Consider the following 288,358-nt stretch of genomic DNA (forward strand, 5'->3'; position numbering starts at 1 on the left):
GACGCCTGGGAGGCTCAGTCAATTAAGCATCTGCCTTCAGCTCAGGTCATGATCCCGGGGTCCTGGGATCGAGTCCCGCATCGGGCTCCCTGCTCAGCAGAGTCTGCTTTTCCCTCTGCCTGCCGCTCCCCCTGCTTGTGCTCTCTCTGTCTCTGTCTGACAAATAAATAAATAAAATCTTAAAAAAAAAAAAAAAAGGAGCCTTTAGGGGCACCTGGACGGCTCAGTGTGTTAAGTGTCCGACTCTTGGTTGCAGCTCACGTCATGATCTCAGGGTGGTGAGTCTGAGCCTCACATCAGACTCTGCACGCAGGGTGGAGTCTGCTTGAGATTCTTTGTTCCCTCTCTTTGCCCCTCCCGCTCTCTCTCTCTCTCTAAAATAAATAAATAAAAATTTTAAAATAAATAAATAAATGAATATTTAAAATTAATTACTTAATTAAATGAAAAGAAGCCTCCAGATTTATCGTCATGGAGATGGTGAATAACCTCCACGTAAATAGTCTCCGAGACGGCAGAAGCCGGACTGAGCCTACGAAGCAGTAACTGTAGGTTCAGTCATAAAGCTGCTCAGTGTAGACAACAGATGACTTGAAGGAATCTCGCTGCCTGGTGGAGGAGACCAGGAGGTGGAGGAGGATTTTTCTCTTTCGGAGGAGGTAGATTGGCGCTTGCTTCTATCCTGGTAGGGCTAAGCCAGCAGATAAGGAGAAGCTGGATGAGGAAGGAGCCTGAGAAGGTAGGGGTGGAATGAAGCTTCCCGACAAAGACACCGGACTTAGATGAAGAGAGAACAGCGCTCCCCCTGGTACAGAGGAAAAGGAGAGGTGGGTGAGGGTGCAGCAGGTGCGTGGCCCCCATGCCCCTCAGCTGGAGGGGAGGACACCCACAGGGGGGACAAGTGAGGTGAAGGGGTCCAAGATGTCACAACAGGGAAGAATGTTTGAAGAGGAGAGAACTCCCTAGAACATCATAGGGTCGTGTGGAGGGTCCAAAAGACATTGCATAGTGTGAAAACTTCTGTGGGGTTTCTTAGCAGCCCCAGCAGCCTGGTTCTGAGCTCACAAAGGCAGGATGTTTAGGTTTGCCCAGTCGTTGGAGGTTGGCCAAGGACACGAATGGAAGAACGATCGAACACCAGAGTTTTCATCAATCGTTGCGGAACACATTACCCCCAAACTCAGCAGCTTCAAACCCCAAGTATTTACCATCTCACATGGCCTGTGAGGGGCAGGAATCCAGGAGCGGCTCGGGCTGCAGGACCCTCTCGAGGGTTACGGTCATCTTCGGGATGAGGGTCTGGGTGGACAGACCTCAGCTGGCTGGTGACCCGACCAGAGGCTACCATTTCTCCCCACTGGGCTTCTCCGGAGGCCGCTTATAACATGGTAACTTGCTTCCCCCTGCGTGCAAGGGGCGTGAGTGTGTATGTGACAGACACACACAGAGTGCCCCAGCCTGATGATGGCATTTCATGGCGCTCACCAGCAGGTCAAATCGTTTCCCGTGCTTTTACTTGCCTCCCTGCACCCCAGGAAGCTTCCCGAGAGAAGGACGGCGCCGTCTCGCTCATTGCTGCACGCCCTTGACCTACAGGAGGGCCAGGCACACAGCAGACACTCGAAACACATCTGCAGGCAAATGAATGAGTGAAACACACCAGAGAAAGTTTTAGTTTCGGCTTTAGTGACAAGTTGTTTTTTATTGTTGTTGTTTGGTTTTTGGGTTTTTTCTTCTTCTTCTTCTTTTTTTTTTTTTTTTTTTTTGAGGGCAGGATGGCGCTTCCAAGGGCTGATGTGTTGGTTGGCACAGAAGGTCAGTGGCTCCGGAGTTGTGTCCTGCCTTGTCAGCCTCTCCTTTGCTCTAACAGCATAGTCAGTTTACATGCTGCCACTGAAACAGTTCTCAGGCTTACGACTTCACTCCTGCCTTTGAAAAATCACCCCAAATACAAACACAAAAATCCTACTCTGAATGCAAAAGATAGGGGCGCCTGGGTGGCACAGTTGGTTAAGCATCTAACTCTTGGTTTCAGCTTGGGTCAGGATCTCAGGGTCATGGGGTCGAGCCCTGCGTCAGGCTCCATGCTCTGCTCAGCGTCTGCTTGCCCCTCTCCCTCAGCTCCTCCCCCCACTCACGCTCTCTCTGTCTCTCTAAAATAAAAAATAAATAAAATCTTGAAATGCAAAAGATAAGTTCACCAAAGGGTCACTCTAAAGAAAATGTCCACTTAAAATCCTCTTTTTCAATTCACTTTCAATTTAAAATGAGAAATGAGTCTTGACCCCTCCCCCCAACCAAAATCACACTTAATAAATCACATTTTGAAAACCATGTATCTTACGGGAAAACTCCCTTTTAAAATACTAACATTCAAAATGCTGACCCTGATGAAAAAAATAGTAATATCTTACATGGATTATGTATTCTATACATTAGTGTATGCACCTGGCCCCCAGCATTGTTTGAGATGGCAGGTGAGGGCCACCGGGGCGGGGCAGGGGGGGAGGGCTGTGGTAAAGGCCAGTGTCTTGGGCTCACAGACCCAGCTCTGCTCTCTCTAGCTGTGTGATCCTGAGCCATCGTTGGCCTCTCTGGCCTTCACTTTCCTCCCATATAAAATGAAGTATTAACTCCTCCCTCACGGGATCGTGAAGGTTCAGTGAAAAGCCCTTGGAACACCTAAGACTTGTAAGTTAGCTAATACTGGCTATTTACTGTCTTTCTTTTTTCAGATTAGAAAACCGAGAGCCAGAAAAGGTCCGAGATTTGCTTAAGATCACACAGCCAGTAGGCACCTGAGTTTTGACTCATCCCCAGAATTTCTGACTCCAAACTGAGTGCTCTTTCCACCGAGCTACAATTATCTCCCATTTTAACAATGAGAATGTAGGGCTGCGCTCAGAAAAGGTCAAAAAGAAGAATACTAAAATTAGAGCATGCAATCAGAAACTGACAGCAAGAACACCGTTTTTAGGGGGGCTGGGTGGCTCAGTGGGTTAAGCGTTTGATTCTCGATTCTGGCTCAGGTCATGATCTCAGGGTCATGAGATCGAGCCCCAAGTTCAGTTCCCCACTGGGCGTGGAGCCTGCTTAGGATTCTCTGTCTGTCCCTCTTACTCCCCCCCTCCCCCCACAAGCTCTCTCTAAAAAACTAAATAAATAAATAAATTCCCTCCCTTAAGAAAGAAACAATACTGTTTCTGTGTTCTCACGGAGTCCCCATTCTCGACAGATCAGTCACTAAAGCGCAGAGATCCGACTGAGGTTTGCCAGCAACAACGTACCATAAATACTCCTAGGTTGCAACTAAGTAGTTCTCTTCGGGGTTGGGGTTGGTTTGTTCCTTTATGTTTAACATCACTCCGTCCTTCCGGCCTCTGCCAGACGCAACTCTACAATGTGTTACAAAAATAGTCGATTCTCATTGTTCACCAGAGTTGCGTTCTGGAGCGTACGGCCAGCAGAGTTAGCGAATCCCTAGGGGAAATACGGGGTTAGGTTCCTGTGAGCCTCCGGTGATGACACGTTTGTCAACCAGTCAGGACATAAGGGTATGTTATGTGTGTTTCTGTTGAAAGACACCTTACTTAATATACACCGTTGATTCGTCGACACCGAACTCCTGGGCAACAGCGCGGTGACTCACACCGGAGTAAAGCGCGTCTAACGCGTTTTTCCTCCGCAAGGCACCTCCCGCCTTCTTGCGCTCAGGACTGCCGGGCGGCACCACGCACTGCACTCGGGGGCGCTTTAAACAGCGTCATCACCCGCGAAAAGCAGAGCGATGCAAAACAGCGTGGCATTCGACAGACCCCGTGAGTTTATCGAAGCTCATGGAAGAAAGCAGAGTGCCGCCTCGTTCCACCTGGGTTGAGAGAGTGCGCGTTGGGCAACTCAGAATTTTCACCACTCTGCGTGGCTGTGGATGACACAGGCCCTTATATGAGGACTACAGATAAATTTCAGCGAGGACATGCAGTCACAAATACGGAATCTGCAAATACCTGTAGGAAGGGCCGTACATACTTGGAACAGAGAGGCCGGGTGGGAGAAGGCCGGGAGCCTTTTCACGGGCCCTCCTGTCAGGGTGGCGAGTGGACAAGTATCCAAATCAATCACTTGGCTGCGCAGGGAAAAGTCTGGATTCGATTCCCTCCCGGCACTAACACTCAGGGATGCATTTAATAACCCTCACATGATCATGCAATACACAGCTTTATGCGGGGACATCTGGGTGGTCAGCCAGTTAAGCAGCCTACTCTTGATTTTGGATCAGGTCCTGATCTCAGGGTCGAACGATCAAGGCCCACATCCGGCTGCGAGCTCAGCAGACAGTCTGCTTGAGATTCTCTCTCCCTCTCCCTCTGCCCTGACCCCTGCTCTCTCTCTCTCTCTCTTAAATAGATAAATAAATCTTTTTAAAAGTAGACAACTTTCTGTAGACTGTAATGCTACATGGATTGTGGAACCAACTTTGTGAATCTAGGCAAACAGCTGACCTCTCTGAACATCAGATTTCTTCTGCACAAAATGACATTTGTCATTTGTCTCCTAGAGCTGCCAGGGGGGAATGACACAGAATAATAAAGGAAATCATAATTATGCAAACTACCTAGGTCATGATGGCACTAAAATGTCAACTCTTTCCTGAGAATGTACAAATCCTGCTTATCACGACAATCTTGTTCAGCTGTATGCTGGGAAAGGGGGCATTTAATAACTTCATAAGGTCCAAGAACAATCAATGACCAATATGTTTTATCAAGTACCTATTGGTTTCTAAACTGGTGACAAACTATGTCAAGATTGTTCCTGAGTTTTGCCAGTTAGTAGATTAAATGTGGCCAGCTCAGCCCCAGCAGGTACTCAGAAGTCTCTGCTTGCTCCTTCAAAGATTCATTCATCTGTTTATTCCACAAAGATTTACGGGCTATGTACTGTGTGCCAGGCACCATCCCAAGCCCTGGAGATGAATGTTTCACAGAATGAAACAGTTAAGTCCTGGGCACCTGGGTGGCTCATTTGGTGAAGCGTCTGCCTTCGGCTCAGGTCATGATCCCAGGGTCCTGGGATCGAGTCCCACATCAGGCTCCCTGCTTACTGTCAAGCCTAAGCAGAGGCAGACGATAAACTGAGATCTAATGCAACGTCTGGCGACAATCAGGGCTAAGAAGAACAATGAAGTGGCCCAAGCGAGCGAGAGCAGTGTTCGGAGGAGGCCCTCAGCTGGGATTGTCAGAGGAGGCCTCCTGCAGGAGGTGCATATGAGCAGAGTCCTGGATGTCGGGAAGGAAAGACCCAAGAGAAAATCTAGGCAGGGAAAGGGCACTCCGGGCCTTGAAATAAGAATGAGTCTGTGCATTGGATCAACAATATGGAGGCCGGGGCCCCTGAGTGTGGGGTCAAAGAGGGGAGAGCAGTACATGAGCTCAGAGCAGCAGGAGAGGCCAGCTCGTGGAGGCCGAGGAGGCCATGCTAAGGACCATAGACTTCATTCTAGGAACTACCATGAGCCAGCCAATGATGGCTGGGAATATGCAAATAACTTCTCTGATTTCTTGAAAGAATAACCCTGGCTGTCATGGAGGAAAGACCATCCGAAGGTCAAGAGTGGAAGCAGAAAGGCCAACCGGGAGGTTGCCAGTAATGGAGGCAGGAGCTGGTAGTGCTGAAGGAGGATGGTCAGCTCCTGTGTCATGGGACCGGCGCCGGCTTAACCATGCTCGGGAAAGGCAGGGGCGGGAATTCGTTCTCAGCGGCTGGTGTGACGATTGATTAGGAACTCTGTACCCGAGTTTGACTGTAACTGGCCACAAACAAATGTGAGGGGGGAAAAAGCCCAAATTCTCAAAACCACCCCTTTTTCCTCTTTCAGATCTCTTTTCCCAATTTAAAGGAGCTCTTCTACTTCTCCTGTATGCCCTCACCCTGCAAGACCTTTGAAAAGCACAGCATGTATTGGAGATTTTCTTCATGAATGTTTTTAAGTTGGGTAAACTTACAATGAATGAATATAAATTGCTTTTTAAATGTAATTATGAAATATTTAAAGCCATTCAAAGGTATAAATACAGCGATTATCTTTATCACCCAGCTTAGGAAGTAAACTATAAAATAGAATAGAATCTTCTTGGTTTCCTGTCCTCAGTGATATACCCCTCACTCCCCACAAGAGGCAATACGTGCCTGAATTTGGTATTATCATTTCTAGGTGTATCTTTACGTTTTTACTACATATATATGCATCCCTATATATATATATGGTATTATTTTGCATAATTTTAAGCTTTATATAAATGCTTTCCATATTTTTGTGCAATTCACCTTTTGTTTAAAATTATGTTCATATAAATCCCCCACATTGACCTTAATCTAGTTCGTTTTTCACAGATGTATATGTTATTAATGACTTCACCACAATTAACTTACCCATTCTCCCACTCAAGAACATTTAGATTGTTTTTGGTATTTGTGCTTTAACAGACATACTGCTATGAATATTCTCACTTTCATATGTGAGAATTCTCCCTTTTATATGCAAGTGAAAGTTGAATCTACAGTCTTACTACTCAAAGTGAGGTCCCAAGACCAGCCATATTAGCATGGCTGGGATCTTACTAGAAATGCAAAATCTCAAGCCCCACAACAGAATTGAATTGCATTTTGACGATACTTCCAGGCAACGTATAGGCACAAAACAAATATAAGAAGAACCGGTCTAGCAGAAGCAGTACTTCTCAAATGATTTACGATGAATCAGTTCTGTTTTGGTTTTTACATTTTCAATCCGTTACACATGGATATTTTGTAAAATATCAAAATTTGATATCACTCCTCTGTAAGGGAAGGGCTCACCCAAGTTCAGGTGGTCTGGGAAGGCACGTGGTATTGAGCCTGCCATTGAGACTGGGGCAGGACGGAGATGGAGCAGCGAGGCAGGTAATTGGAATGAGACGAGGATCGGGGGGAGTCAGGGGAGGATGGACCATGCAGGGAAGGAAGTCCATGTGAAATAGGGAAGTAGCCAAAGAAGACTTTGCCTCATTCGAATGTATGCTAACTATGCATGTATGGAGCAATCTGAAAGACTGCAATAGAAAAAGTTACCAAGTTCAAGACCGCCAAGCAAAAATTGAACTATTCGGGAGCTCCAATCCACAAAACATACGTATTACTGAAGATGCCTCCTTCGGGAAGGACTCCGACTTGGAGACCGTGTACCTGGCAGTGTACTGGATGCTGTGCGGTCCATTTATTGCTGAAGACCAACACTGGTTTGACGACCCCACAGCGAGGCTCAGCATTTCTTGGTCCCAGAGTGAAAGTGAAATCATGCTCCATAGCTCAAGGCCACGGCTGTTTCTCCTGTGGACTTCCTGTTTCTTCCCTTAAAAAGATAGTTGGAGATGGAAACCAGCTGTCGTGTTTGGCAGAAAAATAAATAAAAATCTTTGATGCAGACAGTTTCTGGAGTACATTAAGTATTCTCAGACCTGTTGAACCCCCCACTTTGCCCCAATTACAAAAATAGTGGCCCAAACAAAATAGTAGATGGGCACAATAGAACATAATGAAGTAAATAAGTTTGTCAAGGCGCAGGTCGACCTCTGAGCTCACGGACACAGATAATCTACGCCCCCTCTTCAGGAAGTTTACGTAGATAATTTGATGAAGAACGAATGCCTTCTATTCACCTATATTATTTCTCATCTTTTTCATCAGGGCTTTTTATTGAATAAGAATAGACGTGAATAGCTCCATCCACAGGAGCTCACAATCTAGATTAGAAGTGTTTTAATTCATACACCCGTGGTACACACTTGAATGTTAAAAGGAAAGAGAGAAAGACTTACGGGATTAATCACTAGCACCTTTCATACTTCTTAAATTTCATATGCTTATTTTATTTCATAAGGAAATCGGCTTATTTGTTCCCATTTGAACCACGTACCCCTGAAATTTTAATATATCCAGAAAGGACGCTGCATGCTGGCTTATCTTATGGTCAGTTTGAGGAATGGGTCTGTTTTCATATGTACACATACACCAAATGTAAATGCATGTTGGCTTAGGTGGGAAAAAAATCACTGTAAAGGTTCAAAAAGGAATTATATTATGTTGAAGTGCTTAAATATTAATGTTGGTAAGTCAAGAAGTATTCCTTCATCAGTGTTTGCTAAATTTATAGGAAAATATGGGCAACTTCTGTGCCCTTTGAGATAACTAAATCTCAAATTCATATGACTGTATTTCAGAGAAGAGTGTTTTCAAAATAAATTGGGGAGTTATAAGACTGATATTTTAAAAATCAGGGTGGGGGCTATTTGGGGGAGATAATGCTGGGAGGAGCAGAGGCTGACCTCTTCAGCCTGAGACAGCTGACGTTCGTCGTACACACGGATGAGAATGAGCACAGGAAATATGAAAGCTAAGGGTATCCAAGATTGAGTTTTACCATGCAGTGAGGAAAATGGTTTGTGATGTAATGCTTGAATTCTGTGATCAGCTACATAGATGGAATAATGTGTGTGTACAAAGCATTAAGTAAGGATCTTAAGTAAAATTCCATCCATGTTTTTCCTATGCTTAAAAAATATTCATCTCAAGTGGCTTTAAGAAGCAATGTAATCCCCACTAAAAGAACAACAGTTCTTTGAAGAAACGGTTGATTACAGGCCTGGTTGATTACAGGTCTGGGGCAAGGAATGTACACGGAAGTGTACTGAGCATAAAAAGAATGACTATAGGGGCGCCTGGGTAGCGCAGTGGTTAAAGCGTCTGCCTTCCGCTCAGGGCGTGATCCCGGCGTTCCGGGATCGAGCCCCACATCGGGCTCCTCTGCTGGGAGCCTGCTTCTTCCTCTCTCACTCGCCTGCTCTGTTCCCTCTCTCGCTGGCTGTCTCTCTGTCACATAAATAAATAAAATCTTAAAAAAAAAAAAAAAAAAGAATGACTATAATTAATTGTTACACATTAGATACATACATACATAAAGTCATATCAATACAGATCTATTAAAGGGGAGGAGTAAACTCTTTACAGACCAAAGCCAGCTAATAAACAGAGATGGATTGACATTTTTAAAATAAGAAAACCACCATTTGACAACCTCCAATGTAATCATCAGTTCAAGGAAGGATCACCAAAAAAAAAAGCCAAAACCATTAGGTGAACAGATTTTGGGGATATTTGCTTTGATTTTTAATTGCAAAAAAGGAAGTGAATCTTTACAATGGAGAGTTCCTGCAGTCTCCATCTTAACTGAGGGGCCAAAGTTGGCATCACTAATAGTGGGACCATCTGACATAGGAGCCTCCGGAGGTGATGTAATCTGAAATACACAACATCGTCTAAAATATTCTTACCAAAAATGTTTGACTTGAATTTAATCAGGCTACTAGACCGTGCATATCAATAGGAATATAATGTGAGCCATGTGTATAATATTAAATTTTCTAGGAGCCACATAAAGTAAAAATAAAACCCAAAAACCCACAGGTGAAATTTAACTAACTTGATTTAGTCCTGATATCAAAAATATTAGTATTTTTTTTTTAAAGATTTTATTTATTTATTTGACAGAGATAGAGACAGGCAGCGAGAGAGGGAACACAAGCAGGGGGAGTGGGAGAGGAAGAAGCAGGCTCATAGCAGAAGAGCCTGATGTGGGGCTCGATCCCAGATCGCCGGGATCACGCCCTGAGCCGAAGGCAGACGCTTAACCGCTGTGCCACCCAGGCGCCCCAAAAATATTAGTATTTTGACATGTAATCAATATAAAAAATATTTCACTTTTTTTTTTGGTAGTGAATCTTCAAAATCCGGTGCGTGTTTTTACGCTTAAAGCACATTTCAATTCAGATGCTAAATTTTCATTGGAAATACTTGATCTGTATTTAGATTTCATAAAATTTAATATTGAAAAAGTAGATTTGCATACCTAAGTTTTTCTAAAAAACACTTCACATTTTTCCAATAATGAAATTGAGCATGGGTTTTAAATTTAAATTCAAATTATTTCAAGTGAAATTAAATTAAAATTTAGCTTCTCAGTTGCATGGGCCACACATATTTCAAGTGTCCAACAGCCACAGGAAGCTCGCGGCCACCATCCTGGACGGTGCAACCCTAGACTTCACTTCCAGCTTATAGAAAGTAAAGGGGAGAGTAAACACACAAGTTAAATGATACCAAGAGATAATCCAGAATGTAGGACATTCTGCAAAACAATTCTCTTATTCGAGTTTCCAAAAATTCAATGTCATAAGAAAAAATAAGATGGGGAGATTGTTCTAGACAAAGACTAAAGAATGCAGAACTGAATGCTTGTTTGAAAACAAAAACAGAAGCATTGGAGATCGGGAAAGCAATTGGGAAAAACTTCTCTAAACCACCAGGGAACTTTGAATACGGGCTACATTCTAGATGAATTATGGAATTATTGTTTATTTTCCTTGGGTGTGATAATGGCATTATGATTGTGTAGGAGATTGCTTTATTTGTAGGAAAGATAATGATTCTGGTGGGAGAATAATTCTAGAAATGCGACTTTATCCAAGTATCGAGGTTGACAGGAGAAAAAATATTTGGGGGCATGATGATCCCCAAATGTTTGTCTTCTAGGCAACCTTTGTCCAGGAAACCACTAGAGGATACAGTCCTCCAAAATAAGTGAGTAAGCCGACAAAGATGCCGATGAGGAATTGAGGAGGGAGGTGATCACAGGCAGGAGGTGATGAGAGTCTCCAGGATGATGGCTGGGAATCCGTCTGAGGAGCTGGGATCAGACTGATTATTAAACCCAGTACACCCGATTTAAAAACAACCCCACACAAGCCTAAGAGAGAACCTCAAAAGGCAAGTTTTGCCAGCACAGCCTTGCCAACCCCCTAAAATGATATTGCCATTTCCCTCCCACCGTCATGCTGCCAGCAGACGACTGTAGCTCTCCAGGATGGGATTAGCGATACTGGACGCCCCTCCCAGCTCAGAAAACGAAAGCACAGACTCTGGGGCCATGAACCCGAGGATTTACAGCCTCAGGAGGGAAGGAACAGGTAAAGAAGAGCTTTTCTGGTCCCACTGCACCCCCTGTGCTGAAGCACCACCCCGTTCAGGGCACTGCCTCCACTGCCACACGGACGGGGGTCTCACCACAGGACTCACCACAGACGGCATGGTTCCTATAAGGCAGAGCACCGCGGTGGGAAGGAGGCTGGACAGGTCCAGTATCGCGGCTCCTTGCCGTCACTGCGACCCTGAAGAGCCACTGCACTCTTGCTCCTGAGACCCCCGGAACTGTCTTGGATGCTGTCCTTTTCAAGACCTGGCTCTTGAACTTTTTATCAGTTCAGTGAGTTTCTCCCATCTTTCCAGTACTTTTCTTGTTTAAGCTAATTAGAGTCAGAGTCTGTTGCTGGCAATGAAAAAACCCTTACCATATAAAAAGATGGTTGAATGATAGAAGCTTAATTTAATGCTATTCATAGTTTCTATATACATATATTTATAGTATATCCATTATACTATTATAATTAATAACCTTAATTAATGCTAATAGAACACACACAGTTTAGGGGCGCCTGGGTGGCACAGCGGTTAAGCGTCTGCCTTCGGCTCAGGGCGTGATCCTGGCGTTATGGGATCGAGTCCCACATCAGGCTCCTCCGCTATGAGCCTGCTTCTTCCTCTCCCACTCCCCCTGCTTGTGTTCCCTCTCTCGCTGGCTGTCTCTATCTCTGTCAAATAAATAAATAAAATCTTTAAAAAAAAAAAAAAAAAAAAAGAACACACACAGTTTTCAAATTTACCTATGGAACATGTACAAAATGACCTCTTAGGTAACACACACATACACAAATCAATTACAAAAACTGAAATACATGTGCCACAGCGTAAACAAAACCAAAGAACTAAAAATTAATTCCAAAACCATATCCACGCTTACTTGGAAAGAAAGCTGAAACTATTAAAAATTTAAGAAAAAAAGGTAATAGGAACATTGCCTGTCAAAAAATCTATGACATGACATGGGATAAAATGATTGAGGAAACTTTATAAACTTAAATACATTCATTTGAAACCAAGAAACATGGAGAATAAGTGAACTAAGGAGTCAACTCAAAAAGCTAGAAAAAAGATAACAACAACAAAAAAAAGATACCAGGTAAGTAGAAAAATGTAAAATAAAAAATGGATAAAATAAACTTGGTCAATAATGCCAAAAGTTGGTCTTTTAAGAAATAAGGCATAAATGATTAAACTTATTAATGAGAAAGGGAGCATATGAAGGTAATTTTCAAAATTATCAGAGCATTTTTAATTATGGGAGTCAAGAAGGCTTAGAAGCAATACACAAGATGAAAAACCATAAGAACACTGACAGATGAGACTCCATTTTTTAAGAAGTTAAAAATAAAGTCTCTGTAAACAAAATTAACAAATAAGTGAAATAGATGTAACTCCTATGAGTTAAAAGCCAAAACTCTAAAGAGCTGCTGTCAACTAATAAGGAAATCACATACACAAGCGAAACACACAAAACTGATATACAAATTATTGGAAAAAGAATGACCAATCAGTATTTGAAAGAATGCTCACCCATACTAATAATCAGGAAAATTTAAAGCTGTAAGATTCCACTTTTCACCCATCAGATCAGCAGAAATTTTAGAACATGACATGCAGTGTTAAAAAGGCTGAGGAAACAGGCACTCTCCTACACTGCCACTGGGGATGTAAACTGGTAGTATTTTCGGAGGACCATTTAGCAGTAGGTAAATGTGCATACCCCTTCGGATCAGGTCACGGCCAGAAATCCATCCTACAGAAATATTCGAACATGTGCACAAAGATATAAGCCTAAAGATGCTCTTGAAAAAAAAAATTTTTTTTTGATTAGTGGAAAAAACCCCGGAAATTTTCTGTATGTCAATTAGAAGATGAGGTTTGAAGGGCTGATGAGCGGCCTTGAAAATGAATGACAAAACCTATAGGTACTTGCGTGAAAAAATTGCCAAGTGTTAAATGGTAAAAAGTATTGAACGCGAATCACATAGTGCATAATTGGACATGTGTGTATCATACACAGACACGTGTACGCATGAAGAGGGGCAGGTATGGCATGGAGAGACTTCCGCTTTTCATCCTAGATCCCAGCGTTGTTTCAGTGAAGAAAAAAGGAGCAAAAACAGAACAGTTTGGAAAAACAGACACATCAGAACTGGTGAGTTCACCTTAGGGGCGGAGGGAGGCATTGAGAGTGGAAATTTTTTTTTTACTTTCCACTCTCTGTAAACTGTGAAAAACAAACATGCGAGTATCACGCAATTTTTGCGGAAAAAAAAACTTTTAATATAAAGAAATAACACATAAAAATACTATTCAAAGACAGTGAGTTCACAATTTTTACAAACAACATAGGTTTGCAATCTTCAAAGTCACAATGAGAAAAAAAAATAGGTTGATCTGTGTTTCACCTGGTACTTTTCCAGTTCTCCTTACTTCCTCTTACTTCCCAAGAATTCCTCCCTCCTTTACGGAATATTACCTTCCAGACCAAGGGCTCAAAGCACGTTAGCCCGGGAGTCCCGGGGGAGAACCCCCCTAGAGCAGGGTCGCAGGGGGGGTGACTTTTCTTCCGCGTACTACAGCTGTCTGTAGCGACTGTCCCTGCTCCCCAGAGCTCCTCCCGCGGCAAACCCAGCCGTCAAGCTCTCGAGTCCCCCACCGAGGACCGCACCCGGACGGCAGAAAGGTGTCAGGCGAAGGCGAGGTCGCGAGCCGGAACCGGGCGACCGGGACTGCCCCATGGCCGCCGCGTACACGCGTGCCCGGGCGCGCCCCGGGAAGCGCACAAAGGCTGGCCGTGCGACCCAAGGTGCAGAGGACGGGAGGCGCGGCCACGGAGGGGCACTCACCAGAGAGCGGACAGAAGGCACGGGCAGGGCCGCCGCCCGGCCTCTTCCGCCCCGGAGCCCCTGTCCGCACCCACCCTCCCACCCCGCTCGGGCCCGGATGCCCTGACGCACGTCCGCCCACGAGCGCTCCCTCCATTTTGTCCCCAGTCTCCTTTGGGCGAGCGGGGCGGCGCTATTTTAAAGCCGCTAAGTCATGGAACCGAAAGGGGGGGCGGGCGCGGGACCACTAAGTGCGGGGGCTGGCGCTCGGGGCTACACGGCTGCCGGCGCAGGGTGGAGATGCCGGCGGCACCCAGGGCTCGTCCTGGGGCCGGAAGGACAAAGGACACGCAGGGGACGCGGGCAGCGAGCGAGCGCGGGCCGACTTCCGGGCCGCTGGGCCAGGGCTGGGGGCGGGCTGGGCCGCCGACCCGGCCGCGGGGCCCGCGCACAGGACAAAGCGGCGGCGGCGCGCCCGCTCCCCCCGCCGCGGCCCCGGCCCCGCCCCGCGCGCGCGCCCGGCGTCCAGGCACGCGGGCGCGAGCTCGCGGCCGACGGTTAGAAATGGCGGTTGGGACGGATGGAGGGGGCAGGGGCGGGAAGCGGCGCAGGCTCGAGGCGCCAGGACGCTGTTCCGCCCCCTCCCCGCCGAGGATCCTGGCGCAGGGGTATTTCGCGAGCCGTCCTCCTCTCTCGGCCCCTACCCCCGGGCTGTGGAGAGCCCCTTGTGGAGAAGGCGTCACCCGTTGGTTTGAACAAAGGAGATGGCCAGGCAGCCCAGGCGACGGCCCGGCGCGGCCACTGCGGAGACGCAGAAACGTTCCCTAAAATGGCGGCCGGCGCGCGGGGGCGGGGCTGGCGGGGCTTCCGCTCGCGGCGCGGGCGGGGCGGGGCCGCAGGCACCTACAGGAGCCCATGGCCACCGCGCCGGAGTCCGGCGAGCCAGCCAAGGGGAAGGTAACGGGGCGCGCGGGCTGGGGGGCGGGGCGGCGGGCTGCAGACCCCGGGCCGGGTCCCCGTCCCCCACCCCCGACACGTTTCGCTCCCTCGCCGGGACCAGGGGGAGGAGGGGACTGAGGCCCCGGGCCGGAGAGCTGTGCGCGGGGAGGGGCTGGTGCTGGTGAAGCGCGCTTTCCGGGCTCCCCGAGGGCAGGCTGGTATACTAATCAGCACTTAACACGGAGGGACCCCGAGAGGCTGCCGAGCAGTGAAAACGTGGCTGGATTCCGGGGAGTGCATATCCGGAGCGGGAGGAGCGGACGTAAAAGCTGAGGTTTTTCCCTTTCGTGTGCGCTAACCTGTAAACCGCACCATCTCACCTCTCTGCGTAAGATGCCGTCGTCGCAGCCCGTTGCGCTCAGGATAAAACCCCATTTCCTTAGCCGGGACGAGAAAGCCTTTCACCTAGCCCCTGTCCGCCTTTGTCCGGCTCTTCTACTTTCCCGAGGTCCTGGAGACTGTGGGCCACGAAGGGAGGGCGGTTCCTCCTCGCCCCCCCCCCACCCCCGGTCTCCCTGGAGCGGACTGAAATGCACCCCCCCCCGCGTTCCTTCTACTCAGCTGCATCATTCCCGCAAGTTCCCGATTTCTGTCGTCTGCTCCTTGAGCTCCTTAAGGGAACCCAATTTATAACCTCAGCACTGAACAAATAACAGATGTTCAGAAAAGAGAAGAAAACAGTTTGTCAGTAGTAAGCTTAGAGAGAGACTGGTATTGGATCAGTGAAGAACAGGTATTTATTTACTCAAGACTCACTGTGTGCCAGAATGCCCCTAATCTACAGCTTCAGGGTGTGCTCTCTTCACCTTGGAAAATTTGCTCCTTATGCAGAGTTACTGCCTTCTGGGGACTTTTCCATTTAAATTTGGCCAAGATCAAATCGTTAATATGAACAAATACTGGATATATATTTATATATTGTGCGCGCGCTCTCTCTGTATATATTACTCATGAAATACTAGTATGCTCACCAAGGAGATTATAAAATTTGTAACACAAGCTATGACTGAATTAGTAGCCCAAGGGTAATGTCAGAAAAGCCTGCAGTTTTTTAAGAATTCTTTCCAGTGATCATTCCAGTGCAAACCAGGGATTATTAGCATCAGCAAACCTAAGGTAAAAATAGGAGTTATCAAGCTGACAGAACTAACCCTTAAAAACTTTGCTCCCATTCTTTGCTCTCCAGGAAACTTTAAAATATGAAATTTGGTACATACCTACCAGGAAAGTGCTGTAGGTAAATTTTAAATTAATAAACCCATTCAAAAAAGTATTGGGTATCTACTGAGTATTAGGCACTAAACTAGGAGCTAAACATACTGCTTTGATCAAAACAGGCAAAGTATTCCTGGTGGAACTCATATTCTACTGCAGGAATCAAACAGGAAACCAGAATATCATTTACTGAGCCAACCATGCAGAGATCCTGGAGAAGGGGAGCGCATGCTAAGTAGTAACCATTTCATCTTGTCGAGGAGTGGCCAGTCTACCTAGAGAAAGGGATACAAGAAAGGGTGGGTGCCTGGTCGTGCAGGGCCTTCCCAGCAGTTGTAAGGCACGGAGGGTTTTCAGAGGACAATGATCTAGTCATCTGAGTGGAATCAAGAGCTTTTCAGATACCATGAGAGGTGATGGTAGCCCGGGAGTAGCAGCAGCAGAGGTGAGACATGTTTTAGTTCAAGATGTTATTTGGTTCAGGTATATTCTGGACTTGCTGATGCGCGGAACATGGGTTTGTTGACTCCTAGGCTTTTTGTCTGCGAATTGGTTGAGAAGAGATGCCCGAAAATAATTCTAATTTGGAAATACTAAGTTCAGGGTGCTTCTTTGACATGCAGAAGGTGTCGCTAGACCGATGAATCAGAAGACAAAAGCTTGGGAGAGGTTAGGTGTGATTTACAAATTTGGGAGTCGCCATCACGTAAATGGCGTTTAATTGAAAGCCTCCATTTCTGAGTGGGCAAGGGCAGCTCTTCAACCTGAGAGGTCATCAGAGGAGGGAATGGCAGCAAAACTGCCAGGAATGGCCAGTGAGGTGGAAAACCAGGAAGCCTTGTCCTCTTTGAAGCCAAGTAAAGAAAATGTTTCAAAAACATGATTATCTGTGCCATGTGTGCTGACGGAAAGTATGGGGGATTTTACAGGGTCTCGACAGGCTGCTGCAGTGGAGTGTAGGGATAAATGCTCTTTGAACGGACTTAAACGGAGGAGAGGCTTGTAACACCTAGGCTAACTTTAGTTTTGCAGCGAAAGGGAGCAGAGAAATGGGATAGTAGCTTAGGACACTTGCGGAGGGAAGGAGTGTCAAGAGAGGAGGAGTTTTGTTTTTATTTATACTGGAGAGGAAAAATAATGGTACAAATGAAGAAGGGGTAACAAGAAGCAAACCCCCCCCCCCAGTGGTCCAGAATCACCTGCAGTTAGGACTAGGTTTAAATGGAAGAGCAGGGGCACCTGGGGGGCTTAGTTCAGCATGGGCCTTTGGCTTAGGTCATGATCCCAGGCCTTGGGATTGAGCCCTTCATTGGGTTCACTGCTCAGCAGGGGGGGGGACCTGCGTCTCCTCCCGCTGCATGCCTCGTGCACACTCGCTCTCTTTCTCCTCGTCAAATAAAATTTTTTAAAAATAAATAGGAAGAGGGCCAAGGGCACCTGGGTGACTCAGTTGTTTAAGCATCTGCCTTCAGCTCAGGTCCTGAGATCAAGCCCCGCCTCGGGCTCTCTGCTTGGCAGGGAGTCCGCTTCTCCTTCTCCCCCACCTCTCCTCCCCCACCACCACTTATGCTCCCTCTAGCTATCTCAAATTCTTAAAAGAGGGCCAGTTCGCCCTGTGCAGTGAGAAAAAAAGACTATGAACACTGATGCAGAGATGTTTGGCAGTGGGAAATGGGGTGGCTCTACTTCAGTCTATTTCCTTAAATTATTAAACTGGCATTGCAGCTTAGAAATCTTGAGTATCTTAGTTCCATCAAGATGAGCTGGAAAAGCTGCCTTTCTAAATCTAAGCTTACACATTTCACAGGATGCCTGGCTGACTCAGTTGGCAGAGCATGGGACTCTTGATCTTGGGGTTGAGTTCGAGCCCCATGTTGGCTGTAATTTATGGTAAAAAAAAAATCTTAAAATTTTTAGTTTGCAAGTCTAAAATTTCCCTAGTTTAAGACTTAAGTTTGTTAATGACAGAAGTTAAATCTTAAGGTTGCAGGCTGCACAGGGAATAAAAATGTGAAATGCTTGTACATCATAAATAGTACTAAAAAGGGATTTATGCCGTGAACCCTCTATTAATTTGAGTCTCACAGTTCGGTGTACTTTCTAAAAGTAGCGTATTTGCTTAAGACTGGTTCTTCGTTATTTCTCCTGTACTTGCTTTTCAGGTATCTGTAGTCTAAACTCGCACTTTACCAGGAGGCTGAGAATTCTCTACTAGTGAAGGGAAGATTGGGCTCTTAAATCAGTCTGTGCATTCCTGCCCAGTTCTGATACCAGTTGTAGACACACAGTTATGTACAACTGTCTGTCCCCAAAACATCTCCTCCCTGAGTCTTGGTTTTCTCGTTTATGAACAAAATGAAAGGGCTAAGTGACAGTGGAAAGAACAGGTTTTGGGAGTCGGGCCAACTTTGCACTTCCTGTGGCTCCGAGGTGTCCCAACATGAGAGGTGGAGACTGGGGAACAGGGATGTAAGGGGCCTTGCACGAACAGCCCCGCCACCTCTCAATCAGGACGTTATTTAGTGACCAGTTTCGTCGGTGTGGTGCTGATAAATGCGAATGGGGAACGTTTGGCTGCAGGGTCCTTGGCCTGTTATCCACATGTTGCATTTTAAAAGGTTCCATTTTATCAAAAAGCATATATAACTTCTGTTAAGGCCTCTTATTAAATAAGCGGATTTTTTTTTTAAGATTTCTTTATTTTAGAGCGCGTGCAGGGGGAAGGGGCAGAGGGAGAGGGAGAATCTCAAGTTGACTGCCCTCAGCACAGAGCCCTACACTACACGAGGCTCCAGCTCAGGACCCTGAGATCATGACCTGAGCTGAAACAAAGACACACACCCCAAAATAAGCGGATTATTTCTGAACACCTTTTAAAAACATTTAAAGATTTTGGGGGTTGGGGGCTGACAAGCAGACTCCACGCTGAGCACAGAGCTCCATCGCACAACCCTGAGATCATGACCCAAGCCAAAAATAAAGCTTAGCCTACTGAGCCAACCAGGCACCCCAAAACATTTTTCTAAACAGTATCTAAAATGTTTCCTCAATCTGATAGGCTCATCAGGGGGAGGAAAAAAAGCCCTGAAAGGTTCTCAACTTAGACCCCCATGGTCCATCCCAGAACTGAGTTAGAATCTGAGGGGGCAGACTTGAAAATTGAGAAAGTTTTCCTAGCTGACTTAAGCAGCACTGTTTCAGTATTTGGCAAGTATATTTTGTACTTTGTAAAGAACATTTTGTCTGCAGATTTGGGGGTATTCTGGGGTCACACCAGGGCTGTTACGGAAGGGAATCCACAGGAAAAAGCTATGGTGTGAGGTGTGCAGTGGCCAGCCCAGTAATTCCTTTTATTCTCCTTAGGAACCCCTGCCCAAATGTGAAAGCCACATCAGGACTTCTACCCTGTGGTGGAAGGTGTTGGTCTCACTTGCTACTAAGACCTAAAATGGGCAGTGGCCACCACCTCTGGCCTTCCCCTAGGAAAGTAGCCTGGTTTGAATGCGGAGTCCAGCTGTCTGCAGAGTGGCTCACAACCCTCCCGCCTGCCAGGACTAGGTTCCACTTGGCTTTGGAGCTGATAATTTCTTGCCGAGTTTTTTTTTCTAAATGAAATGAATAGCCTAGAAGCAGAATTAAATCCCCCAGCCTCTTACTAAGATTTGTATTGAAGAGAGTTTACAATTAAAGTCTGCAACAGTCAGCACCTGCTACATCCACCAAGTAATGTGAGGGGTGGGAGGCGGGGAGGGGGACGGGGGGAGAGAGAATTTTAAAGAAAATGGAATAGAATAAGCAAGAAAATATTAACTTTTGCTTTATTATAAACCGAATCACACTCTTTCTGGCAGCAGCCTGAGCCAAAGCAGCAAACACAGGAGAAAATACAATCAGAACATCCTTCACAATTCAGCCTATAATCTGACTCCCCTTTTATGGTCCTTTCCCCATTTCTTCCCATCTTTCTTTCTCCCCCTTCACATTCCTTTCTAGGTGTCCCTTTACCCTACAATCATCCGGTTTTAGGATAAAGCCCTGCTTCATACTATAGGACTATTTAAAAAGTATTCATTGAAACCATTTTTAAGTGGACAAGTTGGCTTCCTTTTTTAAAAGCTGCCTTACTGAAAACTTAGTAAAGTCTCAAGTTTCCTAATCCCTTATTAATAGGAATGCCACAGTGAAACAAGTGTGACTTTAAAAAAACGTGTCCTGCCCTCCTAGACCCTAAATAAGAGTTCCATTTGACATTCACATTAAAACATGTGAAGATTTAAGCTGGCATTATCTTTTAATCCAGAAAATCAAGTCCATAAATCCTATGAAGACTGCGGAGAAGGAACCTAGGAATCATTCATTTAGCACTTGAACTTAAATTATCACCTAGCCCAGTGCCTTTCATTACAAATGGGGGGCCGTGGAGATGTCCTACAGGGGATCCGCAGTTAGTGGCAGAGACAAAAACCCAACTCTGGATTTCCAGCTTTTCCCATCACGCCTTCCCCTCCCCCAGGTCTAGTTGCCATGTCCTATCAACAGATAAAGTCAAGTGCAGTTTCTTATCACAGGTCAAGAAACAGACCGGAAGAGCGATTGCACACATTTATTTTTAAAACCAATAAAATCTGAAGTCATTGTTAAATTTAAAACAAATAGCACTATATTACTATAAGCAGACATGGTTAGAATAATTCTACTTTTCTCCCATTTTATGCTTCCCAGACTGGAAGGAGAACTGTGGTGCTTTTTAATTTCAGTGATAGCCAGATTCCCAGCTCATTTCATACAGATGTTTAAAGAGCTCATAAAAATGGCATATGCTGTTACTCCCAGGCCGGTTAGTAAATTGCAGTATTAACACCATAATGTAACTGGTTTAGGTTGAAGTTGCCCTGCTGTTATGTGGGGTTTTCTGGTCGGATTCTCAAGGTTTCCCACTTCAAGACTGATATAGTAGGCCAAGCCGGATGACCAGAGTCGGCGAACAAGGTTCACGGTCAGCACCTCTCACGTAGTCCAATCTTTGCCATACCACCCTGAAGTAAAGTATTTCCTTGTTCAATCCAGGTTCTTTTCTGTTTTATCCTAGCCCTTTAAGCTCCTAGGAATTTTAGATGTTGAAAACATTCCCTGTGCACGGGATTCGATACTGTATGGTTCATTAGGATCTGTTGTGGCTGGCCTTGGACATTTTTTGTTAACTAGTGAGTATCTGCTTTTCTCTGTGTATGATGAACATTTTCTAAATGGACTAACTGTAGAGTTTAATTACGGTGGTTATGATTTTTGACAGGTAGGATTAGAAGATCATGTGATGTTGGAGTAGGAGGATTTATCTTGGTGACTTTAGGATGCTGGTATGTGTACTAATTCAAGATGATCCAGGATCATGATAGATTGATCTATTTCAAGCACATGCGCTTTTCAAACAATCTGTCACTAGAAGATGCCCACCCGCTCAGTGAGGAATGTTTTTATTTAGAAAAAATTTAATGGGAACTTGTTTTACAAAATGATACTGCTGGGACGCCTGTCTTTTAAGTACATACACGCAGACACATTGTATACCACATTTGTCAAATGAACAGATGAATGCATGACTTTCCATCAATACCAAGTAACGATTTCTACTTTATTTAGAAAGGCCCCAACCTTTTACATGACCCTGATGCTCATTTCCTGCTCATGACATCACATCTGAAAAGGCTACTTTAAGAATGTGTTCACAGCCGACAAAACACATACGTGAATCTCCTGTGTTTTGAGCAAAAAAAAGCCAGAGCCAAGAGGACATAGTATATGTATGGTTCCACCATGAGGTTTTACAAGTAGAACTAAGCTAGAGGTGATTACAAGCCTCATTTTATGTAAAACCTACCTTAATAATTTGTTATTAGCTACTTTTGACACTGAACCACCCCAAAATAGCACTCCCATGTTAGAATGGTTGTATTTTCAGTCTGGGGTAGCCATCTGTACACATCTTAAATTTTGTTACTACAAATTTCAAACTGGTTTATAGAGGAACTTTATATTAAAAATGACTCATTTGTGTTTTTCTTATTAAGGTTCCACTGTAGGTATAATTATGCAAAGCTAAGAATCCAGGAAAGAATTGCCAGAGATGGAATTAAAAATAAGATTTTGTACGAAAGTACCCACCTTGATCCTGAAAGAAAACAAAGCACCAGCAAGGGCAGCAGCTGAGCGGAGTCTCAGGCATGGAAGCCCAGATACAACCGTGGGGTCAGTGCGAATACACTGGAGGCAACTCTGTTAGACCTCTATGGACCGTAAGACTTTCAATCAAGTAAATAAAAGATGTGTTGGTCTAGTTTCTTTTTTTTTTTTAAACACTTGTATGAATGCCCACGAGCTTACTCTGGGCCTCGCTCTACTGCCAGTAAAGCATCTAGGGGACCGGTCAAACTGAGTGCAGAGAAGAGAGTGTAAAAAATGGCATTTCGAGAAACAGACTCTGTCGGATTTTCAAACTCACCTTAAAAACAAAAATCACAACTGTTTTACTGCACCCTGTTAAAAATGAGGCAATACTTCCTGGTTTCTAAAGTCAGTGCTTATTGCAAGACACAACACTAATGGGTTTTTGACTTTGCAAGTTGCTATTTTTAAAAATGTACTCACTGCTTGACCCTATTTCTTCCATTTCTTACAACAGGTAGGTCATCTCCCCAAAAGTGAAGACTGTTTTTAAATGCTCTAAATTTTTGTGGATGTATGCAGTGTTTTAATTTTTTAAATGGAATGTAAATAGACATATGGTATGCCTACAAGTATTCTCAGACCTCGTTTGATGCAAAACAGCCACAGGATCACACACGTCATTACATTAATAATATAAGTCATTTATAATTAAATCCACTGCCATTAAAAAGGGCAAAAACAAAACAAAAAAACAAGGCACCCAACCAAGTCCACAGCATTTATTCATTCAGGAAAAAAACTCTCCCTTTCCAAAGCAATGAAATTATTTTTTTGTTTTAATGTCAACATTACTTTTCAAGAAAGTCTCTTAAATGTAACACAAAACACAAGCTAGAGGTCTTCCTGGTTAAGAAACGATAAATAATGAGAAAAGACCAGCAGACAGGACTCTGGCATTATTAATGCTCCTATTACTTGATTTCATGGTAAGCCAGAGAGAAGGTGAAGCTATCCTGAAATTTTATTTTGTTCTCTACCCACTTTTCAAGGGGCAAGTGGGGAGCGCGTGCTCCGTTCAGTGCACTGGAGGGAGTGTTTTCCCCCCCATGCGCACCTTTCCCGTGGCTGTCCTTACCAGGGGCAGGGCGCACAGGGTCTGTGGTCTGCCAAATGCCAGTGTCAAGCACATGCCCAGAGATACTCTTACTGATCCTAATCACCTAACCACCAAAGGTAGGACTTGGACACTAATGAAGAAAGGCTGTTAGAAAGGCAAAGGCAGTTTCCAAGACCATACCATCTGTCCGCTCTACTGACACACGTCAGATCTGAATCCAGTCTACGTGACTCAAATTGACCAGTGGCTTGTATTTGAAGAGGCAGCGCCGTTTGTCTGCGTGAGTAGGGGGAGATGTGACGAGTACTCATCAAACCCGATCTTTAACAAGCTGTGCAGGCCACTTACGTTCTCGGCTTCAGTTTACAAATGGATGCAAAGTATAAAACTGGGTAATGGGATTAAGTGAACAAAATTCCCACCTAGCTCTCCCATACTACGATTACATCTTACCCTGTGTAAGAGAAACCTCTCGGCTGGCAAAATTTCCAAGGCCTTCGCCAATAACAAGGTTAGTTCATTTTCACAGAATGACTGCATAAATGGAGACCTGGATAAAAACACAGTGGTGACACACTTACTTGGGTAACTTTTAATATCACTTAATAAGTTTATGTGATTATTAATACCCCCTATTTTCTTCCCCAACGACTAAGAGGTTACAAAATGCACTAACAGATTATGGGCTACCTAACACACCAGATCCCTATGCCATTGCTACTGGACCCCTCCCAGAAGGCCTCCAAACAGATCTTAGCCCTTCCACTTCTAGGCTCCAGCCCCATCTGTTTACACCCTGCCACCCACTCTAAGCTCACTGTGAACCCTGCGCCCACCCCCTCGGCCTCTGCTCACTTTCCATTCAACTCACAATGCCCTCCTCCCGCTGCTTCTCCCTGTCCCTTCTGCTGCTAACTTATGGGAAGGAGAAGCACCTTCTCATGTAGGTTCTCCTACTACTGGTTGGCATTTTCACTGGTCACAGACTTGTGCTCCAAGCAGAGCCTAAGCTTCTCATCAAGAACTTGGTCAGTTTCAATCTTTCCATTCCCAGCCAAGTGCACGTCTGCTGAACTGTATTACTGACGGGAGTCCAGGTTCCCCTCTCATCCAAACACGCCCTCCCCACCGGCCTGGAGAGTGACCTACCTTCACGCCCATTTGGGGGCCTCCAGCCGCACCGCTGCTTTCACTGCTCCGGTAATTCCACAACTTCACACTAGGTGCTATAGCAGTAGATACCAGCTAAGTAGCTGATTAAAATAGAATTGCCGTCATTAGTAGTTTTAAAAACTTCTTGTGGCTTTATCTGTCATACTTTTGTTAAATCTTTCTAGCGCTCTATGTACTTCCCCCTTCCCTCACCCCTCCCTTTTTTTTTCCTTGACTACTTGGCTTTTCCATCACAGTAAAAGGACCTCAGGGAATTTAAAATTAACTAGAAGCTTCTCTCTGGAATTTTGATTTATAATGACTGAGTTTGACAACAAAAAATTTTAACTATTCCTAATACCATTAGTTGATTCGCAAGCATCTTTTTTAGTCTACGTACCTCTACTCCATCGCTGGTTTCCCTTTGCTTCGATTATATAATGCGAGGAGGTCTATATAATAAATTCAGGATTCCTGTTTATGCACTTTTCAGCAAAGAGCTAGGGATCAAATAGGGTTTGAATCCTTCTATTCCTAGACAAAAATCTGTAGTGGATGGGGGTCAAGGCACCCCTTTAAAAGTCATGTTAATATATATACTATAATTGGGTAAACAGAAAATCTTAAGTAGAAAAATTAAAAGCGACTGCTAGAATTCTTCTAGAATATTTTTTTGGAAGCATCTTAAAATAGGGTCCAGGACAATATACCGATATCCTCTACCACCCCAATACTGGCGTCTCTCACGGCTCATTTTGTGTAGTAAGCTCCATCTTTTTCTCTTAAAATAGGAAGCTTTAGGGACAAGAACTTATTACAAAGGTCTTAAAGTATGACATTTTGAAGCTTGTAACATGAGCACTACAGACTGTGTTGCAAGTTGTTTTCAACTACATTTCCCTTCCTCTCCGTTTTCTAGAATACAGATGACCCCCCCCCCACAAAACTACCAGTGACATTATAAACAGGTACAAATTTTAAAAGGCTTCTATTGTTCCCTTTTTAAAAGTTTAGATCAAGTTAGCAAATGAAATCTGTTTGTTTTCTAGGAATAACTTCCATTGAGGTCTCTCTGCATAAACCACCTTACGTGGCCTGCCCTTCCGAAATCAGGTAAATAACCTGCAAACACCGGTTTCTTAATGGATCGGTTGCCATAGAAATGTTTCTTCCCTTTAGACTGAGAACAAGTCATACGAAATGAAACCTATGCTTTGCCATCTGAATCAACAATTACTTTTGAAGCAAATGTTCTTCTAGTTAGACTGAGGTTTTTTTTTTTTTTCCCCTCAAATGAACAAAATAGTCAGGATTTTTACCTTTTGGTCTGAAACTGAGCTGTCTGCTCTTTCACAAGCCATTAGAGTTTTAGTTGATACAGAACTGTATTTCATTGAGCAAATCCTGACCACTGCCATTTCAAATCAGGGTAGCAGCCAGGTCCTCTCACTTCACCAAGATACATTACTCTGGAGTATGTGGTGGGAAGAACAGGTTTCCTCTAGGCTTCTTACCAAGCCTTTAAACGACTTCAGGGCAATGAGAAATTACTGCTTTGGAGGCACAATCAGAGGTCACACTGAGCCTTTTTATTCCTTCTGTCTTTACAATTTAAATTTACTTCCTTATAGTTCATTTCTCCATTCTGATATGGAATCTACCTCCTCATCCTCCAAAAGGCTACCTAGTTTCCAAATGTCTGTAAGCTACAGAAGTATTTGCGCATTCGGCATAGATGCAGAAGGTAGGGGATACAAGGACTAGGTATCTTAGACTCCTTTTTCTGCATTTTAAGTATTTAGGCTATGCAAGTGGAAAAAAGTTACAACAGAAGGACTTTGAACCATTAGGCCGTACGAGGATTCGGCTCCACCTGCATAGTCTTAAACCTAGGTGAGAGGACCGCCAACTGCTTCACATTACACCACCAAATATTTCACATTTCAGGTATGCAAAGGAAAAGTTAGAAAACCTCCCCCCCCCCCGTTTATACAATCTATCCAATCTGGGTTATCAGTTATTTCCTTTTCCCAAGGGAGTTCTAATTAAGGTGATCCTGGAAGCCCAATATAACAAGTGTTAAATGTACAAGCAGCAATTAATTTGGAGTACCTATTGGAATCACTGGAACACATTTAGTTGGGCCCTTTTACTCTTCCACACAGCACATTCACATGGACAGACTAAGGAAAAGGAGATGAAATTTAAATCAGCATTTTTTTTTTGCTTTATTACTTTACTTTAAAATATATATATAATATATATATATATATATACTAAGTCGGAACCTTTTATTGTACTGAACCATGATGCTCCCACTCCCTGAACTACAGACAACTGAAATGTAAGGATACCTTCTATTAATAGCTACCTTCGGAAGTAAGGATTTCACCTCACCTTCTCTCTGTATGCTCTAATTCCTCAAAGCTTTTACGTTACATGTTAGCGGACTATACTGGCCATCTCACCGTTCTTGGCTTTTAATTTTTTCGCTGATGCTAATTTGTGGATACGCAACACAACTCAAGTGCTTGGCACGTACAGGATATTTTATTGTACGAAACTGACTTTACTTCCTGTAAGATCATGGACTGCTATAGAAATGGCAGGAAAGAGCATGCCATCAAGCACAGCTCGTGCCCAGTAATCAGACGGGTCAGCTCTCCAGCCTGTATCCCTGCAAAACCTCCAGCAGCGCAGGTCCAGCTGCGCGTGCTCCAGGCTGAGCGCCATGCGCTCGGAACGGTGCCACAAGGAAGGAAGTCACCTTCTCCATGAGGACATCGCTCTCTTTACCTAGACAGTTGTTACCTCAACACCTTCGACTACAGAATACTGCTTCTCATACCCACAGATCCAGCTTTGTTTAAAAGCAAAACCCCTGCTCCTTGTCAAGATGCAAGTATATGTTGAATCCTGGCATGAGAAGGGAGAAATCAATTGTAATATTCCTAGAAAATAATTAAGTAAATACAAATTTAAGCACGTAGTGAAGGTCCTTGTCCCAATAACTTACCTAACCGATGATTACTGATGCGCTGGCCTAGCAGATATCTACTTGTTCCCTTACGAATACTGATCTATAATCACAACTGAAATTCCCCAGTTATCTACGTCATGCCAAAAAACTGTCCTTGTTCAGCTTTCCACATGGACAGCCCATCCCCAACATAACCTCACGAGATCCACAGGTGAAACATTTTAAAAACAATTCTAGGTTAACATTATGAGTAAGTATTTTACAATCTACTAAGCCTTACAGACTAAATTAAGTTCCTGAGGCAACCTCATTAAATATACTCAATCCCCTGAGTTGACTTGGAGTCAACTGGTCAGGATGGGACGGTAGATCGTTACTTTATCTAAGTGCAAACTGTTAGCCGTTGCCCACCTTTCTCAAGCTTTTTATTTGGGGGGCTCCAGCTGCCCTCATGTTGAAATCAACAAAGTGGGGCCACCAAATAAAGTAGCATGTTTTTAGCAAAACGTAGTAAAAATATACTATTGAGGTAGGTTATTTCAACATTCGATTTCACATATACATAATTTAAACTTTGGAATGTTAAGGTACTTGGGGATCCTGGGTTTTTGTCCTCCCCCGACACACTCAAGAGATACATACTGTATCCATCAGCACGCTTCTAAGTCACTTCCGAAATAATTCTGAAGGGTTTATTTTAAAAACCAAGGTTAGTAAATATAAGTAAGACAAACATCACTCACTTCAGCATGAGTTAGCTACACAAAGGATGTTTAGTATTTGTCTAACATGGTACCTGTAAGCCCTGGCAACGAGGTTAAAAAAACACAGGCATTAAGAGCAACTGAAATAAAAACTCAACCACTAAACTGGGGAGACCTACCTACCCCCTGCGTATTTCAGTGGAGAAGCTGAACAGGGCTAAAAAGAAGATTCAAATCTAAAAATCATCCAAACAAAAGGCTCCAAAGAGCAAACGGGTACTGTAGTTTTAAGTTTAGGCAATTCATCTGAAGAGACTGGTTTCCGTGACTAATAAATTCGAATTGCTGTTTAGAGAGCTAACGCAGGTGATTCTTACTCAAAACACGGATACCTTTAATGCTTGGGCGTGAACTACTGCGACCTCTTGCCAAGGCTGGAACACGACATATCCTTGCTTTTACTATTCCTAAAAACGCTATAACTGAAATGGAGTTTCTCTCAGAGCCCCAGAAACATGAACAACAAAGTTTAGATTCAAACCATTTTAAAAATTTTAGGAGAAAATGGCTTTAGGAAAAAAATACCATATTCACCTTTCCACAATATTTCACAGAATATTCTGGGGGGTGGGAGTGGAGAATCATTCTCTGCTACAATTTCCACCCACTTTTTGAAAGACATTTTATAGTTACATGTACAGAAGGAATTATGGAAACATTTTAAGATGCACATTTGTGTCTACTATCAGAAACTTAAGGCTTGGGCTGTGAAAGACAGGTTCACGCCTTCAGTACAAGCGTATTCTGTTCGGCTTTTTAAAAAAGTATCAGATATACTCCCATAGACCTATCATCAGATCTTTGTATGTGACAAGTCTCTACCACTGCTTACAAAGCTATGAAAATACTTCATTTTTATTTGTGCAATGGGACTTCTAAAACGATCCTAGGATAAGGTGCCAATTTATATTAACCTTATAGAAAAACAAGTCATTCAACTCACACAACTGATGCAAACATTAAATACAGAACATCATCTGGCCATGAATGTAAACTCTCCAGAAGGTGAAAAACATACTTAAAATATACTTTTCCTAGAAAAATTTTAAATACTTTTTCAAAGAAAAGGGTCTTTTAAGAAGCTTCAACACTTCGTTAGTGCTCAGGACCTCTAGGTTCATTGTCCTTATCGCTGGACGGGGTCTATCCTAGGCAAATGTGAGCCTCTTGTTTGTGGATTTAATATGGCTTCCTTTTGTCATCTCGACGTCAGGCTGACCGGACGCACGCTTCACTCTAAGATTTGATCTCACTGGGATCGATCTGGGTATCAGGGCCAGAGGTTAGTCCTGGCTACTAGGTCCAAGCCAGAGCCCTCTGTCAAAGGCCAGACAGTGACAAGATGTGACCTACCAACAACAAAGAAAACGCTCTATAGGACGGCATGAGTTACTTCATTTCTATCTTGCAGTGTTTTGCCTTCTTTCCCGATTAACCTACTCATGCTGTTTTCACACGACTGCAGCTGACCAATCTGATCCGATACCTGACTCAGAATGATCCATCCAACTCTCTGCGAAACTTTCTAGGGAAAGCACCACTTACAGCAAGAGCAACCTCACGGGAACAGTTGAGACACTTGTTCAGAACTAGGTCTTTAGTTTACTGGGTGTTTTGCTTGCCACAGAGACGTAGCAACCAAGTTTCTCACTGACAGATCTTATTCTGCCAAGCGGCATTCATTTTTCTCCCTTTTGCTTGCTTGCTATCTGCTACAGTCCCTTCTTCTGAATTTCTTAAACACTAAAGGGATTCTTTCCGTACATATTAATTCTAATCTTCAGACTGCTTTTGGTAATTTTTACATTCTCCTGGACAGTGCATCTATTCCACCTTTCTTCCCAAAAGTTTCCGGCCTACACAAGGCATGACAGTCTACCAGAGTGTTACTGGTACATTACTCTCTCCCACTGTGATTATTAGAATATAGAGCTCCTTAAGCAAGTAATTTTAAACTACAATATATATCCAAGATTCTTCAAAGGTACCTAAATCACTGATTAGCAACAAAGGTTGAACTTTTCCCCTGGGTAAGTCTATGCAACCCTAGTAATTATAATGTATACTGAAAAATAGTTCATGCCTGCGGTTGCTACCACTAAGCTAACTGCTAAAAAACCCAAAAGCTCTTGAGACACTACCTTGTACAGTTACCGTTAAGTGTTCTTACAGTAATTACACGATTAGCCTTTGTTCCAAAATCTATCAACTAAACCTACACCGCCATCTAAAACTCAACTCCAGCTCAGCTTGCAGCAAAATTCCTAGGAGTATGAAGAAGTTAAAGATCTGATTTAAAATGGCTAAAACAAAAATCTAAGCAAACAGAAATAGACAAACCTAAACTTACCAAAAGCAACCTAAAACACCAACACACTAGACTGAAGTCAAGGTTTAGTTCTACAGTTTGACTCCTGATTCCTCACTTCACATCAGTGAGGGTCCTTTAAGAAGATTAAGTGTTCTGTGCAAACCCAATAGAATTACAATTAGGGGATCTAATGTCGTCACATAGCTACAGTTAAGTTAGCAGTGTTGTGTAGTAGTGAAATCAATGACTGGCTCACGTGATGGCTTCTAAAAGCATCGTTCCCAGAGTTTCATGTATTAGATAGGTGCGTATAAGATATTCGGTTGAGGACAGCCATTAGCATTTTGTAAAGATGGTAAACGGAGTGTTAACTTCTCCCAGCCAGTACACCATTTCCCCTCATTAAAATGTTAAGTCATCTGGGGGGGGAGGGGAAGGAAGAATTCAACTTTGCTTCATAATTCAAAGTCAATTGTCAGTATACATTTAAGTTTTTAAAACCTAAATGTTCCAAAGTACAGAGTAAAGAATAAGCTGTCCAGAAAGCACACACTTAAATTTTCTCCTCTTGGGAGTTTTATAAAGGGATTTTGAACCTTGATGGCGAGAATCCCAAAACAAGAGTAAAATGAATTCTTTTTATTGCAAACAAACGTCTAAATTAATTTCTCCACCCACTTTCTTTAGAAAGAAAAAGAAATCAGCAGGCTAAGGAGATACCCATTCAAGAACTGACATGATTAAAAATTAAGATATAAATGGGTGACTCACAATGTCATTAGCTTACAAAGATGGTGGAGTAAACTACTACAAGCACACTAGTTATACAGTATTTTGTGGGAGAAGGGCATACAGACATAGCTAACTTCATATAGATCCCATTAGACAACTGGATTTACAACAAGTTTTTTTAATAAGAAATGGGCAAAGCCAGCTTTCTTTTCAGAATCAAAATGCAGAACAAATGGAAAAAGTATGGTATTGAACCTTCACAAGTTTGAGCCTCCACAAATAAAGCAACCAAGTTTTACATGTTTAACAGCCCTTCTACATACACTCCATCTTCTCCATCTCGGTTCCAAGTGTTATCTTCATTCCCAATTACGCCAATTCCATTGTTATTTAAAAAAAGAAAAAGCCTTCCCCGTTATTGTCGGCAACTACTATTGAAGCTTCCCCCGCCACTACTCAGAGAACTACAGAGAGGATGGAGTGTACTATGAGCGGTACAGAGTCTTATGCAATTCATGAGGACCACTTAGTCCTTACATGAATCTGGTTGCTAACATTTCTATTATATTGTGACAATGACTCCCGACTGTTATCTCTGTGAGAAATGGGGGGAGTAAATTCTTAATAAAAGACACCAGGTACAAAGCAACATTTTACTTTTGTTGTGATAAAAAAAAAAGTCACATTTTACAGATAAAATGTAGAACCCTGAAATACTGACACATTCTCTTATCGTGCACAATGCTGAGGTTCTCTTACGATTCACTTTAAAACTGCAATTAAAAATGTACAAAAAAGAAAAGAAAAAAAATCAACCCACAAAGCTTCTAAAAAAGGAACCCGCAGGCACTTCCTCTTGTGGAATGTTTAAAAAGTTAGCCTACTAAAGAAAACAGTCGACTTCTTGTGAAGGTTTTGGAGAAATATGTATCAGTTCGTTTTATTTGGGTATTCAATAATATCCTTGGTGATAATGCTGACTCCATGGCTTCTGACCCCAGAATTGCTGTAAGAGAAAATTTTTTTTTTAAAGAAAAAACATCAATAAGCCACTCAAACTGCTTTTAGGAAATGACAATCTAATTCAGAGTAATTGCTGGAAACAAATATATACCTGTCATACCTCTGATTTCTACCAAACCAGATTTAGTTAGTATTAATATCCCATTATTATCAATAAACACATTACAAAAGGAAACACATCATGACTTGGTTAGTTTATACAATTAAAGCTAGCAATAAAAGAACCGTTTGTATTAAAGAATATTTTATTATAACGTTAAATTACAACAAACTCCACCTAAATTCACACCTTGCCCTGTAACACTTATAAACACTCCAAACCCTGGACAAGTTTTTCAAGACTGATTTTTATGAACTTAAAGTACAATTAATGTCCATAGCACATAAGAAATTACTTACACCCTGCTGCCACTGGTTGTAGCCCTGAGATTGATTTTTGTAGCCACGATTGTTTCCTCGTCCTCTGAAGTTCTGGGGAGAAAAAGACATCTTTAAGAACTCAGAGCACAGTTTGTCGGTTTGTACACGGGGGAAGCAGCGGCACAGAAATGCATCATCGATTGCTAGCAGTTATGAAGCTCTGGGAACAATCTGCTGGTTTGTTCTCAGGTATCTAACTTATTCATCTAAGGCATCACCTGACTCCATGCTAGTTCACCTGAAAAATCAAAATTCAGTGGGCCTCATTTTACCATCACTAGTCTTTATGTCACTGCATACAGACACACACAACGAGCTGCTTACGATTCTTACTGAGGCTTGTTACACACACCTACAACCTTCCAGACTAAATCCTCCAAGCATCGTGCCTGGAGGGACTTAAATCGTTTTACCTGGTTGTAGTTCCCTCTGTTGGGCATTCCACCTCTGTTGTAGTTCCCTCTGTTTGAGTAACCGCCTCGGCTGGGAAACACAGGGCCGCGAGGGTACGGATAGCCAATGCCGCCACTGCCGCCGCCGCCGCCACCTCTCTGCGGCATATTGCCCCTCCTGTTGTAGCCGCCACGGTTCCCGGGAGCTATGAACAAGAGATGGTTAGTTTAACAGTGTGCTGTCGCACCTCCTTTACACAGAGGACTAACGACAGGTTCCTCCGGACCAGTCCTTGATCGCGGGAGGGGGAAGTCACTTTTGAAGACAAGCACAGTGTTTCATTTAACCACTCACATCACCTACACGTATTTATCGAGTCACTAGATTTTAAACCAGTTACTAGAGCAGCAGGATCAAGCCAAGAGTCGAATGTCCTAGGCCAAACTCTGCTAAACCCCACAAGGACCCCCAACCACAAGATTCTCAGCACCTGTCTCAGCCCTGAAGCGAACGAGCCCCACGCGCCCAGGACTTGCCTCCCCCTCGGAAGTTGCCACCGCGCATGTTGAAGCCGCCGCGGCCTCTGTGGCCACCACCTCTGTTGAACTGGTTCTTGCCACTCTTGTTTTTATTGCTCTTCTTTGAGCCAGTGTTCTGTTTCTTTTCCGGCGGAAGAGCCTTTTTGCTTTCTTCCTTATATTGTTCCAAAAGCTTCTGGGCTTCCTCCTTCTGCAGTTCCACATAGGTTATCTCATCGAAGCACTCCGCTACCTCGGGCAGCGTGAAGTTCCCTACAAGGAAGGACGTCAGGTTAGCTTAAAACCCCGTGACACCCACAACCCCAAAGCCTAAACTCGAGGGCCTTTCGTCTTCTGAAACCACACTATGCCGTCTACTCCTGGTTTACTCACTTATTTTCCTAGAAACAAACCAAACACATCCACTGACACGGAGTGAACATGACTCGTCGAAAAGCATTGCTGGCAGACGACATTCACTCAAGTTTACAGACATAAATCACAAAAGATGTGAACACAGAATTAAATTCCATGCCTTTCATTTTGAGGACTGCATGTTCTGGTAGGTCTTTTCCCTCGACCTCTGCTTTCTTTTGTGTTCTCTGCTTGTAGTCTTCATCTTTCGGGCAAACTACAACAGCTTTTCGTTGAAAGCCTGCAAACAGGCACATTTTTCTCCTCTGGGCAGCAGCAGACACGTTTGTCTTGAAAACAAAGGGTATAAACCCAAATATTAGCTCCACACCAAACACAACAATCCATTCCTTTTTTCAACATCAAAGCTACAGATTACCTGATCCAGAATGAAATTTCGCTTCTTACGGGCAGCAATCTCAATAAACTTTCCAAGACACTGGGGAGCTCTCTGCAACAGCGTGTTCAGTTTTCCAGTATCAGCCATCTGCTTCTTAAACCCCGCCACCTGTTTCACAAGTTAAAAAGTTCCTTTGACCTTGTGAATGAAGCTTATTCTTTTAGCATCAGCTTAGATCTATGTGGAAACCACACATTTCCTAACTTAAATACTGCCTTTCCTCATTACCATTATGAAAAGGGTCACTTCACCACGTAACAAGATCCTCTGCTGTTCACCTCTTTTTTAGCTACTGAATGTTGATAGCTCAAAAAATTTTATAGAAAAAAACAGTAAAACCTAGCCACTGGAAGGCACTTTACCTTACACAAGAAGGTAGTTTACCCTACGTTCTACTCTAAGTAACCAATGTAACTTTGACAAACTCCTATCTCTAAAACACCAACAAAACGCATAAAGACAACAGGCAAAAAGATTAGAATACCTTCTGGTCTTTCTTAAATGCTGAGATGACACCCAAAAATTTTACTTACCATCATTTTATCCATTATGGTGTTTGTCCCAAGAATGTTGTATTTACCAGGATTTTCTGCTGCATGTTTAGTAACCCAGGTGGTTTTCCCAGCTCCTGGCAAGCCAATCATCATAACAACCTACAACAGAAAGAAATGGTATTTCACTTATCACTAAAGCCATCTAAGAATTCCTTACACATGTTTTTTAAATGCATGAGAACCCAGTTTAGATATATATAAATTTCATTGCCCTAAAAGCAAAGGGAACTTTTGGAAACTCAACACTCTACAGAAAAGCACACAGCTACTAAGAGAAAAATCACTGGCCGACAGCGACAGGCACAGCAGAATCAAACAATCGTCCATATCATCCAAATGTCATTTCTGCCAAACAGAAGTAATCTTCAAATGCTTAAGAAAAAAAAAAAAAATCCATGTACCTCACAATCTTTCTTCTCTTCAGGCCCCTTTGGTCCTCTAACTCGATCCTCTAAGGGGACATTCTGGATAAAAGTATAATCTTCCGGTATTGGAAAATATGGCTTTTCCTTCTGACCAAAATTAAATTCAACTGCACAGTTGTGGCAGAGAACATGCGGAAAGAGTGGCCTTCCAGCAAGAATTTCCTTACTGATTTTGAAGGCAATGCCAAGATCCTGCCCATTCTTTGCATAGGAGAGTTCTACTTCATCACTTTCAAAGTTCTGTTAAATCAGAAAAAAATTAATGGTTTTAACCTGCTGTTAAATTTTCTTAAAAAATTTTTCAAAATTTAAATGAGGAATGAAGCTTATACTATGGAAAACATATTTAAGTTAAATGTTAGGAGCTTTATAACAGTAAGAATGAAACACATGTATCTAGAAGCAGAAACAATGCTGCCTTAGCAAACACACTAGATTTTCAGGTCAACTTCATGTTAAGTAGTTTTCAGTCAAAATGGTTAGTTGAAGGCTAATGTTGATATACCTTTAAAAAAACTCCTAGCTAATAATTTCTTGCTTATACATAGAAACTTAGCCGACTTACAGCAAAACATGTAATCACATCATTTTCATCAAATTTCTCTCCATAATCTTCAGTCTCACAGTTGCATGTTTTTATTCCTTTAAGGGAATACCCATAAGAAAATTCTTCTTCACCTAAGAAAATAATTAACTTTCATGAAATCGATGGTTCAAAACAGTCCAATGACCCACCATATTTTAACATTCAAGATGGAATGAATCAACAGAAATGAGTATATAACCTAACATTCTTCCCCTTACACTTTATCTAGATGTAGAAAATTAATGAGCTAAATGAGTTATGTAACTATCTGAAAAACTGCATACCATGGGATAGTGATTTTTTAACCCACTGGCCATAGAACAAGTAATTGTAAAGGAAAAAAAAGAAAAACTGAAAGTCAGCTGATACCTACTACACTGGTAGTAGTATCGTTCATGCCTACAATACTAATAAAATGGATTAAAAACAGGCAGAAGGTTTAGAATGCCTTGGAGTCTAACTACTGACACCAGATCCCAAACACGCATGAGCACATACTACTCAAATGGAAACGTTACCAAGCAACATTCCACTTGTGGTTAGTGACCAGCCAATCCGAACTTCATGTATGTCAATATCTTTTGTATATAAATGCCTTACTGGGATCTTCTCTGTAACCTGAAAATCAAATCATAAATGATTACGAGGAAGATAAACCCTTGAACCCTAGTTTATTTCATCTGGGCAGTGGGCTAATTCTCTGGCTACTAATATAAAGACACCCCTTCTACCCTTACCATCTCTCCCCTACATTTACGAAAACTTTAATAATCGACAGAAGAGCTTGGAACTTGAAATTGAAAAGGTTCAAGTCAAGTCCTTGGTTGACTCACATTTAAAAGAACAGTTAATGTATAAAAATTACACATTCTTGACTTAAAACCAATTAAAATATACATTCAACATGTTTTGCTCTGGAACAACAGTTGAAGCCTAACCAAATTATTTTTAAACCCTTCGTGGGCCTTTCAAATGCCTGATAAAGAAGGAGCACCCTAAAGACAAACAGGCTGACTCTACAGCACAAATTTCTGATGTAACAAATACAGTTAGCTGTTACAGGTTTTCCAAGCCCCTCTTCTGAGCCACAGAAACTTCAAAGGTAAATTCCACTGACACCGAAGTTGTCAGGCAAATGGAAACTCACAAATGTTCTTAAAAAAAAAAAAAAAAAAAAATCACAAAACTGCATTTACCTTCATCTCAAAACAGACTTTGCCTTTTGACACACCGTAAGATGCCCTTCCTCCAGCCCAAAGAAAAGCAAAACTCTCCATAGTGAGGGAAGAAGCACTGAGGCGGTCTCTTGATATTTTAAAATGTAGATCACAATTATCTGGAATTATATCAAATACCATATTATTTCTTTTGACATCCAATGTAAATACATCTGCTACGTAGACAAAACCTGGTTATTACGTTCTTGCTTATCTCCTAAAGCTGCACGGCACACATTGCTTCTACAGATCATGCTGCTTTCTGCTCTGATCTTCACTTTAAGCCCCACTCCCACCAAGTCACTCTCACCAAATTATAAACTAAAGCGTAAACTGCCTACAAAACCAAAAACACCAAGGTTTAACGTGTATTTTAAGTATATAAAATAATCAAGACAATGTGACATGGGATACATACCTGCTCTGCTCTTTACCTTGATTTAGAGGCAAGCAGTAGAGGATAGCAGGAAATCAAAGTGAAGCATGCCAGAACCAGGTAGAATTTACCAGTGCCACAACAAACTGAAGGGAGGCCATGGCCACATACTTTGAAATACAGGAGGTATGAGCTGTTGATCCTGCACTTTGTAGTTTTAAAACACCAGGGGCTCTAGATCCTAAATTCTTTCTCAAACTTGTGAGGAAGGCAGCCTCAACCTAGCAAAGTGCAAACCTGGTTGTCTAACACTGTTAATATTACAGCATTTTAGGTCCCTTTTCGAAGCCAGGCTTGCTGGTTGGTCAGTAACAACGGGGGATTATCCACTCCCCGGATTACCTAAATCCGGGAGAAAGGTCTTTAACCTGGCTGCCTTCAGGTCAGCGGCTCATCAGCACGCACCTTCTTGGAGTTCTCACCTCATGTTAAAAAGTTGTTTTCTTTTTATTGATGAAAGGAAATTAGATCTACAGTTTGGAATTCTTAAATGAGCTTTGCTCTCAAAATTCCTGATCACTGGTAGAATTTTCGATTCAACAAATTGTGTTTGAACCCAATATAGATAGTCATAAATGAGCTGACGTTCCAAGGTAATCAGCTAAAAGCCCATCTAGTTTGATAGTAGCGTTAACTTCTAGAATCATTGCTTCACTATCTTGCCAATTCCAACTTAGGTTTGTATTTAAGCAACCAAACTATTTAAAATAAAACTCTCAAATCAACTACTTTTCCATGTGCGTTTTTTTTCTTTTGAAAGACTCCCTTAGCTCAACTACCTGTAAAGGATATTTAATAAGAAATTAATAAGAGTTAACATTTACATTCTCACAAATCTGATTAAAGGTAATTTGTATTGGAAAACATAGGAATCTGAACTTTAAGTCCCTAGATCTATGGGGCAGGTTCACACCTTACCACCTACTTTTCAAATTATTTCTACACTTTGTTCTATTTATCAAAGTGAAAGAATTGTGCATTCTGATCAAATACTAAACCAACAAAATGTTTTTATACAAAATCACACATCTGACAGCCAAGGCCCATTTAGAGGTTTGCAATACTTCCTCATACTCAATTGCAACCCAACTGGGTAAAGTAGCAGTGTTTACAGCGCTGCCATTGATACCATTCGCTGCTGAAGAAAGCTAGTAGCCCAGTGATAGCCCACTGCTGCTGCCCCAGGTCTTTGGAAGAAATCAACTTATGTTAAAGCAGCAGCTACTGAACTGGAATTGAGAACAAAAGAGCAGTTATTGAAAGAGTAATATTACAATATTTTAGAATAGGGAATATACTTGTGTGCTAATGGGAAAAGTCATTAATACATATTTAATTAGCCCAAATAGCTCGCTTAATATAATTCTACCAAAAAAATGAAATTACTTTATTGTAGGAGCCTTATAAGGACAAGTTACAGGTAGTCTTACAAGTTTCCATTAGCTAACTAAAGCCAAAATTGGCATTAATTTTACATTCCTACAAATGAAATTTTTCTAGTCATATAAGAAAATACCACCAAATTGCTGGAGTCTCTAAAATTATCAATACGACACAACTGATGCTGTACTACTAAATATTAAGCTACCAGTGTCTGAATACAACCCATCATCATCTCCCTGCTTTTAAGAGAAACGGTTTACACTAAGTTTTCTGCATTTAAGTTCAGCACACTGCGTTAAGTCCGCTAATACTCTGGAACCAAAACCGACACATTGAGTAACTGGGGGAGGAAAGGGAAGAAACAGCTTCACTTACAAGTATCAAGACAAACCACTGTGTCATCGAAGTGCTCATCTTCTTCTTCAACAGGTGGCTGAGGAGATTTGGCTCTGAAAGACAGAATTGTCTCCTGATTCAGCTTCTCCTACCCAAGAAAGAACGGGGACGGGTAAAACTAGATCGGCCTCCTCTACCTGCTGTACTTGTTCTCTTCAATGTACTCAAAATATCCACGGCCATGATCTTCTCGAGGTCTTTTCACCCCTCTCTTTTTATCTCCGCCTTTCTGCTCTGTTTTGCCGTCTCCTATAACACACAACACCCCTAACATAAGGGACCAAGCCGCGACACAACCGGGGAAAAAAAAAATCCCCCTCCTGTTTGTGGACGCAAAAAGCCCGACTCTCCCGTTCTTTTTCTAAGCGTTTTCAATCGACGAACCCAACGCGAATTCAAAGAACAATCAGCTTGGAACCGGCCTGGAGTTAGTGACGCAGTCTAAAGACATTCCTAATTTTGCCAGCCTGCTCGAAGGTTCGAGAAAGCTCCTGGAGACCAGCACGGCCCAGGCCCCGAGCCCACGTGTATCCCAAAGAGAGTTCAAGAAGGGGGGAGGGGCCGGGCCGGCCCGCGCGCCCTCCCCGCCCCTCCCCCACCCGGGCCCGCGTTCCCCGCGGCCGCATTGTACAGATCTTCCGCCCCGCTCTCCCCGCCCGGCCCCTCCCGCCGGAAGTGACGTCACGCCGAGCCCCTGCGCTCCTTGCACAATACCGCGGCCCAGCGCCGCCAAAGCGCGCCCGCCCCGGGCCCTCGGGCCTCTCCCCTCCCCCCGAGACATGTGCCCGCACCGCGCGCACGCAGCGCGGCGGCGCCACCGCGGTCCGACGGGGCTCCCGCCCGCGGCTCCTCCCCCTCCAGCGGCAGCTGCAGCTCCCCCCCTCCCCCGGCTCTCCAGCCACATAATGGAGGCGCCGCCGCCACCGTCGCACACGCCGAGCCCGAGGCCGCCGAGGCCTCGAGGCCGGGCGGGATTCCCCGCGCCCCCTCCCCCCCCCCCGCGCCTCCCCCGCGGCGGCCCCCGCCCGGGGCTCCCTCCCCCCGGCGGGGCTCCGGCAGGCCTGGGGCACGGTCCCCACCCCGCGCGGGCCTCCCGCCGCGCGCAACGTACAACGCAGCACTCACCCGCCGCCGGAGCCCCGGGGCGACCGCCGCCTCCGCCGCCTTCCGCCTTCTTCTTACCTCCCGCCTGCTGCTGGCCCTGCCTCGCCCCGGGCGGCGCCACCGTCACCGCGAACAGCGAGGTGGGGCCGCTGCTCTTCCCCGCGGCCTCCTTGGCGGCCCCGCGCTGCTGTGGGGGCTGTTGCTGCGGCGTCGCCGGCGGTTGAGGCTGCTGCTCCCCGTGCCCGTTCTCGTCGCCCGCGCCCTCCTCCTCGTCGCCGAGCTCATCCTCCCCTTCCTGGAAGCCCTGATCGTCGCCGTTCTCGTCTTCCGAGGCGGCCTCCTCCTCCTCCATCGGGCCCGCGTCGGCCGCCCCCGCGGCCCCGTTCTCCTCCCCTAGCTCCATCTGGTCGCCATCCAGGGCGGCGATCCCTTCCTCCTCCTCTTCCTCCTCCTCCTCCTCCTCGTCACCGCCGGCCGCGGCCTCCTGCTCGAGGCCTGCTCCCGAGCGCCCGGCGGAATCCCCGCCCAGGTCTAGGCTGCCGTTCCCTGGCTCCATGGCGGGGCGGCCCCCGGCCTCCTCATCGTCCAGCGCGGCCTGGAGTCGCTCCATGAGCTCGGCCTTGAGGCCCTTGTCGGAAAGGCGCCGCTTCTTGAGCTCCTCTTTCAGCTCCGAGACCTTCAGCTTTTTTACATTAACAGGCGAGGAACTCATGGTGAGGGCCCCGATTCACCGCTAGGCGCTGGCTCAAACTCGGCTCCGCTCACTCGGCCACTGGTGGCGGCTGCTGCGGCTGCTCCTCGGCCCGGGCGGCGGCTGCGGCTGCGGCTGGAGGTGGGTTCGTGCTGCAGAGCGGACCCGCCTGGTGTCGAACGGCGCCAATTCCTTTCACCGAGTTCGCGAGGGAGACGCGGAGACTCGCCTGGCGCGAGCGAGCACGCAACGTCCTCTCGCAGGGGCGGCGCCGCGCACGTAATATAGCCGCCCCGCCCCCTGCGCTGACGGGAGCGCTGCGCAGGAGGAAAGCCGGAGCGCGCCCGCGCCCCGCCCCGCCCATTACCGTACTTCCCTCCCCGCCCCCACGCCGAACCCGCCGAGAGCGCGGCGCAGGCCGCGCAGTGCGCTTCCAATTGCGACCAAGCAAATGGAGGTGAAGGAAACCGCCTTTCAGTTAAAGCGATCCACTGCAGCCTCTGTTGGGTTTCGTAGTTCTGTGGCGGCAGCACTTGGCTTGCGCTTTGCCTCTCCAGCCCGGAGGCCGGATTCAGCCGGAGGCGTGCAGGCCTCGACTTGGCGTGTTCCACTCGAGCCCTCCACCTTTTCTTCCATCTTAGATTCGCCTTCTTATCTCTCTCTCCAGCTATTTGTTTAAAACTCCTTGAAATCTTATTTCCGTGTTGATTCGTGCAGCACAAATTGGCAGTGACTGTACGCGGGGCGAGGGGGGGGGTTCTTCCACCTCATATTTGGTTTAATTTTCCTAAGTCCTGCCTTGCGCACTGGATTTTAAGTTCGGGAAGGGCGAGGGCAGAGCATCTCTTTTGTCTCTTCCCCAGCCCCCGGTGCAGGGCTGGTTCGGGAGCGTGAGCCTCTACTCCATGCTGCAAAGGCGTGCTGGGCGAGCCTCCTCGGGGCCGCTGCTCTCCTGCTGCTGAGAGCCAAAGACGTGAAATTAGCCTCAGGGTGGCATTTCTGAGTTTCCTCTACCTCCCCAGAGAGACAGACCTCTGCAAGATCAATTCCGTCCAACTTAGGACGTCCCAGTAGCTAACAATGAGACCCGGCTAGACCTTCCACTCCGCTTCTGCTCCTGATCCGCTAGAAATACTCCTGAATAAATCATGCTGAAACTAAGAAAAGCTCCTGACAAATCAAGGGCTGGGATTTTGTAAAAAAGAAAAAGAGACGATCTTTTGGTGTATTTTAGAAGTTTCATTTTTCTTTTTACTAAATAAAAGGCGTGTTCTTGAGGTTTTTGCCCAGGGGGGACAGAATATAGATTTGTGATAGAAGGGAACATCTTAAACCCCAGTCTGCACAGTGACTTGCCAGTGTTCCACTCTCTCAAAGGAGGTCAGTTCTACACACTGCTTGGTGCTGTAGCTGGCACAGCAATGCTGCCCCAATGTTAATTTGAAATTGGAACAGTATGAACACTGCCCCGTAGCCTAGTATGATTTAACCGATTAGTAAATTTTTAAAGTTTCTTCTCCATCGCTTTTGAGAAGCATGTGTTTTACCATGCAGTTATTATAAAGATGAAATATTAACATTTGTGAAATGATTAGAGTTGAAACTTCCAAATAGTGCCAAAAACTCATTGAGCCTTTGGTTATCATGTCCTTGGAGCTTATAAACAACTCTGCAAACTGGAGTTTCAAATTCCTTGGGAAGAATGGGAGGAGAGCTACAGGGGGCTTACGAGTTCACAAACTGGATAATCAGTCCCTTCATGAATCAAAATTAAATGTAGTTATTATGATGGCCTTTTAAGGTGGTAAGTGTCCTTAGATGGTTTCACATTTTTAAATATTAGTGATATTAAAAACATGTCCGTTTAATTGGGAATAAGTAAACTATGAAAGTTTTATATGTCTAAATATCAATTTATAGGGGCGCCTGGGTGGCACAGCGGTTAAGCGTCTGCCTTAGGCTCAGGGCGTGATCCCGGTGTTATGGGATCGAGCCCCACATCAGGCTCCTCCACCATGAGCCTGCTTTTTCCTCTCCCACTCCCCCTGCTTGTGTTCCCTCTCTCGCTGGCTGTCTCTATCTCTGTCGGATAAATAAATAAAATCTTTAAAAAAATAAATAAATATCAATTTATGACAATCGTTGTTAGTATGTTAAGTCAGTTGTAACGAGCTGAAATATAAGAGTAGATGGACAGGAAAAGTTCCACGGCTTTATCTCCAAGAGCTTCGTAGACTTTTAGAGCTTCGTAGAGCTAAGAGAGCGTCTTCAGTTTGCCCATTTTACAGCCTGGAAGGCTGAGGGTCCCCTTCCTATCCCAGAGCTCCTTCATTATACTGGGCCTCCTTAGACAACATTTGGAAGAAAATCAGCTTTTGCAATGGTCAGAGCCCTCGTGTTACTGTTTGTCCTTTTTACAAACAGGTGAAGTCTGCAATTCAATATTTTACCACTTGCAAGTAAAAATAGCCACTTATTGTTTTTTTCTTCTTACACTTCTAATGTCATGATTGTCCTGTTCTGCAGAGAGCAGTAAAAGTACAAATCACTTCCCCTAAATCACTGTGGGACCTAGAAGAATCTTGAAATTCCCCCCTTTTGAAATACAGAGTGGAAGAGGGGACAAATGAAGTCTCAATCGCAAAAAGTGATCAGCTGATTATGTATGGGTCATAGATCATGGCAAAGTCAGGGTGCTCAGAATATATAGCTTACATTTTTAGGTTGATGCAACGGCACGTACCTATACGCTGTAGTCAGCCACACAGTTCACTCAGCAAATACTTTTGAGCACCTTTTCTAGAGCAGGCAGCGGGGTCTACTAGGAATACAGCAGTGAGCTGTGTAACTATGCCTCCACTCTCTCAGGGAGCGCTAGGCAGTAAATAAAATCGAGGTGATAACAAGTCCTGTGGGGAAATGCAAATCAGGAGAAGAGCAGGGTGTGCTGATGTGGGGGTGAGTTTTTCAGCTGTAAATGGGGAGGGGGTCAGGAAAGACTAAGAAATAAGGTAACAGCAAGTATCTAGAAGAGGTGGAGGGAAAGAACAGCAAATACAGAAAACTGAGGGAAAGGATAGGAAGTGAGATCAGGGAGCCAAGACAGTCAACACCCAATGTATCCATTTATCTACTTAACAAATATTTATTGAACATCTGCGAGGTACCAGTACTCTATACCATGTGCAGGGGAAGCAGACGTGACTGACACAGGCCCAGGCCTCCGGGACCTCGCACTTTGGAGATAACCAGGATGGTAGGGAGCACTAACTAGTACAGCTACGTGGGGGAGCAGCCATCCTGGCCATCTGCTGAGCCGCTCTCCGTGGGGTTCCCATGGTGTAGGTCTGTATACACACTTGCCCACCCACCGACATTCACACATGCGAAAACAAAACCAAACCAAGCCTCAAATGCACACTTACGAAGCCAGTTGTATGACATTTGTCAGTAAACAGTAATTAGCTAAGATTATCTTGTGTCATATTCATTACCCTATAGAGCTGCCTGTCATTTGCAGACTTCTGCTGGCTGATGCTTAAGTCCTCCACTGAACTTTGTCAGGGGTTTAGAGGGGAAAAATCAAACTTAAAGTGCCTCCAGCACTGTCCTGATTGCCTGGACACTGTGTATAGACTCTTTCCTTCCTTCCCCTGCTTTCACTTTGTTCCACTCGGGCACACTTTAGATGGGCTGTTTCTTAAGTCTGCGGTGTTTCGGGGCACCTGGGGGGCTCAGTCAATGAAGCATCTGCCTTCGGCTCAGGTCATGATCCTGGGGTTCTGGGATCATGATTCCTGGGTTGTGGGATCGAATCCCACGTCAGGCTCCCTGCTCAGTGGGGAGTCTGCTTCTCCCTCGACCCTTCCCCCTGCTTGTGCTCGTCCTCGCTCTCTCTCTCAAAAATAAATAAAATCTTTAAAAAAAAATAATTAAAAACTAGTCTGCTGGGTGTGTCCAGATTCATTTATTCGGGATAGGAACCGCCAGTGGTTAGGGGCCGGCTAGGTACCAGCCGCCGCACTAGGCATTGTATACCGACTCTTTCTAATCCCCACGCAATCTCACAAGGTAGGAATTATTAGTTTCAATTTACAAATATGGAAACTGAGCATCAGAGAGGTTAAGGAACTTGGCCAAAGTTGATCATCAGCGAGGCTGAGATATCAAATCAGGGCTGCCTGACTCCCCGGTCCAAGCTCCTTCTCAGGCACCGACTGGATGCATTAGAGTTTCGAAGTCAAAGCTGACCTGCTGTGTGGCGGTGAGAGTGGACCGTATATTGTGCAGGAGAACAAGACAAAGAGATGATTCCATCGCAGGGGTAATCTGTGCTGTGACAGAGGTGCGTGTTCATTTGGGATATGGAGCAAAGGCCCCTATTTAGAGGCGCGCCCACCTATGGCCTATGGGAATGGGACCCAGGATTGCCAGGCTTTCCCATTTCTTAAGGGAAGTGGGAAACCTTCACTTTTACGTGACACCTGCTGAATTTTAGAGGTGGCCAACACTATGCTGGCCAAAAACCAGACACAGAAGACTGTCTTTGGCCATCTGTTGGTAAACCCGGGGCCAGAGGGTCATGGAGAGGTCACGGGCAGCGAGACCAGTTAGGCGGCCTTTTGGAGGCGTGAAGGCCACTGGACCCAGGTCAGATGCATCCCTTTCGAGACACCCCAGGGGATGTTCCTTTGGACTCTGACACCACCAGCCAGGCTTGGCAAATAGAACCATTTGGGTTAATTTTCTAAACAGCCCTGCCGTTAGAATGGAGAGGAAATATTTGCAAGAGTGGGCACAGTCTTTACTAAGGGAAAATCGCCGTGCAGGACCCAGCTTTTTGGGCATTTTGGACACCGGTACCTGGAGGCAGTCAACCCTCAGCCGGATCCTTCCCTCCGTCTCAGCAAAGTGGCCGCATACAGACTACAAGACACATGAATCAAGTCATAGAATCAAAGCGGCCCTTAGCGACGCCTAAGGCCTGGGGACTTGCCATTTCCCTCCGAGCCTCTATCCCATCGGGCCAGGGGGAAACTGAACGCCAAGGAGTGTTCTGAAGTGGACGGGAGCACAAAGGGTCATCTGTAACCCAGGCAGAGGTGATGTATGCAGGCAAGATGGCAGTCCCGACCGGTGGACCTCAGCTGTCAAGAGTGGGCCCTGCTACAGGACCGCATGGGGAGAGGAACGGACAGAATGTACGCATGCCCATCTGCAACTTCCCCGTCGCCTCCCTGAGTCGTTGCCCGGCTGCACCATCTCTCAATTACTTCTCATATATTGTGTGCGTAATCGGGGTGTCTTTCATCATCCTCACAGCGGTTCTGAGCTTGTCAGAGGCTAGGCCTTGCTTATTCTCCTCTAAGATTCAGTGCAGGTGTTACCTGCTCCAGGAAGACCTTCCTGATTGCCCCCACCCCAGCCTCCCTTGCCCTTTACTGCACTAGGTATGCGTCCTCCAAGCTTCCAGAGCCTCTGATGCCCTTCTTGCCTAATGGTTTTATAATGATCTGTTTCTGTGCCTGTCTCCCACTGACCCTGACCCACCTTCTCAAGGGGGCAGCTACTGTATGTCTGCTATGTTCTTAGCCTAGCCTGAGAGGTAAGCATTTAGGATGGGCGATCTGCGGAATAAGTGAGCCTTTGCGGATCCACATAGCTCGGCAAATGGCCAGCCAGGTGACCTCAGGCAAAGTTTCTCCCTCTCTCAACTTCGGTCTCTTAACGTGTAAAATGATCAGGTCCTATTTTCCCCTGAGGGGTAAGAATCACATATGTGAAAATGCTAAAGTATAAAATGCTATGCAAATATAAGGCATCTGTATAATGACTACTTATCAAACAGACTTTGGGGGGGGGGGAATTTTGTTTCCCTATCTCAGTCTGAAACTGCGTAGTAACATAGTGTTTATTGCAAGACTTTCCAGTTCAGTTCGATAGCTCTGGGACTAGGAGAGCTGTGACTCTCCGGGTTGGTAAGCTCCGCCCCTCTTGACTGGGAGTTCATACCGGGCGCGGTTGACCCTCCTTCTGGCTCAGCAAAGCCACATTTAAACGAGTGGTCTGCAGAGGTTCTCGAGTGTTGAGTGCTTCCCTGCGCACAGGGCCCACAACCACTCTTGCTAAAGAAAAACAAGAGAAGCAGGTGCCTTAGCCACATGACTCGTGCAGAAGCATTATTGTTATTGTGAATAATTCAAAAAATTAAAACTGATAAGGCACTAACAAAAGTGCAGTGCTTTAAAATGTGAAGATAAAGTTACCGACTGCCCATCAATCTTTTGGGGGAACGGGGGTGAGTGTCCTCGGCCGTCCACTCTCACCTGGGACGGCTCAGCGATCCACGGTTGGACGGTAAGGCAGGAGGGCAGCACAATTGAGGGAGAAGGGAGTTCCGCCCGCTGGTGCTTACCGTATCCTGACTTCCTCTCTGGCTTCTGGATATGGCCTTTATTACAAAAACACTCGAGCCGCCCAGCGGTCCTCTAACAGATGAGGTCTGCAGTTATGATTGATAATAACTTTCCGGTCTGGAGTTGTGATTGATAATATTGTCCAGGCGCCCTAATTAAGCATTTTGTCAACCGAATCTTAATTTACATTTGTCCAGAGGGAACTGAGGGAATTTACCTTCCTGGCCCCAGGGGGAGACAGGAATCAACAGGATGGCCAGTTAGGTTTTAGGCTCACACCTTGTATCTTTCTGAATGGTGCTCTGATTCCTTCCTGCTGTCGGAGAGGTCTGCTGGGCAAGCTGCGACACATTTCCAGTTTCTTCCTTCATCAGACCCTGAGTTGGGTCACACTATTTACTTAAATGTGAATTCCCAGAACGGGAACTTCAAACAAAGGTTTTACATTGCAAATAGTAGGGAGTTTTCTACCGCGGGTAGTTCGAAGTCAGCTGTACTTGCCATCAGCATGATAATAAAGAGCTTGTAGAAAAGTGAATCACTCATTAACAATTCGCCAGAGTGATTGATCTTTTTTAAGGCCCTGCTTAAAGCTCTTGGTGGCTTCCCACTGGCTGGGGGATAGAGCACGAACCCCTGCCCCCACCTGCTCGGGGAGGGGGACCCAGGGGGTGGCTCCTGCTGCCTCCCCAGCCTTTTCCTTAGCTTCTCTGAGCTTCCTCGGCCCAGGGACCCTTCTGTTCCCAGGGCCTGCCTCGGTGTCCTTTCGGTGCTGGAGATACTCTCGGCCTCGCTAACCCCCAGGTCTCAACGTAATTCCGATGCCCTGACCAAGTTCTGTCCTCCCGACTGAGCTTACGGCCCCCCGCAGCCCACACCTCCCTTTCTGAACACTTACTGTTGCTAATATAAACCTGCCTCAAAGGAGTGCTGTCAGCGCAAAGGGCCTGCTGACATGGGGCCAACCACCGAACGTTAGCTTTCTCCCCGTTGGCACTGGCCTCGCTGTCTCCTGCCTGCATCGTAGCCTCAGGAGGGCAGGACACGGCCAGAGTCTGTTCCTTCTGTAACCCAGCCCTCCCACAATGAGGACTGGGCTCAATCTGAATCCTAGGTGCTCAATAAACATTGGTGGGATGAAGGAATAGACCCAAATTTGTTGAATGGGAGACGTGGGGGGGGGTTACTGTTTAGTGGGTACAGGGTTTCAGTTTGGGATGATGAAACACTTCTGGAGATGGATGGGGGGATGGGCGTACAATGAAGTGGATGTACTTAATGCCACCGAAATGCACCTAAAAATGGTTCAATTGTACATTTTATGTTATGTATATTTTACCACTATAAAAACGTGTTGAATGAATGCATCGTTAACTATTTTGAGCTTGGTCCGATTCAACTCTGATATTTGAATCCAATAAATATTCATAGAGTGCCTACTGTGGGTAGCATAGAAAGGCGCGCTCTCGGACTTACAGAATAGTCTATAAAATACGCTCAAATTTCACACCCGATCACCTTTGCTATGTAAACATGTTTAATCTACACAGACAGGTCTAATTTTGTTTTTAAGATTTTATTTATTTATTTGACAGAGAGAGCGCGTGCACAGCAGAGGGAGAGGGAGAAGCGGCCTCTCCACTGAGCAGGGAGCCCGACGTGGGACTCGATCCCAGGACTCCAGGATCATGACCTCAGCCAAGGGAGACGCTGAACCAACTGAGCCCCCCAGGCGCCCCAGACAGGTTTATTTATCTTTACATCCCAAGGTGCCAGCACATAATACGCGCCCCACTAATGTTTGCTAAATCAAAAACAAGGCGTTGACAACTGCTAGTGTTTAAGGAGGACTTTCCCCGTTACAAAATGCTCCACAACAAAAATCTCACACAGGGTCTCTTCTGCTCTTTCTTCTCCTTTCTCGTGCATTCATGTTAACAGTCATCTCTGCCTGACTTTACAATTTCCTCAATTTTCTTATCCTTGTTTGGCCAGCTATTTTTAGCCGTTCATCTCTTGCTCTCATTCCCACTGTCTAAGCAAATTTTGCTATTTTATGCCTTCCATGCCTTCCACAAAGTCCAAGTTCCGGAAAAGAGTTACACTTGCCTCTGAGGAGAAAGATGAGTAGGGGGGATAAGGCCAGCTTAGCAGATGGGTTGGGCTACACACCCTGGAATCCCCAGACCCTCCCCACCTGTCCCCAAACCTTCTGCGCATCCTTGGGGGGTGAGCAAGACACACCGCACCTCAAAAAGCAACCGCACCCCGTTTGTCCACAGAATGTCATTGGAATGGTGGTCGGTTGCCCATGGTTTCTTTCACTTTCTACTGAATTAACTTCAGTCTTTTTATAATCTAAGGAAGTAGATAAGAAGATACGGTGTAATAAAATATTAGGCAGCACTGTAGAGACGGGAACATCAAAGCATGAGGCTAATCGGGTGATTAGGAATACTCCGTTTGCAAGGCCTGTGTCCAACAGCCTGACCAGCAGGAGCGGTCTTCTGGAGGGCTGGGCTTTCCAAGGCAGACACCATGGAACGAAGCCAAGAGGTGCGGACATCTCATTTGACTTCCATGGCTCTGATGCCTTGGACACGCGGGTGGTGTTCCCATTCTAGCTCAGACTTCCCGATTGGCCCGACATAGCACAGAGCTCCCCGCACAGCCTCGAGCCAGGCTGCACGAGGTAGAAGCCATCTCCTTACTGACCACCTTCTGTGACCTAGGGCAAGTTTCCTGACCTTTCTATGTCTCAGTTTTCTCATCTGTAAAATGAGCATAATGAGATACTTACTAATACATGGAGTTTCCGTGAGCACGAGATACACTAATATTAACTCGCAAAGCACTTAAAACAATGCCAGGCTTGCATTAAGCATTATATCAATGCTTGATAAGTAAATAAAATCACAGATATAGTTAATGCACATCTTAGCACCCCCTGGTTTACAAAGCAATTTTGTGTAGTCAGGATTACCTCCTTTTAATGGAGGGGGAAATAAGGTTTCCCAAGCGTTTTGCTAAGTGTTTTGAGACAAAGCTGATTAAAAAGAAAAATGAGCATTTAACATCTTTTATTTCTTTTTTTAAAAGATTTTATTTATTCCTTCGACACAGAGAGAGAGAGACAGAGAGAGAGCACAAGCAGGGCGAGGCAGAGGGAGAAGGAGAAGCAGACTCCCCGCCGAGCTGGGAGCCTGACATGGGGCTCGATCCCAGGACCTGGACATCATGACCTGAGTCGAAGGCAGACACTTAATCATCTGAGCCGCCCAGGGGCCCCAGAATATCTTTTATTTTTTATCCTTTCTCCAAGGGAAAGATCAGCTCTCTTTTTTCCTATTTCCACAGCAAAGAGATGGTGGTTAATCACTTAATTTGTATTTGATTGCTATGATAGTAAGTAGAACAGTTATCATTGAAATAAAATGTAGTTTGTATTTGTGTAGATATGATGTGTGGCGTATTGCATGTGTCTCCTCTAAGGATATTTACCTGTTGATCTTTATTATTACTATTGGTCTGTTTATCTTTATTGCTCAGGGACCAATATGAATATTAATTTCATATATATTAGTCTTAACGGTGTAGGTTACACTTACTCTCCAACACCTAGGTTGAAATTCAGGCTATCAGCCTATAGAGGGTAGCTCACTGTGATTTTGGATTGAGAGAAGTTTCTCTTTCTTCCCCCATACACACCCATACCCAGAGTTACATGAGAAGTGTGTGCTCTGTTCTACAACCATTGGCCTTTTCTAATTTTTTTTTTTTAGATTTTATTTATTTGACAGAGAAAGACACAGCGAGAGAGGGAACACAAGCATGGGGAACGGGAGAGGAAGAAGCAGGCTTCCCGCTGAGCAGGGAGCCCGTTGCGGGGCTCAATTCCAGGACTCCGGGATCACGCCCTGAGCCAAAGGCAAACACTTAATGACTGAGCCACCCAGGCGCCCCTGGCCTTTTCTATTTTCAATAGGGTCGTGTACATGGGCAAAGGTTCTCAGGGTAGTAGGATGGACTAGAGAAGCAAGACTGCCGTCCTCCCCAGTCCCTGCAGAGAGGTGTTAAGCATACAGTCTGCATAGCTGGTGGCTGTTATTAATGATACCATATACACTACATATAATACACACTATATTAGGACGTCTGGCATTAAATCCCAGCTCTACCATTTTCTACGTGTGTGATTTTAGGCAAGACTCCGTCTCTGTCCATTTTCTCATTCACAATGTAGAGAAAATGGCAGTATCTGCAGTACTGGGGAGTGGAAACATAACAGGAGGTAACAAACGTTAAGCATTTAGAACAGGCACGGCTCATGGCAAACATTCGGTAAATGTTAGCTATTAGCTTTATGCTCTGTTTTGCTCAACATTTTCACGAGCTTCTTGTCTAAGTCAATGATTTTCAAACACTTTTGCCCATGACCTTCAGTAAGAAATACATTTTATATCACAATCCAGTACACTCATGCATAAAAAAAACTAAATTGAAATTTTGCAAAACATTGATACTCTTAGGACCTGCATTGTACTCTCTTTTTTTTTTTTTTTAAAGATTTTATTTATTTATTTGACAGAGATAGAAACAGCCAGTGAGAGAGGAAACACAAGCAGGGGGAGTGGGAGAGGAAGAAGCAGGCTCATAGCTGAAGAGCCTGATGTGGGGCTCGATCCCACAACGCCGGGATTATGCCCTGAGCCGAAGGCAGGCGCTTAACCGCTGTGCCACCCAGGCGCCCCTGCATTGTACTCTCTTAATTTCTGTTCCCCCTTAAAGAAAAATACTGGTAGTTCCCTATTAAATAGATTTCACAATCCACTAATGGGTCAGTTTGAAAAAGTCTGCTCTTTGATACCCGTGACAGGCAGAGTAACGTCTCTCCGACACGTTCATGCCCCGATTCCTAGACCCTGCATGTTGTTACCTTAGGCGGCAAAAGGAGCTTTGCAGATGTGATTACGGTTACAGTCTTTGAGAGGAGAGGGTTCAACTTGATTGTCCACATGGACTCTGTCTAATCACATGAGATTTTTTAAAAAGATTTTTATTTATTTATTTAAGAGAGAGAGAGAGAGAGAGAGAGAGAGAGAGAGTAGAGGGTGGGGCTGAGCAGGGAGCCCAATACGGGCTTGATCCCAGGGCCCTGGCATCATGACCTGAGCCAAAGTCAGATGCTTAACCCACTGAGCCACCCAGGTGCCCCTCATGTGAGATCTTAAGAAAGCAGAGAATCTTTCCTGACTGTGGTCAGAGAGAGATGTGACAATGGAAGGGTCAGAGATGCAAAGCGAGAAAGACTCTGTCTGCCCTTGGGGGCAGTGAACGTGGTGAACATGGAGGCCATGAGCCACGCAAAGGCTGCTGGCGTCCTTCGGAAGCTGGAAAGGGCAAGGAAACAAATTCCTCCTTAGAGCTTCCAGAAAGGGATGCAGCCTCCAGTGGGACCCATGTCAGGCTTCTGACCTCCAGAACTGTAATAAATGTATGCTACGTAAGACACCCGACGGGTGATAATCCGTTATAGCAGCAGTAGGAAACTGATACACTACATAAGCTGGAAAATTTGACTTCACCCTACAGGACTCTCTCTTCCCAGCCCCACACGTTTCAATGAATCACCGACGCCTTCTGCTTCACCTTGGAGTGTCTCTGGGACAATCCATACGCTGGCCCACGTTCATGGCCATTCTGGGCCCCTCAATCTCACTATGGGACGACGAAACCAACTAACTGCTTTCCCTACTTCCTCGCCCCCACCTGCCCCACACCCTCCTCCTTCTGGCTTTCAGAGTCAACTTTCTCAACGACCAGTGGGATTACCTTTTGGCACTTTTGATGGCTCCTCATGCCTGCAGGATAAAATCTGATGTCTTTCGAGGATATCTAAAGTGCTTCAGATGACCCGGTTTCAAATCCCTGAGGACATGTTTCCCTACTGCAGTTTTCCCTATTCCGGCTCCTCAGAATATCATATTTATAAAGTCACTTTACCGTCTCGCTTTATTGTACTTAGTGGTTTAATTTTCTTTGTTGTTTTTGGTCTTAAAAAATTGCTTCTTGGGGGGTGCCTGGGTGGCTCAGTCGTTAAGCGTCTGCCTTCGGCTCAGGGCGTGATCCTGGCGTTGTGGGATCGAGCCCCACATCAGGCTCCTCTGCTGGGAGCCTGCTTCTTCCTCTCCCACTCCCCTGCTTGTGTTCCCTCTCTCGCTGGCTGTCTCTCTGTCAAATAAATAAATAAATTCTTTAAAAAAAAATTGCTTCTTGGGAACCAAAGAAAGCACGGAGAAGAATCCCTGCCTGCCGATCGGCCCACAGATTTTGTATCCCAATCAAGACCTCCGAGCATCTCATTTATATTATACCTCCAATCACAGCGTGTTTTATTTTTTAGTTAGGGCATTAGTGGCATAGAGAACTCTCTTTTCATGCTGGGGAAAAGTAAACACATTTGCCAGGCCGTATATTCTTTATTTGCATCTTTTATTTCAACAAGCCTCATTCAAAATGTGTACCAACCTATGCATTGGAAAGGTCCTGCGGGACCTAACATCCGAATGTGGATGATAGAGGAAGGTGTCCTCTTGTCCCCCTTCCACTGCGGGCAGGAGTCCGAGGTACTTTTTCACAGCCCCTACATGAGGAGGAAGGCCATCCCGTAACAGCCAAAGTCCTCCGCCTTGACGCTGCCCCCAAAGCTTCTCTGGCATCTGCTTTGTTCTGTGTATTCCCAGTGGTTTGGCCGACTCGCTCAGATCAAATGCACAATTAAATTTTGCCGCAGCCAGAGGAAATTTTAGATTACAAAGTGCGAACAGTTGTAAAACATTGTATTAGTTTGCTCCAACTGCCGTGACAAAATTGCACAGACTAAGTGAACTAAACAAGAGGGATTTATTTTCTCAAGAGTTCTGGAGGCTGGAAGTCCCGCATCAAGATGTCTGTAGGATTGGTTTCTCCTGAGGCCTCTCTCCTTGATGTGCAGACGGCCACGTTCTCGCTGTGTCCTCATGTGGTCTTTCTCTGCGCACACCTCTTCCTGCAGTCTGTCTGTGTGTGCAAACTTTCTCTTCTTATGAGGACACCGGTCAGACTGGATGGGGCCCACCCTAATGGGCTTATTTTAACTTAATCACCTCTTTAAAGTCCCTATATCCAAATATAGTCACATTCTGAGTTACTGGGGGTTCGGATTTCTTTTTTCTTTTCTTTTCTTTTCTTTTCTTTTCTTTTCTTTTCGGTTTATTTATTTATTTGACAGAGAGACAGTGCGTGTATAGGTGGGGGAAGGGGGAGGGAGAACCAGACTCCCCGTTGAGCAGGGAGCCCAATGTGGGGCTCGATCCCAGGACCCCGAAATCATGACCCGAGCTGAAGGCAGACGCCCAACCGACTGAGCCATGCAGGCGCCCCTGGGGGGTTTGGATTTCAACGTGTATTTGAGGAGTGGGCTAGGACACAAATCAGTCCGAAATAAAGAGTAAGGACATTACCTCCTGATTCTCAGCTTTGCACACACCCGGACTTCTAACAAATTCCTCTTAGGTGTTGCTCAAAGCCCCTTTTAAGATCCTTCTGTTTGGGGCGATAGTTCCATTTTCCAGCCTCAAGGCTGGGCTCTACCCCGTAGCCCTAATTTGGTCTCTGGAAGAATCATGTCCTTTTGCAGGATGGGTGGAGGGCCTCATACACCCACCCCATGTTCTCTGGCTATAATTTGCACACGTCACAGCTGTCTCCTCAGCAACTCAGCTCACCCACCCGTGCCATAAGAACCCTGCTCTCTTTCCCTTCTTCCTGATGCTTTCAGTGGGAACTCTTTGGAAGACAAGCCTAAGCCCTTATATTCGCAGTGGAGTTGCTGAGGCACAATGTTCCACTCTTGCTTGCTTGTTTTTCCCTTTATGCCCTGTTTTCGATAAAAGCAGTTTTTGGTATTCCTCTACTCTTTGCTGTACGCAGTCATTTCAGTCCCACTCAGCCCCCAGAGAGCTTGAATCCAGATTCCCAGATACATGGTCTTTCCGATCAGAAATTCATAAAGTTAGAGGCACCGGGGTGGCTCAGTCGGCTAAGCGTCCGACTCTTGATTTCGGCTCAGGTCATGATCTCAGGGCCACGAGGTTGAGCCCCACGTCGGGCTCTGCACCGAGCATGGAGCCTGCTTAGGATTCTCTCTGTCCCTCTGCCCCTCCTCCCATTCCCTGTCTCTCTCGCTCTCTCTCTCAGTAAATAAATACATCTTTAAAAAAAGAAATTCATAAAGATCGTTTTCAATGAGACAAGCAGCACTGACTTCCTTTAAATATTTCAACTGTATCATTTGGGGGCCCTTCCTCTTCTCCCTACTTCAGATCACAGCTTTTTTTTTTTTTTAATGTGACCTTATTGCTTCATAGCCCAGGTTCAAACCTGCCCACTCCACTCAGCCAGGCGGGAGTGGCGCCCTGGTCCTTGGCTGTGGTCTGGGAGCAGGGGGTTAGATCCTTAGGAGCGAGTCAGGAGCCGAGGGACACGATGTGCCGGCAATGGCAGTGGATTTGGGGACTGACAGCTCGTGCCTGGAGCGATTGCAGGTCCAAGGTCAGTGGCCTCTCCTGGGAAATGTGGTGGTTTGTGCAGGTAGGTATTTAGAGAATGGACGAGCATAGCATCACTAATCCACGTGGAGACTTACTTAAGACGCTTCTGTTTCGTTTTGTGTTTTAGTCAGTTAGGCAATTTAGGCAATTGTGTGTGTGTGTGTGTGTGTGTGTGTGTGTGTGTGTGAAGTGGGCGTTAAAGAGTCCCAGCCCAAGGCAGTGCCACCCGAGGGACACCAAGAGAAACTCCAGGCCCAGGGTCTACAGTCTAAAAACCAAGTCTGATTCTCAGGCGCCCGATGCATCATGTAGCCTCAGTGTCTTTGCTTTGATCTTGCCGAGCTGAGATCTGATTATTTGCATTCAGAGTTTGCATTAATATTCAGGCTAACGAACAAGCAAGGCTGAAAATGCTGAGGTTGGCTGGCCAGGCCACTTGTTAACTGCTGTAATTGAGGTAGGGTTGTGGTCATTAATATAAATGACAGTGACTCTCCTTGGTCATCTGGTCAGTGGGACAGAGCATTGAACTAAGAGCGAAGCATCTGGTTCAAATCCCAGCCCCCTCTCGAGTATTATTTTCACCTCTCTGAGACATTTCCCTCATTTGATAAAAAAATGAGACGAATATCCTTATCACTTAATTTGCATTTTTATAAAAATAACACACACACGTTGTTAAATGGTCAAATAATACTACAAGGCTTATCGCAAAAAACAGAGATTCTTACGAGGATGGCCACAAGGATATCTCTCACCCCACAAATGCTCTTCTTCCGAGACCTTGACACCCCTCCCTGGAAATGGAGGGGTCTGTGTTTCCTCCCCTCCCTAAGCAGGGAGGACCCTCATAACTGCTTTGACTGATGGAGTAGTCTATATTGGTCAGGGTGCTCCAGAGAAACAGAAGAGTGGGGAAGACATATAAAGAGAGACAGACAGAGAGACAGACAGAGACATTGATTTATGATCAGGTATTGGCTCCCCCAATTATGGAGGCTAAGCAGGAGGACATCTGTCCTCCACAAACTGGAGAAGGCCCGTGGGCTGTAGTCGTAGTTCAAAGACCCAGGAGCCTGGAGCTCCGCACGCAGAAGGTAGATGTTTCAGCTCAAGTGGCCGTCAGAGAGTGAATCCAGCCTTCCTCAGGTTTTGGTCTTATTCAGGTCCTCAGAGAAGTAGACGATGCCCACCCACATGGGGAAGGGGATCTACTTTACTCAGTCTGCAGAATCAAATGCTAAGCTCTTCCAGAAACCCCTTAATGGTCATGTGCACAAATACTGTTTAACCAAATAGCTGGACGTTCTGAGATCCAGTCAAATTGACAAAGAAAATTAACTATCACAGATGCTATGTGATATCCTGCTCTCTTGGGACACTTGCCTCTGGGACCCTGAGCTGCCATATGAGAAAAAGCTCAAGTTAGCTTACCTGGAGAGATCCCATAGAAAAGCTGTAAGAGCGGGAGATGGGGAGAGAGGCATGGCTAGGCCCCAGCAGCTCCAGCCCCACTCCATTTCCTGCGTCCAACACCGCCCAGCAGAGCCCTTCCTGAAATCCTGAGCCACGGAGCCACTGAGAACCAACGCATACAGTGGTGTTAAAGCCACCAAGTTCTGGGCAATTCGTTACCCACTGGTAGTAACTATAACACTTCCCAACCCAGCTCATGGTTCAGTGTCATTCGGCCGAGAGCAGCCTCTTTCCTTTCTTTCCTTCTCTTTTTTTGAGAAAGAGAGGGGGTGGGGAGGAGGGACAGAGGGAGAGGGAGAGAGAGAATCTCAGGCAGACTCCAGGCCCAGCATGGAGTCCGATGCAGGGCTCGATCCTACAACCCTGAGATCATGCCCTGAGCTGAAGTCAAGAGTCGGACGCTTAGCCGACTCAGCCACCAGGCACCTCTCTCTTTCCTTTCTTCTAGCAGTTTCTTCTCACTATTCATAACTCCAGAAGAATTAATATGCTTATATGGGTATCCATCTCAGACATATTACAATTTGACTTTCTCTTTGGGAAGATGGAAGGTATTCCATCTTCTGTTATCCCTCCTTCCCATTTCTACTTCCTCAATCACCCAAACATAATTATATCAAAATCTTGGTTAAGCCAATACTTATTTTTTGCCTTATCGTTACTACCGTGTAAGTATTGTTCACCATTGAGCCAACTTAACCTTGACCGCTACATTCCCTTTCTTATTTCTCACTTGCTCACTTGCACGGTTTCTTATACCATTACCGCTTCTTCCTGCCACGCTCCCCAACTAGATTGCAAAGCCCCCAGAGAGATCGTCTATGTGGTTAAATCCATAATGTAGTCTACCCACCCGTTTCCAATGCCCCTGGACTCCATCATCTTGGAGCCTCTGGTCCCCTGTGCCTCGGTGGACTGGTGCGCTCTCCAAGTGCGGCTTCTGTCCAGAGCCTGCCTGTTGCCTCTCTCCTGTGGCAGGCCTCCTTTTTTCCTGACTCCTTCTTGGGTTACTGCCTCATTGTGCTGGAGCACAACCTCAAATGGCCTCCTCGGGGAGGACGTGCAGGAAGGGGAAGCGCTGAGAGCTTGTATGGCCGAAAACGTCTTCATGTTCTTCCGCCACATGATTAATACTTGGGTGAGATAGAGGAGTCTGGGTTGAAGATCTTTTTTGCTCGAAGGTTTGAAGGTATCGCTCTCTGGTCTTTGCAGTATGCAATGCCGTCCTTGAGAATTCCCCTGTCATTCCAATTCCAGAATCATATCTTGAGACTTACTTGTGGTATTGTTCTAGAGAAGCTTCTGGCATTTCCTCTTGATCTCTGGTGTTCCGAAACAGTATGAAGATAGGACTGGGTGTAGATTTTGTTCTCCTTCATTTTTCTGGATAGGCTCTTTGAATCTATAGGCCTGCTCACTTATTCTGAGAAATCTATGGCTTCTTTTCTCCTCTCTCTGTCTTATTTCTTAAATCCCTATTAGTTGGCTATTCGGTTACCTGAATTAATCCTTTCAGTTTTAAAATCTTTTCTTCCAAAAATCAAATCAAATCAAATCTTTTCTCCCTTATCACCCATCTTTCTACATTACGGGAAATTTCCTCATTCTTTAAAAATTTGCTCTCATTTCGTCTTTTCTCTCTGAGAATTCCACTTAGTTCCTGAAGGTGTTTTTGGCCCCGTTCCTGGCGGTTGCTTTCCGCAGTTTGTTTTCGTACTTGTTTATCTTAGTTCCTGCCTTCGCTCCAGCATCCAGCCTTCCGCATCACACGGTGATGCGCTGAGAAGCTGAAAGGAAACATGGCCGACGCTTGGTGAAGCTGTGCTTCACGGCACGGTTATTTTTGTGTCTGCTGGAAGAACGTGGTCCAGTTTCATTCGTTTGCATGTGGCTGTCCAGTTCTCCCAACACCATTCGTTGAAGAGACCGTCTTTTTCCCCTTGTATATTCATCCTCCTTTGTCGAAGATTAATTGCCCGTATAATTGTGGGTTTATTTCTGGGTTTTCTGTTGCCTCTCCCTTTTCATGTGAGCCACCACCATGCTTCATCTGATTTCCCTATTCACAAAATGCATTATTAGCTCCCTTCCACTGTTAGTTCTCTTCTGCTCTCCCTGACCCTAGAGCTTTATTTCTCTCACTTCGTGGAGCTTGAGAAGGCCGCAGACAACTCGTGTTGTCTGTGCTGTGTTTGGACAGCCATCTCCCAACACTTTGTAAGACCATTGTTGGTACCAAACCGAACAATACAAGCAAAAGTGCCTTGCAAACAAACTCTAAGATGTCAAACAAATGTGATTTATTATCATGTGGTTCCTGAGACACCTTGATAGTTTTCTCCATCTTACTGCTTTTGCCAAAATGAGCACTTGGGCAACGGCAGCCACCCCTCTAGCCATAATCCTTAAAATCCTTAAAATCCTTAAAATCCTTGTTCGTTGGTTTTTTGTTTTCATTAAGAAGATTTGCTACCTTTATTGGTACATTGTTTTCAGGTCATATAACCCAAAATATACTTTAAAAATAGTTACAAATTCAAAGCGATTAAACCATCATGACTCTAAAGTGACAAAAAAGAAGCTCTTTTTTTATGTTTTTCATTTTTATTTTTTAAAATATTTTATTTATTTATTCGAGAGAGACAGAGATAGAGAGAGCACGAGCGGAAAGGAGGGGGAGAAGCAGACCCCAGGCCTAGCAGGGAGCCCAACTCAGGGCTTGATCCCAGGACGTTAGGACCACGACCTGAGCCAAAGGCAGGCACTCAACCAACTGAGCCACCCAGGTGCCCCCCCAAAATGAAATTTTTTTTTTAAAGATTTTATTTATTAATTTGACAGAGAGAGACAGCCAGTGAGAGAGGGAACACAAGCAGGAGGAGCGGGAGAGGAAGAAGCAGGCTCCCAGCCCAGGAGCCTGATGCGGGGCTCGATCCCATAACGCCAGGATCACGCCCTGAGCCGAAGGCAGATGCTTAACAACTGCGCCACCCAGGCGCCCCCCAAAATGAAATGCTTTTTTTTTTTAATGATTTTTTAATTTTTATTTATTTAACAGAGATAGAGACAGCCAGCGAGAGAGAGAACACAAGCAGGGGGAGTGGGAGAGGAAGAAGCAGGCTCCTAGCGGAGGAGCCTGATGTGGGGCTCGATCCCATAACGCCGGGATCACGCCCTGAGCCGAAGGCAGACGCCCAACCGCTGTGCCACCCAGGCGCCCCCAAAATGAAATTCTTAACGAAGTTAAGTGCATGAACTTAGAGTGTAATCAAATAACCGACCAACCTTTTAAATGCCAATTTAAGGTGGCACCCGGGGGGCTCAGTCAGTTAAGGGTCTGCCCTGGGTTCAGGTATGGATCCTGGAATCCTGGGATCAGCCCCAGTGCAGCAGCTCTCAAATGAATACATAAAATCTTAAAACAACGCCAATTTAAACGTTTAAAAAAGAATAACTTTAAGTACGCGGAGTGATCTTTGTACATTAATTGTTTAACATCTTAAGATGAAAATAAAGAAAAGGCCAGTTACACGTGCTATTCAAAACAACAATAACAATAGTAGTTTGTACCCTGAAGGAAATGCACCAGGCTGGGAGCTCTGGCCAAAGTCCTGCAGACTCAGCTCAGGGCCTCTGCTCCCCGGGGGCCCACCCAAGGCTGCCAGGTGGGGCTCCTCCCTGGAGCTCCCAGGCCCCTGTGCACCGCACCTTCTCCCCCTGCTGAAGCTGCTCTTTTCCTGCTTGGTTCAGCCTCCAGGTGCAAACTGTCCATCACTGATCCTCTACCCCCAGTGCCTAGCACAGTGCCTGGCTGACAGCCATTTCTAAGCGTCTGATGGAGGGAAACACCACCCACGGCCACGTTCAAGTATCACCTAGTCTTTGGGGGAAATACTTCCAAGGGAGGTGACTGGGATATTTCACTGGAAATATTAAGAAAGCAAAGACCCAAAATCTCTTTCGTCCCCTATCAAGACAAAGAGAAAGTTGTGGCTCTGACAGACTGCTTCATCTTTTCACGCGACGGGAGAAGCAGGATAGAGAAACAAAACTCCACACAGCCCAGACACAAGTGTTGAGCACAAAGGGGGAGGCAGCGTGGATCCTGGCAGCTCTCATGTTCCATGAAAAACACCTGCTCTGCTGGCGGCCGGGAAAGAAAGACCCAGAATAGCATAGGCACACCCACTCACAAAAACACAGGAACTCCCCTGTCCTGTAGGCAAGGGGGAGGGGATGTCGGGAGGAGGCCTAGGAAAGCTGACTTGGAACATGTACCCAACACCATGAAAAGGACTTGAATTTCCCCTATCATGGAAGAGAATAAAATTCCACGCCTGTCATTCTCAGAGGCTGCTGGACGTGCCCAGGGCTCACGAGGTAGGGCCGGCAAGCTTGTGGCACAGGGCCAGCAGCCCAGGGAGGAAGGCTCTTGTAGCCACAGAATGGGGCTCTCCCTCTGTTGGGGACGGCCTCCTGTGAGCACGGCATGATGACTTTCAGGGGAATGGGGATGATTGTATTGGAGGCGGTGAGAGCCGGGCCCAGAGAGCAAGCAAGGGGCCCACAGACATGGCAGTAGGGGTGGGGCAAAGCCTGAGCCAGGAAGACCATGGTGTTAACCAACCTGAATGCCCCTCCCCGATCTTCTTCATTAGTGTCCAAAATAGTCCCTTGAGACTGTTCCTTAAGAGAAGGTTCTAGGGTCATAGAAGTTTGGGAAATTCAAAATACAGTAAACCCCCTTAGGGATTCACAATGAACATTAGCATCTGGAAGGCCCCAAGGGGTTCTTCATAAAAAGAAAAATAACAATTAAAAAAACCCAAAAGATGCTTTACTCTATTTAACCCAGCGTTTCCCAGACACTATTCTTCAATAAGGCCAGTCAATGCCCTGCAGAAAGCATTCCATCAACCACACCATGGGGACTGCTGTCCTACCCAGGCCTTGACCCTGGAATCTTGCCTTTTGTAAGGACACACCTTTCAGAACTTACAGTGAAAGATAGATTTAATTATCATATTAGCTGCGAATTTTAAAAATCTCCTTTTCTCTTGGGGCACCTGGATGGCTCAGTTGGTTAAGCATCTGAGTTTGACTCAGGTCATGATCTCAGGGTCCTGGGATCGAGCCCCATGTCGGGGTCCGTGCTCAACACAGAGGAGTCTGCTTGTCCTTCTCCCTCTGCTCTTCCCCCCACTCTTGCTTTCTCTCTCTCTCTCTCTCTCTCTCTCGCTCAGATACATAAATATAATCTCAAAAAAAATATTTTCTTAAATAACATGTCAGAGTGGAAAATTCACCAAGTTTCTTAAATGTTGTTTTGTTTTTCCAACTAGCTTTTTAAAGATGAACTTTATTTTTTTTAAAGACTTAATTAATTAATTAATTAATTAATTTATCTGAGAGAGAGGGCCAAGTGGTGGGGAGGGGCAGGCAGGAGGGAGAGGAAGGGGGACAGTACTTCCAAGCAGACTCTCCACTGAGCGCTGACACCAATGTGGCCAGGTCCTAGGACCCCAAGATCATGACCTGAGCCAAAATCAAGAGCTGGAGGCTTAATCTGCTGAGCCACCCAGGCACCCCAAAGATGAACTTTATTTTTCAGAGCAAGTCAGCAGCCAGTACAGGGAGTTCCTATATGCGCCCTACCTCCACTCAGCCACAGCCTCCCCCACTGTCAGCAGCCCCCACCAGACGGTACATTTGTTACCACTGAGGAACCTACACTGACACATCGTAATCACCCACAGTCCACAGTGAACATTAGGGTTCACTCTCGCGTTGTACTTTGGGAGCTTGACTAAATGTATCATGACATGTATCCACTGTTAGAGTATCACGCAGAGTATTTTCACTGCCCTAAACATCCTCTGTGCCCTGCCTATTCACTCCTCCCTCCCTCCGACCCATGGCCACCACTGATCTCACTACTGTCACTGTGGTTTTGCCTTTTCCAGAATGTTATGTAGTTGGACTCTTATAATACGTTGTTGTTGTTAAACCTTATCATATTTCTATGTAAAAGGATATTTTTAATTGTTAATTTATTTTCATTGAAGTGGAATTGACATACCGTATTAAATTATTTCAGGTGTACAGCATAATGATTCGACATTTATATACATTACGAAACGCTCACCACCGTAGGTCTAATTACTGTCTGTTATCATACAAAGTTATTACAATATTATTGGCTCTATTCTCTGTGCTGTAGTCTATATCCCCTTGACCTATTTATTTTATAACTGGAAGTCTGTACCTCTTAACCCTCTTCTCCTATTTCACCCATCCCCTCACCCCCTCCCTTCTAGCAACGACCAGTGTGTTCTCTGTATTTATGAGTCTGTTTCTGATTTGTTTTGTTGGCTCACTTGTGTTTTGTTTTTTTTTTTGTTTTTTTTAGATTCCACAAACAAGTGAAATCATACCGTATTTGTTGTTCTCCATTTGACTTACTTCACTTAGCATAATGCCATCTAGGCCGGTTCAAAGGATACATTTGAAACGGGAGGGGAGAAAATGCAGGCTTTCCCCGGCAGGAAGATCACTGGCTCGTACTTACAACAGCGTTCGCAACCTCAGCACAACTGGCGTTTTGGACAAGACGAGGAGGCTGTCCCGTGTATGGTAGGACGCTTAGAGCATCGCTGGCCTCTGCCCTGTAGATGCCAGTAGGACGCCTCTCCTTAAGTTGTGACAATCAAAAACGACTCAGACCATTGCCTAATCTTCCCTGCTGGGGAAAAGAATCACCCTGATTAAAAACCACTGGTCTAAAGAGAAACCCAAACTTCATCAGAAAATCTCAAGAGCATTTCCCATCTGGTCCTTTACCTCTGGCAAGCATTTGGTCACCTGAAATGTTTGGTAGGGAGAGGACAGACTAGGTACGAAGACCCGGGAGTTGCTGAAGAAACATGCCAAGAACATTGGCTTTTCATCTCACAAAACAAACTGGGTTAGCCTTTGGCTGGGACAGGACATTAGTCAGGTCACAAAGTCAAAGGAGAAAAGAAGAGGTTGTGTTCTCCTGAAGTTTGTTAAAGGAGAATATCTGATTATTTTCTCAGGATAAATTTCTAAAAATAGAACTAGTAAGTTAAAGGGTCTGAGCATTTTTCAAGACTACAGACATATTTTGTCCAGTTTTGTTCCGTTAGGTTAAGCTTGCTTTTCATACTTAACTCAGCGTTCATGTGCATTCTCCTGCTAACTCCATACCCACCCTTTACCTTTTCTGCATCAGCTGCTTCATCTGCCCAATTTCCTGTATTTCTCCCCGCTTCCCAGTTGGCAACCGCATGGCTTGATTTCCACATCTCATCACTCTCCTGATTGATTTGTTCATTGAATAAATATTTATTGAGCCCCTTACCATGTGCCAGAAACTGTGCTTGGAAAAGTGAAGCAAACAGCCATCCAAATAATAACAGAACGTGGTAAGTGTTCTGAAGGACAGCAACAGAACGCTAGCGCGTAATAAGAGGGAGAATGAATCTTCTCTCTTTTGATGGGTTTTTAGGAAAGTCCTTTCTGAGAAGGTGAACCTGAAGGACGAGTAGGAACTAACTGGCTGGGAAGTACACGGAAAGATGCTTGACACCGTCGGTCACAAGGGCAATGCAAATCAAAACCGAGACGGGGTGCCGCGTCACAGCTGCTAAGATGGTGGTCATGAAAATCAACATGGGAATGCATGGATGACAGGGGTTGGCAAGGATTTGGAGAAATCAGAAACCTTACACGCTGCTTGTGGGAATGCAGAATGGTACAGCTGCTGTGGAAAATGGTCTGGCATTCCTGCAAACAGTTGAACTTGGAGTTGTGACATGACCCAGTAATTTGACTCGTAGGTATGGACTAAAGAGAACTGAAAACATACGTTCACACAGAACCAGTACCTGAATGTTCATAGCAGCATTATTCGTAATCGTCAGAGAGTAGAAGCAATTCCGGCGTCCATCAACTGATGAATGGATAAATGCAGTGTGGTAAACCCATACAGCGGACTATTACTCAGCCACAAAAAGGAAGGGAGAACTTTGCTTCCCTGCAGTCCAGTCCCCAAATGGCAAATCATGTCATGAAGACTCTTCTAGTGCTTCCACCTCACATGTAGGATGAAACCCAAACTCCTCATCCAAGTTCACCGAGCAGATGACCTGGCTCCCACCTGCCTCTCAGACCTCTTCTTCTCTCCTGCGTTCCCTTGCCCACTAGATCCTAAGGCACGCTTGTCTGTTTGTCCGTGCTTAAAACATTCCAAGTTAATTTGTACCGTAGGGTTTCTTCTGCTTGAAATACTTTCTCTTCTGGTCTTGGCTTGACTGGCTCCATTGAATCATGTGGAGCTCATCTTAAATGTTATTTCCTCAGAGTTCCCTTTCTCGACCACTTAGTGTAAAAGAGCCATGTAGTCCCCTTCTCTCAGGACGTTCGGGTCCAGCTATCTGCAGAGGCTCAGAGCCTACTGCTTTTGTTCCTTGTCTGTCTTTCGCCACTAAAATCTAAGCTTGATGAAACGTGGGGATCTCATCACTGAGAACAGTGCCTGAAGGAATGAATACTGAAAGAGCGAATAAAAGCCTTTTCATGGAAAAATAAAAAACAGAAGGAAGCGCTGACAAATACTACAACGTGGGTGAACCTCAACAACACGATGGAAAGTGAAAAAAGCCACATATTGTGATTCCGTTTGTATGAAATGTTCCAAAGAGGCAAATCCGTAGAGACAAAGAGTACGTAGTGGTTGCCACGGGCTGGAGGAGGGGGAGTAGGGAATCACTGCTTTTAATGGATATGAGGCTTTTTTGGGGGGTGGGTGATAAAACTGTTCTGAAATTAGATCATGGTGATGACTGCACAATGTTGTAAATGTGCTGTAGGATGATTCAAATGGTGAGTTCTGTGTGAGGTGAATTATTTTCTTCTCAGGTGACATTCACCTCACATAAAACTCACCATTTTAAAGAATACGGTTCAGTGGCATTTAATACATTCACAAGGAAAGTGAAGGAAGACAACAGTCACACGTCCTGTGTGGAAAGGAAGTCCGTCTTCCCACTGCCATTTTATGATGCACTTTTTGTTTTGTTTTATTTTATTTTATTTTATTTATTTTATTTTAAAGATTTATTTATTTATTTGAGAAAGAGGGTGAGCACATGAATGGGGAGAGGGGTGGAAACAGAGGGAGAGAGAGAATCCTAAAGCAGACTCCCGGCTGAGCAGGGAGCCCAATATGGGGCTCGATCTCACGACCCTGAGATCATGACCTGAGCCAAAAGCAAGCATCAGACACAACCAACTGAGCCACCCAGGTGCCCCCTGATGCACTTTTTAGAAAAAACTTCCAAGGAAAGGTATCAGGAAAGATTCCTGCCGGGATCTTCATTTCGCTCACACGCGGTAGAAGTTATGAAGCTGTAGCAGCAGAAGTTAGGAATTACTTCACCCCACTATGAATTAAATGAACTTTTTGATGCCAAAAGTGCGGGGATCAATCGGAAACAATCAACCAGGAACAACACAGGAAATCCAGAAGGACAAGGGCTGCATTACCACAGCTGAGCCGGGCATGGGGGAACAGGGGAGAGAGGCCAATGCAAGGAACAGGAGTCAACCAAACACCCACATTTGTGGAGACTGATGCTGCCTTGTCCTTCCTCTTTCTTACCATGAGCAACATTTCCAATGCTACACTTTCCATGGTGGCCACTGAATTAAGTCAGCTACTTGGCCCTCAGAGACCACTCCTCTTGTATGTTCTGATGATTGAGGCTTTGCCCACATCAGGAGGGACGCCATGAAGAATGAGGTTGTCCATCCGTCCTTCCATCCGTCCAGGCAGGAAGGTATCATTGAGCAACCACATACAAGGCACGTATCGCTGAATAAATGGAAAACAGAGAAAGGGCTGGGTTGATGGCTGGGCTGAAGAGGCTCAACAGCTGCTTTCGTGTGGAAATTCAGTCCACGGTAAGGAGGAAAGACTTCACAAAGCGCCCACCTGCGTGCAGTTGGACCAGAGGCCTCCACTGTGAATTAGGTGCGATGCCCATTCCCTATGAGTGAAAAAAGAAGCCTGACTAAGCTCCTTCTATTTGTCTTCAAATACTTGGAAGGTAACTTGGGGGAATTTTCATACTCCTGGGTGGGTGACCTTTGTCCCACATAATACACAGTTGTGTTTTTCTTAATTTCCAGGGATGGGTTTTTACAACGCAAAATTAGCACAGTACTTTGAGTGACTAACAGGTGTGAAGAAGCTATGGAATCTCCAACTTCTGCCTTTCAGTGCGCGTTGTCGTTGGTATTAACTGCTCCGGTTATACCCTGTGGGTGAGAGAAACACGCGCGGGCTCTGTCTCTTGGCGCTTGCTTTGCTACGGTTGCTCCTGTTTGCTTGCTTTTTACTCTAAGCAAGTCATTTATTCCTCTCCGTTCCCTGATCTCTATCTGTAATACAGGAGTGTTAAATTAGCAAGGGGGTTCCTGGGATTACACGAGTTAATGCATGTAAAGAGCTTGGAGGGCAATGCCTGGTACACAGTGAGCGCTTTTATTATTATTATTATTATTATTATTATTATTATTATTATTATTATTACTAAAATACATACAAGCTGACAGAATTCAAATCCACCAAGAATATTCAGTGCTTTCGGTAACACAGTGTTATTTAAAACTTTACTGTGTGAAGATACACCATTTTTCTTGGTGATTACCAAGGTCTTTGGGGATAAAGAGAAATTTGGATATTACAGTGAGTTAGGGTTTCATGGTGGCCTTTGGAACAGGTGAGGGAACGGAGGTGACCAAACACAGGTAAAGCGCACAGAATTCTTGCGCCAGTAACTCTCAATGGGAAAGCTGTGCTTTCTTCTGGATTGAGGACAACACGACAGGTGGGAACAGCGGTGGGTTTGTAGGGGATGATAAGAGCAGGTTGCAGTGTGAGGGACCTGGAAACGACAGTGATAGGGACATAAGTATCCACCATCAAAGAAACGGGGCTCAGAGCCGCGTGGGATCAGAACGGATACAAGCAGTGGTGCTTGGGTGGGGCTTTAATATTTCCAGGGGAGATTCTGTTCCTGAATCAAAAATTGAGTGAAATAAAAAGAGAAAAAGTGAAGAGGGCTGGGGTAAGAATTCTAATACTGGAGACAGCACTGGTCAAGCAGAGCGAGCATGGCGATCACAGGAGGAGGACTCAGGGGAGATGGTCTCTTACAAGTCAGCCATTCTGTGCCTCAGTTTCCCAGGCACAGAATGGAAAGTAAATGGAGACCATCTTACTCAATTTTACAAGGTTCAGAAGAGAAAAGGAGTAAATATCAAAGTTCCTTAAAAGAGACATTTGCTAAATGTAATTATCACATTTGGATATTGTCGTGTATTTACTCTTCCAGATTAATTTTGGAATCACCTGGCTGATTCCTAATGAAATTCTTTTGGATTTTTTGTTGAAACTGAGTTAAATGTATACATTAATTTGGGAAGAATTGACAGAGTTTTAGTATTACATCTTTCCTTCTGGGGACAGGACACGCCTCTCCATTTACACACGTCTCCCTTCGTGTGCTCCAGGAGAGGCTTTCAGGTTTTTTCGTGAAGGTTCCTTAACATTTCTTATTTTGTTTACAATTAGACATTCCACACTCTTTGGTTGCTATTTTTCATTGGACATTTTCCCATTATATTGTGTAACTGGCTTATAGGAAAGCTATTATTTAATATGGATTTTATAACCAGTCACTTTACTGAATTTCTCTTATTTGTTCCAACAACATTTCTGTTGATTCTCTTGGAGTTTCTTTTTTTTTAAGATTTTATTTATTTATTTGACAGAGAGACAGCCAGCGAGAGAGGGAACACAAGCAGGGGGAGTGGGAGAGGAAGAAGCAGGCTCCCAGCAGAGCAGGGAGCCCAATGTGGGGCTCGATCCCAGGACCCTGGGATCATGCCCTGAGCTGAAGGCAGATGCTTAACGACTGAGCCACCCAGGCGCCCCTCTCTTGGAGCTTCTAACTACACCGACATAGGAACAGAAAGAGAGAGAGAGAGAGAGAGGATAATTTAATCTTCTCTTTTCCAATAATTAAACTCATTTTTTCATTGTCTCTTAGTTAGAACTACCAGAACAGGTGCTTTTGTGGGTGACGCAGTTGGTTGGGCGTCTGACTCTTGGTTTCGGCTCACGTTATGCTCTCAGGGTTGTGGGATCGAGCCCTGCATGGGGCTCCCCACTCAGTGTGGAGTCTGCTTGAGATTCTCTCTCTCCCCCTCCCTCTGCCCCTGCCGTTTGTGCTCTCTCTCTCTAAAAGATATACGTAAATCTCAAAAACAAAAACAAAAACAAAAAACACCCAAACCCAAAAATACGTACCGGAACAACATTGAATAATATGGTGAGAGGGTACACACTGTCCACAGATGTTTTAGATTTTTAAATGGATGTCTAAAGTGTCTACCACTAGGTGTGATGTCTGTTGTTGATTTCAGACAGAAAAATAGTATCACAGGAAAGAAGTTTCCTTATATCTTTTTCTTTACTAGTGGTTTTCCAACATGTTAATTATTCAAGCTCCTGCTTACAAAAGTACTTTCCGTAAGGCCCCGCATATCTCATCTTGGTCAAAAGCCTTTAAATCCATCCCAACTTAATACATGTTATTGGATTTATTACTTAGTAGTAATAATTTGCATAATCATTAAGACCTGAATACTGCAGCCCCTTTTAAATCGATATGGTGAAAATCCAGTTAAATTCAGGAAAATAGGTATCCCATGTTAGTGCCACACGTAAGGCATTTGTTAGATGCTTCCAAGCAGAGTTTCTCCAGAGGGGTCCACAATTCGCTTGACCTGCCTGTTAGAAGCACAGACCGATGAGCTGTACCCCAGAGCCACCGACGGAGACGTGGGGACGGAAGCTGGCAGGCTGCGTTTTCAGTCAGCTCCCCAAGGGACACTTCCACAGAATACAAGAGCAAGCAAGACATTCAGAACTTGAAAAAAAGGGAAGATGGTGTATTTACACGTATCCTCACAGAGTGGCGTTAGCTCACCTGTCATGCGGCAGTGACAACCATTCGTGAAACCTCCCGCCATCTGGGCTGAATGCTGACCGCTTCTTGAAATTTCCTTTAAATCGCTGTTGTTTCCAACAGCGCCTCGGGCGCAGGGCCTCGGGTAGGGGAAGGGAGCTGAGGCCAAGCTGCTGGAACGCTCTTTACAACTTCAAGCCCCGGCAGCTCCCTGTTTAACTGCTCCCATCGTAGGGCTCCAGGCGGAATTCTAAGAATAAAAGTTTGAAAATGACTGTTCCACGCCCTTGAGCAACATCTTGATTTGACTATAGAGTCTGATCATTTTATGTTGCTGTGCAGGATTACAACAAAAAGGCTTGATTTCAGCAAGTTCGACACAGTCCCTTTACATGTTCCTTCCTGTATGGATTTGCCTCAAAACATGAAATCTCTTCGGTATCAGGGACCCTGATTTCGCATCTAGTGTCTAAACTGCTTCTGTGAACCTGAGGACATTCTGTAGCTGTCTAATACTGTTATTACTCAGAAATTCTCTAACATTTGTATTTTATACGTTTTGAAAAGGGAGGGAAAAAACCTCGCTGAGAGAAATAAGGGATAATTAATGTAGGCTCTGGGTCCAGGACCAGGACAGGAGCCGAAGTTCCTGGCTAGAGTCCTCTGATCACCTTCTGTTTGCTTAGGTGAATGTCCTCGTTCCCCTCTGGGTCTCAATTCCTTCTTTGATAAACTGAAGATGTTGGAGCATGAGATTTACAAGATTCCTTCCAGCTCTAAAAGGTGATGACTTATTTGCATGTCAAAGAATTCAACACGGCCTGCGTATTGCAGTACTTCAGGTTCCCTGTCATAAGAAAAATTGTCTGGTTAATTGTCAAGCATAGGATAATGTCCTGCACTGGTCTATATTAAGACTAATTTATTACAAAAGTAATTAATTCAGTACGGTAAGTATTTACATATGTGTAATTAAAAGCAGATTATTTTAAGGGACTCTAAGCTAATCATTATTCTTATTTTTTTAGACTTACACATGATAATTAACGTCCTATGCTCCGTTAAGATCACCAGTTCATTGTGGGCAAGGATGTCACATTCAATCAAGCCCAGAATCTCATTTCTCCACTTTAGGTTTTAGTTCTCTATTTATTTTTCAGAACAAGTTTTTTTTTTTTTTCAGGTAGGACCTTCCTCTCCTCCCACAGCCTTGGCAGAGCTGAAATTTGAAAGGCGTTCTTTTTAGTTGTGCTCCATAATTTCTCACCAGTGCCCACAGCTCATAACAAAACTGAATTAAGTTGAGTCATGAACCTTTCATCCATTTAGCAAACACCCTCGGAGCACATCCTGTAGGCCTAGCAGTGGACTAGGACATCGGAAGCAAAGAAGGAGAGGGGATGGCCGTGACCTTGAGCGCTGCCAGCCTTCCTGGTGTCCTGGAGGAAGGGGAAACCATACCCAGCATACTGATGTCATGACAAGGATGATCCGTGACCGATGATCATTTCTACCTTTTAAACAGAACTCCTTAGCAACAGCTGCTTGTGAAATATACGTTTGACATTTTAACACTATGGTACTGGTTGGACGCAGAGCCCCAGGAAGATCTCCTTGCGGTTGTCAAAACAAATTCAACGACAAGAGAATGAGTGGGTTCAAGTAATTAATAATATTTTGGTGCAAGTGCCACTAACAAAGTGGTAAAAGGCAAGAGCTGCAAATGACAGCTCTTACACATAATGATCATGTTTTCCCTCCCCTCCCCCTAACCCTATTATACTATTTTATAAAAGAGAGATAAGGGGTAAGGCATCTCAGCAGGAAAATAATATGCAGATATAACATATGGCAGAGTTTATCTTACCTTTCCTTCCATCCCAGTGTGTTCTTTGCCTGGAGAGCGTAACATACACACTATTCCCATGAGGTTGGGTCCCACGGGGTTGGGTAAAATAACTTCCCTTGAACGACTCTTCACAGCTGACTTTCACTCTGCCTTCGGAGACGCCATGTGCTGTGTGAGTCCCTCCTTATTTCATAGATGACTCTCTCTGCTTTGCTGTCTTTCTCCTTGTGTTAAAGGGACCACTTGCTAGTGTCCCACAGGGCTGTGCTTATTTTCACCTCCCAGCTCCCTCACTTTTGTGAATGAAAGTCAGACACTGCTGTAAGGTTTTTGGTTCCTGCTTTGTTGGAAAAGCTTTTGGTGGCAACATCTGTGATCACTGGTGTATTAAATGTCAGGCCCCCAATAATTACTCTGCCCTGAGCTGATGGTAAACCAGGGGACGAATCCTTTACTTTTCATCCCAAGCAAGAGAACTGCCCTTAGGATTCAACTCATCCAAGTCAAACATGCTCAGACTCAGCCCCCAATGTGTATCCCACTCTACACCCACCCAAAAAAAAAGAAGAAAGAAAAAAAATATGAATTCACAGAACCTAGGCTAAATGTCACCATTAAGAGGAAATTACATTCACTGTATTTCCATGAGAATGGCAAAGATAGCCAAAATAAATTCCAGGATACGTCTTGGATCTTAGTGATTTGCCGGGTTGTGGCAGAATTTAGGAGAGTGGGGAAAGATGTGATTTCTACTCTTTGGGATCAAATACATTTTTTTCAAAATTATTTGTAAAATACTATTTGGCTCTTTACTGTGTGCATTTGAAAATGAAAGTAAGTCAAAGAATCAGTGGACTTTGAAATCTTTGTATACTTTAAAAACTTTTATAGTCTCCCTGGTGTAAGAACCTAGGGATCATTTCTGTATCGTCATTTAATTCCTTGTAATTCGTGTGTTTTCATGTGATCTTTGACATAGAAAAGATAAGTATCAGTGTTCTTAAGTGGAAAGTGGAGTAGCAAACAACTCCAATTAAAAGTGCAGAATGTTAGGAACTGACGGCCAGCTGGTAACGCTTGAGAATTGTGGTTTTCAAAATACATGTAATTAAGTTATCAGTGTTTGTTTTGGTTTTGGTTTTGGTGTTTATCAAGTTACCTGTTAAAATGATATTCGAATCTGCATGCCCGTGCTCAGGAACACGGATTTGGACCCTGGAGAGTGGGAGGAAGTCTACGACGCCCAAGTTTTGGGATCTAGGCTTATCAATATGAAGAGGATTGAAGAAATAACCAGCAAGCACGCGCGCCTGGCCCGCCCCCGGGAAGCGCGCAGCAGCAGGCGCACGCGTTCGAGCCCACCCGCCAAGCGGTCCGCCCCACGCCGCTCCAGCAGCTCCCGCGCACACCTGTGCACACCTGCGCTCGCACCTGCACGTGCCCACGCCCCACCCACGCAACCGCGTCCTCCGGCGCCCACCAGCGCCCCACCCACACACACCTGCATCCGATACCCACGCACACCTGCGTGCACACCGGCCCACCGCACACACCTGCCTGCAACCGAAGCCCCTGCCTCCGGGTCTGCCGCCAACGGGGACTCCTGACCGATGATTCTGCGTGGGAAGCCCGCTCGCCTGGGTAACACCATTTTCTTGAACGCAGTGACAGTGTATTTTGAAGGCGTGGCCTGTGTGACTGGAAGTGCATCTCACAGATTCGGGCAGGGGCGGGTACTCCGTGCCCTGCCCGAAGGCTGAAGCCCGGTCTGCCCTGCCATTTTCACCTGTCCGCGCAGAGCTGTTCGAAGTCACTGTGTTATCATTTAGGGACGTGCATTCACCACCGGTTTACCGTCGCCACCGTTAGGAGGTTTCGTGTACACCGAATGATTTGGGGCGGCCTTTCCTTTAGCACTGAGTCCTTTTGGAGGAAAAACATAACTATGAAGAGTACAAACTACCTTCCTACTGGTAGTTCCGTATAAAGGCTTGATCGGATTCAGTTTCGATTTTTTTGGCATAAATTCTTCACAGGCTGCTCGTTTCCCACTGTGTCACATCAAGGACACAGAAGACTTGGTGGCTTCTCTTTTCGTGATAACAGCATCCGTTGGCAGATACTGCCAGCCTGGCGGGTTCATTAGCAAGCCCCCCCAGCTCTTCATCTATGGTTGTGGCAGCCCAGGGTCATCATTTCTTAAACCCTTTATTCCTTAGTGGTTGCAAAATGGCAGTGTTTTAATTGTATCCTTCCTCCTCCACGTATTAGCAGGATCTCTTCTCATCGATTATCAGGTGACCCTGAGAGGCAATTCATACAGGAAAGGTAGAAGAAACGCTTGCTTCTTTATTTTTATTTACTCAGAAACAGTTGCCTCCTTAACGTCCTTCAAAGGTCAGCGGTGAATCTATTTTTGGAGCATTACTAGGAACCTGTGGATATTATCATACTTGATGCATCTCAACATACAGCAGTTCTTTATATACGTATTTGATTCTTAAAATATCCCGCCTTTGGCCAGTGCTCCCGCATCCTCTGACACAACCCCAGAAGCCTTTTCTTTTTTTCTTTTCTTTTCTTTTTTAATATTTTATTTATTTATTTGTCAGAGAGAGTGAGTGAGCACACAAGCAGGAGGAAGGGCAGAGGGAGAAGCAGATTCTGGGCTGAGCAAGGAGCCCAGTGGGGATGGGGGACACTCGATCCCAGGGCGTCGCCAGGATCATGACCTGAGCTGACGGCAGACGCTTAACCGACCTTGAGCTCCCCAGGCGCCCCACCCCAGAAACCTTTGACAGCTTCCTTTCTTCTCGTACAACAAGATGCTCCAGGGGTCAAGGGAGCATATTAAATGACATCATGGAGAAGCAACCAGCAACGCTTAGAAGGTGAGACCCTTTGCCGGACAAATTACTCTGTTTCTTCAATAATCGGTTTATTTCAGGGTAAAAGAAGGAGGTAGGAAACCTATCGATTCGAAGAGACTGGAAAAGTAGCAGATAAATGCAATGTCTGGACCTTGTTTGGATCCTGACTTTAAAAATAAAAAGCTGTAAAAAAAATAATGTGTGAGAAAATCAACGCGATTTTTATGCTGGTTGGCTTTCGGATAGTATCAAGGAATCGTGGCTAACAATTCTGGAGGAGGCGATACGACCCGGTGCGGTTATGTTAGAACTCTGTGTATCAGAGACATGGTACTAAAGTACCTCTGGATGAAATTATATGACACCTGAAATGTGTTTCCAAATGATCTCGTTGAGCTGGCGAGAGACAGTAGGTGTGATTCAGATGGTGAGACTGGTCTCGTGCTGGTCATTATTGAGATCGGGTGACGGGCGCCTGGAAAGTTCCCTGCGTACGTCTCTCCGGTTTTGTATGTGTTTGAAAATGGCATAACAAATGCTTGGAAATGTATTTTACAATAGAGAGCACCCTAGGAGGAAGGCGGCGAAGACGAACTGACGTTGGTAGAGCTACCCCGGCTCGGTAAGTGGGCTCTTGCCTCATTCGGAGATGCGCTCGCCGCCTGCCGGAGGCTAGTAGCCAAGTGAGGGGGGGCCCGGTGGGCTCGGCAGGGGGAGTGAGCCGACCCTGGTGGTAGTACCGTGTCGTTTGTATCGGATTATGCCTGAGGCACGCCGCGGGCCTGTGTTTACCTCGAGCGATCCTCGCAACAACTTGACGAGAGCCGGACTGGAGGGGAGGTGACTGTGGCCCCTCTCACGCTGTTGGCCCCGGGGCCCCACTGCCAGCTGTCCGGTGCCGGGTCCTCCCTCCTCGGGGTGGTAGACCTCTGCTGGACGCGCGCAAGAGGCAGTCTCTCTCGGACGGGCGGGGGTATGGCGAGGAGCAAGACAGGGGTTTTGTTTGGTTTGTTTTTTTACCCTCTGGAAGCTTACCGTCTCCTGATGCCTGACGCTCCTGGGGGGCAGGGGCTACTTAGGAGATAATGGGGTCAAACTTAGAAATTCATGGCACCTTGGGGACACTGCCTTGTTCGATGCTGAGTTGGAAAGAGCATGGAAGCAGCAACCCCAAGAGGGGCCCTCCCAAACCCTAGAGTCTCTGAGGTGAGCCTCGGAAGGGAGTTGTCTGTGGATCCTGTGGCTTCACATGATGACCCCCACAGTGGGGCCAGTTGGTTCCTGTCCCCCCGGACGCCATTGCTCATTCCTGTGCTAGAACGTTCTCTCTCTCCTGCTGGGTTCTGCTCCCTCTTCACCTCATCTCTATCTCAGCTCTCAGTGAGCTCCCCTTCTCTGAAATCTCTTGGGGTCGCACTCATCAGTTGAGGACTTAATTCTATACCAACCTCGATTGCTACTTACCAGTTGACTCTGCATATCACACCTCTTCATTTAAATTGTAAATATTTGGAGGACAGAGACTAGGTCCTGTACTTCACTGATATCCCCCCAGCAAGCCCCTAACCATGGAGTGGGTGCTCACTAAATATTAAATGAACAAATTCTGTTTACAACCGTACAGTGTATGTTAGATGGCAATATGTGGGATGATTAAGAGCACAAACTCTCTCAGCCGCGTGCCTCGAAGCAAATTTACGTTCTTTATGCCTTAGTTTTTTACTCTCTAAGATAGAGATGACAGTGTCTTCTTTGTGCTTGTAAATGCTTAGTACAGTGCCTGGCACACAACAAATATTCAAGATATGTCAGACCTAGTATATGTATTATAAGTAAGGTTTTATTACTTAACTAGAGCATTTCTTCCTATGTGTGAATTCAAATTAAATCAGAAAGTTACTTAGTATGCATGGTTTAGTTGGCCGGGGAGGTTGGGGGGATGTAGTGGAACCAGAAGGGGCACTAAACCTGGACCAGAATTCACGTCTCTCCTTTGACACTGGGTGTGAGACCTTAATATTTATAAGGCTCAGTTTGTTCCTTCGAAAATTGGAAATAGCAAAAGGAATCCCATCAGGCTGTTGCATGGTTCAAAAAACAACTATAAAGCACCTAGCCCAGAACTTAACACAAAATGGAGCTTAGATAAACCATTCTGTTAATGTCATCAAGCTTAGAGTGTCCCCTCTCTACAGAGTCTGTCTGCTTAGTAGATGAGACATTTGTGGTTGTTCATGGACCCCTCTATTCTAGAAAGCTCTAGTCCTCTAGACTAACTGTAACACCTCTGTGCCCCTGCGTTCTTGGCATTTAACTTTACCACTTACTGTTACATACTCCCAGGACACTTGACACACGTAGGCACTTAACGAATTTGCATTGAATGACTTGAAAATTTCCTTTTTACAGATGCATGTAGACCATTCCCCCTCAGCTTCTCAGACCTTCAATCTGCTGATGACTAAACTCATCCATTATGTTTTTGTGCTTCTTAATGTTGTTCTCAGGGGATCATCTTCATACCTGTTCTCCTTTGTTCCAACAACTGGTAAGATTTTAGATCAGAGAGGAGAGAGAGCATCCCAGGCTGGCTGAATGATGTTTTTGAAGGGGTTGAGAAAGACAGAGCGAGCAGTACCTGCCTGGAATGAAGAATACAAAATAGAAAGAAATTTAGAGAGAGGTCAGATAGGGAGGGTGGAGACAGATCCTGGAGCGACTTCATGGTCAGGCTGAAGAATGTGACTTGGCACATTAGGCTGTTGGAAAAGCCAGGGGATGGTTTACAAAAGTTAGATTTTATTTTTCAAATTTTTAAAAAAAACTTTAATTTTAAATTTTTAAATTTTTAAATACAATTTTTCTACATTAGTTTAAAGAGTCAAAAGTGCTATTAGAGTTATAATGAAAACAGCATTCTCCTGCCCCACCTCTCCCACCCCTCTGCTCCCTCTCCCCGGAGGTAACCACATCTGAGTCCTATACCTGACTCTTTTGGTTATTTGAATTTGGTTTCTTGTATGAGGGATGATTCCCAACTCTTGCTCCATCACCTTCTCTTCATCTTCCCAATATATTCATGTCATAATTAACGCTAAATCAGTATTTACCATTTACATCACTCTGACTGTATAGATATTTTTTGTTTTTCTTAGTGTTAGTTATTGCCTCACCGTTTCATTTGCTTAGTTTTCTGTGTACTTACCACTAATTCAACCCCAAATGCTCCAATAAAGATATAACTGACCAAATACACTTAATCTATTGGGCTTTTTTCAACCCACCACGTGGAACTAAGATCACAGAAGCTCATATTTTTTTAAAGATTTTATTTATTTGACAGAGACAGAGAGAGAGCACAAGTAGGGGGAGGGGAAGAGGGAGAAGCAGGGAGCCCGATGCGAGGCTCCATCCCAGGACCCTGGGATCATGACCTGAGCCGAAGGCAGATGCTTAACTGACTGGGCCACACAGGCGTCCCCAGAAGTTCATATTTTGTCATTTTTCTCATAGTATTCTGCCAAGGTTATCTTCTTCCAACACTGAAAAAAAAAATAAGCAAAAAGGTGAAATGATTTGATGAATCAACCATGGGGTATTGATTCGGGCAAACACTTTGCCCCCTAATTAAGCTGGTGAACAAGCTCGGACGGTGAGAGCAGGAGCATCTAGAAAGACGGCAGGATGTTGTCTGCTGCTGGGGCAGTTCCTTACATAGGGCGAACGGTAAATTACGCTCCCCAAACACAGTGGATTCATTTCAACAGTGTACCCGTTCTTACCATCTCCTGCGTCCCCGCACAGAGGCCACTATTTGGCTCCGAATGGGCAATGGATACACAGCCCTTGGCGGTGTCTCTGACAAAGTAACTAGTAAATAGCACTTCTGTATTTGTGTAACACGCATCACCTACTCAGAAAACTTTGTTTTCATTCCAGCTTTCTAATGACCTGTGTTATGGAAAGACTTTGTACGCAATTGCTAATTTTTCCAAATGCTTACAGATTCATTATTTTCATTTGACCCTCAAAGGGTCCAAACAATTAGACTGATTTTGAAGCCAGCTGGAGTACTTACTAAGCTGTGTGTAAGTCACCTAATTTCTCATTTTTTCTCAAAGAAATTGGGGGCCACCTCATGGGATAGTTGTAAGAATTAAGTGAGATGATCTATATCGACTATTGCCCTTGCGGGAAAGCATTATGACCTATTTGATGATGAGACAAACCAGCACGAAGTCGAGCCACTTGTATCGCTTGGATGGAGCATTAGCGGAGGCAGCGCTTGGCCTGACGATCAGCCCTGACTGAATTACCGTGCAGGTGTCAGGGAAGAACTGATTTCCCCTCTTGGGCACTGCTGCGTCCCAGTGCCTCAAATAGTATCTGGTAAATAACAGGCTCTCGTATATGTGATGAATACATTAATGTGAATACCAAGTTTTAGGCCTGGAAATGGTCTCAGAGATCATTTATTTAAATGAACTGATTTTTGGGACGCCGGAGGGGCTCAGTCCACTAAGTGTCTGACTCCTGCTTTCAGCTCAGGTCATCATCTCAGCCCCGGGTTGGAGCCCACAGAAGATTCTCTTTCTCCCTCTGCACCCCTCCCCTTTTAAAAATAAATAAACTGAATTTTCAAGTAGGGAAACTGAGGCCCAAATATTTTAAGTGAGTCATGGGCATGTTTTGTGTTTTTGTTTCTTTGCGTCTGCACAACGCTTTTAAGAAAAATTGAAGTAGTTGACAAATTCAGTCTGGCCATGGATGAATAGAAAACCCAAAGTAGGGGCTGAAATAGAATAAAGGTTTCTCTTTCATGAGAAAGAAAAACTAAAGACAGGAAATTCAAGGTTGTAACTCCTGAAACTAGGCAACTGTCTTTCTGCTCCCCTCTTCTTAACGCAGGGCTTCCACCTTCATTATAGTGTTAAGATACAAAGTGGCTGCTGGGACTCCGGCCATTTGGAAGGGAGAGCCAGAGGAAATGGAGGAGGCCCATAAAGGCTGGACTGAGGAGAAAGGAGGGAGTCGATATCCCCAGATGTGAGGAGTGATGTTGAGTTCGGCATTCCAGTCTGATAAAATTCATGTTTTGCAAACTGGTAATAGTGTGGAGGATGGGTCAAACAGGAGGAGTGCAGAAAGAACAGGTAGGAAACTACAGCAGAGATGCAGGCACGATGTGATGAGGGTACAGAGCAGCAATGCCCGTAGAAATGTAATGTAAGTGCCACATGTCATTTTTAATTTCCTAGTAGCCACAGTAGAAAGGGAAAAATAAACAGGTGAAATTGACTTTCATAGTGGATTTCACTTTTCCTTTTTTTAAACATTTTTAAATTTTTGTTTTTTTAATTAAAAAAAAGATTTTATTTTTTTTAAGTAATCTCTATATCCAATGTGGGGCTTGAACTTACAACCCTGAGACCAAGAGTTGCATGTCCTCTGACTGAGCCAGCTAGGCGCCCCTGGATTTCACTTATCTGGTATGTCTGAAATATTATTATCTGAACATGTAACTAATGTAAAAATTATCAATAAGATAGTTCACGTTCTTTTTCTCTAAGTCTTTGAACTCCAGGGTATATTTCGCCCTGATAGCACATTTCAATTCGGATGTCAAATTTTCATCAGAAACACTCGGCACACAAAATGAGAGTGCACAAAACTTGCAGGTGACAAAGCACATCCACACACCCCGATTAGCCCAGCTATAGTTCATACTTCTTCTGACAACCGAATTGAGTGTTTTTAAATGTATATTAATTAAAACTAAAGTTAAAAATTTGGTTCCTTGATCACATTCACCTTGTGCCAGGCCTCAATGGCCACCTGCAGCCAATGGCTCCATGTTGGAGAGAGGGGAAGGACCCAGTCTGAGACACCCGGCTCAGAAAAGGTCCTCATCGACAGCAACACTTCTGAACAGCCCCATAATATCATCACCTTGCTAGGCATTAAGCGAAGCATCACTATTTTGCACACTCCCTAGATTTGCTGGCTTCTTTTACATCTCCTGTCCCTTCACCTAGAATGCTCCTCCCTTTGTTTTTTCATCCGGAAAACGTCTACGTATCTATTAAATCTCCATTCAGAGATCATCTCTGTGAAATCTACTCCGAGTCCCTCTGGCCCTGTTAGTTGTCCCATCCTATTTCATGCTTTCATAGATCTGTAACATTCTTGCGATAGGGAACCATCTCTTAATTGTCTCTGAATCCCTACTACGTAGCAAGGGCCTTCTAGATTCTCAATGAAGATTCCTGAATGGGGGCGCCTGGGTGGCTCAGTTGGTTAAGCGTCCCACTATTGGTTTCAGCTCAGGTCATGATCTCATGGGTCATGCGATTGAGCCTCAAGCAGGCTTCCTGCTTAGCATGGAGTCTGCTTGAGATTCTCTCCCTCTGCTCTTCACCTACCACTTTCTCTCTAAAATAAATAAATCTTGGGGCTCCTGGGTGGCTCAGTCGTTAAGCATCTGCCTTCAGCTCAGGGTGTGATCCCAGCGTTCTGGGATGGAGCCCCACGTCAGGCTCCTCCACTGGGAGCCTGCTTCTTCCTCTCCCACTCCCGCTGCTTGTGTTCCCTCTCTCGCTGGCTGTCTCTGTCTCTGTCAAATAAATAAACAAAATCTTAAAATAAAATAAAATAAATAAATCTTGGGGGAAAAAAGGTGGGGTGCCTGCGTAGCTCAGTTGATCGTCTCCCTTCAGCTCAGGTCATGATCCCAGTGTTCTGGGCTCGAGCCCTGCGTTGGGCTCCTTGCTCAGCTCCCTGTTCTGTGTCTCCCTCCCTCTCTGCCCACTCTGCCCTTTCCCTTGCTCATGCTCTCTTTCTCATAAATAAATAAATAAATAAATAAATAGATTTTACTTATTTGAGAGACAGTGAGTAAGAGAGAGAGAGAAAGAGAGAGCACACAAGCTGGGGGAGGGGCAGAGGGAGACAGAGAAGCAGACTCCCTGTTGATCAGGGAGCCCAATGTGGGGCCCAATCCTGGGATCCCAGGATCATGATCTGAGCCAAAGGCAGACACTTAACCGACTGAGCCACCCAGGTGCCCCTAAATAAATAAAATCTTATATTAAAAAAAAAAGATTACTGAATGAAAAAGACCTTCCCTGCAGCTTGCTTCTATTGGCACTTTGGTCTGCTACATTTTTAAAAGGTCATCTCTACGTCGAATGTGGGGCTGGAACTCATGACCCTGAGGCAAGAGTTGGATGTGCCACCGACTGAGCCCCGCAGGCGCCCCTTTGCTCTGATACATTTTGAAAGAACATGCTCAGCCTTCTTAATTCAATTTTTGCTTTGCCTATTTGAATATCACTGGACATGTCCCTTCCACGTTGCATCAAGGATGACTTCTGACTTTGTGCATCCAGACATAAAATCTGCATGGTGCAGGTTGGTATAAAACTTTTATTTTTTAAGGCTTAACATCAGAGCACGCCGCTGCACTAAATAATACATTGAACTTCACACGTGTGTCTCTGTGACCCTTGCCTTTAATGTAGACAGACTGCAGCACAGAGCGGTTCTGGACGACAACCACAGGGACTTCCCCAAATGTACAAGGGATTCATTCCAGTGGAACCCACTGGAGCAAGGCTCCCAGGAGGAATAGATTCCATTAGATATTACTAACTCGGGCACAGTCAGCTTCACAGTGATGGAGCGACCGACCTTCCTTGCAGCCAAATCCACGTTGCCATGCTTTAGACGACAAGAGACAGAGTGAGCCCTAGGTGATCTCAACTGGTAGGGGGCAATTTGGCCACATCTGTTACAATTTTAAGTGCACATTCCCTTTGACCCTCCAAATTCAACTTTCAGGAATTTATTGTGTAGGAATATTTGTATAAATACATTATCATGTGTGGAAAAGGGTGACCTTTGTATTGTTCATTGTTATTTTGAAAATTTGAAACAGCCCCCACATCCATTGATATTAGATGGTTAAATAAAATATGGTATATCCATACAATGGAATACTACGCAACTGTTGCAAAGAATAAAATCTCTCTCTCTATATAAATATATAGATATATCTCTCTATACATATTTTTTAAACATTTATTCATTTATTTTAGAGAGAGATGGGGGAGGGGCAGAGGGAGAGGGAACGAACCCTCAAAGAGACTCCCTTCTGAGCACAGAGCCTGGTGTGGGGCTCAATCCCAGGACTCTGAGATCATGACATGAGCCAAAATCAAGAGTCAGATGCTCAACCTATTGAGCCACACCCCTCTCTATATATATTTCCAAAAAAAATTTTAAAGCAAACTCCACATGATACATGGGGATCGAACTCATGACCCCAAAATCAAGAGTTGCATGCTCTACTGACTGAGATAGCCAGGTGCCCCCTCTCTCCTTTTTTTTTTTTTAAAGATTTTATTTATTGATTGATAGGGAGAGAGAGATACCAAGAGAGAGCACAAGCAGAGGGAGCAGCAGGCAGAGGGAGAGGGAGAAGCAGGCTCCCCAAGTCAAGCAAGGAGCCCGATGCGGGGCTCGATCCTAGGACTCTGGGATCATGACCTAAGCCGAAGGCAGACACTTAACCAACCACCCGGGTGCCCTTCTCTCTACTTTTTTTAACATGGAGAAATATCCACGATTTATTGCTGAATAAGGAAAGCAAGTTAGAGAATATACTATATTAAAATAAATATGCAAGAATATTACACTGACAATTTTAACTCTGGTTCTCTTTAGGGTATTAAAATAGAGGAAAACATGGATTTTCACTATTACCAATATTTTTTAATTGTTTGAGGTCTGTTCAATGCCCACATATCATATTTACAATATTAAAAGTTATTTTTAAATATATCAGGATACCAGGAAGGTAAAGAAACAAGAAAATGTCTCCACAGCAGAAAATCCAGGTTTCGTAGGAACAGTAACTCCAAGCAAGGCCTGCCAGGAAACCATGACAGCTCTAATGGCCTGGTCATCTCATTCCCTCCTCAGGAGCAAAATCCTTTCACGCCCTGCTTTAATAACGTGACCATACTATTAACCCATTTTCTTAGATTCATTTTCTTTCCTTTGTTTTTTTGTTTGTTTTTAAAGATTTTATTTATTTGAGAAAGAGAGAGCAGGTCTTGTGCAGAGAGAGAAGCAGGGTCCTCGCAGAGCAGGGAGCCCGATTTGGGACTCGATCTCAGGACTGCAAGATCATGACCTGAGCCGGAAGCAGATGCCTAACTGACTGAGCCCGCCAGGCACCCCTTTGATTCAATTTCTAATGCCTTCTCTCCAGTTTACTTAAAAAATTCCCCAAGACAGAAGATCTGATAGGGTGGCCAATCACTGTTCATCTGGCTTACTCCTGTGGGGTGGGATTCTTACGTGAGGCCACCTCTCGGTGGCTTTCCCTAGAGTTGCTGCACCATTGGTCGTGCCTAAGTGTGCAGGGTTGTATGACACGAAGCAAGGTGACAAGCACGAAGAGCACTTACATTTTAGAAGAAGAATCTGGGCACGAAGTACACGCAGCATTTCATGGGCCACCCACTGCACACTGGACGCTCCCTTTGGTTTTATACAACCAAAGACGGAGAGGTCGAGCAGAATCAACAGTCATCTATGTTGTTAAGAAAGCCAGCCAAGAACCCCTTTTAAAGATGTCCTTGTCGATGCAGTGGAAGCTCGTCTTCCTAGGATTTTCCTGGTGGGTCAGTTGTGTTCCTTGGACCGCCAGCTTGCACTGTGCCTGCTTGTGACCAACAGACTAGATTCCAGAAGCGATCTTTCTGCACTACTTGAAGTTCTCTTTGCACTCCAAGATTAATTGATTGATGAAAGGTAAGCAAAGAAAAGAAAAAGAAAAAAGAGAAAGAAGAAAAAGAAAAACCCCAAATCAGCGTTACTGCTTCTGATGGGATGACAAAAGTCAGAGTGTCTGTAGGGATGGAAACGCAGGTAGAATTTTTATAGCATCTGGGATTCCTGTAATGCTGTATTCTTGAAATATTTCAAAGCCCAGTCTGAGCATCTATTTTTAAACCTTAAAAGGCAGGTCATTCAAACCTTCCAGAATAAGGGAAAGAAAGCAAAAGAATAGGCATGTCCCAGAAGACTGTAGGGGCGAACACTTCCTTCATGATATTTTATCTAAAAGTAGACATCTTCAGGCCACTAGGAATATTGTTAGTCTTTTCTTGCTGGCAAAAGGGCCATCTGTTTTTGAAAACCTATATAAAATATATATGTATTTATAACATAGGCAAGTAAGGTTCATATTTCCTGTGGAATGTAGAGGCATTATGGAAGGCAGCCTATGACATGATTCATTTTTCTATGCCTGGAAGCAGAAGACCAAGTCGCCGAGGTATACCTGGTCGAAACCTTGGCTCAATGAAGTTTTATTATTACACAAAATCTGTCACACATTTTTCATTCCTAGTGGACCCCTTACAGTGTTTAATGTGACCTTGCATGAGGATTTCAACTTATATTAAGCAACTGAGTATTGAACATCTCTCTTGGGCCAAGCACCACGTTGGGTGCTGGGAGGCCGGAGGAAGAAAGATGTCTTTCCTACCTAAAGCTACTCCTATCTAGCAGGGAAAGCAGGCCTGTTAGCAACCAGCTAGAGTGCAGTGCGACGTGTGTTTCCTGCAGGGATGCACGGCCTGCTACTTGAAGCCCGGCAAGGGAACAGGTACCTTACTCCCCCAGTCCGAAGGTGCGCGCTGACATCTCCGCAACCAAGATGTCTCTCACAATTCATGGTGTCTCACAGTTATGATTGGCACGTGTGTTTCTTTGTTTTTCCTTAATGACACACAAAACAACACATCTTACAATCTATGGCATCTCAATACTTTCGTGTGTCCTAGATCACACAGAAGCAAGAGAGATTCTTGAGGGGGGCCTCTGAAGAACGAGTAGGATTCTTGCTCGGTGGAAGAGCAATGCATGAGGGCCAAATCCACTGACTGTAAGCTTTTGAGTAGGAAGACCTAAGTCCTAATTTCTAAGAATTTGGGCCATTCCTTGCTTAACAGTGGGAGTGTTACGAGGACAATAACCTCTTAAGGGTGTGCTGTGTGTCTGGCAACATTCTAAGGGTTTTATTTATTTATTTAAATTAAAAAAAAAAGATTTTTATTTATTTATTTGACAGAGATAGACAGCCAGCGAGAGAGGGAACACAAGCAGGGGGAATAGGAGAGGAAGAAGCAGGCTCCCAGCGGAGGAGCCTGATGTGGGGCTCGATCCCAGAATGCCGGGATCACGCCCTGAGCCGAAGGCAGACGCTTAACGACTGTGCCACCCAGGCGCACCTCTAAGGGTTTTAAATAAATTAACTTCTTTAATCCTCAAAACAAGATTGGGAGATAAGATACTATTATTATCTCATTTTTTAAAATGAGGTATCAGGGGTACCGAGGTGGCTAAGTCGGTCAAGCGTCCGACTCTTGGTTTTGGCTCAGGTCATGATCTCAGGGTCGTGGGATCAAGTCCTGAGTTGGGCTCCGTGCTCAGTGGGGAGTCTGCTTGTCCCTCTGCTCCTCCCCCACCCCCACCGGCTCTCGCTCAAGCTCTGTCTCTCTCAAATAAATAAAATCTTCAAAAATAAAAAAATAAAAATGAAGACACTGCAGAGGTTAAACAGATTGCCCAGGATTACACAGCAAAGAAGTGGTAAATTAAAACCCAGGAGTCTGGCTACCACTCTCCATCCCTGACACGAAACTCTCAAAGGAGTGTTTGCCAAAATGTGGCACAAATGTTAGTCATTATTTAATGCAAGGAAGAGGGCTTTTCAGGTTAAGGGGACAATAAGAGCAAAAGACACAAGGTTTTAAAGCATTTAAGAATTCCTTTTGGCTGAAGATTTTGTGTGGAGGAAAGGTTGAGGAAGGCAGGGTGGGGGCTGGAGTATCACTAGACAGGAAGCTAGAAAGTTCTACTGATGTCAGATTATAGCATGCTTCATGGAGTACTTTGGCTTTGGGACTTCATCTATAGACTACAGAGCACTGTTAAATATACTTTTCAAAGATTTTATTTTATTCTTTTAAGACTTTATTTATTTGAGAAACAGAGATGAGAGAGAGATGAGAGAGAAAGAGAGAGAAAGCACAAGCAGGGGGAGGCGCAGAGGAAGAGGGAGAAGCAGACTCCCCGCTGAGCAGAGAGCCTGATGCGGGGCTTGATCCCAGGACCCTGAGATCATGACCTGAGCCAAAGACAGACACTTAACCAACTGAGCTATCCAGGTGCCCCATCACTGTTAAATATTTTTGAGCTGGGGAGTGACTCAACCATATCTGTGATTTAGAAAGACACAGGCAGCCCTGGGGAAGATGGGCTCACGTGGAGCAGGACAAAGGGCAGCGTCATGTTAGGGGGCTGAGCATTGGGTGTGGACCAGACAACGGACAATGGCATTCGGGCTACAGCTGTGGGCAGGCCGAGCTGGGGCTGACTGAGACCCAGTTCAGATGGAGGTCTGAGCCAACTCCGACGAAGATGTGAGCAGCTATCCTCAACCAGCTCATGGGAGGGCAGGTGCATGTCACGGGAGGCAGGCCAACCAGCCAACACAGGAGCACAGGGCGGGGGCTTGGAATCCGTGTCCTGGTGGGTAAACCTGACCCCTTCATCGCGACAACCCACAGAGGTTGTTTAAAGTTTGGTTTTGCTTTGGTTTGGTTCTTAATCTGAGATGCAGAGTGATGCTTACATCCTGACCATATGCTACCTGTGTCTTTCTCAAGCCAGCTGGTGTGCTTACGGGGAGATCATGGCTATCGGGGACCTGGAAGTGATGGAGGGGACTGGCTAAGTTGGTGGCAAAGACCCTCGTTTCCAGAGGAGTCTGGTGAGCAGAGATCCCACTGATAGTCAATAGTAATTGAGCGTCTGCCGTGCCCAGGACACTAGGGAACAGACTGAAGTCCTAAGGAATAAGGTAAGCTTCTTGGTCGGCTGGGAGGTCAGAAAGGGAACACCTGGAAAAGCACTTTAAGTAGCAGTTCAAACAATGGGAGGAAAAAACGATCCGTGTAGCTCGAGCCGAGTGTGCCGTGCGAGGCCCCAGAAAGCACTCCCGCCGGCTTCAGCTGTGTGGAGGCTGGGCTGCCGCAGGAGTGGGCTGGCGCCGAAGCCCCTTCCCGACAGCTGCCTCAAGGTTTGGTTCAATTCTCATACACTCCAAAAAAGAAAGAAAAGGACAATATCCCTCGGAAGCTCTGAATTTGGGAGCGTCTATTTCCAGCCCTGTGATTCTATTCATTAAGTTGTGTTCCAGCTCGCCAGGAGCCACAGCTCTTCCCCCATAGAGAGCCCTTCCTCCCTATGACCTCATGGGACAGTGAGATGACGTCATTCTGTGTCAACCTGAACACGCTCATGCCCTGGCGTTGCCCCCATAAGCCTCACGGGGTTCTAGAGATGCCCCATCAGTGATGAGTCAGGCACCACCAGGGGAAGGGCACCAGCCAGGCAGGGCGGGACCGGGACTCCAGGTCGTGCTGGGCAGACTCCCAGGAAGGGGACTGACCTGCCAATGCCTCAGGGAGCTGAGGTAGCAGGTTCCCTCCCCCCAGCCCACACCTCCATTTTACAAGTAGTTCTTTTTTTCTTTTTTTAAGATTGTTATTTATTTTAGAGAGAGAGAACAAGAACGGTGAGAGGGGCAGAGGAAGAGAGAGAGAGAATCTCAAGCAGACTCCTTGCTGAGTGTGGAGCCTGATGTGGGCCCGATCCCGGGACCCTGAGCTCGTGACCTGAGCTGAAATCAAGAGTCAGACGCTCAACCGACTGAGCCACCCAGGCACCACAATCTTCCAAGTGGTTCTAGGAGCTTCCTGAAGCTATCAGAGCAGAGGGCAGGGAGGGCATGGCATTTTCTGGGGAATTTTCTTTGCCTCAACCCGAGTGAGCTCATGGAAATACAGTATCAGATACAGAGGTTATTAAACAAAAGTTAATGGCCACGTTACAAAAAGTTAAGAGAAACGGGTGAAAGTGTTATTTCAACATGTAATCAATATAAAAACTTATTAAGGAGGTATTTTACTTACTTCTTTTGTACTAGTCTTCAAATTCCAGTGTGTTTTTCACTCTTGTATCTCAGCACGGAATAGCTACATTTGAAACGTTTGACAGCCACCTGTGGACACACGCAGGTCTAGACTTCTCCGCTCGGGGCAGTCGAATTAAAACACCAGAAATGTTTTGTGTGGTTCTTCAGGGCAGGGGCCGGAATCTTCTCTCCCCATGTCTCCCTCAGCTCAGGGGGCTTCTGTACTGACGATGGCACTGCATCTGTCCCCTGGGGTTTCCCTCCACTCCATGTTTACCAAATGCCGAAAACTCTCTGGAAGACTGAGTGGGATTTTATTTTATTATATTATATTATAAGGTAATTTATTATTTTTATTATTATTATTTTTACTTTTCCAGATTTGGGGTATCCAGGCCCTTCACTGCAGGGTCCAGGGTAGGGGCTCCCCTTGCTCTGGTCTAAGGCTGGCACTGGAGCTTGGTCACATTATTTCAACTCCTGGATCAGTAAAGGCAAAATCCAGTCCTGCTTGTAGACACTAGAGTTACGCGTATGCTGTCTCCTGGCTGAGGCAGTTTAAGAAGGTTCTCTGTCAAGTACAGCTGAAAGAGTCCTAACCGATACAGGGTTCAGTGTTTCCCTTCAAAGGCCTGGGGTGGGGTAATCATTAAGGGCCCTGTCACAAACCCTCTGCTGTTGGGGCTGTGCAAAGAAGTTACTTTCCAAATGTCAGTGCTCCTATGGATTCCTCTAATTGTGGGTAAATGGACAAATCGGACCACATCCAATAGGAACTCCCAAGTTTGCACAGCTTTTTAGGCAAATGCATACGTTACTAATGTTCTGATTTTCACAGCATTCTTCACTTATTCCAGATGCACGTCAAGCCCATAAAACAACTCCTCTGCGGCATTGGTAAAAAACCAAAGTCTCCGGAATATGAAAATTCCTTAACAGAAAGAGTACATTACTGTTTTTTAAAAATGGAATGTGTCTATACACTAACCGTTAACAATTAAAAAAGGAAATTTAAAAATTTCTATTTACAGTAGCATCAAAAAGATTAAAATATTCAGGAGTAAACGTAACCAAGGAGGTGAAAGACTTATACAATGGAACTATAAAACATTGCTGAACGAATTTAAAGAAAACACAAATAAGTGGAAAGAAACCCTGTATTTGTGGATTAAAGATTTAATCATGTTAAGATGTCCATATTACCCAAGGCAATCTAGAGATTCATGCAATCCCAATCAAAATCTCAATGACATTTTTTCTGGAAATAGAAAAAAATCTGAAAATTCATATGGAATTGCAAGGGACTCTGAATAGCCAAAAAGAACAAAATTGGAGGATTCAACTTCCTTAGATCAAAACATATTACAAAGCTACATATTACACATCAAAACAGTGTGGTACTGGCATAAGGACAAGTATAGATCAATGGAATGGAACAGAGTCCATAAATAAATGCTCACATATATGGTCAAATGATCTTCAACAGGGTGTCAAGTCCACTCGATGGGGGAAGAACAGTGTCTTCAACGACTGGGGTTGGGAAAACTGGCCGTCCATCTAGGAAAGAATAAACTTGGGGTCTTATCTCATTCCACATACAATAATTAAATCAAAATGGATTAAGGACTCCAGACTAAACTCCTCAAAGACAACATTTGGGAAAACTTGATGACACTAGACTTGGCAGTGATCTCTTGGAATGCGGGAGCACAGGCAACAATAGCGTGAATTGACAAATTGGACGACAGCAGACTTAAAAACCGTTCATCAAAGGACATAATCAATGGAGTGAAAAGGCAACCTACAGAATGGGAGAAAATATTTGCAAGTCAGATAAGGGGTTCATATTCAGAATATATAGGGGTGCCTGCGTGATGCAGTCAGTTAAGCGTCTGACTCTTGGTTTCGGCTCAGGTCGTGATCTCAGGGGTGTGAGATCAAGCCCTGCATCAGGCTCTGCACTCAGCGTGGAGTCTGCTTGAGATTCTCTTTTCCATCTGCCTCTGCCCCGCCCCACCCCAGGCTCTCTTGCTCTCTCCCTCTCTCTCTAAAATAAATAAATAAATCTTCAAAAAATATTCAAAGTATAGAACTACTACAACTCAACAACCAAAAACCAAATAACCCAATTTAAAAATGGGCAATGGGCTTGAATAGACATTTCTCCCAAGGTGATATACAAATAGCCAACGAGTGCATGAGAAGATGGTCGACATCACTAATCGTTAGAGAAATGCAAATCAAACCACGATGAGATACCACCTGCACCCCCCTATGATGGCTACTATCAAGAAATCAGAAAATTATAAGTGTTGGAAGATGTGGAGAAATTGGATTCCTGCTCGGTGTCAGTGGGACTGGAAGCCGGTGCAGCCACCATGACAAACAGTACAACAGTTCTTTGAAAAATTACAAATAAAACTACCATAGCCAGCCATCCCACTTCTGGGTATATACCCAAAAGATCTGAAAGCAGGGTCTCAAACACTTCCACACTCCTGTTCATAGCAGCATTATTCACAATAGCCAAGAGGTGGAAGCAAACCAAATGTCCATGAATAGATAGATGAATAAACAGAATGGAGCATATACATACAATGGGATAGTATTTAAAAAGGAGGGAAATCCTGGGCCTTGAGAACATTCTGCTAAGTGAAATAAGCCCGTCACAAAATGACACATGCTCTAGGACTCCACTTATTTGAGGTATCTACGGTAGTCAAGTTCATAGGAACAGAAAGTAGAACAGTGGTTACCAGGAGCTGGAGGGAGCTGGGGTGAGGGGGTGGGGGGGACGACCAGCTGTTGTTTAATGGATATAGAGTTTCACTTCTACAGGATGCGAAGTTCTAGAGATCTGTTGCACGACAACGGGAACATACTCCGGACTACTGAACTGTATGCTCAAAAATGGTTAAGGTGGCACAATTTATTTATTTATTTATTTATTTATTTATTTATTTATTTATTTATTTTTAAAGATTTTTTAAATTTATTTATTCGACAGAGACAGACAGCCAGTGAGAGAGGGAACACAAGCAGGGGGAGTGGGAGAGGAAGAAGCAGGCTCATAGCGGAGGAGCCTGATGTGGGGCTCGATCCCATAACGCCGGGATCACGCCCTGAGCCGGAGGCAGACACTTAACCGCTGAAGGTGGCACAATTTTTTTAAAAAAGAGATGTACTTGTGGCCCTCTTCCTTTCTTAACGCACCTATGCTTCATTCAGACACCTGTTCTCCCATGAACAATGTTACTTTCTATTCCAGCAGCGGAGATATACAGAATCATCAATTCACGGTCATAATGTGAGATTGTTTTTAGGTAAAATCTGTTCCTAAGTAGGAAGACAGGCTGATGCCTTTCCCCACCTTCCCCCCCGCCCCGTTCATTATGCACCTGTTGTCCTTTTTAATAACTGAAATCTCTGAAGGGAGATCACAGTGACAGGGAGGGGAATTATACAGGATGTGACTAAGAGGTGGAGGAGACCATCGAGGACCATCTCAGAGGCTGTGTAACGCACCCCTGGACTGTTCCTCTAACGTGGAGCTCTATAGCACTCATGGTCATCATGCTCTCTACCAGAGCTTTTATGAGGGACTTCAAATAGCCATTTCATAAGGTTCTTCCCATTTGCAGCTGAGTGTACTATGTCATTTGTTCAGGGTCACAGAGCAATAACCATAATTAGATCTCACAAGTCTTAACCTCTCAGGTGTTCTTTCCCACAGGGTGTTGTTTTTTTTTAAATGATTACATGCAAATCATTTTCTTATTTCACATTTATGGAAAATCAACGATGTGCTTTATGGCACCATGTAGATAATGGGCTTTGGAGCAATTGTTTTCTTTTTATATTTTTACTGTAAGTGTACTCTTCTTCTTATGTCGCAGTTGGTTTGTTGGAATCAAAATCCAAACAAAATGTACATATCACATTTGGTGGTCACATCTCTTTGGTTTCTTTGGGTGTAGGGTGATCTCCTTCCCTCTTCCATACCTCTTTTCTCAATGCCATTGACTTAGGAAAGATACTGGTCTAGTTGTCCGACACAATATCCCACATTTTGGATTTTCCTTCTAGTGCCATTTAACTCACTGTTCCATTGTCTCTCCAGCTCCTACCCCCATTTCCTGTAAATGAAAGCTAGCTCTGGAAGCTTAATTAGAGTCAGGTTCAATTTCTTTGGTGAGAATATTTCATATTTGGGTGGTATAGCTATTGACGATTTAATAAAATTTTCTACAAAACCAAGCAATATTGGATTATTCCGGGAAGCACTTGAGATCTCTTCTGAAGACACAATGTCATGGGGCATAAGAACCCCAACGTCCAGCCACTGGCTTCAGCCATTTGTTCTGCTCCTTGCTGATGTTGGCCAGCATTGATTACCTAGTTTTGTCATTGTCTAAAACAGAGAAAACAATCCAAGGGCTTCATTGAATATGGAATGTGCAGGGAATGAGCAGGTATATACCTTTCTTCTTTTTTTAAAATATATTATTTATTTATTTGACAGAGAGAGACACAGCGAAAGAGGGAACACAAGCAGGGGGAGTGGGAGAGGAAGAAGCAGGCTCCCAGCAGAGCAGGGAGCCAGATGCAGGGCTCGATCCCAGGACCCTGGGATCATGCCCTGAGCCGAAGGCAGATGCTTAATGACTGAGCCACCCAGGAGCCCCAGGCATGTATCTTTCTGGTTCTTGGTTGGAAGCCACAGAAATGAACTCTGCCTAACTCATTTAAAGGTCCCTCAACCAAGGTCATCCCATAGGAACCTCTTGGACGGGCATCAGGCACTCCTGCCACCTACTACCCCTAGACCTTGCTCAATGAAGGATTCTTAACGGTTGCTTTGTCTTTGTGTCACATGCTCAACATCCAGAGTTCTGGGTGGGGGCAACTAATTTGCCATCCTGGCTCACATGTCCCCTCCCTGCTCCCAGAGGGTTGGAAGAGAGAGTATCTGGACGCTTTGGCATATGTAGTGGAACACTTGGTCTCCCCCTACGACTCATAAAATGGGAGATCAATCCTCATTGGAAACCGTGTAGCCAAAAAACTAACAAACACCCATTACACAGAATGGATTGGATGAATGCTTGGATCTGTTCAAAGACAGGTGAATAGGAATCACTGAAGAGAAGGAAGGTTTTTCAAACCTTGCTATCGAGATTTTAGGCCAAACACATCTGACGATCTGTAATGGTTGTCATGTTTGAGTGGGCATCAGAACCACCTGGAAGGCTATTGAAACAGGATGCTGGGCCCCACCTCCACAGTTCCTGATTCTGTAGATCTGGGAAGGGGTCCAAAGGCTTTATACTTCTGACAGGATCCCAGGTAATGCTGGTGCCACTGGTCTTGAGTCCACATCCTGAAAACCATGAGTTTAGGTTCCAGATCAGTAACTCTGTGTTTTGTTCTCGTTCGGATATGTGTATGAGTGATCATCTGTGATTCAAGCTGCAGAGGACGGGTGGGTGAGGAATCTTCCAACTGTGACTCTCTGGTCCAAGAATAGGCTGCAGATATGATTCCTTTCCCATACTCTGCCCAAGTTCTTGAAGCTAGCCGTCATGCCTGCACAGATTATTGGTCTCTGGACTAAAATCCCAGGTTCTATCACTATTCTTCATGTGTCCCAGACTTAATTCTGCTCAGCACCCTTGTCACTTTCCTATGGATTCTTTTCGGTCCCTATTGTTTCTGTTAACATGAGGGACCCAGGGTTTGAAACATATTCCAGACGGAGTCTTTCTATTGTAGAGCAAACCCAAGGAATACCCTTGCTTATGTTGTTCCTTAATTGTATATTGAGTTCATTCAGTAGCTCAATCATATTATTAGCCTCATTTTGAGTTTTTTTTTTTTAAAGATTCTATTTATTTATTTTATTTTAGAGAGAGAGAGAAAACACTTGAATGAGCAGGGGGAGAGGCAGAGGAAAAGGGAGGAAGAATCTCAAGCAGACTCTGTGAGAGCCCAATGTGGGGCTCGATCTCATGACCATGAGATCATGACCTGAAATGAAATCAAGAGTTGGACGCTTAGCCAACTGAGCCACCCAGGTGCCCCTCATTTTGAGGTTTTTATCCATGAAAGTACAAACCACCTTCCTTCTGTCCTCTCTTCCTCTCTTCCCCTTCCTTCCTTCCTTCCTCCCTCCCTTCCTTCCTTCCTTCCTTCCTTCCTTCCTTCCTTCCTTCCTTCCTTCCTTCCACACTTCAAGGCTCAATGCCCATGTCTTCTCATTGTAAAATTGATAATGGAAGACTAAGTTTAGGATTTAACATTTATCCCTATTAAATGTTATTGTTTTAGCCTTGACCTATCATATTTGCCTATTATGATATTTTAATCTGAAATTACCTGTTTGATATGATTCTTGTGACTTGAAACTTTGTGACAGCTTAAGAGATAATCAGCACAGTACAAATATTATTCATTCATTTATTCAATAGGTTTACATATCCTACTGTATTACAGTCACTGCTCTGGTCCCAAGCAGTAATAAAATGTTGGTCAGAACAGGGCTGAGGATAGAGCCATATTGTATCTACTCCCAAGAATAGTACATTGGCTGCTAATCAACGTTTTGAAGGTTTTGGCCATTTTATCTATTCTCACTTTACCTACATCTATCTTCACCGAGTTTCCCTGACCATAATTTGTGTACAAGCGTGTCTTCAGGTTTCTGGCACATACCTTGATGAAATGAGATCCACGCTGTCAAGCAATGCGCCCTGTTCCCAGCGTAGGAGATTCTGTGTTTCAAATGACATTGTGGGCGGTGACTTGGGTCATTAGAGCAAGGTGTGCACCCCAGGTCTGCACTTACTGTTATGATCCGGTGGCAAGTGACTGTTCTTAGAGCCTTGGCTTTCCCATCTACACAAAGGGCAAGAAAGCCAACCTCACAAGGTTGTTATGAGGATTAGACATAACGTATTAATAGTTAATTAATTAATTAATTAATTAATGTATTTATTTATTTAAGAGAGAGGGAGAGCTGAGGGAGCATGAGTGAGGGAAGGACAGAGGGAGAGGGAGAAGCAGACTTCCTACTGAGCAGGGAGCCTGACACGGGACTTGATCCCAGGACCCCAGGATCACGACCTGCGCCAAAGGCAGATGCTTAACCAACTGAGCCACCCGGGAACTCCAGACATAACATATTTAAAGTGTCCAGCACATACTATTTTTTTTGAACATGGCATCTTAAAAAAAAAAAATTCTTAGGAAGAGAAAGTTTTCTAGTGAGGGGAAATTAGATTTTTTCAAATCCTATATAGATTCATGGAAAGCTTTGGTTCAGGGATTTGTAAGTCAGACAATGAAGCAGTATATGCAAAACTGATTATCAAATAATTAAAAAATATTTCATTGTGATCTTTCGCTTGAATGAACTAGTTTTCTACTTAGTTAAAATACGCAATATAGTCATTCGGTTCTTTCTCTCATCATCTGTGGTGGGGATTACTTTACTATCAGTATATTACTCTGCGATGCAAGACTTTCCCCAGGCTCAGAGAAAATAAGCAAATTTTATTTTCTCTGGGCTTCACATGTAAAATAAAGACTTTGTGTAGAATTTTGGAAGGATTATATGCTATGACATTTTCCTGGTTCCTGCTTATTCTAACAGGAAGGTAATAAGACATTAATTAAATAATATAAATATTTGTGTGTGGTTTTTAAAAAGTAGAACAAACACAAAAAACCTGATAACTATATCTAGAGAGAGATTTTAGGCTGATGGAAGACAGGGAAGGAGACTTTCTTTTCTCTATACAGCCTTTGTACTTTTTGAATTTTGTGCCCCATGCATATATTACTGATTCAAAAAATAGTTAATCCTTTGAAGGAGTGGAAAAAGAATTTTAAATAACACTATCCTTTTCACTGAAAGCTTCTTTTTATAAAATCTCAAAGCTTCGATAACAAAGAAACCAAAGTCCCTGAAAAGTCCCATTAAAGTCTGATAATATATATGAGTTAAACCAGTGACATGAACCACATTAAAATAGGTTTACTTTATAACAACTAAACACTGCCTCCCAGCCATTCCAATTAACAATAAATTGTTTCTAAAAAGATGCCTGACCCATTGCAAAAACTTTACTGAGAACATCAAATTTTAAAACATGGACACTTTTAAACCATAACGAATAGGATAATAAGCTCAATTTAGATGTGAAGGTATCAAAATCTAGTTTTTCAAATATTTTGGGCAACTGTATAACTTTTATATGTAAGACATTTTTGTGGTTTTATATTTGATTTTTGCTGACAAGATTGTATTCTATGAACAAGCAACAATTTCCACGAGTCCCGACTGCCTGTTTAAGGCAAATAAAACAAGAGTTTTCCAAAGAAAATTGTGCGCAAGAGAGAGACATTAAAGATATCAACCATCCTCAGGGCACCGGGCCGGCTCAGTTGTGGAGAGAACGACTCTTCATCTCAGGGTCCTGAGTTTGGGCCCCACACTGGGTGTAGAGATTACTTAAAATACAACCTAAAAAAAAAAAAAAAAAAAAAAAAAAAAACAACCCACCATCTCCAAGGATGACTCATAAAGTTTTATAACACAAAATGAGAGCCCTTCAGTTTGTGAAATTTTATGCAAAAATACTTGCTTAGAAAATGTTTCTGTCTTGGGATGCCTAGGTGGCTCAGTTGGTTAAGCCTCCAGCTCAGGTCATGATCCCAGGGCCCCAGGATCGAGTCCTGCATCGGACTCCTTGCTCAGTGGGGAGCCTGCTTCTCCCTCTCCCTCTGCTGCTCCCCCTGCTTGTGCTCTCTCTCTCTGACAAATAAATAAATAAGATCTTAAAAACAACAAAAAAGAAAGAAAGAAAGACAATGTTTCTGTCTTTAGGACTGAGCCAGCACCATGGAAATGTCCTTTGCCACAGTAACTGCTGTGAAGCTGACAAGACAGAGCCCTGTATTAGGTGATTTGGCAAATACGAGACAAATGAACACCGAAGTCCTTGCGCTCGAGGAGTGGGTAAGCACCCGACTGCTTGAGAAGGTCCAGGAAGACCCGCACTAGGACCAGACAATCAAACTTACATCCTGCAAATATTTCTGGTAAGTATGTTGTGCGGTAGGAGACATTGGTCAGCAGTGGGTGTTCAGTGCGAGGGGACTCGTAATTCTTTCCAGTTTGTGCAGATACCAGAAGAAAAGGATTTGTTTCTTGAAATAGTCCTATAAAAGAGTTTGCTTTGCTTTTTCTTCTCAAAGATTTTGTTTATTTATTGGACAAAGAGAGAGACAGCCAGCGAGAGAGGGAACACAGGCAGGGGGAGTGGGAGAGGAAGAAGCAGGCTCCCAGCGGAGGAGCCCGATGCGGGGCTCGATCCCATAATGCAGGGATCACGCCCTGAGCCACAGGCAGACGCTTAATCGCTGTGCCACCCAGGCGCCCCTTCTCTTTTCTTTTTTTAAGATCTTATTTTTAAGCAATCCCCACACCCAGCGTGGGGCTTGAACTCACGACCCCAAGATCAAGAGTCATACGCTCCACTCACTGGGCCTGCCAGGCGCCCGGAAGAGTGTGATTTTGAGCTACGAGAGATTTCACGCTCCGCAAACGCAGTGGGAGGAAAATCTCCCCGCTCATTTCCCCGGAGCAACGGTAAAGCCTCCCTGGTGAAGTGCCCGGCAGAACGCTAGGTGCTCAGACCTAGGAGCTCATCCTTCCTCACCGGACTCAGCAGCCCGGCTCTGCTAACGCCTACCCCAACCTGGACGAGCTGTACCAGTGTCTCCTAACAGGACCGTCCAGTCGCAGGCGGTAGAGACCGTTCCTAAGGAGTCCCGGGAACGGCGGAGGCACACGAGGCTGTTATCTCAAAGTCACGGGGTGTCACCCAGACCACTTCGCAGAGCTCCGCCGGCCCTTGACCCAGAGAGCATCTGGTGGGTCTCCTGGAGGACAGGACCGGGATTCTGAAATCTTCACCCAGGGGTATTAACCCAGACCCGGTGGGGTGTAGACACAGGAGGCCAAGGATTGGCCCTGTCGCCGTGTGTGTCATTGCTGCTTCTTTCTAAGCCGTATTGAGACCAAGCAGGCCAAGACACACCCGCGCAAAGCTAATATTCTGTTAAACAATTACCAGGACTCCCTCCCCAGGTTCTAGCAGGTGTGTCAGGACTCCCACGGGCAAAAGGCCCCAACTGAAAGGTCTGGCGGTTGTTCAAATGCTGAATGGGGTGACTGCTTGGCTTCCAGCCCCTCAGATCGAGACCGCCCCGTCAAAGAGCTCCAGGAGCCGCGGAGTGAGCATTTAACCGATGTGTCTTCCGAGCTCTTGGACCTTTTCTCTTCCAGGACGAGAAGGAACTCAGAATAATACAAAGTAACAATGCCCACCTTTTCCGGGGCTGCTGTTTTGTGCCAGACGCGCTCATCAGCCCAGGGTTTCTTCACAACTACTTGGCTCTTTTCCCATTTGGCAAGTGAAAAAGCTGAGACTCAGGCTGGGGAATTTGCTCAAATCCACGGAGCTAACACGCGACAAAGACGGGATTTGAACTCAGGACCACCTGGCATCAATACCCACGCTCAGTCCACAGCTTTACAATTACATGTAAAGTTACAATGTGCTGGGAAGGCAAGAAGTCTCTAGCAACACGAGATTTTTTTTTTTTTTTTGAGTATCAAATGAGAAAACATTTGAAAGCAGGCAGCCTGTTGCCTCTCATAAGGCAGGAACTCAGTAACAAAATTTTTTAAAATCATTATCTTACATCCTGGAACATGTAGGGTACAGCAGTGTGGGCATACAATGGTCTTCTCCAGGGCTTTAACTGGGTTCCAGGGACAACTATTATATATTTAAAAATAGCAACACTCACATGGCTCCATAGTAAATCAGTTGGCCAAGTTAAAAATAGATTCTAAACATAGCAGGAGTAGAAATTCAATCTAATACCAAGTCACAGAAAGCAGTGACAGCGGTTGCAACAGAAGAGAATAGCAGGCGTAAACCGATTATGCACTTGTATGCGATTGCCCACCGCCATTTCAAATTCGGTCTAGCCCTTCTCTGCCGCAGGAAATACGTACACGCGCACACATGCATGTATATATATCTACACGTATGCAAATAAATAAACAAAGAGGACCTATCCGTCCTTATTTCTCTGCAATGGCATCATTTATAAACCCATTCTTTTGAGGCTTTGGTACTGATTAACACGTCCCAGATACACTACAACCACTTGCATTTCCTTAAGATCTTCAAGTGCAGGAGAGAGGACAGTTCACGTCTGGAATGTCCGGGGGACAGGTGCACAGCATGGCGAGGCTAGTAGGTAACTAGAAAGGATGGGGCACAAAAGCCACATTCAGAGCTATTCCCTCTGCGTCCAGCAAGTTCGCAGTGGCAGACTTAGAAAGTTGGGTTCTTGCTCTGTCGCTGTTATTTGAAACCCTGGGAGCCGGTATGTCAGATAAAAACGCCAATTTCTGTGCCAAGGACTCCTTCCCTGGAAGCACAAATGGCTTTCAGGAGAAGGCTGGAGCTTTGCTTCTTCTTCAGCCCCTGACTTTAAAGCTGTTTCGAGCACACAGTTTCCTTTTTTGCAGTAGCCCGAGTGTCCCAGCTGTGTGCATGATTCTTTGGGGAGGAAGCCATGAAACGTGTGTCCCTAACTCACATAATCTTATTCCATAAACGGCAAGAAGAGAATGACAGATGGGTGTGTATTATAACTTGAAACAGAACATCACATCAAGCAAATCGTTCCATAAAAATACAGGTGTAAAGATACATTTGAGAACTGAATTCTTGGGGTACTGTATAAAGGATTTTTTTAAAAAGTTACAGAAGGACTCACCGTTATATTGATTTATTAATTAAGGAGCAATAACCCTTTTCCTTAAAAAAAGTTTGAGAGAGGTTTATTTGTAAAACATGAACCAAAATAGGATTACTAGGGACAAAAACATAGAGTGGTGAATAGTGTGGGTTTTGGACTCAGACTAGCTGGGTTCATAACTCACTTTGGTCCATACAAACTCATAGGGTTGGTGTGAAGGTTAAAAGTCCTACATGTAGTTTTGGGCCTAGCACATAGGATTGCACATATTAGTTATTATTTTATAAAAGTAACAGAGGGCATAGATATCACTAAGTACCTGGGATAAGCTGATTACTGCAATCAAGGACTGATTTTTCCCAAGAACTAAAGAAAAAAAAAAGAGATTTTTCACTCTTTGGCAAAGAAACAATAGGCATTCATCAAGGAAGGCAACCCACACTTAAAGAGCAGATTGTTGTTATTATTATTTTTTAAAATTCATTTATTTAGGAGAGAGCAAGAACAGGGGGAGGGGCAGAGGGAGAATCTCAAGGAGGCTCCACGCAGAGCACGGAGCCTGTCTCAGGGCTCAATCCCACGACCATGAGATCACGACCTGAGCTGAAATCGAGAGTCGGATGCTGAACCGACTGAGCCACTCAGGCGTCCCTTAAAAAGCAGATCCTTAACTGAAACTTGGAACACAGGACATTGCGTGGAATGGCGGATTATCTTCAAGGGCAGGCTTTGCACACGACAGAAACGGTCGTCCGCTCTCTGCAAGGGCCGAGCGCTACAGCAGCCGCGTGAGACCCAGTGGAGAAAGGAGACATGTGCCAAGTTCTTCGCCTTAGGACACATAGGCGCGGGACAGGGAAAAATCTAAAAAAAATGGAAACATGACAACATTTCAAATCACTGGCATCTTCCATGTGCCTTTAGCAGAAGTGGTTCACGGGTCGTTCATAACTTGCCTACATTTTTGGTCCAGCAAGTATTTGTTTCAGACATCGGGCAAAGGTGTACGGGTTATGAAGACGGACTTCGATGTTCCGCACGTGCATTAAAGAGCGAGCCACGGGCTTCGGATACTTGAAAACTTCATGTAAAGATGAATCAAATGTCTCCTCTCCTCCCAGAGGGAGGGCTGGTGGGGTTGGTGCCAAGGGGATGGGGCGGTCTGCAGACAGACCATGACAGCGTTTGACTTGAGAAACCTACAAATGATCTCAATCCCTAGGATAGCGTCCCAGTGAGTACATCAAGTTCCAGGCCCTGTAAGACGAGGAGATGATGAAAACTTTAAGACAGGTTTCACCAGTCCTTCTCTCTATTCACAAATTGGCCCTGTAGACTTTGTCTAGTTTCCAGAAATATTGAAGGTGTTTTGGAATTAGATCTAATTGCTCTGTTCAGCGCTCCCTCGCCCCTGGGCATTTCTCTAACATAGTACCTTTCTTATTATACTGTGTCGTCCCCCCCCCCCCCCCCCGTCAGTTCTGATGTACCTGTTCATTAATTGAGCCAAATTATCTAGAGAATACAGTTGAAAAAGAAGAGCTCAGGGACAAGGCCGTGTTTGACACAGTTTCTTGAATGGATTGGTTCATTGATTAATCCGGTGTTCCCAAACTTTATTCAGTTGCTCTTTACTTCTGGTTTTTGTCATGTCCATGTTACTTGCACAATTGGATAACATTTTCTCTAATTTGACATCAATTGAATAATTTTTAAAATTTAGTTTCATCTGAAGCAATATTTGTGAAATGATGGGTTTGAGGTGCTCGATTTTTAAGGACATATTTTGAAAACCCAACTATGTAAATTTAAAAAAATTATGAGCCACCTGACATAGTCTACCACTCATTTGGGCAACAGGGGATTAATAAACTAATAACATTTTGAGCTTGAAAGGCATCTTTTGGCTTTTCTAATCCAACACAGACTTCCACGGAGGTTAAGAGATTCGGCCAAAGCCACTGGCCAAGGGGACAGTTAAGAGCAGAACCTTCGTCTATAGTTTAATGTTGCAAGTTTAGTGCTTTCTTTGTTTGGTTGCAAATTTAGCTGATTAGCTGTTTAAATATGGGAATTTCCACCAAATAAAATAATCTTAGTCTGGGTATAGATGGTGTGAAAGTACTTCCTCTGTCAGTAGTTAATAGGTCCAACTGCTTACGATCACGAATACTTTTCTTATTCACCAAAGCAATAACCGTCTCCAATTTTTAAAATATAATAAAAAGAGTACGATTACATTAATAGAAAATTTTAATAATGGGGAAATGATGGGGGGGCCAAAATGAGATCTGCTTAATTTTTTTGCTCTAAAAAATAAAGCCTATTAATAAAAACAAACGAAGAATGCTATTGAGGCTTAATCCTCTTTTTTAAAAAAATATTTTATTTAGGGGCACCCGGGTGGCTCAGTCAGTTCAGTGTCTGCCTTAGGGTCAGGTCATGATCCCAGGGTTCTGGAATCAAGCTGGAGTCTGCCGCTCCCCCTGCTTGTGCTCCCTCTCTCTCTTTCTGTCAAATAAATAAATAAAATCTTTAAAAAAATAAAAAAGATTTTATTTATTTGAGAGAGAGCACACGAGGAGGGGGAGCGGCAGAGGGAGAGGGAGAAGCAGGCTCCCCACTGAGTGGGGAGCCCATCGCGACGTGGGGCTGGACCCCAGGACCCTGAGATCATGACCTGAGCCAAAGTCGGATGCTTGACTGACTGAGCCACCCAGCTGCCCCAAAGCTTAGTCCTTTTTAAAATTGGGATTCTATGGGGTGCCTGGGTGGCTCAGTCGGTTGTGACCGACTCTTGGTTTCGGCTCAGGTCATGATCTCAGGGTCATGAGATCAAGCCCCATGTTGGGCTCACACTGGGTGTGGAGCCTGCTCAAGATTCTCTCTCTCCCTCTTCCTCTGCACCTCCTACCCCCACTCTCTCTCTCTCTCTCTCTCTCTCTCAAATAACAGTAATATAATAATAATATAAAAATAAAGATTCATTAAAAAAATAAAACTGGGATTATATCTAACTGATATTATTCTTGTCCACCTTACTTTAATGTAGGGTACTGTTATGGACCATGAAGAAGCATCCATTGCCAGGATAGCTCAAAGCTGGACAGACAAGAGTGTAACAGTCTTGGATGGCATATAGGTATGTAGACCCTGGATTGGATGTGAAATTTGCCTTTAACATTATCAACATCCTGATCCTATTTAACATGCTTGATCCTTAAATTCTGCTTGCCTTGTTACTAGGTAAGTGATACTTCATGTACGAGATAATAATTACCATCCTAAGATTTCAAAGCATATGTGTAATCCAGTGGTAAAGATGTTATGCCCACTTTAAAGACACAGAGGTCTGATAAATATTCCACAGCAATTCTAGCAGTAGAAATTCCCGAATATCAGAGAAAAAGAGAAATAAAATTCAGGATTCTAGAGCTCTGGCTCTCTCATTATGCTGGTCATTGTTAAAGTGATCATTTTTAAAAAATAATTAACATAAAGAAAGGGTCACAGTCTCTGGGCACTCACATGTTGAAGAGAAGGGCATTAAAAAGAGGTATACATAAGCCTTCATTCTGTGCAGACATAGTTATTTAAGATTCAGGGAGGGTTTTATGTGTGTGGGCATTAATTTTAAAAGTATTTATTATATGCTTGGTTTTGCATGCTTTTTTGGTGCATTGTTGTATGATTAGAACAAATACAACACACAGCCCTCTCCCCTACGAGATAGCTATAATTAGTATTAAGTTTCTAGTTAATATTCTACTCAGTTAAAGGTCAATGAATTCAAAGGCCTTACGATCCATTTGAGGCACTGAAATAAAACAATCTAGTGAATAGATTTTGTCAAATTAAATTCACAATTTCCTGCTCTTCACATGGGGGTTTAACTCACCTCTTACCTCCTGGAGAAGGACACCGTCAGTCTAATCCAATGACATCCTTTCTCCGCCTCCCCCCAATGACATACTTCTGTGGTGTTCTGGATAACTGAGAATTGATCACATGTTGTAGATATGAACCACTCTGGCCACAGTAAGAGTATAGTATGCACTATACATCATTTGAAGGAGAAAGTAGCTATGGTGGGTGAGTATTTCAGTTTTGTGGGTCAATAACTTAGTAAATTTGGGACCAAAAAAACCCCCAAAAAACCCCCCCAAACCATGGGGCGCCTGGGTGGCTCGGTCAGTTAAGCATCTGACTTTGGCTCAGGTCATGATCTCGGGGTCCTGGGATGGAGCCCCACATTGGGCCCCTCACTCAGTGGGGAATCTGCTTTGCCTCTTCCTCTGCCCCTTCCCCTGCTGTGCGTCCTGCCTCTGTCTCTCTCTCTAATAAATAAATCTTAAAAAAAAAAACAAAAAAACCAACCCAACTCAAACCAAAACCCAAACAAAAACCTGCTAGCTTAAAACTACCAGCTCAAAAGGTATCTCAGCAAATAGAGAGCAGGTGTCAGCTATCATGTTTGTGAAATCCAAGTGTGCCTAGCAGACGGTCCTGCACACAGTAGGCACTTCATGTTTTCTGTACTGAGTGAACCTTCCTCCTGTGAGAATGGAGAGGGAGGGTAACATGAACAAGACGGTGCCCTCTGGCTATATGCCCCCCAGGCATTTGGGCTGACTTCCTTTTAAGGTGTGGTGGGGAAGGGTTGGGAGCATGTGAGAAGAAATGAGTGGGTCTAGAGAAGTAGTCAACCCTCTCCCAGGTAGCCAGCCCTCCCCTGGCTGTGCCGCACCTGCCCCCTCTCTCTGTGTGTGAGATAGACTTTCCCTTCCCACCCAAGCCTTCCTAAAAATAACTTCCTTTCTAACCTCTCTCCAGCTGCACCATTCACTCTCAATCTCACACCTTCCCTTACCTTCTTGAAAATATAGCTGACCCGAAAAAAGAAGAGTATGAAGAAAAACCCAGCAATACTGGAGATTTTTAATCTTTGTGGGTTTGTATTGTTTTGCTTAGTGATCGTGTCTGCTGGGGTTGGGGTTGCAGATCCCTGTTCTGGGGGAGTTACTAGGGAAAGTGGGAATGCAGCAAGCAGTTAGCTTCCAATTCACAAGAATGTTGAGTCTCAACTGAGTGTTATTTGCAGACATTTTAGTAAGTGGCCCTAATCATAGGCCAGGCCTATGCAGGCAAGGCGAGGCACAGCATGGAGCCAATTTCTCCTCAATTCTAAGGCTGCAAATGGTATTGGAATTGTCTATAATACAAAATAATAGTGCTATATAAAGAAATTTAAAAATCCGTATATACATCTATCTAGAACTATTTATTTATCCCTCAGGCTATTTTTCTTTTGTCCTGTAAGAGCCATGTCAACTGGCGTTAATCTGTGTAAACTCTGGGAAGGAAAATTAATTATGGTAGTGGTAGCATTGAAACGGTAGGGTGAAGGAAAAGGGCCGCATGGGCCAAGCACACCCTCTTACCGTCTCAGAGACTCAGAGTCGAGAACTTTACGAATCAGGAGCCATGTCTCTAAAATATCGCTAGGGGGGTGCCTGGGTAGCGCAGTCGTTAAGCGTCTGCCTTCGGCTCAGGGCGTGATCCCGGCGTTCCGGGATCAAGTCCCACATCGGGCTCCTCTGCTGGGAGCCTGCTTCTTCCTCTCCCACTCCCCTGCTGTGTTCCCTCTCTCACTGGCTGTCTCTATCTCTGTCACATAAATAAATTAAAAAAAATAAAAATAAAAAATAAAATATCGCTAGGATTCCAGGATGTGTATAATGTCCCCTTCTGTTAATTTTATTATCCTATTTCTTTCCTCATCAGCAGCAAAACCCTTAACATTAAAAAAAAGAAAAAAGTGTACATGATTGTATTTAAGGGTAGCAAGGATGGTGGGGACAGAGAGATAGAGATGACCGAGCCCCCTTCCTCTTGCCCCATTGGCAGATGATGCCTCCTTCAAGAGTGGGTAGAGCAGGCCAGTCCCTGGGACCTGGCAGAGGGAGGAAACGAAAGATTCAGGAAAATCAGAAGACTTTGGGGCACAGCAGTAGAAAAGCGGCTTTTCCTTAGAGAAGCCATTTGGGGACCTTCACTCTGGGTTTCTTCGTCTTTCATGCGGGAATCATACTAGTCTCCTTCTTACGGGGATATTGTGATGAGTAAGCCCGATAGTCCCTGTAAACTGCTTGGCAAAGTTCCGAGAACACAGTAAGCACACCGAAATAGTACGTCTACCGGCTGGGGAGCCATTGAAGACTCAGCCAGCCAGGGTCCAAAGAAATGCAGTCAGGCCAGACGTCGAGGGAGCCGCAGAGGGGGCATCATGTCCAAACTGGTCAATCGTCTCCGTATGTCCCTCTAACCTCCACATCACCGCGGGTGGGGACACGGGGTCCAGGGGAGAAATGACATGGCCAAAGTCAAATAGCTAACGGGCAGTGCGATTCCATCCTGGGTCTGTTTAAAATCCTATTAGCTTGATTCTTCCACACAGCATTATCTCCTTACGGAAATGTTGACATAAATGAAACTTAATTTTCAAAGATTATTTTTGGAGCTGGAACTAAAAAATCATTCCCAAGTCAATTACCAGCATCATTCTATGCTTTTTCTCTATTTTCACAGTTCTGGGGGGAAGAGGTTATGGGAGCAATCGTAGACATTTACTGACTCTCTGGGTCAGCTTCTACCCCCCCTTCGCCTCTCCGGTCTTATTTTTCAATGAAAGAACAGAGACTCACCACAAGTTGCCTAGCGCTGAGGGTCCCTGAAAAGTGCTGCTTAGGACAGGAAATGTTTCAGTGATGAATTAAACAGTGACTCGCCGTGTCAGTGTGTGTTTTGAAGTGGAACAGACAGCAACATGTGCTTTTGAGAAACATAGGGTCAGGAGTGTGATTTTTCGAAATGCTTTAAGAGCCGTGGTTTCACGTAACATTTACTTTCAAGCTGCCCACAAGTGCTGTAGTCCCAGCTTCCTGCTCTGGGTCCCTGAAAAGCCCAGAGCAGCTCTGGCTCTGAAAATGCTCTTGTCCGGGGCCAAGAATTTAACACAGTTCTCTGTCTTTCTCCAGATGCCTGAAATCTCAGTCTGCAGGGAGTGGGGAAGGAAGAGAAGATGAGCAGACCACTGGGGCACGGGGGGGCGGGGCGGGGGGGGTCACTCTCAGAGAGTGTGAGTTTTGTCTCCTTCTTCTGCCTTCAGAAAGCTAGGACCTCAAGTCTTTGTCCAGACGGGGACAACGTGTATGGCGTTATCTGGTTCCCTCAGAGTCCCTAAGTCTCTGCCAGTGGCTTTGGGTGGTGTTTTGCAGCGGTAAAAAAATGAGGGGGAGGAAGGTGACTAATTCTGCCCAGGACTGTTGCCCTTCTCTAAATATTCACGTTACTAAACAGGATATAACAATGATATATTTATTCAGAAGTGGTATCGCACAGGGGCTCTGAAGTCAGAACTAGATTCCTAGCCAGCTCTCTTGTTGACTGAGACCTTAAGCAGGCCTTTAATGGGAAGATGTAGCTTTTTCATCTGTAAAACAGGGATACCACTATCAGCCTCATAAGGATTAAGAGATAATGTATACAAAGTAATTAGAAGAGTTATTTTTATTGCTATAACCCTAATGAAACCAAGCCGTTATTCTGTTGTATTCTGGTCAGGTTTTCATGTTGAGACCCCAGGGTAAGGTTACTCACCTATAGGTACAGATGGTGTCCTGAAGGGCTGGACTTTTTTTTTTTCATGATTTTATTAAGTAATCTCTACACCCAATGTGGGGCTCAAACTCACCACCCCAAGATCCAAGAGTCACGTGCTCTACCAACTGAGCCAGCCGCGCGCCCCAGGGCTGGACCTTCTTGATGTTAATCATCTAGGGAAGGGCTGTAACCTTCTTTAGGAAACTGGAATTAGACAAACCAGGGAAGTAACTGCCTCCCTGTAATTTCCTGGGTCTAGAGCTCAAGGAGTCGAGATATGCTTAAAGCCACTTCTGCTTGAGGCCTAAAAATGGAAAAGTGGAAACGAGGAAGGGGCCGCACGCTGAAGATGCTAAGCTCTATCACGTATGTTATGTTATGCAGTGAAGGGTGTGAGGCCTGGAATCAGACCACCTCCTGTTGTGTAGGAAAGCACTGGAAAAGCGAACTCTCCCAGGGGAAGCTGAATCTCAGGAAAGAAGTTGGAGTTTGACCTCCGAGGGCTCCTTCCTACGTGGAAATGGGGGTTTATCTCAAAGAAAGTGGATTTCCTTGCAAGTCCTTAAGCTTTGAAAAGCTTTCAGTTACATCTATTGGATCTCATGGAAACTCCAAGATAAGGAGTTTTGCACATTGCCGTTTCTATTTTTCTGAGTTAACAGAGTTTTTGTTTTGTGTTAAAGATTTTATTTGAGAGACAAAGCGCGCGCAGGAGCAGGGGCGAGCAGAAGGGAGGGGGCAGGCAGAGGGAAAGGGAGAGGCAGACTCCCCACTGAGCAGGGAGCCCAGGACCCTGAGATCCTGACCTGAGCCGAAGGCAGACACTTCACCGACTAAGCCACCCAGGCGCCCCCGAGTTAACAGTTTTCTTTTTCTTTTATTTTTTTAAATATTTATTTTAGAAAGAGAGCTAGCGAGCAGGTAGAGGGACAAGCAGACTTTATGCTGAGCATGCAGCCCCATGTGGGACTCCACCTCAGGACCCAGAGATCCATGACCTGAGCCGAAACCGAGAGTCAGCCACGTAACCAACTGAGCTGCTCAGGCGCCCCAAGTTAATGGAGTTTTAAAAAGATGAAATAAATGACTTGCCTAAGATCATGTCAGTCCATGTTTTTTTAATTATTCCTAATCCAAGGAGGTTTCAATTACCCCCGGAATAGGAAAGTAGACATGGTGTGAAGATTTTTTGACTCTGATTTTACCTTACACCACTTACCCTTTCCATTTCAGCCACATCTTCAGTAACTGAGTCAACTGTATTCAGATGAAACATCTGTGTCCCCTCACCTGCGTGGAACCAGCCCGTGAGAACAGATTCAACTCACTATAAATTCAAACACGCAAAAGGACATAACCTGTACATATCCATCGGGCCCCACTGAATAATTAATCAAGCATGTCATTGTCTAAAACTATGTCCTTGTTTTTTTTTTTTTAATAGGCTAGTAGTTTGATTTAGCCCTAAGACTGTATAATGTCTGAGTGGGACCAAAAATAATTTTCCAGTTTGGAATTTCAGAAAAACTCATGAAAAATCACTCTGAGAATCGTAAGTGAAAGAACACTTGAGTGGCATATGGTATTACAAAGTTACTCAAAGCCGTAGTAAGAAATGGTTCTGCTGTTGTCCAAAGAAAGCTAATAATATTTTAAAAGTTAAAATTGTAATACAATCAGAAGTTAGTTTTCTACAACCAAAGAAAAGTGGAAAGTCAAGTCGGGTAGCATAAGGCAGATAATTACTCACTGGCACTGTGGGCCTCTATTTTGCTATTTGGATAACCACTTTTTCACTTTGTGGAGTTTTCCAGAATAATGATACACTTTCATATGCAATCAGTTAATTAGTCAATTGAAAAATATGTATTTATCTCCTAATACATGTTCCCAAATTAGGCAAAGTACTGTGGGTACATAAAAGATGTACACGATCAGGCTTCTGTCTCTGAACCTACCTGGAGTGGAGGGGTTAATATACACTGCTTTTTTACTCATCCCAATTTAGAGAAACAGTATGGTCTTAAGTCTGCTGTACAAATTCAGAGAAATAGAGACTAATGTGGTCTGGAATAATCTAAATAATTCTTGCTAAGTCATTGAGAAGACTAACTCCTATCTTAATTTTTAAAACATATATTATTTCAGACCAAGAATTTAAAAATTGTAGGCACCGGGGATATGGGGACAAATAAAGTGTTTCCTGTCCTCAAGAGCTTACAGTACAAGCAAATATACAAAGTCATTGCAAATCAATGGGAGAGGCTCTAGAATGGGAGCTTTGGACCACAGAGGAAGAGGTTGACCCGGAGAGCTGCATGGAGTAGGTGACCTTCAGGGAGGTCATTGCTGACTGCGAGCAAGCAGACGTGTGTCTGTGGGTCGGTGAATGCTGGGCCGGGAGAGGGGTGGGGGAAGCCCTTCCAGAAAACAGGAAAGTGCCAGCAGCCTAGGAGAAGGCACAGTGAGTGAGAAGTCAACCTGAGCCCAAAGCTGAGGTTTTCCTACGTTTATTTCAAAGCCCTTCATTATCTGTATGCAAAGAGGGCGTCTTTAAAAACAAACAACTAGACTATAATGACTACGAAATTTAAATATTGTGTGAACACTAATGATTACTTTCGCATATTCTGGGGTGTCCAGAATTTACTGTAAACAACCGTATTCATTTTATGTAAGTATCTATCTCCTAACAGAAGCCATTTTGTGATGATTCAATCGTTTCTCATCAATTTCAAAGAGAACGCTGGTCATAGCACCAAAGGAGTACCTGCTCTAGAAAAAAGCTATTTTAATGAAGAATTGTTTACTTTCGGGTTTACTGAGCGATTACAGGACCAGACTAAAAGGAGCGTAACAAGCATGTTAAGAAAATCATCCCGTACTAGTACCTTGTCCTTTGAAGGCTTCAACATTTAGTTAACCGTTCATACGTTTTCACATAACGTCCTTTAAACCAGTACGCGAACGCACTTAAAAATCATCCAACATTACCTTTAAAGTTTTATATTCGTTTGAACCACATAATTCAAAAATCATTTCAGAAAGGAAACGTTCTAGTAGAACGAGCCAGACACCTAACGTCCTGCGACAGCTGCGGAGTTTGAGACACGCGGGAGGTACGACTTCGTAGTAACCTTAGCTGGAGGTCACGTCAAACCTCACGAGCAAGGGGACATTTAACCTCGGTGTAGAGGCGGCCAGGCGGCCACGTCTCCGTTGCCATGAGAACCTTCCAGTTTGTGTCAGCAACGGCCGCCTTGACGACGCCGTGTTTGCTCCGCGGCCCCGGGTTCGCGCCGTCGCCTCCTGGACGCCCCCCGCGCCCGCCCGGCGTCCCGGCGTCCCGGGCAGCCGCGAGGTGCGACCTCGGCTCTCCCGCCGCGCTTTCCAGTCCGCAGCGCCAATCCCGCGCGGCGCCACGTCGTACCCTCGGGCGGGGAGGGAGCCGAGTCCTCGGGTCCCCACGCGGGTCAGGAGGAGGGAAAGCAGGGCCCGAGGCGCTCTCACTCCCTCGGCCCGCGAGGCCGGAGAAGGCCGCGCTCGCGCCGCGGGAAGGAGGGGGGAGGGGACGTGGGCGCGCGCGGGGGGAGGGGCGCGCGTTCGGAGCCTCCCCCCGCCCCCGCCCTGGGGTCTCCCGCCCTCAGGGATCGGAGCCGCCGGTGCCCCAGGCTAGACTCGCGCGGGGGCTGGAGGGGGCAAGGACGCCGCGACCTAGGGTGACGCCAGGCATCTCCCGGGCGACGGCTCCGCAACAAGATGGCGGACGATAAAGAAAGGGAAGGCACAGGTAAGAGCCGCCCGCCGCGACCCGGGCCCGCAAGGGGACGCTCCGGGCGGGGTGGGCCGCCCTCCAGCGGAGTCCGCCCCGCGGGGAGAGGGCCCACAGGGCTGGGGCCACTGACGCGCCCTGCAGCGCACGCCGCCCTCGCCAGCGCCCGCAGCCTCCCCGCCGCCGCCTGAGCCCCGCCCCCTCCCTCTTCTTGTCCCCTCCCTCCTCCCCCCGCTCCCCCCACTCCCCCTGCCTCCCCTTCCCGCTCCCCCTCCCCCACCGCCTCCCACCCCGGGAGCTCCGAGCCGCGGCTCCGGCGGGCGAGCCCGATAATGGCGTCCTTGTTCGCGGCCGCCGGCACCCCGCCTCCACAGCCTCGCCCCGGCCGTTGCGCCGCAGGCGCTACGCCGGAGGCTGCCGGGCTGCGGACACCCGCGGCGGCCGGGGTGAGGACCGGCTCTGGCCGCCCGCGTCTGGCGGACCTTCGGGCCGCGCCGGAGCCCCGCCCGGCGGGAACGCGCCCGCCGCCTCCATTTTGCCTGCTCGGTGGGGACGTGAGGGGACGTGGGGGGGACGGCCTCGGGCTCGCGGGCGCCCCCTCCGCGCCTGCGGGCGCCCCCTCCGCGCCTGCAGCCTCCGAAACGCGCGCCCGTGGGGGGCTGGGCGGAGCGCCCGCGCGCGGCAGCGTGAGGAGGGCCGGAGAGCAGCCCGGAGGCGGCGGCGCGGGGCCGCGGGCGCGCCGGCCGAACCCTGGCCCGCCACGTTGAGCGGCGGCCCCTTGACATTGTGTCAGTGCCGCCCCGAGTCCCGGGCCCCTTCCTCGGCCGCTCAAAAGTAACAGCCCTTGTGTGCGTGCACTCACTGGCACACTCGCGGCAAAAACCCGTCAAACCGTCGAGGTAAACATCCTAGAAATGAAAGTATATCCTGTCCTTGTTTCCTTTCTGGGGAGCCGCAAACACCAGGTCACGTGTCACTTCCCTCCGCCTGCAGCCAACTTAACATTTACAAGTGCAGAAACCGGCCCCGAGGTAGTCAGTCACTTGTGGGCTAAAATCACAGAAAATCAGCGGAGAAACCGTGGAAACCGTGCCAAAGATCTACCTTTGGATAAGAGTAATGCTAGTTGATTTATTTATAGGGCTGTTAGTCTAGAGAGTCGGAAGTGTGTTCTAGATGTTTCCTTTACTAAGATGGCCTAATTTTTTATTGTGCTGCTTTAAAAGTAAAAGGTACATCCGAAGGAAGTGATTACTTTTTTTTTAAAGACTAATTTTAAAGGGTTTTATTTTTATTTTTTTAAGTTTATTTATTTTTGTTTTTTTAGTAGTCTTTACACCCAGTGTGGGGCTCGAATTCTCAGGAGATCAAGAGTCACATGCTCTTCGAACTGAGCCAACCAGAAGCTGCTTTAAGACAAATTTTAAAACTTCCCCAGAAAACCAAATGATTTAGTTATTTACATAAAAATGGAAAAATCATTAGCAGATAAATTAACATGTTAATTATGGATATATATATTTTTAAGATTGATTAGGCCAGCACGAGAGAATGGATCATGTTGCAAATACAATTTTTTCTTTATTTTCTTAAAAATAGAGCTTTTCTGATTTTTCAGTTTTCAAAAATACTTTTCTGTTTAGAATAAAGTCAGAGGAAGAAAGTTCTGTTCATAACTGTAGAAGAAGTAATGACAAAAGCTGGATGTCATTCTTTCTGCTGGCGTATATTTAATGCCTATGGAAGGTGTTCTGATTACTTGAGAATCAAAGGACATGCAGGGAGGGGAGAGAACTGTAAGCTGGGCCCAGCAGCCTGTGTGCCAGACCTCTTTCCAGGTGTGTTATATCCCCTCCCCGTCTGTGAACACCAGTCAGAGCCTCCCTGGGAGCTTATCAGAAATGAAGAATCTTGGGGCGCCTGGGTGGCGCAGTTGTTACGCGTCTGCCTTTGGCTCAGGGCGTGATCCCAGCGTTCTGGGATCGAGCCGCACATCAGGCTCCTCCGCTAGGAGCCTGCTTCTTCCTCTCCCACTCCCCCTGCTTGTGTTCCTTCTCTCGCGGGCTGTCTCTGTCAAATAAGTTAAAAAAAAAAAAAAAAGAAATGAAGAATCTCGGTCCCTGCCCCTGACCTGCTGAACCTATCTGCGTTTTAACAGATCTGTAGGTGACCCAGATGCACATGAAAGTTTGGGAGGCAGTGTTATGTGGTATATTTTATTTATTCTTAACAGTTCTATGAGTTGATTATAATTGCAGTTGGTAGGACATGATGAAATGACGCCATGTTGCCTGAGGGTAAACTAGCAACTCATTTGGCATTTATCATCTTTGTATGAACATAACTGCACTCCCGTATTTGATTCTTAGCTCTGAAGGTCGAAAAATTACACCTAACCAGTTAATCAGAATCAATCAAGATTTGGGGTTTCACTCAAGCTAACTAATTAATTATGGATTCTGAAGGGGGGTATGTTGATACTTAACCAGAAAGCTGATCTCAGCAGTATTTTGTTTTACGAGTATTAAACTTTTGGGGAGGATGAATTTATATTTCAAAATGTCCTTGATGAGCATGGAATCACACAAAAGAAAGGATAGTTTTGGAGGATATATCCAGTACCCTGTAACCTTTAAGAGGAAAGGGACCATTTTCTTTTTTTTCTTTTTAAATTTTTTATTTACATTTAATTTGGTTAACATATAGTGTATTATTAGTTTCAGGGGTAGAGTTTAGTGATTCATCAGTTTCATATAACACCCAATACTCATTAGATATAATGAGCCCTCCTTAATGCCCATCACACAGTTACCCCATCCTCCCACCCACCTCCCTCCAGGAACCCTCAATTTGTTCCCTACAGTTAAGAGTCTCTTATGGCTTGCCTCTCTCTGTTTTTTCTTATTTTATTTTTAATTCCCTTCCCCTATGTTCATCTGTTTTATTTCTTAAATTCCACATATGAGTGAAATCATAGGGTATTTGTCTTTCTCTGACTTATTTGGCTTAGCATAATACCCTGTAGTTCCATCCATGTTGTCGCAAATGGCAAGATTTCATTCTTTTTGATGGCTCAGTAATAATCCATTGTATATATATATACCACATCTTTGTCCAGTCATCTGTCGATGGATATATGGGCTCGTTCATATGTTGGCTGTTGTGGACGTTACTGCTATAAGGAAGGGAACCATTTTCTGATCTGTTACACTCGGTGTCTTGAGGCGGTGCCCAGCACATGGTAGGAACTCAATATTTACTGAATCCAGAATATTTGAATTAATTAAAGATGTTTATGTTTTAGCCAAAACATTACTTGCTATTTCCTAAAAATCTATTCTATACCCAAAAGTACATATACTATTTTTAGTGTGTTTTTTTTCCCCACTCATTCCTACAGGTAAGCAATAAGCTTCTATTATTTCTGGCTCAACAAACGTCTTTTTTAAAAAGATTTGTTCATTTCAGAGAGAGGGAAAGAGAGAAGGAGAGAGGGGAGGGGCAGAGAGAATCTCAAGCAGACTCCCCACGCTGGGCGCAGTCCCACGACCCATGAGATCATGACCTGAGCTGATACCAAGAGTCGGTCGCTCAACTGACTGAGCCATCCAGTTGCCCCTCAACAAGCATTTTTTGAGCCAAAGTATTCACTGGCGTGTCTTTAAAAACAACAACTACAAAAATCCCCTTTGTAGAAACATACGTTTATTTTATTTTATTTTTAAAGATTTTATTTATGTATTTGAGACAGCACAAGCGGGCAGGAGGGTCAGAGGGAGAGGGAGAAGCAGACTCCCTGCTGAGCAGGGAGCCTAATGGAGTCCATCCCAGGACCCTGAAATCGTGACCTGAGCTGAAGGCAGACTTAACTGACTGAGCCACACAGGTACCCCCCCTTTTTAAAAAAGATTTTCATATATTTTAAATAGTTCATCTTTAATCTTGAGATGTTTTTAAAGTTATAAAGGAAGATTAAGCTTCTGGATTTATATCTAGCTCTTCTTCAACATTTAGGGATTAATCTTGGTGAAAGTACTGAGAACATTGTTAACAAAAATTAACTATGACAGGCTATTATGTTCTATTTATAATAGTTTCCAAAAGATTATATACACTGAAGTTGTTCTATTCCTTTGTAGCATTTTTGTGCTTTAACATAATTTATTTTTTCCTAGGGACGAGTGGGTGGCTCAGTTAGTTAAGCATCTTCCTTTGGCTCAGGTCATGATCCCAAGGTCCTGGGATCGAGTCCCGCATCAGGCTCCTTGCTCAGCAGGGAGCCTGCTGCTCCCTCTGCTGCGTTCCCTGCTTGTGCTCTCTTTCATTCTCTCTGAAAAATAAACAAATAAAATATTTAAAAAATATTTATTTTTTCCTAGATTAAAAAATGCATATAGTTTTGTTAGCTAACAAAGAAAAGGAATTTAAATTTTAGAATCAAGTTAATTTTAAAAAGTTAATTTTGTTTTACTGAATGTTTGAAATAGGATAGCAAAAATTGTTTTTGAAGTTCTATTATTTCTCTCAAGTTTGTTCAGCCAGAACATTTTTTTCCTTTTCCTTCTGTTTTGTTTTGTTTAAATAGAGAATCAGTGCAATTGTTGATTCTTTGAATCTTTTAATCTCATTGTTTCTATCTCCTTGAGAATTTTACATAGGACTGCAAGGAACTTCTGTTTGTAATTAGAATCATGTCTAGGAAACAAACTGCTTAGGAATAAAGTCCTCTAACTTTTGGCAGGCCAAGGAGCTTTGGAAAGTATGTCAGTTTTTTTAGTAAGCCTCAGATACTTAAAGCCTGTTTTAGAATTTACTATTTTTGTGTAAAAATATTGTTTGTTTCTTTGCATTGCTTGGTAAAGTGCCTCCAGTTCAACTATCAACTCCTAACTGGAGAGGTTTTACAAGTTTTTGTTTATTTCCTTGTATTGTGCCATTCTTCTGAAAAACCAACATTTGAAAAGCTAAGGTAAAAAACAAACTACAGGTGGATATTACTTGTTAGAAAGGGGACTGTTGATAGTACAGAGTATGCTATGGAGTAGTAGAAAAGTGGAGTAAGACCTCAATTTCCCCAGGCTCTGTCTGATCTTAGCCAAGATGCTAGACCTTAGGAGCCTCCAGTTCCTCAAATGTAAAGTGAGAATAATTTTACCTACTTCATAGTGTTGTTAAAATGGAGATGGTGTCATCTTACCCATCTTTATATCCCCAGCACCCACGTGATGCCTCGCAGTAAAGAAATGCTGAATAAATAGGAAGGAAAGTGCTTGGCACATTCTAGGAAATAAGTAGCTATTAGTATATGTGTGGCATGGAATCTAGGAGTGAAGAAAAACTTAAATCTAAGTCTTACCAATTATTGGTCACATATGATGCCTTCATGCCTATTTTGGGGGCCATTTAGTAGTTTTCTCCCTAGATGGTTAACAGTCTCGGTAGAGACTAACTGAAGAAGAAAACTAACTTACACTTAATTTCCTTCCTCTAATTGAAAATAAAATTTGGAGGAAAACTGGACTGAAATTTGTCTTTGTACTTACCTATAAAAATCCGTCAAGAAAATTCATACTTTAAAAAGTTAAGTGGACAATGAGACAGCATTTCACACCCATTAGAACGGCTATGATAAAAAATAAGTGTCGGCAAGGTGTGGAGAAATTGGAGCCCTCGTGTGCTGTCGACGGGCGTGTAAAATGGTACAGCTGCTGTGGATGATAGTACGGCAGTTCCTCAGAAATTCAGATATTGAATTACCACATGATCCAGCAACTTTACATCTGGCTTTATACCCCAAATAATTGAAAGCAGGGACTTGAATAACTGTTTGTACACCCATGTTTGTAGCAGCATTATTCACAGTAGCCGAAAGGTAGGAGCAGCTCAAGTGCCCGTCAGTGGATGAATGGTTAAACAAAATGCAGTATAATCACACACTGCAATATTATTCATCTTCAAAAAGGAAACAAATTCTGACTTAATGCTACCACAAGGCTGAATCTTGAAGATACTATTCTAAGTGAATTTAGCCAGTCACAGAGAGATGAGTACTGTATGATTCTACTTACATGAGATTCGTAGAGTAGTCAGATTCATAGGAACAGAGAGTAGAATCGTGGTTCCAGAGAGAAGGGGGAAAGGGAAGTTGTTATTTAATAGGACTAGAGTTTCAGTTTTTGCAGGATGAAAAGAGTTCTAGAGACGGGTTGCACAACAGTGTGAATGTAACACTACTGAACTGTGCAGTGGTTAAGACGGTTAATTTTTTATGTCTGTCTGACCACAATTTAAAACAGATCGAGTGGAAATGTTGACTACATCCAAAATGAAAAAAAAAATTGGCACTTTTTTTGGGAAGGCAATTTGGAAATTCATGTTAAAGAAAAAATGATATCCACATGCTTTTTAAAAATATACTCCTGGGTATTTGTTCTTAGAAATATATTCTGAAAAAAAAAAGAAGTAAAAAATAATTATTTTAAAGTTATTTATAAATTTGAAAATATGGATAAAATCTACTTGTCCAACAAATGGGGGATGCAAACTAAGTTGTTACGTATTGATTTATTGAACTGTAGCCTTTTAAAACAATATATAAAAATTAGATGTGTAAATGGGTAAAGATTATAGGAGAACACAGGCGATGATATCAGGGTGGTTAGATTTTCAGGGGCATTCATTTTTAAAAGTCTCACTATTTTATTTATTTATATGTTTAGAAAGATTTTATTTATTTTATTTTATCTATTTATTTGAGAGAGAGAGAGAGAGCCAAAGCAGGGGGGAGAGGGAGAAGCAGGCTCTGCAATGAGCGAAAGCAGGGGGGAGAGGGAGAAGCAGGCTCTGCAGTGAGCCCCGAGGTGGGGCTCAATCCTACTACCAGATCACGACGTGGGCGGAAATCAGGAGTCTGGACGCTCAACCGTAAAGTCTCACTATTTTAGTGTAATTGCTACAAAAGCTTTAAAATCCTAACTATCCTAGATATTTTATCTTCTAGATATAAACTATTTTTATATTTTAAAATCTGTACCCTAACTATGAATTATGCTTACCTGTTTGTGAACACATGTTTACCACATCCTGTACTTGACAATGCTTTGTAAACCTCTAGTATGGACTTTATAGATATTAAAAGTGTAATAAAATAATTTATTTTTTAAATGCAGCAATAAATTTGGACTCTAAAACCTGGGCTTGAATTTGGATCCTGCTTTTTTTCAGATTTTGCTTGGGTGTGTCACTTAATTTCTCTGAACTTCAGTTCAGAGAGTTCCCAGTCTAATGAGCACTTAACTCTGAAGTGGGCACTGAACTAAATGTTTTTACATGAATTAAGTCATTTAATCCTTCCAACAAACCTATGTGGTAGATGCCTCTATTAATATCCTTTCTACAAATGAAGAAACAGGGGCTCAGTGTCAGCCACAGCAGGTAAGAGTTTGAAAGTCATCACTTCTATTACTACAAACTGGAAGAAACACTTGGTAATTTTGGCAAATTCTTGGAGGCTGCGTGAAATACCCTAAGAGTGAGAAACTCCCTGGGAGCCTGTAGTCCTAGGAGATGCCTCACACTTTCTTGGGTTTTGCTTCCAGGAAACCTACCAGGTCATCTGGTAAAGAGCCAAGAAAGACCCCTTGTTGCTCTAGCAGGGGGAGGGGGAAGGTAAACATTTCGAAATCTCCTGAGAGCATTCTGCATAACAAAGACCTACTCTCTGGGTGGAAAAGACTTTACCAGAGCTTTGTACTCCCTGCCTGCATTTAACCAAGTCCAGTCCCCTGGAGCATTCCTATCTCATCTGAGGGGGCTGGGAGAAGCTAAAAAACACTTGCGAAGGTTACGGCCCAGAGACAAGCCCAGTAGAAGACTGAAGTTTAATTAGGAGATAGAATGCTTCCCTTCACTTACACTTTACCACCACATCACAGAGTTGTACTACAGTAATAGTGGATTATAGCTGGAATGTGTGGTACACACTAAGGAGGAGTCCTTAGAGGAATCTGGCACCTACGGCTATAGCAAACATTAAACACAGTCCTATTCTTAGCCAAATTGTTATGAAGTCTCTTGACTGTCTTAGTTCCTATTACTTGAGTGTTAAGTCTGGCTTTCAATGAAAAATTAGAAGGCATGCAAAAAGCAAAAACACCATCTGAGATCAAGTAAGCATCAAAATTAAACTCAGATCCGTGATACATATCTTGGAATTATCAGATTGAGATTTAAAAGAGCTATGATTAATATGTTGAGGGCTCTAATGGAAAAAGTAGACAACATTCAAGAAAAAATGGGTAGTGTAAGCAGAGACATGGAAATTCTATGAAAGAATCAAAGGGAAATGTTAGAAATCCAATGCCGTGGAACAGAAGAATACCTCTGATGGGCCCATCCTAGACTCAACGTATCTGAAGAAAGAATGATAGAACTCGATGATTTCAATAGAAACTTCCCAAACTGAAATGCAAAGAGAAAAAGAATGAAAAAAACAGCATCCGAGAGCTGTGGGACAATTTCGAAAGGTGTAAAACACATAATTGGAATACCAGAAGAAAAAGAATGAAAGAATGGAAAAGAAATATTTGTAGTGGTAATGGACAAGTTTTTCCCCAAACGCCCCGAGACACCAAAGCAGATCCAGAAAGTTAAGAGAACACCAAGCAGGGTAAATACCAAAAAATCTATGCCTAGGCATATCCTAGTCAAACTGCAGAAAACCAAAGACGACAAGAAAATCTTGAAAGAAGCCAGAGGAAAACAATCACCTTACCTGGACTTTGTCAGAAACCATGTAAGCCAGGTGAGAGTGGAGTGAAATAGTTGAAGTGTTGAAAGATGTGACCAGGTTATTTTTTAAATAATCAATATTGAATAAGATACCGTCCAAGGTCCCTAGCTGTGTGGTGAAGCAAGAGCTCCATTCAAGTCTGACTCCAAAGCCAATGTCCTTAGCCTCTGTGCCTCACATAGAGAAGTAAAGTGGAAATTTATATAAGGAAGAAAATTTAAAAATTAAATAAAATTTACCCATCATCTCATTATCTAGAGCAGTAGTCAAACTCCAGTCAGCATCAGAATCACCGGAGGGTTTGTTAAAACATAGATTGCTAAGCCCCCAGGTTTAGAATTTCTAAACCAGTAAGTCTGGGGTGGGAGTATGAGAATTTGCGTTTCTAACAAGTTACCATAGGATGGGGATGCTGTTAAAAACCATTGATCCGCAATCTAGAATAAAGTTTGCGATTTTAGTGTATTTCCAGATTTTTTTTCTTGGCAGATTTGTTTTTCGTTTGTTTCATGTAGTTGATAGTTGTATATAGTTTTATATCTAGCTTTTTCACTTACTATTATAAGCACTTTCCCATGTCATAAGTGTCTCTCAAACACATCATTTATAATAGCTGCATTCATCATTATTTATGGAATATATTTAGGTAAGCTTTTCCTGACTGTTGGATACTTAGATTGTTTCTAAATTTTCTGTGCTATAAATACTGTTGCAGTCATTGTTGGTCTACAGAGATCTTTTGACCCAGCTTTGATCCCCATCCTTTACTCCCCTTTGGAAAAATAATTTTCACTTAATCTCACCTCTTTTGGTTCTTACTAGGTACTAAGAGAGGGTAATCTAATTTCTAAATTCTGAGTACCTTGTTGTGACCCTTTTATACTAATTAATTCTTTTTCATTTTTTTGTATTCTAAGGCACATAATTGCCAGAGTTTATGATCAGTGTAAGATACATTTTTGCTTATTTGTCTATCCTTTTATAGTAGAAACTCCATGAATTCAAGAGACTTCGTTTTTACTGCTGAATCCCTGGAATTATGGACAGTGTGGAGGATGTAGTAGTCACTGAAATATTTGTTGAATGAATGGATGAACCAGGAGTAACACTTAGAGTGAAGAAATTTAATGTTACCCTTTATAGTTTCATTATGGGTAAATGTATTTTTCAGTTAACCTTTAAAAAACATTGAAAATAGCTCAGAGCTACCCCCATTACATTTGGAGAGGCACTCAGACTGGAAACACATATTTAATCTAACCTCATAAAAAACTAGAATGACACTTCCACTTCACCATGGTGATCAAGCACACATGTTTATTTTTATCCTCCTTGAAACCCCACTAGAATGATAGTAAAGGAATTAAAAGGCATAGACCTACAAGGGTAGGGAGAGTGGGGAAGGAGATAATAGCAGTTTGTAAAAAGACATTGGGAGAAGAAAATAAAAAGAGATTAGGAGAGGACATAATAAATTATTAAATGGATGGACGAGTGGCCACTAGCCTAGCAGAACCAAAAGAAAGAAAAGTAAGTCTTAGAGGAAGGAACCAAAAAGGAATAAATCAAGTGGAGCTGTACTACCCTGGGGAGGCTCAGGATTGGCAGCAGCAACCGTCGCTGAAGGCATGTGTGGAGCTAATTATGTGACATTTGGATTGAAGTCCTAGGCAAGTGGTTGGATCCCAGGGAATAACCAGGTGATCACTTCCCTCCGACTCATGCAGGGGACACTCTGATTATTACTATTTTTTTTTAAAGAGGTGGGGCGGGGGACAAAGGGAGGAGGAGAGAGAAAATCTTAAGCTGGTTCCCTGCTCAGCACAGAGCTGGGCATGGGGACTGATCTCATGACCCTGAGATCATGACCTGAGCAGAAATCAAGAGTCAGATACTCAACCAACTGGGCCACCCAACTGTCCCTCTCTGATGACTTCAAATCAGAGAGACAGGATTTAGGGATGCCAGCACCGTGGATGGTAGGGAGTGATGTGCCGTCATTATTATCATTACCATCTTTGATATAGTAGCTGAAATATTATTAAAGTTTGTATGAAATTCAGTTATGGTCACATTGATGAGATCTTCTGAGTAGGACCCAAAATAATAAACCTGAGTGGTTGTATGTCGAGTAGGTTGTCTAAGAGATGCGGGTTTGAAATTCTCAGATTTGCACTGATGATTACATTATAAAATAGTTGTACTAAAAACTTCAAAAGAAAAGTGAAAGGGAATCCAGATTAAAAAAAAACTAAAGTGAAATCAAGATAAAATGAAATTTCATATGAACTGGGATATAATCAAATGAGAGGGAAGGTGTCTCAAATATGACCTCAGTGTCAGTGACTTTGAACTGTTACACTTTGGCTGCCTACTTCCGTGGCCAAACTGGAGACTGCCGTAACCTAGAATTGTGGCACCTCTGACATCTTAAATTCAGATATTTCGTTCTTGGGTGGTATCTTAGTCAATATTGATTATTTAAAAAATAATTTTGTAATTTTTTGAAATAATTCAAACTTTGTGAAATATTTTCAAATTCACAGAAAAATTGCAAAAATAGCAGAGATTTCCTACATTCCCTTTACCCCAATTCACGAATTTCAACATTTTGCCTCATTTTTATCATTCTCTTGCTCATATATAATTATGTATTCTATAATATACATCGTAATATTATGTATATGATAACGTTATATACACGTATATTTTTTACTTGAAACTTTGAGACTATGTTACGTACCATTGTGAAACTATCCCTTAATACTTTGGTGTCTATTTGGTGTATACCTATAGAAAGGTAGTCTCTTCTGTAAAGTCTCTATCTAGTTTAACCTAGAGACAGTCTTTTATTCTACAGTCCACATCCCGATTTTGTCTGTTGCCCCAGCTGTTGAGAGCGCCTGTCCTAGCATTGCCCACCTACCACAGGTTTCAGTCCAGCTCACGTACTGCACTGAGTGTCTGGCCTCTAGTCTCTCATCTCCAGCAGCCCATCAGTCTTTCTTTGTCCATCCGGCCCCGATTGCTTCAGAAAGGCTTTGGGTCATCTGCATGACTTCACAATCTCATCTCTCTAATCCCCTCACCTCCCTATTCACTCTGCAAACCTTTCCACTTCGTATAGGGCAGAGAAGATATAAGCCATAAGATAGAAATCCTCTCAAATTTTCCTGACACATACACATTTATCTGTACCTACCGGATTGTGTAAGCCTCTGAAATGGTTTCCTTGTTTTCATTTCCCATCCTGAAAATCTGGTGATCTGGTTATGAATCCTCTAACCTAAAACCCTGTACTGTTTTCCCATTGCCTTAGGACAGACAACAATAACAGAGCAGACCAGGATGCTTTGTTTCTCCAGGTCCATTTCTGATCACATGCCTGGCACTGCCCTCCATGCATCCGACCCTTTGTCATAATGAACAGTTTGCTGTTCCCATCATGGCAGTGGTGGGCCTGTGCACGTAATGTTTCGTCATCGTGGGCTTCATTTAAAAAGTTGTGTTGCTTCATAGTAAGAACGTGAAGTCTAGGGGTGCCTGGGTGGCCTATCTGTTCAGCACCCGACTCTTGATCTCAGCTCAGGTCTTGATCTCAGGGCCATGAGTTCAAGCCTGGTGTCGGGCTCCACCCTGGGTATGGGACTTTCTTAAAAACAAACAAATGGGGCATCTGGGTGGCTCAGTTGCTTGATTTTGGCTCAGGTTGTGGTCTCGTGGGTCATGGGATTAAGCCCTGAGTTGGGCTCTGTGCTCAGTGAGGAGTCTGCTTGAGATTCTCTCTCTCTCTCCCTCTCCCTGCCTGGCTTGCTGTCTCTCTGTCTCTCTCAAAATGAATGGATAAATCTTTAAAAACAAACAAACAAACAAAACCATGAAGTCTGTAGTAAATCTTTACTGATTCAAATTCCAGCTCTGCCACTTAAGAGCTGGGTAACTCCAGGGTAAGTACTGATCTGTTCTAATTTCTTCACAAGTTAACTGAGTATAGCAGAACCTGTTTCATATGGTGGCAAAGCACGTAGCAGACAGCTTCGCGTGTAGTAAGAGCTCTATCCGTGTTACCAATCATTACGTGCCGTGTCAGGCACTGCTCTACATTGGGGGAAGAATTAGATGTGGGCCTTGACCCTCTTAGAGACGATATTACTGTAGAGAAGAGAACCATAGTAACATAATTATTTAACTGCATTTGGGATAAATACTTCAAAAAAGTTCAGGGTTCCAGAAGAGGGACACTTAATTTTTTCTTCAGGGGCTTTGAGCGTGACACTCCCTCCTACTAGTTTTCAGCAAAAGGAATGGAAATTCAAAAGGCCAAAGCAATGAAGGAGCCTGGCTTATTAGAGGCATTGAATGAGGGCCAGGGTAGCTGGAATGGAGTGACATGGTGAGGAGTGATGGGAACTGAGGTTTGCAGAATAGGCCCAGGCCAGGCCTATTTGATGACCAGGTTGAAGGGGGGGTGGTGCTGACCTCTGTTGAAGAGGAAAAGGAAGCCATCAAAGCATTTTAAACAGGAAGATAATATATTTGGTTTATGTTTTTAAAAGGTCATCTGCTGGGGCGCGTGGGTGGCTCAGTCAGTTCGGTGTCTGCCTTCGGCTCAAGTCACGATCCCAGGGTCCTGGGATGGAGCCCCGTGTCGGGCTCCCTGCTCAGCGGGGCATCTGCTTCTCCCTCTCCCTCTGCTCTCCCCCCCCCCCCCGCATGTGCTCTCTCTCTCTCTCTCTCTCAAATAAATGAATAAAATCTTAAAAAAAAATAAGGTGAAAAAAAGACATTCGCTAAATGAAAGCACAAACGAAAGCTGGATGAGGAATAAAAGCAGTATGGCAGTTTTAAGGCAGGTGTTTTAGTGGTACAATGTCTTTGGATCAAGTTGAGTATAAAATAAGAATTCAGTAAGAACTGCTCCCTCCCCTCCTAAAAAAAAAAAATCGGGTTCTTGACTTTTTAAAAACAGAGTATCTCTGGAATAGGTGCTGGCAGTACCTGAGACAAACAGAATAATCATGTTATTTGTACTTCTCGTTAATTAACCTTAGGGGCATTTCTTTACCTTCTTTGCTGTGTGTTTTACACTGTTCTCATGGCAGGGATTCCTCTTGGGACTTATTATTTCATGTTAATTTCTGTAGGTGGGGCTTTGAGCACCTTGTTAAATATTTAAATATGTATAAGACATCTTAGGTTTAGGGAAGCACTAAGCTGTACTATTTGTTTATAACTCCACTTGATAGAGATGCCTGGCTGGCTAAGTCATTAGCATGTGTGACTCTTGATCTTGGGGTCGTGAGTTCAAGCCCCACTGAAGAACAAACAAAATACTCCACTCTATAACCTTCAGTGGTGTGACTTTTATTTTGGTTATGACAGCTCCTTCTGTATTTATTATCATTAGTTTCTTTTTTTGAAATTAAATGTAACTTTTTTGTTTGTTTCTTTTTTCTTTCTTTGGTTTGATTTTAATTTGGTATGATAGCTAATTTTTAGCCTTTGCATTCCCATTGCTGAAAAGCAAATATAATGTCAAATTGTTAGCTTTGGTAGTGTCTAATATGGAATTTTTAAAATTAATTTTTAAATTTTAATTCCAGTATAGTTAATATACAGTGTTATATTAGCTTCAGATATACAATATAGTGATTCAACACTTCCCTACATCACCCTGTGCTCGCCAAGACAAGTGCACTCCTTAATCCCCATCACCTGTTCCTCCATCCCCCCACCCCCACCTCCCCTCTGGTGGGCAGAAGTGTGTTCTCTATAGTTAAGAGTCTGTTCCTTGATTTCTCTCTCTCTCGTTTTTCCTTTGCTCATTTCTTTTGTTTCTTAAATTCTACATATGAGTGAAATCATATGGTATTTGTCTTTTTCTGACTTATTTCGCTTAGCATCATACTCGCTGGCTCCCTCTATGTTGTTGCAAGTAGCATGCTTTTTAATGGCTGAATAATATTCCATTATATTTATATGCCACTTCTTTATTCATTTATCGATGGACACTTGAGCTACTTCTGTAGTTTGGCTATTATAATAATGCTGCAGTAAACATAGGGGTACATGTATCCCTTTGAATTAGTGTTTCTGTATTTTTTGGGTAAATACCCAGTAGTGTGATTACTGCATTATAGGGTAGTTCTATTTATTAACTTTTAAAGAACCTCCATACTGTTTTCCAGAATGGCTGCACCAGTTTGCATTCCCACCAACAGAGTATGAGAGTTCCTTTTGTTCCACATCCTCACCAGCACCTGTTGTTTCTTGTGTTGTGTTCAGATTTTAGCTATTCTGACAGAAGTGAGGTGATATCTCATTGTAGTTTTGATTTGGATTTCTGTGATGATGAGTGATGTTGAGTATCTTTTCATGTGTCTCTTGGCCATCCGGATGTCTTCTTTGGAGAAATGTTTGTTTATGTCTTCTGCCCATATTTAATTGGATTCTATTTTTGGGGCATTGAGTGGTATCAGTTCTTTATATATTTTGGATACTAATCCTTTATCAGATATGTCATTTGCAAATATCTTCTCCCATTCACTAGGTTGTATTTTAGTTTTGTTGATTGCTTCCTTCATGGTGCAGAAACTTTTTATTTTGATGAAGTCCTAATAGTTCATTTTTGCTTTAATTTTCCTTGCCTCAGGAGGCATATCTAGAAAAATGTTGCTACAGCCAATGCCAGAGAGATTACTGCCTGTGTTCTCTAATAGGATTTTTATGGTTTCTAGGTTTTATGGTTTACATTTAGGTCCTTGATCCATTCTGAGTTTTTTTTTGTGTATGGTGTAAGAAGGTGGTCCAGTTTAATTCTTTTGCAATTGGCTGTCCAGTTTGCCCAACACCGTTTGTCAAAGAGACTGTCTTTTTCCCATTGAATATTCATTCCTCCTTTGTTGAAGATTAGTTGACCATATAATTGTGGGTTTATTTCTGGGCTGTCTCTTCTGTTCCATTGATCTATGTGTCTGTTTTTGTGCCAGTACCATACCATTTTGATAACTACAGCTTTGTAACATAACTTCAAATCTCAGATTGTGATACCTCCAGTTTTGTTTTTCTTTTTCAAGATTGCTTTTGCAATTTGGGGTCTTTTGTGGTTTCATACAAATTTTAGGACAGTTTGTTCTAGTTCTGTGAAAAATGCTGTTGGTATTTTGATAGGGATTGCATTAAATACATAGATTGTTTTGGGTAGCATAGACATTTTAATGATATTTGTTCTTCTAATCCATGAGCATGGAATGTCTTTCCATTTCTTTGTGTCATCTTTAACTTCCTTCATCACTGTTTTATAGTTTTCAGAGTACAAGTCTTTCGCCTCTTTGGTTACATTTATTCCTAGGTATCTTACTGGTTTGGGTGCATTATAAATGGGATTGTTTTCTTAATTTCTCTTTCTACTGCTTCTTTGGTAGTGTATAGAAACTCAACAGATTTCTGCACATTGATCTTGTAGCCCACAACTTTACTGAATTCATTTATGAATTCTAGTAGTTTTTTGGTGGAATCTTTAGGGTTTTCTGTATATATAGTATCATGTCATTTGCAAATAATGAAAGTTTTACTTTTCCCTTACCAGGTTGGATGCCTTTTGTTTATTTTTGTTGGTAGCACCTAATATGGGATTAAAGAGAAAAAGGAATTACTATATAATGATGTAACTTGCCTCTAACTGGAATATCACCAAATAAAGTGCATTTTATATTATATTGATATATTAATTTAGTTACATTTCTTTTATAATAAACAAGTCTTCTGTATGTTTATGTAACCTAATGGAGTAGGAACAACTAAAAAATGTAAAAAGTATATTTTTAAAGGAGTATCAAATATACTTTTATTTAATATTTTAAGAAAGATGATTTATTTAACCTAATATAAGAATTATAGTATTAAAATATATATAGTATTATATAGTAATTACTATAATAATATATAGTATTACAGTGAAATTTCAACAGATTCCAGTATGGTTTATGACTTCATGGAAACTAATGCCAATAATTCTGTGTGAAATTGAATTTTTGCCAATTTTCTCTTTCTATGTATGTTTCATGTGAATGAATAATAAAAAACTTAGTTTCTCTCAATTAAGGAATTGAACTCATTTACAATTGCACCAAAAACCGTAAGATACCTAGGAATAAAGCTAACCAAAGAGGTATAGGATCTGTACTCTAAAAACTACAGAACACCTATGAAGGAAATTGAGGAAGACACAAAGAGATGGAAAAAATTCCATGCTCATGGATTGGAACAATAAACATTGTTTTTTTTTTTTTTTTTTTTAAGATTTTATTTATTTATTTGAGGTAGAGAGTGAGAGCAGAGGGGAGGGGCAGAGAGAGAGGGAGAAGCAGGCTCCTCGCTGAGCAGGGAGCCTGATGCATCTTGATCCCAGGACCCTGGGATCATGACCTTAGCCACTGGGATCATGACCTGAGCCGAAGGCAGATACTTAACTGACTGAGCCACCCAGGTGCCCTAAGAATAAACATTGTTAAAATGTCTATGCTACCCAGAGCAATCTACACATTCAATGCAATCCCTATCAAAATACCATCGACATTTTTCACAGAGCAGGAAAAAACAATCCTAAAATTTGTATGGAACCAGAAAGACCCTGAATAGCCAGGGGAATGTTGAAAAAGAAAACCAAAGCTGGGGCATCACAATGCCTGACTTCAAGCTATATTAAAAAGCTGTGATCATCAAGACAACATGGTACAAAAACAGAAACTGGCACAAAACAGAAACATAGGTCAATGAAACAGAATAGAGAGCCCAGAAATGGACTCTTAACTCTGTGATCAACTGATCTTCGACAAAGCAGGAAAACATATTCAGTGGAAAAAAGTCTCTTCTAAATGGTGCTGGGAAAATTGGACAGCCACATGCAGAAGAATAAAACTGGATGATTCTCTTACACCATACACAAAGATAAACTCAAAATGGATAAGAGACCTAAACGTGAGACAGGAATCCATCAAAATCCTAGAGGAGAACACAGACAATAACTTCTTCGACCTTGGCTGCAGCAACTTCTTGCTACACACGTCTCCAAAGATAAGGGAACCAAAAGCAAAAATGAACTATTGGGACTTTCTCAAGATAACAAGCTTCTGCACAGCAAAGGAAACAGTCAACGGAACTAAAAGGCAACCTGAGGAATGGGAGAAGATCTTTGCAAATGACATATCAGATAAAGGGCTGGTATCCAAGATCTATAAGAAACTTAACAAACTCAACACCCAAAAAACAAATAATCCAGTCAAGAAATGGGCAGAACACATGAACAGACATTTCTCCAAAGAAGACATACAGATGGCCAACAGACACATGAAAAAATACTCCTTATCACTTGTTGTCAGGGAAATACAAATCAAAACCACAATGAGATACCACCTTATACCAGTTAGAATGGCTAAAATTAACAAGACAGGAAACAACAAATGTTGAAAAGGATGTGGAGAAAGGGAAACCCTCTTACACTGTTGGTGAGAATGCAAGTTGGTATAGCCACTCTGGAAAACAGTATGGAGGTTTCTCAAGAAGTTAAAAAGAAGTTCATAGCAGCAATGTCCAAAATAGCCAAGCTGTGGAAGGAGCCTAGATGTCCTCCAACAGATGAATGGATAAAGAAGATGTAGTTCATACATACAATGAAATATTACTCAGTCATCAGAAAGGATGAATAACTACCATTTACATTGATGTGGATGCAACTGGAGGATATTATGTCAATTAAATATTAAGTCAATTAGAGAATATATTAAGTCAATATATTAAGTCAATTAGAGAAAGGCCATTATCATAAAATTTCACTCATATGTGGACATAAGAAATAATGCAGAGGATCATAGGGGAAGGGAGGGAAAACTGAATGGGAAGAAATCAGAGAGGGAGACAAACTATGGGAGACTCTTGACTCTGGGAAACAAACTGAGGTTGCAAAAGGGGAGGTGGTGGGGAGATGCGGTAACTGGGTGATGGGCATTAAGGAGGCATGTGATGTGATGAGTACTGGGTGTTATATGCAACCGATGAATCGTTGAACACTACATCTGAAACTAATGATGTACTATATGTGGGCAAGTTGAATTTAAATAAAGAAAAAAGAAAACTTAGTTTCTCTCAATCAAATCTTTTTCTGAGATACTAAGCAACTTCCCCAAGTTAGAAAAACTTAGGAATGGTAAGGGGTAACTTTGACTGAATATTAACTAGAGTTCTGATAGTACCTTTCGAAATAACCTTGTGAAATATATATTCTTGATATTGTCCTTTTTACAGGTGAGAAAAACAGACTATCTGAGCAGTTAGGTAACTTTTTCAAAAGGTGACAGTGCTAATAAGTGGCGGATCTGCTCTTTAAACCCAGTCTGGCTCTAGAGTATGATCTTAACCACACCGTGCTGCGATTTAGAAATGGTGGCAAAGTTTGTTCAAAGTAAGATGTTAACAAAGTTGTTTTTTTTTTAAATTAACTATAGCCTATACTTTATTCAAATTTCTTTAATTTTTACCTAATGTCCTTTTTCTGTTCCAGGATACCTTTTGGGATATGATGTTACATTTAGTTGTCTCCTCAGGCTCCTCTTGGTTGTGGCAGTTTCTCAGACCCTTCTTGTTTTTGATGACCATTTTGACAGTTTTGAGGATTAGTGGTCCACTATTTTGTAGAATGCCCCTCTGTTGGAATTTGAATGATGTTTTTTCATGATTAAGCCAAGGTTATGGAATTTGGGGAGGAAAACCACAGAGGCGAAGTGCCATTTCCCTAACATTCCATCAAGGGTACAGGCTCTCAGTTTATGTCACTGAGTGTTCCTGGATCATTTGGCTGAGCTAAGTGTTTGCCAGGTTTTTCCACTGTAACGATACTCTTTTTCCCTCCTTCCCATACTGTAGTCTTTGGAAGGAAGTCACTATGCAAAGCTCATCCTTAAGGATGGGGAGTTATGCTCTGCCTCCTTGAGGGTAGAGAATTTACATAAATTATTTGGAATCGTTCTGTGCAAGATATTTGTCTCTTCTATTTATTTGTTTACTTGCTAATTTATATATGCCAGTATAGACTCATGGATATTTATTTTATACCCTGGGTTATAATCCAGTACTACTTTATTTTGTTGCTCACTTTGTCCCAGTTTTGGCTATTGGGAGCGCTTTCAGCTGGCTCCTGTGTCCTTTGATGTAGCACCATCAATGTAATTTTTTTTAAGATTTATTTATTTATTTATATGAGAGAGAGAGCCAACAGAGGAAGGGGCAGAGGGAGAGGGTGAGGGAGTATCTCAAGCCGACTCCCCACTGAGCACAGAGCCCAACGCGGGGCTCGATTCCAGGACCCTGAGATCATGACCTGAGCTGAAATTAAGAGTCAGATGCTGAACCGACTGAACCACCCAGCCACCCCTGTACTTTGTTTTTTTGACGTATTTCCTTATTTTCTGGCAATAAGATACTCTGGGCTCATCCTTTATATTTCTTGCCCTAGTCCTGGGACCAGCCATTTCTCAAAGAGCCCTAGTTCCTTTTTTTGGAGAATGGTACTAGAAACCGAGATCTGGGAGGTAGGCTTGCTCACTGCTACTGGAATGTTACTGCTTCTAGGTGCTCCCTGCTGACAGATCAATAAAATACGTGTTCCCACTAACCTGTGTATATACACGTATCTATAAAGATTTATCTGTGTAGCCATCAGTATTGACATTTAGCTGAACGTGAGTTCATAATGGCATCTCCAGCTCCAATCCATGATTACATGGATCATTCCGATCTTCCATTGTTTATCAGTAAATTTCCACTTTTGCAGTGAGAAACCTGGCTCCCGCCACACACCTAACATTTACTGTATTGTTCAGTTCCATTATACATGTATAGCTGGGTCAGAATTGTTAACTGACACCCCTGTGGGAAACAACATTATCAACTAGAGCACGGTCTTATGTGCAGTTCCTTTTGCTCTTAGTCTTACATATCCCATCATTTCCAAAGTTACTTAGGTCAGCATTTTCCTTCCCCCTTTTCCTTTAGTGAGATAGTTTCATACATTTGTCATACAGGTAGTTTCCTGGGACTTGGCACTGCCTTGACTTCCTAAATGATTTTCACTTTAATTGGCATACCTTAAGGTTCACTCTTTGTTCTGTGGGTTTTGACAAATGCAATGTCATGCATCTATTGGAGGTGGTATTATACAGAATAGTTTCACCACCCTAAAAAATTCCATCACTTATTCCGTTATCTTCTTCTGCTTCATGCCCTTGACAGCTACTGATCTTCTTCCTGCCTCTATTGTGTTGATTTTCCAGAATGTCATGTTATTGGAATTATACAGTATGTAGCCTTTTCAGACTGGCTTTTAGCAATATTTAGTGTTTCAACATGTCTTTTCAGGGCTTGATAGCTCTTTTTTATCTCTGAATATTGTAGTGCATGGATGGGTTACAGTTTATCTTTTCACCTATTGAAGGACATCTGAGTTGCTTCCAATTTTTGGCAATTATAAGTAAAGCTTCTGTAAACATTCAAGTGCAGGTTTTTGTGAGGACAAAAGTTTTCAACTCACGTGGGTGAATATCAAGGAGTATGACTGATGGGTCATGTATGTTAAGACTATGTTAGCCATTGTAAGAAATTGCCAAACTGTCTTCCAAAGTGGCTACACCACTTTGCATTCTCACAGGCAATGATGAGATTTCCAGTTGCTTCACACCTTTGCCAGCATTTGATTGTACCAGTTTTTTGGATTTTAGCTATTCTAATAGGCGAGTAATGGTATTGCATTGTTGTTTTAATTTTCAGTTCCTTGAAGACATATGATGTTGAGCTTCTTTCATGTTTATTTGCCATCTGTATATCTTCTTCGGTGAGGGATCTGTTGAGAACTTTTGCCCATTCCCTACCTCAGCTTTAGTGGGGTATAGTTGACAAATAAGACATTTAAAGTGTGCATTGAGATGATTTGATATATGTATACATTGTGAAAGGATATTTCTCATCTAGTCAGTGATCACCATCACCCCCTTACATATGTGTGTGTCCATCTGTCTGTCTGTACATGTGGTGAGAATGCCTATTTTTTCCCCAAAGAGTTATTAATTTATTAGAGAGAGCGCGAGAGAGAATGTGCTGAGGGACAGAGGGAGAGAAATCCTCAAGCAGACCCCCTGCTCTGTGTGGAGCCCCATGCGGGGTTTGATCCCAGGACAGACATGACCTGAGCCAAAATCAAGAGTCAGATGCCTAACTGACTGAGCCACCGTGAGAATGCCTATTTTTAACCTTTGGTTGTTAGTTTCCTTCTTGTTGAGTTAATAAAATAATTTTTAATGGAGAAAAGTATTAGTCTTCCTGATTATCGTTCTGGTTGCCTCTATTGAGAGCTTGTTTACTATGAACCAACTTTATGATTGGTTCCTTTTAAAAGTGATAATCCTTTTATATACATTATTACATTTATTTTCATAACAATTCTATGAGGTATTCTCACTTTACAGGTGAAAAAATAGGCTAGTAGAAGACAGGGCCTGTTTGGTCAGCATTATCCTGTTACCTGCTATTTAAACTTAATGTTCCAAATTTCTAGAAAATTATGTAAATGTTTTAACATTGATTTAAAATCAGTAAACAAGAATCCATAAGGGAACCTCATTTTTCTTCACTTTCGGTGCTTTTCAAGTCTTTTTTCATGTAGTTTATAGGAAAAAAAAGGATTTTTTTTTCTGGTTTTCATGGTGCAGAAAGGAAAGAAAGTTATGAAAATTGACTTTCTGATCTGATTAATTCAAGAAGAAAATTGGTTGGTTTTCATAGAAGGCCTTTCACATTTTTGTGACTGTGTGTTTCAAACCACAGAAAAAACAGAGATAGGAAGAACTGATGGGGAGCTGAAAACTGCAATAAGCTTTCTTCTAAACCATAAAATGTAGTTGACAGACATCTTTTTATAGACACGTCTGTGATTGCACACTTTTTTTAGGCTTGAAAATTTTTTCATCGAGGAAAACCTTTCTGTAAAATTTATAAAAGCTGTTTACAATAAAATAGCAAACTAACAAGACAGAAACCTACCCAGCTCACTTTGGAACTCTATTGGACCACATTTCCATAAAAGAGTAGACAACAGCCACAGTAGAATACAATGAAGCCTTTGTGTAGTGAGGAGAAGTTTTTAAATACTACTTCCAAAATAATTTTTCAAATGTTGAATTCTTTATAAAATTGAGAAAGTGACAAATGCAGTTGAGAGAGGGAAGGAAAAGGAAAACTAACCTGATTTAACAAAATTTGTTAAACAACTAGGATTACAGAAATCAAGGAATGAGTTTGACACAGTCCTCATATTAGTTAATGGTTACCATGCAACGAATTACCCCCAAATCTAGCAGCTTAAGCCACCAAACACCATTTCACACAGTTTCCAGATGTAGCTTTAGCGCGTGATTCTGGCTCAGATTTTCTTACAAGTCTGGGGCTCGCTGACATGGCTGTTGGCAGGAGGCCTCAGTTCCTTAATGGTTGTTGGCCAGAGGCCTCAATTTATTGATACATGGGACTCTCCATAAGCCTTTTGAGTGTCCTTATAACCTGGCATCTGGCAGAGAGAATCGTCTGAGAGACAGGGAGACCGAGGTCAAGCCTGAAGCCATAATTTCTTGTATAACCCAATTTCAGAAGTGACATACCATTATTTTTGCCATATTTTTTTGGTGACATGAACTAACACTGATATAATATTGGAGGTGACTGCACAATAGTGTGAATAGCAGGAGGTTGGAGTCATTGGGAACCATTCCGGAGGCTAGCTAGCACAGTCTTCCCTCAGGCTCCTGATGATCCGCATCCCTCCCAGATGGAGCGTACACGCACCCACTTCCAAGGCCCACCAAAGTCTCATCCCGTTACAGCATGAGAGAGAAGTCCAGAATGTCGTATCTAAATGGAGTCTTAGGTGTGGATGAGGCTCCTTGGCTGTGGCTCCTGAAGTATTGCCTCTTGAGTGGATTCTCTCGAGCTGTAGACCTGTGAACTAAAGAGACAAGTGATCTGCCACTTGCCACCCAACATGCAATGGCAGCATAGGTAAAGGATAACCTCCACAGACACTTCTACAAAAAGAGGGGGAAATAGGAGGCACACAGGAGTTACTGGTGCATAAAAGCCAGCAGGACAAATGTTGGAAGGTTCTTGACCAGGACTTGGTTCTACTGTTCACAAATGATTCTAGGTGGTTTTTAGCTCTACTGTCTGGGCTCTGTCTACCCTCTCTCTCCTTTATGAGAAATAGTACAGGTATTCAGCTGAGTACTTTTCTAAACCGATTTCCTGCTTACAGAACTTTGGGGAGTCCAAAGACTTTTTTCATTTTGGACTGTCTGTCCTCTTGTCAGTCCAAGATGAAGGTGTTTCTGGAAATATAATAATCTTAGAATCTTCATGGGTCTCCTATGAATCTTGTCCTTTAGACAAAAGCCCATATCCGACTTTATTTGAAACAAGCCATTCTCTCTGTTGGGCCTTTGCTGACATAGCCGAGAAACATGAAACCCTACTGTTTTATCAAAACCATCTGTGGGACACGCCCTTGAACTCTTGAAAAAAAAAATTTTTTTTTTTTGCCATTTTGAACGGTGCCTCGAGACACTATGTTTGATCTTTCTGAGGTCTTAACAAAGGATTTTATAGCCACATACTCTGTTTCATGGTTAGACTGTGTTTTCCTGGCAGTGCCCCAAATTCGATCTTTGCCCAGAAGCCATTTCTTATCTTAGCATCTATTGCCATCTGGAGAGGCAGGGAATTTTCACAACTAGAAATTCCTGGCTCCTTTTTAGTTAACAGGCTTTCCTTTGGGTTATCTTCTTCCTCTTGCATTTTATTACACGCAGCCAGAAAGAACCAGGGAGCACCTTCAATACTTTTCCTAGAGATCCTTTTATCTAGACCATTAAGTTTATTAGCCGTGTTTTCTACTTTCCATGTTAATGGGAATTTTTCTGCAATTCATAAAACAGGTCCCCCTTTGTAGTTGCCAGTGTGATTTTCCTCACTTCCCTTTAAGCTCTAACCGCCAGCACTACCTGACTCCAGAGCCTCTCTTGAATTTTTAGGGTTTGTGTTGGTAGCATCTCACTTGCAGGTACCAAAATTCTGTATTATCTATTACAGTTTTCTATTAATTATTAGAGATAGAGATAGAGAGAAGGGAACAGAGAGAGAGAGAGAGAGAGAGATAGACAGTGAGACAAAAGCCAAACATTAAAAGTGATGTACCACTGCTTTGCCGTTTTCTATTGTCACATGATGAGCCCCAGGATAATGGGAAAGGTGGTTTGGCCTGTTCCTCCTGCCTTTAGGAATTCCATAGTCCAGTGAGGATTTATCAGTGCCTACAGGTTCCAGGCATCGTGTGAGACTATCACATGCTGTTCATCTTGTATATACACCCCTGAAAGGAGCTGCTTCCTCCAGTTGAAGCTTAAAGAGATCAAATAGCTTGTTTAAGAACTCACCAGAGAACATAGATTTGAACCTAAGTTTGGGGGAACAAAAAGACTTGGGAGCCTGGGCCTTGGGTAAGAGAGTGGATAAATATTCCATGGGATTATTGTTTTTGTTTTTAAGCATGAATTTTCTTTAGTATACTTTCGTTCAGCAGTGGCTTTGTGACTTCTGTTTCATGTGTGGACATCTTTGGCCAATTATATTTTCTTGTAGTTCCTTCTCCACGTAGCTCTGACCTTCTTTACATGTCCTCTTTCATCCTTCTGCCGATTTTCTTCTCGTCACTTTCCATGGAGTCTTTGGAACTTCAGATTTAGTCTACGATGAACAATCTTCTTTACAAATCCTCTTTTTCTAGAACATTTCTCTCATCTTTTTTTCATATTTAACTCTGGCTTTCCTTCCGGAACACCACTTCTTTTGGTGCCATCTTGAGTAAGGGCTATTCATTCTCCCCTGTCTTTTTGTCTTCATATAATAAGTTGAATCAGCCCACTTCTACTTCCAAATTACTGCTCTTCCATTCTTTTATTTTTAATTAATTATTTTATTTTGAGAGAGAGAGAGTGCAAATGGAGAGGGGGCAGAGGGAGAGGGAGAGAGAGAATCTCAAGCAGGCACCACGCCCAGTGCAGAGCCCAGTGTGGGGCTCGATCCCAAGAACCTGAGATCATGACCTGAGCAGAAACCAAGAGTCTGACACTTAACTGGCTGAGCCACCCCGGCGCCCCTGCTCTTTCATTCTTATATAACAATTATTTTCCGTTGAAATTTATCCCATCTTACCTCTCTCTGTCACTGTCATTTATCATCTCTCTCTAACTTGCTCTTTGTTGATCAGAGTCTTTGGTACTTCCTGAACAGTTTTCTCTTCATCCCAAATTCCTGGTACCATCATTCTGGGTGAGTTCAGTGACCAGCTAGACCATTCATCCAACACACTAGTTTCATAATTCCTTGTCCTTTTCAACCTCAGTGACCTTAATTCCCACTCCTTTTCAACATCCTATTCTTCTGGCTAAATCTTACAAGCCACGTTGAAATCTTTGCTCTTTCTCTCTGTCGACTGACTACAATCTCCTAGATTTCCAGTGGTGCTCTGCTTCCTTACATATAAAATACTTGCTATTGGGGGCACTTGGGTGGCTCAGTTGGTTGGTTATGTGTTTGACTCTTGATTTTGGCTGAGGTCATGATCTCAGGCTCATGAGATCAAGCCCCATGTTGGGCTCTGCGCTGGGCATGGAGCCTGCTGAAGATTGTCTCTCTCACTCTTCCTTTGCCCCTCCCTCCTCTAAAAAAAATAAATAAAACACATGCTATTGAGTCTTACCAAGACCTCTAGTTTCCTTGATCCTTCTCTCTTTCCCACTCCCAGTTTATCAGGCAAAACTGATTCTACCTAATGTAAGAAGAAAAGGAATTTATTAGACAATAGCAGGGAGCTCACAAAACTGGCAAGAACCGAGAAGGTTCAGCATCCTGTACTACAGCTAAAGTAATGATATAAGGACAGTCTAGTTACTATGCCACTGCTGGTACCACTGCCCCTGGACCACTGCTACTAAATTCTTGCTGTTATTGCTTCCATCAACCCCATAGGTAATTAAAAAATTGTCCCTCATTTTTGTATTAGCTCCTTAAGATTCAAAATCTTGCACAAGAACATCTGATTGGCTAAGCCTGGTTCACATGCCTGTTGCACCAGAATACTGAGAGAGGGAAGATCTTGCCTCTTCAGCTTACTTAGTGAGAGGACATTGCATTCTGCTAACATACCCAACAGAGATTCCATCCAAATAGAAGAGTATTTGGATCCTGAGTGCCAAAAAGTGAAGAAAGAAAAGGAGAGGAAGGAGAAGAGGAGAGGGGGAAAAAAAGGAAAGGGAAGAGGAGGTGGAAGAGGAGGAGGAAAAAGAGGAAGGAGAGGCATCCATGGATGTCTCCTGTAGCCCCCTGCTGGCTTGGGGATGGGGGGCTGTGTGCTTAAAGCTGTCTGTTCCAACGTCAGCCTCCTTATTCTCAGTAGATGATCTTGCTTTGTATTTAAAAAATGGGAGCCATAAGGCCCCAACCCCTCAACTTGTTGCTTCTACCTTTAAACAACACTCTCCTTTCCTGCTGTCCTTTTTATTTTAGTAAAAGAGCTAGCTGTTCCTGCTCTTGTTCAAGGCTAATTTTCTCATTTGTATTCATGATCTCATTCACTCTTGTCTTCTCCAGGACTTCTCTTCATTAATTAAGCCTTCCTTCTCTCTCTCTATCTCTCTCTCTTTTTTAATTTCTTTAAAGTAATCTCTACGCCCAAACTGGGGCTCAAACCCGTGACCCCAAGGTCAAGAGTCACACGCTGCACCAACTGAGCCAGCCAGATGCCCCCCTTCTCTTTGTTAAGATTACTTATTAATATCTCTTTTATACCAGACATTGTTGAATACTAGAGATATAAAGATGAATTTGATACAGTTTTGAAGGATTTAGTATTTAACAGGGAAAAAGAGACACAAAGAATTGGTCATAGAACAGTTATTTAATCATAATCAGAATTATTTGTGTAGTTTGTTTACTTTCTGGTTGTCCATTAGGATGTTAACATACCTTTGTTTTCTGCTGTGTTTTCAGTGCCTGGTACATAGTTGGTGCTCAGTAAATACTATTGCACGAATGATGAGAAGGAAGCATGGGGTGCTTGGAATCGCAGAGGGGGGTGGTTGGCCCAGTCTAGAGAATGAAAGAAGGAAGGTTGGGGTGGGAGGGGAGGACGGAGGCTCGCTATGGAGGAACTGCAGGAACAGCATCTTCAAGGTTTAAGGTCAGCAGGGAAAAAATGAGGTGAGACTACCAGGCAGAGACGGGAGCAGGAACGAAGGAGGGAATGAGGAGGAGGTGGGTGGCTTGAGCAGTTAGGTGTTGAACAGTTATTAACAGTGAACATTTATGGAGTGTTTACATACATATTCTAAGTATTTTATATGTATTTTCTCATTTAATGCAGTTCTGTGAGTAAGGTATTATTCCCATTGTAGAGAAGAAAAATAACTTCAGTTCTTAGGGAAACTAAATAGCTTGCATAAGGCCACCTAACCCGTAAAGGTTAAAACAGGCATTTATTTTGGCTTCTTTCTGGCTCCAAAGCCTGGTGTTCCTTAAAACTACCCTGTTATGCGAATGTAATGGTTCTCAAACTTGGCCACTCATCAAATCCCCCAAGGAGCTTTGTAAAAATGCAGATTCCTGGTTCTACCCAGGATACTGAATCCAAATTTCCAGGGGCATAGCTTATAGATACATATTGTTATCAAGCTCTTGGATGCTTGCCGTACAACTGGCCTGCTCCTGGTTCTCTCATCCCTGAGAATCACCGCATGTGGTGTCCAGAGCCAGGTCATTGATTAGACCGTGGAGATCCAGTATTCCTAAGGGTCGTTGACTTCATCCTGCAGGTAATGGAGTTTCTGAAGGGTGTTAGCTGGGAAGTGCTGTGCTCAGATACACATTTTTGCACACCACTTTGGCAACGATGAGAAGGATGAAGTTGAAGGTACAAGATTGCAAGCAATAAGAACATTTATCTTTAGATTTCTGCCTTCACTGATTCCTTCTTTTTTGCCCACTAACATTCTCAAATCTCTATAAATTTTTTTCTCATAGTCCTGCCAGTCTGTCAATTATATGAGGTTCCTCTTTTTCCTTGTTAAATTCTTAAAAGAAACAGCTGTACTCAATGCCAGGTTTCAGTCAGGTCAAAAAATACTACTTCGTATGTTCTTCGTTACTGCCTAACCCTTAACAATCCAGCTTCCACTCCATTGTCCTATGCTTTCTCCAAGGTCATCTTTCATTCAGTAAATACTTACTGAATGTTATTTGCAAGCATGGTCCTTTCTCAGATTTTGGGTTGAAATGATAATACCTGGGATCTAAGAAAGCGATCTAAAGGACTAGAGAGAATGTGCCAGCGGCGGAGTAATCCGTCAACAAAGTGTCACGTGCCAGCCTGTTCCAGGGCCAGTAGCATGAGCAGTTGGACCACACGCCATTGTAAGTCAGAGGAACCTTCATCTGAAGATGGATGAAGGGTCTGATGCAAGATTACTTTAGTTTTGGATCAAGGCTGAGTTTGAGGGGGTGGGATTTGTAGGACAAATATAGGACTGTCACTTGGGTGAGAAAGGGCTTAAAGCTAGACAAACAGTTGTGGTAGGTCGCAACATGAAGTGGTAAGACTCAGTGCGTTCTCGTTAAATTCATGAAATGTTTTTATAATAATTTGTATCTTTGTATTGTGTATATCTTGAAACAAAATCTGCTAAAGATGGCAAATATATCACGAGTGGTTTAGTTTATCTTGATGTGCTAGAGTTCAAAATGGCACAAGGGTTCAATTTGACTTTAAGATTTGGATCATAATCGGATGAGAATCTCCCAAATGGTTGCATTTTAGTAGAATAAGAAAGTACTCTTTTTCTTGTATATTTTATGTACTCCTTCCCCTCATTTTCTGTTTTCAATTCAAGCTGTATGTCCCTCATTTTATTATTTCTGTTCATGCTATTTTTCTTTTTATTGCTTTATTCCCCACTAAGTTGTCTCAATAAGGAATGAAAATCAACCTATTTTGTTTGTTAAAGTTTTGCATCAAATTTTTACTGCTTTTGGTTTGTTTGTTGTCGTTATTGTTATGAAATGTTTCCTGAAGCTGAGTAAGCGGAAATATAATCAGACTTGTTTGCAAACCTTCATGTTTGGGTAGAGCTCTTTAGTATTGTTGCATGACCTATAATTTTTAAGACCCTATGAGGGGAACATATTGAAAATAGGCCATAAAACTGGCCATAGTTGGGGCAGTAGTATCTTCAGTAGGAAACAAAAATTTAAGATGCCCAAGTCCTATTGTATTATGTGCCATGTATTTAATGTAAAGTTAAACAATTCTTTGTCCCTTTTTTTTTTACAACTATATACAAGTATTAGGAAACTTATAAACATTTCAAAGATTCAGAGCTTTTTATGAAGAATTACGTATATATCAGTCTTAAATGTCAGCTCTATTATATGATATTTATAATCCAAACAATTTTTTCAAAGCAATGAGAAGTAGCGTAATGTAGTTAAAAGAATAGAATCTTTGGGTAGCATGGACATTTTAACTACGTTAATTCTTCCGATCCATGACCATGGAATATTTTTCCATCTTTTTGTGTCTTCCTCAATGTCTTTCAAGAGTGATTTATAGTTTCTAGAATATAGGTCCTTTACGTCTCTGGTTAAGTTAATTCCAAGGTAACGTATGGTTTTTGGTGCTATTGTAAATGGGATGGATTCCCTAATTTCTCTTTCTTCAGTCTCATTATTTGTGTATAGAAATGCAAGTGATTTCTGAGCATTGATTTTGTATCCCGCCACGTTACTGAATTGCTCTATAACTTCTAATAGTTTGGGAGTGGATTCTTTTGGGTTTTCCATATAGAGTATCATGTCATCTGCAAAGAGAGACAGTTTGACTTCTTCTTTGCCAATTTGGATACCTTTGATCCCTTTTTGTTGTCTGATTGCTGTTGCAAGGACTTCTGGTACTATGTTGAATAATAGTGGCGAGAGTGGGCATTCTTGTCGTGTTCCTGATCTTAAGGGAAAGGCTTCCAGCTTTTCCCCATTGAAAATAATATTTGCTGTAGGCTTTTCATAGATGGCTTTTATGAGATTGAGAAATGTACCCTCTATTCCTACACTCTGAAGGGTTTTAATCAGGAAAGGATGCTGTATTTTGTCAAATGCTTTTTCTGCATCAATTGAGAGGATCATATGGTTCCTGAGTCTTTTCTTGTTGATATGATGTATCACGCTGATTTGACAAGACAAGAAACAACAATTGCTGGAGAGGATGTGGAGAAAGGGGATCCCTCCTACATTGTTTGTGGGAATGCAAGTTGGTACAGCCACTCTGGAAAACAGTGTGGAGGTCCCTTAAAAAGTTAAAAATTGAGCTACCTTATGACCCAGCCATTGCACTACTGGGTATTTACCCCAAAGATACTGACGTAGTGAAGAGAAGGGCCATATGCACCCCAATGTTCATAGCAGCATTGTCCATAATAGCCAAATCGTGGAAGGAACCTAGATGCCCTTCAACAGATGACGGGATTAAGAAGTTGTGGTCCATTTATACAATGGAATATTACTCAGCTATCAGAAAGAACAAATTCTCAACATTTGCTGCAACATGGACGGCACTGGAGGAGATAATGCTAAGTGAAATACGTCAAGCAGAGAAAGACAATTATCATATGATTTCTCTCATCTATGGAACATAAGAACTAGGAAGATTGGTAGGGGAAGAAAGGGATAAAGAAAGGGGGGTAATCAGAAGGAGGAATGAAGCATTAGAGACTATGGACTATGAGAAACAAACTGAGGGCCTCAGAGGGGAGGGGGGTGGGGGAATGGGATAGACTGGTGATGGGTAGAAAGGAGGGCACGTATTGCATGGTGCACTGGGTATTACATGCACCTAATGAATCATCGAACTTTACATCGGAAGCCGGGGATGTACTGTATGTTGACTAACATAATATAATAAAAAAACATTAAAATAAAAAAAATAAAATTAAAAAATAAATTAATTAAAAAAAAAGAATAGAATCTTTGAAGCCATACAGACTTGTGCTTGAATCTTCAATTTCCCACTTACTAGGTATTTGTCAAGTCACTTATCTGACTTTCTAAGCCTCAGTAACCTCATCTGTGAGGTAAGGATATTAATGGCTAGTCCAGATGATTTTTGTGAGAACTAATAATAGCAGCTCCTATCTGAAGAGCATTCCTATGTGCCAGGGTCACTGCATATATTGTTTCTCTTAATCCTCAAAACAACCTTGCAAGGTAGCTGCTAGTATTATCATTATTATTATCCCAACATCATAGATGAGGCAACTAAGACTTAGGGGATTTGGTAATTTGCTAAAACTACCAAAATTACCAAATTTGGTCATTTGCTAAGAGTTTGAGTATTCAAGGCGCCTGGGTGGCTCAGTCAGTTAAGCATCTGACTCTTGATCTCAACTCAGGTCTTGATCTCAGGGTCATGAGTTCAAGCCCCGAGTTGGGCTCCATGCTGGGCATGGTGTCTGCTTAAAAAAAAAAAAAAGTTTGAGGAGTCAATCTGGTTTTTTTTTTTGGGGGGGGATTCAGTCAGTTTTGTCTGACTTCAGAACTTTAGCTTTTAAATGAAGTCATCCCAGATGTCACACTTAACCTTGTGTCTGGCATACAGTACAAGTATTGAATTGGTTTGTTCAGACTTGTTTCCCACACCCATCCTGGAAATGAAGCTGATACGCCCATCTTTCCAATCTTAGGATACAAAGTAAAGGTGATCTCTGAGTTACAAGTTCCTAATTTAACATAATAAAAATAGCTTATGTTTTTTAAGTTATGGCCAAGCACTACACGCCAGACACTTTACACATAATATTTCATGCTCGCAGGGGCCCTTTAGTATAGGTAACTATCACCAGCGTCATTTGACAGTTTGGAGACACGGTCACCGAGACATTGAGGAACTTGCACAAGGTCATGCAACACCTGGCAAAGCTGGGGTCTGAGCCATGAGTCCAGCATGTGGGCCACATTATTTCTATATGTGTCGGAGAGCACAGTGCCTAGTGGCTGCTCAACAAATATTTATTAATTGCGTAAAGGAATGAATTAATGCATGAAGCAAGCATGACCTCTTCTTTACCCTTCTCACACCAGGCCTTCCGTTAGTAACTAACTTACTGGTACCACCATCTGAAATGATCCGAGCTACTGTTCCTTCCCCATGATCTTCTTCCTTCTTTCCGCTCAAGAATTATATAATTGCTGGGGCGCCTGGGTGGCTCAGTCGTTATGCATCTGCCTTCGGCTCAGGGTGTGATCCCAGCGTTATGGGATCGAGGCCCGCATCGGGCTCCTCTGCTGGGAGCCTGCTTCTTCTTCTCCCACTCCCCCTGGCTGTGTTCCCTCTCTCTCTGGCTGTCTCTCTCTGTGTCAAATAAATAAATAAATCGTAAAAAAAAAAAAAGAATTACATAATTGCTGTATCCAAGTTCTCACATATGGCTAATACCGTGGTGTGGGTCTCTTGTTACGGGGCCTTGGAGACTGAGGCTGGGAACTTGCCCTGGGCTGTTGTGGGCCGTGCTTCGGCGTCCCTCTGGTTTATTCATTTGCTTTCTTATCATTTGATCATTCATATAACGAATTTTATTAAGCAGTAAGCACTTGCTGTGTGTCTGCTTTGATGCTTATGATGCTATATATCCTAGTGATACAAGAGTGTTGAGAACAGATGAGGCCTCTGACTTCATTGAATTTATGGTGTAATGGGGTGGGGGAAAGAAACAGTCAAGAAATTAGAACGCTTTGGGAAGCAGAGGGTGGGGTGGGGATGTGTTCATCCTGTCCTCAGGACCACTGTAGGAATCCCCTGATGATCTCTGTCTCTGCCTGAGTTACCTTCACAGCAGCAAGAGTGATCTTCCTTGATTGTGAATGTAGCTAGCTACTCCCTGCTTTGTAAGTCTTCAGTTGATATCTGTTGCCATTAGGATAAAATCCAAATTCCTTTAATGTGTCTCACACAAAAAAAGACCCCTTCCCTACCTTGCATTCTGTCTTATAGCTACATATCAATATAAGGATGTTTAGGAGCTCAAAGTTGAACTTCTCCTCATGTTTTTTAGTTTCTTTTTTGAAACTGCATTGTAGTACAATTTTGCTTTTTATCATTTTGAATTATTTTTTAAGGAAGAGAAAAAACTGATAAAGTTTATGTAAAGGATATAATTTTTTTAAAGATTTATTTTAGAGAGGGAGAGAAGGAGAGAGAGAGAGCATGTGAGCTGGGGGAGGAGCAGAGGGAGAGGAAGAAAGAGAAAGAATCCCCAAGCAGACTCCCCACTGAGCGCCAAGCCCCATGTGGGGCTCCATCCCAGGACCTTGAGATCATGGCTTGAGCCAAAATCAGGAGCTGGCTACTTAACTGACTGAGCCACCCAGGGTCCTATAAAGGATGTAATTTTTAAAAGCACACTTAAGAAGTAGTACCTCGTAAGCACCACCCCCCCTAAGAATGCAGAAGAATGGGGGGGGTACACAATAATCAAAAAGTGTTCCTGTTTATTAACACTCTCAAAAAATACTTTTAAGATTCTTATTTTACCAAAATAGGGAAACCTTCAGTCAGTATACAGTATACTTAAAAATTTATAAGATCGTTTGAAACGAGGCCTGTATCGTGGTAGTTTCTTTCCTAAACATGTGCTTGTTAACTGGGATTTCTGGTATAATTTCACCATCTGACCATCTTGTAAAAGTGCTTATTTCCACATATGGTCATTCCGTTTTTTGCTAAATGGGCATTCTATAAAAGGTAACATTTTCTAGAACACCTGCCGAACATGACATTTCTGTGAAATTTAATATGTTATTGCTAATATTTTCCCCCAAGCTTGGCAAAATTGCATACACCTTACTGAAAACTTACATATTCATTTCAGCTGTATTTAATTTTTGAGATAACACTTTTGATACTGAATTAGATGTAACCATGAATAAATAGACAGAATTACTTGGGTTATCAACCAGTCATTTTCTCATATATGTGAGGGTTATAGTTTAAACATGTTCTGTGGCAAGAAGTTGGTTATTTCTAGAGCACATTTATTAATTATGGCTTTATTTCTATTAACATGTTATAACTTAATAAGAGTTAAGTATAAATAAGACTGCGCTTTGTGAAGACGGACTGAATATGGATTTTTACGCATTTGTTAAGACTTCAGTAAACACATTCTTCATTAATGGTGCTTATAGTTGATAATACAGTGCTTCTTAGGAACAAAAAGAAGTGATCAGTCTTTAAAGTTGAGAACAATAAAGCGAACCCCAATCCATGACCGCAGAAGCGTGTTTCAGAGGGGATCCTTTCATGGGCTGGAAGGGCTGACTGACTCTCAGTTCTCTTTCAACTTAGATCCTGCGGTTTTTAATTACTCTTTTTCTCTGCTGACGTAACTATGTCGTCCACCAAGCACTTCGTGGAAATTTCTCGAAGTGTGCATAAAATCTTAATCTGTTGTGTGTTAACCAATAACTAATGAAGGTATAATGGACCACAGTTAGTGCCAATTTATAATAATTTACATATATACAAGGAGAGAAAAGCACTTTGATGACCAAAAGGCTTTTAAAAATTACCGATAGCACATTTGATCACTCTAATAAACTTATAGATAAAAAATATATTTTTAAAAATAGAATAACTTCTGCAAGTATCTCATTTGTTATAGTCTAATAGTCCTCAAGATTTTTTCTAGATAACAGCTATTTTTTCATGAAATATTTAAAAATCAGATGCATTTTTGATTGTTATTTTGCAATGTTGCTTTGAGCAGTGTAAGTTGCCAAATACATTTTGCAAACATTCATATCCATTATTGGAAAGACATATTGTTATACTTTATTTGAATAGTTTATATTTTTACTGACAAGGGAATTTTTTAAAACTTTCATTAGGTTAACATAAAATATTAATAGGTTAATATAGCTTTCTGACATGTTATCATGGTATTTTAGCCAAATACAAGGAGATAGGTCTTATATTTTGGCAAGAATGTACACAATCAGGGCGCCTGGGTGGCTCAGTCAGTTAAGCATCTGTCTTCAGCTCAGGTCATGATCCCAGGGTCCTGGGATTGAGCCCCACATGGGGCTCCCTGCTCAGTGGGGAGTCTGCTTCTCACTCTCCCTCTGGCTGTTGCTCCCCCTGCTTGTGGTCTCTCTTTTCTGTCAAATAAATAAAATCTTAAAAAAAAAGAATATACACAATTAGGCTTTTTTCTTTTTATGATGAAAAATGTAGTTAAAGAAGTCAGGGATAGTTAAAAAACAAAAACAGAAACACCAGCCAGAAAAAGGCACAAAGGGGAAAGCAATGCTTTACTTTGCTTTTGGCTTATTGGTTGGCTTAACTACCTGGAACTTTGTCAGGTATTGAACTGATTTTGCGATTCTGGGGTTAATCCTATTTATTCATAGTGTACAATCCCTTTTATATGTGGCTGGATTTGGTACGCCAGTATCGTGTTGAAGATTTTTGTGTTTATACTTATAAGGGATATTGGTCTGTAGTTTTCTTCTGATCTCTTTCTTTGCTTGAATCAGGGCAATTTTGACCTCAGAATAAATGATTTGGAAGTGTTTCCTCCTCTTCATTTTTGGAAGAGTTTGTAACGGTTCCAGGTTAATTCTTCCTTAATCTATGCACTTTAGATGTGGCACCATATATATGTTTGCATTTTAAACTTACAATTTGCAGCATATGGCACAAAAATGTATTCTACGTGATAAGTAGCACGATGAAGACAGGGTCTACAATATGGTGTGTAACTTTCTCTTTCAGTGTTGGAAAGGTAGAGTAGAATGCACATAAAGAATTCTGATGAGATTATTTCTCCCAATGTACTGGTTCAGCAGGGTAGCTAAGAACCTCTTATTAAGTCATCATACAGCAATTTTTATTCAGAGCTAATATCTTTTGGCTGCACGTATATTAACAGATGATGGAAGGGCGTGAAATAATGGCACTGTATTTATCAGATAGTATTTTGGAAAACTCTTTTCTGTCTCTCCTGTACTAAGGCTTTTGAGAATATTTCTGCCACTAAATTACTGCAATCCACACGGGTTTTCTGGTTAATAGTTAAGCAGTCTGCTTGGGAAGGTTAAGATTGGGAAAGGGAATTACCATAGACAGGGTTGAGAAACTTTGGGTTATTAATGCTTGAAAACAAGCATTATATGACTACAATTTTTAAAAATATCACTACAAAATTTTAAGCAAACATTTTCATGTTAGGATTACTCACCAGGGAAGTAAATGTCTGGAAATCTACCATCGAGCTGCTAAGATGCTGCCAAGTAAAATGTTTATTTTACAGGATGCGTTCGATCTAACGCCAGTGTGTGTATTGCCATAATAAAATGGATTGCTTGGCCACTCTTCCCTAACAATAGGTAAAAAGTTGAACACATTGATAGATTTACAACTCTTCTTGCATCTGTGAGAGAGGAGCAGACACAGGGCAAACTGCTGCCCCCAAGATTGGAAAGACAGACAGGTGAATACAGAGAGTCATGGCTTAAGACTCCAGGGCAGAGACTCATAAGTAGAAACTGCTGTGGAAGCAAATCCTGGGTAGGAAAACCTGCACTGTAATTGATGAACTACTGGAGGTGCAATGTGGACAAGTCATAGGGGGACCCCACACTTTTATGAGTTTCACCTCCAGCAGCTTGACCAGGTTCCTATAGTAAATATCACAGAAAAATCCCCTTATGTTTTCAGAAAGAGGAGGGAAAAAGAAACCATTTTGAAATACTCCAGAGCACTCCATTCTTAACAAGAAGAAGCTAGTTAACTAGAACCTAACCTGCTGGGGTGTAATCAGAGCTTGAACTGACCTGGGGGAAGGGAGGTACCCAACTCCAGCTCACTCCAGCTATCTCGTCCCACTGTCCCACCTAAGGGGAGAGGAAACAACAGAGAACACTTGTGAAGCTCATAGTCCAAAGGCATAGGCTCACTAAAAGACCGAGACCTAATTGCAGGACTTCTAGAACACTCCCCCTACTCCCACACCTTACCACTACATTACTAAAGGCCTACTAATTGCAGTTCCTTTTACCTGGTACATCATGTCCTGCTATAAAGAAAAAATTGCAAGGCATCCTAAAAGGCAAGAAAACACCACTGGAAGAGGCAGAGCAAACATCAGAATCAGACGTGGGCAGGGATGTTGGAATTATCATACAGGGAATTTTTTTGAAAAACCAATTAATATACTAAGGGCTCTAATGGATGAACTAGACGGCATGCAAGAACAGATGGGCCAACATAAGCAGAGAGATGGAAATCCTAAGAAAGAATCACAAAGAAGTGCTAGAGATCAAAACCACTAGCAGAAATGAAGAATGACTTCAGTGGCCTTATTAGTAGACCCGAGGGAGGAAGCATCTCTAAGCTTGGAAATGTATTAATAAAAACTTAAAAAAGTAAAAAAAAAAAAAAAAAAGAGAAAAGTGACTGAAAAAAAACAATATCTAAGGACAGTGGGGCAACTACAAAAGGTGTAACATACACATAATGAGAATATCAGAAAGAAAGGAACAGAAAAAAATATTGGAAACAATAATGACTGAGAATTTCCCCTAAATAATGTCAGACACCAAACCACAAATCCAGGGAAGTTAGGGAATACCAAGGGGGGTAAGTGCCAAAAAAACTACATCTAGGTGTTTAATTTTCAAACTACAGAAAATAAAAAATAAGAAATCCTGGAAGAAACCAGAGGTTAAAAAAAAAAAAAAAAGCAAACCAAAAAAACCCCCCTCACCCACAGAGGAACAAAGATAAGAATTACATACAACTTCTCCTCAGAAAGCATGCAAGCAAGAAGAGAGTTGAGTGAAATATTTTTAGAGTGTTAGAGAAAACCCCCACCAACCTAGAATTCTTTATCCTAAGAAATTATGCTTCAAATAAATGAAAGAGAAATAAAGACTTTCTCAGACAAAAATTGAAGGAATTTGTTTTTAGTAGACTTTCATTGAAGGAAATGTTAAAACAAGTTCTTTAAAGAGAAGGAAGGTGATATAGGTCAGAAACTGGGATCTATATAAAAGGAAGAGCATTGAAGAAAAAATAAGTGAAGGTAAAATAAAACTTTTATTTTTCTTAATTGATTTAACAGATATAATTTGTTCAAAATTATCATAAAAATGTATTTGATTATGTATGCTTATATATATGTCTTATGTATATATATGTATGCTTATGTTTGCTTATATAAAGGTAAAATGAATGACAGCAATGATATAGGAGATAGGAGGAGGAATTAGGATTATTTTGTTATAAGGTACTCACATTACCTGTGAAATGGTATTTCACAGTATTATTTGAAAGTGGACTTGGATTAATTATACATGTATATTGCATACTCTAGGGCAACTACTAAGAAGAATTTAAAAAAACAAGTGTAATATATATGCTATCAAAGGTCAGAATATGGAATCTTATAAAATGCTCACTAAAAACCACAAAAGGCAGAAAAAGAGTGGAAGACAAAAATAGGAACAAAGAACAAGGACAACAAATAGAAAACAGCAAATATGGTACCTATTAACACAACTATATCAATAATCACTCTGAATGTCAATGGTCTAATTGTACCAATTAAAAGACAGAGATTGTCAAAGTGGCTCAAAAAACAAGAACCAATTATATATTGTCTTCAAGAAACCCACTTTATTTATTTATTTATTTTTTAAAGATTTTATTTATTTATTTGACAGAGAGAGAGACATTCAGCAAGAGAGGGAACACAGGGGGAGTGGAAGAGGAAGAAGCAGGCTCCCAACGGAGGATCCCGATGTGGGGCTCGATCCCAGAACGCCGGGATCACGCCCTGAGCTGAAGGCAGACGCTTAACAGCTGCGCCACCCAGGTGCCCCAAGAAACCCACTTTAAATATAAAGACACATAGAGATTAAAAGTAAATAGATGAAAAAATATATCATGCTAACACAAATCAAGAGAAATCGGGAGTGGCTATGTTAATTTCAGACAGAGGAGACTTGAAAGCAAATTATCAGGGATAAAGAAGCACGTTACATTAACGATAAAGGGGTCAATTCTCCAAGAAAACATAATAATCCTTAACATGGATGTGCATAAAGAGGAAAAATAGATGATTAATAGGGAAAATTTAATAGAAAAAATAGATGAATCGGAGTGCCTGGGTGGCTCAGTCAGTTAAGCGTCTGCCTTTGGCTTAGGTCATGATCTCAGGGTGCTGGGATTGATCCCTGAGTCAGGCTCCCTGCTTAGTGGGGACTTTGCTTCTCCTTCTCCCTCTGCCCCTCCCTCCCACTCATGCTCTCTCACTCACTCTCTCTCACGACTCTCAAATAAATAAAATCTTAAAAAAAAAAAAAGAAATAGATGAATCTACTATTCATCACCCTTCAGTACCATTCTATTAGAAATGGACAGTTTCAACAGGCAGAAAATCAGGAGGTTAGTTGAACTCAAAAACATCATCCATCAACTGGATTTAATTGACATCCATGGACTACTTCATCCGACAACAGCAGAATACAACTTCTTGGGCTCACATTGAGCATACATCAAGATAGACGACCTTCTGGGGCGCCTGGGTGGCTCAGTCGGTTGAGAAGCCAACTCCTGGCTTCAACTCAAGTCATTATCTCAGGGTCCTGGGATTGAGCCCTGCCTCAGGGAGACTGGGGATTTTCTGTCTCTCCCTCTCCCTCTCCCCCTGCTCTCTCTATCTGGAATGAATGAAAAAAAGAAAAAGACCACATTCTGGGCCATAAAACATGCCTTAACAAATTTAGAAGAATAGAAATCATACAATGTCTGCTCTCCTATCACAGTGGATTTAAGCTAAAAATCAATAACAGAATGACAACTGGAATATTTCCCAAATATGTGGAGATTAAACATAACTTCTAAATATGCATGGGTCAGAGAAGAAACATAAAGAGAAAGTTTAAAGTATGTTGAACTAAGTGAAAATAAATACGTAGTTTATCAGAATATGGCTCAGAGATGCAGTGAAAGCAGTGCTGAGAGAGAAATATATAGCATTGAATGCATATATTAGAAAAGAAAGATCTAAAGTCAATCATCTAAGTTTCTGAGGAAACTAGAAAAAGTAAGAAGAAGAAAATAATTAAGGCAGGAATCAATGAAATAAAAAATAGGAAATTGGTAGAGAAAATCAACAAAACCAAAAGCTTGTTCTTTGAAAAGATCAATAAAATCAGTAAGTCTTTAGTGGGGCTAATTAAAATGGAGAGAAAAATACAAGTTACTAAGATCAGAGATGAAAGGGGGACATCACAACAGGTCCCATGGAAATTAAAAAGATAATAAAAGAATAATATAAACAGTTCTATGCCCACAAATTTAATAACTTAGATGAAATGGATCAGTTCCCTGAAAGACACACACTGCAAAAACTCACCCAAGAAGAAATAGATCATCTAAAAAGGCCTATATCTGAATAACAACTTACCAAAACAAAGTACCAGGCCTAGATTGTGTTCATTGGTTTATTCACCAAACATTTAAGGAAGAATTTATATCAATTCTTACAGTCTGTTCCAGAGACTAGAAGCAGAGGGAATGCTTCCTAACTCTTTCTATGAGGCCAGCATTACCCTAATATCAAAACCAGGCCAAGACATGATAAGAAAAAAACTACAGACCTCTGATGAACATAGATGCAGCAAAATATTAGCAAATTTAGCAATGTGCAAGGAGGATTACACACCATGACCCAGGTATGCAAGGCCAGTTTAGTATTTGAAAATCAGTTAATGTAATTCATCACATCAACAGGCTAAAAAAGAAAAATCGCATGATCATGTCAAAAGGTGTAGAAACAGTGTTTGAGAAAAATCTGACACCTATTCACGGTAAGAAAACTCTCAGGGTGCCTGGGTGGTTAAGTCAGTTAAGCGTTCCACTCTTGGTTTTGGCTCAGGTCGTGATCTTGTAAGTCCTGGGATCAAGCCCCGAGTCCTGCTCTGTACTCAGTGGGGAGTGTGCTTGAAGATTCTCTCCCTCTGCCCCTCCCCCCACTTACTCTCTCTTGTGCTGTCTCTCCAAAACAAATAAATAAATCTTAAAAAAAAGAAACACCTCTCAGTAAACTAGGAATAGAGGGAAATTTCTTCCACTTGATAAAGAATATCTACAAAAACATAAAACTAACATCATACTTAATGGTGAGAAACTCAAGGCTTTCCCACAAAGATTAGGAACAAGGCAAGTGTCCCCTCTCACCACTCCTATTCAACATGGCACTGTATGTACTACTGCTAAGGTCTGAATGTTTGGGTCCCCCCAAATTCATATGTTGAAATCTCAGCCCCCGAAGGTGATGGAGTTAGTAGGGGAGGCCTTTGGGAAGTGACGAGGTCATGATGGAGGAGCTCTCCTGAATGGGGTTAGTGCTTTTATGCAAGAGACCCTACGGAGCTCTCTAGCCCCTTCCACCACATGAGGATACAATGAGACGTGTGTAAGCTGGAGGAGAGCATTCGTCACCAGACCATGCGGGCCCCCTGATCTCAGACTTCCTGCTTCTGAAACTGTGAGAAAGACATTTCTGTTGTTTCTAAGCCACCCTGTCTGTGGTATTTTGTTTCAAAGCCCAGACTAAGACAACTAGACAAGAAAAGAAAAATAAAAGGTATACAGATTGGGAAGGAAGAAATAAAATGGATTGCCTTCATACATAAAATGTATTATTGGGATTCTTCTGAAGCAATTGGCATATTTTTATTTTTCATTTTTCAATAACTTTTTTGTTTTTTTTTGACATACACACTACTCATTAGAATAAGGGAAGTGTTTCCTTCTATAATTATCTTCTCTAAAAATTATAATATCCTTCTTTTCTTTTTTATAACAGCTTTACTGATATACAATTCACATGCATACAATTCATTTTTTTGAAGTATGCATCCAGTGGTTGTTAGTCTATTCATAGGTGTATGCAGTTATCCCCACTGTCTTTTTTATTTTATTTTATTTCATTTTATTAAATTTTTTTGAGAGAGAGTGTGCAGGCGTGCATGCATGCACACGCACAAGCAGGGGGAGGGGCAGAAGGAGACTCTGAAGCAGCCTCCACATCCAGTGTGGGGCCGACTTGGAACTCGATCTCAACCCTGAGATCATGACCTGAGCTGAAACCAAGAGTTGGGTGCTTAACTGACTGAGGCACCCAGGCGCCCCACCAGTGTCAATTTTAGAACAATTTCATTAGAGAGGTTAATTATTTAACTTTCATTCTTGTAACTTTTTTTTAAAGCCATTTTAACCATTTTCATGTGCATAGTTCAGTGGCTTTAGATACATGCACGGTGCTATGCAAACATCACCACTGTCTATTCCTAGAACTTTTCATTGTCCCAAACAGAAACTCCCCCATTAGACAATAATTTCCCATTCTTCCCAGCTCCTGGCAACCACCACTCTATTTTATGTCTCTATGAGTTTGACCATTCCGAGTAATTCATGGAAGTGGGATCATTCATTATTTGTCCTTCTGGATCTGGCCTATTTTACTTGGCTTAATGCCTTTAAGATTCATCCATGTCATAGCATGTCAGAATTTCCTTCCTTTTTAAGGCGGAGTAATATTCCACATGTGTGTGAGTGTGTGTGCGTGTGTGTGTAAACACATTTTGTTTATGCATCCTTCTATCAGTGGACATTCGTGTTGTTTCCACCTTTGAGCTATTGTGAACAATGCCGCTATGAATATTGGCAACGAGTATCTGCTCGAGTTACTGCTGTTGGTTCTTTTGCGTGTATACCCAGAAGTAGAATTGCTGGATCATATGGTAGTTTGATTTTCAATTTTTTGAGGAACTTCCATACTATTTTCCACAGTGGCTATACCATTTTACATTCCCGCCAGTAATAGATAAGGGTTCTATTTTTTCCACATCCTCACCAGTACTTGTTATTTTTCATTTTTATGATAATAGCCATTCTCATGGGTATGAAGTGGTATCTCTTTGTGGTTTTGATTTGCATTTATCTAATGACTAGTGATATTGAGCATCTTCTCATGCACTTACGAGCCATTTGTATAACTTCTTTTGAGAAATGTCTATTCAACTTTTTCGCATATTTTTAAATTGGGTTGTTTGTTTTTGTTGTTTGGTTATAGGGGTACTTTATTTTTCATTTTTTATTTTTTTAAAGATTTTATTTATTTATTCGACAGAGATAGAGACAGCCAGCGAGAGAGGGAACACAAGCAGGGGGAGTGGGAGAGGAAGAAGCAGGCTCCCAGCAGAGGAGCCTGATGTGGGGCTCGATCCCATAATGCCGGGATCACGCCCTGAGCTGAAGGCAGACGCTTAACCGCTGTGCCACCCAGGCGCCCCTATAGGGGTACTTTATACAGTATGAATGTTAATCCCTTGTCAGATATATGCTTTCCAAACATTTTCTCCCGTTCTGTGGGTTTTCTTTCCCTCTCTTGATCGCATCTTTGATGCACAAAAGTTTTAACTTCAATGACATCCAGCTTATGAATTTTTTTTGGTTGTTGCCTTTGACTTTGGGGATCATACCCATTGCCAAATCCAATATGATGAAGATTTTTCACTGTTTTCTCTAAAGGCTTTATAGTTCGAGCTCTTATATTTAGGTCTTTGATTCCTTTTGAGTTGATTTTTGTATGGTGCAAGGATCCAACTTCACTCTTTTGTATACAGATAACCAGGTTTCCCAGTACTATTGAAAAGACTGTCCTTTCTGCCTTCAGTGTTCTTGGCACCCTTGTCAAAAATCAGTTGACCATATGTGAGGGTTTATTTCTGTGCTTTCCATTTTAGTCCATTGGTCTATATATCTGTCTTTATGCCAATACCACAGTGTTTTGATTACTGTAACTTTGTAGTAAGTTTTGGAATCAGGAAGTGTGATTTAACTTTGTTCTTCTTTTTCAAGATTGTTGGGTCCTTTGAGATTCCATATGAATTTTAGGATGGGTTTTGTTTTTGCAAAAAAACTCCACTGGAATCTTGATAAAGATTAGATTGAATGTGTGCATTGCTTTGATAGTATATTGTTTTGTTAGAGTTGTTGTAACAGAATGCCATAAACTGCATGGCTTAAACGACAGGAATTTATTGTCTAACAGTTCTGGAGGCTAGAAGTATGACATCAAGATGTTGGCAGGATTGGTTCCCTTCTGAAGGTTGTAATGAAGAGTCTTTTCTATGCTTCTCTCTCATCTTACGGTGGGTTACTGGCCAGGTTTGGTGTTCCTGGGCTTTTGCTGCATCACTCTGATACCTGTTCATCTCCACTTGGTGTTTCTGCTGTGTGTGTATCTGTCCCTCTGTCCACATGTCCCCTTTTTATAAGGACACTTTTATATTGGATTAGTGACCCACCTACTTCAGTATGACTTCATCATTGTTAATAATTACAGTTTCAACGACTCTATTCCAAATAGGATCACATTGTGAGGGTAGGGGGTTAGGACTTCAACATATGAATTTTGGGGGCCACAATCCAAGCTTATAATAAGTAGCTTAACAATATTAAGTGTTCTTGTCCACGAATATGGGATGTCTTTCTACTCATTTATGTCTATAATTTCTTCCAGCAATATTTTGTAGTTTTTAGCACACAGGTCTTTCACTTCCTTGGTTAAATTTATTCCTACATATTTTATTCTTTCCAATGCTACTGTAAATGGAATTATTTTAAAATTTTCTTTTCAGATTGTATATTCAATAGAAATGCAGCTGATTTTTGGGTGTTGGTTTTGTGTCCTGCACCACTGTTCATTTCCTTTATTAGCTTCTGACAGTTTTTTTCATGGAATTTTAGGGTTTTCTATATGTCATCCTGTCATAAGCAAACAGAGATAATTTTACTTCTTCCTTTACAATTTGGATTTCTTTTATTTCTTCTTCTAGCCTAGATCCTCTGGCTAGAACATCCAATCTTATGTTGGATAGAAGTGGTAAAAGAGAACATCCTTGTTTTGTTCCTGATCATAGGGGAAAAGCTTTGTCTTTCACTGTTGAATATGATATTAGCTCTGGGTTTTTCATACATGACCTTTATCAGGTTGAGGAATTTGTCTTCTATCCTTAGTTTTCTGATTATTGTTATTATTATAGGATGTTGAATTTTGCCAAATCCTTTTTCTGTTTTTTGGCTGTAATAATTATGTGGGTTTTCCCCCTTCTTCTATTAATGCAGTGTGTAACTTTGTTTGGGGCTTTTTTTTTTTTGAGTATGGTTGACACAAAATATTACATTAGTTTCAGGTGTACAATGTAGTGATTCAACAAGTCCACATATCATACTATGCTCATCCCAGCTGTGGGTACCAGCTGTCACCAGGCAATGCTATTACAATCCCATTGAGTGTATTCCCTATCCTATACGTTTTATTCCCATGACTTATTCATTCTATAAGTGGTAGCCTGTATCTCCCACCCCCCTTCACTGATTTTGCCCATCCCCCCACCCTTCTCCCTTCTGGCACCCATCTGTTTGTTCTCTGTATTTATAGGTCTAATTCTGCTTTTTGTTTGTTTATTCATTTCTTTTGCTTTTTAGATTCCACATATAAGTGAAATCACATGGTATTTGTCTTTGACTTATTTCACTTAGCATAATACCCTCTAGGTCCATCCATGTTGTCACAAATGGCAAGATCTCATCCTTTTTATGGCTGAATAATATTATAGTATAATATAATTATATTATATATATATATAAAATATTTTGGTTATTGTGTATATATATACATATATGATATATACATACCTTTTTATGGCTGAATAATATTCTATTATATATATAATACTTTGGCTATTGTATATATATACACATATATGCATATATATATATAATATAATATACATACCTTTTTATGGCTGAATAATATTCTATTATATATATAATATTTTGGCTATTGTGTATATATATACATATATATAATATATATACATATATATAAATATAATATCTTGGCTATTGTAATATATATGTATATATATATATAATATGTATATATATCTTGTCTATTGTAAATAATGCTACCATATACATAGGGGTGCATGCATCTTTTTGAATTAGTGTCTTGGTTTTCGTTGTGTAAGTACCCAGTAGTGGAAATACTATAGTAATGTGATGTATAACTTCGATTGGTTTTTGTATGTTGAACCAATCTTGCACTCCTGGGATAAAACCCACTTGGTTATGATGTGTAATCCTTTTAATATGTTAATGAATTTTTCAACTACTACATTTTGTTGTGTCTCATTTTGCTGTAAGACCTTAATCCTTTCCTTGCCAATTTCTTAGCAAACAGATAATTCTTTTTTATACAAATTGCTCTATAATGTAGTAAACAATTAAACACCACCCAGTTTCATTATATGAAAGAAATAACATAACTCTGATAATAATACCCAATAAAACACCAAAAAGGGAACCTATGGAGTGTCCATGTCCGTATGAGGCATGGATTATCTCATTTCCAATTATTAACTATTTAGGAAGCATTTATGAGCTTTTAGTGTGTTCCAGGCACTGTCAAAGTTATTCTGAAGGTGTTTACAAGTATGGAAGGGGAAACAAGTAAACTGCTAACTACCATAGAGTTCGATACAGTATTACGATAGAAATGTCCATCAGTGCTACATAATTACATTAGAGGGTAGTTTCCTGAAAAAGAGGATGAAGTTAGCCTTCAAAAAAGTGTGTTGCTCTTAAACTGCCTTGAACAATGAGTAGGAGTTAACCAGAAAAAAAGGAGAGTTCCATACAGAAGGACTGTCTAAACAATGACACTGTGAAAAAGCATGATGATTAGAAAACTACAAAGATTTCCAGATGGGAGATCTGTATAGGAAAGTGTTACAAAATGACATTTTTGAGATAGATGGGGCGCAGTTCATAAAGCATTTTGTGGGCTTGGTTAAGGAGTCTGAGTGCATTTTTTTTAAGACCCCAGGAATCATTGAAAGATTGGTGTCACACGAACAAAATTTTATTTTAGAAACATCATCCTAACAAAGCGTGGACTGTGGTTTGAAGGATGGAGTGGGAAGGGAGGGAGAGGAACCTGAAGGCAAAAAGATTAGAAAGTGACTATATTAATCCAGGCCAGAAGTGATGAGGGTCTGTACTTAAGCATCGACAGTGGGAATGGAAGGAGAGACACAGATTTCAGAAGTGTTTCATACAGAGAATCAGAGGGTGTTGATGATGAAATAGGACTGTAAGGATGGGTTGTTGGAGACTGAATTAGTTGGGGTGTGAAATTTGAAGGATGATGATCAGAGAATCAATAGAAGACAGCAATGAGAAGGAGTCAGTAGTGGGTGACACGTCCCAAGGAATGAAACTTAAGTAGTAGTTTTCAGCAGGATAAAGCAAGGAAGCTGTCAGGCAAGTCCAGGATGTAGGGAATTTTGTAAGACATTGCATTGCCTGGTCTCTTCACCAAGCTAATTTCATGACGGGAAGGAGAGGAGGTTAGGGAAGGATGGAGGACTGTTTCACTTTAGAAGAGACCAAAAAAACCAAAACAAAACCCAAAACCAAATGTGGTACACAAACTTTGATTAGAGTTTAGGTTGAAAAAACTCTAAGTGACAATTATGGTACAGTTGGAGAAATTTGAAAATGGAATAGTTGTTTGATGATTGTAGTGAATTTTTGTTAATTTTAAAGAATGTCACAGTTATATTGGGGTTACGTAGGAGAATGTCTTTATTTTTAGGAGATGCATGCTGAAGCATGTAGGGACGAAGTATTGTAATGTTTACTATTTATTTAGGGACAGAGAAGGAGGATGAACAAATGACAAAATATTAGCAATAGTTCAATGCAGGTGGTGGGTATAGAGTTGTTTACAGTTCTAAGCTTTCAACTTTTGTGTGTGTGTGGTTTTTTTTTAGTTTTTATTTTAATTCCAGTTAGTTAACATACAGTATTATATTAGTTTCAGGTGTACAGTATAGTAATTCTCCACTTCCATACATCACCTGGTGCTCATCATGACAGGTGCATTCCTGAATCCCCATCACCTGTTTCACCCATCACCCTACCTCAAGCTTTTGATTTTTCTGAATGTTTGAAATTTTTCTTAATTAAAGGACTTGGAAAAAATATGACAGGCTAGGAGTAAGGGACTATGAGCAGCAATGGGGAGCAAAATCTTGCTAATATTCCTTAAATCCCTGAGACAGTTGACGGGGAGAATGAGTGGTGCATTCTCTAAGGACTTAGAAAGGTGATTACCTTAGGGTAGTGATTCTCAACCTTTGTCACTTCCAAACAGGAGCATGGAAAATAATATTTGTATGGCATACTGGGGTAACAACTGGAAAAGACTTGAGGCATCCACATGGGGCTTAATGAAAAAAATCATGCATTTCCTATATGATTTTTAAAAGAAAACAGTATTAGGAAATTTGTAAATGATGAATTTATATATAGAAAAGTTCCAAATGTACTTAAACATTTTTAATGAAGAACTTTAGCTTGCTTCCCAGAATACTTTTATTTCTTTATTTATATTTTTTAAAAGTAAGCTCTATGCCCAAAGTGGGGCTTGAACTCAGGACCCTGAGATCAAGAGTTGCCTGTTCTACCAACTGAACCAGCCAGGTGCCTCCCCTCAGAATACTTTTTAATATCAGATTTTATGCTTTAGTTTTTGATAGTCTACCACCAATGAGAAGCTTTGTTCAAACAAAAGTATAAAAGCACTTTTCTCAAACATTAAAAAATAATAACAATTGAAATTATGTTTATATAATCTAAGAATGTATCCTTTAATTGACATATATAATGTAGAAAATTTTGTAACAATATAAACTTTTTTAATTCGTTTGAACTTTCTCATATCAATTTATTTACAGGCATGTGTTGTTAGAGCCAGGTAGCAAGCTACAAAAGGGCACATCATCTGCCGAGGGACAGAAGTAGGCCATTTATGTGAAGATAAAGATTTGGGGCTGCTACCTGGAGCCATGAGTCCCCCCAGTCCCTGATCACGATGCTCCTTGGAGTGCATTTGGTATAGGGCTGCTATGGGAGCCCATGTGGTAGATTACCATGTCGGTGATGTGGGGCAGTGGGTGTCTGATGGCATTTGTGGTGCTTGCCACCTGTGCAGACCAAGGGGCATGCCATCAGATCCTGTACTCCTCTAAGCCTCCTTCCGGGAAGCCCTGGACTAGATACTCTCAGCTGCGTGACCTCATCTGGCCACAGTGAAAGATGAGAGGATCAGTATTTTTGGCGCCCCTGTTGTCCATTCACATCTTGCTAGTAACGTCCAGTAGGTGAGGATTCCTGAGTTAGGGAAGTTCCAGATTCCAATTAAGGCATTAATTATTCCTGACAGATGAGAATTGGAAAAAGGAGATTCCACGATCGAGTACATTTGGGAAATGCTGTGTTAAAGTGAACAGGTGTCTTCACTGTAGGACATCCTGAAGACTTTAATGTAGGAGCACACGTTGCACGTCTCCAAGAGGAGACTTAACAACGGTCAAGGTTGCCCAAAAATGTTGATCATTGGAGTCTTTTATTGAGAATCATCTTGAGGAATGGGTGTGAAACAGAGCACACTGTAGAAAATGTAGAAAATACTGAAAAGAAGGTATTAAAAGTTAGTGCCCATTCTTTTTTTTTTTTTTTTTTTTTTAAAGATTTTATTTATTTATTCAACAGAGATAGAGACAGCCAGCGAGAGAGAGAACACAAGCAGGGGGAGTGGGAGAGGAAGAAGCAGGCTCATAGCAGAAGAGCCTGATGTGGGGCTCGATCCCGGATCGCCGGGATCACGCCCTGAGCCGAAGGCAGGCGCTTAACCGCTGTGCCACCCAGGCGCCCCTAGTGCCCATTCTTAATATGCAAAGTTAGATGTAGAAATGGAAGGCCTTCAGGTGTAAGTGATACCTGTTTTGGGACACAAGTCAGCACAAGGTTTGCTGGTCAAAGACTGGCGCTCGAATCTATTAAATAGTAATAATGTTTTTAAAACCAAAAATTATCGTTACTGCTTTATGCATTAAAGTTGCTTTGGTAGTTGGTCAGTGGCGTAAGTCATGAAGAGGAAATAAAAAGTATAAATTTTGGGGGTGCCTGGGTGGCTCAGTTGTTAAGCGTCTGCCTTCAGCCCAGGGCGTGATCCCAGGGTCCTGGGATCGAGCCCCACATCGGGCTCCCTGCTCCGCTGGGAGCCTGCTTCTTCCTCTCCCACTCCCCCTGCTTGGGTTCCCTCTCTCGCTGGCTATCTCTCTCTCTCTCTGTCAAATAAATAAAATCTTTTTAAAAAAGTATAAATTTTGGAAGTAAGAGACAAAATTGTATTATCAGAAAACATAACTGAAAAAGGATTATAATTAATAAAATTTTTCAGGAAATAGATGCATGTGGCATAAATAGCAGCAGCAAAACACTCAACATCGACCTCAACTGCCAGAAATTAGGGTTTAAAAAAAGATTCCCTCACAGTAGCTTCAAAACTCATGAAATACTCAGGCATAGTCTTCTTGGAGAATTGTACATGACTTATATGAGGAATACCTTAACGTGCAGTGTTTAATTTAGAGATCTCTTGATGTGAGAATGACATATTTTAAAATGTTAATTCTTCTTAACATATAGCTTCGCTGCAATAGTAATACAACTCCCAATGGTATTTATTTGGAATTTCTAAATTTCTTTTGGAAGAATAAACTGGTGAAAATATTAATGAACATTCCTAAAAAGAAGACCAAATCAATGGCAACAAATAAAATAGTATGGTAATTGCACAACACTAGAAATGCCCATCAGAATGGAATCCGTAGAGTAGATATTCAATAGGAGTGGTCTCCGCCAAACAGGACACCAGATCACGTTATGAAGTAGGAGGAAATATATCAAGTGCTTAGTAAATTAGAAATTACTAAACTAAGATTAGAAGTTAGTCTGTCACTTCGAATCAAGTAAAAATAAATTTCATATGTATGAAAGAGTAAAATGTATTTTTAAATTGTAGGAAAAAATAGAATTGAGTATTCACCAAATCTCCAGAAAAAGGATGATTTTCTCCCTCCTCGGTCCTTTCAAAGCATAAATTCCTTTCCTTTTCCTTTCCTTTCTTTTCCTTTCTTTCTAAATGTAATTATAATGTTTTCTTCACACCCACTGAATTGCCTTGCTTACACATTGGGCTGCGTGGATCCTTTATTTAGACGCAGATTAAATGTCAGAACAATTCCTCTCGGCAGAATTTTTAGGTAGTATGAAAATCACTTGTGCTTGACCTAGGGATGTGACAGCAGTGCGATATAGAGCAGATTTTACACAGAACCGTCTGGCGTTGAGGTAGGCTGCCCACAGGGGGCTCTGTGTGTTGCGGAGCTCGTCAGGTGAGAGCTAGAGAACCACGCGTCATGCGTGTTGTAGGGAGTATTCACAATCCCAGTCAGGAGTTGAGCTGAACCTCCAGTATTCCTCCTGACCTTCTACCCCACGAACAGCCAGATGGAAGAGGTTCATAGGGCGAGGTAGGCGGGCCAGGGTATGCAGCTTCTGTGCCTTTGCTAGGTGGGCCACTGTCCCCAGGACTTCCACATGGAAGGTCCTCAGAGGATAAGTTTCAGAAATCGAAACGATAAGAAGAAAACCCATCTGATATGACTACCTAAAAATAAAAGATAATGCACTTTTTAAATGACCTTAAAATTAAACAACATCATGATAAAAACCCTCAACAAAGTCGGTTTAAAGGGAACATACCTCTACATAATAAAGGCCATCTATGAAAAACCCACAGCTAATATCCTCAATGGGGAAAAACTGAGTGCTTTTCCTCTGTGGTCAGGAACAAGACAGGGATGTCCACTCTCACCACTATTATTTAACATAGAACTGGAAGTCCTAGTCACAGCAATCAGACAACAAAAAGAAATAAAGAGCATCCCAATCTGCAAGGGAGAAGCAAAACTTTCACTATTTGCAGATGACAGGATACTCTATATGAAAAACCTGAAAAACTCCACCAAAAAACTGCTAGAACTTATATACGAATTCAGTAAAGTCACAGGATACAAATTCAATGTACAGAAATCTGTTGCATTTCTATACACCAGTAATGAAGCAGCAGAAAGAGAGATTCAGGAATCTATCCCATTTACAATTGCACCAAAAACAATAAGATACTAGGACTAAACCTAACCAAAGAAGTGAAAGATCTGTACTCCGAAAACTACAAAACATTGATGAAACAAATTGAAGAGGATACTAAGAAATGGAAACACATTCTATATTTATGGATTGGAAGAACAAATATTGTGAAAATGTCTCTACTACCCAAAGCAATCTACACATTTAATGCAATCCCTATAAAAATACTAATAGCATTTTTTCAGAGAGCTAGAACAAACAATCCTAAAATTTGCGTGGAACCAGAAAAGACCCAGAATAGCTAAAGCAATCTTGAAAAGGAAAAGCAAAGGTGGAGGCATCACAATTCTGGACTTCACGCTATATTTACAAGCTGTAGTGATCAAAACAGTATGGTACTGGCACAAAAACAGACACACAGATCAATGGAACAGAATATAAAACCCAGAAATGAACCCACAACTATATGGTCAATTAATCTTTGACAAAGAAGGAAAGAATATCCAATGGGAAAAAGACAAATTGTGTTGGGAAAACTGGACAATATGCAGAGGAATGAAATGGGACCACTTTCTTAACACCAGAAAAAAAATTTTGAAATGAGTTAAAGATAAATGTGAGACCTGAAACCATAAAAATCCTAGAGGAGAACACAGGTAAGTAACCTCTTTGACATTGGCTCTAACAACATTCTTCTAGATATGTCTCCTGAGGCAAGGGAAACAAAAGCAAAAATAAACTATTGGGACTTCATCAAAATAAAAGCTTCTGCACATTGAAGGAAATAACAAAACTAAAAGGCAACCTTTGGAATGGGAGAAGATATTTGCAAATGACATATCTGATAAAAGGTCAGTACCCAATATATATAAAGAGCTCGTAAAAGCTGACACTCAGAAGACATAATCCAGTTAAAAAATGGGCAGAAGACATGAATAGACATTTTTCCAAAGAAGACATGCAGATGGCCAACAGACACAGGAAAAGATGCTCAACATCACTGATCAGAGAAATATGAATCAAAACTACAATGACATATTACCTCACACCTGTCAAAATGGCTAAACTCAACAACAAGAAACAACAGGTGTTTTCAAGGATGTGGAGAAAGGGGAACCCTCGTGCACTGTTGGTGAGAATGCAAACTGGTATAGCCAGTCTGGAAACCAGTATGGAGATTCCTCAAAAGGTTAAAAATAGAGCTACCCTACGAGCCAGCAATTGCACTACTAGGTATTTATCCAAAGAATACAAACATAGTGATTCAAAAGGGCATGTGCACCCCAATGTTTATAGCAGCAATGTCCACAATAGCCAAACTATGGAAACAGCCCAGGTGTCCACTGACAGATGGATGGATAAAGAAGAGGTGGTGTGTGTGTATGTATATATATGTATATATGTATATATATGTATATATATATACATGTATATATATGTATATATATACATGTATATATATATGTATACACACACACACACACACACACACACAATGGAATATTACTCAACCATGAAAGAGAGTGAAATCTTGCCATTTGCAATGACATGGATGGAGCTAGGGAGCATGATGCTAAGTAAAATAAGTCAGGAAAAGAGAAATACCCTATGATTTCACTCTTATGTGGAATTTAAGAAACAAAATAAACAAGCAAAGGGAAAATAAGAAAGAGAGACAAACCAAGAAATGATTCTTAATTATGGAGAACAAACTGATGGTTACCAGGTGGGGGATGGGGGGCAGTGGGATGGGTGAAAAAAGTGATGGGGATTAAGGAGTGCACTTGTGATGAGCACTGGGTGTTGTATGGAAATGTTGAATCACTATATTGTATTCCTGAAACTAATATTACATGGCATGGTAACTGGAATTTGAATAAAAACTTAAAAAATAAATAAAATGACCTTAAATTTAAAAAGCAGACATCATCTTGTGCATTGGCAGTGTGATAACCCGTGAAACAATATTATGACTAATTAGAACCTTCCCAATAGGCCACACAAATTCAACTGTATTCAACTCATTGTATTTCAGTGAAATAAAAAGACAGACTCACCAAGATGAATTGGGCAAGACTGTGCAGTAAAGAATAATTATAACAATGGACAACTGGAGATAACCGGAATGTCTACAGTTAGAGGGTTGGCTAAATAAATTATGATAGAGCTCTGTATTGGAATAGCAAACAGTCACTAAAAGTGATACCGTAATCAGTATTCTTTTGAGAATGCAAGATGCTCGCAGTTTATTGTTGAGTGAAAATTAGGTTAGGAGACAACAGTACGAGTCGCTAACCCTGTGTGGTAGGATTCAAAGGGATTTTTACTTAGTCTAAACTCTTTCTTACATATCCTTTTTTCCCTCCGGTAATCATGTATGATCTTGATGATCAGCAAGGATATGAAACTGGTTTTATTTTAGAAAAACAAATGCAAACAACAGACCTGAAAAATTGTTTGCAGTAATTATGACACGGGGTTAAGTGTTCATTATTTAAAGAGCACATACAAACTGCTAAGAAAAAAATGGAAGATCCTAGTGGGAGTGAGCAGAGAGCAAGAACAGGTAGCTCACAGCAGCGAGCAGAGGCCACAAACACACGTGTGGATCATCGTTCAGAACCACTTGTAATCAAGGAAGTATAAATTTAAATAATGAGATAATAGGGGGTTTTTTGGTTATTAAATTAGCAAAAGGGGTTCACTGCCATATTTTTTATGCTAAAGAAAAATTAATATCAATAAATTGTGGTATATGCTTTGGGTACTGTTAAAAATGGAAGGTTACATAGGTTATATTGTAGCCTGGAAAAGTATAATATTTGAGTGAAGTGATTAGGAGTGATGGGTTTTTAAACTAAAGAGTACCAGCAGTTAGGGAGGTGGGGGGTGGAGTGTGGGAGAGAGTAGGATTCCTCAAGTGAGAAAGATCTGGTTCAGTCCAGCTCTGCCACTTGGCAACTCTGTGATCTTAAACTAGTTGCTTAACCTCTCTGAGCTTTATTTTATTTGTTTTGTTTGTGTGTTTTTTGGTTTTTTGTTTTTTGTTTTGAGAGAGAGAGAAAGAGAGCGCGAGTGAGGGGAGAGGCAGAAGGAGAGGGAGAGAGAGAGTCCTAAGCAGCTCCATGCCCAGCATGAGGAGCTTGAGGCAGGGCTTGGTTCCACGATCCGGAGATCATGACCCAAGCCGAGGTCAAGAGTCTGATGCTCAACCGACTGAGCCCCCCAGGCGCCCCAGACCTCTCTGAGCTTTGCTCGAGACTTACGTCTGGTTACAAATGTAGATAGAGCACCTGACCCAGAATCTGGTACATAGTGTTTCATTCAGTAGGTTTCCATTGAGTGAATGAATGGTAGTTCTTAAATGATACATGTAAAAATTTGTGTGTGCAGAAAGATTGGAGGAAAATATAGCAAAGTGATTAGTGGTTACACCTAGGGAATATGAGTTGATTTTTTCCCATTTTCTACAATTTGATGGTATTGTATTTATAATTAAAATGAGTATGTGAACTGAATCTCTCCCTTTCTGGGTGTCCTATGTTACTATTTGAAAAATAAATTTTGAGACTTGATTGCATTATTTTTCCCTTTATTCTTCCACCCAGCCAAACACCTCGGAGTCAACCTCATCTGCTTTCTTTTCCTCTATCAGCAAGTCTTATCGTCTCTGCCCTTTAGAATATATCCAGAATCCTATCATTTCTTACCATCTCCAACTGCTTCTATCCTCGTCCCTGCCACCGTGAGACTCTCTGTAGAATACTGCAGTAACGTCCTAACTGGTCTCTCCTTCCACCGTTGTCCCTTTCCAGTATATTCTTAAGATTATAGCTGAAGTGAATATAAGCCAGGCCATGTCACAGCACGGCTTAGAACCCTCCAGTGGTTCCTCATCCCATTTAAAGTAGAAGACAAAACCCTGGAAGCAGTATGCAGAGACCTGTAGAACCTGTCCTCCACTCCCAAATTCACACCTTTCTGACCTGATTTCCTCTCATTCTGCTTCTGCGGTTCTATTTGCCTAAAAACTCCTCCTGTAGATATTCATAAGGCTGGCTCTTTCTCCTGCGCAGAAGTCACTTTATCACTAAGGAGGCCTTTGCAAACCAACCCCCCACCCCTTTCTCACGATCCCCTCCCCCAAGCACTCTGTTTTAATAATAAACAGATAAACTCTTATTTAAAATAAACTCTTATTTAAAAATAAAGCACACTTTATTTTTTCCAGCACCGCTTAACTTACAGTGCATTTTTACCAAATACGTATAAGCCTATATGTCTTCCCCAATAAAAACAGCTCCGTGGAGGTAGGGGTTTTGTCTGTTTTGTTCCTTGCTCTAACGTTAGCACTTAGAATAGTGTCTAGCACCGAGTAGAGACTTTTTCATTGTTTTTTTATAAGTAAATCTTAGTCTCAAAACTAGTTTGAAAGCCCTTTGAGAGAGTGTGTGGTGTTGCTCTTGCATACCTCCCACCCCCCAACTTCAGCTCCCCTCAAGCCCACAATAAAGCACAGCAGGTGAGCACACCAGTGAGCCACAGTCTGCCCATAGTGTTGGCTTCCTTCCGCCCCTTGGGCTGGGACTCTGCCCGGACTGCTGGAGGTGGAAGATAGGCTGTGTTGGACGCGTTCTGTGTCTGGATCGGCGTGGTGGCCCCGTGATTGTGGACACATGTAAACCCCTGACGCTGTGTACTCAAGAGTAGGCAGCTCTGGTGCTGTGCTGTGTGTGTCTCGAGCCGCAGGGAATGAGAGTTCGCTGTTCCTTGCTAAGGGTGTGGGGTCAGGTGGTGGTTTTGGAAGGCCTCTTAGAGGAAGGTGAGCATGCTATGTGATGTTAAGATTAGGAACATTCGGCACGCTCTTCCTCATTGAAAATTTCTAGCTCAGTGGCTGAGATTTTTGTTTTGAATTAGAAGGTCAAGTAAAACACTTTTTATTTACTTTGTCTTTTGCAGAGATAATTGTAGCAGAATATCACAAGAAAATCAAGGATGCTTTTGAAGTGTTTGACCACGAGGCAAATAATACAGTGGATGTGAGGTTTGGCAATGTTTTCTTTGTTTTACTTCTAAATTACTGATACAACTCATACAGTGGAAGAGGGCGCTTGTCCTTTTTTCAGTCCTTGAATTTATTATGCTATCTATTTATTTGAGAGAGAGAGAGTGCTTGGGGGCACGTGAGTGGGGGGAGGGCAGAGGGAGACAATCTTCAACGAGACTCTGCTGAGTGTGGTGCCCGATGTGGGGCTCGATCCTTCGACCCCTGAGATCATGACCCGAGCGGAAAGCAAGAGTTGGACTCTTAACCGACTGAGCCACCCAGGTGCCCCTTATTATGCTATTTAAGTGTTTTATTTTCCTGTGCTCTGTGAAAGGTCTTTACTATCGCTTCAGATCAATACTGATTCTTTACAGTCTGGTGAAAAGAATATCCACATTGCCCATTTCAGCCTGTAGACTGTAAGTTCTGTGGGGGAGGTAAACTCTGCTGGGGCATTAGTGCTAGAGACTTCGTTGGTGCTCACTAAATAATTGTTGAGTGAATGAACTGAATTTGCTTTTAAAATAAATAAGTATAGGGCGCCTGGGTGGCTCAGTCGGTTGAGCCTCGGACTCTTGGTTTTGGCTCAGGTGGTGATCTCAGGGTGGTGAGATCGAGCCCCGTGCTGGGCTCTGAGCTTAGTGCGGAGTCTGCTTGAGATCCTCTCCTTCTCCCTCTGCCCCTCCCGCTCGTGCTTGCTCTCAAATAAATAAATAAATCTTTACAAAATAAGATAAAATAAATAAGTATGTATTACCATCTATGAATTAGAAAGATTAATAATGCTTAAACAGTGATGTACTCCCCAAGTAAAATAGCAGAAAGACCCCAAACGGAAGAACATGAAAGATGAGGGAGAGACATGACTTCTGGTAGATCAGGAGTGGAGCGAAGGAGACAGAATAGTTTGAGACCAGAAAGGAAACGGAAAGGCAGAGGAGACTGTCCAGGAGAACAACAGAAGTTGTAGGACCCGGGCCGGGTACGTCACGGAGCGGCCACGAAACCGTTCTGCCGGGAGGGCGAGCTAAGTGAGGAGCCCTGGGTGGGTCATAGTCTCAAAACTCAGAACGAGTACACGAGGCTAGCAGAGCTGGGGGAAGAGACAAAAGTGGAACTGGAAAGGAACAGTGTGAGGCTTATCCGTGGGTGCCGTCATTTCCAGGACTAGTCAAGGGCCCAAGTGCTTTAAACTGCAGCTAAACCAGAGGAACAGTATGTGATTTTATTTTATTTGTGACAAGTTGTCACTATACGTATTGTTTAGTTTCTTACACCAAAGTGTAAGGCCCGAGGTATGATTGCAGGGGAGGAGACCGAGAGGAAGTCCAGTTCATTACTTTATAGTAGCACCTTGTAAAGCGTAGCTCTATACCTCGTCTGTGTTCATGGGCCTTACGGCAGGGTAAGGGTGAGAATTACGTTCCAGAACCACCGCCGTAGTCGGCCTTGCGTGAGCCTTGGCTCAGCTATTGCCAAGGAAGTGTGCGGGTCACGTACTGGGCTCCAGGTGCTTGGGCCACCGTGCAGGCTGCGTGAGTGACCCTGGAGTGTGAGTGTCCTGGGAGGAAAATGACTGGGTGGGGCGGTGGTGGCGGTGATAGGGTTTGGGATGGGGTGGGGAGCACGCAGCTCGCGCGACCAAATCCCTGGATGGCCTTTGCCTCAGACCCCTCGCTGAAGCTGCAGGGTTCTCCCGGGGGCAAGGGAGAGAGGGACTGTGAGAGAGGTCAGGGAAAGCCGGAGGAAGACCAGGAGAGCTTTATGAGAGAGAAGGGGTGCAGAGAAGAGAAGCCAGCGTTTACTCAAGGCTTGTGGGCTGGCAAAAGGCCTGTAGTTGGGTGCAGGGGGCCCATGTACGTGACCTCATCTTAGTCTTTTTATTTGTGCGGTAAGAGTTGGCATTTCCAGTTTCTGGAAACAAAGAAAATGTAAATAGTCTGCTCAAGGTCATATCAGGGTTTTAAAATCCCAAGTCTTCTGCCATGCCCCGTTGCCCGCTCCCTCCAACCCCCCTCCACTCCTCACCCTTTGCAGACCTCCTGGACCTATCTCCTGCTTTGGGCCTCCAGACAGGAGCAGTGAAAAGAAAACCTCCCGACTCTCTTAGAGCACTGATGCCAGGTCTTTTTTGGGTAAAAGGGCTAATTCAGGAAAAACAGACATGCTTATGGGATGCATCTTTTTCCCATTCAAAATCTAAGAATTTTACTGAGGCCCCAAGGGAAAGTGTATGTTTTTACAACCTAAATTGTCTACTTTATTTCGTAAAGAAGATTACAAAGAAAATTGGCATTATTTTTCTCACTAAAATATTAATGCTGTGCCTATTCGAAGAGTAGCAACAGGGATGGGTGTAGCTTCCTAATCTTATCCCTTCTGTTAATTTGTATGTTCCCATGCAGCTGGCATCCTTACCATGTGCTCTTTATGGGACAGAGAAGCAAAGTGACTTGCCCAAGAGTTAGCAGCAGTCAGAGCTCAAAGTAGTTCCTTCTGTTTCGGCAGCTGCACAGCAGCCCCAGACGAGACCCTCGGAACGCAGGGACGGGTGAGATCTGGTCCTGCCTTTCCCAGCCTCGCCCGCTTTTTATTGTAAAAACAGTAATCCGGCTATAATTTATTTTGGCATGTGATTAAAAGTGAAGGTCTAAATACAGACTTTCCCCCTCCAAATTGCTAACCAGTTCATTTTATTTACATCGTGAATCGTTACGCCTACTTTATAATATACTGCATTTTCTATAACTGAGTCTAATTCAGGCTATGTATTCTGATCTATTGCTTTACCTTTCAGTCTTCTACTAGGTCAGTCCAATACTAATTGCTATAAATTTATTTTTTAAAAAAAGATTTTATTTATTTATTTATTTATTTGAGAGAGAGAGAGATAGAGCACAAGCCGGGGGAGTGGCAGGTAGAGGGAGAGGGACAAACAGGCTCTTGCTGAGCAGGGAGCCCGATGCCAGACTTGATCCCAGGACCCTGGGATCATGACCTGAGCCGAAGGCAGATGCTCAACCGACTGAGCCACCCAGGCATCCCTAATTGCTATAAATTTAAAATGTGCTTTAATATCTGATAGAACTAGGCTCTTTATTACTCTTCTTTTTAAACATTTTAATTAATTGAAAAACATGTAATTGAAAAAAAAAACAAGACATGAAAACAACCCAATTGTTCATCGATGGATGAATGGATAAAGAAGTTATGGTGTGTGTGTGTGTGTGTATATATATATATATATATATATATATATAATATTATTCAGCCATAAAAATGAGGAAATCCTGCTGTTTGTGACAACATGGTTGAATCCTGAGGGAATTACGCTAAGTGAAATAAGAGAAAGACAAACACCCTATGATTCCACGTATATGTAGAATTTAAATACAAACAATCAAGAAAACGAACTCGGAGGAAGAGCTCCGACGTGCCGTTACAGCGGAGGATGGAGGGAGGAGCTGGTTAAAAGGTGCGAGCATCTAGTCTGAGCCCTAGAATGAGTGCCAGGGACGTAAAGTACGGCAGGGCGAGCACACCTAACGCTGCTGTGTGGTTTATGAGGAAGCTGCGAGGAAGGTAAATCGTGCGAGTTCTCATCACAAGACCTTTTTTTTTCTTATTTATTTTTTAATTGTGTCTGTGTAAGAAGATAAATGTTAGTTGAACCTTTTGTGGTCATCATGTCCCAACCTCCATAAATCAAACCATCACATATGCCTTAAACTTACACAGCAACCGATATATGTTGATTTTTTCTCAAGAAAACTGGAAAAAAAAAAAAAAGACTTGAAGGCAGAATTCTATGTAAAAAGTGGTGTAGAGAAGCGCTGGATGGAGTGAGAGTCCAGAGACACAGATAGTGGCGTGGTTTGGGCAGGAGAGAGAGCTGTTCTAGAGGGGCTTCGAGCACATTTGGCTGTGTCTCCCCTACCCTGTAGGCATGGCGCCATTTTCCTTGTAGGACAGACCTGGGCCCCCTTACGGAGGAGTTTTGTGGTGGTTACTCTCCCTTCTCCTTACCTCTGCTTTGCACGAATTGAAAGATGGAATTTGAAACTGTAGTACTACGTAAAACCTCATGAAATGGGCCCCTGCTGCTTTCCTCCTGGCTCGGAGGGGCAACCTTGGGGCCGGAATCAGACCACCTGGGCTCCACTCCTGGCTCTGTGACCGAGTAACTTACTTTTTGCCTTCACCTCATAGGAAGGACCCTTTCAGGGGTCTGGAAAGTCAAAACCATTTTTATAATAAATCTAAGGCAGTATTTGCTATTTTCATTCTCATTTTTTCACAAGTATATATTGGAGTTTTTGAAAAGCTGCATGATGTGTGATATTGCAACAGATTGGATGCCGAACCAGATATGAGAATCCAGCTGTCTTCTGTGAAGCCAGACATTACGGAGATTTGCAAACATGTAAAATGGTGCCATTCTTCTAATTAAATTTGTTCTTGTGGAAAATATAGTTATTTTTCATAAAATTATGTTATTTACCCACACTTATAATGGATTTATTTATTATTTCTGAAGGAAAATTTTTAAGTATCTAAAAAAGATTTCTAAGTGAATATCTAAAAATTTTTCGAGGTTTAATTTCTAATATGGTAAATATAAATACAACCCACATAAGGAAAAGCTTTCTGAGGGTCTCCATCATTTTTAAGAATGCAAAAGGCGTTCTGAAGCCCAAAATATGAGAACCACTTTGTCAGTGGACACTTTTTTTAAAAGAGCTTATTTATTTATTAGAGAGAGAGTGTGTACAGAGGGAGAGTGAGAGGGAGAAGCAGACTCCCCACTGAGCAGAGAGCCCGATGTGGGACTTGATTCCAAGACCCTAATTCGATATCATGCCGTGAGCCAAAGGCAGATGCTCAACCCAGTGAGCCCCCCAGGCGCCACTCAGTGGACATTTTTAAGCTCTTAGAACAATATTAGCTCAGAACAAATTAGTTTGGGATTTAAAACTTAGAAACAAATTAGGTATTAGTAGTAGTAGTAGTACACTTTATATTCTTGAAGTAAATAATTTAGAGTTGTTTTTCCTCTATTTACTTTAGATTAATAATTATACATAACAAACCTCTCATAAGAATTTTTTATGTATTTCTGTGCATTCTGTTTTGATCTTTTAAGTTTTGAAGTAGTTCATTTTCCTTGTTAGTTTTTGAAAGTTGGCACCTTGAAAAACATTGAGGCAGGTTTTTAAAAAATAACACTAATTGGGGGCATTTTAATTTTGCCTCATATAAAACCTAGAACATAATACATTTTGACTTATGTACATTTTCCTGCTCTGTGTTAAGATTTCAGTCAATCAGACTGATTGAAAATCAAGTTTTTGAATAGATAATATATAGACACAGGACAAGTTTCTAAAGGTACAAAAAGTAGTGATGGAGACATCTTTTCACCTCTAACTCATGGCTATCCAGTTCTTCCTTATTTTTTTTAAGATTTTATTTGTTTATTTATTTGTTTATTTATTTATTTATTTGAGAGAGAGAGAGAGTAAAGAGAGAGAGCATGTGCACAAACGGGGGGAGGGGCAAAGGGGAAGGGAGAGGGACAAACAGACTCTGTGCTGAATGTGGAGCCTGATGTGGGGTTCCGTCTCAGGAACCTGAGATCATGACCTGAGTTGAAACCAAGAGCCAGAGGCTTAACTGCCTGAGGCACACAGGCGCCCAATCCAGTTCCTCTTTGTTAACAATTTTTTTCCAGGGAGAGTCCATGCAGATACAAGTGTGTGTGTGTGTATACAACATAAAATTTAACATTAACCATTTTTAAGTGTATAGTTTAGTGACTTTAAGTACATTTACATTACTGCCATCCATCTCCAGAACTTTTTCATCTTCCCAGACCAAAACTCTGTACCCTTTAATTTTTTTTCTAAAGATTTTTATTAGTCTCGCAGAGAAAGACAATTATCATATGGTTTCACTCATTTATGGAACATAAGAAGTAGGAAGATCGGTAGGAGAAGAAAGGGAAGAAGAAAGGGCGGGTAATCAGAAGGGGGAATGAACCATGAGAGACTGTGGACTCTGGGAAACAAACTGAGGGCTTCAGAGGGGAGGGGGCTGGGGGAATGGGATAGGCCGGTGATGGGTATTAAGGAGGGCACGTATTGCATGGTGCACTGGGTGTTATACGCAAGTAATGAATCATGGAATTTTACATCAAAAACTAGGGATGTACTGTATGGTGACTAACATAACATAATAAAAATTATTATAAAAAAAAGATTTATTTATTTATTTGAGAGAGAGAGAGCATGAGTGGTGGGGAGGGGCAGAGGGAGAGGGACAAGCAGACTCCTGCTGAGCATGGAGCCCTGTGCAAGGCTCGATCCCACGACTCCAAGACCGTGACCTGAGCTGAAACCAAGAGCTAGGCACCCAACCAACTGAGCCACTCAGGTGCCCCAACTCTGTGCCTTTTAAACAGTAACTCCCCGTTCCTCCTCTCCGTCGCTCCTGGTAACCACTATTCTGCTTCCTGTCTCTTTAGTTTGACCATTCTAGGTACCTCACATGGGTGAAGTCCTACAACATTTGCCCTTTTGTGTCTGGCTTATTTCATTTAGTGAATGTCTTTAAGGTTCATCCATGTTGTGACATGTGTCAGAGTTTCATTCCTTCTTAAGGCTGCTTAATACTCTACTGTGTGTATTCACCATATTTTATTTATCCACCCTCTGTTCATGAACATTTGGGTTGTTACCGCCTTTTGGCTCTTTGAACAGTACTGCTATGGACATTGGCGTACAAATGTTTGATCGGGTCCCTGCTTTCAGTTCTTTCGTTCGGTTACCCAGCAGTAGAATCGCTAGACATACCGTCGTTCTCTGGGTAGTTGTTGAAGAAACCACCGTACTGTTTTCCGCAGGAGCTGCGTCATGTTACGTTTCTACCAGCAAAGCACAAGGGTTCCAGTCTCTCCAGGGCCTCGCCAGCACTTGTTGTTTTCTGTTTTTCATTTTTATCGTAATGGGTGTAAAGTGGTATCTTGGTGTGGTTTTGATTTGCGTTTGGTTAACGAGTAATGCTGTCGAGCATATTTGCTTGTGGACATCTTCTGCGGGGAAATGCCTGTTTAAGCCCTTTTCCCATTTTTAAATTGTATTGTTTGTTCTTTTTCATGTTGAGTTACAGGATGTGTGTGTAGTTTTTACATAAGTGGTGAGAAACTAAATCTGCACTTCGCTTTTTTCACTTATCATAACTTTGTGATTATTACATAAGAGCTTCCTCATTTCATTATATGGAAGAAACATAATATACTGAATTAATCTCCTTTCAATAAGTATTTAGGTTTTTTCCAGGCTGTTGTTATGCTTGTCCATGTTGCTGAGAATATCTTACTATGCATGATATTTTGCAAAAGTGAGAATTTTTCTTTAGGATAAATTCTTGGAGGTATATCAAAGTGCATGAATATTTTTGCTAGAGGTTGCTGTATTGACAGTGTATTCTGTTACTTCATTTTAGGAGCGTGCCTGTTTCCCTGCTCTCTCTCAAACAAAGTTAATTATCAAACTTTAGCATTTTTGTTAATGTGATACATGAAAAATAGAAACTCAGTGTTAATTTTCACTTCTCTAATTATGGACATCTTTCTGTATGTCTAAAAGTGATTTGTATTTCCTTTTGTTTGAACTGGCTGTTCATGGTCTTTCCCATTTTTCATTGAATTATTTGTTTCTTTATATATTAAAGATCTTAGCCATAGTGTGTGAAATGTATGCCATCTGTCTTTTGGTGTTCAGAAACTTAAAATAGTTAAATTACACACCATTTGAGTATGGATTTGATTTTTGGAAACAAACAAGTCATCAGAGTAGTTTTAATAGGATAAATTTAAGTTAGCCTGAATAAAGCTAGTATGGTAAAAAAGAAAAAACAACATTCCACAAGGAATGTCTTTAACGTAAAGAAGTGAATTAATTTTTCCATGTAGCTGATAAATTTAATCTGAATGTCTCTCAAGTCTGAATCACAAACCAATCTAGTTTTTTTAACGTATGTTCTTTCATCTTTGACTCTAACAGACTCTAGAAGTCGGTAGAGTCAGTTGTTGGCTCTATCATTAATTTTTTTTACATTATTACAATATTATTGACTAAATTCCCTATTCTGTACTTTTCATTTCTGTTACTTATTGGTTGTGTACTTAATCTCCTTCACCTGTTGCATCCACCCTCCTTCCCACCCCCTTTCTGGCAACCACCAGTTTGTTCTCTGTATTTAAGGGTCTGTTTGGTTTTTGTTTGCTTGTTCATTTGCTTTGTATTTGAGATTCCATATACAAGTGAGATCATACGGTGTTTGTCTTTCTCTGTCTGACTCCTCTCACTTAGCATAATGCCCTCCAGGTCTATCCATGTTGTTGCAAATGGCGAGATTTCATTCTTTTTTATGGCTAAGAAATATTCCAGTGTGTGTGTGTATCACATCTTCTCTATCCGTTCATCCGTCGATGGACACTTGGGTGGCTTCCATATCTTGGCTGTTGTAAAAAATGCTGCAGTAAATATGGGGGTGCAGATATCTTTTTGAATTAGTGTTTTGCTTTCTTTGGATAAATACCCAGTAGTGCAACTGCTGGAACATATGGTATTTCTATTTTTAATTTTTTTGAGGGTCTCCATTACTGTTTTCTACAGGGATTGCACCAATTTACATTCCTACCAACACTGCAGGAGGGTTCCCTTTTCTCTCCTTCTTTGCCAACATTTGTTATTTTTTGTCTTTTGAGACTAGCCATTCTGATTGGTGTGAGGTGGTATTTCATTGTGGTTTCGATTTGCATTTCCCTGAGCCCCTTTTCATGTGCCTGTTGGCCATCTGTATGTCTTCAGGAAAAAATGTCTAGTAAAGTCCTCTGCCCATTTTAATCAGATTATTGGGGGTTTTTTTTTGGTGTTCCCTTGTATAAATCCTTTATATATTTTGGATATTAACCCCTTATTGGGTATATCATTTGCACATATCTTCTGCCGTTTGCTAGGTTGCCTTTCTGTTTTTGTTGATGGTATCCGTCACTGTGAAAAAGCTTTTTATTTTGGCGTAGTTCCAATGGTTTATTTTTACTTTTGCTTCCCTTGCCAGAGGAGACATATCTATAAAAATGTTGCTAAGGGCGATGTCCAAGAGATTACTGTCTCTGTTTTCTTCTGGGAGTTTTATGGTTTCAGATCTTACATTCAGGTCTAATCCATTTTGAGGGGGGTTTTCTTGAGTATGGTGTAAGAAAGTGGTCCAGTTTCATCTTTTTTTGCATGTAGCTGTCCAGTTTTCCCAATGCAATTTATTGAAAAGACTGTCTTTCTCCATTGCATATTCTTGCCTCTCTATACTCTTCTACTGATGTATGTGTTTGTTTTTGTGCCAGTACCGTACTGTTTTGATTACTATGATTGGATTTTTATGTGCCGCCCTTTTTTTTATTCGTTTTCATCATACCTGTATCACTTAAACCGCAGGAGTGCTGAGAGTAGCAAATGAAAAAATATGAAAGAATTTTGAAAAGTATATAAGGTCAGATCAAGTTATATATGTGTTTAACACTCCATTCTAATCAAGTCCAGAACAGACTGATCCTCAAGAATTTGGTGCGCCAGGATGATGTAGGGTCCAATCCTGGAATAAAAGTGCCGGTTGTCCTCTTTTCCCCAGCTATACCCATCTGTGCCCTTTGCAGAGTGACGTTATTGGTATTCTAGACTATTCTCTGTTTACTTTATTCTTGCCTCCACTATAGGAGATTTTTCCTAGTATTTTCTTGTTGTTTTCTTAGTCTTTGGGCAATTTTTTTGCAGCCCAGCAGCCCCAGGTGTCCTCCAGCTAATGCAGTGAGTCTCTTTTTCGTTGCTGCCATCTCAGCTCAGCATGAGTCTCTGAGGCTCGCAACACCCACTGTTCATCTTTCACACTGATAAGGAGACTTGAGTTTCTTAAGCAGTTGGCAGGAACTTTGAGTGTATTAGGTCGAAAATTCAATAAGAAGAAGGTAATAAGAACCTCTTTGTGATGGATTAGGGATCACTCTTCTGAAGAAGACTGGAGGTACCATAAATATTATTTCTACCTCTTCAGATTAATACTATGTTTGATGATAAGTTAATAGCAACATTTCACAATACATTTAATCAGGTAGTAAAAAGGGTGAGCAATATGAAGAGACTGCAGTTTCCCTCAACAGTTATTACCTGAGAAAGCTTGAGACTCAAAAGAGCTTTTGAAAAACTGTTCAAGTCAGTGGGTCTGTATTTGTACGATGGTGTACAAGAGGAATGGGATTGTTGGGCCCATAGACCCCTTGAAAGGGAATTAATTGTAAAAACTGGGGTCCATTCATACATAGTTCACACAGATGAGTGAAATGAATGATGAACTAGACTGGAGTATATAACTTGGATAAATTTCAAGAACAATGTTGAGTTAAAAAAAATTCCAGAAGGAAGCAAACGTTCTGATACAATATATGTAAATTTTAAACCTACAAAATAATAGTGTCTTTTGTTTATGAGTACAATGACATGTACGGGAATGATAAATATTATCCTCAGAAGAGTGATGGCATCTGAAGACAGAGGGGGAAGGGATGGAGAGTGCTACTTTAGCTGTTTTCTGCCATGTTTTATTGTTAGGGAAAAAATCTGAAGCAAATGTGGCAAAAGGTTAACATCGGCTAAATCTCAGTATTGGATAGATGGCTGTTATATTTTTTCTGTACTTTTTCTGTAGTATTTCACAATCAATCATAAAAATAAATATTTTTTCAAGAGTGGTTTATATCTTGTCTTTTCACTATCTCACTTTCCAGTTGCTTTGTAAAAAATTGGTTTGCTTATGGGGACCTGGGTGGCCCAGTCGGTTGAGTGTGTTGAGTGTCTGACTCCTGATTTTGGCTCGAGTCATGTTCTCAGGGTCCTAGGATCAAGCCCTGTGTGTGTGTGTGTGTGTGTGTGTGTGTGTGTGTGTGTGTGGGAGGGGGGCGGTGTTCTCTGCTCAGCCGGATGTCTGCTTGTCTCCCTCTCCCTCTGCCCCTCCCCTAGCTCGCCAGCGCACATGGTCTCTCTCTAAAATAAATAAATCTTTAAAAAAATTGGTTTGCTTATAATGGCCCTTTTGACGAACTGTGATTAAATAATCACTTAAAGTTTAAAAAATCATCCCAAATCCTACCTCCTGAAAGAACAGTTGTTAATGTCAGACGAGTGTAGTTCTAGATGTCTTTTCACCCATGTGTAATAAGATACGTGGTTAGAAGGGTGGGGAGTTGATACCAAAGGAAGAGGAGGAATGGGCAGAAAGGAAAAAGAAAACATATGGAAGAAAAAAATCTAGAATATAATCTCCCTGAGGGCAGGACCTTCCGTCTGTTTTGCTCACTGCTGTATTTCAGCACCTAGGCCTGTGTTTGGTGCATAGCAGGTGCCCAGTATACGGATATTTATTAAATGCATGAAGGAAGAGACTATCTTATAAAAATACGATCACAATAACCATACTTTAAAACAATAAAAAGTATTAATTTAATTTTACTTGAATTAACAAAAGAAGAAAATAAATTTAAATTGAAGAAATTCTGGAATCTCAAATGTTTCCTGGTCATGAGACATTATTTTAAATTAAGAGAAGATAATGAGGAAAACATTAAGAGTTTGTAGTCACTGTGTGTGTTCTTTCTTTTAATTTATTTTTTATTTTTTATTTTAGAGAGAGAGAGAGAGGAGCAGAGGGAGAGGGACAAGGTGACTCCTCACTGATTGCAGAGCCTGGCTCCGGGCTTGATCTCACCACCCTGAGATCATGACCTGAGCCAAAGTCAAGAGTCAGACGTTCACCTGACTTTGCCACCCAGAAGCCCCACACTGTGTGTGTTCTTAACAAACTACCTATTTCAAGTATAAAAAGTGTCAGCTGACTCCCTCCTGTGGAGGATGCCGATGTTAGCACTTTTAAAATTCCTTCCATTTTTTTCCCTCCCTCAGTCCCCTGACTTATCTGACTGACAAGGTAGAGTACTCACACTTTGTTTAGTATTCACAAAATTTTGAAGTCTATTTTGTCTGTTTTTGAACGAACTTACTGCTGACCACCCTTTGCCCCCCATTCTGGTATTCTTTGATTTGTATCTGTCGTCTGGATTCTCTTGTCAGTCTCTTGGGTATTTTTGCAAGTTTTTTAGTGTTCAAGATGTTTGCTTTATATTGAACTACTTTGTACTGGAATGACATAAGCTATGTCAGCATTGTGAACGGCTGCAAGGTGCACACCTTGCCATGTATGACTATACCATAATCTAACATGGCTCCTGATTTTGGCCATTTAGGTTGCTTATAATATGATGCTACTGTTATGTCAGGGCTCAAGTTATTAATGTGGAATTGTTCAAAGACTGTAGCCCTTTCCCAGAATGCCAGCAAATAAATCCTGTAAGCCCAACATCCTTTCTCTTACCTTTTCCTGAAGAAGATTTTTCTCCTTTTTGGAAGATAGGGTGTCTTAATCTACATAATTAGGTTCTGAGAGTAGAATGGTGGGTGTGATGGGGTGACTAAGAAACTGCTATAGTCTGAATCTTTGTGTCCCCCCCCCCCAATTTCATGTGTTGAAATCCTTTTTTTTTTTTTTAAGATTTTTTTTTAAAGTTTATTTATTCGACAGAGATAGAGACAGCCAGCGAGAGAGGGAACACAGGCAGGGGGAGTGGGAGAGGAAGAAGCAGGCTCATAGCGGAGGAGCCTGATGTGGGGCTCGATCCCATAACGCCGGGATCACGCCCTGAGCTGAAGGCAGACGCTTAACCGCTGTGCCACCCAGGCGCCCCCATGTGTTGAAATCCTAACCCCCACTGTGCTAGTATTAGGAGGTGGGGCCTCTGAGAGATGTTTAGGTCATGAGAACAGAGCCTTCGTGGGTGGGATTAGCCCCCAACAAAAGAGACCTGGGAGCTAGCCTGTCCCTCTGCCAAGTGAGGTTCCGGCAAAAAGACGCTACTTAGGGAGTGCGTTCTCGTACACCGATCTGCCTGCACCGGGACCTTGGACCCCCAGCCTCCAGCACTACAGGAAGTAAATGTTAGGTGTTTATACGCTCAGTTTATGGTATTTTGCTACGGCAGCCTGAACAGACTAAGAAACCCCCTCTCGCTGTGACAGGAAGAGGAGCTGGTCAAGGACGTTAAGGGGAAGAAAGATTTGAGAGAGAATAGTGGATCTTGGTGACGGGATATGAAGGGAGCAATCAGTAAAGGGGATTAAAATTAGAAGTACATATTTTAGGGGTGTCTGGGTGCTCAGTCAGTTGAGTGGCTGACACTTAATTTTGGCTCAGGTCATGATCTCAGGGTCCTGGGATCGAGCCCCACCTGGGGCTCTGCGCTCAGCAGAAAGTTGGCTTCGGGATTCTCTCTCTCTCCCTCTGCCTCCCCGCCCCCCCCCCCCGCACCCCCCATCCCCCGCTTGCTCATTCTTTCTCTCTCTCTCAAAATAAATAAATAAATCTTTTTAAAAAAAACATTTTTTACATAGATAATGTATTTACATGGTTAAAAATTTGGAGAGAACAAAGTGCAGAGAAAAGTCTGTCTAACTCCCTTCCACCAGCCATCCAAGACCCCTCCGAAGTACTAGCAACTAAGGTGCTCATTTCTAGGAATCACTCCAGAAATATTCTATGCATACATATATATTATTTTCTTACCCCCCCTTTTTACTCAAATGGTTGCATACTTCATTGTATGGTACTGTTCCCTTGGGATGGGATCAAGCCCGTGATGAAGTTCACTTTAATGACTTCTCAGTAGCATTCAGGAGTCCAGAATGGCTGTAGTTTTCCAGGTTATTCTTAGTCTACGTGCATCAATGCGCTAAGTTTTAGCGTAGTGGAGGGCATCAGAAAGCCCAGTAAACTGTATCGCAGGTGCCATAGACGGGAGTTGATTAGTAGACTAGCACATAACAAACCAATAACTCTTGGATTCAGACTACCCTCTTAAGGGCACTTCATTTGCTGTGTGACAAAGAGGACCTTTTCTGTATTTAATAGCTTTGGAGGCCGACTTGCTTGACTCTGGATTATAGACATCGGTCTGTTGTGTTTCTTGTATTGTCCAGATCGGGGCGAGTTTGGTGTAGGCTGCACACACTAGGACCAGAGGCCTAGGAGTGCTGGTCTCAGGGAGTGTACTTCCCGGGGCCTCTGGGCGTGTACCCTCTGTGGCTTCCAGGTTCATATTCCTGCAGCCTCAACCCGTTCTCCTTAACATAGGAAATAAAATTTGATAAAATAAAAACTAAGACAAAGTAGTGATGGAGCAGAGCGCTAACGTAGACAGTGTCAGGGGGCTTTCTGTTGTAGGCCTGTGGAGAGAGATCGTATTTGGTTAAGTCACCATCGCCAGTTAAAACAGCTATGTCTAGGGAAGCAGGTCAGATGGTACCAAGAACCGGAACCTGCATGTTCGGGAACTCTCACAAGGACTGTGGATTGTTCCCTGTGTGGTACAGTTACCCCCAAATCCTGATGAGATTGTATAAGCCTCATATGAGGCCATTTCAACCCAGTATTTAGGCGGTAGTGCTACTAATTCTCCTCGTCCCTGGTAGTGCTCGTGATTCAGGCCATGGTGGTTGACTGTGGTAGAGACTGGGTCGTCTAATTTGATTACCTGTCTTCCTGAGCACATAGGTAAACCATAACTCCCACATCCCTTGAAGATAGAGGAGGCTGGGAAGGATGGTGTGGCTGGGGTTCTGGCCAGTGGAATGTAGGTGGTAGTGATGTGTGCCACTCTTGGACCCAATCCTTAAACACCTCCCACGTGTGGTCCTCCGTGTTTTCTCCCCTTCTGGCTGGACACATACAAGCAAGTGACGTTGGAAGCCTTGTGTTGAAAATGATGGAACCACAAGATGGAAGGAGCTGGGTCCTTGAATGATTCTTTGGAGCAAAGCCATTCTTTGAGGATAATTCATTTGGATTTAATAAAAGCCTCCATAAGCGTAGCAAGACACTGGCTGTTGGAGTTTGTTGTAGTGGTGGCCATTATCCTCACAGAGTGGAACCCAAGGAAGGGTTTGGGGCCCCTAGATATCTTAGCAAGCTATGTCCTAGGGTGTAGTCGGTTGAAGAGGGCTGATGGTGAATAGAGGAAGAGCCTGACGTCATTGTTTGCTACTCCTGTCAAGCATGACGTGAAAAATGTCTTCTTTACGACTTACCCTACAAATCACAAACTATGCAGATCAGATATATTTGTGATTGCATAAAAAGTCTGGGAGGTGTTTGAAATTGCCCCAGATCTCCTTGGGGGGAGTGAGGTGGGCAGTAGGGGTTAGTGTTCCGTGTTCTACAAATTCCACCCAGAGGGAGCGGCAGAAACTTCATACTATTTCCTCTATAGAGATAGTACGGCCAGATGTCTAAATCTGTTCTTTCCCTGGGGGAGGTGAGAAAGATGGGACTGTTCTGGATGCTATTCGAGTGGCTGTGAAAGGGAGATTTGGTTACGCTAGCAGGGTCCCAAGGAGCATGGGAATTCATTATTCGTGCCTTTGAGGGACTCCTAAACAAGTGTTTGGAAGTGTCACTGCATAATGCAGTGAGGAAACCAGGCCAAAAGCCAGGCTGCAAGTGCTGTAATTCGAGTCGGCTTTTGGTTAATTTAAAGGCATGGTAGCGACACCAGCTCCCAACCCGTAGCCTTCTTCGGTTTCATTTTCTGAATTACTGAGAAGTGATACTCAAATGTCCATCTTTTTTTTTTTTTTTTTTTTCTGAAAACTACTAGTGCATTTTGCAATAGTTTCCAGTCTTTCACTGAGAGCTCATTTTGGCCATCTTTCCTTCACTCACCCAACTCTAAAAGTATTTTTGTTTTTTGCTAAGAGCTTATTTTTCTTGCCTCTCCTAAGTTAAAAACATATTGAAGACAAAGTGTATTTAATGTTTGGATTCTTTAATGTGCACAACATTGTCTTTTGTCTATATTCAGTGCCAATCATATTAGCAGAGGGTATGTTACTCATTTGTGGCGTTATGAGGAATGTGTGTGTAGAGGTGGGTTGGGGCCATTCAATGAGTGGTCTTGTTTGTGCCTCTGGAGCCTGGATTTTGTTAGGTAGGAGTAGAAATCCTTAAGTGCAGAGAAGTAACAGATTTGGGCTTTTAGAAAGAAAACTGTAGCTATGGGATGGTAGATAGGTTGGCACGTAGACTGGAGCAGTGGTTTCCAGTTCTGAGGGCACCCCAGAATCACCTGGGACCTTCTCAAAAAACCCCACACAGAGGGAAGTGAGCAGAGACTTGAACAGGGACTTCAACAAGCTTTGGTGACACGAATTCCTTTAGTAGCAGGTACGAGCAAGGGTATAGGGCAAGAGGAATTCCCATGCTCTGCTCAAAGGAATCTTAATTAGAGGTTGGGGACAAAATTGGCTAACAGTGCGTGTGTGTGTGTGTGTGTGTGTGTGTGTGTGTGTGTGTGTGTGGTGGCCTTACAGAGCTGCCCCATTACCCAGATAGTCCGAGACTGCACGCAGAAGAGCAGCAGGACTGCGGCTCTCAGAGCACTGAGAGCTCTCCAACCTAGGGAGACCCAGTGGCTCTCCTGAACACAGGCCTCACGCAAAGCAGAACAGGGAAAGTCTGCACAGGGGCAGGCATGGATAGGATGAGTGCCTAGCCACACATTCGCGGGTAAGTCAGCTTTCCTTGGCATTCACCCTGATCTCTGTGTTGTGCTGAGTTATCCTCTCCCTGAGGCAGTGAACATGGAACGCGCTAGCCACCTTGGTTGGGTGGGGTGGGGGGGGGGTGGGGGGAAGGGTACCATGAATTGGATGGAAAGGCTTTCATTGTTATTGCAAAATATCCCACTACATACAGGTCTTTCAACAAAAAAAAACTTCTGCCCAGTGAAACCCCCAGCTAATGCCCTATCACTGTCTTTCTCTTCATAGCTAAGAATCTTAAAAAGAAAAAGAGTTCCCTTTTTATTGAGAACCTTCGCTCTGTTCATTCTTCATGTGCAATTTGTAATTTGACTTCTACCTCCAACCCCATTCCCATTCGAACTGTGTCTCCTGAGGTCAGCAGTTGTCTCTTCCCTTGTCTTCCACGAGATCACCTTCTCTTTTCATCCAGCATCTCCAGTTCTTCCCTCTGAGCTCCTTTTGGGTACAGCTCTGCCTCTGGATGACTTATTAGTGTTCCCCCAAGAGGTTCATCCCCATCCCTCTTTTCACTTTATACTCTTTCCTGGGAAATCTCATCCACATCCAAATCTGGAGCTCAATCTGGAAAAAAAATGTAAGAGTCTATAACAACTCTTAGGTCAAAGGGGAGATTTTAGGACAATGAAATTGAAAACTTCTGGAAAGCAGCTATAATGGAAATGAGATATGAAAATGGAAATGACATTAGAATCCATGAGATACAACCAAAGAAAACTCATGAATGACTGTATGAAACAAAATAAAAGCATAAGAAAATGAATAGAATATTCAATTCAAAAAGCTAGGGAAAAAGAGTAAGCTGAGAGAAAGCGGAAGGGAGGGACTGGTGACGATAAAAGCGTAATGGCGTTGGGAAACAGCGAGACGTTAGGGACTAATAACTAAAATGAAAGGCTGGTTCTTTCTGAAAGGTTAAAAGAAAAGTCACTGGCAATTTTTTTTTTTTTTTTGAGAAGGCACGAAAAGGCACCAATGACTAGGGTGAAATAACAAAACAGAGGAAATTTAAACATATCATGAGAGTATTTTGTACAACACTATACAAGCAAATTTGAAATTCTAGCTGTAAAGGGCAACTTTCTAGTAGAATATAATTTGTCAAAACTTGTATACCTGGACTGGAACACTTATTATCATTAAGCTGTCGATACTCCCCAAATCAATCAACTGATTGAACATAATCCCTATCAAAATCCCAGCTGCCTTTTAAATTTTTTTTCAGTAATCGATAAGCTAATCCTAAAATTTATATGGATTGCATGGGACCTAGAATAGCCACAAACAATTTCAAAAAGGAAGACCAAAGTCGAACTCATACTTCCCAATTTCAGTATTAAAAAGAGCTATAGCTGGGGCGCCTGGGTGGGTCAGTGGGTGGGCGTCTGCCTTCAGCTCAGGTCATGATCCCAGCATCCTAGGATCTAGCCCTTCTTCTCCTCCTCCTGCTCCCCTGTGTGCTTGTGTTCCCTCTCTCGCTAGCTCTGTCAAGTAAATAAATAAAATCTTTAAAAAAATTTTTAAAAATAAACAAAGCTATAGTAAGACTCTGTGATACTGGCATAATGGCGTGAAGCTGCTACCCATGTACCTCAATGCAACAGAGTTGAGAGTTTGGAAATAAACCTTTACGTTTATGGTCAACTGATCTTCAGTGAAGTTGGCAAGTCAATTCAATGGAGAAAGAATAATCTTTTCACCAAATGGTGCTAGGATAGCTGGATATTTCCATGCAAATAAATGAAGTTGGTCACCTGCCACATACCATACACAAAAATTATCTCAAAGTAGATAAGAGACCTAAACTAGGACCTAAAACTATAAAACTCTAGAAGAAAACATAGGTGTAAGTCTTTGTGACCAAAGATTAGTCAGTGGTTTCTTAGATACGACACCTAAAGCACAAGTAACCAAAAGAAAAAAAATAGATGCATTGGACTAAATCAAAATTAAAAACTTGTTTTTTACCATAAAGAAAATAAAAAGTCAGTCACAGAAGGGCAGAAAATATTTGCAAATCATATATCAGCATCCAGAATATACAAAGAGCTCTTACAATTCAATAATAAAAATACAAATAACTCAATTAAAAAGTGGATAAAGGATTTGAATAGACATTTCTCCAAAGAACATATTTAATGGCCAATATACACATGAAAATATGCCAAACATCGTAAGTTGTTAGGGGAATACAAATCAAAACCATAAAGAAATACTACTTCAGATCCACTAGGGTTGCTATAATTTTTTTTAATGTAAAATGAATGTTAGTGAGGATATAGAGAAATTAGAGCCCTCATATGCTGCTGGTGGGAATGTGAAATGGTATAGCCACTTTCGGAAACAGTTTTGTGGTTCCTCAAGAAGTTAAAACACAGAGTTACCATATGAGCCAGAAATGTCATTCCTGGGCATATACCCAAGAGAGATGAAAAATTATGTTCACACAAAAACTTGTACATGAATGTTCATAGCAGCATTATTCCTAATAGTCGAAAAGGAGAAACTCAAGTGTCCATCTGCTGATGAATAGATAAACAAAATGTGGCGTATCCATAAACCGGAATATTCTTCAGCCACAAAGGGGAATGGAGAACTGACACATGTTACGAGGTGGGTGAACCCGGGAGACGTTATGCCATGTGAAAGATGCCGGACACAGAAGGCCATGTGTAGTATGACCCTTCTCGGAAATGTCCATAGTAGGCAAATCCATGAAGAGGACAGTTGCTAACGATCCTGAGGAGGTGAGGGGAGGGGGGACGAGGAGGGACCGCTAACAGGTTAGGATCCTTTCAGGGGTGACAGAACTGCTCTGGGATTAGGTAGTGGTAGTGGCTGCTTACTATTGTGAATTTACTAAAAATCACTGAGTTATAGACTTCAAAAAAGTTAAGTGACAAAAAAATAAAGCAAAACAAATGAACAAAAACTGGATCCCAGTAAAGATAGAAAATCTAAATGTACTAATTTCCATAGAATCGATAGGGAAGTTTTCAAAGAGCTCTTTCACCGAAAGACATCCATCCAGATGCTTTCATGGGAGAATTCTATCAAACCTGAAAAAAACTTTTGTACCAAGTTCTTCTAGAAAATAAGAAAAGAAGGAAAAGTCCAAATTCTTTTTTTGAGATAAGTATAATACAGATAACAACAACTTAATTTAAAAAACCCTCCAGAACAATCTTACTTATGAATATCTATATAAAGATTATAAGTGATATGCCAGCACCAAAATGCAAGATCATATTAAAGCAAAATGGGATTTATTCCAGGAATGAAAGAAGAGTACTATGTTGGGAAGTGTATTAATATATTTAATTATATTAATAGATCCGAGAGGAAATAGCGTAGAATCATCTCTATAGACACGCAAGAGGCATTCAACAGAATTCAACACACATTCATAATTTTAAAGACTCAATATGTCGGAGTTCTGCGGAGAAACAGAAGCAGTTGGATATGTCTGTATCATCTATACCTACATCTGTATCTGCGTCTGTATCTATATATTTATATATATAGAGAGGGGAAAAGGCGATTTATTATAGGGATTGGCTCACGTAATTATGGAGGCCAAGAAGTCCCATGAGCAGTGTGTGTAAGCTGGAGAACCAGGCGAGAGCCATTGAGTCTGCATCTGAAAGCCTGAAATCCAGGGGAGCTGATGGTGTCAAGTCTGAGTCCAAAAGCCAGAAAATCAGGAGCACCGATGTCCAAGGGCAGGAGAAGATGGATATCTCTGTTCAAGCAACAACAGCAAATCTGCCCTTCTTCTGCCTTTTTTTTCGTACTCAGATCCCCAGTCAGATTAGATGATGCCCACCTGCATCGGTGAGGGCAATCTCCTTTACTCAGTCCACCATTCAAGTGCTAATCTCTTCTGGAGACAGCCTCACAGACACACCCAGTGATGATATTTACCAGCTCTAGGGGCATCCCTGAAGCCCAATCACATTGACACATAAAATTAACCATCACACTCAGTAAAGCAGATCTGGAAATATGTATATCTTCACATGAAATATGTGTATCTTAGCCTAAAATCCAGTTTGTTTGTTTCTTTTTTCTTAAGATTTTGTTTATTTATTTGACACAGAGAAAGAGGGAGGCAGGCAGAGGCAGAGGGAGAAGCAAGCTCCCCGCTGAGCAGGGAGCCTGATGGAGGGCTCGATCCCAGGACCCCGGGATCATGACCTGAGTGAAAGGCAGATGCTTAATAACTGAGCCACCCAGGCATCCCTCTAGTTTCTTTCTTAATGAGGAAGGACAGTCAACATTTCTGTTAAAGTCAGGAACAAAATGAGAATACCCATATTTGCCATTATTATTTAGTTTTTTTTTTTTTTTTTTAAGTAGACTCCATGCCCAGCATGGAGCCCAACCCGAGGTTTGAGCTCACAACCCTGAGGTTAAGACCTGAGCTGAGATCAAGAGTGGGATGTTTAACCGACTGAGCCACCCAGGCGCACCAAATTTAGTATTGGAGGTTTTAGCTAACACAAAGAGGCAAGTCAGGATGGAGGCATAAACATTGGACATGACATGGTAGAAGGCAGAAAAGATAGACGAGAGAAGGAGCACTGTTCCCGTTCGCAGATATGAAATCTCTAGAAAACCCAAGAGACCCAATGGAAGAATTACCTCAGGAAAAAAAAGTCTGATACATAGTAGTAGGAAATAAAACTAATACACAGGAATCAAGAGCCTTCAACTATACAATGACCACCCATATATAGGTGATATATAATGGAAGATAAGAAAGACCCATCTACAAGCTGAAATTTATAGACATAAAAAAATTACAAATGCTAGCTTAGGGAAACCTGAAAGATCTAAAAATAGATGAACAAATGGAAAGACATACCATGTTTTTTGGACAGGAAGACTTGAACTCCTAAAGATGTCAAGTAATCCTAAATCAGCTTACAAATTCAACACAGCCACAGTTAAAATACCAGTTTCTGGAGATACACAAGTGAATTTCATGTTCATATGAAAAATAAGTAAGCAAGAATAGCCAGGAAATTGTTAATAAAGAAGGGAAAGGAGGCGAGTTTAGCTTTATTTGAGAACAAAACATTACAGATCCTTTACACTGAAAAGAGTGTGGCATAAAAGACAATGAAATAGAACAGAAAATCCAGAAATATTCCCGAGTGCATGCGGAGAGTTCCCTCATGAAGTGGGGGAGAAGTCAGTTACTGCTGGTTTCGGCTCAGGTCGTGGTCTCGGGGTGGTGAGACCGAGCCTTGTGTTGGGTTCTGTGCTCATTGCCCATCAGTCTGTTTGAGATTCTCTTTCCCTCTGCCCCTCATCCCTTTTGTGCCTTTTCTCTCTCAAATAAATAAATAAATCTTTAAATAAATGTGTGTGTGTGTATATATATATGAATTTCTTTATGAACTTGGAATGGGGAAAATGACTCGCAACAAAATCCTAAAGTTAAAAGATTGACACACTCAGCCTCATCACAAAAATTTCAAGCAAAAATACCTTCAAAAAAAAAATCAAGAGATGAACGACTATCTGAGAAAACGTTATATTAAAAATGGCTAATATCTCTGAGGTGTAAAAATGTTAAGTCTTTAAAAATATCTGATTAACCAGAACTCTCCATTCTTTGACCATAGAGAAAAAGGCATAAATTATTATTTAAAAATAAACATTTTATTTCAAAATTTTTAAATAAAAGTTATTTTAAAACTTAATCTTCTCAGTGTTTCTAAAAACATTGTATTTTGAAATTAATTTTAGAGATACAGAAACAAAAAACAGTGCCGAGCGTTCCTGTGTCTCCTTTGCCCACCTTCTCCTAATGGTCACATCCTAACTAGATGTTGCACGATTACCGAAGCGAAGATCTGGGATTTTCACCGGCTTTCCCACTGCTGTCCGTTCTCCCTCCAGGAGCCAAGACGGAATCCTGGTCACGTTTAGTTGTCAAGGCTCTTCAGTCCTCCAACCCGTGACTGTTCCCCAGTGTTTCTCTTTTGTGCCGTTGGTACTTTTGAGAAGTGCTGCTCAGTGATTTTGTAGCGCACCCTCGGTTTGGGCTCATCTGATGCGCTCTTGTGCACACATCAAGGTGATGGCATTTTTAGCAGGAATACCGGAGGAGTGATGTTGTATTCTTCTCAGAGCATCATGTCAGGAGGTTCTTGATGGGATTAGGTCTCGATTACTGGTGATGTTAACCTTGTTCACTTGCTTAAGTTTTCCCACTATGAAGTTATTATTTTTCCCTTGGTAACTAGTAAATATCTTGGGGGAGATACTGCAAGATTTTGCAAAATATCCTTTCTCCTTAAACTTTGCCCACAGATTTTAGCATTCATTGATTGATCTTACTTGTAACAACGGTTACTGTCATGTTTGCCAAACGGTGTTTCAGTGTTATTTTGTAAAAAGAAAGCTCCAGGACAGTGAGCTTTTTGTTGGTTGTGTTTAGACAGTGAGCAGCCATTTGGCAATACAGAACTTGGAATTATTTAGACCTTTCACAACAATGGAAAATGTTTTAGTTAATGAATCTAGTAAACATTTATTAAACCCTTATTATAACCAAAACATCCATGAGAAATAGGCAAAAGCCACGTTTGTTTTGTTCCGCATCCGGGTCTTTTTCTCTGCCACTGCTTTTCACCTCAAATCACACTAACCACCTTGATTCGTCCTAAGATGACGTTATTGCAAAGAGTGCTGAACAGAACCTCAGGAGTCAGGCAGTGGACCCTCCTTCCCGTTTTGCCCCATATACTGGTTACGTTCTGGAGCGTGAGTCAAATGCCTTCTCCAAGTGCTAGTTTCCTGATTTTTAAAATGGGGACTATAATATGGATGGATGTGAGAATTAAATGAGTGAATACAGATGAAAGTTCTTTTTAATTGAAAGGCATTTCTCAAACTGTAAAGTGTTCTACAAATTCATGTATTATTCGACAGATATATACCGAGTCCCTATTATATGTGAGTTCCTTCTAAGTATTGGAATGTAGCAATGAAGGACCTCTGTCCACATGGAGCTTATATTTTATTTTATTTTATGTATTTTTTTTAGAGAGAGAGCAGGGGAGGGGGATGGGAGAGGGAGAGAGAGAATCTTAAGCAGACTCCCCACTGAGCACGGAGCCTGACACAGGGCTCCATCCCACAACCCTGAGATCATGACCTGAACTGAAATCAAGAGTTGGCCAGTGCACCAGCTGAGCCCCCTGCGGCTTGCATTTTAGAAGGAAGAAACAGACAATATACCAGGGAACAGATTTTAGATAGTGATAGTGCTATCAAGTAAATAAAACAGGACAGTGTTATAAAATGCTTAAGGAAGGTAGAAGGGGATGATGCATTAGCGGATGGGGGCATGGCGAGGTGGGAGGAAACTCTATGATAGACCTCTGATCAGGGAAAGTTTCTCTGGAGGTCATTTTTGAGTTAAGATCTTCAAGATTGGAAGGAGCCAGCCATGTGAAGAACTGGGGGGAGAGCAAATATAAAGGTCCCCTTAGCGTGTGGGAGCGGCGACGTGGGCGCTGGAGACCAGGGTGTGAGACCGAGTCAGGGAGATTGGCAGGTCCACACCAGGTAGAGCCCCACAGACGTTATCAGTGCTGTGGGAAGCCACCAGAGGGTTCTATCATTTTCATTTTTTTAAAAAAGATGGTTCTGATGGCTGGGAGAGTAGGTGCAGATGGCTGGTGAGAGCCGAGACAGTGACTACATGTGGGTGACTTCCGTGGTCCGGGTGAGATGTGGTGGCCAGAAAACGGTGGTGGTGGTAGGCGTGTAATAGTCATTACGGTTATTGTTATGGGCCCAATGTGTCCCCCAGAAGTGATGTCCCTAATGCCCAGCACGGCCGATTACAACCTGATTTGGCCAGAAGGTCTCTAGAGAGGGGATTGAGGTAAAACAAGTACCGTAGGGCGGCCCAGATCCAGGCTGACTGCAGTCTTATAAGAAGCAATCTGGACGCACCTAGACCCCAGGGACGCGTGCACACAGAGCACAGTGTGAGGACACGGGGAGAAGGGGCCGTCTGTGCCCCGAGGGGAGAGGCCTCAGAAGAAACCCGCCCTGCCGCGGCCTCCAGCCTGGCCTCCAGAGCTGTGAGCAAATAAGTCCCTGTTGGGTCAGCTCCCGCAGGCTGTGGCGGCTTGTTGGGGCTGCCCCAGCAGGCTAATGCAGTCGTGAGAATAATGATGGTGGGGAGATTTCTTCCTAGCGGTTACCACTGCCTGACACTCGTGCGTGGACTTGTGTGTGCGTGCTTTCTCCCCCACTTGGCTGTCCAGGGTAAAAGTAAAGATGCCACTAACTTACTTATTATCTGTGTGGCATCCGATAGTTCATAGAGCTTTTTTCTGAGATACACAGGAGACAAGTTCTTCACTTGGGGGCTGCAAACTCTAGCACATAGGACGGTAGGAGAAATAACACCGTAACAAGTTAAAACCCAGAGCTTTATGGAAGGCATCTTTTAGCAGTGGAAAAATGATCCTCACTTGATTAGAGGGCCCTTAAGGAAAATAAGCCTTTTTTTTTGAGTAGGGCTCTTGCCTGAATAAGGAGGGTTAGCCATTTTTTCGGTTTCATTTCACAGCTTTGCAAAAGAAGATCCGTCTGTGAAAACACCCTCTGTGAGGACAAGGTCTTCCTTTTGTTGTCTGCCGTGCTGTAAACAGAACCTGGCACATGGCAGTGTTTGGCAAATATTTATGAAATAAATGAAAATCATTTTCAAATCCTGCTTTTCTTCCTTCTTAGACAGTTTTGAATTGCTTTCAACATTCCTTTTACTTAGCTGAATATCAGCTGTTCCATAGAGGAGGTAAAGTGTTTTGCCTGCTCTTTTCCTTGGAGTTGGGTCCATTGTCCTGAGTCAGGTCTTCACTTAGAATGGTTTTGACCTTAGACTGCCCTTAAATGGAGGACTCACCACCTAGCTCCGTGGCACTGGCGCCACCTCGTGTCAGGAACGTGATACTGCACCCGCCGAAGGCCTGCGGGGGACCAGCCTGGGCCTGGTCCCACTTGCTGTGCTTGAATTAAAGGGAGATGCCTCTATTGGGCGACTTACTGGGACTCGTGTTCTGAAGCGACTTTGTCCCCATGTTTACTACGTTACATACAGTGCCAGTGCAGAAACAGATTCTTAGCATCGAACCATAAAGGCCTCTGGAGTTGCTTTGTAGTTCTTATTAGTGTAAGATAATATCCACTCCAGCAAAGGGAATGGCTCTGCAGACGTTAGACTTTGTATGAAACAGTTGATTTAATTGAGGTGTCATCAATTAAAAAAAAAAGAAAATCCCATGAAATTGATTTAAAAGAAAAAAAGTTTTCCAAAGGAAAAATGTGTTTTTGTGTTTGTGTTTGTTTACATGGAGTGTATTTAATTTGCGTCCTGTATGCAGGGCAGAACACTGAGTGGGTTGTTCGGAAGATGAACCTGTCTAGGGACCCGGGGCCAGGAGCTGTCTGAACGGAGTGGTTGGGTCTGAGGGAATCAGTGTTGGATCCACACCATGCTGACTTGGAACCGGCTCACAAGAGCTGATAAGTTCTGAGGAATTCTGCAAGCCGGTGTTACAGACTCACTACTGTAAAAAGTAAATTGCATGAACTTACAAGGAAATCATATTCAAAACCCAAGGCGCTCCCTTGGGCAGCGCTTACAGTGACATTGGACGGACGCAGAGATTAGCTTGACCCCCACACGAGGACGACACGCAAACTCATGAAGTCATCTATACTTTTTCAGGTTGTTCTGTATAAAATGCAGCAGGAATGTGTTTGTGAGCAATGAAAAGTTACTAAATACTCAAAGTTGACCTCTTCTAATTGCAGTACCATGTTTTACTCTGACTTACGCGTGTGAGGCTGTTAGTACACGCGTGCGGGGGGAGGGGGCGCAGGCTGTGGCGTGCTGGGGCCCAGGTGGCATCTCTCCCCACCTCCTCCCCCAGCTCCGGCAGCTTGAAGTTGGCCCCTGGGGTCTGTGGACTTGATGGAAATGCAAATGCTGCTAATCAGGGCTTTTCCCTCCTGAGGAGCCCGTAGGTCAGAGCACACCCACCATTGTACACAAATGACTTTGTTTCTGCCTTTTCTCCAAGCTCTCTTCCAAAATCCGGACAAAAAGACTTCGGAAGGAATTACTAAAATTCAAAAACTATTTTAGTTTTATTTCACTACATTGACTTCAGGAAGTTTCTAACTGATTGCTTTAAAAGGTTAATCATTGTAAATATTTTAATGATTTAATAATGTTACAATCGTTGTAAAATTTAGTCTATTATTTTTTTAAGATTTTATTTATTTTAGAGAGAGAGAGAGCATGAGCAGGGGGAGGGGCAGAAGGAGAGAGTGTGTCAAGCTGACTCCATGCTGAGTGCAGAGCCTGATGTGGGGCTCGATGCCAGGACCCTGAGATCATGACCTGAGCTGAAATCCAGAGTCAGATGCTTAATGGAGACACCCGGGCGCCCCTTAAAAGTTACTTTAAAATAATTTTCAATCATTTCACTTGATTCAAATTCCCATTTAGAAGTGAAATAGGTTAATCAGCCCTAATGTGGTGTGTAATTATGTCGCTTTATTTCCTAGTTTTGTTTAATGTTCCAGTTGTCTACTATCTTTGTTATTTCTTATTTCTGAACTTCTGTCTTTTATTTTCATCGTGAAGATTTGGAATTTCTAATCCTTGTCTCTGAAAGCTACAGTTTCGCCTCCTTCTCCCCTTTTCCTTTTCGGTTCTCCTCCTTTCTAGCCCCCGTCCCTTTCTCAGGAGCTCATGGCCTCATGGTTTTCTGGCCTCCTGTTCTCTCTTGCCCTCTCTTCTCTCCGTTTTTCTTAGCACACTCACTGCTCCTGAGGCTGAGGTTAGCTCCGTGGTTTCTTCCTTTATGGCCAGGACCCCAGCCTCATCCTGGCACCATCTGGGGTTCTGGAGGCCCATGTGACCCCTTCGCCTGCATTCCTGTGTTCTTGGCATCAGAATCCTAACGCCAGAGGAGCTCTTGGGATTGTCCCTCCGGCCTTGTATTTCGGAACCTGTAAGAACAAGAGGAGCTCAGAAGCGGTTTTGCTTCTCGTGTAATTTCCCTCCCCTCCCTCCTCTTGCCGGAGCTGGTCACGGTCACCATGCTGCCTTCCTCCGTGGGGTCAGGGACGAACGGGGCTCCGTCTTCTCCAAATACTTTTACCTGTTCTGAAGCCAAAATGATAAATGGTATATGCCTGATTATTTTAAATAGTTTATATGAGGCAGGGTTTCTGTTATCACTTCTTACTACTTTGGTTCTCATTCCAAATGTACTTATCTTGTTAGTTTGTTTTTAAAGTTCGTTTATTTTTTGTAATCTCTACATCCAGTGTGGGGCTTGAACTCGTGACCCCAAGATCAAGAGTCTTGTGCTCTAACGACTAAGCCAGCCAGGTGCCCACTTCTTGTTTGTTTTGTTTTTAATGAAAACTTTTAAACAATTTCACACTTACAGAGTAGGAGTGGCCCACGGAACTGTTGTGCGCGGTCACAGAGATGCGCCAATTATGAACGTTTGGCCGCATTGGCTTTTGCCTGTGTTCTCTCTTTTATAATCTGTACACATACGTAGTTACACTGTATACACATTTACACATTTTATTATTATTTTAACTTTGCAGGGCTATTTGAGAATAAGCTGTGGACATTACGACCTTTTCCCCCAAATACTCCAGTGTATATCTTTAAGAACTAGAACATTCACGTCCATAAGCCACAGGTGTGTGTGTGTAATACAATCTTAGAATCAGAGCAGCTGGGGAGAACTTTAAGAGCGCACTTGGCTCCTTCCCCTGCTTCTTGCAGGTAAATTCTTATAGTACAAAATGGCTCTTTTCCAGGAGTGATAATCCCAGGTTCCCCCAGGGAACCCCCTGGGGTTCCCCCACGTGACATAAGTGTGGGAGGCGCCCAGGCAGGGACCCTTCTGAGGACATGCACGTGTGGCCCACCTAAACAAAGAGACCAACACTGTGCTGAGCGTGACCTGACCTGCCGGCCAAATCTGCCCCCCGGGTCATCAGTTTTGAGCCCTGGATCTGTCTTCAAGGTTCCCGTAGGGTGGAGCCTCGGCTTGCCTTGGTACAGTCAAGCCCTCCTGTAAGTCTCCTTCCTTGACCGGGTTTCCGAGAGGCAGTGGCGCGCAGGGGTGAAGAGGGTGGGTCCCACGGTCACGACTTACTGGGATCCCGGGGAAGTCAGCTAACCCTTCGGTGCCCCCGTTTTCCTCATCGGTAGAATGCTAGTAGGCGGTCCTCCCAGGGCTGTCGTCAGGTGTGAGTGGGTAAAAATCTTTGAAGCGCTTGGGAGCAGAGCCAAACCCTGCGTGTCTGTGTGCGGCCAGCGCTCCCCTGCAGTGTGCCCGTGGGGTCTGCGGGGACGGCTCCTTCTCCAAGTCCCAGAGGAGCTGTCGGTTCCCAGCCAGAAGGTCAGCTAGTCCGCTGTCTCATGGTCCTGCCACCTGGTCGGACCTGCAGCCCCGGCCCCCTGCTCCTGGGTGGTCACTGCTGGAACGCTGGGCTGTGTGTGGCCCCGGGCAAGTCACTGAATATCCCAGGGTTGTCTCCTTGTCTGTGAGATGGAGAGAATGAGCCCCCCCCCTCCCCAGGGGCTGTTGCGAGGAGTAGAGGCATCCATGGAGACCTAGTGTGAGCTGGGTGAGGGCTGGCCAGGAGCTGCAGGTGCCCCTCCAGAGCTGCCACTTGTCCCCCCGCCATCCATCCCCCCTGCAGGTGCCTTCTCTCTGTCCAGACCTGAGCTACTTCTCTCAGGCTCCAGGAACGGTTTTAACAGTGAGGTCGTCCTGCAACCAGGGGTCCAGGCCGGGGGCAGTTGAGGGGCCGTGGGAGGCAGGAGTGGGGAGGCTCACGGAGGCAGGATAGACTGAGTGATTGGCAGGGAGGTCCGCGGAGCAGCTGGGCCTGGAGGGGACGGTGGGCAGGGGGCTGACAGGTGCAAGAGGAGTAGTGAGAACAAGGGCTGGGGAGGCCAAGGAAGCGGAGGGAGCATGCGTGGAGGTGGCTGGGCACCTCTCAGAAATGTCTTAAAGATCAGGAAGGAAGATGTCTGAGTATTTCGGGGCGACAGGGGAGGCAGCTAGTAGAGGACAGGATGAAGATGCCCAGTGGGAGGCAGGCGTGTCCAGGACGAGAAACACGGCAGATGGGCTTACGAGTGCACTTAGGAGGAAGGAGAGGGAGAGCCAGAGCGGGCTGGCTGGCTGGCTGCCGCGTGAGCACGCAGAGAGAGGTGTTGTTGCAAGCCAGGAGGAGGCTTCTCCGCAGACCCTGGCCCCACCACGCCTCGGCCTTGGGCTCTGCAGCGTTGGCCCTGTGCGCGGTAATGCCGTGCTGTCGTCCGCGAGGCCGGGGTGCAGGCTCAGTCCCCACAGCCCCGGCAGGTGCTAGGAGGCCTAGCGGCGGGGCCCAAACCGCCTGCGTCTGTTCGGGGAAGCAGGGGACAGGTGCGTCCGCGGTGGGGAGCTTGAGGCAAGAGATGATGGATGGCTGAGTCGAGCGAGCAGGGTGGAAAGTTAAGGGGCCCGGAATCTAGGATGGGGTAACTGGCTACTTTGAAGGGTTGACTGGGAATACTGAGCAGCTGCGTGCTGGAGAATTAACTGCTAAACGCAGCTCGCGGGCCAGTTTGTAGGGAACAGGTGCGCTCGAGTTATCGTATTGTTCCTTAGGCTGCTGTGGACTCACCAGCTGAAGATGCTTTGTCTTTTCCTCTTAATGGCCGTCAGGACTTCGTGCTTTAGGGCTAGAGAGAAGCAGCTTGGTGCCTGGGGGACACGACGCGAGCTTTGTTTTCTGTGGTCTCCCTCAGCGGAGTGAGACAGTCTAGCTGGATTCACTCAGAAGAGGTGACGAGGGTGATGGGTCCTTCAGAGCGGAGCTGAAAGGGAGAGAGAACTTTCTAGGCTGAAAGGAAGGACCAGCCACCCTCTGACAGGGAGCAGCCTGCCGGTGGTGGTGGCAGGACCTGGGGACGGGGGAGGCTGTGTGCATACTGAGCGCCCCTCGAGAGCCAGGCCCTGTCCGGCCCTCTCGGCCCTGGCCCAGGCCCATCCGTATCCAAGCACCAACACCCTTCTGGTCCTACAGAATCTTCCTTGACCCCATGTCCCCTCCAGACATCTCTTCCTCCCCTTCACTTCACATGTCCATCCTCCTGGACCCAGTGCAATCAGATTCTCCGCCACCTTCGACGGCAGCTTACCTCGTCAAAAATCACCACTGATCTCCTTTCCTAAATCCAGTAGGTGTTCTCAGAACTTACTCGACCTTTCAGCAGCATTTGACACCAAGATGACGCCTACTGTCCCCATGTTTCTCCTTAGCTCCCTTGACAGGCCCTCTGCGGATCTGCGAAGTTCTCGCCTGGCCCTCCGTGGCCCCTTCCTCCGGGTCTAACACAGCTCGTGTTCCTTGGACTGCTGGGTCAGGGCCGGTCTCTGGAGGGTTCTTGCTGGACCCCTGGCTGGTTTCTCCCCGCCAGCACAGTCTTCTCAGAGGGGCTCTCTTGCTTTGTTCCCAGAGCTGTCTCCCGCCCAGACCTTCTTCCCACTCACGCTGTCGCAGGTGTCACGTCTGGGGGTGGATCGTGCCCCACCCATTAGCTAGTGCCTTATCCTTCCCATGTCCTGGGTGTGGGCAGCGACAAAGGGCTCGTTCCAAGCTGGTTGACAGGTTCTCCGAGAGGCACATGGGGGGATCGATCCCCTCGCTGACACAGCACAAAGTAATTCTACTTTCCTCTCCGCATACCTCTCTTCTCACAGGCTGACTCATGACGGCAGCTATTCCTAGCCGTTTCCAGAAATAGCGGTATTGGATTTATAATTTAAAATGTTCTAGTAACCATGTTAAAGATAAAAGAGAAACAGGTAAAATTAATTTTAATGCTATGTTTTATGCAACGCCGTGTGTCTAAAATATTGTCATTTTAACATGTGTCTGTTGAAAAAATATCAGTGAGATATTTGACATTCTTTTTTCATACTCGGTTTCTGAAATCTGTGTGTATTTTACACTTACAGCCTGGTTTCACTTGGGCTGGTCACATGCCCAGTGCTCAGTAGTCAGATGGAGGTAGAGACCACTGTCCTGCAGGCATGCCTGCAAGGGCTTCCAGGACCCCCCCCTCCCCGGGTCATGCAGGGTGACAGCCTTTCCTTGGGTCCCTCTCATTCTGGACTTCCTGTGGTTCTCCGATGCACACAGAGAGGCCTGGAAGATTATGGAGGGGCTAAATCTGTGAATACTGATCAAGACATGTTTTCGTCCCTGTCTCATTAACTATCGGTTCTAACGTATACAGCAGGAGTCTGATGTTTCAATGCTATATTTACTATGGTGGTGGTAGCCGGATTCATGGGACACCTTTAGGGACTTCTTGGAAGTATAGTCCTATAGACTGTTTCAGCGTCTAGTCCCACGATCATGTTCACATCCTGCCTTCATGAAGGATGGGGGCATGAAAAACAGGGCACAAGTGTTAGGACTAAGGTGCTCAGGCAGGTAGGAAACAGGAAGACATGACCCGTTTAGTTGACCCTCCTTTACTGTGAAGGAAATCCAGTAAACGAAAATTAATCCTATCTTCCCCGGTTACTGACCTTTAGTTTTCCTCTTGATACTCATCCTGCAACCTCTTTAAGTGAAGAACCTAGACATTCTTATGTAAAATGTTTCCTCAGTAAAACAGGGAATAAATAGAACACCACCGATATTATCCAGAATGGTAAAGAAATGAAATATTCTAGTTAAGTGAATATTTGTGAAATTAAGTTCCCATTCAAACACTACAACTTTAATTTTAAGTGGAACTATTTAATAATCTGTAACAAATCCTGTCTTAGCATCTAGAGAATACTGAATATAATTCATACTTAGGTCATTTGCTGAATTGAGTTACGTTATTGGGGGGCCGGGGAGTAACTAATATTTACGGAGTGGCTACTCTGCGACTCCAGTATTCATATGATTTCACCCCGAGGGTGTTCCCAGCCCAGCTCTAAGTATTTGGAGGAAGACGCTGTTTCACCCACCAGCCGGGCTCATGCAGCCAGAGATTAGCCTGCCCGGCCTAGCAGGGTGTGAAGCTGGAGTGTGAACTCGAGCGATCCGACAGGAGAGGCCGTGCTTCAGCACAAACCTCTGTCCCCGTTTTACAGATGCAGAAATTGAGGCGCAAAACAGTTAACTAACTTAAAATCAGCCAGTAAGTGGCTGACATTTCTTTTTCTTACTCTCCCCTCCTTTACGTTTTCTAGAACTTTCTGGGTTTGGGCTAAGGCAGGGCTTGCGTTTGCTAATCAATGCAAACACTTCTTTCTCCTCCATTTGGTTCACTTGTCTGCCTTTTCCTTTCTCCGGAAAGTATCTTCTAGCCTCATGGGGCAGAACTTATCGAGTGACTTTGTTTGCTGGGCTACATCGGCCCTGAAGTCGTTTAGAGAGACACTGTGCTTGCTTTTCAAAGTTTAAATTCTGAAACTATTGACCATTTTTTCCTGCAGAGAGATTGGAACAATTATCAGGTCGCTAGGGTGCTGCCCGAGTGAAGGAGAGCTGCATGACCTGATCGCAGAGGTAAGCGGGCCGGCGGCAGGGCTGCTGCGGTGGGCTCTCTGCTCCCCCTGCTCCTTGTACCTGAAAACCCTTCCCTGCAACTGAGCACGTCCTAAGCTAATGCATGTGCTTGATGAAGACGTTGGTGCCGCTTTGCGGATCGGCCAGCCAGCAGTTCTGCAACAACTCGTATCCGATCTAGAAGAAATGGCTTTGACCAAGTAACGCAATGGCTCAAGTAAGGAGCCCACGTTAGATATTATTTACACTCTTTAAAATTAGTTGAAGAGGGGCACCTGGGTGGCTCAGTCCGTTAAGCATCAGGCTTTTGTTTTGGGCTCAGGTCATGATCTCAGGGTTGTAGGATAGAGCCCTGCATCAGGCTCCGCGCTCAGCAGGGAGTCTGCTTGTCCCTCTCCCTCTGCTCCTCCCCCACGTGAGCTTTCTCTCTCTCTCTCTCTCTCTCTCTCTCTCTCTCTCTCTCCCTCTCCCTCCCTCCCTCCCTCCCTCCCTCCCTCCTTCTCTCTCAAATAAATAAATCAATAAAATCTTAAAATAGAATTAGTTGGAGAAAGGCCAGCAGATGCAGGGGACTATCTGCAGAGCGAACACTGACAGATGAAAGGAATGTAGTGAAGAATGTCAGTTCAGAGGGGATAGAGCAGGATGTAGAGACTATAAGAAATTTATATTTATTGAGGGGAAATAAAACTAACTTTTGGAAAAAGTAGTACACATAATGAAATGATAAGAACTAACTTGACGTTGATTGAGCGGTCTTTCTTTTTTTAAAAAAAATGGTTATTTGTTATGGTGTAGATGAGTCTCTGGAGAGGACTGTCCCATAAAGCAGTGATGAGCAGCCCGAGACCAGAGAGCTTCATGCCCTGTTTGGTTTTCCAGAAAAGCGTCTGGTCTAACATCAAGTGCAGCTTTCAGTTCAACCAAGCAGAGGCCTGAAGGGAACAGAGCTACCCCGGCCCCCACCAGGAGAAGAATCGTTCAGAGCTGCTCAGCTAGGGGTGTGTGTTTCGGTGGAGGCCAGGCTTCCAGCAGGAGGAGACGGGAGGCAGGCAAAGAAGTGGGATTTGGTTGATTTTTGTGCCCAGCACGGCATTGACTCGGGGTGGGTCACTTAACCTCTGTGTCAGTTTCTCTATGATGATACCTCCTTCAAAGATAAATGAAGTAATGTTTTGGAAGACGGGTTTTGAATCCTAAAGCACTATACACGGTTAAGGAGTGGAGATTGGAAAGACGGCTCTGTTGCACACGTATTAGCATCTTGGTAACTAAAAAGCAGGACCGATTTTTCATTAGCATTTTAAAAATATTCAGTAAAGCTCAAAATCTTTACATTGTTTTTCCATTTGGGGATCCAATAAAGCTATTTTTACTCAGAGGAAAAAAAATCTTATTTTTCCTGAGCTGGTCCTCACATTTTTTAAAAAAAAGGTGTTGATCACTGCTTGACAGTGTTTATCGACAAAGCTAGAATTTGTGCTAGGGAAAGAGGAAAGTTGGCGCTGTGGAGCAGATAGGAACTGGAAGATGAATTTGCAGTGAAATCATAATTATTGCATCTAATTCAGTAGAGTAAGTGAAACAGTAAGGAAAAATGCCCCTGGAAAGGATAGAAAAGCAGAACCTTTGGAGCCTAATTCCTTTTGTATATTTTAATCAGCAAACCACAACCTCTGGGCCAAATCCAGCCCACCACCTGTTTTTATAAATAAAGTTTTATTGGAACACAGCTAAACTCATTTATTTACATATTGTCTCTGGCTGTGTTCTCACTACAAGAGTGGAACTGAGTCCTTGCGACAGAGACCATATGGTTTGCAAAGCTTAAAATATTTACTGTCTGGTCCTTTGCAGAAAAAGTTTGCCAATCTTGATCTGTAAGTTTCTCTGCAAAGTAGAATAAACACCCGTCTGAGGTCAGGAGGTCTACCCTCGAGTCCCACAGCTGCCACTCACAGCTCTCAAAGCATGGCTCCTCGCTTTCAAAGCATGGTTCCACAGCCACAGAAGGAAGCCAACGATAATAAAGTGTGTCTTTATGAGGATCAAATCTGATAACTGTGAGGATTCATGTGTCACTTGGGCCCTCAACATATATTTCGGTTTGTCTGCTCTGTAGGTGGCTGTCTACCGAAGCGACCCCGCGGGTTAGAGCAGATCATCACTGTAGATGCTTGGGTCCCAATGTTTTTATTTTGTCTTTGCCCCTTTCTTAGATATATTGATGCAACCTTTGAAAATTACACACACGTTTAGGGCAGTTGGACCAGTAGGGGTCACTGTGCTGTCTAAGCCCTATATGTGTTTTTCTGTCCTTGTGCACAATTTATTCAAATTATATGCTTAAGAAGTTTTGGGCGTGACTGTCCTTTCTGAGGTTTCCCAAATAAGTGAGGGGAACAAAGCACATAGATATTCGTAGGTATCAAATACATTTAGAAAATCTGAGCTCCACATAGTAAAGCTCTAGGGTGAATGTCTTCTTGCTAAGTGCTCTGTAGTAGTTTCAGAAATGAAACTATTTCTGGTTTTGTTTTTTTTTTTACTTTAAAATTCAATAACATGACAATGCTCTAAAATTCTTCGATAAAACATCAAAACCTGTGTGCAGGTCTCTAGTTGCCATTCCCTTGAGTTTTAGTCCAAGTACGTACTAAATGTCAGCCCCTCGATTCCAAAGAGTGATATGAGATCTGATGTTGCTCTTAAAATAGATCGTTTAAAAGTCACTCGGCCTTGATCCCTCTGCTTCATATTCTGCGATTACCAAACTGCCCCAAATCTCGGCACATTTGGAATATCACAAAACTCAACAACTGTGGCAAGAGTTAATACCCCAATTTTATTGACATACAGGTTACCAAACAATTCTTCCTTTACTAAGAAGTTAGATCCTTCCAGGATCTTCCGTGTGGGAGCTGGGAGGACATGACAGCGTCTCAGGACCGGTAGGAAGGGTATGGAGAGGTCAACAGTCTTTGAAGTTCAAACCTAAGTGGAATTGTGGAGAATTTAAAGTAACTAGAAAGGAGAACTAAAAGTCGTTTGGAAAATAAGACCTATGTTGGTAAGATTTTGACATTTGTCGAGTGAGTTTTATTTTTTAAAAGGTCAACTCATCAGAAAGGTATATAAATGATAAATGTCTGTGCACCTACTGACAGAGCCACGGTAGACGTGAAGCAAAAATGGGCAGATGAGAGGAGGAGACAGACAATTCCACCACCATGGAAGGAACTTACAACAGCCCTCTAAATAATTGGTAGAACAACTACATAAAATGTCAGGAAAGACCTAGACGATCAACCATCAGTCCCTCTGGCCTAATTGATATTAATAGGACATACACCCACAAATGCAAAATAATGTTCTTTCCAAGAGTACATGGGATGTCCAATAGGATGGATTAAGTGCTGGGCCATAAAACACCTCTCAATAAATTTTTAAAAATTAAAATCATACAGGATGTGTTCTCTGATTTTAAAAATGGAATTAAGGGTGCCTGGGTGACTCAGTTAAGCATCTGACTCTTGATTTCAGCTCAGGACATGATCTCAGGGTTGTGAGATCGAGCCCCATGTTGGGCTGTGTGCTCAGTGTGGAGCCTGCTTAAGATCCTCTGTCTCCCTCTCACTGTGTCTCTCCCCACAGTTCATGCTCTCTTTCTAAAAAAAAAAAAAAAAAAAAAATTTAAAAAAATTAAAATTAAACTAAAAAAATAAAAAATGGAATTAAGTTAGAGATCAATTGAGAATAAGATAATTAGGAAATTCTTTAATATTTGAAATTAAGCAACCTACTTCTAAATAATTCATGAATCAAGGAAGAAATCACAAGGGGAATTAGAAAATATTTTGCCCTGAATGTTAATGAAAATACGGCATGTCTAACTTTGTGGGAAACAGGTAAGCAGTGCTTAGAGACCAGTTTACAACTTTAAATGTTTATACTGGAAAAGAATAAAAGACCTAAACTTAATTATCTAAATTCTCATCTTAACAAGCTGGAAAAAGAAGAGGTACATAGACCCAGTATAAATAGAAGAAAGAAAATTACGAAGAACAGAAATCAGTGAAATAGAAGACGGGCAGAGAAAAATCACTGATAGCAAAATACTAGTCTTTTCAAGTAAAATTGATAGACTTCTAGCTAAGGAGATCAAGACAAATTACCAACATCAAGATTAAAGGAGGGTTTATCATCCTTCAGGCATTTTAAAAGGATAATAAAGGAGCAACTTTATGCTAATAAACCTGGCAACTTAGATGAAATGGACAGATTCCCTCAGACACACAAATTACCAAAACTCACCCAAGAAAACCTGGAGAATTTGAATAGCCCCATATCAATTATGAAAATTTAATTTATAATTAAAAATTTTCCCATAAAGAAAACTAGAAGTTCAGATGGTTTTGCTAGCGAATTCTCTCAAACATTTATGGAAGAAATAGCACTAATTCTACACAAAACTCTTTTTGGAAACATCACAAGAGATAACACTAGCATTACTCTGGTGTCTGCCTTCAGCTCAGGGCGTGATCCCAGGGTCCTGGGATCGAGCCCCACATCAGGCTCCTCCGCTGGGAGCCTGCTTCTCCCTCTCCCACTCCCCCTGCTTGTGTTCCCTCTCTTGCTGGCTGTCTCTCTTGTCAAATAAATAAAATCTTTAAAACAAAAACAAAACAGAAGAAAAAAACCGCTAGCATTACTCTGATATCCAAGCCAGACAATCATATTACAAAGAAGAGCAGACCTTACTGACATAGATGTAAAAAGTCCTTAATAAGATTTTATCAAATCAATTTCAACAATATGTTAAAAAGGATAATACGTCATGAGCAAGTGGAGTTTATTTCAGGAATTTAAGGTTAGCTCAACATAAATCAATGTACTTTATTACACCAACAGAACAAAGTAGATAGACCATATGATCATTTCAATAAATACAGGAATAGCATTTGGAAAAATTCAATACCCATGGAAGAGAAGAATACTCAGCAAATGAAGAATAAAAGGAAACTTGTCAAGCCTGCCAAGGGCAGCTATGAAAATTCAAGGCTAAAATCATACTCAGTGTTTTTTTATCTACAATCACGAATGTGGCACAGATGCTTGCGTTCATCACTCCTACTCATCATTTACTTGAAGTCCTAGCTTGTACAATAAGGTAAGGAAAAATGGTAAAAGATACGCAGTTTGGAAAAGAAAAAGGGAAACTCTGTTTCATACAACATCATTTCTCATGTAGAAAATCCTAAGAGATTCACCAAAAAGGTGCTAGAACTAATACGTGAACTTAGCCAGATCACAGGCGACATGGTCAACATGAAAAATCAATTGTATTTCTATAATTAGAAACCAACAATAAGAAAAATGAAATAAGTAAATGCCATTTAAAAAAGCATAAAAATAGAATAATGAATAAATTTAACAAAATAAAGGCAAGACTTATGCACCACAGACAGCAAACACTGTAGAGAGAAATTAAGAGTTAAAGGGATAGATACACAGGTTTGTGGATTGCAAAATAACATTAAGAGGGCAGTTCTTTGATTAATAGATTCAGTACATTTTCAATCAAAATTATAGCAAGCTTTTTTGAAGTTGATGAGCTGATTCTGAAATTTGAATGGAAAAACAAAGGAGCTAGAATAACCAAAATAATTTTGGAAAAGAAGAACAAGGGTGGACTTTTACTACCTGATTGCAAGATTTACTGTGACAAGTGTGATATTTGTACTGAGAGACCTATAAGCCAGTGGAACAAACTGGAGGATCCAGGCATAGAACCATCCTTACATCTTTGACAAAGGTGCCAGAGTAGTTCCACCAAGAAAGGATCATCATTTCCATAAATTGTGTGGGAGCAAATGGGTATCTGAATAGAAAGAAAACAATCTTCACTCTTTTACTCCACACGTACTATCCTAGACCTGAATAGATGAGCTTAAACTATAAACTTCTGGAAGACGACAGAGAGAAAACCATGTGATGTCGGGTCAGCCAAACATTTCTTAGATAAGACACCAAAAGCATGAACCATAAAAAGAAAAGCACAACAATCAACAAATACCTTCATCTATATTAAAAAATTTTGCCCAATCAAATGCCACAGTTAAAAACAAACCAGCAAATGCAGATCACAGATTGGGGGAAAATACTTGCAAATAATTTATTTGACATTGTACCCGGAATATATTAGCATCTGTTTTAACTAATATTAGGAAGGCAAGCCACCCAATTTTTAAACTGGCCAAAGATTTGAATAGACATTTCATAAAGGAAAATGTGTTAATGGCCAACAAGCACATAAGAAATGATGAACATTTTACCCATTGGGGAGGATGAAGTGCTTCCATACATACACGAGAATTTAAATTCTGAAAATATTAAATGTTGGCAAGGATTTAGAACAGCTATAACTCACACATTGCTGGTAGGAATGTCACTTTGGGAAACTGTGCCAGTTTCTTATAAAGATAAACATAACACTTATTATACAACCTGGCAATCCTACTGGTAACTATTTACCTAAGAAAAGTGAAAGTCTTTGTCCACATGAAGACTTGTAACCAAATGTTCTTGATAGCATGAGTCATAATAGCCCCAAACTGAAAATAACCTAAATGCCCATCAACTGGGGAATGGATAAATAAATACTGTGGACCACTACTCTACTCAGTGATAAAAAGGAACCAAATATGATACACATGTGACATGGATGAATTTCAGCAAGAACATGTTAAGCAAAAGAAGTCAAACATGGGACTTCCGGGCAAGATGGCAGAGTAGCAAGACCTTAAGCTCACCTCGTCCCACAGATACAACTAGATAACACGCATATCCATGTAAATAACCCAGAAAATGACCCAAAGACTCGTAGACTCTCCCTGGCTAAAGAGAGAGAAGGGGCCACATCCAAGAGGGTAGGAAGGGCAGAAACATGGTTGAGAGCCAAGTGGAGCTGTGGGACTGACCCTGGGAAGGGAGGGATGTTTTGGGCGCAGAGAGGAAGGGAGTAGACCCCCACCCTCAGGACTGCAGGCACAGGGGACCAGTGCAGGGAAGATGAATCCCTGTCACGTGGTTTTGAAAACCAGAGGTTGTAAAACTGGACTTTAAAAAGATCCATTATACGCTGTACTGACACTGTATCCTGCCTTCAGATGATAAACTGACCCCTTCTCACCACCTCCACACCCATCGCCTTGGTCCAAGCCACTGTCCCATCTCCCTGAACTACCACGGCGGCCTTTGAACTCTCTGTCCCTGTGCTTGGTCCCCTGCGGTCTACTTGTTACAGGACAGGCAAAAAGGATGCTTTTAAAAGAGGTGAAGTCAGAGCCCGCCACTCCACTGCTCAGAACCCTACTTCTGAGGTGCCCAGCTCACTCTGGAAAAGGGCCCAAAGTCCTGTTACTCACCACAGCTGACAAGGCCCTAGGTGGTCAGGCCTGTCACTTCCTGCCATTGTCTTTGCTCACATCCTGGCTTCCCTGCTGGTTCTGACTATGTCCTGCATACTTCTACTCAGAGTCTTTGTTCTTCCCCTTCCCCTTGCTCCGGGCTGCTCTTCCTCCAAGTACCCACAGCACTTAAACACCTGATGCCTTAGATCTGGGCCAGAGGGAGTCCTAATGTGGCAAGAAAGCCTCTCGGAGATGGTGTTGCCATCCCGAACCGCCTCATGGCTCACCGGTGCTTGTGACTCTATATCCTTGGAGGTTTGATATCAGATAAGATCTCTGATTCTGGCGAATCTGATTTGACAGTACAACCCTTTGTGTCTTGTCTGTCGTGTTCAGGATAATCTGAAGTTCCCGATTTATGTGTCTGTCTCTCACTGTGTCATAGAAACTCCTTGAAGGCACAGAGTCTCTGCTTCATCCATCACTGCACCCTTAGCACTGAGAACAAAGCCTGATACGTTCTGGTTCAAGAACCAGCTCTACCATTTCCTATGGGCCCAGCAATATTCTGGGTATGATTACATTTCTTACACTGTCTCTTCTTGCTCTTGCAAGACCTAATATCAGAAGAGTGGAAAATTCAGGCTTTCAAAAGCACCGCAGACGTACTTGAGAGAAGAGTTGTAAAATAGATCTGATTCATGGGCTCAAAAATGCCAAGTTTCCAGTAAGTAAAAGTAATTAAAAACTATTACGAGCTGGTAATCGTTCATTCATCAAATAATTATCAAGCATTTACCACGTGTCAGGTACCAGGCATACAGAGACACAAGAAAACTGAAGAAACTCCATCGTAATTTGGCTCAAGATAGTTTCAAACACTTTGAAATTATGAACATCAAAAATTTAAATACATAGGCATTGAAATATTTGAGATTGTGTTCAGTCCCATTGGTTTAGCTAAATGAAGAAACTCACCCACAAATGAATGTTCAGCTGCATTTTCTGTGGTCAGTGATTTAATGTTAAATTGTGGTGAGAAGCCTTTATGACATCGACGTGCTCGATATCCCCTGTAACAGGCTAAAACAATGTAATGATTCGACTGCGTCATTTCCTGTTTCCTCTTGGATGAAAAATATCCTACCACACCAGACCTACCACAAGCCCCAAAGGTCCCACATCACAGTTTCTCATTATTTTTAATTGGTGAAGTATTCTGAGAAATTTTTGTCTTTGAAACTTCAGAAATGGCTGTCTAGTTAGTAGAGTAAAATCTACATAATCCACGTACTTGTAAAGCGGCCGTGTCCGCCCACCTTAACCTTTACTGCATCGTCCTGATTCCAGGTGAGCCCTGAGATGTCGCAGCGTTCAGATTCCAGTGGTGCCAAGCTTCTCAGAGATTGGGAAGGGGTGGGGGTAATTGTGTTCTGATTCTGAAGTAGCTGGTGATGTAAGAGACATTGTCTCTATTTTGCCGAAGCATCCTGGCATCGGAGAAGGTGGGAGGAGGGAGGGGATCTGTTCTAATCTGTGCTAATGTCAGATGCCAGAGTTAAAGAATTGTAGACCGATTGGGGCGCCTGGGTGGCTCAGTCGGTTAGGTGGCGGACTCTTGATTTTGGCTCAGGTCATGATCTCAGGGTCCTGGGATCGAGCCCCGCCTCGGGCTCCCCGCTCAGTGGGGAGTCTGCTTGTCCCTCTCCCCCTGCTCCTTCTCTGGTTCTCTCTCTCTCAAATAAATAAAATCTTAAAAATAATTAAATAGAAGAATTGCAAACCAAGAGGTACTTTGGAGATTATCTATTAACGGCTACTAGCCATGACTTCAGAAATAGGTAAGTGGGGGGTGGGGTGTTGAGGGGATTGTGTTGTACAAGGAATCTATCTGTAGTTAGAAGGAAATCAATGAATGGTGCTAAAGCAGCGATCAACAGCAGGAAACAAAACCCAGAGCAATCTGTAAAAGTGGTTTTCCCTCTCTTACATAAATACAGAATATTTATAAATAAATGCGTTTCATAATTTTATATGAAACAGCCATAACAAGAGACTAATATAAACTCTCATTTCAAATTTTTATTGTGATGTAATACATACAGGAAATTTCTAAAGAAATAGAGTAAAATCCTTTCTAATGATCCAGCACCGTAATATGATCATTGTAATATTTTGGTGAACTTCCTTCCATATTCTTTTCCTGTGCATGTTTTTAACATGACTGTAAGCTTACAGTACAGTTTAGTTTAGCTGACATCTTCCCCCCCAACAAGGGGATAAAATAGGAAAATTAATGGCTTGACAGCCACCGATTCCCCCTGTAGCTTCAAGGTGTAGAAACTCACAGCTGGAAGGGACCTTATCAATTATCCGGTTTAGCCACTTGTTGACTCTTAGCATTTCTGATGGTCGAGCCGAGAGATGATTCAAACTCTTTTTGAAACATATTAATAAGGGACTTCTAACCTGAAAGAATCACATATCCTCGTTTTTGTACAACAGCCTCTGGAATGTTTGTAGTAAATAAATTTTCTAAAGTAGGTGACTTTTTAAATTTTTCCTTTGGGGGCACCTGGGTGGCTCAGTCGGCTAAGCGTTGGACTCTTGATTTAGGCTCAGGTTGTGATCTCAGGGTCCCGGGATCCAGCCTTGAGTCGGGTCCACACTGAGCATGGAACCTGCTTAAGATTTTCTCTCTCTCTCTCCCTCTGCCTCTCCTCACTCATGCTCTCTCTTGCTCTCAAAAAAAAAAAAAAAAAAAAAAAGATTTTTCATTTGTAAAGATATTTTTTTTGGCAAATGCCAATGAATTTTTGTTATTATTTTATTTCATCCAAGGTAGAGAAATATTTTCTAAATTGTACTGTTTTCATTTTGAGACATGGTTTATGTCAAAATTTGAGTATGTGTTAGAGTCTAACTTGAAATAGCTCATGGTTCTTGTTTTTATTTTTTTACTACAAATAGTTAAAAAATGGTATGTATATCTTACTTGGTGACCTGGAACTAGTTGAAAGGTAGGTGCTTTATAAACCGTCTTGACTACTGATATTATCTTGCGTTTGTGAAGCATGAAATAGTTCAGTTTATTGACTGAGGTTTGTGTCACTGGGGAGAAATGAATTTTCACCGTGTGTTTTGTTGCACCTACTCAGTGAGTCCGGCATTAAAATAAATAATGCTTTAATGAGAAAAGGGACGGCCTGGTGATTTCACTATGGGAGTGGGGGTAAAGAATTCTGGGCCGTGGTCCCATCAAAACACCTGACCCAGTTACGGACAAGGTGGGCACTTCACCTCCCTGTGCCTGACTTCTGGAAGCAAAACAAATTAAGAAAATGGACTTTTAGGGGCGCCTGGGTGGTTCAGTTGGCTAAGTGTCTGCCTTTGGCTCAGGTCATGATCCCAGGCTGCTCCCCCTGCTTGTGCTCTCTCTATCTCTCTCTCTGACGACGGAAGGGAGGGAGGGAGGAAGGGAAAGAGAAAAAGGACTTTTGCCAAAGTGGAGTGAGAAGCAGTATTTGCCTCAGGCTTTGAGACTTAAGATAAATGTTGATATTTTGAAAAACCCCACACTGTAGGTATTTACTGAGCCTTCTTCATGCCGGGAGGAGGGGGCAGAGAGACTGGGGTGTCTGCAAGCTCCGTGGTGGCCTTCAGGATGGGGGCCCTTTGTGTGGCCGTGAAGCAGCGTGTTGTGTTCAGGTCACCTGCTCGGCCCTGGTCCTCGGACAGGAGCGGCCGGGCGGATCTGGGCCCGGTCTGCCCGCGGACAGCTGCCAGCAACACGAATTCGCTCTAAGTGGTACTAGAGGGCAGAGCTGGGGGGGCTTCCTGCAAAGGGGGTTATTTCTGCATTCATAAATGCTGCCGAGGCTGCTTGCCAGCTATTACCTCCTTTGCAGCCCCTCGTCGCTCCTTGTGGCTGAAGCGAACCGGATGATAACTTACTTTGCCTCGTTCCTGTTGGCGGTAACAAGATCTGTCGGTTTGGTTGGGTTTTGTCTCTCGAAGAGGAGGGATGTGTTGGGGGCTGGCCGGTGCCCCCCCACCCCGTCCGAGCGGTCGGTCCCAGGAGGCACGGGGGGGGGGCAGCAGAGGGGCAGGTGCGTGTCCTGTCCTCTAGGCCGTGGCTGGGCACAACCACGGAGTGAGTGCGTTGTCGCCACAGCCCCGTGGCATTTACAGATGGAAGGCGGCACCGAACTTCCGAATGATCAAGTTAGGTCCATTTGGTGAGCAGGGAGGTGGTGCCGGAATTCCAGCACCAGAGATCAGTTCTTTCAGGAGGAGGTGTCCTTGCACGACAGAGAACCAGGTGTGTGCGCTGCGGATAGACGTCGTCGTCATAATGACAGACTCACGGTTCACAGAGCCTCAGGGCACGTCTCAGCGAGCTTGCTGCAGCCGCGTTGGGTGCACCTGCTGCTCTCCCTGTTCCAGAGGAGGCCGGGAGGGAGGCCGGTTAGTCAGAATCTGCTTGGTCTAGCATGGTGAATATACTGTGATATTTTTCCATGAGAGAGGCAACATCTGTGTTTTTTTTTTTTTTTTTTGAAGAATCTCCCCAGTACAGAAGAGAAGTGGGTTTTCCCAGGGCTTTGCTCAGAGTGAAGAAATGGCCATGAATTCCTAGTCTTTTCCAACATGTCCTCTGTAACCTGGGGGTCTTTCTTGAGTTCATTTCATTTTAAGTCAGTTAATTGAGTTTTCTCTTGCAGAGAGTAGGTCTGAGCTGCATTATTTTCTCTGTATCAACTCTTGTAAGATCAGTTCTGAATTTCAAATATCTGCTTTGTTAATCTCCAGTTGGTAAGTATAGGGACTTAAGCTTGATCGCGATTCAAAGTCTTTGGGTTACGATGTGTCGTGCGTGCCGTGTGTGTGTGTGTGTGTGTGTGTGTGTGTGTGTGTGTGTGGTAGGGCTACTGTAACAGAGTATCACAAATAGCTTAAACAACAGGAATTTACTAACTGACAGTTTTGGAGGTTAGAAGTACAAAGTCAAGGCACGGCAGGGTTGGTTCCTTCTGGCGTCTGTGAGGGAAGGGTCTGTTCCAGGCCCTTTGCCGTGGCTTATAGATGGCTGTCTGCATGCGCACATGGCACTCCCTCTGTGTGCATGTCTCTGTATTCAAATTTCCCCTTTGTATGAGGACATCAGTCATATTGAATTAAGGCCCACCCCAATTACCTCATTTTAACTTGATTACCTCTGTAAATTCCCTCTCTTTAAATAAATCACATTCTGAGGTACTGGGGGTTAGGACACCAATATACGAATTTGGGGAGGACAAACTGAACCCGTAACTCTCTCTCCTCTATCTATGTATGTATCCCCCGTCTACACACACACACACACACACACACACACACACACACAGGAATATAGTTTGATATGTGATATATTTCTATTAAATCTTAAAGGCATTTTAATATGTGGGTCGAAATAACCATTGAGCCATTATTGCATAACGTTTCTGGAAAGTAGTGTTTTTGTCCTGTCTTGCTATGGCCTCATAAATTTAGCGAGCTTGTCTGCACCAGAAATAATAGAACCACATCTTATCCTCCCGTTTCCACTCTTGTTTCCAGATTTCCAGAATTTATTTCTTTATGATAGAGGAATTACCGTATTTTAAAAATGACTTTTAAAAAAATGTTATTTATTTATTTGTCAGAGAGAGAGCGCACGAGCACATGAGTGGGGGGAGGAGCAGAGGGAGAGGGAGAAGCAGGCTCCTCGCTGAGCAAGCAGCCCAGATGGGGGCTCGATCCCAGGACCCTGAGAGCGTGACCTGAGCCCAAGGCAGACGCTTAACTGACTGAGCCACCCAGGCACCCCTAAAAATGACTTTTAGAAAGACAAATGGAGTCCAAATAGAGCACAGAGTGTAGTAAATACTTATGTATTAATATCACTTCATTAATTATGACAACATACCAACTAAAGTTGTACCATAGTGATCTAAGGGTTACCAACAGGGAAAACCGGGTAGGTGGTATAATGGGAATTCTGCACTATCTTTGCAACTTTTCTCTAAATCTAAAACTATTCTAAAATAAAAAGGTTATCTTGTTCAAAAGATTTTATTTGAGAGAGAGCGAGCGAGAGCGCACAAGCAGGGAGGAGGGGCAGAGGGAGAGGGAGAAGCAGACTCCCCACTGAGCAGGGAGCCCCACTCCAGCGGATCCCAGGACCCCAAGATCATGACCTGGGCCAAAGGCGGACGCTTAACCAACTGAGCCTCCCAGGCGCCCCCAAAAGATAAAATCCTAAAAAACCTTTTATATTATAAAATATTTTCTGGTATATATTAAACAGGTTATTAACACTGTGTATTAAGAACGGTCATATAGTTGTATTGTTTCTACGCCCTTGCGTAGACATGCTTTTGTAGAGGAAGGGATTAGATGTGGCCTCTAGAGGACAGTGTTGGGTCATAGAAAGATTTTCACAGTCTGCCCAAGATGGAGATGGATTTACTTATTTTTTTTCTTCCTTTGTAACCACAAGTCCTCTGTTTACTCATTGTCTGTCTTTGACTTAAAAAGAAAAAGCCAAAACGTGTGCCTCCTCTGCTCTCCTGATGAGCCGGACAGCTGCTTCCACGCTGTTTCTGTGTGGTTCTGGCTCTTAGATAGACGGGGCCGAACGACTGTAGTTTCACCCTAGCGTTCAGAGCACCGGGGGCTCCTGGAAGTCCTGTGGGAGCCGGGGAGCATTCTGGAGCACATACTATGTGTTGTGAGTTCTCGCGTGGTGGAGGGAGTGCTAGAGAGGTGAATTCCCTTTGGAACACTACAAACCATTTGTAGATTGATGAGGATACTCATAAAATACAGAGGGGTTTTGATCTCTCAAGGTCGAGACTGTTCACGGTGATTTGTTGGGGGCAGGGGGAGAGAGGGAAACAAACCAGTGCTCTAGCTTCTGGAGCATATTTCTGGAGTAATCAGCATAGAAATGCACCATTTTAATTTAAAAATTATCCCTCCAAAGGTCGTCTCATGGGATTGACATTTTCTTTTTAAGAGGCTCCTGGGGTAGGTGGTTACAGAGTGCGACTCAAGCAGATCGGAGCCAGATGAACATTAATTTGCAAAATCTTGCCATGTACATAGCTGCGGCTGAAACAATTGTTCGTGTGTTGATGGGCTTAGAGATTCTGGAGTATCATTCCGTCATTAGATGGATAACGTTTTCTGTTGATAGTGGAGTTTGAGGGCTCCCCTCATACTAGGGGAGAGCATCCAGTATAAACACTGAAAAATAGTCATTTGCACGACAGTGTGTTCCCCTTAGCAGCAACTTACAGATTCTCGTTTTTTTGCTCAAGGAGTAAATCTGTTAAAAGGTCCTCTGTTGAATTGGGATAGATGAGCCTTTTAATAGGATTTTTGAAAGGGAGTGGAAAATTTACAGCTCCTTGTAAATAGCCTGACACGGAAGTTCAGATCAACAGTGTCTTATTCAGCCACACCATCAAAGTTGAACCAATGGGCAGGAGTCTCTCCGTCTCATCTAACAGGGCTGGGTACCAAAATTTCTCTTTCTCAGGTGTAGTGTTCTCTTCTTTAGTGTTGCGATAACAAAGTTCCATTAACCATGTAGGCATTTAGTAATTATTACAGTGATTTGATATGCACTTTGGTCCTTGAGATATGATTGGTCCCCTATCCTGGTCCCTTATCCTGTGTTCCTTATCGTAGGGAAAAGCATCACTCCGTCCCACTTGTGCAAGTCAGAATCCTTGACTCCTCTCTTCTTTCTCATCCTTGCCCATACTAGATGCAGCACTAAGTTCTATTGCCTTTTCCCCCCCTAAGATTGATTGATTTTTAGAGAGAGAGAGAGAGAGCACATGCACACATGACCGGGTCGAGGGGTAGGGGGAAAGGGAAAGAGAAAATCTCCAACAGACTCCCTGTTGAGCGTGGAGCCCACATGGGGCTCGATCTCACAACCCTGAGATCATGACCTGAGCTGAAACCAATTCAGATGTTTAACAGACTGAGACACCCAGGTGCCCCTGGTCCTATTGCTTTTACTACTTAAATATTTCTTGAAACCATTCACTTCTCCCTCATGGCCATCACTCTAACCCAAGGTCTATGACAGGTGCTGAGCCCACCACAGAAGCCGCCTTGCCCATAACCAGTGTGATCTACCAGACCTTGAGGGATCTCCTGTTGGTCTTAGGATAACAACCAAAGCCACTTTCATGGACCATAAGATGCTGCAAGGTCCAGTGTCTGTCTCTCCCTCTAGCCTTATCTGGAAACATTCTCCTCCTTGCCCCTACGCCCCCCAGCCTCCTGGCCTCCAAGGGCACTCAGTTTCGTCTACCTGGAGTCTCATTGCTGCTGGCTTCTACTCACACTTTATAAATCAGCTCTGTTGTGATTTCTTCATGAGTGCCTTTCCCGATCTGGCCTAGAACTTTCCTTTGCTCTATACTCTCATAGACCCAAGCTCCTTCACTTCACTGTGTTTATAATTTGACACTTAGCTCTGTTGTTTTTTGGTGTTAATCTGTGTCTCCACTACCAAATAGAAACTCTATGAGCAGAGACCATGCCCAAGAAAGCTCTTTATCAAACCCCTAGCCCTTGGCATAGTGAAAAGGAGTTTCTCAATACATTTGCTGAAGTAATACATGGCTATTTTTTGTTGAAAGTTTAGGTAGAGGAAGAAGAACCCACTGGATACATTCGATTTGAAAAATTTCTTCCAGTGATGACCGAAGTACTACTAGAAAGAAGGTAAGAAGGTACATGCGGTTGTTAAGGTAAAGTAATGATCAGAATTATGTTAATTTCAAAACACTTGGCTTTTCACTTTGTATATTATACTCAGCCAAATACTTATCCTGGGATAGCTTCCCTCTGACTTTTCCCTGTACTTCTGAACTGCCAGGTGAAATGTGCTTAGAAATATCAACCACATGTGTGTTAATCTAATAAGCGGAGTGTAATTATAGAGCAAAAAGACCACAAAAGGCATAAATCACCAACATATTTATTATCTTCTATTGTGAGCTGTCAGTGAGAATTCACCCTAATTCTTTTTCTAAGGAAAGTGTAGTGTTCCCTTACCACAGCTGGTTTATGGTAGAAATTTTGTTTCCAACTAAGTTGATTTTCATAATGATGAAAAAGGCTGATAGGTATCATCACGGACGGCAGTGATTTTGAACTAAGTATCTTCTGTGGGTGTGGAGTGCTTTTGACTTCCAGCTCTAGAAATCCAAAGGGGTTTCCGTGAGGGGAGTATTATTATCCTTGCATATTAGCAGCTTTTATTTCATTTTATGTGATCATTTATTGTATAGAGACTGAGCTAAATACGTGGCATTTGCTCCTTTTACTTCATAATTAGATACAGACCAATTCCAGAAGACACCCTTCTTCGAGCATTTGAGGTGCGTAAGCTCCAGATCTTATATATATTTAATATGAAAAATTCATCCGGTAGAATTTATTCACCAAACAAAAAATATACTATCTACCCTTTCTTTTCTCTCAGGTGTTAGATCCGTCGAAACGTGGATTTCTGACCAAGGAAGAACTGATCAAGTACATGACCGAAGAAGGTAAGAGTGACTTATTACTTACTTTATAACCGTGACTTATGTAAGTGATACATCATCTAGCAACAATTATGGAAAAATTCTGGGGGACACTTTTAAGTCAATCATTCTGGTTCAAAGAGTTATTTACTATTCCTATTATTTTGTTATTGCGGTGGTTTCTGCTTTGTGGGGGTAAGTGGACAAAGGGTAGGTTAGGGGAGATTGATTGTTGCCTTATAGGATTTTGTAACGTATAAAGATACTTCTGTAAATTGAAGTCACTCCATTCACTTAGACTAGTTTTCAGAATAAAAGCCATGCCACCTGGAAAACATGAACTGTCAATCATTATAAATCAATGCCTGTTACTAGATTGGAGATTTGAATTGGATTATATAAAAATTCCTTTTTAAAGAGCTTTTCAGTTGATGAACTTACAGATAATACAGCCTCCATTGAATGGAATCCACACAAAGACTTAGAGCTTTTTATGCTGGTGGAGCTCTATATTTGCTTTGAACTTGACCTCTACATGCGCACGCGTGCCCACACACAGACACTTATCTGTGCTCCATGTCCTTGAGGAGCTCGCTCTCTGCTTCGGCTGCTGTGTGAGTTTGCTTTCCCCGCATGTCAGTGGCCTACTGTGCGTTCTCTCGAAACCATGCTCCTTTCGGTCACCTCCGCAGTCTCCTGTCCTTTGTTCAGTTCACTGGTTTGCAGATCGAGTCCTGTGTGATTCAGAGTTGCAGTCACTTGGGATGGAATCAAAAGTGCAGCTAATTGCAAGGAGGGGAGACTAACACTGCGTCCGTCGGCGCAGCTGGCTGGACCGCGCCCACCTGACTCACCACGATGTGGGGCTGCAGGCAGCGAGGGCAAGAATGACATGGCCGTCACGGCTGCCGCCAAGCTCTTGTGACACTGTTAACAAATGTCTTAGGGGTTCACTTTGATGGGAAGAGAATGGCTTTCAAGGCATCAGCCTCTTAATCCTAAGGATTAATTAAGGGGAGTGAAACCTGGATCATGTTAGGCAATATAATGAAGTCAAAATGGCCAGAAAGAGCTCATTGTCATGAATATGGTGGGGGGGAGGGACACTAAGTGCAGTGAGAGGTACTAAAACCTCCATTTCTCCAGGATATTATACTGGGAAAGGAAAAGTGATGTAAGACAATTCACAATATAAGACAGTGGATTCTCAGGATGGTAGACTTCGTGTGGGTGAGTTCCTGGGAGCAGGGGTAAAGTCTTATGCTCAACAAATGTGTGTTGAATGAATGAATGAATGAATGGGCAGAAGAATGAGGAACGTGTGAAGGGGCTGATGGAGAAATGCGTCTTGATCACACAGTGTGAATGAGAGCGGGGAGCAGGGGTGAGGGTGATATTGTGATATCTCAGAGTCGGTGAGGGGAAAGGGCCCACAGGGTCTTGCTGGCAAACAGCAGGAGATGAATCTGGGGAGATCTGTGGGCTGGCCCATTGAGGCCTGGGCTCGGGGGCTGGTGGTCACCCTGTGGGCACCTCAGAAGCCTTGTAGGGTTTGAGAACACAGGCCTTATGGTGCAGGAGGGGCTGTTGCAAGGTCTGTCTGGTGCTGGCGGTTCGTCAAGGAGTGAGAGAGGTCAGCCTGGCGAGACCCGTCAGGAGGCTGCTGGGATTTGTGAAGCTACCCCAGTGAGGTCAGGCTGGTGGCGGCAGTGGGAATGGAAAGGAGAGAGAGCTGTGGTAGGACTGTTTACAGCAGGATCCACGGGTCTTGGGGAGTCATGGAGTGCAGGGGACAGTGGTGGGGGCCGAGGCTTTGACCTGGGTGATGGGTATTGTGCTGACGCTGTTGATAGACATGGAGAAATCGGGAAAACACTGCCGTGCATACAATGTGACTTTCCACAGTATCTGCAGAATATTAGATTGGAAATATGCATTCTGAATGCCCAGGATGTCACAGGACGAACATGACAAACCACACGGAATTAAATTCCCGCAAGATGTCCAGGCACACGTACCGTGTCAGACAGTATTTAGCAGCAGGGAAGGTCTCAAAAAGAATTTTTTTAGGAAGGCACATATTGCATGGTGCACTGGGTGTTGTACGCCACTAATGAATCATCGAACCTTGCATCAGAAACCAGGGATGTACTGTATGGTGACTCACATAATGTAATAAAAAAACATTAAAATAAATAAATAAATAAATTAATTAAAGAAAAAGAATTTTTTTAAACAAACACATGTTGTCACCATGTGCCAGGCAATGTTCTAAATGCTATTTAAATAATAACACTTCTAATGCTCGTAACGACCATATTCAATAGTCACTATTATTATCACTTCCTTTTAGAGACAGGAACACTGAGGCAGAGAAAGTTTAAGTGACTTGCCCAGCATTTGAATCCAGGCAGTCTGCCTCCCAAAATTTTGCTCTTAGTAAGCTATTCTCCTCCCATCCTTAATCCAATACTACGTATCTCCTTCCTTGCCCGAGGAAGCAGTGTGACTGTCTTCTGGATTTTACTGTGAACAAGGCCTTGTTCTGAGCGGTCGAGTGTCGTCCTTGAGTTCACGGACCTTGGGGTGGACGGCGGTGTCCAGATCCCAGCTCTGCCACTCACTGGCAGGGGCAGGTGGCCTCGCATCTGTGTGCTGGTGTCCTCTACCTTTTTTTTTTTTTTTTTTACATTTATTTATTTGTTTGAGAGAGAGTGCGTGCACTGGGGGAGGGTCAAGGGGGGAGGGAGAAGCAGGGAGCCCAATGAGCAGGGAGCCCAATGCGGGTCTTGTGCGGGCCTTGATCCCAGGACCCCGAGATCATGACCTGAGCTGAAATCAAGAGTCAGACGCTTAACCGACTGAGACTCCGAGGCGCCTCTGCTGTCCTCTTCTGTAAGTGGGGTAGCAATTCTTACCTCTACTGAGGTGCCTGGGAGGTTGGCTTAGTTAACGTATCTGAAGCAGGTCGTCAGTATCTGGCACACAGGAGTTCTCGATAAATGGTTGCTACTAGTAACCTGTTAAGGCCTTCCGTAGTGCCCATCAGAGTTCATTGGCATGGACTTAGCCTTTAATTGGGTATAAGAAAGATTCAGAATCTGTCTCTGTAGGCTCTGAAGGCGTTCTTTTCTCGGGATGTAAGTATGGTTTCAAGAACACTCTCCCCTTGTTTGATAATCTATCATCATTGTCATCAAGATCTCCATTTGAATAATTTCTGTAGTATGATCTGAATTCCAGCGTAGAAAGCATTGTTCATAGTGGCAGGTGACAAGCTCAGAAGGTGAGTGATCCTTAGGCCTTAGTAACTCATCTGGTCAGAGAAGAGGGAAGTGGTGATTTGGATGTTTTAGTATTTTTGCTTAATATCGGGACGAAGTTCTTTCTTAAGTAGTCGGCGGCATTTCCAGTGTTCTTCCTGAGTTTGCTTCTGAGCTTGGTGTCCAAGATGGTCCTCAGCTGCTGTCTGAATCCAGCGAAAGCCACAGATTTTCTATGCCACGTTTGGTTTCATTTGACAGCAACACGGGCCAAGCTCTAACAAAGAGGGCTGTTTAGACACGGCGGATGAGCGCATCTGTCCTGGGCTCGGCTGGCGTCACGGAGTTGGCTGGACCTGGTCAGGGACTATTCAGAGATATGGTTGTTACAGCTCAAGCCTCTGCTGTCTGCTCTTCAGCAATTTTGCATCGAGTCCGTGTGGTCCTATCCTCACACCCTTGCAAAAATAATTAGACTCCTAGAAAACTGGGACTTTGGGTGAATTCTTAGGCAATCCCAATAGCCTTAATTTAAATAAACAATGTCTTAATGTTCTCCTGCTGTGTTGGCTGAAGTGATTGATTTTATAGGTTGCTAGAGCTATGACGTCTGCAAGGTAAAATAGTCCCAAATCTGCCGGGGGCATGACAGCACACTCTTGGAATCTCTGGACTGGCGGAACGTGCTGACCCCAGGACCCCGGGAGGGGAGCCAGCAACCCAGCGGGGGCCTGGGCAGCTCCAGGGCAATGAAGCTGGCTGGTGGAAAGAGAAAGAAAACAATCAGAAGATTGTCAGTGATGAATCTCCCTTCTTGTCCTTCCCAGGTGAGCCTTTTTCTCAGGAAGAAATGGAAGAAATGCTGTCCGCTGCCATTGACCCCGAATCGAATTCCATTCATTACAAGGACTACATAGCCATGATGGTGGTGGACGACAGCTAGGCGCCCGGAAGACGTAATTTCTCATTGAAAGGATGACCGTAGAGATGGCCCGTCCTTGTTAATTCTACATCTTATAATTCCTACATGTGCTAATTAGTGCCTGCTGACAACTATTTTGCGATACTTTGTTTTTAAAAGATGAACACAAATTCGTTTGGTAGGTCTAGCCTTATGGAACGACCAACGGCTAAGTCTTTGAAAGCTTATTCTTAAAAATATTTTAACATTATCCGTGGATTGTTGTGGATTTTCTACAATAAAACCCCGATGACCTTCAGATTCATTAAGCTGATAGAATGAAGAATGACCAGAATGACCCAAGGTTTGGCATAGAAAGGTCTTGGGAGGGGGCAGAGTGACCACAAAGTGAGGACCAGCATCCACGTGGTGAAAGGAACAAACAGCAAACCTTCAGCATCCGGATGGGGAGGGGGAGTTGTTGAAATGAATATTAATAATTAATCCCTTATGAGTGTCGATTACAAATCTCATCTGATAGTGACCCTAGTGTAAAAATGTAAGTGTGCCGCCCCAGCACGTGTGTGACCATTTGCGGAGCAGCTCACGGAGTTGAGGTCGCCGAATCTAGAGACAAGAAGACTGAATGGAAATCGACAGTGTAAGGAAGTGGCCATTCTCTTCCAGTCTTCAGAATTCTTAGCTATTCGAATCGAATTTAAATAAAAAAAAATAAGAATTCTTAGCTATTCAGAATAGCTGTCGTGTGAATATCATTGTGAATACTGAGTAAGAATATTGAGAAATTGTGTGTGCAGGAACGACAGCTGTGGGAAAAGCAGAATAAAGTCTGAGCATAAGGAATCACGATGGAGAAAGACCCAGGGACTAACAAGCGGAGGGGAAAATAAGGTGAAGGAAAATGAATAATCTTCCATAACCTGTATATTCTTTCATGCACACACAGTGATCTCTGTTTGAGGATGCTTCCCCTGCATGTGTGTGTATATACACGCATAAACATTTGATGTTGCTTACGATTCTTCCTCCTAGGCATGCAAGATGGGGGGCTGCTACCCAAGAGACGATTTGTCACTGTTTGTTCATTGGTTCATGAAACATTTACTGAGTGTTCTTAGACACTGTGGTGGAACTAGAGCTGCGAGGTGGCTCCGTCCCTAACCTGTCGAGGTCACGGTTTAGTGAGGGAGATCTACAAGTCAATCAGCAAGCACATTTCAGGCCAGGGCACATTTGGGGTGCTGCGGAAGTGCAAAAGAGGGGCGGCTCACTCAGCCTGGTGGGTGAGTTTCTGGGTGAGGAAAGGGCCTCGTGAGCAGAGAGGGCCTCTCAGATCAGGATATATCTGCGGTAGAGGCAAGTAGCTCACTGAGCTGTTGGTAGGAACTGAGGGGTTTCCACGGGGGAGCAGCAAGTACAGACACCCTGGGGGTGTCAGGAAACATGGAGCAGTCTGGGAACTGAAGGCAGTGCAGTATGTTTGGTGTGTAGGAGATTTGGGGAGCATGATGAGAGAGGAAATTGGGGTGGTAGACCGGAGCTGTATCATTAAGGATATCGGGTTGGTCATGTAGTTCGGTTTTTGTGTTTGAATTTGGACATTTTCTGAAGACCACAGAGAAAGATGATTTGTGAATCATCTGGAAGATGATCTCAAAGAGTTGAGGCTAGAAGTGGGGAGCCCAGGCGGGAAGGGACTTGGTTGGTGGAAGGGGCTAGGTTGGGAAAAGGCAAGTGGGTGGACAGTGGGTGGATGATAGAGCCATTTATTTCGCTGGGAAATCCAGCAGCAAGTCAGAGTTGGTGGGCAGATTCGGGAGTTTGGCGGTGGACATCCTGGGATCGGGGAGCTAGTGAGACACCTGGGGGGAGACATCCAGTCAGTTGGGTCAGTAGGATGAAGATGTGGCAAGAGAGCTGGATTTTGGATGTCTCAGCATGTAAGTAATAGTTAAGAAAAAAAGTGGTAGAAAAGTCGTGGAAAGGAAAAAGAAGAGGGTCAACGAACGGCACGGGGGGTCGTCAGCATTTAAGGGAGGGCAGGGGAGGAGGATCCCACGAGAGACAAGGAGGAGAGGGTCACAAGGAGAAGCCGTGGGCAGGTACATTGAAGACGGGAAATGTCCACCAGTTGTAGCAGCAGAGTTCCCCGGTGGCCTCTGCAGGAGCAGATTCGGTGACCGACAGGGTGCAGGGTTCCGTGGCTGGAGCACCAGAAAGCCGTGGGAAAGTGGAGCGTGAGGACAGGGCTGGTGAGGGACAGCCAGGCGGAGGGAGTTATTTTCAGAAGAGCGGACACTCGCGGGCGCACTTGTACTCGGGGGGGCTGAGGGCCAGCACAGGAGTCAAAGACCCTAAGGAAGCAGGAAGGGCCATTCCAGAGCAAGAAAAGGGTTGCTTTGGGGTGGATTGGAGCCTCAAACGAGTGTGTACAGCTCCCACCCGCTGGCCTCTTTCATTTCCGAACGAGGGAGAAGGTCGGAGGTTACAGAGCAGGAGATGAGCAAGAGCCCACGTAAGGATTTTCAGGAAATCGTGGAGTATTTCGTTCAGTAAGCCAGGCTCAGGAACAACATGGTGGGTTGCTGTGTGGACTCAGGGTTCAGGTTTTGTCATCTGGGGGGAAGGAACCGAAGGGGAAGGCGGTTGAGGAGTCCCCCAGCGCGCAGGTGCAGGGATGGTCCGCGGAGCCCGCGTGTTAGGGACAGGTGCAGGGAGGCGCAGACGCCGGGCTGAACGGGGCAGGGGCCTCTGGACCTCGACAGGCAGCGGCTCATGTGGCGGGAGGGAGGGGTGACTGTGCCCTGCCCGAGTGATAACCCAGTCTGCTGGAAATTTGACCTCACTGGGTCCCTCGGGTCGTCCCATTTAAAAACAGCGAACAAAAATGAGGATGTGGAATCATCACTTACGGAAGGTGTAGTGCTGGGAGCCGGTTCCCAGGGTTCCGCCAGGGTTGAAGCCAAGCGGAGAGTTGGCGTGGGGCTCACGTAGCCGCGCGTGTGAGCATCACCAGCCAGGCGGGAGTCTGAGCCCCGTGCCTCTAGGCCAGGGCGGAGCAGCACGGGGAGGGGGTGCGGCGACCCCTCAGAGCAGGAACACAGCCTGCTCGTGATCGGGGACACCCTGCCGCGGCTCAGGAGGGTGGCAGGGACGTGAAAGGTCCTCCAAGTCAGTGCACCCAGGGCACAGCGGCCGGCACCAACGTGCCGCGGTGAAGCGTGTGCGGGTGCCCAGGGTGGGGACCCAGGCATGGACTACTTTGGAGCACGCGGGCAGCTCGGGGTTCTCTTCTAGGAGCCTTTGCCCTGCATGGCCCCAGCGGCAGAGGACCATGGTTTGGTGAGCTAGCCCCGATGTCTTCATAATCTTTCTGAGGAGCGGTGTCCTCCTAGAGGGTGCCTCAGGCTCAGGTACCCCCTTCTGGATTTCTCTCAAAAGTTCTGACTGATGTCCAGCTTCACAGCCCGTCGCAAGGAAATCCTGTCTCTTTAGCAGTCATAAGAGTTAGCTTTTTGCGGGGCGCCTGGGTGGCACAGTTGTTGGGCGTCTGCCTTCGGCTCAGGGCGTGATCCTGGAGTTCTGGGATCGAGCCCCACATCGGGCTCCTCTGCTGGGAGCCTGCTTCTTCCTCTCCCACTCCCCCTGCTTGTGTTCCCTCTCTCGCTGGCTGTCTTTCTCTGTCAAATAAACAAATAAAATCTTGAAAAAAGAGAAAAAAAAGAGTTAGCTCTTTGGAACCTGATTCATTTATCTTTAGCACAAATTTGTCTGGCTTTTTTTTAAGGCCTCCAAAAAAGAGCAACACAGACTTCCCACAGAAATCTCGTTTTATCTCCTAGTTGCAGAATAAATGTGGCATAGTCACAAAGGGAACATTTGTCTTTCTACTCAAACCGTTTTGGTTCATGTTTTACCTCCCTCTCCCACTTAGCCCCCGGCCTCCAGTTGCAACCACAGGGCATTTTCCTGGTGAGAGGAGCGCTTGGTCTCCTGTGCGGGCTTTGCATGTCCTGGCGACCCCTGCCCTCTGGCAAAGCCTGCCACACCCCCCAGCTCGGCGGGGCTGCAAGGGGAGACAGCTTCACCCTCCGCCTCCAGGCGGGGAATGCTGCCTGGCTCAGGGCCCCAGCACTGGCCTGGGATTCAAGAGGACCCCCCCCCCCTTCGATCCTGTGTGGTCTGTGACTCACTGTGGTCAGGCACTCCACTCCTGTGCACCTGCGGCTGGAAAATAGAGCCCAGCTCTGCCTCTCCCGCCTTCCCAAATGTCCAAGTACCAAATGCTAAGAGACGAAGAGAAGGTCCACACCAGCTGGCTGGTTGGGATTTTCACTGGCAGGGTTATTTTCTGCGGCGTGGCATTCATCTAGATCTCTCTCCCTTCCTGCTTTCCCTCCTTCACCTCTTCTAGTTGCTTCCAGGTGAGAGAGCGCCTTGTTCATGCAGCCAGTTTCTCGTAGAAGGTCAGTGTCACTACACTGCTGGATATGTTAAATAAGCAGAGAGCCCCCTGGTCACATACCCCCCCACCTCGTGCTGGGCGGGACACCTGTGTGTGTCTGCAAGTTGGGTCACTAATCTCTAGCATCAGGACACCTGGGAGGGGTGTCTGTTAGAAACCCGGACTCCTGGGTCCCATCTAGACCCCGAAGACAGACTTTCTCGGGCAGTATTAGAGTGTGAAGTCAAGTGTGGGGTTTGGAGCTAGGCTCTGCCACTGACCGACGAATGACAGGGCCATGGGTGCAGACATTTAACATTGCTGGATCTCTGCGTCTTGATTCGCAAAGTGGAAAGAACACCGACCTTACAGGGCTCGTGGGAAAAGCAAATGAGATCATAAAAGTGAAAATTCTTTAAAGGGTATAAGGTATGACACAAGTTTTGTTTATAGGAGATCAACTGTGGGGGGCGGAAGTGAAGGAGGAAAAAGAGAAAGGAGGGTGGAGAGGGGAGAAGGGGAGGATGGGGAGAAGGGGAGGGTGGGGGTGGGAGAGGCCCGCCGCCTGGGCAGGTAGGTAATAATGTATTTAATCTATGGGCTGAGGACGGAGAGCCACCAGGAGGTGGGCTACCCTGGTGCTGTGTGTCGCAAGCTCTGAGGTTTACTTCTGGATTGAGAAATGAGGAGGTTTAGGCAGTGCTTTGTCTTTCTTTTTTTAAAACCGCAGTGAGAAACAATGAACGGTATAAAGTGAGCCGTCTTAATCGTTGTCCCGTCAACAGTGCTGAGTATATCTCCGTTCTCGTGAAGCGGCTTTCCAGAACCTCTCCATCTTGCAGATCTGAGCTTTTCTGCCCATTAGACGACGCCCCTTCCCCCGCCACTAGCAAATCCCGCCGTTCTGCTCTGTTTCCGCGACTTTGGCGACTGTCAGGTCGACGCTGCGTGGGGGTCCCGTCATACAGCATTTGTGTCTCCGTGGCTGGCGTAGTTCCCTCAGGTCCTCCAGGTTCGTCCGAGTTGTGAGGGTGTCGGGATTTCCTTCCTTTTAAAGGCCGGATAACACTGCCTCGTGCATACGTGCCCCCATCTTCCGTGGGGGGGCATTGGAACTGCCTTTACTCCGTGGGGCGCCCGGGCGGCTCAGCCGGCTCAGCGTCCGACTCGTGGTTTCGGCTCAGGCCACGACGTCAGGGTTGTGAGATCGAGCCCCCCTGGAGCCCCACGTCAACCCCCGAGCTCAGCGGGCAGTTTGCTTGAAGATCCTCTCGCTCTGCCCCTCGCCGCACCCGCGCGCTCGCTCTTCTCTCTCTCCCTCTCATTAATAAAAGCTTTTTGACAAAGTGGTGTGGTAAATACAGGGTCTACCCGAAGGAGGCACGCGTTTGAGTTGCTTCCCCTTCTGGCTCTTGAGCAAGGCTGCTGTGACCGGAGCGGACCTCGCTCTCTCTGCGGCCCTGCTTTCCGTCATTTTGGCTAAATACCCAGAAGTGGGGTTGCTGGATCTTTCTTCCTTTTTAAAAATTTGCCAGCAGTCATAGTGCTTTTAAAGTGGCATGAATTATTCACCTCACCGACTGGAGAAAACTCTCGGGCACTTGAGGAAACCGTGTTTTATCTTCATCAAAACAGACCACGAAGTTGAAAATTTGGGGCCAACTCCAGTTCTTTGGAGAAGGCGGTAAGGTAAAATAGCTCATTCTGAAAATCCAGGCCGAGTTTTATAAGGGTGACGGTGCAGCGTGGCCGATAACCCTTCCCTAGTTAGTCTTCGGCTGCTCGGCACGAAATCCTGACCGGGGCCTCTAAGCATTTACCACTCAGTTTATGCAATTTATGAAATGCGTTGAGTATTACCTGACTTTAAGTGTAGCTTTAAAAAATCAGGGTTTGTTTTTGTGTTCGGAATGCCTAGTTTTTATTCTTATTTTTTAAAAAATATCTTATTTATTTGAGGGGGGGCGGAAGGAGAGGGAGAGGCAGGCTCCCCGCTGAGCAGGGAGCCCGACTTGGGACTTGAACTCAGGACCCTGGAATCATGACCTGAGCTGAAGGCAGACGCTCCACTGACCGTGCCCCCCGGGCACCCTGGATGCTTAGTTTTTAAATGTCTTGCCAGCTGGGGTGGCTCCATTCAGAGCCCAGTTGCCGTCTCAGGCATGCTGTTCACGGGGGCAGAGTTGAGTGTTAGTGGGAATGAAGGTCAATCGATTTGCCTACTGGCCTCCTTGATAATTTACAATCTCTTTAAGTTACTTTTCACGAAATCAGATGAGACCTGGTCACTTAGCTGACAAAGAGTTCTGCCATTTTCTTGGCGCTGGCTTCTCCTAACAGCACTAGTGCTGTTTTCAATTCCAGGCTGCTTTGTGGGAAACTTTTTATGCCTCTTATCAGTTTAGGGAGGCTAGTTTTGTTAAAACCAGATAACATCTGTGAACGCTCCAGTTCACTGGGCACCCATACATTTAGTAAAGGGTGAGAGTGTGTAGGGGGCCAGGGCACCCCCATGCTGCCCTCAGGACACCTGCCTGTCTTCCTGGCATGTGACTCCTGACCCGTGGACGGGTGATGATGCATGTTGGTCACATCTGATTCTAATTTTGAGAATCTCCAGAGGAAGAGGTCTTTTGGGAAAGCAACGTAAAACGTAAAATACTCTAAAAATTGTTACAGTATTTTTAAAGCAATGCATAGTTATTAAAAAGAAATTGGAAAATACCAGGAAGCAAAAAAGAAGAGAAAACCCAAGACTATGTATCTTTTTTTTTTTTTTTTTAGGATTTTCTTTATTTGTCAGAGCGAGCACAAGCAGGGAGAGTGGCAGGCAGAGGGAGAAGCAGGCTCCCCACTGAGCAGGGAGCCAGACACGGGACTCGATCCCAGGACCCTGGGACCATGACCTGAGCTGAAGTCAGATGCTTAATTGACTGAGCCGCCCAGGCGCCCCAAAACTATGTGTCTTTATATAACTTCTTCAGAATATCACGGTGGAGGCAGGTGGTTGGGGTTCTTGAGTATAGGGACAGAAAGAAGCCTGCTTAACCGAAGCAAAAGGGGATTATTCACGGGGAGGCAGAGGGGCTCACACAGCTCATGGGAGCTGGGGAAGGAGGCTCAGAGCAGACAAGAGCCAAGAGGGCTTCACCGAAGAAGCGAGGAGCAAGACATAGCAACCACCTCATAACTGGCACGGCCTGTCGAGGGTCGCTGTCACGGGGGCAACCTTGCACGGGCTCGGATCCGAGTGCTGGGAAAGACGGCTGGGGGCTGAGGAGTTCCTGCTCCTAGGCGTCCGTGGAAGGCAGGCATCATCCCAGAGATCATTCATCCACTGGCTACCCCCACCTGGGGGAGGAGAAATAAATAAACACAACAGATATTTATGACCAGGTTCATGTGACACATGCTACTGTGTGATCCGTACTTCAGTACACCACGAACAATTTTTCTGTGTTAATGTATCTTCACCCAAAATATAAATTTAATCACAGAACGGTATCTAATTGTTGGGCTCTGTTGTAATATCTTTACCTAGTTCCTTATTCCTGGTCATTTAAATAATTTCCAATTTCTATTACGATAAATTGTTATGAACAATTTTAATCTTAAATTATTTGCTTAGAATACATTCCTAGAAGTGGAGTGGTTGAGTCATCTTTAAAGAGCTGGGGGCCCCCCCCCATTTATAAGCCTATTGTTAAGAATGCATTTTCGAGCTATTCCAGAGAAACCCTCAGCATTTTTTTTGGTTTTTAATTTTGCCCATTTGATAGGTAAAAAACAGTATCTATTGATTTTTACATATCTGCGTTCCATTGATGACTCGAGCTTTCTAAAGAACCATGACGATGTGTGCTGGAGGACTCGATTGGATTAGCTCCAAGAGGCACCAAATTTGAGCCATTGCAGACTGTTTCCAGCCAGCCAGAAACAAGAACTGCCCCCCACCCCCTGCCCCGGGTGCTGTGAAATGGAGCCCACAAAGTGCAACATATGGCAGAATCCCAATTCAAGGGGCGCCTGGGGGGCTCAGTCGGTGAAGCGTCTGCCTTCGGCTCAGGTCATGATCTCAGGGTCCTGGGATCAAGCCCTAGTTGGGCTCCCTGCTTGGCAGGGAGTCTGCTTCTCCCTCTCCCTCTGCCCCTCCCCCTGCTCATGCTCTCTCTATCTCAAATAAATAAATAAAAATCTTAAAAAAAAAAAATCCCAATTCAGGAAGTACACTTTCACTCTGAACAATTATCACTTGGAGGAGGTGACGAGTAAGAACGAGCCACTGTCCCACAGAACAGTTGACAGGAAATGTCGCAAGTATTCAAGCAAAGAAATAGGAGCCGGGGAAATAAACACTCAAACAAGAGGGACGAGTGATCACCGAAGCCAGAACGGGGGCCCAAGTGGCCATCTCTGCTACCAGCGTCCTGAGATGTGATGGCGGTTCCTGATGCAACTCGTCTGCTCATTCAGCTGACGTTTATTGAATTCCGCATTCGCGCCACACACTGTTCTGGGCACCAGTGACGCCACAATGAAAGAGACCCAGTCCTTGTCCTAGAGAGGTTTCGGTCCTGTGGGGAAACATCAAGACAAGCAGTTACACCAAGGAGCAGGTGATGAGCAGCGTGGCGAGCTGCTTTGGGATCAGAGCAGAAAGCAGCCAGCTCTGTGTGTGGGACTCCCGGAGGGCTTCACAGGCGAGATGACAGGATGAACCCCAAGAGGTTTCTGTGCTCCTGTGGGTATTGCTGCTAGGACTGGATGGGAGAGAATGTTCTGGAATGAGATGGCTTGAAGCTCATGCTAAAATAGCTTTACAGCATGGCTCAGGGGAAAGAATGGACCTGCTTCTGGGATTCCACCTGTGCCAGGTGCAGGACATGTGACCTGGGAGAGGTCATTGGATGGGTCTCTATCTCAGTTTCCCAGCTATAAAATGGCAGGCATCATGTCTACCTTGAGGGATCCTCGGAACATTGAGGGCTTGGTACGTATCTGGCACCACAGAGTGCTCAGTCAGTATCAGTTGGGTGATGAATAGAAGTATGTTCCTCTATAGGAAGTCTTTTAGAATAAATAATGAGGTTGAGTCCAAGTCCTTGGAGGATTTCTGGGAATCAGGAAGGCTGTTTTCCTAAACTAGCGACCTCAGGAACTTTATGAAAAAGGGCAGACATGTCGATTTAACTTCATTCATTCCACAAACATCTAGTCCCTACCCTTGCAGAACTTGGCTTCTAAGTTGGGGAGACAGCAGTGAGTCAGTCAATCTATGTGTTACACAGGGATAAGCACTGCAGAGAAAAAGCAAGATAAGGATAAGAGGGTGTTGGGGCACCGTTCCAGCCAGGGCCGTACGAGGTGTCCTCTCCAAGGAGTTGACATCTGAACAGTGACCTGAAAGAAATGAAGGAGTATTGGGGAAGGGCATTTGCTGCAGAGAGGACAGCAAGTGCCAAGCGTTTGGCCGCCTGGAGGAACTGCAAGGAGGCCACAGAGGCCGTGGTAGCCTGGGTAAAGAGAGGGAGGCAGGAGTTGGGGTTGGAGAGGGAGGCAGGCGCAGAACATGAAGGGCTGCATAGTCTGGGAAAGGACTTTGGATATTTGCTAACTGTGAAGAGAAGCCACTGAATGGTGTGGAACCAGTCCGTGGCCCGTTGTATGGGATTTGGCTTCTCAGACAAGGGTGACAATGGTAGATGGGGTGAGAAGTGTTTGGCATCGGTCCATTTGGGAGGTAGAACCAAAAGGATTTCCTGATGGATCGATGTGGGTGGAGAAAGAGAAAAATGTCAGGGAAGACCACCAGGTTTTGGTCTGAGTGACAAGGTGCCATTAGTCAAGCTTTGGGGGGAATGGAGGGTGCAGTGGGGTACATGGCAACATGGAGAAGCCAACTAAACACCCAGGCTGGTTGTCCGAGCCTGGAGCCCAGGCCAGAGACTGTGGTTGAAAGAGTCAGCGTGTGGTGACTTGAAGCCGTGGGGTTGGGTGGGATCACCTACGAGCGCAGCGGGACAGGGAAGAGGAGGGCTCTGAGGTCTGAACCTGGGGGCAATCCAAGTGTAAGATGGGGAAGAGGAGAAAGATACAGAGGAAACGTATCAATAAGATCCTGGATGCCACTGTGTCCCCACCCACCAGTACCACTGAGGGCCTCTGTCTAGACCCTCACCCAGGTCTTTCTTTTCAATGGGCGATCAGATTCCCTGAGACAATTTGAACTCACCTAGATTGGAAAATACTGCAGGTAGTTTGTGTCCAACTCAATGAAGCTCCGAACACTTTACTTGCTTGTGAAATCCAAGAATATCCCCTCTTGTCACATTCTTGGTGAACTGTCGCGATCCCCATGATTTCCCAATTTCTTTTGAATGCTCATGATCTTCAACCCTGAGTGGAAGGGAGTCAAGAGCAATCGGGGCCCAGTTAGCACTGTTGGGGGCTAGAATTATAGGGGCTAGATCTAGCTGAGCCACTGTGATGGCTGCCAAAAGTAAGCCATGAACAAAAATTGTGCGTCTAAAGGTAAGTGCGAAGAGATTTGGGGTTCGTGGTGTTTCGGTATCAGGAAGGAATTAATGGATAACGTGACCCTCGGGCATGAAAGATGACAGTCACAGTCTTGTGCCTTGTTTTACTAAACCAAGTCTGACTCCCAAGTACCTACCGTCCCGTCATACCACGAGGAGCCCTCAGCTTGCCTGTGTCACGCAAGAATCCAGGCACTTATACGGTACCTCTAAAACCCATGATATCTGCCACGACATGACCGTCACTTCTCATCCCCCAGCACCCCCTGAGAAGTTCTGTCATCTTCTCAGCTTGCTGTATGGGAAACTAGAACAGCCCTTATGAAGAAACCAGTGGGAACCTGGGCGCCTTCTCTGCACATGGAGTTTTCTCCACACGATGGGTGTTAAGACTACAGTGAACTATAGAAGAAGCCGAGCTATAGAGGAGGGGACCTTCCTTCCCCTCCTGCGTGCCCGCCCTCCTCTGACCTTCCCCCTCCCCAAGCCCAGAGACCCCACCTGCTCTCTCCAGACCGGTCAGCTGTTGGCTTGTTTGTGTGAAGGTTTTTTTTTTTTTTTTAAGATTTTATTTATTTATTTGACAGAGAGACAGCCAGGGAGAGAGCGAACACAAGCAGGGGGAGTGGGAGAGGAAGAAGCAGGCTCCCAGCAGAGGAGCCTGATGTGGGGCTCGATCCCAGAACGCCAGGATCACGCCCTGAGCCGAAAGCAGACGCTTAACGACTGCGCCACCCAGGCGCCCCTTGTGTGAAGGCTTTTGAAAGCAAAGGCCTTTTGCCTCTGCCCTGTTTGCAAAGGAAGCCCTGGTTCTCTGGGACTCAGCACAGCTTGCCGCCGGGAAGGGGTGGGTGGGCAGGGGGAGAGAAGGAATCCCTTTCCTGTTTTTTTGTCTCTTTTAACAGCAGTAATAATAATAATAACAAAATAATAACTTCATACATTATCCCACCAGGCTACAATATACATGTTTTTTGTAAAATGCTTTATTATGGATCGTTCAGTGGGCGGAGTACAGCGAACCCCCACGTCCATCTTCCTGAGCAGCCGTCACCTCAGGGCCCATCCCGACTCCATCGTCAGGCCCTGTCCTCACGCTCATTATTCTCCGATGGACCCAAGACATGATCTCACTTCATCCATAATATTCTGAGCATGCATTTTTTTAAAGATTTTTTTTATTCATTTGAGAGAGAAAGTGAGCAAGAGCATGAGAGAGGGAGGGAGGGGCAGAGGCAGAGGGAGAAGCAGACTCCCTGCTGTGCAGGGAGCCCGATGCAGGACTTGATCCCAGGACCCTGGGGTCATGACCTGCGCCGAAGGCTGACACTTAACCGACTGAGCCACTCAGGCGCCCCTCAGCATGCATATTTAAAAGATAGAGATTCTTATTAAAAAACATAACCACAATACTATGATTACCCGTAAAAAATAGAAATTGCTTAGTGTTATCAAATACCCAGCCATGTTCAAACGATCAGTTTCCCATAAATGTAATGAGAGGCTTTGAAAAAAATACAGTTTGAATTAGAATTCAACCAAGATTGATTGTATTGCGGCTGGTTGATGTGTTTCTTAAGTTTCCTTTAACACATATTTTTTGTCTCCAACCCTTCTTCCCCCCCCCCCCCGACATAATTACTGAAGAAACCACGTCGTTTGTCCTGTTGAGTTTCCCACCGGCTGGGCTTGGCGGGCTAATGGGCTGTGCAGTTGAACGCATTCCTCTGTCCTCTCTAATCCATAAACTGACAGTTGGATCTGGGCTTGATCAAATTCCGGTTTGATTTTGGGGGGCGCAAGATTCCTTTGTAGGCATTGTGTCCTTTCGTGAAGAAGTGCGTGATACCTGGTTTTCTGTCTGGGTATCGGTGCCGTTACTGATGACGCTAGGCTTATTAATACATCGGGGACTGCAAAATCGGGACAGTTTACTTCTTCCTTCTTCACTGATTAGTTGCAATTCTCCTTTAGAGGAAACTACTCCTCATCTACTGTTTGGTTACCCAGTGGTACAGTCCTACGAGAAAAAGGATAAATGTCGGGAGGGCTTTAAAAATGTTTTTTTATTTAACCATTTTGAAAATAATGATTTGGTTTCCTAGCACTTTCTAATGGTGACCAATTAGTTTTTGTTTGTTTGCGTTTTAGCACTGTCATAAACTTACGTGTCTTTGTCATAAACTTACGTGTGTTTGTCGTAAACTTATGTGTGTTCGGTGTGTTTCCCTCCATTGCATTTCTTCTTCTCGATGCTCACAGTTCCCCACTACACTTGGTGGAAGCCTCTTCAGGTTGGCTTCCGAGAGCTTCCTGGGTATAAGGTATGAGATGTTTAGGCTCATCTCATCCGATATTTAGTTTTTAATGACGTGTTGTCGATCCTTGGTGACCTGAAATTGGGGCCAACTCTGGACCTTTCCTGATGGCGCATGACCAGGCAGTAAGTAGAGGAAGAGAGGTTTGGTTGGCCCCGACACCTGTTTCCACCAGGGCTCTACACGGTAGTGCCGCACACAAAGCCGCTGCCTGAATGGGGATCAGAGAACCTCCAGGATGCTCTATGAGCAGCCTGCTATCTCCTGACTCTAGAAGCTAGGTTGGAAAACACGGCTGGGACCTGAGGCCAAAGCAGGGGCCTCCTGTTTGGCTTGAGACAGGAGTCTCTGGGGAAGTCACGGATGCAGAACCTTCTAATCCATTTTTGCAATCAGTGTATGGAGAGGCCGGCCCCGTCCCGAGCAAGGAAGTCTGTAAACACTGCTTGTCTTGCAGGAACCTGTGCCAGGAGCGGGATCCGCGGAAGGAGAGGCGGGGTGAGGACGAGGGGCCGCTGCTGGAAGCCGGCAAGGAGATGATGGCAAAAGAAGCACATTCTTGGTCTAAAATCTAAACACGGACCTAAAAGGAAGGGAGGCTTGGGGACAGGACAGGGTAAAAGAGGCAGGAGGGGCAGGAGGCTGAATACACAGGGCCAGGGACAATGGTCACCTGGCTCACAGAGTCTTTGGGGGGACATTGGAAGATGGAAGGGTGCTTTGATGGAGAGGGTGAGCAGAAGTACTAACGGGTGGAGAACAAGGAAGCTTACGTTATCCTGGAGGGGCCTTTGTAAGGCACCGATCACCCGTTTGGGTGATTCAGAAAGGACTTTCTAATAAGAAATGCCAACACAAAAAGAATAGGATAGATGGACCCCGTGTATCCATCACCCACTAACAGCCAGTCTTGCTTTATCTATTCCTATCTACCCCACCTCTACTCTCACCCCTACTGGATTTTCTCTGAACCAATTCCAGACATCATGTCATTCCGTCTGAAAAGGCTTTGATATTATCTATAACAGATAGGGACCCCTCCCCCTTTTTTCCCCACACCACCATGAAACTCCATATAACTAAAAAAAATTTAACACTGATTCTTTACCCGATACATAGTCGTTGTTCAACTGTTCACAGTCGTCTCATAAATGTCTTTGTACTATTGGTTTGTTCCGATCAGGATCCCAAGGAGATCCACCCACCGCATGGGGTTGATGTGTCTTTCAGTCTCTAACTCTCCCCTCCCCTGTTCTTGCCATTTACTTGTTGAAAAGCCTGGTCACTGGATCTATAGAATTTTCCACGTTTTGGGTTTGTCTGATTGCTTTTCTGTGGTAGCGTTTGACATGGTTTTCTATTCCCTATAGACCAATCGTTAAACCTAGAGGCTTGATCAAGTTCAAGGTCAGTTTTGGTTTAGTTTTTGCTTTTTTGCAACTTCGTTGGAGGTGGGGTATTTTTGCGGCCTTCTCTGCGAGGCACGTGCTGTCTGAATCGTCTCTGTTCATCACGTGCTCGGATCCAGTTGCCATCAGAACCAGTGAATATCAAGTTCCCCATCACCCTTTCCCTAATACTCGCCTAGAAACATCATTTATGAGGAGATGCAAAATGGTGGTTTTAGAAATGCTGTTATTCCTTCTGCATTATGTGCTGGAATTCCTCTGTTAAAGATCATTTTCCTTAGAGGCGCCTGGGTGGCTCAGTCAGTTAAGCACCTGCTTTCGGCTCAGGTCATGATCCTGGGGTCCTGGGATCAAGCCCTGTATCGGGCTCCCTGCTCAGCAGGGAGCCTGCTTCTTCCTCTCCTTCTGCTGCTCCCCTTGCTCATGCTCTCTCTCTCTCTCTGTGTCATAACTAACTAACTAACTAACTAACTAACTAACTAACTAACTAACAACTTTTTAAAAAGGATAATTTTCCTTGCTGGGTTGTTTGGCTTCCTGGAAATGTAGTTTGAACAGCAAAGGTATGGTGTTTGCTTGGTTCTTTAATTTTTCAAAAGAAATGTTTCTTGATTTCTTTTAAAAGCATGCATTTTATTTTTATAATTGTGCATGTTACAGGTGGGGCTTGAAATTGCCTGTGCCCTTATGGGAAGTATGGGCCGCCACTTGTGGGGTGTCCTAGCCAAGCCGCACCGGGTACCGTTCTGCTTACCTGATTAATTTCTGGTGATTGGCAGGGTTTGCATGAGGGGTAACCGCTATTTTTGTCACAGTGAATCTATCTTTTTTCATGTGGGTGGAAGTGAAAAGTTTGGACTTGGCTTGATTTAATAAAGCTGTTGCAGATTGATAAACATGTTTCAAACATCCATAAGACTATACAGGATGATTCAGAGCAGGTATTTATGTCAATGATAATAGTACAGCAAGAATTCAGAACAATCCTGAATATGTTTCTTCCCTAGCTCAACACGTAGAGATAATCCACTCACACACACATATATTTTAGCATATTTTGATACTTAACATATTTAAATTATGTATTTAAAATGATGTGTATTTTATAATAAGAAAACCACGCACACAGCTCAGATGTGCTTCTTTTTGGTGCTGTGTCTTCCATTTTAAATTTGGTCATCCGACAACACACCCTGGTTACCGCGCAGTGTGGAATTGTAAGCCAGAGAGAGAGTTAGTAAATTTCTGCAATAATCAGGATGGACCAGACAGTTTCTAAATTCCCTTAATGCAGGAATCAGGAATTCATATGGCACAGCAAATAGAATTACTTCCAAACGGTTGTAACCTAACTCCAAAGGAAGGTTGCCTTTCTAAAGCCCTGATGGACATTACTCGTTTACATGGTAACATCAAGGCCTCACGTCCTGGGAGCATCGCAGCAATAGCTTGAGCGGGCACGCGCCCGATACAGAGGGAGAAACCATGGGCCCAAAAGGCAGACACGGGGCCCCATCAGCAGTGGCTGAAAACCGTGCTGGCCCACGTGTGCCCCTCCACCCCCCGAGGAAACCGAGAGGCCTGCAGGATGCCAGGCAGAGGGTCAGCTAAGGTGTTTTATCGGCCTTCTGTGCTTGCACATTGCCAAATGGAGGTGGGGTTGAGTCAAGAGGCGGGGAAGCAGTGTGCGTGCATGCAGGTAACAGGCCGCACAGCGCCATGGGGTCAGGGCACGCACCCCATCACTGACCTCCTGCAATAAAAATGAAATCAAAGGCTGCTGCAGGTGTTGGCAGCTCTTCTCCGAGTTCCTTCCCCACCCCGGGCCTCTGTCTGATCGGAGGACCTGGCCTCTTATTTGACAGTCTTGCACACTCTCAGCAACCCCTCGTCAAGGGTAAAGGACTCCTCCAGGACCCGGGCCTGCCCCACTACCGCCTCCACGCTGCCCCCTCCTGGCTCGCAGGCCCCTTAGTTCCCGGTCGGGGGCTCCAGGGCAGGTTCCAGAGCGACCCTGAGTCCGAACGCCTGCTTCCAGCAGCCCCCGCCAGCGCCAACTGGGTCACCCGTCCTTACCTCCTAGCCTCCTCCTGCTCTGCTCCCTCCTGCCACCTCCCTACCTGTCTTCCTTGGTCCTGCGTTCTCCTTCCTTTTCTCTTTATCCACCTGTTGATTTCTCTCCGACCCCGATGGTACTCAGGTCTACCGCTCTTTTAAATGGCACCTCCCTTCCCTAGGACGCATGCCCCCCCCCCACCACCCTGGTCTCTCCCCGCCTTTCACCACTGGCCTGCTGAGAGAGTGCCAGCCCCTCCGAGCCCACCTCTGGCCTCTCTCTGGCCCTGTGGCCCTTGGTCTGGGGCTGCTGGCCTGCCTTCCGCCCTCCGCTCTCTCTGCAACCGCTGACCAGCTCACCACCAGCATCCCAGGTGCCAGTTCCAGCCTTAACCTGTGTGAGTTCACTGCAGAGCCCTACACTTGCTGGATGCAAAGACCTGTGCTTTCCAGATCCTCTCCCCTCCTCTATCCCCACCCTCAAATATTCATGTCTCCAGGATTCCAGCCTCAGCGCTCCTTTAAACAACTCCCCTTCCCGCCTGCCCAACCCCTCGTAACCACCATTCTCCTTCCTGTTTCTGTCGGTTCAGCTCCTCTAGGACCCTCCTTATAGGTGGAGTCCTACAGTATCTGTATCTTATGACTGGGGTATCTCTTAGCACAGTGTCCTTGAGGCTCATCCACGCTGGAGCACGTGATGAGATTTCTTTCCTTTATACGGCTGAATAGTACTCCATCCTGGGCACATACCACGCTGTGTCTAGCCATTCATCTGTCGATGGACACTTGGTTGCTTACAACTTTTGGCACCTGTGGACGCACTGCTTTGAACATGGGCCTGCAAATGTTTCTTCGAGATCCTGCTTTCACTGCTTTTGGATGTGTACCCAGAAGTGGGACTACTGGATCGTATAGTAATGGGTAGTTTTTTGAGGAACGACCATACTGTTTTCCATAATGGTTACCGTCATTTTACAATCCCATCAACAATGAACAAGGGTTTCAATTTTTCTGTTTTTTTTAAAGATTTTATTTATTTATTTAGAGCACGAGCAGGGGGAGGGGCAGAGGGAGAGGGAGAGAGAATCTCAGGCAGACTCCATGCTTCAGCGTAGAGCCTGACGCGGGGCTCGATCTCACGACCCTGAGATCGTGACCTGACCCAAAATCAGGAGTCAGACTCTTCACTGACAAGCCAGCCAGGTGCCCCCAGTTCTTCTGTTTTTGCCAACACTTGTTATTTTCTATTTTTTTTAAAGATTTTTAAAATTTATTTGTTTATTTGACAGAGAGACAGCCAGCGAGAGAGGGAACACAGGCAGGGGGAGTGGGAGAGGAAGAAACAGGTTCATAGCGGAGGAGCCTGATGTGGGGCTCGATCCCAGAACTCCGGGATCACGCCCTGAGCCGAAGGCAGACGCTTCACGACTGAGCCACCCAGGCGCCCCCTATTTTCTATTTTTTTGATAGTAGCCATCCCACCACGTGTTTTGATTTGCGTTTCTCCGCTGATAAGTGATGCTGATCATTTTTCATATGCTTATTTGCTGTTTGTATATCATCTTTTGGAGAAACGTCTATTCAAGTCCTTTGCCTGTTTTTAAATTGGGTTATTTGACTTTTTGATGTTGACTTGTAGTTCTTTATGTAGTCTGCATATTAACCCCTTATCAGGGATAAGATATGCAAATATTTTCACCTATTTTTAGGTTGCCTTTTCCACTCTGTTGATTTTGATGCAGGAAAGTTTTCAAGCTGGATAGAGTCCCACTTGTCTGCTTTCGCTTTGGTTGCTTGTGCGGGACATGTTTATAGAACGTGTTTGAGTCACACAGCTCGCTGGCTCATGGCCACGGAAGGGCGATAAGAGGAAGTACCGCCATCTTTGTTCCTTACTGGGCTGTTGAATTGGGGTTTGCTGGTTTTTAGTGTGGACGTATCCTCCCTAAAATTGGAGGAAAAAAAGCTTCTTATGGGGCAGAAATTTCCACCGGGTCCGCTAATAGACCAGCTTTAGATTGTTGAGAAAAGGATGCTTTTCCTTTTTAATAAAACAGCAGCCAGTAACTGCACGCGCAGACTTGTAGGGACCTGTCGACACGGGTACTAAACCTGCTGATAAACACATCCTAGGAGAGCAAAGACCGGAGTGCTGCAGCCTTTGCTGCTAAACATTACCTTTGTCATTTGCTGTTTGGCAAAAGGGGATAATGAGAAAGAGCAGCCAAGACTGTAAAAAGGCAGCGGGGAGACGACCCTCCCCTTTTCTTCACCCTGGTCCCAGGTGTTTGTCTGGCACTCACGTGCCCTGAGTTGAGCCCACCAAGTGCGTCCGGGCAGTTGGTGGCAGGAACCAAGAGTGACGCGCGCAGGACGTCGGCGCCCAAGCCTCTGCCCGTCTGCTGACCGCAGGGTGACGTGTTTGTAAGTCTGGCTCACCACCCCCTCAATCCTCCGCAAGCCATCCGCAGAAAGGAGGGAGCTAAGAGCAGTCTCTTCACAGGGCACGTGGACTTTTCCAGGGCCGCAAAAATCAATCGACTAACGAAGGCTACATGAGTACCTTTAGTTTCCCGGTATCGAGGGATCGTGGCTCTTTCTTACCTCTTGAAATGTTTCCAGTGCCTCCTCTGTTTGCCTCTCTTCTCTTCACTTTCATAAAAGACAGCCTTTCCCTTCTGACTCTGAAATTCCCCGTGTAAACAACGTAACACCTTTTGTACCTGAGTCCATCCGAGGGAACACAGCACGAGAGCTGGGGGACTTCTCGAAAGCCCTCTGGTCGCCATCAGGGCGTCTGAAAGCATGTGAATGATCCTGTTGCTTTAGCTATTTCCGTTGAGCTCATCTTTAACATTATTGGACTTTGAAACAGGTGCTTGTAGCTGAGGGAGAGAAGATTACTGGGGATTTTACTGTATCTGTGTGTTCCTATGTTTAGAGAAACGTGTAAAAGTGAAGATGTGACTTTAAACTTTTTCATAGTTTTTTTGTTACTGTGGTAAAATATATACAACACAGACTGTACCATTTTAACCGGTTTATGCACACGATTCTGCAGCAGTAAAGTGCATACACGTTGTCAGAAAACTGCCCCACCACCCATTTCCAGAAGTTTCTCCTTCCACACTGTAGCTCTGCACTCATTAAATAACCACTCCCTGTTCCCTCTTTATACTTTTTTGAGAATGATTTTTCTTTTTTATTTTTTAAGGTTTTATTTATTTATTTGACAGAGAGAGCACGAGCAGGGGGAGAGGCAGAGGGAGAGGGAGAAGCAGACCCCCCCGAGCCTGACATGGGGCTCGATCCCAGGACCCCAGGATCATGACCTGAGTCGAAGGGAGACACTAAACCACTGAGCCACCAGGTGCCCCTAGAATGATTTTTATAATAAAAGCTTATATTTTGAAAAAGAGGATATATTTTATCTTGATCCATAAATAATGTTTGGTCATTCTGTTATGCTTCCACTTTTATTTTTCCTGTGCAGTTTTTCCCCCACAAAAGCTCATTACAGTCTCTTCCAACTGAGTTAGTCAAATGAGAAACGGTTTTTGAAATGTCAGTTTTATGAGGTTTCCTGTAAGGATTCAGAGAAGCCAGTGAGAATTTCTCTAGAGTGACTCTCAGTGATCTTAACCCGGTCAGTGTGGAGATCGATCACAGATTTTGTCCATTATATGAACGGTATCCTTGTATTTCTTCGTTGTTTTTTCATTTTTGTTTTCTCTTTTTTTAGGGATAAAATCTATTGTTTGTACTTTTTAAAAGAATCGTAATTCCAGTGTAGTGAACATAGAGTGTTGTATTTGTGTCCAGTGAACCATATAGTGATTCAACACTTCTGTATATTGCTCAGTGCCCGCCAAGATAAGTGTCCTCTTAGTCTTTCGATTTTCTTATATTTGCTTCAGTGCCATGTGTAAGGCCCATCGTTGGCTCTGCATTGTACCGGGCACCAGGGAAAGTATAGAAGTTGAAAATGTGTTTATCGCTTGGAATAATAATGTGGTTATCAGGAAAAATGCAATAGAAGGAGGACAGTCTGGTCCTCCATTGAGAGCTGGCTACAGAAAACATGATTTCCAGTGTAAAATTAATGCTCCACTTAGGAACATATGATATGAAATCAGAGCTGAAGTCTGGAAATAGAGTACTAGTACTGATGATGATATTAACACGTAACAGTCATTAAGCACTTACCATGTGCCAAACACCACACTGGGTGCATTCCTCACACGATCTCGTGTAAGCCTCACAAAAACTCTACAGGAAGTTACTGTCGGTGTCCCCATTTTACAGAGCAAAATGCTGACGCACACAGAGATTTGGGGCATGGTGCTGGGGTGTGATGAAAGGGAGACAGGCCGGACTCCAGGCACGGAGCGTGACATTCACCTCCATTGTTGGGACAGCCATCGATGCGCCATTACATTGTTCAGAACGTCTGGTCTGGAATAAAGGAGGTGGTCTTGTGCTCTTACGTTTTGTTCGTCGTTGAAATGAAAATCAAAAAGGGACATTGATGGAAAGACCATCTCAGTTTTATAATGGTCTCTTGTACCACGTCCCTCATTGGTTTGCAGGCCAGGGTTCTTTTTTTTTTTTTTTTTTTTAAAGCCTTTCTAGGCTGCCTCCAGATCCCCTCCTGGACGCCTTTCCTGTGGAAACCACCTTGCAAAGCTCCGTGGTTGACCAGCAACCCGTTCCTGCCATTGTTCATGTCAGTCTGAGGCCTTGTTCCAGATGAAATCCAGTGATGCCTGGAGGAGAGCTGCCTGATTGATTGCATGGTCAGGTTTTCATTTCTTAAAAATGTACTCGAGGGAGATGCTACCAATCAGCTGATGCAAATTATTATTATTATTTTTAAAAGAACTATTGCCCACTCCTGAGCTATGAGGGAGGAGAGTTCCTTCACACCCCCCCCCACACCTGCCAGAGATTTGGGGTGCGCTCTCGAGGCAGGAAGGGCATCTGGCAGGACCTGGTGATAGCTGATCCCCCCAACCCTCCAGCCACTTTGAGGATCTTTGTCTTAACCTATAGACGTTGAAATGAATGTTGTCAAAGTAGCATAAACACTGGTCTTGTAAAAAATATTTTACCAACTAACTACACAGAGGAGCCGTACAATAAAATCCTGGCTCTTTAGCTCCTTACTGTGTGCTGTGTGGTATAAAATATTTTGTTTTTATCTCCCTTCTTGTGGCTAATACTTATAAAACCAGCAATGATTTTATGTGACATTCAGAAATAGCAGTGTTAAGAGCCTCTAAGCCCTGGAAAGACAGTTACCGTTTTTCCTCATTCTTTTCTCCAATATTGAGAAGTTCCCAGACACATCCAGTGCCAAGCAGTTTAGAGTCGGCCTGTTGTTACTTCATCCGGTTTCCTTCTGTCGCCAAATGACAACAGCAGAACTAAAGCACGTCCCCTTAGTCTGAAATCTGCCTCAAATGGGAAAGAACGGAGGCTGGGGAGGGGGGGGGCAGGGGGAGGGACTCAAGCAAAAGTCGCAGGGATGGTGCGTGAGAATGACAAAAATCCGAATATTTTTGGAACCATGGGAAGGGGCTGCCTGTTCCATTTTGACATTATATTGACATCTGAACTACCCTCGAGTCAAAGACATCCTGCTTGTGCCGGGAGAAATAGACTAGAAGGGAATTAGAATGAACTATGGCACCTACGATGCATTTTTCGAGATGGAAACTGTAGACCAGAGTCTTCCAGGAAGCCGTGAACAAATCTGGAAGAAGAGGAGCCGGGAACAACATGGGCTGGGCTGCTGGGGAAGCCAGGTGTGGTGGCGAGGTTTCCAGAGTGCCCTCGAGGTTCACCGTGCAGCCTCCTCGACCTTCCAGGGCTCCTTAGGAACTAGGGGGAAACCCGCGGCTAGAAGATGCTCCGAGCTGTACGGTCGTGAACATCAGGGTGTGGCGCTTTGATTTCTGGCAGACAGGATGTAAAGAGAAAATCGTGCCTGCATGGGACGGCTGGCAAACTCCTCCGCTTAGAGACGGCCGTGACTCAGCCGCCTGACGAGGAGCTGGGCAGAGCTGGCAGAGAACTGGGCGTGCTCAGGTTACCCATGGCTGTGAGACGTTGGCAGAGCACAATGCGTGCCTCTGGCTATTACGTGCAGGTGGGAGCTTTCCCCTTTGCTAGAGCCATTGCTCTTCCCGTGATCCACTGGTAACAAGAAGAGAAGCTGTGGCTAGGTCGACAGCTGAGGGCAACCTATTTGCAATTCACAGGCAAAAGGAATGAGTAAATAAACAATGTGAATTCTGGACCAAGGCGTAGTCACGATTTTTAGGTTAAATAATTTCTCGTTCTGCTGTTTAAATGATTATAGCCAACCGCGCATTTAAATGTAACACTAAGGGCTTTATTAACCCCAATTTCCTCCGTCAGAAAACAACATATGAGAAATTGAAGAGCTAATTCCTTTTCCTAATAAAAGTGACCATTATGAGTGAGGAACTGACCTGGTGTGAATGCCAGAGGCTCAGGGAAAGGCTGGTGGACATTTGGTTCAAGAAATAAAGTTGTCAATGTCAAAATACAAAATCTTTGAATTCACCTCTAGAATGAATATAAGCGCACTTGGTACAAAACTCAAAAGGTGTAAAGTCTCATAGAATAAAAATGAGTTCTTCATAAACTTGTCCCTCAACCACTCAGTTCCCACCCCACCCCCTCCGCGTTCACCAGTTCTCTGGAGTTCTGTGTAAGTGTGTGGGTGGGGCGCCTACTGTATGCAACTGTATGCATCACGCTTTTCCATGATGCAACAGGTCCTGCACACCCAGGTCATAAATATTTTAAATACCTCCCTCACTCACTCTCTGCCTAGCATTCTGTGGCACGAAGGACCATACTTTATTTCACCAGTCCCCTTTTAAGCAGGATTGACTTCTTTTCCATTCCTTCAGTAAATCTGAATTCTTTTGCGGTGGATGTTCTGGTCTATAGGTAACTAGACCCCAGCTTTGTCGTTATTTTCATTTGCCTGCTAGGTTTTGGCTCATCCGTTTATTTTCAACATGTTTCAAGCATTTTGGGGGCTGGGGGCTTTCTCTTGTGTACCCAAGTGGTGATTGTGACATTTCCAGCAACTGCTATGAGTTCCATTTTAGATACAGAGACACCTGTCACCTAGTACAATGCGTGGAAGGGTTCTGAGCTGGTTTCTCAGAGGAGAAGTTGCCTAGTGGCTGATACACACACAGTGGGGAGCGACGCGGTTGGGTAGGTAAGTTAAGGGCAATGTCAGGCTTGGCTCACTTGATTTGCAGCCCACTAAACCTGAGCTGGTGCGCTGCCCGGCCTTCTGCAAAAACCGGATGGTGCACGCGTTGATAGGTATGATGTCAATCCGGCTACTCTGGGTTTATCCCGCACAGACTCTGTTTTCTAAATATTAAGGGAAATACAAATCAAAATGAATTTTGCTGACATTTTTCCTTCATTTCGAAAGCTTTCTAGATTGTTTTATAGCCATGAAACCCATACCAATGTTTCGTTAAGTAGAGTTTTCAGGAAGCTTTATGCCCCTTTTTATAAATGTCTAGCGAAGAAACAAGTAACATAAAAAGGAAATAATGAAGTGCAATTTTGCACAGTGTATATACTCTTCAGTAGGAATGCCTGACTCAAGATGGGATCTTTGTTGTTCCCCTAAAGAGGAATTAATTGGCTTGTATCCAGAGCAGTCTCAGAGTTGACCTAGCTCAGACTCCGCCCCGCCCAGGGCACGCAGGTCACCATGAGCACCTAAGGCTTGCTTCTGTTTCTTTGGGTTGACCCCACCTTCAGACAAGCTCTTCCCTCATGTTCTCAAGATGGCTGATGGTAGTTCTGGAACTTTCCCTGGCCCAGATGTACGGCCAGGAAGCAATGTTTCTATCCCTAGTCATGGGTTGGCGTGGTGAGAGTGAGTTACTCGGGGGCACGTGACCCCAGGTCAGTATCAGCCCATTAGAAAACCAGCTTTGCAGATGTCGTTCACGTGCCCTAGACTTCGCCCTTATGAGGTGTACGAATCAGTGGCTCTTAGCATATTCATGGAGTTGTTGTTCTGATGACCTGACATTGTCATCCTCTCGGAAAGAGCCCGTGCCCGTTAGCGCCCCCCGTGCCCCTCCCCTCCCCCTGTAACCAGTCGTCTGCTTTCTGCCCTGATGGATTTGCCTCCTCCGCAGGCTTCGTGCAAACGGAACCCTACCGTATGTGGCCTCTGCCTCTGGCTTCTTTTACTTCGCGGATGTGTTCAAGGTCCACCCCCGCTGTAACGTGTGTCAGCTTCGTTTCTTCTTTGGTGAATTACATTCCGTGGTGCTTCAGCACAGCTACTGAGGGGGGTGGATTTCTCACTGGCTGTCTTCGCCTGCACCCCAGCCGCCCCCGCCTCGGGGTTTTGTCCCGTGCAGCCTGGTGAGGGACGTGCCCTCGGCAGACACGACCAAGGCCGCAGGGGAGTGTCTGTCCCCACGATCAGCCCGAGTTGGTGGGGGATGTGCCAAGTTCGAGATGTCCATCGGCCATCTAAGTGGAGACGTCGAGAAGAGAGCTGAACCGAAGGGCTAGGGGGCCTGGGGGAGTCAGGGAGTCTGGCAGCCCTCAGGAAATGGACACCAGTCCGAGCCTCGAGCCCGGATACGTGCATGGACCGGGGGGGGGGGGGGGGAGCAGACAGACGTGAGGACTGAGGGCTGGCCCCGGGTGCTGGGAGGGGACGGGGAGGGAGCCTCCAGGGAGGCAGGGAGCGAGGGGTGCGCAGCTGAGCGGTCGGCTGTCTGCAGCAGGGGCTGGCCAGCCAGGCCGGGGTGCACGGTGCTGGGCTGCAGGTGGGAGCATACCATCGGGAGGGCCCGTTTCTATTTATGGCATCGCTGCGAGGAGGGATCGAGCAACCGGGAGGTGATAGGAGCTGACACTTCACGAGTCACCACGTGGTAAAGAGCGGATCCCCGAAAAGGGTAAATCAAGAAACGGCAGAAATAGCAGCATCCGCACATTTAGAAAAATGGAGGCAGACACCTCAAGACGTTCCGAATGGCTGTCCTGGAGGGGGGGGCGCGGGTGGGCAGTGCAGGGGTGCGGCCCGGGGCTCTAAAGAGACGCCTTTGGGTATTCTGTGCCTGGCACCCTGTTGGATGGGGGAGGGAGGGAGTTTCTTCCATAATGAAAACATAAAGGACAAAAAAAGTGGGCATTTGTGCACACCCCCCCGCAGCCCCCCTACCACACCGCTGCACACCAGCCCACACTCCACACACCAGCCCCCCACCCCCCACCACACACCAAACCCCCCAGAACTCCCCACAGCACACACGCCACACACACTCCCACACACCAGCCCTAACACACATACACACACACATCCCACACCCCCACACATATACCACACACACCACACCCCTCACACCCCCTACCATACGCACACACACACCACACACACACCACACACCCCACACCACACACATACATACGAGCGTGGTGATTTCTAATGGTGTTTTGTGGGGGTGAGGGCAAAGAGAGCCCTGCTGTGGCCGTGCGGCTGGCCGGGGGGCGATCTGCTCCCGGGGACCCCTTGTTTCATGACATCCTACCTGCACTGCTAGCACATTTTACTCTTCCTTCCCTAAGCTCTTCTCTGGCTCAGGGAGAGAAAACCGAGCCCGGGAAGGGGAGGGAACAACACAGGCTCCTGGGGTGTGAGAGGGAAGGAGGTAACTTGAAAGCTCTTCTTTCTCCCAGGTTCTAAGCCCTCTGCTGACTCCCTTCTGCTGGGGTTCCGTAGGGAGAACAGGGTGACACCTCCCCACCCATCCCTGCCACCCCGTAACCTCCCCAGCACGTCACCCCCCTGCACCACCCAGGCTTGAGAAAGACCGCATGGCTTGTCTACTTTGGAAACCTAGAATTCTCAGAAGACCCACAGAAATGCATGTGGAAGATGGCTGCCATCACTTGGTCTCAGGAGAGAAAGGATGGGGGGAGCTGCATGGGGTGGATGGGCGCCAAGACTCTAGTGACAAGATGGGGAGCTCTGTGCTTGATTTCTGTGGCTTTTGCTCCAAATGAGAGGCTTTGGCTCTCACAGGCAAGTGTGTGGTACACCCGGCATTCATCATGGGAGCTCCCGGGGCAGTGGTCCAGCGGTCCCAGAAAGGGAGGTTGGGCATAGTGACACCACCCCCGAACCAGAAAGAACCAGAAAGAAAAGAGAAAGGGAACTGCCCTGGGCTGAAGGTCGGTGTCCCTGCCAGTTCATAGGTTGGAACCGAATGCCCGGGTGAAGGCGCGAGGAGGCAGGGCCTTCCGGAGGTGAGTGGTCACCAGGTGGTGCCCTCAGACACAGCGGGGCCCTGACAGGAAGACGCACCCCGTGAGGACGCAAGGAGAAGCTGGCCCTCTGCAACCAGGAAGAGGGTCTCCCCAGAAGCTGGCCGCACTGTCGCCCCAGTGTGGGACCTCCAGCTTCCAGACCCTGAGAAAGAAACCTTTGCTATTTAAGCCCCCCTGGGTGAGGTGGTTGGTTATGGCGGCCCGCATGGGGACAGGGACCACGAAACAGGAGGTCAAGTGAGCAGAGACGAAAGGAAAAGATTTAAAAGGCAGGTGGGGAGGGGATAGGGCTATACACACACATGTGTGTGGCGTGTGTGGTGTATATGGTAGGGGTGTGTGTGTGTGTGTGTGTGCGTGCATGCACGTATAGGGCCTCTCAGGAAGAGAGGAGGCTGGTTGAAGACCTGGGTTTGGTGTCATTTTGTGGACTGACACCATGAATTAGTGTTAGCTTCCTGGGGTGCCATAACAGATCGCCACACGCCTGGTGCTGGAAATAGCAGAGGTGTATTCTCTCACAGTTCCGGAGACCTGCTGTCCAAACCAAGGTGTTGCCAGGGCCATGCTTCCTCCAAAGGCTCTAGGAGGCACCTGCCTGCCTCTTCCAGCATCCGGTGGCCCCAGGAGCTCCTTAGCTTGTGGCAGCACCTCTCCAGTCTCTGCCCCTGCCTTCCGAGGGCTTGTCCCCCACGTTTCGTGGTGTGTGTGGGTCTTAGATCGCTCCTTCTCTTCTAAGGACACCTGTCATTGGATTCAGGGCTCCCCCCAAGGCCAAGATGGTCTCATCTCCAGATCCTTAACTTAATTACATCTGCAAATACTTTATTTCTGAATCGGGTCACGTGCGTAGACGGGGGCACATCACGACTTGCACATGTCTCTTTGGGTGCACAGTTCACCCCACTATAATTAATTACACGGTTTCGACTTAGATACAGAGCGCTCTCTAGAGGGAGACTTTCTCAGGAGTATTGCCCCAAATTTAAAGTTCTCTTTTGTTTTGTTTTGTTTTTTGTCTCTGCAAAAAATAAATAAATCAAATGAATGGGTCCATAGAAGATATTAAAAATCTGGAGTATGACTGAGAAAAAACAGGACAATTGAGAGCCTGACGGTGAGTACAAGTCTACGATGGAAGTTAGGAAGTTTCCCTGTGATCTCACTGGGTTCTGGGGGGGATGATGTGTGGCAGGCACTTTGCAAAGAAACAAATACGATGGTGACATTTTCAGGAATCCCTGTGCTGAGTGATTTTCTAGTTGAGTATTTGATTCAAATAAGTGATTATCCCATCTGTTCATCGATTGAACATACTCTGAACCCTAAAAGACAGAGGTCAGGTCCTGTGAGGGGAACCAATCGGAACGTGGCTGAACAGTGTCCTGGGAGAGTTCCTGGTCTGATAGGAGAGAAAGACCTTCTCCCAGGAGCCCACATGGGACAGCCATGGGATTTGGGGAAGAAGACAGGGCATCCCGTTGGAGGGATCAGGGAAGGGCTTCCTGGAGGAGGTGGCACTGGGGCTGGGCACTGGAGGAGGGGAGGACTGAATACGTGGTCATGGAAGGAAGGTCGTTCTGGGCAAAGACAAAAACAGAGGTTTGACTGAAGACATCATAGTGTGTGTGTGGAATAGTCCGTGGTTCAGTTTGGTGGGATGTTAGAGTCCGTTGGAGAACATAGAAAGCTCAAGTGGGGCCAGCTCATGGAGGGTCTCCAAGGCCACACAAAGGAGTCTATTGTGCAGACGCATCCTTCTCAAGAGGGCAGTTTGAGAGTCTCCAGGGGCGGATATAGTTGGAAAGAGCTCCTCCAAAGGGAGCACCCCTCTGGCCCAGGGTCTGAGGTCCTGGACAGTGGGAACCTTTCCATCTCTGGGCAGGAGGTGATTCTGTGCAGCTCCTTGTAAGACTGGAGTGGGTGAGACCAGACGCAGAGTCCCATAGGGACGCACGAGCTCCTCCCCAGCCCGCCAGCCCGCCAGCCCGCCAAATCATACCTTCTAGATGTGGCCCGCCAACAGGGCTGACTCTTGGGGACATTGTGCTGAGTGAAATAGCAGTCACAGAAGGACAAATGCCGCTTATAGGAGGGACCTGAAGGAGTGAAAGCCACAGAGACAGAAAGAAGAATGGTGGTTGCCAGGGGCAGGGGGAGGGGAACTGGGGACGTGGTGTTCAATGGGGTCAGAGTTCCATTTTGGGAAGGTGAAAGGTCCTAGAGATGGAAGGTGACCATGGTTGCACAACAGTGTGAATGTACTTAATGTCACTGAACGGTGCACTTAAACATGGCTAAGCTGCTAATTCTTATGTTATGGGTGTTTTACTGTGATTAAAAAATATAGACCTACATATAGATTCCAAGGGAGCCCAGAACATGGCCAGCAAAGACCACGTCCATGGTCACCAGCCTGGGCCAGGCTGCTTTCATCTCTCCTGTGCATTTTTGTAATGGCATCTACCTGGTCTCTGCTTCTGCCCTGGCCCCCATCTCTCTATTCCACGCGTCATCTGCTCAAAAACCTCTAAGTGGCTCTTTATCTCACTTGGAGTAAAAGCTGAAGCTTTACGTGGCCCACACGGCCCTGTGGTGGCCACCTGAGGCCACCTCGTACTATTCTTGTCCTCTGCAACCACATGACTTTTTGACGTGGGCTCCCCAAACAGGCCAGCACACTCCTGTGTCGGGGTCTTTGTTCCTGCCTTTCCCGCACCCGAAGTGCTCTTCCCAGAGCCACATGCCTTGCTGCCTCGCTTCCTTCAGGTTTTAGCTCAGATTTCACAGTAGCGAGGAGCCTTCCCCAACTACCCTATAAGATAATAATGCCCCTGCCCCTCCCCACACCATCTATCCTGCTCGCCCGCTCTTACCAACCCCGCCATATTTGTTCATTGACTCCCACTTGGTCGCCCCCACTAAAATGTAAGTTCCAGGAGGGCGGGTCGTCTTCTGTTTGGTTTGCTCTCATGTTCCTAATACCCAGAGGGGTGCCTTGCTTGTCCTAAGCGTGGAATGAATAAATAAATAGTAAATAATTATGAGTGTGTTGAGACTTCTCACTTTGTAGGCAGTGAATCAATCAGGGGAACAGAATCCACTCATCTCGAGGAATGATGGTCTTACAAAATTGCTGGAAGGGTTGGGGTGCCAAGGGAAGGGAGAGCCATCAGCCGTTGGCCCACACTAGCCGACAGAGAAACAGGAGGTTTCAGAGCCCGTAGGACCCATTGCCAGTGTCACAAGGCATGAATTTCCTGGGAAAGGAGGCCCTCATGAAAGTCCTGTCACCATGTTTGTCTGCTCCTGAAGGGGGAGCCACACAATGGCTTGTATCTCCTCCATCTTCTAGAGGACACTTGAGTGCTCTGGTTGGTGCAATCGGTTGGTATTCTGGGAAATGTAGTTCCCAGGCTTCCAGCCCCTGCCATTAAGGGGGAATATGCGAGTAGAGAACAGAGCTGACGTCCCATTGACGGCAGGGAGTGTCTACCCTCTTTGCTCTTCCTCCTTCATTCTCTTTAGTGAAAGAGTTATTTCACAGATTGCAGTCTATCAGGCTTTGTTGTCCCCTGTGGTAGGAATGTTCTGCCTCAGATTTCCAGAAGGTAATGATTCTAAGCTAGAATTTATGGAGCTATCTATGTCTGCACTGCACTAAGCCCCTCATATAAATTACTGAATTTAGCCCTTGTGAGGTAGGCATTACTATTTACCCTCATCTTATAGGTGGGAAAAGAGGAAATGGAGGCTGCATAACTTGTCCAAGGTTGCAAAGCTAGAATTTGATGTTGGAGTTTGGGTTTTTAACCCTTAGATTATACTTTCCTGCACAGAATGTAAACACCCGTCCCGGGGACCGCAGCTACGTGAAGGCGCACGAGGAGGAGAGGGGTTTGTAAGTCCAGGTGAATTTGCTAATAAGAAAGAAAGAAAGACTACCTGAATGTAATGCTTGGGAGCCGGAAAATATCAGCCAGGGGTAGGGCTCAAGGAGCGTGTCCCGTGGGCTCAAGGAGTCTTGGAATAGCATCGTCCTGTGGTCACTTCAGCAAAGAAAGAGGTAAGTAGAGAAAAACATGATTTGTGATTTGGAATTCTAATCCTCTCCGTGCCACTTTAGCTTCTTTTTTGGTGTTGGGCATATCATTCAGCCTCCTTGTGTTTTGGGCACCTCATCAGTGTAAATGAAACAACTCTGTTAAGCTTCCCCATCGAAGACTAATGGGAGGGGGTTCTGCTCGCTCACTCTAAATTACTCTGAAAATGCAGCTGTTACAGAGTGATGTCCTACGCAGATGTAGAATTGAACACTGGACTAGAAGATCATCCAGGTGTCATTTAAAATTCATCAGCGAAGGGGACAGCTACACAGTCTGCTAGATTTTGCTAGACTTTACCTTGAAAGCTTGCCTACACTTTCTTAACTTTAAATCCATCACTTTTAATTTTAATCTCCTCGAACGAGTATGTGTTCCTGTCTTTGTTCTCACCCCTTGAAATGGACTCACTGAAAACCATCTTGTTTCACCATAGTTATTTTTAGACTTTATACATATTCTGGTTGCTTCGGTCTTCACTGTTAAGTGATTTCTCTTAGATTCTTTGACTACTTTTGGTCATACACTACGTTCCTCTTTTGGGCTATAAGGCATTCAGAACACAATGCGGCCTCTGATGTCATGTTTGAAGAGAGCTATTTCGCAGGAAAAGCAAAGCACTCAAATACCAATACACATTCACTTCCACCATAACGTGTATTAGGAGCCACACCCGGAGCTGTCCTGAGTGTTAGGGACATACACATTAAGGACGTGGCCACTGGCCTCGAGGAGCTCACAGCGGGTATTGTGCCCATAATTTTGAACTCTTAAATGCCTGTCTCAGATCTTAAGTTGGATGGTCTTAGCAACCATCTTGCACCCCAGCATTGCATCGTGCCTGGAGAACTCTAGGGTTGCTGGGGAAAAGGACAAATGGAAGCAGACCATGGACAGCTCCTGCCTGGCGATGTTGTCATGCAGCTGTGTGCTTGACGCTGGGTGATGAGGGATGGGGGGAGATAAGCCCACGGTACCAGTGGATCTGTAGAGAATGCCATGACTAAGCTGGACTCGTTGGGAAAAGGTTCCTGCAAGAAGTGGGCCTGTTTTACTGTAGCAAACGTTTATTTTTAATTTTGAGCCAAATTTCTCTCACTTGTCTTTCAGGGAAAACTGCTTTCTAATTGTCAACCATTCCGAGTCTGGAGTTCAAAATCCACCTCCTTGATGTTGGAAGTTTGATGCCTTTGGCTTGCTTTGTGCTTTTTGTTTTCTCACACTTCTGAGACTCGGCACTTTCACACATCCTCTCACTTTCTTCGGGAGTGTTGGCAACACCTCTCAATTTAGCATGGCTCTGCATTTCATGTGTTGCTGTTTACTCCTCCTTAAAGATCATTCGTTAAGATGATGACTAAGGCCAGAGCCAACACTTGGTCCCAGGCTCCCTCCCTGTCTGAAGACTGGGGACCATGCATCACAGTTTGTAGCTTGGGACTTGGATTGTACTTTTTTGAGGAGGGTTGGGTGGGGCAGAGGGAGAGAGAGAGAATCTCAAGTAGACGCCAAGCTCAGCTTGGAGCCTGACGCGGGGTTCTATCTCGTGACCCTGAGATCATGACCTGAGCTGAAATCAAGAGCCCATCATTCAACCGACGGAGCCACCCAGGTGCCCCTTGGGTTGTGCTTTCAATCCACATGCCCGTGTTCATCTGAGAGATGAGATTTGTAAGATGTGCTACAGGAAAATTTTGCTAAAATAAATATCTGGCATCTCTCGTGGGCTCCCTTCACCTTCCAAATAAGTGAAACTCTCCAAAGGCAATCTGGTACCCGACCCACGGCTTTGGCACTCTGACGCCGGGGTGTGTGTTCCTCCTCCTTCTTCTGAACCTCCTTCTCGCTGGACAGCGTTTTTCTTTCTCTTTGTCAGCATTTGTGGCTCTGGGCCGGTAATGAAGTTGGTTCTATGGAGGCCAGTTGAGCCAAAGCTATGTGGGATTTCTTCCACGGGGAACAGAAGCCTCTGGTTTCTCTTATTGCTTCTTTGGTTGCTCGTGACTCAGTCCTCAGTAGCAGGGGTTTGGAAAAGCTCGCTGGAAGGACCTAGCGCACAGTAGGCATTTAACGATGATCACTTTTGTTCGTGCACTCTGGGCCTGGCTGTCGGCATTTTATCCTGCCGCCTGCTGTCACATGGAGAGTCAGGTTAGCCAGCGAGGCATCGGCTGGGGTTTCTCTGGGCACATCGTTCTTCTCCTGGGACTTGGTTTCTTCATTCTTCATGTGGGAGTGAGAAGGCTGCCTCCTTCACAGGTGGCTGCAAGGAATTATAAACCAATAAAGTGATTGCTTAGCATGTGGCTGAATGTCAAGGGCAATATAAATGCTTAGTCTCATTTATTTAGTAGTAGTTGGGTGGCCACGTGAATGTTGCTGTGGAAACCATAACTCCTGAATTCCCTGACACTAGTCTGTGTTGTTGTTTTTAAATGAGGCTTTAAATTTAAATCCTGTGATTTAAAAAAAATATATATATATATATATATTAGAAAAGTAACAAGAAGGATCACAGCATAATCTCAGTTGCAGCCTTTTTTATGGAAACAGTGTGAGCTGTCACTCTCCCCCCACCCAGGAGTGTCTGTCATCCAGTTACTCTCACTAGATCTCTCTTTTTGTTCAAGGTCATGTCTCCCATCCATTCACCCACCCACTTACCCAGCCACCCAGCCACCCAGCCACTGCCCCCCTAACCAACCCCCCTTCCACCCACTCTCCCACCCATTCACCCACCCATCTACCCACCCACTTACCCACACATCCACCAATCCACCGCCCCCCACCCAGCCCCCCCATCCACTAACCCATCCATTCATCCACCCATCCACCCACCCATCCACCCATCCACCCATCTATCCACCCACCCACACACCCCCTCACCCATACACCTACCCATCCATTCACCCACCCAACCACTCACCCACCCATCCACCCATCCATCCATTCATCTATCCATTCACCCACCCATCCACCCATCTCTTTACCCACCCACCCTTTCATCCATCCATTCACCCACCCAGTCACCCAGCTACCCACCTACCCATCCACCTATCTACCCATCCACCAGTCCCCAACCAGCCCTCCCACCCATCCACTCACCCATCCATTCATCCACTCATCCAACCACCCATACATTCCCCCTACCCATACACCCCCTCACCCATACACCTACCTATCCATCCATCCATCCATCCATCCATCCATCCATCCATCCATCCATCCATGATAACTGCATTTCCAACTCATGAACTGGAAATGAGCCCAAGCCTGAGTAACTCAGAACTAATGGTTTTGCAGGGAAGGCACAGCACTGAGAGGACATCCTGGGTGATGGGGACAAGCAAGAGCAGAATTTGTGCAGCTGGTGCAACCAGAGGCAGAGGCAACAAAAAGTGTGGTTGATGTGGGAGTGGCTGTGTCAGCAGTCTAGAAGAGGACCAGAGGCTCCTCAATGCTGGTACCTAGGGCTCCGGCAGCATACAGCTGGTAGACGTCCATTGAGGGCACGGCAACTACAACACTGGTTAGAAACATTGGTCTTGATTTTAAGTCCTCATTGGAGGAACTCCTAGAATCCCACACCTCCTGTAAGTTGCTCTCTCCTGCAAACAGGGTCTTCATATGGGTCCCCTTCCTCCACCATGGTCTTTGAAGCTCTTCCCTGGGCTGTGTGTGCCTCTCTGCCCATCACCCCTTGTGGCTGGCTAGTGGCTCTCCTGCACCTGCCGGTGCTCACATGGCTTAGGTGCAGACAGCCCCCCCCCATGACCTTATTCTGACGGTTCCTTACTGAGATCCTAATACCACAACTTTTTTTTTTTAAAGCACACATTCCCAGTTTGGTTTCTGACCCCTCATTTCCCACCAGCAGTCAGCCAGTGTCTCCTGATGCCCTTCCCAGTGTTGGGGTCTGCTCTGGCTGATGTGAAAATGCCTGCCGTGCGGGGGCCCCTGACGTGGCACACAGGGGACCCCTCTTTCTGGGGATTCTGCTTCAGAGGGTCATTGTGGCTGGATCTCTTTGGAATCAAACACACCACCTTCCGCCCATGTGCCTTGTGTCGGAAACACTATTGCCACTTTTTTCTTGTCCTGCTCACTGGCTTGCAAACCAGCATCAACACCGCCACCTTCCTCCTCATTTCCATTTAGTCTCCAAGCCAAGCTGGCCCAGGGCTGAGGGCCCAGAATGGATTCCTCATTTCTATCCCCTTTTGCCTCTTCCACCACTTTTTTAAAAGCAGCTTTCTTGAAATACATTTTACATATAATATAAGTCACCTAGCCTGGGTGGCTTAGTTAAGTGTCCAAGTCTTGATTTTGGGTCAGGTGATGATCTCAGGGTCATGAGATTCTGTCTCTCCCTCTCCCCCCACCCCGCTCACATGCTATAAGTACATACATACGTGCATACATAAGAAAAAGTCATCCTGTTCACACCACACTTTTGTTTTTGTTCTTGTAGATATACTGGTGCGGCCATCACCATAAAGTAGTCGCCATCACCCCATGAGATCCCTCAGACTGGCTAATCCCTGCCCCTCCCTGATGCCCAGGCAACCGCTGATCTGCTTTCTGTCTCCACCATTTGCCTTGTCTGCGTATTTCACACAGAAGCAGTCCTAGAGCGTGTGGTCTCTCCACTCGGCCTGTCCATCCCCTCCCTCACGAGCCACTGACACTTAGGTTCTTTCCACGTTGGGGCCATTATGAGTAATACTGCTATGAGCAAGTCTGCTATGTGCAAGCTTTTGTGTGGACATACACTTTTTCCTCTTTGTTTTTTTCCCTTGGGTGGATTCTTAGGAGTAGAATTAATGGGGAGGACAGTAATATCCTATTGAACTTTCTGAGAAATTGCCAGAATGTTTTCCAGAGTGGCCACACCATCTAACATTCCCACCAGCAATGCCCAGGAGCCCCCATTTCTCCATATCCTCCATGATCGTCGCTGTTGTGTCTTTTTGATGTCAGCTGTTCCGGTGGTAGCTCGTTGTGGCTTTTCATTTCCACGATGACTGATGATGTTGAGCATGGTTTCATGTGCTTATTGGGCTATTTGCCACTGTTTTGGATGAAATATGTGTTCACATCTTTCGCCTTGGGATTAGATTATTTTCTGGTGAGCAAATTAGAACATCTCCTTTTGCTTTTTTACCTCCTAACAGGTGGGCCTATCTGGAAAAATGGTGCCCTTGTGACCTCCCTGTCCCTTGTCTGATGTCCGTTCTACATTTTCCTAATCCCTGCTCCATCTTGCCCCGCCCCGTCAATGGCTCTTTCCCCAGGGGCCCCTCGCTGCCCCCTCCGAAGAGAGTACTCCACCCTTCTCTGACCTCCCCTGACTCCTTTGTTGTGCTGGGCTGTACTTGACCTGCCTGTAAGCTGAATGCTGTTCTAGAAATTTTAAATAAAATTGTTCCCCGGCACTCATGCAATGACAGTTGGCCCTACTCTGCCCTCAGTTCATCGGAGCAGTCATCCAACAGATATGGTTTGGTTTTACCTCATGTCCTGGACTGTCACAGACTTATTTCTACTTGTTGCCAGCCGGCATGGCACCTCTGTTCCTGGCTCCCGGCTCCTGGCTCCTGGCTGGGGACCAAAGAAGGCTCTGGGTTTTTTCCTGGGCACCCTCCCTTGGCTGGATCCGTGTCTTTGGGCAAGTCACCTCACCTCTAAAGAGCTCTGAGTTCCCTCTCTTATAGTCCAAACTCCAATTTTAAGAAGTTGTATAGATAAATGAAGTGTGATTAGTTTTTTCTTTTTTTGGTTAAGTGCTTGGAACACCTATTTTATTATAAAATATTGAATCACCGACATTCTCTACTCATTTCCCTCCTTGGCTTTGTTTGGTTTTTTGTCCTGGCCTCAGCTAAGCATGAAGGGGTGTGTGTGTGTGTGTGTGTGTGTACGTTCCTGGACGTGTGTGACCATGGGTGCTTGTGGGGCAGCCCCATCCGTTACCCTCTAGCTCCTTGTGATCCCTTTCCTAAAAATCAAAACTTGCTCTGATTTCTTTTCTTATTTTAGTAACCTTTTTCTTATAATAATAACAATATTATATTTGTCTCTGAAAACAGAATTGGAAACTCCCAGAGACATTTTATACTCTTAATGTTTTGATGCTGGATTCTAGTCTTTTTTTTTTTTCCTGATTATATACTTTCACTGGGTTATCATCATACTGTACCTACTTAAAGTTTTTAATTTAACACATCATCACTGTCTTTCTATTACTTCCATAAAATTCTTCTTTTATGAAAATGTTTTTAATGGCTGCATAGTATTTCCTGGTCTGAGGACAGTGTAAGTTATTACCCCCCCCCACACACACACAGATGCACGTGTCGGTTGTTTTTCTTCCTTCACAATTATAAACAGTGACACATGGGCTGGCCGGATCCCTTCTCAAAGCAGGTTACTGCTTGTGGTAAGTGGTGGCGTGGTTCACAGCTGTCACATCCGGTGCCCAGCGTCCAGGGGCTGAGCACATATTGTCTGGTCTCCCTCTCTGTTTTCAATAACTGGTCTTTTCTTCCCCAGCCTAAAAGCAAAATAAAAATAATGTTAAAACATTTATCACTCCAGCCACACGAAATTGTTTCTCACCCTTTCTCTTTCTCTACTTTTATCTACGGTCAACTTGGGACTGAACTCAGACTTGGAGGTTAGCATGAAAGGAATTTACGAGGGTAAATTGATTACTGATTGAAATGAGAGTCCGAGAGAGAAGAGCCTTGCTTCACTTGCAGGGTAACGACTGTCCTCTGACACTACAGTAGAGACCAAGCACACAAATGAAAGTGACCAGCTTCTGATGACTCTTTGGCAGCCCACACATGATCATATGGTTCCCAGAACACCAGTAGATCAAATGCAAATATTGTGTGAATATTCATCAAGATACCACATGGACAGTGTAAGCTGCTTTAATTATCTTTCAAGGAGAAACTCAGCTGCCTCTGGCACGCGCAGGCAGCCCGCTGGCTCTGCTCGTAGTTGTGCCCGAACCATTTCGGAAATTATTTCAAAAGAAGAATTTTAAAGAGGAGCGGAACCTGTTATCTGTTGCCCTCTGCTTAGCGATTAGAAGTGGCCAGCCTGATTTTTTATTTTTTCCTTTAGACTTTCAAAAATACAGTGCCATAATATATTTTAGCTATAAAATTTATGAGCTACTTGCCCTTGAGATATAATGAGGAAGCTAAACTGCATTTTCTGGTAAAATCTAAAAATCCCACGAAACATTCCCAAAGAAGTTACGTCCATTTGATAATTAAGCAACAAGAAATATGGAATAAGAATTTCTTTCCCTTTCCCTTTCTTTAGCCAAGTAATAGACCTTAGTTTTTTCGCACTTTGCACTCGTGCATTTAACAGGGAAATATTGTTTCATCCAAGGGTATCAATGGAATAAATGAATTGGTGTTTATAGAAGGGCTCAGCTTTTAGAAGCCAGTAGGTAATTTCTTCATTCCTAAAATAAGGTGTGTGTGTGTTTTTGAAGTAATGCTGTTAATGTCCTTGAATGAAAAGGTAAGAAATCTATATAGATAGATAGATTTGTCTATCATCTATCTATCTATCTATCTATCTATCTATCTATAGGTGAAGGGACTACTTGCATCATTAGAATCCTTCAGTCCAACAGAAAATAAAATTATAGTTAGACTTTTTTTTTTTTTAAAGGTAAGACACTCTCTTTTTTTTTTAAGATTTTATTTACTTGACAGAGAGAGACACAGCAAGAGAGGGGACATAAGCAGGGGGAGTGGGAGAGGGTGAAGCAGGCTTCCTGCTGAGCAGGGAGCTGGATGTGAATCCCAAGGCCCTGGCATCATGACCTGAGCCGAAGGCAGACGCTTGACGACTGTGCCACCCAGGCGCCCCTATAGTTAGACTCTTAACACTTGATCTTAGCCAAAAGGCCAAGAAGCGACATATAGTTAGATTCTTTAAAGACTAACTTTTTAGGCTGCTCACTCAGAATAAAAATCCTTGAAACTACAGGAATTCTAAAAACCTAAGGTGGTCTTGAAAAAGCCACCATTAAGACTAAAAATAGGGAGTACTTTATATACAACTGAATTCCCCAAAGAAAACAATTACAAGCTGGATAACAGCAACAACAAGCCTATTTAAAGGCAAGGAGAGTGGCTAGACGTAGGCAGCGGCCACAGGGGAGTCAAGGGTTCAGTCCCTGAGAGAAGGATTACATGGGTCTGTTCTAATCTGTAGGGCACAGTGGCTGTAACTCAGGGAGAGAGGGAGTCTTTCTGGTTTGAGGCATTACCTGGTGGAGTTAAGGGCTGTCACTGGAAAGGGAGAAGGAAAATCTTGGAAAGGAGAGAGGCAGCCCTAAAATCTGCAATTTTCCCCAAGTCCTTGGCTGATATTTTTGAATTTTGTATACATGGGAAAGCTACAGGAAGTCAGGGGAAAGCAGCATCTGGAAGAAGACAGAATTGATTTCCACTGCTATCGCTACAGGGGAGCAGAGCATGGAGTGTAAGTCCCAAGCGAGAGGGTTTGGGAAACACTTTGGGCTTTTTACTAAAAGCCCAGAAGTGCCCCACTTTAGGGGTAAAGAACAAGTCTCAGTCAGGACCAAGGAATTTTTCTTAGATTATAAGCCACAACCGACACAGATCTGGTCTAACAAAGCATAAAGCCAAGTTGCTACAAGTTTAAGGTGATCCACTAGCTTAACTGCCTATTGTAGAACAAAATCAGTACTCTTCAAAGGAAGATAACAGAATCTAGCGTCTCTATGATGTAATGTCTGCCGTATTCAGCACACAGTTAAATTTTATTGGATATCAGATATGAAAAGAAATAGGAAGATGGGATTCAGAGTCAAGAGAAAAATCAGTTCATAGAAAGTGACCCCCAAATGAGCCAGATGTTGGAATAAGCAGACAAGAAATTTAAAACTGTTATAATACCTGTGTTCAAGGATTTAAAGGAAAAAGAAGCAGATAAATGGATACTATATATGTATGTATGTATGTGTGTATGCATGCATTAAAAAGTACAATATCTGAAATGAAGAATTTACTGGATATTCTTAACAGAGAGTGGAGATAGCAGAAGCAATGCTTGGTGAACTTAATAAAGGATGACAGAAATTATCCAGACTGAAGAATTGAAGGCTAAGGATAATGTTAATAAATAGAACCACCTCAGTAACTTACGAGACAATTTGAGTAGTGCAATAACATACATGTAGTTGGTCTCCCAGAGGAGAGGAAAGAGAATGGGGCAGAAAGTAATTTGAATACAAAAATGGCTGAAGTAGCCCCAAATTTGGTGAAAAACTTCTAGATTAATTTATAGGTCTTAGAAATTCAGCAAACCTTAAGCAGCATAAGTACAGAGAGAACCACATCTAGGAGCATCATAGCCAAACTGCTGAGAATTAACAGTAAAGGGAAAATCTTCAGAGCATCCAAAGAAAAAGGACCTATTAAACAGAGGGAGAATTCCTATTGAACTACTGTTGATCTCCAATCAGAAGCAAAAACGGCTGGGGCGCCTGGGTGGCTCAGTCAGTTGAGGGTCCAACTCTTGCTTTTGGCTCAGATAATGGTCTCAGGGTCCTGAGATTGAGTGGGGCTCCACGCTCAGCAAGAATCTGCTTACAATTTTTTCCTTCTCCGTCTGTCCCTCTGCCTTTGCTCTCTCTCTCTCTCAAAAAAGAAAAGAAAAAAAAAAAACTATGTTTAACAATAAAAAATTAAAAAACTATGTTTAAAATTTTCTAGTTTCACTAAAAGACAACAGGTTGTTTAAAATAAGATTGATAAGACTGTATTGTGGGTTTTCTAATGTATGTAGATATAAAATGTATCCAAATAGCACAAAAAGAGGTAAAATGGAATTTACTCTTGCAAGTTTCTTACATTTTAGGTAAAGTGGCACAATGTGAACTCTAAGTGACCCATGATAAATTAAAGATGCACATTATAATCATTAGAGCTCAAAGGCCAGGAGAGAGATGAAAGTGGAACCCCCCCGAAATACTCAATTAACAAAGACAAGGCAGGAGAGGCAGGAATGAACAAGAGAGTCCAGGCAGAATACAGACCCGTACCCAACAACATGAAGCTCAGAAACTTTATATTAAGCGACAAAAGCCAAACACAAAAGAATGCATACCGCCTGGATTCTATGCATAAAGAGTTCAAGATCAGGCAAAACTAACCGATGGTGATGGAAATCAGAGCAGTGGCTGTGTGTGAGCGAAGTGAAAGGCCTGGGAAGAGCCAGGAGAGAATTCTGCGCAGGAACGGAAATATATACCTTGACCGAGGTGGTGGCTTACCTGGGACCCTAGATTTACCAAAATTCACAGAATCGTACCCTTAAGATTTGCGCATTTCACTGTAACTGTTGGGTCCATTTTTAAAAGCCTGGAACCAAACTCTCCGGCGCGGCCTCGGGATGGAAACCGTGAACAACAGAGGGCGCTCCGAGCTCACCAAACACGCTTGGGGGGCCCAGCTACTTGGGGATGCAAAGCCGACCAGCTCCGGTCTCCTCCGTCTTCAAGCGGAATCTCGCAGCTCCGCAACAGTTCTCCCTCGACACCCCAGCTCCCCCCACCCCCACCCGCCGCGGCCTCGCCGGCTGGTCCGTTTCACCTGGCCGCACCCTGCTGCTGCGAGGAGGCGCGGCGCCGAGCTAATGGCGAGGCCGTTTCCCGCGGCACCTCCGCGGAATACAGATGTGGCTGCGAGCAGCCGTGGGCCGCCTGGAGGCGTACCTGCCCCCCTAAGGTCCTCTCTCGAGGTGGTCGCTTTTAAATTGGAAGCAGGAACGTAATGGAAACTTCCACACTGCTCTCGACATCTTCATTTTGACCTTCTTACCTCGCTTTGGTGGCTGTGAAATCTTCCCACGCCAGGGCTGCGGCGGCAGGGCGGTGGGTGGATGGCAGCGGGAGGGAGGCACAGAAGGAATTCTCCCCGAGCAAGGCGGGAGGGGCGTTGCCCCAGGGTTTCAGCACCCCCAGAAGATTGTCTTCCCGCCCCCTCCCTATCTCAGAAGGAAGCCAGCGACTGGAAAGCCCCAAACGTGTTTTGCGCCCTCGGCCACCCCCAGGCCGGTGTCCCCGGGCGCGGAGATGCCATTACACCTCACGTGATCCCCGTACTGGGCCGGTCCTTCTCGAGGCGTCTCGCGGGGTGTTAATTAAAGGTCACAACAAAACAGACCTGCCGGCTCACCAGGAGAAATGTCCTCTCGGGAAATGAAAAATGATACCCCGGAGCAGCCACGTGTGGAGCCTGGCATATGCCGGTTTCCTGCACTCCCGGGCGCTGCGCCGGGGGTGGCGGGGCGGTCGGACAGGGGCGGTGGCGGGGTGCTCCCGGGGCTCCGCAGGCCCTAGGCGCGGGAAGAAAGGGAAAGAGGGGTGCCGAGGGGACGGACCGGGGAGCGGCGAGGCGAGGTCAGCCCGCACACACCCCCTTTCCAGGCCCGCGCGGCCCGCGCTGCGCGTGTGCACCGCGGAGAATCCCTCAGTTTCCCCTGCCCGGTGGCGGCCAGCCTGATCCCGGGCTCACCTGGGCCAGCCCCGGGCGGCTCGGCACGTCCCAGCTTGGGGCTCGCGGGGCGGGGTGGGCGGGCGAAGGCCCGGGGTCCTCTGGCTGTGGCTGGGTGGGTGCCCCCTCCCCCCGCCCCCGGCCGGCCGGGGGTTGGTAGAGCGATTCCAGAAAAGGTTTGCCGGGCAGGTCTAGGAGAACAAAGGGCGGGGGGAGGACCCGGCATGTTTGTGGACTTGTTTGTGACTCAGTCCCTTTTACACGGCGTTTCAAAGGCAGAACTGCAAGCCTTGCCAGGAAGAGAAAGAACTTGGGGGCGGGGAGGCTCGGGCGCATTTCGGTCCAGCCCTTTCGCTTGGCGCTGCCCCTCCGCGCCAGGCTCGCGCAGTGGCGTTTCATTGGGGCCCTGGCCGCGGGCCGCTCTCCAGTAACTTCGCCGCAAGGGGCGAGATTTACGACCCCCGCCCCCCCCGGCGCTCGCCTCGCGCTGTCAGGCGGGCGCGCCGCAACATAAAATGGATCCCGGCCGGCGCGGCGGCGGCAGCCAGACGGCGGGCTCCCGGGCGGCGGGGCGGCTGTTCCCGAGGCTCCGCGCTGAGCCGGGGCGCACACGCGCGCGCTGACCGCCGCGGCGCCCGGGCCACGCCGAGCCGCCTCTCCCTGCGCTCGCGCAACTGTCAGGCCGAGCGGGCTGGCGGATATTGGCTCCGCGACACGCCGAGGCTCCTCCCCGAGTCTGGATCTTTATATTTTGGGAGAATTTCTTTGAACTCAGTTACCGAGCTCCGTGAAGGAGGCAAGTTCCCAGCGCCGGCTCGCCGGCGGGAGGCGAGGCGCGGCGAGGGCTCGCCCACCTTCTCCGCAGCGGCGTGTGCCTGGCTGCCCTCCTCGCTCCCCTCGTGGAGGCAAACGGACCCACTTGGCTGAGGAAAATGCCAATTACCTGGTTGTGACCGTGAAAAGAGAACGTGTGACTGGAGGAGGCAGAAGAGGATGAGGAAAAGCATTATTCGAAGAGAAGAATAAACCAGCCACTCCAACCCGTTCTGCAAATTAGTGCTATTACTTCTGGGCTGCATTTGCTCTGATTCTCGCCCCCACCCCCAAGTAAGAAACCTTGACTTGAGGTCCAAGAGGCAGCCCCCGACAACGGGGGGACCCTTCTGGGTTGGAAGACCTTTTGCATGTAGCGTTGGTGGAACATTGAGACACTCTCCTCTGGAAAAGCCACCATGAATTCGGTAGCTGGGAATAAAGAGAGGCTGGCGGTCTCCAGCAGGGGCAAGAAATACGGGGTAAGTTGTGACCGGTACAATGCGGAGGCGAGTTACCGGGCCCCCCCGCCCCCCGGCCGGAGTCCCCCTTTCCCGGCGCCGGGCGGCCCCTCAGGGCGACCCCGAGCTCTCCTGCCGCTGCAGAGGCGCCTCCGCCGGGCGGGCTGGGCGTGCGTGCACGCAGGCGGGTCCGCCGGCGAGGACGTCCGCACACTCGCCTGGCCCTCGCAATTTTCTCAGTCCTCGCGTTCCTGGCGGTCCCCGCACCCCTAACTTTTGCGGCATTGGTGCACTTCCAGGCAGAGTTAAGCCAAATGGGAGGGGGGTGTCCATGAATTTGCTGCCGTTCCTCGGGGTCATTGCCCTGGAGCCGGGAGAGCCTTGCATTTACCTTCAGGATCCGGAGGGCTGTACCCCGAATGAATAAAAATCCAGATGCCCCCCACCCCACCCCCGCCCCCAGCATAGCGTCTTCCAGCATCTTGAACTTGGGCTTTTTCTGGGATGGGTGTCGGGTTAAAAAGCGCGGGGCGCTGACTGTATGGGTCCCGCTGCAGAAACCCTGGGAAGCCCCTGAGCGGGCCCTCTCCTCCCGACCCGGGGAGGAGTCCGCCGGCGCCCGGGAAGCCGGAACCCACTAAAGGACGATTAACGGGGCAGATGTAGGCAGATTCGGCCGCAGGGTTCGGAGCGGTCCCGAACGCGCGCCCCTTGGCGCTCGGCCGGGCCCTCGGCGGCGCGCGGATCCCCAGCCTGCGGGAGGGCACCCCCCCGGCCCGGCCCACCGGGGGCGCGGAAGCCCGCCGCCCTGCGGCCCCTGACTCTGCACGTCTCCTCCGCAGGTGAATGAAGTCTGCTCGCCTACCAAGCCCGCGGCACCCTTTTCCCCCGAGAGCTGGTACCGGAAAGCGTACGAGGAGTCGCGCGCCGGCAGCAGGCCCACCCCCGAGGGCGCGGGTTCGGCGCTCGGCTCGTCGGGGACCCCGTCCCCCGGCTCGGGCACCTCGTCCCCGAGCTCCTTCACGGGCTCCCCGGGCCCCGCCTCCCCAGGCATCGGCACCAGCTCGCCGGGCTCCCTGGGCGGCTCGCCGGGCTTCGGCACCGGCTCCCCGGGCTCGGGCAGCGGCGGCGGCTCCTCCCCCGGCTCGGACCGCGGCGTCTGGTGCGAGAACTGCAACGCCCGCCTGGTGGAGCTGAAGAGGCAGGCGCTGAAGCTGCTCCTCCCGGGGCCCTTCCCCGGCAAGGTGAGCCCGCGCGGGGCAGGCGGAGGAGGCCTGGGCGGGCGGCGCCCGGAGGGGCCCGGGGTGGGGGGAGCCCTCGCCAGGCGGCCCCGGGGCACGGATCCGGGAGGTGCGCGCAGGCCTCTCCGCCCACTGGGTATACGCCAGCTCATCCGTCCCGCTGCCCTCTACTCCTAACGGTTAGCCCGCTGTGCTCGCTGCACCGGCCGGGACCTGCTGTTGGACCTGCGCGGGGCGCCCTCCCCGCAAACCCTGTGCCCGCGCGCTGCCAGCCGTTGCGGGACGGCAGGTCCAGGGACAGCCGGCACCTGCTCTCGGGGGCTTCATCTCTGCGTCGCACGGGCCCTGCTGGCCGGCGCCATGGAGTCCCCTCCCCAGCGCCACCCGTGATCCTTCCGAACAGGCCCGTGGGAGTGGGAAAAGCGAGCCGGCATGTCCGCGGGAGGACGATTAGGGGTGGGAGCACCCGGGAGCGGGGCTGCCTCGCGGCTGCTCCAGCGCGGAGCACGGCCGCCCCTCCATGGCAACGCTGCGGCGTGGTGTGTGCGGGAGCCCTCGGAGTGGAACACAATGCAATTGTGTTTGCACTGTTGGGTCCAAGTACTATCAAACGACAATATTTACTCTTCCACTTCAAAGAGTTTTTATCAGTGGTTGGAGAGAAATATTGAGAAAACAGAGTGCATAGCTGTGGGGGTTTCTGACACTGCTCAGTGGCATTTTCTGATTTATATTTCTGTGACTTCTGAAATGAAATACTGTGATTTTGAGTCGTGAAATTTAGCAGCAACTGCATCTGCTTGCCTCATCGGCTTATCCAAATTCATACACATGAATGTTTTCATAGGCAAGGGTTAAATTAAACAAATACCCACAGAAGTTGTGAAAATTTTACGTGTGGAAGATTACCACCCAGAGAATTGGTTTTATGAATCCCAAATTTATCTCAAGAATAATTAACTTGTGGATTGTTGTCAGGATGCCATTTTTGTAGTTTGATAGTAACTCTGTCCAGACTCCCCGAGAACAATCTCAGGAAATCTAAAAGCTTATTTCCTACTTGCATTCTATATTCTCCAATTTAACACTACATCACTCACACATTTATTTCCTCTTTTGATCATTTATCAATTTAGTCTCTGATTTCCTGTGGCATTCAGGGCACTGTGTCAGGCACAGCAACGAAATAACCGGTATCTACAATCCTTGTCCACATGGAGCTTATATTCTAATAGGGGATACAAACGTTGACCACAAAATGCACAATTCGTAATTTGTTCCCATTTGCCGTGAGTGCTTGAGAAGAAGAGCGTGGGGCGCTGTGAGATGGTACAACTAGACTAGACAGTCTGCTAAATGTTGAAAAGCCTTGGTTCTTAAAGGTATCATCTGATAGGTGGCAATCCTAGTAAGTTGCAATCTACCAAAGCATTCTAGAACATTCTTGAGGACCTGTTCTTATAAGAGCTTGTTGCTGTTGTTGTTGAGTGCTCCTGTGTGCAAAGGTAAATCAAAATCTACTCTTTTCATTCAAATGGAGGAGGGCAAGGAAACCTATAGGAAGAAGAAACAAATGTTTGAGATTCAAACGCATTCCTCCTGCCTTGTGGACTCAGGTGGCAAAGCCGATTGGGGTTTTGTTGGAAGCACCTGGAAAATCCATTCCCGGTGTTACAGGAGGCAATTCAATATATTTGCCAATTTTCTTTACGTGATGAAATTAAAGTGACCCTGGGGGACTGATGAGGGATCTCTGAACCTCAGTGCTCTGCACCAACTTGAAGTTGCCCAGGCATGTCTGCGGGAGGGTGGTCAGTCGTGGGGAGAGTCACACGGAATCACTTGCAGGCACACATCGGTATCACCCAGTGCCACAGTTGCCAGGGTGCACAAGGCTTAGCCAGATTGGTTCAGTGTTCGTCATGAGGTACGGGGCCTCAATTTTAACTACAAATCTTCCGCGTGTCTCTCGGAATAATAATAATAAAAGTTCCGCTTTTCCCCCCTTCTTTTTAAAGCATCGGTACCCTCAGATGAGGTACAATTTCCATTCCCCTTTTAAAGCCTGCAGTACTTTAAGGAAACACATGCTGTGTTCTCTTGAGCATGATGGATGGAGGCCCATGGACCTTCTTCCCAGGGCTGGATTTATGCGCAAGCTCTGGACCTCTGTAGCCCTCAGGCACCAAAAGAGTTAAGTTTCATTAGCCCAAGAGATGCCAGTGTGACTCCATTATGCACTTTGCCCTGGAGGGTTAGAGTCTAGAAGATAAAGGCATGTTCTTGAGGAATAATTAGAAAAAAAAAATCATTGTAATTCACTTAAGACGCTTAACGGTATTTGGGAAATATTTTCTTAAACGGAGTACTAAACCCTTCTAGGCGGTATTAAAAGTCTCCTAGGTGGATATTTAGAAGTCAGAGGCAGAATGGCACATCCGGGAATCTTACGATTTTAGGATGGTTTTGGTTTTAGTTCTTTCTCCACTGCTGATGTATTTTGTGACCTTGAGTAGATCCGTTTTTGTCCGTATTTATAAGTTTCTTTGGAGAAAGATGTGGGGTTGTTGATGATTATTAATTAGCCGAGATCCTTTTAGATTTATGTTTTATAGAGTTAGAGGTTTTCTCATAAAACATTATCCACTCTCGGTTTCTAATTTCATCAGTACATTTTCCAAATATCGTACAGCTGTAGGAGTCCTCACCAGGCGCTCATTTGTAGGTAGCAAGCCCTATTGAATCCCCCCAGTTTTGTCTTCCCCCAGTTGGTTAAGGAGAGGACGTGAAGGGCTGGCGAGCCCATTAGGGGTGTCTGGCCGGTCCCAGCAGTTAGACAGTGGCTCTGGTGGCCTGAGGAGTGACCGCCCTATTCTGAGTGCTCTTAGGAGTCACGTGACTGCAGGAGACCCAGGCTTCAGGGCAAAAGGCAGCAGGACTCCTAGAGGTTTCTAGGTCAGGTAACTGTGCCGGGTGGGGTTGGTGTTAACTGAGGCAGGAAACAGGAGGAGATGCATTTTGGGAGTGGCTCAGAGGGAAGAGCGATAATGGGTTTGGTTTTCCGTGCATTGAGTGTGAGGTTTCTGGAAAGAGGCAGGGAGTGGAGGCAGATTGAGGAATAGCACGGAATCTGGAGTGTAGCAGTGGCACCTGTGAGCTCGCGCACCTGTTGATACTCTGGATTTGTCCCTTCAAATAACAGCTTACCTGGGTGAGTAAAGACCTGTGCCTGGTGGCAGAGTGTAAAGCATTTGGATTGACTTTTATTACCTCCGTCGATAAAAAAAAGTACCCACTGGGTTTATATCATGTCTTTTTCTAGGACTGGTAAGTAGAAGGGTCAAATAAAAGAATGTTGATTTGTAAAGTGTTGGGATTTGCAGTAAACACAGTCCTTTTGCCCATGGTAGCGTTCCAATGTGTAAATATAAAACCATTTCGGACCCACTGGCGTGAGTGTCTTCCCTGTTTTACACACAGTCAAGGCACCAAGCAGAAATAAGGGCCAAGGAACGAATCTCCCATTTCGGGGCTATCCTCGATCATCCTGATAGCAGAACTTTTGAATTGACAGTGTAAGCCCTAAGAAACATCAGCCCAAAGAATTCCCTGGAGTGGGCAGAAATGTTCCAGGTTGGAGATGGGTCTCAGGCATCTGTTCATTTCCATATCAATACAAGAAAATCTTTTATGTAAAAAAAAAAAAAAAAAGGTCCAGAACATTCTTACCTGATTTTTTCTCAGTCAGGTATTCTGGGTCCATTTATGCCCCAGAAATATCAGGAAGCTTAGCCAGCCGCACTGAGAAGGGTGGCCAGGAATCACAGAGAAGAAAGAAAGGAATGTGTCAGAGGGGTTTAAAAACACCAAACGTAGACTCTAAATAGCCAAAGCCCAAGTAAGTCTAGACTTGGGGAATATGTGTGTGTGTGTATTTCTGTATTTTCCCAGCTCTGAAACGGGTACGAAAAAAATAACTCTATGGAAAAGTTCTTCCAGGAGCCATGGTATGATTTTTTATAGATACAAGATATATTGCATTTTAAATGCTTATTAATTATGAGAGGCGTTTATCTGAAATCTTTTTAAGAACACATGGTGATTTTCAGAATACATTATTTGAATCTTTTCTGTTTCAGAAATATTTTTGATGCAAGATCAGCTAATAGATAAAATCAGTAATGAGAACATTTCAGAAACATTTTAGGGATTCTAAAAACATTCCCAGTAGAGACACGTGAGTGGTAATCTCTTCCTTTGGGCTTAGCAAGCCATGGAATGATGGCATTTCAGTCCACCAGACTTTTAATCGTGAACCAACATGGTCAGTTTTTATAGTGACTTAATTCACTTTGTAAAAATCCCTGGGCTGTAGTAATGTCTTCCACACGCATTGCAGATAGGATTATTGCATTAGAAATGTGATTTTTAAATGGCTGAGGCTAGTAATTTGTTAGCAACTGGAAGGTTTATGTCAATAAAATTTAGGCAATGTGAGTTGCTCTTTGGCATCTCACAGATCGCACCATTCATCAGCTAATCGTAATGATGGTGGTAATGATGATGATTATAAATGGCTAGCAGGTATTGGCCTTAGTACGTGCTGGGCACCGTACTTGGAGATGCCCCCCTCCCCCCATGCATTAGATCTCCTGTAGCAAAGTGAAGATGATCCCGGTTTCTCTACCTGGGAATTCCAAGTGATTGATATGGTTCAGGTCACGAAAAGGAAGCGTGAGTAAAGACACAAGGAACAGAGAAACCCAAGGAAGCTTTCCACCCCAAAGCCCTTTGGGTCACGTTAGGATAACTGTGTGAGTGGGAGACCACCCCCCCTCCACCTTGAGAGAGAGACTTAGGATTATTTTTTCCTGGGCTCACAGAGGGTAGCATCACTTTTGGGGAGGGGGTGGGAAAAAATGTCAGGATGGTGAGCTGAGTGATTTTCTTGGCTGGAATGTAACACAGGGGGAAAGGAACTTCCTCATCTTTCTGTTCACTCACTTGAGACTCCTCTGTTGCCTGCCCTTTCTGGAAACCACTGTTGGGGTGGGGGACCCTGCGCTGACCTCCTAAGGGGAAGAGTCCTCCAGGGGAATGTCTTGGTGCCAGGTCCGTAGGGCTACCAGACTTCAGCTCTGTTTCGTCCTGGCAAAGGTTGCAAGTTGGCTGGCGTCTGTCTGTCAGGGTTCCCGGTCTCTTTTCAGGAATCCAAACTGATTTCCTTTTTAGTGTCTTGAGCCATGGGCTGACCACAGCATCTTTTCTTTAACTCTTTTTTTTTAATAACCTCCTGTATGGGCTTACTGTGGCAAAGAAGCAGGTTTCGATGTGTTCCCGCCATCTATCATACCTACATGCACCAGTCCCAAATCTCGTAGAGCGTATTTGAATAGGTGCCAAAGGCCAGGGAATAAACCCGTATTCCTAAATTACGTTAAAAATGTTTGTCAAAGGGTACCTCCGTGGCTCAGTCGATTAGGTGTCCAACTCTTGATCTCAGCTCAGTTCTTGGTCTTAGGGTTGTGAGTTCAAGCCCTGTGTTGGGCTCCACGCTGGGTGTGGAGCCTACTTAAAAAAAAAGTTTATAAAAATACTGAATCAGTTTTTATCCATCATCCTGCTTACTGCCCTCTTTGGGATGCCCCAGAACCCATCTAAGAAAATTGGATTTCAAGTCATGATTACAAAGGCTGTCTGCCTATCACTTCTAGGTTTCAAAGGACTTCCCTCTGTTTTCTTTGAGTATTTTTATGGCTTCCTTTTAAATATTTAGATGTCTGATCCACTGGGAAGTTATGTATAATGAAAGGTACATATCAATTTTATTTTTTTTCTAAATGTCTGTAGTTGTCACCAGACCCTTTATTAAAACATCCATCTTCCCCCCACTGAGCTGAGATACCATCATTATCATAAACCAACTTTTCAGTTGGACTTGGGTCTATCTCTGGACCTTCTGCTATGTGCTATTTATCTGTCTCGTCATGTGCCAGTTCCACACTATTTTATTTTTTTAGATCTTTATTTACTTTAGAGAGAGAGTGCATGTGCATGCGTTGGGGGGAGGGTAGAGAGGGGAGGGAGAGGGAGAGAGAATCGGAAGCAGACTCCGTGACGAGTGTGGAGCCTGATGTGGGGCTCAGTCCCACCACCTCGAGATCCCGACCTGAGCCAGAACCAAGTTGGAAGCCCAACCAGCTGAGCCACCCAGGCGCCCCCACACTATCTTAAGTACAGAATCTTTGTAGTAAGCTTTAATATTTGGTAGGGCTAGCCCTCCCTCTCCTAAACTGCTCCTTTCCTTTCTGGGAGTTTCCTGGTTATTCTTCCTGTTTTCCCATATGAACTTTAGAATCAACTTGCCTAACTCCAGAAAATAATTATTTTAATTGGAACCATGTTAAATTTATATGTTAACCTGGGGGACATTGGGCATCTTTATGATGTTGAATCTTTCCCAAGCGTGTGGAATGTTACTTCATTCGAACAAATCTACTTTTTAGCAATTTTCAAGGGTTTTTCTCCTGTAGACTTTGTGCATTTCTTGTTAAATTTACTCTTAGGCACTGTATCTTTTATTGCTATTGTAAATGAGCTCTTCACTTTCATCTTCTAACTGATAACTGTTTGTATATAAGAAGGATGTTGATTTATATATTAACTTTATAGCCTATTTTTTAAATTCTATTAATGTGTTCATTAGTTTTAAAATTGGTACTCTTGAAATCTCCAAAAAGAATTTTTGAAATTGAAATTTCCGAAAGAATTTATCTGATACAAGTAGAGATATCATTACTCTTTTCCTTTGCTATTCTTATTCCTTTAATGGTTTTCTCTTCTTTGTCACCTTGATTCATGCCTCCTTTACCGTGTTCAGTGGTGTTGGTATAGTTGACACGTGAACGGTTTTCCCCATTAAGGAAGATGTCGGCTTTTGGACTGAGGTGTGCATATAAGTTTTACGAATTAAGGAAGTATCCATCAATTCCTATTTTATTTCGTGTTTTTAATCAGGGTATAATGTTTTGCCAAATATGTTTTCAGTCTTTAGGGAGATGATCATATGATTTTTCTCCTTAGATCTATTAATATTGTGAATTATTGCTGATTTCCTAATAATGAGCCATTCTCACATTCCCATGATAAACTCCACTTGGTCACAATGTATTTTTAAAAATATGCTGTGGATTGGTTGTGTTAGTATTTTATTTACTGTCTTTGCTGTCGTATTCATATGCCCAGAAGCATTTTTGATTCCTGCTCGTGTATGAGCTGCAGTGCTCTGCCACGTTGTAACCAGGGTACAAAAAAGATGAAAATTCCTGCCCTGGAGCAACTCCCAGTCTAGTTTAGAAACCAACAAGGAGCTGGAGTTGGAGAACAGTGCTGGAAGTGCTGGACCACAGGCCAGGCGGGCTGCCAGGGAGCAGAGGGGAGGCCAGAGCTCCTTCAGCAGGTGGCTGGGAGTTCGGCTCATGGTGCGCAGGGCAGCATCGGCATCCAGCCGGAGGGAACGGCAGACAGACGCACAAGAAGGTCGTGCACGCTCAGTACCCTCTGGGGAGATGCAGGGATGCAAGTTACCATAGCGCAGCGTGTGCATGGGTGAGCGACGCACTGGGAAGGTGGCCGGGGTTAGGATGAGTGGCGTTGCAGCTGGAGAGTCTCCTAGGACCCTGTAGGCCCTGGGCAGCTGTTGATGGGCGCTGGGGAAGGCAACGAGGTGATCAGATACGCAGTTATGACAGGTTGCCGTGACAGTGGGGGGAAGGTGGGTTGAAGAGCAGTGTTGGGGAGCCCATGAGCAGGCCCCTCACCATGCCCTGGGGGATGGAGGATGCAGGCCTGAGCTAAGGGGTGGCAGCTTGGACCAGACGGATATTGTATGTAGAAAACCCATGGGGGTATGGGGCAGAGGGAGAGGAGAAGGATGAGGGCTCTCCCCGATTTCAGGCCAGGACAAGCAAGACACGCTCTCCATTAATTGAGATGGAGAGTACGGGAGGGGATAGGGCTTGCGTTCTTGTGGGTCTGATTTACGAAGATGGTTGTGGGTAATAAAATTGTCTGGGCCCTGTAGGGCTTGAAGTGGAATGTTCTGGTGGGTCCCCGTGGGATTCAGAGCTGGAGATGTGGGTCTGGCGGATGTTGGCATGGAGAGGGTGGCGGATCCCCGGAGGGTGAGCTCTCTCTGTAGAGTAAGGCTGTGGGCAGCGAGCAGAGCGTGGAGCTGTGGGACCAGGGACATTGAAGGCCAGGCAGCCTGAGGAGCCAGGGAGAGAAGACCAGGAGAAGCCAGGAGAAGGGGAGGAAACTCGGAGAAAGTGGAGTCACGGAAGCAGAGAGGAGCAAGCTTCAGAGGGAGGCAAAGTTCAGATAGCTCAGAGAGATCCAGGAGGTAAGGGCGGGGGTTTCCCTTGATTCTGCAAATCAGAGATCACTGGGGATCTTTGTTAGAAGGAGGAGGAAGGCAGGCAATGACCGTGTGTCCAGGAGTGGGTGGAGAGGCGAGGGCATCGGAGGTAGCATTTGAGTCATGGACGACACTAAGAGGTTAAGAGAGATCCACTTTTGAGGCTCTTAGGACCTTAAAAAGGAAGATCTGGGGTCAGCAAACTAGGGTGCAAAATCAGGTTATGTCACTAAGTGTGTGCGACCTTGGGCACAGCCTCTCTGAACTCAGTCATGCTCCTTCTTTCAGTGGTGGTGGTGATAGGATCCCACCGGGGTTGTTATGAGGGTCTGTGAAACAGGTGAGATAATATTCAGCCTTCACTTTCTGTTTTTATTCCAATGACTTTCTCTAGGAAGGTAAGTTTTATGAAAACCCTGCTTCCTTCCGCCCTCCCCCCACTCCTCCCTCTTCTCCCCTTCCTTCCTTCCTTCCTTCCTTCCTTCCTTCCTTCCTTCCTTCCTTCCTTCCTTCCTTCCTTCCTTCCTTCCTCTTGCTGGAGGTCTGACAGCAAAATGCAAAAGCAGCAGTCAGAGAATATGGAGCCAATGAGCTCATCTCCTTTTCTGTCTTCACCTCCAAGCAGATAATGCGCTCATTCATTCCTTTGTAGAGTGACTGCACAAAAAATTTGGGAGAGCTCAGTTGATGAAAACAGCCACTCCTTTTCGTTGAGATGCCATGAATATGGCGTGAGATTCCTTGTCACAGATGGAAATCCCTTCTTCGAGCCCTGCCCGTCTCAGAGGCCCTCCAGGGAGCTTGGCAGACGCCGTGTTTAGCATTCTCACTCCCGAGTGGAGAGCACACTTCTCCCAGTGGGGGCGCAGGCGATGTTGCCGATCTGGGCAGCACCAGGAATTTGGGCTTATCTGCCTTCCCATCCAGTGTTGTCTTTCGCAGACGGTTTTCTTTGCAGTTATGTTTTGCTGATCCTATCGCATCGATTCCGACCAGACCTTGTGGAGAAGTCTGGAAATAGAGACCCGCCCCCCCAGCGGTATTTCCCGCACACGTTTCAGCTCTCCGAGCGTTCTTGTAAACTCTTACCCAGAAAGGGTCGATATTCCTGTGCTGCCGTGGGGGTTAACATATCAGAAGGCTCTGGGGTAGAGTGAATTCTTTTGATTAGCAGAACTATATCTAAATATATCTTAAGTGTTATAGGCCATGTTGCAGCTAAGGGGCTATTTTGACTCATCGTTTCTACTTAATGGAGTTTGAGTTCAATATTGTTGCCAACCACAAAAAGGTCTTGGAAAAAGCTTTAGCTCTCCGTCCACGGCATGGTTTTAAAATCTTTGATAGTTCTTATGCACAAAATGTCTATTTTTTTAAAGATTTTGTTTATTTGAGGAGGGGGAGAGAGAGAGAAAAAACACGAGTGGGGGAGGGGCAGAGGGAGAAGGAGAAGCAGACTCCCCGCTGAGCCCGGAGTGCAATGCGGGGCTCTATCCCAGGACCCTGGGATCATGACCTGAGCTGGAGGCAGATGCTTAACCAACGGAGCCACCCAGGCGCCCCAAAATGTCTTTATTTTTAAAGCGCGAACTGCAAATAATAGTTAAAACCTCCTTTCCCACCGCAGAGGTAACGAACGTGAGCTTCCGATACTCCTTCGTCCAGTCTGAGTGATGGCTGAGGGTTATAATCGCTAATTCAGCATTTTTTTTTTTTTTTCTGGGAACTTAAAGAGCTTGAGATTTTTTTCCGTGGTGTGATTCCATTTTTTTAATTAGCAGTGACGAGCAGCTACACTTCCCGGGAAACACTACCATCTTTCTTACAGCAGTTGCCGTCTTTGGAGATGGGATCACTGCTTCCCTACGCCCAGTTCCATCTAAATGGTGGTTTCTTGCGGCAACAGGAGACTGACTTACTGAGAGTAAGAGACCAAGAACAACCCCGAGCTGCTGAGCTATCTCACCAGCTGGTTGTACAGAAAATACACCGCTGATCAGGCAGCAGCTAACAACCACACTGTTTAAGAGAAATGATCCGCTGCCTGGTTCAGCTGTGTGCCTTTCTGTAGAGGAACGTCCTGGTCCTGAGCGTGGCGGCTGCCCAGGTGGCCTTGAATGTCTTCCCCGCCGTCCCCCAGCTGGGAATGGGAGCATCCCGTCTCTGCCAAGCCAGGGGGCATGGCCATGGGGCTGAGGGCTAGATGGAGAAGGATGGCAAGGGGAGGGGTAAGATCAAGGGGGAGCACGGACAAGAGAGGGGCAAGAGAAATAGGAAAGAAAGGGGCGGGGGATTGGTAGGCATCGTGGGTTGTCTACAAACCCAGATGTTTAGATGAGAAGAGACTGTCCTTAGACGAAGAGACAGTGGCTGTCTCGTCTGCTGCACTAGCTAGCCCTGGGGTCCCCGACAAGCCAGCTAGCCAGCTTGCGTTTCGTCTCCTTGGTAAACCATGAGTGTCGGAGCTGGTGGTCTCTGCAAGTCTCTGAGAAGCCGGAGAGGAAACCTAAGACAATGACGCCCAGTCCTTGCTCCCAGATTCCGGAGGGATATGCTTGACAAGGCCCTAGGTGGATTTGTGTCCAAACCCAGAGCCTGAAGCTGTTCCTTGGGTGGCCACGTTTGTGGGATTCCCAGCCCCCGCCAGCCAGGCCTGACCCCCAGGTTTGCCCGTCATCCCTGATGTTCCCGTGTGTGGAGTTTGGACATAAACGGGCGGTCGGGATTCTTCCTGTTTCTTAATAAAGCTGTTTACTTTACTGTCGTCTGTGTTTGTACACAGAAATAAACTTGGGCAGACAGAAAGACAATTGATTTTATAACAGCAATTGGGTAAGGAATGTCTGAGAAAAAATATTGCCTTAGATATAGAAATGGCTTGTAGTTCTACATGGAAAAACTGTCATACTGATTAGGATTTATTTATTTTAAAGATATTTATTTATTTGAGAGAGAGCGAGAGCGCGAGCGAGCACAAGCAGGGGGAGCCACAGGCAGAGGGAGAAGCAGATTCTCCGCTGAGCAGGGAGCCGGACGTGGGACTCGATTCCAGGACCCAGAGACCATGACCTGAGCTGAAGGCAGACACTTAGCTGGCTGAGCCACCCAGGCTCCCCTGATTAGGATTTAGAAATAATCTGGGGAGAGTTCATCCTGGGTAGCAGTCCAGGAACAGCAGAACTCCAGATATTTCATTTGTCTTTCTTTCAAAAACTCTCATCCAGATTTTTTCTAAAACCTTTGTTCTGAACCCTTTGATTCCCCTTCTTTCTGCCGCGCCTATGAATATGTAGACAGGGCCACAATTGTTTAGACCAGTATTTACATGCCCCGTGCCCATGACTTGGGCGTAACAGTCCCGTCCTTTTGAAGGGTGGCCCGCAGAGGAGGGGGCAGGTGGCCGGCTGCGTGGTGGACAAAGTCCGTTCGTTCATGATCCATTTTATTTTCTCCCCTAACAACGAAGCCGGCTTGTCTTGATCCTGTCTGCTCCCTGTGAGATGCCCCCTCACTCTTCCTTGAACTAGACTATTGTATGTGCGCTGTGGTCCGAACACAGCTCCGGGGCGCAGATACTAGCGCAGAGCTCCATCGTACCTTGAGCGGGGCTGGCACTGGGGTGCGGCGCAGGTGGGGGCAGGAGCAGTGGCAGTGCACCTGTCCCTCCGCGTTCTTGCACTCTGTTCTCGCACCAGCCCCGGGGGAGGCTGACGACACACGCCGCCACGGGCATGCCCAACGCCGCTCAGCGCACCCTCTGTGTGTTTTCCTCCATCGTGCTCCCAGGTATCGGAGCCTTTGTTTCTCCCCTGCTCTTTTCCCCTAAACTCGCTCGGGTAACTCCTGGTGGAATTCCTAAGCCGGCTTTCCTGCCTGGGCTGTGCGTGTGAATGTGTGTGTGTGCGCACACTTGGGAGGAGCCCGGGAGGACGTCCGCAAGCTGGTCACACGGCAGACAGCCTATCGCACGATTCAGACACTGTTCGGCCCGAGCTTTTATCGGAGGTCCTGGCAGCTAATGAAGTGAGCCATGCCGTTCAGAGGGCACCGAGCAGAGAAGGGTGGCTGCCTGATGGGGCAGCTTGAGGGCGTAGGAAGGGGCTGACGGCGGCAAGTCCGCCAAGGATGGCTTTACGAGGACTTCTGCAGCCGGGGTGGCAGGTGTCAGACAAACGCATGGTTTTTGTATGCCTCACCAAGCTCTCTGCTTCCTGTGGGAGGCGGCCGCCCCGCAAGGAAGTTGCTGGCTGTGGGCTTTTTTGTGGTGCTAGTTTGTGCTAATTTACTTTTGTAATGGAGCACTCCTTGTTATTAGTGATTCTCCGCGATGGCCCTTTATGGTGGTCAGGAGGAGATGAGAGAATGGTGGCCAGGTGTCCACCTGGAAGACCTCTGGCTCCTGAGGCTCCATCAGGCTCTAGTAGGATTTATTGTTTTGCCATGTGGGTCTTCTGGACTCTGAGCCCTGGAGCGTGGTCATTGTATTATGAATTTTACCTTTCACTTCGTACCTGTGCCCCAACTAGACATATTTTTTTTTGAATATGTGAACTCTCCAAGGATTTCTGGCCTTTTGGGGGGAAAAAAAAATCTCCCCTTTTCCACTTCTGTATGATGGAAACATCATGGGGGATGAGGGAAGAGGCTGACGGAGGAGGGGATGCTCCTGGTGGGATATGGGGAGGAGGGGCGTGATGCCTGCCCACTGATAAGGCCTCCTGCCCTCAAGAGTGAAATCCACAGGGATGAAATGTGAGTGTGGCTCCTCCCCTCCCCCGGGGGTCCCGGTCTAGGTGTTTCTGGATGGACTAGTTTGGAGGCCCTCGAATTTCCTGTGGGTTGCTATGACCTTGGTTTTGCTCCATTTAATGGGGTTGTGCTCACTTCTGGTCTGGAGAATGACGGAATGTGGGGGTGCTCACTGGATGCTCAGAATGGTCCCAGGTATTCCAGGGAGGAAGCCTGGTTTCACTGGTCGGAACTGAGCCGAGAGGGCAAGCTCAAGGCCACACGCCGAGACACCGGGCCCCCAGATTCAGTTTCTCCCTTCATCTCATAGCTGATCTGCACTGTGGATACCACGCTGCCTCTGCTGGTTGGTGAGATGGTCACACACAATCACATCCAGGCTGGAGGCAGGTCTGCGGTCGTGAAGGAACCCTGCTCCCTACAAGGCTTGGATGCCGTGGTTTGCAGTGAGAGGAGAGATTCACCAGGCCGGTTTCAAGTCCTTCTGGGCAGAGTAGCAAGGAAGTGGGCTGGGTTTTCTCCCAAGACATGAATGGGGTCATGCTCGTGCTGAAAAGAAACACAGTAGTGTTCACTGCTCTGTTGTAGAGCACACATCAGTGTCTTTTTGGAAGGATCATGAACTTTCCAAACCTTCTTTATAATCCTTACACAGGGCAAAATTCAATATAATACCTTGACTGAAATGAATGCCATAAATTTTTAATGTTCTCTGTCACCTCTGCTCCTGGAGACCTAGAATATCCTTTTGAATCATGAGCATTTTATAATCCTAGAACTATAGCACAGAAGGAGTCTTAGAGATTATGTAGCCTTGGGTTACTTTTGCTTTTTTTTTTTTTAAAGTTTTATTTATTTTTTAGAGAGAAGGAGAAGAGTCACAAGCTGACTCCCTGCTGAGTGCAGAGCTGGACACGGGGCTTGATCCCACAACCCTGAAATCATGACCTGAGTGGAAACCATAAATCGGATGCTCAACTGACTGAGCCACCCAGGTGCCCCTCGGTTACTTTCGCTATTAAGAGCATGGTTCCTGGGCGCCTGGGTCCTGGGTGGCTCAGTCAGTGAAGTGTCTGCCTTCGGCTCAGGTTAGGATCCCAGGGTCCTGGGATGGAGTCCCGAGTTGGGCTCCCTGCTCAGCGGGAAGCCTGCTTCTCCCTCTCCCTTTGCCCCTCCCCCTGCTCGTACTTGCTGTCTCTCTCTGTCTCACTCAAATAAATAAATAACATCTTTAATAAAAAAAAAAAAAAAAGTGCATGGTTCCTGCAGCCAGACCGCTGGGGTGTGAATCTTGGCTCTGTCATTTGCCAGCTCTCCAGCCCTGTGGACTTGGAGGAACTTGCCGCTTTCTGCCTCAGTTTCCTTACTTGTATAATGGCATTAACAGGAATAACTGCTTCGTCAGTGTGTTTTGTCTGGCACATAGTAGGCGTTCACTAAATATTAGCATCCAAACTGCCATTTTATAGAAGAGAAAAGTAAAACTTGCCTCTCTAGATGGTGACCTCCTGACCCCAGGATTCATTCCACATGACTGGCAGCCAGTGTGTGTGTTCTCGACTTCTCTCATGCTCCGCGTCTGTCGTCTCTCGGCTCGTGTGCCTGGCCAGCATTTCTTTGGCTGTTGCTGTATAGTTGTGTGGTTGCCGGACTTGGGGCTGGGACAGAAAGGCGGTTAGGACACAGCCGTGCCCTTGAGCCTCACAGCCTGGGGGGCGGCCAGGTGCTGGCTGCCGCCTCGTCCCTTTTGCGGCGTCCCTGCAAGGGATGGCACGGCCGGCTGTGGAGTGGGCTGAGATGGTTTCCAGAAGGGGTGATGGCCGCGTCGAGGCTAATCAGTGAGCAGGAGCTGGTGGGTGAGGCTGAAGAGGGCGAGGTATTCCAGGCATCTCACGAACAGAGAGGGGCTGCAGGAGCCCTGAGGATCGCGGTATTGCCAGACGTGAAGTGTCCAAGAGGGGGGCCACCACGCTGCCTCCACAAGAAGTTAAATGACCACGTGAGCTTTACATGCCAGGTTGAACAAACGATGATTCCACGTCGAACAGCAAGATAGCAGTGCCCACCCACTCACACCAGCGTCATTCACCAGACCGGAGAGGTGAGAGCCGCCCAAGGGCCCATCAGTGGGTGAGTGGATAGACAGAATGTGGTGTAGATACAATGGAAGGAAATCTATAAAATACATATACGTTACTATACATGATATTTACTTAATACCCAAAAAGAAGGGAAATTCGGCCACCTGCTACCATGTGGATGAACCTCGAGGACATTATTCTGAGTGAAATAAGCCAGTCACCAAAGGCACTCATTCTGTGTGGTTCCACTTACAGGTGGTGCTTAGAGTTTTCAAATTCATGGAGACAGAATGGTGTGGAATGATGGTTGTGGGGGTGAGGGGGGCGAGGGTGGCGGGGGAGGGGTTTAGAGACTTGACGCTTAATGATAAGGAGCTTCCGTTTGGGAAAATGAAACAAGTTCTGGAGATGGATGGTGGTGATGATTGCACAAACGTGGGGTGCGCCTGACAGCACTGAACCGTGCATTTAAAAACGGTTAACATTTTATGTTACGTAACTTTACCCCCCCCCCCCCCCCCAGCAGTGTAAACTGTGTTACGACTAGTGATCTAAGGGAAGGGACGTCCCTGTGGATTTCCTGGGCAGGGAAACTTCCCTCCGTTGGCTCATGAAGGCTGATCCTGACAACATTTGCTGGTCCAACCACCACCTCCTCCCTAGCACATTGTGTGCCATCACATTTAATCTACGAGTGGGTGGGGTTACTGTCCCCATTGCACAGACGAGCAAACTCAGCAAGATGAGGGCCCCGGGCCCACGTCCTGCAGTGGTTGTGGGGCCGGGATAGGACGGGGACCTCCCCGTGAGCCCCCGTGGGAGGAAAGGGGCCAGGCGAGGGCCTGAGAAGGGGGAACTGGCCCCTCACTGCCACTTACCTCTGAGAAACAGCCATTTTATTTGCGTCTGTAAGAGTTTGAAAGGTTTAAATGGGCCGTCGCTGAGTGAACACTGAGGCTGGCAAATTAATCTTTTTGAGGACAGCACGTTAGTGGCCCCTGCGTCATAGCTTTTAATACAGTACTGTAATTATAGTGCACATTTTGCAGTAAACTAAAAAAATGACTTATGAGCTCTTGGGTTCTTGACAGCAATGAGTTCAGTGGCAACATCACTCTTCCTAATTTGCCAACGCGTGTTATTGTGGGCATTGCTTTTTTGGAATTGGACCAGACGACACCTTAAAGATTCGAGAGGTGGATACGATGTTATATATATTGAAATAGCTGCTTTTTTCAGGTTACTGTACTGGCCTTTGCCACCTCGGTTCCTGACTCTGCAACATTCCTTACAGGGATGTGATGGCTGGATAGAGGGGCATCCATCTTAACCTCATTTGCCAATCTGGAGGAAGAAAGGAGGATAGAGAGGCCAAGTGACCTTTTTTCGCTCCCGTTCAGCAAGTGTTTGAACAGCATGTGCTCCGTGCCGGGCACTGTTCTGGGCCGTGGGCGCTCTGACCGCTGTCGCGAGTGAGGGCACTCAGAGCCTCACACTCCTGCCTGCTCTTTCCTGGCGCGCTGCTGTTGTGAGTTGATGGGATTTCAGGGGTTCATGAGATACTTGCCGTTTTATAGGTGTCTGACTCTTCCCAGCTTGTGGGAAGGGAATTTGGCCATAGCGTCCCTTACCCGAGGACCCTGCCCACAGAGGACGCGCCACGGCTTTGACATCAGACTCTAAAGCTCCCGGGCTTCTCTTGCAAAGGCCTCCTTCAAACCATTCTCATGGACTCTGGCTAATGGGGAGTTTCTTTGGGTGGCTCCGTGCTCATTCCTCACTGCCTTTCCTGCTTGAGACTTCCCACAGGGTGAAAAGCTAGAACAGTGGCTTTTGTCTGAAGCAGGGCCATCGATGGTACAGTAACTGCTTTCAGATGCTGCAGAGGTGGCCCAGACTCAGGATGGTGACCCGGAGGTGAAGGGCTACAGATCCCGTTACAAGCTGGAGCCAATCCGCCTCCAGACTGCAGTGCGTTTGGGCCGAGAAAGGAGGAAGGATAGGGTGACATAGGCGCTAGATAGCGGGGAGAAGTAGGCATGGGAAAGTCTAAGAGTGGGGCTTCAGTCTCTGGAGACATTTTTGTACAAGGCATTGCCTACGTGAATACACAAATACCAGCGATGCAGTCCTGCAGTCTTGGAATATAGGGCGCGTCTGCGGAGAAGCTACGCGT

At 44.4% G+C, this 288,358-nt stretch overlaps 4 protein-coding genes, 1 long non-coding RNA gene and 1 other non-coding gene across 10 annotated transcripts in view; 4 read left to right on the forward strand and 2 right to left on the reverse strand.

Annotated features, from left to right (window-relative positions):
- Nucleotides 1–14,756: 14,756 nt before the first annotated feature.
- On the forward strand, nucleotides 14,757–22,449 carry LOC113262953 (cytochrome c oxidase assembly protein COX20, mitochondrial). The gene is made up of 4 exons (XM_026509559.4): nucleotides 14,757–14,858; nucleotides 21,205–21,319; nucleotides 21,409–21,472; nucleotides 22,184–22,449. The coding sequence occupies exons 1-4, from the start codon at nucleotides 14,817–14,819 to the stop codon at nucleotides 22,320–22,322; spliced, it is 360 nt and encodes a 119-aa protein (XP_026365344.1). The 5' UTR covers nucleotides 14,757–14,816; the 3' UTR covers nucleotides 22,323–22,449.
- Nucleotides 22,450–31,228: 8,779 nt separating this feature from the next.
- HNRNPU (heterogeneous nuclear ribonucleoprotein U) lies at nucleotides 31,229–41,556 on the reverse strand. 2 transcript variants are annotated; one of them, XM_026509557.4, is made up of 14 exons: nucleotides 40,627–41,556; nucleotides 39,639–39,750; nucleotides 39,481–39,554; nucleotides 37,266–37,405; nucleotides 36,588–36,687; nucleotides 36,049–36,161; nucleotides 35,460–35,723; nucleotides 35,038–35,157; nucleotides 34,484–34,612; nucleotides 34,226–34,394; nucleotides 33,709–33,963; nucleotides 33,193–33,377; nucleotides 32,759–32,830; nucleotides 31,229–32,342 (listed from the first exon to the last, which is right to left on the reverse strand). In XM_026509557.4, the coding sequence occupies exons 1-14, from the start codon at nucleotides 41,315–41,317 to the stop codon at nucleotides 32,289–32,291; spliced, it is 2,478 nt and encodes an 825-aa protein (XP_026365342.1). In that variant the 5' UTR covers nucleotides 41,318–41,556; the 3' UTR covers nucleotides 31,229–32,288. The 2 variants fall into 2 exon arrangements, with proteins under 2 accessions (XP_026365342.1, XP_026365343.1); XM_026509558.4 differs by having other exon boundaries at nucleotides 40,684–41,555.
- A 60,387-nt stretch (nucleotides 41,557–101,943) lies between these two features.
- LOC113262950 (uncharacterized) lies at nucleotides 101,944–112,306 on the reverse strand. Of its 2 annotated transcripts, XR_008960563.1 has the most exons (4): nucleotides 110,335–112,306; nucleotides 105,352–105,446; nucleotides 102,414–102,710; nucleotides 101,944–102,317 (listed from the first exon to the last, which is right to left on the reverse strand). It is a non-coding gene; the product is annotated as an uncharacterized LOC113262950 (long non-coding RNA). The 2 variants fall into 2 exon arrangements; XR_003318997.4 differs by lacking the exon at nucleotides 105,352–105,446.
- Nucleotides 112,307–112,721: 415 nt separating this feature from the next.
- On the forward strand, nucleotides 112,722–226,371 carry EFCAB2 (EF-hand calcium binding domain 2). 3 transcript variants are annotated; one of them, XM_026509554.4, is made up of 7 exons: nucleotides 112,722–112,905; nucleotides 170,979–171,063; nucleotides 204,392–204,464; nucleotides 220,566–220,645; nucleotides 221,262–221,304; nucleotides 221,409–221,475; nucleotides 225,542–226,371. In XM_026509554.4, exons 1-7 carry the CDS (start codon nucleotides 112,875–112,877, stop codon nucleotides 225,655–225,657), a joined length of 495 nt encoding a protein of 164 aa, XP_026365339.1. In that variant the 5' UTR covers nucleotides 112,722–112,874; the 3' UTR covers nucleotides 225,658–226,371. The 3 variants fall into 3 exon arrangements, with proteins under 3 accessions (XP_026365339.1, XP_057171648.1, XP_026365340.1); XM_026509555.4 differs by having other exon boundaries at nucleotides 112,780–112,905; nucleotides 170,979–171,058; XM_057315665.1 differs by lacking the exon at nucleotides 204,392–204,464 and having other exon boundaries at nucleotides 112,760–112,905; nucleotides 170,979–171,058.
- Nucleotides 197,479–197,582, forward strand: LOC125283500 (U6 spliceosomal RNA). Its single transcript, XR_007191421.1, has one exon. It is a non-coding gene; the product is annotated as a U6 spliceosomal RNA (small nuclear RNA).
- Nucleotides 226,372–269,060: 42,689 nt separating the features above from the next.
- KIF26B (kinesin family member 26B) overlaps nucleotides 269,061–288,358 on the forward strand; it is a 415,887-nt gene continuing 396,589 nt past the window's right edge. Inside the window, 2 exon segments of the mRNA XM_026509553.4 lie at nucleotides 269,061–269,716; nucleotides 270,538–270,939. Coding sequence (XP_026365338.4) covers nucleotides 269,654–269,716; nucleotides 270,538–270,939 — 465 coding nt within the window. The 5' untranslated portion in view covers nucleotides 269,061–269,653.

The sequence above is a fragment of the Ursus arctos genome, unplaced genomic scaffold, assembly GCF_023065955.2.
Source record: "Ursus arctos isolate Adak ecotype North America unplaced genomic scaffold, UrsArc2.0 scaffold_2, whole genome shotgun sequence".
Taxonomy (NCBI): domain Eukaryota; kingdom Metazoa; phylum Chordata; class Mammalia; order Carnivora; family Ursidae; genus Ursus; species Ursus arctos.

What these genes read in the sequence shown, in the direction of transcription:
- LOC113262953 (XM_026509559.4), top strand. Translation starts at nt 14,817, where the DNA reads ATGGCCACCGCGCCGGAGTCCGGCGAGCCAGCCAAGGGGAAG. An exon ending in TGGACATTTTTTGTTAACTA is followed by an intron (nt 21,320 to 21,408) that starts GTGAGTATCTGC and finishes GATTTTTGACAG; the next exon opens with GTAGGATTAGAAGATCATGT. An exon ending in TTGGTGACTTTAGGATGCTG is followed by an intron (nt 21,473 to 22,183) that starts GTATGTGTACTA and finishes TTTCTTATTAAG; the next exon opens with GTTCCACTGTAGGTATAATT.
- HNRNPU (XM_026509557.4), bottom strand. Translation starts at nt 41,317, where the DNA reads ATGAGTTCCTCGCCTGTTAATGTAAAAAAGCTGAAGGTCTCGGAGCTG. An exon ending in CCCCGGGGCTCCGGCGGCGG is followed by an intron (nt 39,751 to 40,626) that starts GTGAGTGCTGCG and finishes TGTGTGTTATAG; the next exon opens with GAGACGGCAAAACAGAGCAG. An exon ending in ATGTGATTACATGTTTTGCT is followed by an intron (nt 35,724 to 36,048) that starts GTAAGTCGGCTA and finishes CTGATTTAACAG; the next exon opens with AACTTTGAAAGTGATGAAGT.
- EFCAB2 (XM_026509554.4), top strand. Translation starts at nt 112,875, where the DNA reads ATGGCGGACGATAAAGAAAGGGAAGGCACAG. An exon ending in CCCTTCTTCGAGCATTTGAG is followed by an intron (nt 221,305 to 221,408) that starts GTGCGTAAGCTC and finishes CTTTTCTCTCAG; the next exon opens with GTGTTAGATCCGTCGAAACG. An exon ending in CAAGTACATGACCGAAGAAG is followed by an intron (nt 221,476 to 225,541) that starts GTAAGAGTGACT and finishes TGTCCTTCCCAG; the next exon opens with GTGAGCCTTTTTCTCAGGAA.